Here is a 259,399-nt window from a genome sequence, read left to right as displayed (position 1 = left end):
GTCTAGTTCTTTAATCCATTTTGAGTTGATTTTTGTGTATGGTGTGAGGTGGTGGTCAAGCTTCATTCTTTTGCATGTAGCGACCCAGTTTTCCCAGCACCATTTTATTGAACAAACTTTTCTTGCTCCAATGCATATTCTTTGCTCCTTTGTCAAAGATTAGTTGACCATAAATCTGTGGGTTTATTTCTGGATTTTCTATTCGATTCCATTGGTCTGTATGTCTGTTCTTGTTCCAATACCATGCAGTTTTGATGATTATGGCTTTGTAGTATAGTTTGAAGTCTGGGAGTCTGATGCCTCCATTCCCTTCTTTTTTTTTTCAGGAGAGCTTTGGCTATTCGGGTTTTTGGTGATTCCATATGAATTTCATCAATAATTGTTCTATTTCTTTGAAGAATGACATTGAAATTTTGATTGGAATAGCATTGAATCTGTATATTGCTTTTGGTAGGATGGCCATTTTAATAATGTTTATTCTTCCAATCCATGAGCAGGGGATGTCTCTCCTGCTTTGTGTCTTTGTGTCTTCTTTGTGTCTTCTTCTATTTCTTTTAACAGTGTTTTATAGTTTTCTTTGTATAGGTCCTTTACCTCTTTTGTTAGATTTATTCCCAAATATTTGATTTTTTTTGTTTCAATAACAAAAGGGATGGTCTTTTTGATTTCTTCTTCTTCAGATTTATTGTTTGTGTATAGGAAGGCTACTGACTTTTGCGTGTTGATTTTGTATCCTGCCACTTTACTGAACTGATTGATGAGTTGAATTAGCTTTTCTGTGGAGTTTTTGGGGTTCTCTATGTATAATATCATATCATCTGCAAATAGTGATAGTTTGACTTCTTCTTTTCCTATTTGGATTCCTTGGATGTCTTTCTCTTGTCTTATTGCCCTGGCTAGGACTTCCAGTATTATATTGAAAAGCAATGGTGAGAGTGGACATCCTTGTCTTGTTCCAGATCTTAATGTAATTGCTTTCAGCTTTTCACCATTGAGAATGATACTGGCTGTTGGCTTGTCATAGATGGCCTTTATGATGTTGAGGTATGTTCCTTGTATCCCCAGAATTTCAAGGGCTTTTATCATGAATGGGTGTTGCACTTTGTCGAAAGCTTTCTCAGCATCGATTGATATTATCATATGGTTTTTATATTTCTTTTTGTTGATGTGTTGGATAACGTTGATTGATTTTCGGATGTTAAACCATCCTTGTGCCCCTGGAATGAATCCAACTTGGTCGTGGTGAATTATCTTATGGATACATTGTTGGATTCTGATAGCTAAAATTTTATTGAGGATTTTTGCATCAGTGTTCATTAGGGAGATTGGCCTGTAGTTTTCCTTTTTTGTGTTGTCCTTGTTCGGTTTTGGTATTAGTGTAATGTTGGCTTCATAAAACGTGTTTGGTATTGTCCCTTCCTTCTCAATTTTTTGGAAGAGTTTTGTGAAGGATAGGCACTAATTCGTCTCTGAATGTTTGGTAGAATTCATTTGTAAATCCATCAGGTCCTGGGCTTTTGTTTTTGGGGAGGTTTTTGATTACCATTTCAATTTCGCTAATTGTAATTGGTCTGTTTAGGTGTTCTATTTCTTCTTTATCTAGCTTTGGGTGATTGTAGAGTTGTAGGAATTTGTCCATCTCCTCTAGATTGTTAAACTTGTTTCCATATAACTGTTCATAGTAGTTACTGATTATTCTTTTGATTTCTGCTGTGTCCGTTGTGATTTCTCCTCTTTCATTGATGATCCTGTTTATTTGTGCTTTCTCCCTTTTTTCCTTTGTGAGCCTGGCTAGGGGTTTGTCTATTTATTGATTTTTTCAAAAACCAGCTTCTTGTTTCATTGATCTTTTGGATTGTTTTTTAGTTTCAATTTCATTTATTTCTGCTTTGGTTTTTATTATTTCTTTTCTTCTACTGGTTTTGGGGTTTTTTGTTGTTCTTTTTCTAGATCTTTGAGCTTCGAGATGAGGTTGTTTCTTTGCGTTCTTTCTTGTTTCTTGATGTGAGCTTCTATTGCTATATATTTTCCTCTTATTACTGCTTTTGCTGCATCCCATACATTTAGGATATTAGTGTCCTCCTTGTCGTTCAATTCAAAAAATTTTTTAATTTCTTCTTTGATCTCCTCATTAGTCCAATGGTCTTCCAGTAGTGTGGTTTTTAATCTCCATGAGGTAGGAAAGTTCCTCGCCTTCTTTTTATGGTTTATTTCTAGTTTGATGCCTTCATGGTCAGAAAAGATGGTTGATATGATTTCAATCTTGGTGTATCTGTTGATGTTTGTCTTGTGCCCCAGTATGTGATCAATCCTGGAGAATGATCCGTGTGCGCTTGAGAAAAATGTGTACTCCGTTTTTTTGGGGTTTAGTGTTCTATAGATGTCTGTTAAGCCCAATTGCTCTAGGTCCTTATTTAGAGCTTTGGTTTCTTTACTTATTTTTTGTCTTGTTGATCTATCCATTGTTGATAGTGGTGTGTTGAAGTCTCCCACTACGTATGTGTTTTCTCTGATGTCTGTTTTCAGAGAGGACAACAGTTGTCTGATATATTTTGGTGCTCCTTCGTTTGGTGAGTATATGTTAATGAGTGTTATTTCTTCTTGAAGTATTGTCCCCTTGATCATAATGTAGTGACCATTGGGGTCTCTTTTATCTTTTTGAGTTTGAAATCTGTTTATCTGATATAAGTATAGCTGTTCCTGCTTTCTTTTTTGGTCCATTTGCTTGTAGGATTGTTTTCCATCCTTTAACTTTGAGCCTATTTTTATCTTTTGTAGCTAAATGTGTTTCCTGGAGACAGCAAAAGGTTGGGTTTTGTTTCTTAATCCAGGCTGCCACTCTGTGTCTTTTTATTGAAGAGTTTAGTCCATTTACATTTAGAGTTAATATTGATATGTTAACATCTGTATTTGCCATTGTGTTTGTCTTTCCTTTGAGTTTATTTTATTTATTCTTTTAATAACTTTTTTTTTTTTTTGGCCTTCTTTCATTGTTATTCGTCCCTCTGAGGTTCTGGCTTTAGGACTCCTTGTAGTATTTTTTGGAGTGGGGGTTTAGTTGCAATGAAATTCCGGAGTTTCTGTTTGTCTGGGAAGGTCCATATTCTTTCTTCAAAGAGTAAGGAGAGCTTTGCGGGATAGAGTATTCTTGGTTGGCATCTGTTTTCTTGGAGTCTGTTGACTATGTCCCTCCACTCTCTCCTTGCCCGTAGTGTTTCTTCGGAGAAGTCTGTTTTTTTTTTTTTTTTTTTTTTTTTTTTTTTTTTTTTATAGAGGCATGCTTTATTTATTTGTTTGCTGGTTTGTTTGTTTGTTTTGTTTTATACATGCACTGGGTACAGTCAGAAGCGCAGGAGGGTGAGAGAATTCACCAGAGCCAGAGCGGGGAGCAGAGCAGGCAGAAGGACCGAAGCACACTGCTGAGGGGAGCAGCGGGCGGCAGGAGAGGTCTGCACGCCATGTGGGACCCTCCGCCGGTGGCCGGGGAGCAGCCGGGGATCGAACCGGCGCCGCAGAGGCCGCGGGCAGCTTCGCAACCCAGCGCTCAACCGCTGCGCCACCGGGGAGGCCCAGAAGTCTGATGTCAGCCTGATTGGTTTTCCTTTGAATGTTATCTGTTTCTTCCCTCTTGCCAGCTTCATTATTTTTTCCTTGTCCTGGATTCTTGGGAGCTTTACTATTATGTGTCTTGCTGTATTTTTCCTTTCGTCGTGGAAGTTTGGTGTTCTTCTTGCTTCTTGTATATCAATTTTCAGCTCCTTCTTCACATTTGGGAAATTCTCTTCAATTATCTCTTTGAATATTTTCTCTGTTCCTACATCTCTCTCCTCTCCTTCTGGTATTCCTATAACTCTTATATTTCCTTTCCTCATGGAGTCAGATAGTTCCCGAAGTCTTTCTTCGTTCTTTTTCCTTCGTACTTCTCTTTCCTTTTCTGTTTTGGTTCTTTTTATTTCTGTGTCTTCAAGATTACTTATTCGTTCTTCCATTTCATCTATTCTGCTTTCATTGCTTTTCCCGGAGTTCTTTAGTTCTTCCATTTGATTAAGGAAATTTTAAAAACAATCTCCTCCTCTGCTCTCATTTTGAAGTGAAATTCGCTGGAAGCCTAAGGAGTGGTGTTCCTCTTGGGATGGCAGGTTGCAGTGTGGACACCCTCTCTGTGAGCAGTGCCTGCTCACCTGAGCCAGCTCCGCTCAGAAGGGTGACCCAACTTTCTGGGATGAAAGATGCACAATGGGAGACACAGTGAAATGTGTGTGTTAGATAGCAGTGCTTGACACATTGTAAGTCTTTGGGAAAAGACAATATAGAAGGAAAAAATTCTCTAATAGCACCAGAGCGGCCCTGGGCCACAGCGAAGAACATCACTCCTCCAGCCCATTCCCAGGGGCGGCAGAGGTGACTCCTCCAGGCATCTCCCCACAGGCCTGTTCCCAGACACAACAGTTGCAGCCCTGCGGTCACATCTAAAGAGCCTGCACCCAACTCAGGGAGTGAAAATCTTTCCTCACAAGTCCTTACACTAAGTCCCTTGTGCCTCAACAGGTGGGAGCCATGGGCCTAGACCAGAAATGCAGAAACTTCTCCTGGCTGCTTTCTCTGTCCTGTCCTGTGCAGGTGCACTGAGGGGCAGGGATTCAGAAAGTGCCAGTCATGTGGCCTGTTGGCAGGAGTGCTGAGGTTACAGGTGCCAGCTCAGTTCAGTGCACTGGATCATTTGTGATAACAAAGCACCGTTGTGCTGAGAGCCAAGACCTCCTGCCAAGTACCAGTTGGAGGGCTATGCCCGTGCTGGCACTGCGGTGAATCAACAGTAGGCTGTGCTTGCTACTGAGGCCCGCCTGGGCCATTTTCTCAGCCCACTGTGCCTCTCTGACAGGGGAAGGGGCTGGGGAAATGAAAGTGGGACTAGGGGGAGAAGGAGAGAGAGGGAGGAGGGAGTAAGAGGAGAAAGGGGGATGGGGAGGGAGAAAGCAAGAGAAAGAGGGATGTTGAGGGAGAGAAAGACTCCCCTGGATGCCTGAATGACACTTGAAGATGGAAGAACTTAGCCCAGGGATGTTCCTGAGGATTATCCGTGCATCACCACGGAACTCTGCTGGGGGAAATAGTCACTCTCTTGCCAAAGGAAGGGGAAAACCATCGTTAGGTAACTGAGCCATATGAAACAAATACATAATCATGTTATGGAAATTACACTGGATTTGCAGTCCAGAAACGAGTATTCTCGTCTGGAATTTGCCTCCAACCAGCAGGTGACCTTAACCACATCGCTTCACCTGTCTGGGCTGCCTTGCCCTGGGCACTTATATGGCTGCTTCGTTAACTCCGGACCTCGAAGGCAAGGCAAGCCCTGGCTCCACGGGTCGGAGACAGGCAGAGGTGGGCCCGGCAAGCCTCAGAACTCATTGATGTGATTCCTAAGAGGCTTCTGAGAAGAATGAGACTGTCTAGAGGATTCTCTAGGCATGTCAAGTCCTGGCTCCTAAAAACCCTTTGTAGACAGTCCTTTCTTTCAGCATCTCAACATACAAAGCTCCTCTGTCTTCTAAACTCACTAGAACTCAACTTACCCATTTGGTTTCAACTTTCCTTATGGCGGTCCTTCTGAAAGAGGAAAATGTCCAAAGTTATGTTGAAATTGATAGTAAAGGGGAAAGCAATGACACAACTGCTGCAGTGAAAGTCCCATTAGATAAACATTCCAACCCACGTGCAATAAACAAGTTTGATTTCCCTCATCACTTGCAAGTTCTCCTTTTGTCTGATGGAGTCAGGCTGGCTTTTACACTAGCAAGGCTGCATGCCAAGAGGAGGGGGCTGCTGGAGACCAGCTCCAGCTAGATGTCTTGTCAGGGGTCCCCAAAAGGAGAGGACATCGTCTGTGAAAACTTGGGGGGCTGAGGGTGAGGCAGACACAGGCACTCTTATATTGGTGCAAGTCTCTCCTACTGAGGGTCTCAGCGGGTCTTTTTTTATACAATAAGGTGAGCGGTGAGATTACATCAGCACAAGCATTGAGTAGCACAAAGACAATCATTACATATTTTCTCATGAAACTATAAAGACTACCTTGGTCTCATCACAAAAGGGCATTTCTTTGGTTACTTTAAAAAACATCAAGACAAATAGTTTTCTAGGTACAGGTCATATTCTAACATGATCAATTATTTCAGACAGCACATTTGGTGACAATTAATCATTCTATTAAACTTTCCTAGTTTTGGAGTGGGTGTGAAAGTCCTATTCTATATTGTATCACTGAAATCAGCCTATCTCCTAGCACTCAATTAACTTGGCTAATTTATCAATTACTTCAAAGTGGCCTAAAGCAACTCATCAAATCTATGTTAGTTCTACTGAAGTCTAACTCTAAACTAGAAATTTTAAATACTGAGAGAACCGCAAATAATTCAGTCTTTTGGGCCGAAGTTTCAGTCGTTTGAACGGACATTTGTTTGTCATTGATAATGAAATCAGTCTTGCCATTGGAGGAACCGTCCGTAAACACCAAACCTGGCAAACATGACTATTCTAAATGGGTTCTGCCATCCGCCGCATCAACACAAAACATAGGAGACTTTAGTGGGAAGGAACTTTGATACAATTAGAAAACAATGCAGAAAAGGCAAAGAATATAGTTTCTAAATCAAGCACCCAAAATTACCTGTCCCCTCGTGGGTAAAATTTCACCCAAGCAGGATTGGCCCAGAGCAAGGCCCCAAAGCCTGCCCAAAGTCTGAAGCATCTTCCAGTGGGGACCCACAGAAAAGGATCAGAAACAACCAGACAAGTCTGGAAGGAAAAGAGCAAAATCAAAATCAAGACAAAAACTGCCATTGTCACCTCCCCACGGGTCTCTCACCCACATCTGTGTCACTCAGTCCACGACCAAAAGGCAAGTATAGTTTCTTCATGTGTCTCTTGGCTCCATGTGCCTCCTCCAGGTCTCCTTCTGGATCTCCATCCTGCTTCCTTTCTTCCTCAGTCTCATCTGCAGCTTCTTCTCTCCCTGCTCAGCTCCACCCTCCATTTGGGTGGGGCAGGGAACCTGGAACCTCCCCCTTTCCTGGGGACCACCCTGTTACAAAATGAGAACAGGGAATACTTGGCCAAAAAGTTCAATGCTCCTATGCCTTCCTTTAACAATGAACACAGCTACTAGAGAGGCATAGGGACAAACAACCTTCTTTGCTGTGACTGGTAAATGCAACCATTCCTATGGCCCTTTTTGCCACAAAATTCCGGTGGCGTGTGTGGGGTGGCTAAGATTATGAATTCCCATGGCTTGGTACAATCTAGCCTTAATAGTTGCTGATTGTTCAACACAGCATTAACCTTTTCTAAGGCTTGTGCCGCTTCTGGTGTTAACTGCCTAGGGGAGTTTGGATTAGAATCATCTTTTAACACATCAAACAGTGGGCTTAAATCAGCAGTTGTCAGTTGCAAATGAGCTCGAATCTAATTTATGTCTCCAAGTAGTTTCTGAAAATCATTTGACATTTGTAAAGAGTCTGTTCGCAGCTGCAGTTTTTGTGGTAACACAGTTAAAGAACAAATGACCCTTCCCAAATAATTAATTGGCAGAGATGTTTGGATTTTTTCTGGTGCTACTACAAGTCCAAAACTCTGCAATAAAACCACCAGACGCGTCAAGGCCTGATTTAACAGATCTACTTGGGCGTTACTGATTAGTATGTCGTCCATATAATGAACACAGTAAATGGAAGGATACTCATCCCTAAAGGATGATAGAACCATGTCTATGTATTTTTGGCATAAAGTTGGACTGTTTTTCATGCCTTGGGAAAGAACTGCCCATTCATATCGCTGAAATGGCCTCCTTAAATTTACAGAGGGGACACTAGATGCAAATCTTTTGCAGTCTTGGGGAGACAGAGGAATGGTAAAGAAGCAATCTTTTAAATCAATAACAATAATATGATCATTTTTTGGTACGGCCATGAGCGATGGCAATCCTGGTTGTAAACTTCCCATATCTTGCATAGTAACATTTATTGCTCTGATGTCTTGTAACAGCCTCCATTTTCCTGATTTCTTTTTTATCACAAATATAGGAGTGTTCCAAAGGCTGGTTGTAGGGCGAATATGTCCCTTTTTTAATTGTTCCTGATTTAAAGTAGTTACAGCCTGAATCTTTTCTTCTGTCAGGGACCACTGCTCAACCCAAACTGGCTCGTCACTCTTCCAGACAATTGGTTGGTTGTAACCTTTGCAATGGCCCCCTTCATAAATTTGAATTGTACCCCAAACCTTGTCCTGGCTCTCTTTGAGTCACCTCAATGGGACACCCGCCTCCCTCCAGTCTCTTTCCTAGACCTTGATCTGGATGAAAACCCATTCGTAACATCTGAGCAGTAACTTTATCATTGGGGCTAAATGAAAGCACCCCCATCTGGGAGAGAATATCCCTCCCCCATAATGTCATAGGAAGAGATGGCACGGCATAAGGTTGAAAAGTCCCAGATATTTCTCCATCATTCCAATTTAAAATTTGAGAGCTTTTAGCCACATTGTTTGCAGATCCTAAGCTGACCAGAGTAGCAGACGTGGTCTTAGTAGGCCAGGCACTAGGACAACCATGTCCCGCTACACAAGTAACATGGGCGCCTGTATCTAGCAATCCTTCAATTGCTTTTCCTTGAATCTTTATAATTTTGATTATTGGTCTAGTGTCTTTGATTTGTTGGACCCAAAAAGCCGCATCACTGGATGCAAAACCTGAATCCCCTTTCCACGTATTGGATGCAATATTTTTTTATTTATAATTTTATTTTCATATTCCCCATACAATTGCAACCCCCTGATTTTGACCCTAATCACTCCTTTCCCCGCCCCCCACCAAGTGTGTCTCTGGTTCATAGTTGTTTGTTGATTTTGATTTTTTTCTTTCTTATAGTTATTCTTTTTCTTGATCCCTTATTTAGGTTTTCTAGATTCCTGCTATGAGTGAGACCATCTGGTATTTTTCTTTTTCTTTCTGGCTTATTTCGCTGAGCATGATCCCTTCCAGCTCCATCCATGTTGCTGCAAATTGCATGTGTTTATCTTTTTTGAATGCTGAGTAATATTCCATGGTGTATATGTACCACATCTTCTTGATCTAGTCATCTATTTTTGGGCATTTGGGTTGTTTCCAAAATTTAGCTATTGTAAATTGTGCTGCTATAAACATAGGGGTGCAGGTGCTCTTTGGAATTGATGTTTCTGTGTCCTTTGGGAAAATACCTGGGAGTGGAATTGCTGGATCATATGGAAGCTCTATCTTTAGCAGGTTGAGGAATTTCCACACAGCTTTCCATGTGTACCCAATGCTGGGCAACGGCATTGCAAAGTTCTGGTTGTAGCCTGGTCCACTTGGAATTGTGTACTGGTTGCTGGTGCTCTGTCTTTCAAGACTGTAGCTCAGTGCTTGACAGGTGCTGGTGGCTGTTGTTTTGGCCCTGTTAGCTACATGACAGCTTTCCATAGTGGTTGGGCCAGTTTGCACTCCCACCAGCAGTGCAGGAGAGTTCCTTTTTCTCCACATCCTCGCCAACATTTGTTGTTGCTAGTTTTTTTAATATGTGCCATTCTCACTGGTGTGAGATGGTATCTTATTGTTGGATGCAGTTTTATTGTCAATTGATACCATGGGCAACAAAAGCAATTGAGCAACTTTTTGTACCGGGGCGAATTTGTATTGTTTTTCCTGGAGGCTCCAGTTATGACTTTTATTTCATCGGTAAAATTTGAGTTAATAACAGCAGATATTACTTTAATGACTTGCAATGAGGTAGAGCCCCGGCCAAATACCAGCCCCACTGTGTCAGGCGGGAGGGGCCCATACACTTCCGTCACTGCCGCAGTATATTATTGATCAGGAGGTAACGTCCTGTGGAGGTGGAAGGCCAGTCCAGGCCTGCTCTGGTTGAAGTCGTGTGGGCGAAATCAGAGACTACTTTCCGCTCTGGCCATTCAAGTCCCCAATTATTTGAGGAGCCTGGGCTGGGCCCCTCACCCAGTTTCCCGACTGCAAGGTATTGTTTGAAAAACCAGTCGGGGCGGTGGCAGCAATAGATTGTCCATGAGGTGGCAGTAAAGTGCCGTTTTTATGAAATTTGCATCGACAGTGCTTTACCCCATGAAATCCTTTATTGCATGGAGGACAAAGACCTTTTGGAGGCGTTACATTCAAAGGAGCCACACTATTATTGGCTGCAAATGGCTTATTAACCTGTTGAAACAAGGTTGGTGGAGGCCCAGAGACTGGTTTATTGGGGCAATTTCTGCTGAAGTGCCCCTGTTGTCCGCAAGAAAAACAGGTACCAAAAGTTTGGCACCACCATTGTTTGTTTGTTCGCCCTTTTGTCTATGAATGGAGGCCAACCACTGGCTGCTGGTCTGTCCCTCTAAGGCAGCCGCTATAGCCACTCCTTGAAGGTAGGATGGTGTGACTTCTGAACAGACTCAGACATATTCTTTAAGGACATATTCATTAAGGTCGCCTGTTCTTTAAATTGGTCTTCTTAATGTCTGACATGAGATCAAAGCATTTTCAAAAGCCAGCTGTTTTATTAGCATTTGAGCTGCCTCCTCATTATGAATAGTTTTGTAGACAGCATCCATCAGCCGAGACAAAAAATCTTGGTAAGTTTCCTCGGGTCCCTGTTTGCTATTACTAAGGCCAGAGGTTTTCATTTCACCGGCTGGTAACTGGGTCCATGCAAGAACTGCAGCCTCATGCACAATATGGAAGGCTGCTGATGGAATCCGGATTTGAGCACTATTTTCATGCCAATCATCTTGGCCCATAACCATTTCAAGCAGAATTTCATCTTTTTTCCTTTTTGCTTCCCTATTATGTTTATTTACTAGTCTCCGTGCCTCCTCCTCATAGTTTGCATTCCACAGCAAGAAAACGTCTCCATGGGCTTCCCCGGTGGTGCAGCGATTGAACACTGGATTGTGAAGCTGCCCGCAGGCTCTGCAGTGCCGGTTCGATCCCAGGCTACCGGGCGAGGGTCCCACATGGCATGCAGACCTCGCCTGCTGCACCCGCTGCTCCCCTCAGCAGTGTACTTCATCAGTCTGTCTGTTCTGCTCCCCGCTCTGGCTCTGGGGAATTCTCTCACCCTCCCGCGCTTCTGACTATACCCAGTGCTTGTATAAATAAATTAAATAAATCTTTAAAAAAAAAAAAAAACACCTGCAGGCAGACTAGATCTTGCTGTCATTTGCCAATCATGAGGAGTGAGAAATCAATCGATTGGCCACTGATTCTATCAGCTGTATAGTATAAGGGGAAGTAGTTCCATAATCAATGGTTGCCTTTTTTAATTCTTTTAAAAGCTCAAAGGGGAGGGGCTCCCAATGAGGTTCCTGGAAAGGTCCATGCAGGTGGCTGGAATGCAAAAGGCTACCAGGAAGCCCACCTGGGGGGCAGGAATGCGGATACCTGCCTGGAGGACTCAGACAATGAGCCTCCCTCCTCCCCCTAGGAGTCTCTTCTCAAAGAACCTCTACCTGCCCCACGAAACTTTTCACACCCTACAAATTTTTCCCACAATAGGAACCCAACTTCCCACCTGACCCCTCCGTACCCTATAAAACCCTGCTTCCCCCTAACAACGTGCGCAGCTTCACTGACCCCCACCTTGGGTGTGTGAGGTCCACCCGGGGCGCAATAAACTTACTCCCTTTGAGAAATTTAGCCTGGCTCTCCTTTTCTTTACCGTGCCGAACATTTCATTCCTCAAGTTGGCTATCAACATTAAGTACAGGAAAGCACCGAAAGGTAAAATTGTTATAGGACAGGGAGAGGGACAGCCCAAACCCCACAAACCTGCCTATTCTAAATGGGTTCTGCCATCCGCCACATCAACACAAAACATATGAGACTTTAATGGGAAGGATCTTTAATACAATTAGGAAACAATACAGGAAAGGCAAAGAATCTAGTTTTTAAATCAAGCACCCAAAGTTACCCATCCCTTCATGGGTAAAAGTCCATCCATGTGGGATCAGCCCAGAACAAGGCCCCAAAGCCTGCCACAAGTCTAAAGCATCTTCCAGTGGGGACCCACAGCAAAGGGTCAGAAACAACCAGACAAGTCTGGAAGGAAAAGAGCAAAATCAACATCAAGATAAAAGCTGCCATTGTCACCTCCCCACGGGTCTCACATCTGTGTCACCCAGCCCACGACCAAAAGACAAGCGCAGTTTTTTCACGTGTCTCTAAGCTCCATGCGCCTCCTCCAGGTCTCCTTCTGGCTCCATCTTGCTTCCTTCCTCAGTCTCTTCTTCAGCTTCTCCTCTCCCTGCTCAGCTCCACACTCCATTGGGTGGGGAAGGGAACCTCCCCCTTTCCTGGGGACCACCCTGTTAAAGTTTGTGGTCTCAATGTGGAGGAATTTGATTGAACATTACAGGAATAAGGCTTGAGATCTGTCTTTCCTTTGGCTAAGTCACTGACATATCTGTTAATGATCTCAGCCAAGTCCAGGCTGGGGGGCAGTTCAGAATTTAGACTGGTTTCATAATTAGGAGCCGACGCCCTCGCTAGGAGGTCTGCATTGGCGCGGGAACTATTTTCTGACCTTTGAAAAACTATTTCATCATCTGAAGAATCCTGATCACTTCCTTCAACACTATAGACTATTTTTTCTTTCACTTTTGGTTTTGCGTCTTTTGTTTCGCCTTCAGCCAGGCTTAGCCAGTCTAATTGCTCAGGCAATTGTTTTGTTAATACAGGGCTGTCAAAAAAAAAAAATACAGGGCTGTCAGCTTTGGGTTCTTTGATGCCCTGTATGGTTAAAGAGGCACCAGGCATGGACAGTCGTGATCCCCTGAGTTTTTTATTTGTTTTTTTTCCAATTCAGATCCTTGATCTAGCATGTCTTATAGAGTGAAAATGCATCTATGAGTACCTTCTCGGGTCCATGGAGAGTATAATAGGTTGTCATTTCCTCTCCTACTCTGGCCCAGGTTTTTGCATCCAGAGTTCCATCCCTTGGAAACCAAGGACAACACATCTCAACAAAAGTTAGAAGCTAGCCAATAGTGCATGAGAGGTCTTAACGCCTCTCTTAGCAAGTGTATGCTTAATGATATCAATAAAGAGTCCTCTTTCCTTAGACTCAGGATGGCCCATAACTTCTCAATAGATAAGACACCCACTCGACTTCTCTGTTCTGAATTACTGCTCCGGTACACACCTTACCCACGAGCAGAGCCTAACCGTCCCGGAAAAGGAAAGAAACTTACCTCTCAGGTCCCTGTTCGGCAGCCACCTGCTGGAGGCCAGATCCAGCAGAATGTCGTGTCAGGGATCTCAGAAAGGAGAGGATGGCTTCGGTGAAATCTAGGGGGGCTGAGGGGAAGTGGAGATGAAGCAGACACAGACACCTTTTCTCATGCAAGTTCTCCTACTGAGGGTCTCAGCCGGTCTTTATTTATACCTTAAGGGGAGCGGTGAGATTACATCAACATAAGCATTGAAGTAGAACAAAGACAATCAGTACATGTTTTCTCATGAATATCTAGAGTCTCCCTTGGTCTCATATCAAAAGGGCATTTCTTTGATTACCTGAAGAAAAACATCAGGGACAACTGGTTTCCTAGGTACAGCTCATTCTCTAACATGATCAATTATTTAAGACAGCACAACATTCAGTAACAATTAAGCACTCTATTGACCTTTCCTAGTGTCAGAGTGGGCATGAAAGTCCTATTCTATATTTTTTTTACTAAAATCAGCCTATGTCCTTAGCACTGAATTGGGCTAATTTATCAATTACTTCAAAGTGGCCTAAAGCAATTCATCAAATCTATGTTAGTTCTACTGAAGTCTAACTCTAAACTAGAAATACCTAACCTCCGCACGGCCTGTGAACTATTGACCTTTCGCATACACCAGGGAATGTACTGCTGCCGCAAACAGGTATCCCCTGTGTTAGGTTACGGTTTCCAACCACAGCTGGTCCAGGGCAGCTTGTTCTCCACAGTTCTTAGGGCCAAAACATTTCTTTCCTGTCTATACCTTTTACCATTTTTTACTGTCTTTGACAATGATTCATGCTGTAGGGGCAGGAAGATCACAGAGCAGGTTTTCTGATCCAGCAGACCAGGTAAAGGAGGAGTCAGAGTCCTCAGTGGCTTTTTCAGGTCTTTTATTTAGATTTACCAGGCATATGGCAGGCATGGGTGCTGGGGGGCCGGGAGGCTGGCAGTCCTCCCAGCCCCCAGCAAGTCCTCACTCTATCTGGGCTCTCTCTGGCATTCTCTCTGCTTCTCTTCTTCTTCTCTCAGCTTCTGTTCGTTCTCGGCTTCTGCTGGCGTCCCTGTGACACTGCCCTTATAAACACAGTCTTAGCCCAGGTGAATCCCATCTACCTATGCCCACACCCTATTCCTGGTGCCCGCCATCAAGTATTCATTCAGGACCGCAAGGATCCATCATCTGTCCTGATGGCAGGAGGGCAGAAAAGCCTGACATTTTTCCTTACCCTACAGTCCACCCCCTCAGGGTTTTCTGCCATATAGTCTTTATCAGTCTCAATATACAAGTCATAAACACATGTCTCTTGGCAATATGAACACTGCAGCCATGGCCCACGAAAGTAAATGAAATACATAACAATATCACAAAATACAACAGAACACAAGTAAGTCCAGACAGGGCACCAACCTAGTGGCAAAAGATAATTATTGGTACCAGCAGATGATTCACCACTTCTGCTGCCAAAGGCACTGCTCATACGAGGGAGGGGCAATCACTCAGACATTTGTCACATGCCAGGAGCCGTCAGGCTTCCTGACCTTCTCTGGCTGTAGTCTTGGCTACAAGCCACACATGGCATCCACCCCCAGGATGCACTCACTCCTGGATTGGGGTTTCTCTACTGTTTGGGGGTAATCACCCAACCTTCAGGGTTTCTGTCTGCTGTCACTCCAACACTCGACTTTCATAGCCACCAATGCGACACACAGACCCCTGCACTCAGGCCAACCCACTGCACAAGCACATGGGTCGGGGATCCAAACTCTATATGCAGCTTCTCTCGGGTCCCCTCTTTGGCTTGGGGTCCACCCCAAGCCACGTTCCCCACCATTCCCCCAAGAACGGGTTCCTCAGCTCCTCACCCTCACTTGAGAACGAGCAGGGCATCACCCATTGGTGATTTTATGAGACTCACTGGCCTTCCTCAGCTTACTTAGTGCTTAACAGCCGCTCAGGGCTTCCCAAACTTAACATCAGTACCAGCTTTTGCCTTCTCAGTTGGCTTTTCTCCTCTGCCTAGCTGCTGGGCATACATAGACTGCTTTTGGCCATCAAGGCCATCAAGGCAGAGAGACAGGTGAAGAGGCTGCCCTTGCTTCCTGGCCTTGGACAGGTTGAAAGAGATGTGGGGGAGAGAACTGGGGTGAAGTTACAGTGGCAGCTTTTAAAAAAAAAAAGGCCTACTGGCCACCCCCAGATTCCCATCTCTTGGGGTTTACAAACGATAACATCCTCCCCCAGGGTCCCAAAAACTTAACCTGCCAAGGTTCCTCTGCCTTCTGGTGGAATTGTCAGTCCAAGTTCACCAGTCCAAGTCCATTAGACCTCTCCCTGCATCAGCACTGGTGAGCTCCAAATCGTGATCCTCTCTTTCCCGATGACTCTTGCTGCCTCGGGGGTCATTGGCTGGTTCTCCCGGGCGTCTCCTCCATGCGAGGTCTCATCCCGCAGCTCCCGGACCTTGTCCATCTCCTGTGCCACCATGGCGCCACCAGCGTCGTCACAGGGACACATAGTCTGTTACTCCTTAGTCCCTCCAGGTCTTCGGAGGGCTCCATACCCGTCTGCATGGATCATCTTGCCAACTTATGCCAATTGGAGGGACAGGAAGACCACAGAGCAGGTTTTCTGATCTAGCAGAGTGGGTAAAGGAGGAGTCAGAGTCCTCAGTGGATTTTGCAGGTCTTTTATTTAGATTTACCAGGCACATGGCAGGCAGGGGCACTGGGGGGCCGGGAGGCTGGTAGTCCTCCCAGCCCCCAGCAAGTCCTCACTCTGAGCTCTCTCTGGCGCTCTCTCTGCTTCTCTTCTTCTCTCAGCTTCTTTTGGCATCCCCGTGGCGCTGCCCTTATAAATGCAGTCTTAGCCCAGGTGAATCCCATCTACACAGGCCCACACCCTAGTCCAGGTGCCCGCCATCAGGCATGCATTCAGGACTGCAAGGATCCATCATCTATCCTGATGGCAGGAGGGCAGAAAAGCCTGACATTTTTCCTTACCCTACAGATGCCCAGATCGCCTCCTCCACACGCTTATAACCAAATTACACCTAAGCCAAGGCAGCAGGCTACGTGCCCACGGAGAGGCCCAAGGTCAACAAGACGTGGTCTGTCCACACAACAGAACACTATTCAGCCACGTGGAGAGACAAACTATTACCATTGACAACCAAATGCATGGAATTGGAGGGACTCCTATTGTAACAGGGTGGTCCCCAAGAAAAGGGGAGGTTCCAGGTTCTCTGCCCCAGACCAGGAGGGAGGAGTTGTGCAGGGAGAAGGGGAAGCTGCAGAGGAGACTGGAGGAGGAAGGAAGCAGGATGGAAACAGGAGGAGGCCTGGAGGAGGCACGTGGAGCAGAGAGACAGGTGAAGAGGCTGCCCTTGCTTCCTGGCCTTGGACAGGTTGAAAGAGATGGGGGGGAGAGAACTGGGGTACAGTTACAGTGGCAGCTTTTAAAAAAAAAGATTTATTTATTTATACAAGAACCGAGGTACAGGTCAGAAGCGCGGGAAGGTGAGAGGATTCACCAGAGACAGAGTGGGGAACAGAAGAGGCTGACGGACTGAGATACACTGCTGAGGGGAGCAGCAGGTGAGACAGGAGAGGTCTGCTCGCCATGTGGGACCCTCGCTGGCTGGCCAGGATCGAACTGGTACTGCAGAGGCTGTGGACAGCTTCACAGTGCGGCACTCAACTGCCTACACCACTGTAGGATAAGGAAAAATGTCAGGCTTTTCTGCCCTCCCGCCATCAGGATAGATGATGGATCCTTGCAGTCCTGAATGCATGCCTAATGGCGGGCACCTGGAATAGGGTGTGGGCATAGGTAGATGGGATTCACCTGGACTAAGGCTGGGCTTTTTAAGGGCGGCATCATGAGGATGCCAGGAGAATCCAGGAAAGAAGCAGAGAAGTCAAAAGAGAAGCCGAGAAAGATGCAAGAGAAGCAGAAGCTGAGAGAAGGCCAGAGAGCCCAGAGTGAAGATTTGCTGGGGGCTGGGAGGCCTGCCAGCCTCCCCTGCCCTCAGCACCCCTGCCTGCCATATACCTGGTAATCCCAATAAAAACCTGCAAAACCACTGAGGACTCTGATTCCTCCTTTACCCGGTCTGCTGGATCATAGAAAACCTGCAGTGTGGTCTTCCTTCCTGGCCCTTACAACCACCAAGGAGGCCCCAACAATGGCAGCTTTTATCTTGATTTGGATGTTGCTCTTTTCCTCCCAGACTTGTCTGGCTTTTGCTGAACCTTTCCTATGGGTCCCCACTAGGGAGTGCCTTGGACTGAGGCAGGTTCTCAAGACCCCAATACACAGTGGGCAAAGGAGCCCCGTAGCCACATCTCAGAGGAGACCCCATCGCTGTAGACATGTGCAGACACTTGGACATCATTATTATTGGAAGAATAAAATGAAATGCAGGGGTGAGCCTAAGCGTTGTGAGATGGTCCAAGAAAGAACATTCCATGACTCCCGAAATGCAGCAGCAGATGGACCCAATTGACAAGAGCTGAGCTGAAGAAGCTACCAGGTGGGGCCACTGAGCAGACCCCATGCACCTCCCAGTGTGAAGACACGGGTGGGAAACAAGGATGCCAAGCCCAGAAGGACAGGAGGGGGCACCAACTCCGCCCGCCAGGGAGAAACCCACATGGCAGACCTGTCCAGTCTCCCTGCTGCTCCCCTCCTCAGTGTATTCAGGCAATTCGCCTGTTCTGCCGAAGACTAGCTTTAGGCAAAATGTCAGGTCAGATGTCCCTGAAAGGATGAGAGGGCCTAGGCCAAACTTTCTTAAGGGCTGAAGGGAAGGGGAGTGAGGCAGACACAAAACACCCTTATTTTGGTGTAAGCATCTCCTGCTGAGGGTCTCAGCCGGTCTTTATTTATACGTTAAGGCAAGCAATGGGATTACATCATCGTATGCATAGAAGCAAAACACAACAATCAGTACATTCCTTTCCCATAGACATTTTGTCCCATACATGTTCTTAAGAAAAGAAACGAACTTTAAAGTTAATAGATAACTAAAACTTAGACTCATTATTTCAGCCTAAACAACTGCCTAGGTCAGCTAACAGTCCTTGGTGCCGCCCTGTCACCAAGGCTACAATATCAGGAGACTCCTTTATCTACATGGCTTACAGCTAGAGACCAGTTGCTTTCCAGTAATCAGTTGTTAGAACTTTTTTCTATTACTTAGAGACTCCTAGAGTAATCCACTTCATGATTCATTACAAGGCTTCTCTATGGAACTTCCATATGAGGAATATTATTATGACCAGCTCTGGGTTGTTTATCAGACATGCCCTTGCACAGTAATTATTTCCCATTGTCAAGTGGGCCAAATTATTCAGTGTCTAATTTTTCAGCAAGTAATTTTCCATGCCATGTACTTACAATATTCTTATAATTTATTGCCCAATGTATATTCCATGAGTTTTTTTCTTTTAATTACCAAGAACAAAAAACAAAGGGATATTTAATCTTCAGACCCACAGTGTGAGGCACAAGCAATCATCAGCACCAAGGTGTGAGGCTCTTTAAACTTCAGCCCCACAGTGTGAGGCCCTTTTCTTAGCAGCTTGCCAGTATCTTACCTGGCTGGGGCAGCTAGGCCCCCTGCAGTATTTCCCCCTATGTTTTGTTTTTGGTCATCATTTGCATAATTTTTAACTCAATTTGTAATTGTCTAATAGCATGGAAAAGTAATTTGATAAACAATGGGAAGAGAAGTAGCATAAGCATGGTGACAAACAAAATGATACCAATAGTAATAAATGATGGGAACCAGGCGGCCTTAATGGTTTAGTGCTGCAAAGAAGCCAGGAAGGAATCAGCAACCTCGGCAGGAGTGGAAGAGGAGACATGAGCTAAAACAATTGCCTTGATGTCTTCCTGCAAAGCGGTATGGTCCGGGGAAACATTTGTGTAATCCCATACACCCAAAAAATGATTTTTGACATTGTTCCAAGGAATAGAAGAGGAATTATAAATATGTGGAGTAACACAGATCATTTATAATCAGAGTGACGTTTAGTGGTCAAGTGAGTTTTGATATGCTGCATTTGATTACCAATATGTAATATAGTTTCTTCAAGGATATTCAAACGAGCCTCAAAATTTTTATCAGTGCGATCTTGGACAATTAAAGCATATGTGATGTTACGAGATAATTGATTAACATGTGAGGCAGTATGAACCTGTTGTACAAGGGCAGTAGTAGAAACAGCAACAGAACTAATAATGGCAATAAGTGCTGTAATACCCAGTATAAGCGCCACTACAAACCTTTGAGAGCGATGCAGGCCCCGTTCAGTAAGTTGAAGAGCATAAGCTCCAGTGTCATCATACCATGGCTGCTTTAGATGCACAGGAAGAACAACTTAAGGAGGCTGATGTAAAATAATAAATGTCATACTAGACCATGAAATAAAAGGAGTAATACAATGGGTCAGGATGCAACCTGTACAATTGACATGAAAGGCATGGTGATGACAAGTAATTGTCAAATGTCTGGGGCCCTCAAGAAAAAGGGCGAGTGGAGGGCCTACACAGGCCTGTATGATGGAAGAGTTAATAGAATGTTCCTGTCGTTGAAAGAAGACAGCTGATGTAGCGGCCAAGGGGCAAAACAAATCAGGTTATGCATAGTCCCCTTGGAAGCGTTGAAGAAGTAGGTGGGAGCAATCCATCCAGTTGAATACCATTGGGTGATGGGTTCTAAAGGTGGAAGGAGGTGATTGACTGGTTGTAAATGGTGGAGCCCTGTAGGTAAAACTTATAATTTTGGGAGACATTGGTGGTGGAGGCAACTGCTCCAGGCTCTGAGAAGTTATAAACTGAAAGATTAGTCTGGTAAGGCTGGTAGTAAATCCCTGTGAGGGAAACATGCAATTATGCCAAAGGGGAAATCTGTGATCATTGTCAGTAGTTTTTTAGAATCATCTGGGTTTTGAAATGAACAGGCTGGGAGAGTGGAGGACACAGGAACTTGAGTTATTTGTTCATTAGCGCTGCGAGGACCAAGAAGAGGTAAAAGCAATATCCATAAATAACGCTTTGGCCTGGAGGAAGATTCTGGGGAATTTGTCAACAAATATTTACCATTAATGGGTAAACAACCATGCAATGGAGTCATCATATACCTGGAATTAGAAGTAAAACACATGGGAGGAGAATCCACTCGCCCATGAAATGAAAAATTATTAGCACTTTTGAACAAAATAAAAGAGTCCGAATCACTACCTAACAAATCAGAGTAATTAGTAAATACACGAAGCGAGTGAAATCTCCAAGGAGTAGGATGGAGAATTGGGGGATCAGGAATACGCGCGTCAGTAGAAGTCTTTGGGACATGATGTCAATTCAGTCTATCAGGAATTCAAGTGGGACTGTCTGAATTCTGCGGAAAAACACAAGCATAGTCTCTCCCATTTGCTAATAATATATCAGGGCTTTTGCATATACCAGAGAGCAGATCTTTCCATATAACATGTTGTTTTGGCTTAGACTAGAGGACTTAAATGTGAGCATGCAAGGTAATATGACATTAGAATTTTCAGCTTTCACAAATAGGTGCAAAAAGTAAATCTGAAAGTTTAGTTGTAGCTTTAGTTTCTGTTATGACTGGAATTTCATTTTGCACGACTCTTAATAAAACAATGGCACATATCAAGGTTTTTTGTTTTGTTTTGTTTTTTAAGTTGGCTAATAATTTAGGCAAATTAATAAAAACAAACAAAAAAATTAGAGCACCATATAGATATTATGTACATTTTTCACATACATGTGACTCAACAGGAAAGACAAAAGTAACTTTTATACCAGAAGTTTCTTTTGAAATAAACACATTTAAATAAAGTAAATTATTAATACTTAACATAACTGTAAAGCATGTATGCTTTGAATTATATTATAAAATTTGAACTAGTTTTTGTTTAAAAAAAAGTTTTTTGATCATGATTTTAAGATTTGTTTTTATAAAAATTTATATAGGCACCATTTATAATAAGTCCTCTGGAGGTAACAAAACAAAACACAACACAACACAAAGACAGTCAAACAAATACAGAGATCTCTTGATATACATTTAAAATTTTGGCCATGTGTAAATATTTAAGAGAGTTATTTTACCAATATCTGTGAAGATACTGAGGTTTTTAATGAGTTAAAAGGTAAAATATATGCAGAGAATAAGTGTTTAATCTTAATTATTACCAGAGATCTTGGTCTCGAGACCACAACAGTCATGGCAGTGTTTACTAACTTTTTTAGATAAGAAAATATTTTTTGTTTATATTTTTAAGAAATGATTCTTTGGTTTTAAGTTGTTAACACTTTATCTCACTGAGAACAAGCATATTTTAAAACATAAAAGAACACTTTTATTTTGAGAACAGGAGAAGAGGTAAATTTTTACAGTCTGCCTGTTTTTAGGCTTTTATTAAAATCTGAGGTTTAGAATTCAGCTCAAAAATGTCTGTATTATTATTTCATATTTTACCAGGTTAATTAATTTTAAAATGAAACTTAAATTTTACAGGCCCAATAAGTAAATTTAAAAACTTTTATTCAACCAAAAAGCATTTTGTGTAGTTGGTTAGCAAGTCCAAAGTAACTCAGTAATTTTTACCTTAGATAATGTAGACTCTAAAATCAGAAAAACACAGGGAAATAGAACATTTTTTCCTAGAATGAACCAAAATAGTTTTTTAAGGTGGGTGATGGAAGAGTCCAGTTCCCCACAGCAGGAAGGCAGTAGAGACCTGCCAGTGATCTGAACACCAGAGAAAAAGTTCAGGCAGCTGCTTGTAGAGACCAGGGGCAGCCCCCACCCATCTGCTGCAGTGGGTTTATACTATTTTAATAAAAACCTTTTAGTCATATTGTAGTCATATAGTCTCATATAGTCATATTTAACCATTTTTTATTGTTTTAACAATTGTGAATGAATTTTGAATACTATTATTTGGAAATACTTTTATTTATTTATTTATTTATTCATTTTCCTGGTCCCTTATTTAAGTTTTCTAGATTCCTGCTATGAGTGAGACCATACGGTATTTTTCTTTTTCTTTCTGGCTTATTTCACTGAGCATGATCCCTTCCAGCTCCATCCATGTTGCTGCAAATTGCATGTGTTTATCTTTTTTGAATGCTGAGTAATATTCCATTGTGTATATGTACCACATCTTCTTGATCTAGTCATCTATTTTGGGGCATTTGGGTTGTTTCCAAAGCTTAGCTATTGTAAACAGTGCTGCTATAAACATAGGGGTGTAGGTGCTCTTTGGAATTGATGTTTCTGTGTCCTTTGGGTAAATACCTAGGAGTGGAATTGCTGGATCATATGGAAGCTCTATGTTTAGTGGGTCCAGAAATCTCCACACAGCTCTCCATAGCGGTTGGACCAGTTTGCACTCCCACCAACAGTGTAGGAGAGTTCCTTTTTCTCCACATCCTCGCCAACATTTGTTGTTGCTAGTTTTTTTAATATGTGCCATTCTCACTGGTGTAAGATGGTATCTCATGGTAGTTTCGATTTGCATTTCCCTGATGACAAGTGATGTTGAACATTTCTTCATATGCCTGTTGGCCATTTGCATTTCCTCTTCAGAGAAGTTTCTTTTTAGCTCTTCTGCCCATTTTTTGACTGGATTATTTTCTTTGTTATTGTTGAGTCTCATCAGCTCTTTGCAGATTTTTGTGATCAGTCCTTTATCATTAGTGTTGTGTGCAAAAATGTTCTCCCAGTCGGTGGCATTTCTCTTTGTTTTTGTTATTGTCTCTTTTGCTGTGCAGAAGCTCTTTAATTTGATGTAGTCCCAGCTGTTTATCTTTGCCTTCACTATCACTGCTTTGGGTGATGTGTCTGTAAAGATGTCTTTGATGTGCATATCACGTAGTGTTTCGCCTATATTTCCTTCTATGTATTTTATGGTTTCAGGTCTTATGTCTAGTTCTTTAATCCATTTTGAGTTGATTTTTGTGTATGGTGTGAGGTAGTAGTCAAGCTTCATTCTTTTGCATGTAGCGACCCAGTTTTCCCAGCACCATTTATTGAACAAACTTTCTTTGCTCCAATGCATAGTCTTTGCTCCTTTGTCAAAGATTAGTTGACCATAAATCTGTTGGTTTATTTCTGGATTTTCTATTCAGTTCCATTGGTCTGTGTGTCTGTTCTTGTTCCAATACCATGCAGTTTTGATGATTATGGCTTTGTAGTAGAGTTTGAAGTCTGGAAGTATGATGCCTCCATTCCCTTCTTTTTTTTTTCAGGAGAGCTTTGGCTATTCGGGGTTTTTGGTGATTCCATATGAATTTCATCAATAATTGTTCTATTTCTTTGAAGAATGACATTGAAATTTTGATTGGAATAGCATTGAATCTGTATATTGCTTTTCGTAGGATGGTCATTTTAATAATGTTTATTCTTCCAATCCATGAGCAGGGGATGTCTTTCCATTTCTTTGTGTCTTCTATTTCTTTTAACAGTGTTTTATAGTTTTCTTTGTATAGGTCCTTTACCTCTTTTGTTAGATTTATTCCCAAGTATTTGATTTTTTTTGTTTCGATAGTAAAAGGGATGGTTTTTCTTATTTCTGCTTCTTCAGATTTATTGTTTGTGTATAGGAAGGCTACTGACTTTCGCGTGTTGATTTTGTATGCTGCCACTTTACTGAACTGATTGATGAGTTGAATTAGTTTTTCTGTGGAGTTTTTGGGGTTCTCTATGTATATTATCATATCATCTGCAAATAGTGATAGTTTGACTTCTTCTTTTCCTATTTGGATTCCTTGGATGTCTTTCTCTTGTCTTATTGCTCTGGCTAGGACTTCCAGAATTATATTGAAAAGCAGTGGTGAGAGTGGACATCCTTGTCTTGTTCCAGATCTTAATGGAAATGCTCTCCACTTTTCACCATTGAGAATGATACTGGCTGTTGGCTTGTCATAGATGGCCTTTATGATGTTGAGGTATGTTCCTTGTATCCCAAGAATTTCAAGGGCTTTTATCATGAATGGGTGTTGCACTTTGTCAAAAGCTTTCTCAGCATCTATTGATATTATCATATGGTTTTTATATTTCTTTTTGTTGATGTGTTGGATAACGTTGATTGATTTTCGGATGTTGAACCATCCTTGTGTCCCTGGAATGAATCCTACTTGGTCGTGGTAAATTATTTTATGGATACATTGTTGGATTCTGATAGCTAAAATTTTATTGAGGATTTTTGCATCAGTGTTCATTAGGGAGATTGGCCTGTAGTTTTCCCTTTTTGTGTTGTCCTTGTTCGGTTTTGGTATTAGTGTAATGTTGGCTTCATAGAACGTGTTTGGTATTTTCCCTTCCTTTTCAATTTTTTGCAAGAGTTTGTGAAGGATAGGCACTAATTCATCTCTGAATGTTTGGTAGAATTCATTTGTAAATCCATCAGGTCCTGGGCTTTTGTTTTTGGGGAGGTTTTTGATTACCATTTCAATTTCGCTGCTTGTAATTGGTCTGTTTAGGTGTTCTGTTTCTTCTTTATCTATTTTTGGGTGATTGTAGCGTTGTGGGAATTTGTCCATCTCCTCTAGATTGTTGAACTTGTTTCCATATAACTGTTCATAGTAGTTGCTGATTATTCTTTTGATTTCTGCTGTGTCCATTGTGATTTCTCCTCTTTCATTTATGATCCTGTTTATTTGTGCTTTCTCCCTTTTTTCCTTTGTGAGCCTGGCTAGGGGTTTGTCTATTTTATTGATTTTTTCAAAGAACCAGCTCTTGGTTTCATTAATCTTTTGGAATGTTTTTTTTAGTTTCAATTTCATTTATTTCTGCTTTGGTTTTTATTAGTTCTTTTCTTCTACTGGTTTTGGGGGTTTTTTTGTTGTTCTTTTTCTAGATCTTTGAGCTTTGAGATTAGGTTGTTTCTTTGAGTTCTTTCTTGTTTCTTGATGTGAGTTTCTATTGCAATATATTTTCCTCTTATTACTGCTTTTGCTGCATCCTATACATTTAGGAAATTGGTGTCCTCCTTGTCATTCAGTTCAAAGAATTTTTTAATTTCTTCTTTGATCTCCTCATTAGTCCAGTGGTCTTCCAGTAGTGTGGTTTTCAATCTCCATGAGGTAGGAGAGTTCCTTGCCTTCTTGTTATGGTTTATTTCTAGTTTGATGCCTTCATGGTCAGAAAAGATGGTTGGTATGATTTCAATCTTGGTGTATCTGTTGATGTTTGTCTTGTGTCCCAGTATGTGATTGATCCTGGAGAATGATCCATGTGCACTTGAGAAAAATGTGTACTCCGTTTTTTTTGGGTTTAGTGTTCTATAGATGTCTGTTAAGCCTAAGCGCTCTAGTTCCTTATTTAGAGTTTTAGTGTCTTTACTTATTTTTTGTCTCATTGATCTATCCATTGTTGATAGTGGTGTGTTGAAATCTCCCACTACGTATGTGTTTTCTCTGATGTCTGTTTTCAGAGATGAGAATAGTTGTCTGATATATTTTGGTGCTCCTTCGTTTGGTGAATATATGTTAATGAGTGTTATTTCTTCTTGAAGTATTGTCCCCTTGATCATAATGTATTGACCGTTGGGGTCTCTTTTTACCTTTTTGAGTTTGAAATCTGTTTTATCTGATATAAGTATAGCTGTTCCTGCTTTCTTTTTTGATCTGTTTGCTTGTAGGATTGTTTTCCATCCTTTAACTTTGAGTCTATTTTTATCTTTTGTAGCCAAATGTGTTTCCTGGAGACAGCAAAAGGTTGGGTTTTGTGTCTTAATCCAGCCTGCGACTCTGTGTCTTCTTATTGAAGAGTTTAGTCCATTTACATTTACAGTTAATATTTATATGTTAGCATCTGTATTTGCCATTGTGTTTGTCTTTCCTTTGATTTTATTTATTTATTCTTTTAATAACTTTTTTTTGGCCTTCTTTCATTGTTATTCGTCCCTCTGAGTTTCTGGCTTTAGGACTCTTTGTAGTATTTTTTGGAGTGGGGCTTTAGTCGTAATGAAATTCCAGAGTTTCTGTTTGTCTGGGAAGGTCCTTATTCTTTCTTCATAGAGGAAGGAGAGTTTTGAAGGATAGAGTATTCTTGGTTGGCATCTGTTTTCTTGGAGTCTGTTGACTATGTCCCTCCACTCTCTCCTTGCCTGTAGTGTTTCTTTGGAGAAGTCTGATGTCAGCCTGATTGGTTTTCCTTTGAATGTTATCTGTTTCTTCCCTCTTGTCAGCTTCGTTATTTTTTCCTTGTCCTGGATTCTTGGAAGCTTTATTATTATGTGTCTTGCTGTATTTTTCCTTTCGTCATGGAAGTTTGGTGTTCTTCTTGCTTCTTGTATATCAATTTTCAGCTCCTTCTTCACGTTTGGGAAGTTCTCTTCAATTATCTCCTGGAATATTTTCTCTGTTCCTACATCTCTCTCCTCTCCTTCTGGTATTCCTATAACTCTTATATTTCCTTTCCTCATGGAGTCAGATAGTTCCCGAAGTCTTTCTTCGATCTTTTTCCTTCTTACTTCTCTTTCCTTTTCTGTTTTGGTTCTTTTCATTTCTGTGTCTTCAAGAGTGCTTATTCACTCTTCCATTTCATCTATTCTGCTTTCATTGCTTTTCCCAGAGTTCTTTAGTGCCTCCATTAATTCTTTGATCTCCTGCATTTCTTTTACGTCCCTCTTTAGGGACTCAATTTCATTCTTCTGATCATTGATTATTTTTCCCTTATAATTGTTTTCCTTTATGAATTCTGTCATTTTTTTAATCATGGTAATTTTAAATTCTCTTTCTGGAATGCTCAGAAGTTCTTCCAAGTTCCTGTCATTGCAATCTGGGGGGTGGTTTTCTTTTTGTGGTGTGCTTTTTTCCTGAGGAGTTGCTAGGTTGCGTGTGGTTCTTCTACCCCCTACTGTCTGTTTTCTAATTTGCCGTATGTGTTGGGACACTGTGTTGCTGGGACTGGCCGGCATCTTGGGTGAACTTCTCCGCTCCCCTCTGGCTCCTCCCGGAGACTTCTGCTGGTTTCAGGCAGTCTTTACTGAAGAAATGTCCCTGTTCTAAAATGGTGATGCGGGACTCACTCCCTGCGTGCCCGGTCTGCCCCGGCGGTGGGTTCCTGCTCCCCCTCTGGGCTCAGACTGCAGGCCAGATGGGGCCTGGTGTGGGCAAATTTCCCAGCTCACCACTGGCTCCTCCGGGAGCCTTCTGCTGGTTTCAAGCAGTCTTTTCTAAAGAAAGGTCCCTGTTCTGTGGGGTGTTGGTGATTTTTTTTCTGGTCTCTAGGTGGCGCCAGAGATCTCTCCTAGTGTCCTTGGGGAGCTGTTTTTTTCACCCCGTGGGATGGGGAACAGAGTGGGAGTGGTGGGAAAAACCTCAACGGTTTGGGGTGCTGTGTCTACCTTGTGCCCCACCGTTGTGAGGAACCCATGCCCTGAATTTCATGCCCTGGGTCTCAGTTCCAAAGCCCTCAGGTCCAGGACACGGGCTGTAGCCCAGGTCAGTGTCCACAGGAATGGCGCCTTTTGCACCCGGCTCCCGTGTCTGGGCGCGTGGTTTCTGATTACTCAGTGAGGGACATTCACCTCAGTGAGGGCCCCCATGCATCTCCCCACAAGCCTAGGTCGCCGGCGCAGGGACATGGGCAGCCGCGATCCGCGTTTGCTTTTCAAGTGCGTCGCTTTTCCGCACAAGCTTACTGGCTGGCCTGGGGCTGTTTGTATGTCTCCAGGAGTCTTTGTTTTTCCTCTAATGGCGCCTGGAGCCATTCGCTCACCTCTGCGGCAAATCCTGCAGGGTTCTCCACAGCTCCAGTTCACTGGGTGTGGTGGCTGAAATAGTTCCTTTCCACTCACAGTCCTGCTTGATGCGTAGTTTGTTCTTGTTCGTTGTTTTAGCTTTGTTTTTTTTTTTTTTTTTCTCCTTTCTGTTGGTCGGAGCGTGCCGACTTTGTGGGTGGGGGAGGGTAGCAGGGTTCTTAGCTTTCCTCCCTTCTAGTCCTCTTTTATGGCAACTTTCTTCTTCGGGTAGTTTGCTGGAGTGGTCCATTTATCTTCTGTGTCCCAGTTCTCATTGGGACTTGCCGCTTTTCCTCCCTATAAACTTTTTTTTAATGGGAGATCTTACTCGCAGTGTTTCCTTGCCACCATGTTGATCCACTATTTATTTATTCTTAAAAGGAACAAATGGCAAAACTCTAGGGGGAAAACCTTCAGTGGGAGGAACCTAGCTTCCTCCCCAAATAATTAACAGGAAAGGCTTGAAGCATTTCTTTTTCCAATTATAAGATCATGTCACATTATCTTTTACTTGTTTTTGAGTACTTAATTTTATCTCTTAACAATTTTAGCCAAGTTCAGGCTGGAAATTTGGGCTGGAAATAAGTTTGGATTTTGGAATAGTTTTATAATTATGAGCCAACGCCCCTGCAAGGAGGTCAGCACTGGCTCTGGAATTAATTTTTGACTTTTGAAAAATAATTTCATCATCTGAAGAATTCTGATCACTTTCCCTAATATTGCAGCTATTTTTTCTTTTACTTTTGGTTTTTCATCTCTTCCTTTGCCTCCAGGCAGGCAAAAATGATCTATCTGTTCAGGCAATTGTTCTGTTAATCCAAGGCTATCAGCTGAGGACTCTTTGATGTCTTCAAGAGATACAGACAGCCATAATTTTCTAAGTTTTTTTATTTATCTTTTCTAATTCAGACCCTTAGTCTAGCATGTCTTGTAGCAGTCCCCATAGCGAAAAGGGAAAAGGCGTCTACGGGGACTTTTTTGGGCCTGTGGAGAGTGTAATAGGTTGTTATTTCCTCTCCCACGCTGGCCCAGTTGTTCTCATCCAGAGTTCTGTCTCTTGGAAACCAAGGACAACACATTTCAACAAAATTTAGGAAGTTAGCCAATTGTGCATGAGCGGGCTTAAGGCCTTTCTTAGCAAGTGTATACTTAACTATATCAATAAAGAGTCCTCTTTCCATAGAGTCAAAATGGCCCATGACTTCTCAATTGATGACCCCCACTCATCCAGTTCTTGATTATTGCTCCCCCCTTACCCTGTTTATTCTCTACAGGGGGGGTATGTGCCCTACCCTATGGAGCAGATCCTATCCATCCCCGTAAAGGATGTCCCTGTTCGGGCGCCACTTGCCGAAGACCAGCTTCCGGCAAAATGTCAGGTCATGTGTCCCTGAAAGGATGAGATGGCCTAGGCGAAACTTTTATTTTTTTTTAAGATTTATTTATTTATACAAGCACTGGATACAGTCAGAAATGCGGGAGGGTGAGAGAATTCACCAGAGCCAGAGGGGAGAGCAGAGTAGACAGACTGATGAAATACACTGCTGAGGGGAGCAGCAGGCGGCAGGAGAGGTCTGTGCGCCATGTGGGACACTTGCCCAGCAGTCAGGGATCAAACCAGCACTGCAGAGGCTGTGAGCAGCTTCACAACCCAGCTCTCAACCGCTGTGCCACCGGGGAGGCCCAAGGCAAAATTTTTTAAGGGCTGAAGGGAAGAATGTGAGGCAGACACAAAACACACTTATTTTGGTGTAAGCATCTCCTGATGAGGGTCTCAGCGGGTCTTTATTTATACGTTAAGACAAGCGATGGGATTACATCATCATAGAAGCAAAACGCAACAATCAGTACATTCCTTTCCCATAGACATTTTGTCGCCTACATGTTCTTAAGAAAAGAAACCACCTTAAAAGTTAATAGATAAGTAAAACTTAGACGCATAATTTCAGCCTAAAAAAATACCTAAGTCAGCTAACAGTCCTTGGCGCTGCCCTGTTGCCAAGATTACAATATCAGGAGACTCCTCTATCTACTGTCTATATGGCTTACTGCTAGAGACAAGTTGCTTTCCGGTAATCAGTTATTAGAACTGTTTTCGATTACTTAGAGACTCCTAGCACAATAAACTTCATGATTCATTACAAGGCTTCTCTATGGAACTTCCATATGAGTAATATTATTATGACCAGCTCTGGGTTGTTTATCAGACATGCCCTTGCACAGTAATTATTTCCCATTATCAAGTGGGCCAAATTATTCAGTGTTTAATTTTTTTAAGATTTATTTATTTATTTATACAAGCACTGGGTACAGTCAAGAGCACAGGAGGGTGAGAGAATTCACCAGAGCCAGAGCAGGGAGCAGAACAGACAGACCAACGAAGTACACTGCTGAGAGGAGTAGCGGGTGGCAGGAGAGGTCTGTCGCTCCTGTGGGACCCTCGCCCGGTGGCCGGGGATTGAACCGGCACTTCAGAGGCTGTGGGCAGGTTACAGCCCAGCACTCAACCGCTGTGCCACCAGACGAGGCCCTCAGTGTTTAATTTTTAAGCAAGTAATTTTCCATGCCATGTACTTACAATATTCTTATAATTTATTGCCCAATGTATATTCCATGAGTTTTTTTCTTTTTATGACCAAGAATAAAAAACAAAGGGATGTTTAATCTTAAGCCCCACAGTGTGAGGCCCTTTTCTTAGAGGCTTGCCAGTGACTTATCTGGCTGGGGCAGCTAGGATCCAGCAGAACTGTTCTCCTCCCACTCTCTCTGGTGAATCCTCCCTCCCCCACCCCCAACACACCCCCTTTCCCACCCCCACCTCTGGACTACACCCCAGTGCTTGGATACACAAATAAATAAATCTTTTTAAAAAATGAAAAGAAAAGACCCCCACAGGGGCACACACTAAGTCCATCGTCCTTGTGAAAACAAGGAGCAGGGACAGGAACAGTTGCAAAAGAGAAAAGTCCATCAGACGAAAGAAGACAATATCGCCCAGTTGGAGAACTGTAGAGAGTTAAAATGGGCCAGGGGGGCCTCCCTGGTGGTGCAGCAGTTGAGCACTGGGTTGCGAAGTCTCTGCAGCGCCAGTTCAATCCCCAGCTGCTCCCCGGTCACGGGGGGAGGGTCCCACATGGTGCGCAGACCTCTCCTGCTGCCCGCTGCTCCCCTCAACAGTGTACTTTGGTCCTTCTGCCTGCTCTACTCCCCGCTCTGGCTCTGGTGAATTCTCTCACCCTCCCGTGCTTCTGACTGTACCCAGTGCTTGTATAAATAAATAAATAAACAAACAAACAAATAAATAAATAAATCTTTAAAAAAAATGGGCCAGGAATTGGATTCTAACATGGGAACGGACATGGTTTATTTGGGGGGTGATGTGCTGGGTCCCTGGAATATTCTGGTTAAATGCAAAGTGGAGGATTGTGATGAGAACACACAGTGCTGCATGGAGGGTAACTATTCAGTGAGGTGGGCTCTGAGAGTGAGACGAGGGCACCTGAGCTGCTGGGAAAGTCTCCCACACATTTGCAGTCACTGGAGCATCAGTCACTTTCCCAAGGCCTCTCCCCAAACACAGACAAGACACCGCGACCCTTCGTGGAGTGAAGCCCTGAGCAGATCCAGGGCACGCACTATCGTCGTGGGGCTGGTGAGCAGGAGTCTGTGGGGTACAGGCATCTGCTCCGGCTGGGGCGCCAGGGGCCCTGTGGCCATCACCCGGGCCCTGCCTGCGGGGGCGCTAGGGCGGGCAAGAGCACAAACCTGGGAGTGCAGGGGCAGAGCAGATAAGCACATGTAGCTCTCTAGAGTGAAGTTTGCCCCTGATCTATGTCAAATTAGGTGTTGTGTGAGGGCTGTGTGAGCCCTGATCAAATAATAGGTACCACAATGATTCACCACTGCCCAGATACAGATGACAATTCTCAACTTGAAGACACGATTCCAGTTCCCACAGAGCTCTCCCTGATCAAGCAAACACTGCCTGCCACCTCCTGGACCCATGTGGTTCCCGACGCTCCTTCCTCATCCAGCATCCTCCAGCTCCTGCGGGTCTCCTCAGTGCATTAGACAGAGGGTACTGGGTGCTGCCTTGCCCAGAATTGGCCCCGCCCCACAGCTCCCATAGGTCTGCAGTCCCTGGAGGGAGGAGGGGTCTCTCTGCAATTTATCAACAGGGTGTGCCCCAACCAGGGAGGTTCCCAGGCTAAAGGTAAGACCAAGAGCCACTCAGCCCAGGAACCCCTGAGCTGGTTCCCTCTTGACTGGCCCACACATCGTGCGCCTCCCTGCCCATCGCAGACCCCAAGCCCACCTGCCAGTTGGGGAGCAGCCAGCAGCCATGTCTTACATCAAACAGGCCCCGGGGCCCCAGGATGCTCACATCATCCACTCCTCAGGCCAGAGCTTCGAGCAGTTGAGGCAGGAGTGCCTGCGGAAGGGCACGCTGTTTGAGGACCCAGACTTCCCGGCCAACAGCTCCTCTCTCTACTACAGCAAGGAGCCCGAGAGCCCTGTCGTGTGGAAACGGCCAGGGGTGAGTGCAGCCAGAAGGTGGGGGTGGCAGGCAGGGGGCTTGTAAGGAGGATCCCAGGACCCAGGGGAGGGCAGCAGGAGAGGAGGGACAGGAGGGGAGGCAGAGCACAAACCCGATCCAGGCCGGCTTCCCAGGGGAGGCCATGCAGAGTGATGGCTGGGATGATGCAGGGAGCACACAACAGCTGGCGGGGCTGGGGGTGCTCTAAGGGGGACTCCAGGGCATCTGCTGCATCCAGCCCCCAGCAGTCTCACTCCCGTGGAGGTCAGGACTCGAGGCTGACAGTGTCTTGGTAGTCAGGGAGTGGAGGTCAAGGCTATTCAGGATGAGTTGGGCCAGTCCCAGGCACCACATCCCCCCCAAGGGGAGAGGGTGGGGGCAGCCCCAGCCCCCACTCCAGGAGGGTGTTCACCTGGGTGATGGGGTGATGTATGTAAAGTGCTCAGCAGCTTCTGCTCAGAGCCCAGGGTGCTCAGTGTGGACGGGGCTCACGGAGCAAGCGTGCAGTGTCTCCATGATGGGGGTGCATAGGAAGCAAGGGGCTGCCCAACACATCCTGTTTTCCCTTCCCGCAGTACCCATGAGCCAGTGTCCATGCCCCCCACCCCTAACAATTGGAGGTGATGGTCCAAGGGCCATCAGCTGCTGCCTGGGACAAGGAGTCAGTATTTCCTGTGCTGGGTTAGTCAGGGCTCAGCCTCTGACTGGGTGGTGCTGGCTGCCTTCCCTCGGGTGGGGACCCGCCTGGGAGACCCCCCAGGGATGGGCTGGGACGGCAAGGAATGGAGTGCAGAGAGGGCCGGGAGGCAGCTGAGACCCTGCCACCCATCTGTCCAGGGACTGTGGTCACACCAGTCACACCACTGACTCCCCCACCTCAGTCTCCTCCCTGTGAAGCTGACACACTAGTGCCCATGGTAGACACGGCGCCCTGCTGCGGTTACTGGCATCACCATCATTTGCTCTGCATCCCACCTCCTGAAAGGCACTGGGTGCCCCATGTCTGCCTTCATGCTGGCTCCTTTCATGAAAATAATGAAGATGTTTTAAATACACAGCCTGTCTACTTAAAACACTCACACGATTCTGAACTTCAGGGCAGAGTTCAAGGTAGACATGAGTAATTTATACAGTGGTAAGCTCTTTATTGCTATTTCCTGATGGAGGGTGTGTGTGTGTGTGTGTGTGTGTGTACTGACCTATTTACTGGTCAACCTGAATCATGTCTAAACTGCTTCTGGTCATCTAGTATTTTCCTAAACCTGACAAGGCTATCACTGAGTGCCTCAGGCTTTCTCCTGAGAAATTCTAGTTACTTCCTTCCCTCCTGCTGGCCTCCCTGCCTCCACTCTTAGCCCATCAAGCCACCCCCCTGCCGCCTGCGGGGCTCATGCATCCCCTGCTCAGTGCCCTCTCTGGGGTCAGCACTGCGTAGCAATGAGGCATGGATTCCCCCAAAGGCCTAGTCCTACCACAGCCTCCCCTTGTCCGGCCACCACAACACACTGTGAATGTCACTCAGAATGTTGCGCATGGTGTAGGAAGCCAAGGAAGCAATGGGGTTCTCACAGGCAAGCCAGTGCCAGACTCACAGAAGACGGGCTCTGAAGGGGGCGTCACAGGAAACAACAGCAAATATGGATTCATTAAAACAGTATGAGTTGGAAAGAAGACACCAAGTGTGCTTGGGGGGATGAAAGCCTCCTAAGGAGGGTCCCTGAGCGTGAGACCAAGTTCCCCAAGCAGAGAAGAGGCTCCTACACTGACCGGCATGTAGGCAGAGGGGACGGAGGGGCCAAGTGATGTGACTGGCGCATCCCACCACGAGGCTGGGCTGTCCCTTTGCTTGTCCCTCCATGGGGAAAAATAACGAAACAGGAATGAAGTGTTCTGCTGCAAGAAAGGAGAGCCCGCCAGGAAGGGGCGGGAGGGCCAGGCCTCACTGATGATGCCCTCATTCTTCCAGGAAATAGTGAAAAACCCAGAATTCATTCTCGGATGGGCCACCAGGACTGACGTCTGCCAAGGGGAGCTTGGTGAGTGAGAGGGTTACGCACGGAGAGCTGGTGGTTGGACAGATGCTCCTGGGGGTCTGAGCTGCCGCCAAGGCTCAAGCAGCACAGGTCCCCAGCCACTCCCTGCACAGGGATTGGGGAACATGACTGCTCCCATCTTCTGCTTCCCCCTCCTCCCCAGTTGGCCTCCTGCTCTGCTGAATGGGAGCCAGAGGACTCACATCCCTGGCGCTCTGCTCCCCACCAGTTTTCAGAGAACAGACAGACCCAGAGGAGCTGCCTGGCTGCTGGCTCCATCAGAACATTAGCTCGGTCGCCTGCTGGGCCTCCCCTCAGCACTCATTGCCTCACTTCGTCTTCCCAACCACGCTCCCAATTTTACAGAGAAACCCAAGTTGAGGGAGGCAAAGTAAATTATCCAAAGTCACAGACATGATATGCAGAGTCAGGACCCCAATTCCTCTTAACCACTTTGCCACACTGCCTCTGGGGTTCATGCTTTTGGGACCACCTCAACCCCCAGAGGAATGAACCAAAGAGAGCAAACCACTGTGAGCGGGAGCAGACACTGAGTTCCCCACAGCTGAGGTCACCACTGTGGTCTGACGGATGAAGTGGGACATGCCGGGAGCTTCATGACAAGTGGCTGAGTTTCCCTCCCAGAACTCAACAGTCACACCTAGAATGGTGATAGATGATTGATACACAGACAGACAGACAGTCACATGAATCATGACAAGATAAACAGACGATGGACAGGGAGGTAGGTAGATGATAGACATAGAGACACAGACATGGTGGACACATGGAATTATACATTCTAAATATAACCTTGGCTTTTCAAAAAAAAAAAAGCGTTCAGGTTGGTCTTCATTTTCTGAGGTGTAGCCCCCCTAAGAGGTTCTCCCTGTTCTCTTCAACATCTCCCTCTCAGTTGTCAACCACCTTCTTCCTCTACCTCCCCTCACCTACCCCTGCACGCATCCCCCTGGTGATACTTTTTCACTAGGGATTATCATTCACTAGAAAATTGTTGATGGGACTCCTGTTTTTTTCAAAGTTTTAATTTGTCACTTAGGTATAAAACTATTTTGAAATTACAACCTTAGTTGATAGTTGATGACAAATATTATTTTGTGGCACTTTTTCTACATCTAAATACTGTACATAACATATGAATGAGGGGCCTCCCCTGGTGACACCGTGGTTGAGCGCTGCATTGCAAAGCTGCCCGCAGCCTCTGTAAGCACCGGTTCGATCCCCGGCCACCATCGAGGGTCCCACATGGCGGGACAGACCTCTCCTGCTGTCCACTGCTCCCCTCAGCAGTGTTTTCATCACTCTGCCTGTTCTGTTCCCTGCTCTGGCTCTGGTGAATTCTCTCACCCTCCCACGCTTCTGACTGTACCCAGTGCTTGTATAAATAAATAAACAAATCTTTAAAAAAAAATAACATATGAATGAAGGAGGGCCTCCCTGGTGGCTTAGTGGTTGAGTCTCAGTGCTATTACTGCTATGCCCTGAATTCGATCCCCAGCCAGGGAGCTAACCCACATATGGTGCAGCAGACCTCGCCTGTCTAGCACGTGCTGCCCTTAGCAGTGTATTTCAGTAAGTCCACTGTTTTGCTCCCCACTCTGTCTCTGGTGAATCCTCTCACCACTCCACAGCTGGGCTATACCCCACTTCTATAAAAAAAAAAAAAAAGTGAATAAAGGATAACAATAAAATGGACAGCTGTGAACCAGCCCCCCAAATAAGCACTTGACTATCACCAGCACCATCGTTGCCCCTCCCTATCAGTGGCCACCTGCATGCTTTCACCCGACAAACTGAACCTTGCTGGCACCCTCACCCAGCATCGTGCTTGAGGTGGCCAGACCTATCCATTGGCACAGACTCAACAGTGATCAGTAATTTTCATCTCTTCTGGGGGTTTTTCCCTTATTTTGACTTGTATAAATGGCATCTGAATCTCTCTCTTCAAAAGCTGAGCACATTTCTGGCAAAATAGTCTCTGGCAATGACCAAAAAAGGGTTGTGTGACAGTGTCCCGAGTGCAGTGGTACAAAGAACTTTCCAGAAATGTCAACTCCCAGGAAGCCACACTTGAGTTCCAATGAATTCAAGTGGTATTATCGACTACAAGCAAATAGATTTGGGGTAGAATGGGAGGTCCTGTTGGTTAAATAGATAATTCCCAGTGTGTGCTCAGACATCTTTCACAGGCAGCAGCTAGAGCTCTGATAGGTACAGATGAGGTGCCCGCCCCATGCTCAGTATGAGCACATGAACGCATGTGGGAGTCTGTACAGTGTAAGCTTCAAACACTGCTTGTGTTCACACTCACTTTTGTGTTTTCCTCTGAATGGGGGCTAACTTGAAGGTTATATCTGGGGAAACCAGCAGATCAGTCTACAAATCTTGAAAATGCAAGATCAGTGAAAGTAGATGATGCCCATGGAGCTATTATTACCTACGACAAAGCTAAGTCTAACCTGCTGAGGCATGAGCCCCGGCAAAGTGCTCCCTCCGAGATCACCCCAAGTGCCACAGGCCAAGCAGGATGAGACATCACTCACCCTGGCCCGCTGACACTAACTCTTACAGCCCTGGCCTCCTGGCCTTCCAAGGAGCTGACGTGCATAGAGCACGAGGGTGTTTATGCACGTCACGTGGGCATGACCTATACCACTGCCAAGACAAGAGCTGTCTGTGCTAAGTGGGCAGGAGAGCTGGGAAGGGAGGCAGAGCAGAGAGATTTGCTGGTAACCTTCCCATATTTTAAGATACAGAAAAAAACGTGGTCACATCTGGAATGCCCCGCATCTCCTTGGCCATGGAGTTGTCGTGTTTACCACAAATTAGCAGTAAGACCTACGATTGAGGACTTTTCACTTACAGATGACTGCTGGTTGTCAGCTGCCATTGCCTCCCTGACACTCAACGAGAAAGCGCTGGCCAGAGTGGTCCCCCAGGACCAAAACTTTGGCTCCGGTTATGCTGGGATCTTCCATTTCCAGGTAAGTGAACTTACCTCATTGGGGTGCAGTGTGATGTCAGGTGTTTCTGCAGCTGCTGGTCATCAGGGGTGCCTTTTCCTCTTGAGAGAGAACTGGTTCAGAGAGCCCTGCAGTGTCCACCCCGGCTCAAGGGGGCCGCACCCATGACGGTCTTCGAGCCCATGTCAGGGGCGGGTGGGTGCTCCACACATGGCTCCATGGACAAAGCACAGCTGAGCCCATTGCAGAACCCACGTGCCATTTTCCTCCAGATCTGAGGGAGAAAAAGCAAAGTGATAAAGTGGACAAAGGGGGGCTGGACCTCCTGTGAGACTCAACCCTGCAATCTGTCTCTGCCTGGGTGACAGCTCTGGCAATACGGTGAGTGGCTAGACGTGGTGATTGATGACCGGCTGCCCACCTCCAAGGACCGCTTGATCTACCTCCACTCAGCTGACAACAACAAGTTCTGGAGCGCCCTACTGGAGAAAGCCTATGCCAAGTGAGTGTCGCCCAGCGCGGGCAGGCCCCTGTCCCAGGGAGGCCAGTCTCCCTCCTGGGTCCTTTTCAGGGCACAGCTGTGGAGAGGGACACTGAGGCTCTGGGATGGCATGTGTGGGGCGGCAGGGCCACCCGCCTGGGGCCCAGTCAGGGCTGAGGTGGAAAAGGAGTGGCTGGGGCAGCTTGCTGTCGGGATCTAGCTGTGCCCATCCTCAGACACATGGCGACGCGCATCCCTTTCCGCCCCCACATGTGGATCCTGCCTTTGGCAGCAGCCAGAGTGCAGGGATGTATTTTGGGCGACGTCCCCACCAGCACAGCCAGGGCAGAAGCCTCAGGGCTCCTGGCCAGGGGAGACTGAGATGTCACTTTCCCCACTTTGGAATTCTCCTTTAAATTTTTTTAAATTGTACATTGACTGTTTTAACCATTTTAACTTTATTTCAGCGGCATCAAGTTCATTCACATTGTTAGGCAACCATCACCCACACAGCTTCATCCTGCCAGACTCAAACTCTGCACCATTCAATACTACACCCTCTTCACATCCCCAGCCCCCGGCCATCACCCTGCGACTTTCTGTCTCTGGATTTCACTAACCTAGGAACCCCGGCTAAGTAGAATCTACACAGTCATTTCTATTCACCCGGGTGGCCGGAGTTCCTCTGGCAATGTCATTTTCCAGCCCACCAGCTAGGCAGCAGCAGCCATGATAGCAGAGCTCCCACGGGATCCCCTGGGCTCAACCTGGATCTTCAAGCTGTGGAAATCCATCCTCAGAGACAGGAAGCAGGGAGGAAGGCCATGCTTCTACCTCCAAGTGGGTGTATAAGTGGCCAAATAAAGTGAAGGTAAACGGAGGCTCAATTCATCCTCAAATCAGCAGGATGGGATTAAACCATGAAAGTACCCAAGGTGCTCCTTTGCCCACATGCCCACCTAGTCTGTATAAACACCCTTGGTACCACTGATAGGCTTGGGGTGAGCAAAGGGGATGCTTTCCAGGCCTGGTGGGGGCAAACCAGTCCTCAACGAGTCCTACCATCAGGGACCCCACCTCTAGGGTCACTTCTCTGCTTGTATTGGTTGGGGTGGTTTCATTCTCCAGGAGCTCAGAAGAGGGAACCCCTCACCTGCCCCCCCCCCCAAGCTGTGCAAAAAGCTTGAGTCAGTTGGTAGGATTTGAAACCTTTGCCTCAGGGAGAAGACTACAGAATAGGTTCCTAAAAAGAAGGCAAATTAGCTCATAGAAAGATGTTCAACATCATTTGTCATTAAGAAACTGTAAATGGGGGCCTCCCTGGTGGCGCAAGGGATTAAGCACAGCACTATGAGGCAATCCCCAGCCTCTGCAGAATGAGTTCAATTCCCAGGCGCCCAGAGGACCCACATGGCGCAGCAGACCTCTCCTGCCTTGTCTGCTGCTCCCCTCAACAGTGTACTTCGGTCAGTCTGCCTGTTCTGTTCCCCACTCTGTCTCTGGTGAATCCTCTCACCCCCTGCATCTCTGGCCTGTACCCCAGCTCTTATATGCATAAATAATAAATCTTTAAAAAAAAAAAAGAAACTGCAAATGAAAACAATAGTGAACATTGCTACACACTGACAAAGTTTATTTTATAACTCAAGAAGAGTATATATCCATAAAGTGTGTGTCTGTATGCACATTCTGTGTGCAGGTATGTGTGTGTGTACATGTACAGACATGTTACGTGTGCAGTTGTGTGACTGGGAGTACCTGAGACCAGGAAGGAAAAGTTCCTTAACCCTCTGTCTACACGACTAATTTTTTCCTGGTCAGGTCCTATGAAGAGAGAGAGAGACTTATTTAAACATCACAGCAGTCCTAGAGGGGAGAGGACAACTGTCCCCCACTTTGCACATCATGAAACTGAATCATGAGCGGGTTCGCACAACAACACTCAGCTGTAAGAGATGGGTCTGGCACTTGAACCCAGGGTCAGAGTAACCCACACCAGGCTGCCTATCTCACAGAGATTTCTTGTGTCTTCAGAGCATCAAGTAGACCCCAAATCCTACTTCCCATCTTCCTTCCATGCCACCCAGCCAGGCAAACCTTGGGAGGTTTCTGATTCAGTTAGAAAAACCTCTGGCTGGGGCGCCACCTGGTGGCCTTCCTCATCCCTGCAGTCGTTTCCAAACTTCTGGCTTCACAGGTTGAATGGGAGCTATGAGGCGCTGATGGGGGGCAGCGCCATGGAGGCCATGGAAGACTTCACTGGGGGTGTAGCCGAGACCTTCACAACCAAAGAGGCTCCAGAGAACTTCTATGAGATTCTCGAGAAGGCCTTAAAGAGGGGCTCTCTGGTGGGCTGCACCACGGTAAGTCGCTCACCTGTCTCTCCCTTCCAAGCTCTCTGCCAGAGTCAGAGGCATGAGCAGGTGCCCTGAGCACACACAGCAGGGCTGGCACTTCCAGGACTGGGGAGTGTCAGTGTTTGTTTATTTTAATCCAAGCAGAAGATTCTATTTAATGTCTTTCAAATGACGAAGCTCAGACACCCTTGCTGTGTCAGGTAGAACAATCCCGACAAATCTCTGTCCCTTTCTCTACCCCAGCAGTGCTGTGTGTCCCCTTCTCAGCTCTGCCCTTGCTCATACAAACAGCCACACACACTCAGGAACGCAGGGCTAGGTTTGATTTCATGAAATGAAACCCTACTGTTTTCTGGAATCTTTGTTGATGTCACACATCATGAAAAATATATCAGTAGATACTTAACAGTATTTTTTCTAATCTCTTTATGCACACACACACATAATTTTGCCTCATCTAGTTGTGAAACTTATCCAAATTTTCTGTTTCCTCTTGAGTAAACCTTGGGAGTTTGTTCTTTGCTACTAAATGACCCATCTCCTGGTGTTTTCAAGCTGGTGACACGAGCTGAGTGTAACACAATGTCTCCTCGTGTATGTGACCGTGCACCCACATGAGGGGATGATCAGACAGTTCTGTTTGGGGCCAGAAAGTCAACTCTTTGTTGGGAACGAGGGGCTTCTCATCCTGGGGAGAGGCTGAGAATGCCTCATTGTCACTGCTAAGGGGCCTCCTGTGGAACATTTTGTGTGTCCCTTCCTCCTGGGGAGCAAAGAGGCCAGGCCAGGCAGAGCTGGGTCTGGCCTGGTAGGGGAGTGACTTACACGATGGACCTAACAGTGCTATTTTCATGTTTTAGGCCAGAAGTACTGCAGAGTCCAAAGCCCGGACACCTTTCGGTCTCATTAAGGATCATTGCTACACTGTGACAGGAATTGATCAGGTAGGTGACGTGCAGTCCTGCTGGTGGGTGCAGGGACAGCTGTGACCATATCATCCTTTTCCTTGGTGCGTTCAAGCTTAAACTGTGCTTTCAGACTTCAGAGAATGTGTCATCTAGAGGAGGCAGCCAGCATTCTAAACCACAAAACAGGGAAGAAAGCAACATGAGCTTCCATCATAGTTCCCAACTTGTGCAGCAGGTAGGAGAACCTGATCTTTGTTTTTCTTTTCTTCACTAATTTCACATCAATCTTGTTATAGCGTTCTCCACAGAAAAGACTCAATAGGATGGATGGGTGTCTGGCTGGTGGGCTGGATGGCTGGCTGGCTGGTTGGCTGGCTGGATGGATGGATGGATGGATGGATGGATGGATGGATGGATGGATGACTGCATGGATGGATGGTAGGTAGAGATAGATGGATAGATGGAGATTGGTACAGATACAGATACACAGTGGACCCGTGATGCAGGGGCACTAGCTGCTCATAACTGTTGACTCCTCAAAAGCTTAACTGCAATTGTCCTTTAGTGTCTGTGGGGTATTGGTTTTAGGGCAACCCTCCACCCCTATGGACACCAAAATCCACAGATGTCTAAGTCCCTTATAGTAGGTTCTCCAAATTCAAGATTCAACCCACAAAGCAACATCCAGGGTTGGTTGGATCTGAACTTGGAAATCTCTGATAAAATAAAATCCAAGAAAGTGGAGCAACTCAGATCGTTCACACTGATATCGTTTTGTCATGTGTAGTGTGATGTATGTGTGTATATACATATATACCTGTGTGTGTATATACATATATACCTATGTGTATATACACATATGCATATATACCTATATCAGGGGAAACTGCTCTGAGAGCTCAAATTTCTGGCTAGTTGATGAGTAGAAGTCTTATTTTCTCTTTCTCCAAAACTTATCTCTCTTTCTCCAAGGACGGCTGGCTGGGTTTTCTTTCCTGACTCTGGGCTATTGATGTGGACAGCAAAGATCCTCAGATGACACCTCAAATGGGAGAATATTGGCTTTGGAAGACTTAGACGTGGTTTTTATTTATTGTTGCTGTTTAAATTCCCAACATGTGTTTCTATACTTGTTGTTCAGCTGTGAGTAAGAGGCTAAGGATGAAGGAAAGTCAGGAGTAGCTCACTGAGCACTTCTGAGAATTGCTCTTCACCTCTCTCTGTGGATTCTGAGGCTCCCCAGATAAACAAGCCTCTAGGGAAATTGCAGTCTAGCAAGTCACTCATTCATTTGAAGATTCATGTCACGTTAGCCACAGTTCCTAGGGCAAGTTAAGAATGGATGAGTTTTGACATGTATTTAATGTTTATAAGTCAAGAGTCTTCCGGCTGAGAGGAACCACTCTGGAATTCACACATGAACTGATCCTTTCACATTCCCCTGCTGCCTTTGCCTTCCAGGTAAACTTCCAAGGCCAGAAAACTGAGCTGATCAGAGTCCGGGATCCTTGGGGCAAGAGTGAGTGGAATGGGCCCTGGAGCGACAGGTGGGTCCCCACCGCGTCCCTCTGACTGGCGCCCACCTTAATGCTGTTCATGGGGTCCAGTGGGCCAAGGCTGGCTGGTGTGTCCTGGGAAGGAGGAGAAGTTTGTCTAACGTGCTCCCCTGGCTTCTGGATGACCTCACCTCATTCCCCTTCATCCCCTGGGGCCCGCCTTGCAGTCAAACTTGACTCTCAGGGAAGACTCTTAGAGTGGCCTTTTATCTTCCCTGGGATGGTATTCATGTCTGTGACTCTGTTTTGCCAGAGTTCAGAATTCAAAGACCACCAGAGAGCCAACACCGATGCAAACACAAGAAGGTCGTTTATTAACAAGCTCGAGCCCGGGCTCCCACCATCACCAACGCAGCGGTTCTCGGTTGAGAGCCCTGAACCCCTTTTCTGCTGAGTTTTTGTGGGCCCCAACGGGAAATTGGAAAGATGCTGAGGGCTGATTGGGTGGCCTTCGCAGCAGTTGGGGCTGAAATTTTAGGATTGGCTCATGCAGGGTTTAAGCATTCAATTCTTATCTATCTACTGCAGGGGTTTCTGTCCAGTTTGTAGGGATCTTTGTCCAGTTACTGATGAATGGGTTGGTCTCGCTCATGACAATTTTTCAGCCCATTTCTCAGAATTGTCTGTGCTCTAGAGGAATTTGGGATTTAAGGAAATCAAACTCAGGCCTGGTGAGAGAGGGGCCGAGGGTGAGCCTGTCATGGCGCCTGTGATACCAACATTTTGGTTTTTGCTTTTCAACTATATTGCTTCCCATGCGGATAGTTCACATCCCCATGTAACGTGGGTCTTTATCTCCACATATGAGTGGCCCCAGTGAAGTGTGTGTGTGTGTGTGTCTGTACGTGTGTGTGGTGGCAATGAGTATTTTGGGTGTGAGAATCCCTGAGTGCTGCCAGCAGGTCAGTACAGGATTCTCTGGCCACTGGCCAGAATCCCAGTGGCCCAGTAGAGGCAGACAAAGTGGAATAAGAAATTTAGCCACTACGACTGCTCTGATGACCAGGATTATTTATTTGGCTCCAATTATAGGAAAGGACTTCCTTTCAGGCCTGTGTCCCCTCCATGTCCCTTGAGAGGTGGCCCCTGTGCCTGGGATGATGGGATGGAGCAGGTGTGCACAGGCAGGATGCACCCTGACCTGTCTCTACCGCCTCCCTCTCTCCTTCCTCACCCAGAGCTCTGGCCAGCTTGGGCTCTTGCTGGCCTCTCTGCCCACCTGCAGCTCCTGGGACTCTAGGGAGTCTGTACAAATCTAGAACTTGATTAAAGCCAAGTCCGTGTTTGGCCTCAGCTCAGACAAGTCACCAGGGGGCGCCAGTCATCTGTGTGTCTATGACTTTATTAACCAGACTCCAGCCTGAGGGCACAAGACTGACACTGAAGTGTCCCCATCACTGGTCCCTTCCCGCCACCCCCACCCTCTCCTGCCTTCCACCGCCTCAGAACCAAGGGACTTTGGCAGAGACTGATTCACACCAGACCCACATCAAAGCAGGCATGAACTCGGCCTTCCTCTCCTGGTGGAAAGGGAAGGAAGAGAAATCACGAAATCAAAAGGAATGAGACTGCTTTTAGCTCCTAAGATTTATAGAGTCCCTTAACTCAGGGGACAGAGTCTCTAAAAGGACAAAGGCTACTTTTTCCTTTCCCTGAGAAACATGGTGAAGAGGGAGAAGTGGGTTTTTGCTGGAACACAGCTGGAGACTGCCTGCCTACAGGCAGCCTTGGGGGGATGGGAGGGTCTGTCCCCACCCTGATCCCAGATCCTGATTCTGCCTGGTGCCAGAGGGAGGCTGGAAAGCTCAGCTTAGCCTTTGGACACATTATGTGGGTGTGAGCCATTGGAAGAAAATGGCCCAAAGGAAAAATCGAGGCTCTTAGTTCTGTTCTCCAGACCCTGCCAGGGGAAACCTGGAGAGAGGTTCTGGGTTCACTTGGCTATTCTGAGCCCTCCCCCAGGAGTCAAGACCCATGGGATGTGGGGAAATGGATCCCCCCATGAGAGTGCTGAGGTGGTGGCAGCGCCATTTGAGCTGCACTTGATCCTTCAACAACACAGGTTTAACTGTACACGTTCATTATACTCAGATCTGTTACCTCTCAGCAGGTTCTGCAGCAACTGATTCAACCAACCTTGCGTGATGGTTGGCTGAATCCTCAGATACAGAACCCTCAGGATAAGGAGGACAGACAATAAGTTACATTTGGATTTTCAACTGCACAAGAGGTTGATCACCCCAAGTTGTTCAAGGGTGAACTGCTTCTGGAGACGGGTGTGTGTGTGTGTGTGTGTGTGTGTGTGTGTGTGTGTTGGAGGGAGGAGGATGTCCCAACGAAGCAGTGGCCTTAGAGCTCTAATTCCCAATTTGGAGGGCAGTAGGTAGCTGCTCACCTGAGGACAGGCAAGGCCCCCTGGCAGAACACGATCCAGCTTCCTAGGGAGGTCGCAGCAAGAAAGTACTTGGTAGATCAATGTCAAACAAGCTTGTCAAACACGTTATGATTATGACTTTTCAAAGTGTTAGCTGACAAAGAACAGGGGTCAAGTGAGTTTCCCTGCCTGTGGTGGTCTCATGAGAAGCATGAGACCATTGGCTTCTTCTTCTTCCATTGGCTGTGCTTGGAAATGTACTTTCTGACCAATCTCAAAGCCTCTGGCACATTTCTGGGGTCCATGGTATAGTCACTGACCAGGATCTATTCCTTTCATAACCGCACACCCTGGTTCCTAGGAAAAGGTACTGCCCCGACCCAAGGCCAGTACTGCTCATGACCCACATGCTGATTTGGTTTCCTCCTAGTTCTCCTGAGTGGCGTTCTGTGAGCCTCGCTGAGAAAAAGCGCCTGTGTCACCCTGCTCTGGTCAAAGGAGAATTCTGGTACAGTTCTTACCTCTTTATTTCTGTACTAACTGCGAAAGAGGTATGACAAGCCCCCATGGCCTTTGGGTGTAAAGAACAACCATTTCTTCATATAATTTTATCGTACATTTCAGTAAATCACGTACACCTGTCTCAAAACCCTTATATCCACCCAGGTTGGCAAAGGATTTAATATATCATGTTTTGAGGACTCTTCACATCTCCAGATTTGTTTAGAGTGTCAAGGGAATCCATGTGATCCAGGAAACAGAAGACTCAACCTCCCAGCTCTCACCCAGCCTCCCTCCACTAAACCATCCATCATCCAAGTCTGCATTTGAATCTGCAGCCCAGTGAATTTGCATGCAGGCAGCAAGCTGCTCCTGGGTCACTACCTCCAGGCCCAACTTGGTGACAGGGACCCTTGAAGGCAGCCACCTTTGGAGCATCTCAAAATACAGATCAGTGGGAAGGAATTCTTAATCTGGCCTTTCCACAGAGCTGAAAATCTTTGCTAATGGAAAGTTGGTTAATGGCCCTTTATCTCTAGAAATCATTTCAAGTCTTGTTTCTTCCTGTGGGACCCGGAAGCAGTTGACTCTTCCAACTCTGCAAGACCACAAATGTCTGACTTCTGGTTCTGTTTCCTTTCATATGCTCACGCCAGTGAATTCTTGCCTGAGTCCTTCCATTTTTTATTTTTTTTTTGTTTTCATTTTATATATTTTTTACATCATTTTTCATTTTTGCACAATGTATGCATTTTCATCTTGATTATATTCCCCATACAATTCCCACCCCCCTTATTTTGACCCTAATTCTCCACTCCTCCCCTCACCCCGTAGTGTGTCTCTGGTTTATAGTTGCTTGTTGATTTTCATATTTACTTTGTTATAATTAGTCTTTTTCCTGGTCCCTAATTTAGGTTTTCTAAATTCCTGCTATGCGTGAGACCATCTGGTATTTTTCTTTTTCTGGCTTATTTCACTGAGCAGATCCCTTCCAGCTCCATCCATGTTGCTGCAATTTGCATGAGTTTATCTTTTTTGATTGCCGAGTAATATTCCGTTGTGTATATGTACCACATCTTCTTGATCCAGTCATCTATTTTTGGGCATTTGGGTTGTTTCTAAAACTTAGCTATTATAAATAGTGCTGCTATAAACATAGGGGTGCAGGTGCCCTTTTGAATTAATGTTTCTGTGTCCTTTGTGTCATTAGAAACAAAAAAAAACCTAGTCCCTCTCATTAGATGCATCCCAAACTCCCCTCCTTTAATAACAAAAGACACTTTTTATCACTTTCAACACTAAGAAAATCCAAGTTCGGGGAGCCATTTGTCAGGAACTGTGGATAAAGACCAATATATGAGAAATATACTTTGGTCACCTGAATGACAAAATATTTCTTATAAATTACAATATCACACTGTCTTTGCACTGATACTAAAACCAGCAATAGGCTCACTTTCTGTCACTCATCAAAATCAACCCTACAGCACCATTTTGGGGGAAGAAAGTTTTATTTTTATTGTGAGGTCAACCAACAAGGAAATAGGAGCCAAGGCTCAAATCTGGAAACTAGAAATGATTTTATAGAAATGGAGGTAGAAAGGAAATAAAAGTTAGGAATGTAAAGTTGTGGCCTTGAATAAGTCTGATCAAATAGTTACAAATGGATCTATATATGAAAAGTTTTCCAGATTCTAGGGATAGACCCCTTGCTTCTGGGTGTGGTCTAATCTGTTCTTTTTTCCTGTTTTCTTGGTTTTGTGTCAGTAGTCTCTTGGTTCTGACCAGCTTGGAATATGGCTTAAGATCAATTTCTTCTGCACACATTTGTGTCACAGGACTCATAGAAAAGTGTCACACAAAGTTGCCTTCCTAAGAGCAGGTTCAAGAGATTGTCAAACATGCACAACTATTCTGGGGATCACCCATGGTTTCAATACTCCCAAGTTTATATCTTCAGTTCCTTTCCTTGGAATTCCAGATCCATATATTCAAGGATCTATTCAGTATCTCCCTGTGAATATCTACTCCATGGCACATCACAGGATCACATGCCTAAACCTCAAATCCTTCTCTCCCAAACTTGCTACAACACAGTCTCCATCTTTTTCCATCCAACTATTCAAACCACATATCTTCTTGCCTTTCTTTCTTTTCCTCACATTTAATCCTCCATAAGTCCTATAGGCTCAACCTTCAAAATACGTCTTAAACCTGATCACTGCTCACCACCTCCCGTCCTACCAGCCTGGACTGACCCACCCTCATCTGTCACCTGGACAACAGCACGCACTTCATAGCTGGTGACTCCACTTCTATCTGTGCCCCTTCTCATGGGTCAAGGGTTATGGGTCATGTTAACACATCCTACTGTTTCTCCATCTAATCAGAGTCAACCCTAAAAGCCTTAGGATGACCACCCTGGTCCACCATTTTTTTTGAACATCATCCTTTACTGACTTATCTGTCTTACGAACTTGTTCTCCAACTACCTGGACTGCCAAAAAGTCATTATGTCCCAACCCCTACACTCCAGGCCTCCACCTGAACAGTCAGAAGTTCCCTTAGCTGTTTATCTAAAATATCCCCCACACTGCACGCTCCCCCTTCACCCTACTTTGTTTTCCTTTGTAGTGCTTTATATATATCAACCTATATTTTAAGCTTTTCTTCCTTTTTATCTTTCTTAACCTTTTCTTTACTTTTTTTTGGAGGGAGTCTATTTTCTTCTCCACAGGCCTGATTTCTCCCCAATCCTCCAGGACAGAAGCAAGTGCTCAATAACTGTTGGATGACTGAATGAATGAGTAGGTCATGCAGTGTCATCTGTCCAGAGCATGTCTCTCTCCACTTTGCTGCAGGATGGCATTTGCGGACTTCAAGGCTCATTTTGAGAAAGTGGAGATCTGCAACCTCACTCCTGATGCCCTAGAGGAGGATGCCCTCCGCAAGTGGGAACTGACAGTCCACCAAGGAAGCTGGGTGCGGGGCTCCACGGCTGGAGGCTGCCGCAATTTCCTGGGTTGGTAGTCACCCTGCCCTTCTCTTTGTCATCCCCAAGTGTTGAGTCCAAACCAGGACATCAGTGGATCAGGCGCAGGACCCTAGAGAAGGCCCAAAACATGGAGCTAGACAGAACCATTTCAGTGATGATTGGGAAAAGAGGGTGGCAAAGGTTTGGGAGGACTTTGAATAAGAATTGCTCAAGGAACCTCCTTTGTTTTACCACTTGGGTTATCTTCCCTGGCAAGTAATAGAAAACACACTCACACTAGTTTAGAAATGAAAAGAATTGGGCCTCCCTGGTGGCATAAGGGGTTAAGTCAGCACTATGCAGCTATCTGCAGCCTCTACAGCATGAGTTCGACCCCGGCCAGGGAGGTGACCTGCATATGGCGCAGCAGGCCTCTCCTGTCTCGCCTGCTGCTCCCCTCAGCAGTGTATTTCAGTCAATCTGCCTGTTCTGTTCCCCATTTTGTCTCTGGTGAATCCTCTCACCCACACACCTCTGGCCTGTACCCCAATTCTTGTTGCATAAATAAATAAATCTTAAAAAAAAAGAAAAGAAATAAAAAGAATTCATTGTCCTACATAACTGACAAGTCCAGAGGAGCAGAGTGGGCTTCAAGCACAGATTGATCCGTGATATGCTTGTGATAGTCTGTTCTGCCCTCTCTGCTCTGTTGATTTCTCCCTCAGGCTGTTTCACTTTACAGGGATAGGAGGGCAGCCAGCTCCCCAGCCCTCATTCACTGACCTGCTCAGCAAGAACTCCTAAGGGTCATCAGACAAAAGCCCTGAATTTCCCTCTAACTGGGGATTCCTTAAGCCTGCATGCCTGGTGAATGCTGCTGACTGGACATGTTACAGTTCCCTGTGGCAAGAGGGAATCGTGTAGAACAGTCAGCATTCACTCTTGGAGGTGGCCTGAGGTCACTTCTGCTCAAATCACACCACCATTGAGTGGGCCCTGGGAGGCAAGCACAGTGCCCCGCACTCGCCTTTGAAATGCCAAATGCGAAAAAAAAAAAAAAGATGGAACAAATTGCAGTGCACAAAATGCAGAAGAATGTCTTTGAAAAGTTGCATGGGAAACGGTTCCAAGAGGTAGAAGGAAAAGAGACCCCTTTTCATTCTCCCAGGGGTTGTAGAAAATAGGCAAGAGGGAAATCAGGACAGGGAGAAACACCTTCCAGGTTTGGGAGAATTTGATGGGAGTGGGTAGGATGTGTGTGTCCCCTTTGTTTTTTGTTTTGGGCTTTTTTTCAAGGGAAAATAACCTGCCTCTTTTGAATGGCAGATACCTTTTGGACCAATCCACAGATAAAATTCTCCCTGACTGAGAAAGATGAGGGGCAGGAGGAATGCACTTTCCTTGTGGCCCTGATGCAGAAAGATCGAAGGAAACGCAAGAGGTTTGGAGATGACTTGCTGAAAATCGGCTACAATATTTACCAGGTGGGTAGATGCCAAATTACAGTTGATAATCCATGGAGTCCTAAGTTCTTGGTCCCTTTTCAGCCTCACACCTGACACTCAATGCCAGTCCCTCAACTGTGTCCAAGTAGCCGAAACCCGCAGCCAGGAAAACCACTTCCCTTCACACTCCTGTTGCAGTGCCCAAGCGAAATCGAGCACCTGAGCAAAGACTTCTTCAGACACCACGCTTCCCAGGCCAAAAGGGAACCTTTCATCAACCTGAGGGAAGTTTCTGACCGGTTCAAACTGCCCCCTGGGGAGTACATCCTGATTCCCAGCACTTTTGAGCCCCATCAGGAAGCAGATTTCTGCCTGAGGATCTTTTCAAAGAAGAAGGCCATTACCCAGCCCCATCAGGAAGCAGATTTCTGCCTGAGGATCTTTTCAAAGAAGAAGGCCATTACCCGGTGAGTTTCAAGAATCCCTCTTTGGTGCTTTACTCCCAGAGATGTCACCAGAGGGTGGTTGGAGTCATGGCCCCCTGTCCTCTTCCATGATCTACTTGAGAAACCAGAAGGGGGCAAAAGGGAGGGTCTGAACCCATCAGCAAGCAAAGGCATATTTCCAGTTTCGTTCTCACATGAAACAGTTGCTCTTTCCAACTGACCCCAGAACCATGCTCACAAGACACTCTTGGGTGAAGCCCTTCATTTTCCAGACTCTATTACCAAGAAGCCTCTGGAGTGGGAGCAACATGAGGGGGATGCCAGAGGTGTTTCTGTGCATGATAAAGGGGTGGCTATTCCAACTCTCAAGAATCACACATTCTTTCAGCTCCATTTTAGTACCCTTTCACATACCCAATATTCTGCTATCTCTCCCTCAAAAGGTCTTAGCAAAATTATTTTGTTTCAGTTATTTCTGTGGAAGAAGTTCCTCTTTCGTCCATTTACCATTAATAACTTTGTGGCAGGGGCGGGGGGTGGGTGGTTCAAGTTTCCGGAACCTATTTCTTCTCCCAATGGAGACTCTCTAGGGACCCCAGAGAATGACAAGTTCTACTAACTCTGTTTCTGTTAATTCCCATCAAAATATCAACCTGAGACAACAAGATGGAGATGACTGTGGCTGCATGGCCTGTTCTGGATAAGGGACATAAGTATTATAGCTCATGTTTGTCCTTTGGTATTGTGAATTGCTATTATTTGCTTTGTCTAGTGGCATAGAATTGCACTGTGTTGTGTACTGATTTTCACAATTACAAAGTCTGGTTGGGTTTCCCAAGCTGATTGCAGAAGCCACGGTTCTTTCTCGTCAGCAACAGAGAAGCAATGCAATCTTTGATTTTTAAAACTCTGCTGCAAAGTCTTTCTCCAGTCTTATCTCAGTCACTGATACACACTGAGGATGAACTGACCAGTGTCCATTCACACAAAAGAACCCTATGCGAGATCCGTGCCGATCGGCTACTCCTGTGGCTGAGCCAATCTTTACCCTTCATGTTCTCTGTCTGTTAGCGGGGTGAGGTCAAAGGTAACTCCATTCTCAGTGCATGTACAATAGTGTATATTGAACCTAAGAAATGCAGCGTATAATCTGCTGTGATAGTGAATATCATACACAGTGCACCATCTGCTGTGGTATCACAAGTAGCAGGAACAGACACAAGTAGCTCAGTCACAGAAAAGCCACCTTCAGCTCAGTTTCCCTTGGCTTCATCCTCACTGGAGACTCCTAAACTATAATGAACAGCTCTGAAAGGGTTATGTTGTGGAGGCCCAGGGCATGAGGAAGTAAAGGGGACTATCCTGGTTTCATCTTAATGTTTGATTATTTTTTTCCCTTTGAATTTTCAATAATTTGTCTTTGGAAATGCTTCAGGATTTAATCTGTAAAACTGAATTCTTCCAGGGTCTCCCTGCTGGTGCAGCGGTTCAGCTCCGGGCTGCTAAGCTAACCACAGCTCTGCAGTGCCGGTTCGATCCCTGGCCTCCAGCGTGGGTCCCACATGGAACAATAGACCTCTCCTGCCGCTCCTGCTGCTCCCCTTAGCAGTGTCCTCCATCTGTCAGGTTGTTCTCTCCCTGCTCTGATTCTGGTGAATTCTCTCACCTCCCGCACGTCTGACTGTACCCACTGCTTGTATAAATAAATCTTTTAAAAAAAAATTGAATTCTTCCAGATATTTTCATATTTAACAGCTGAAGCCTGCTCCTCCTCTAATCTGACTACTTCCCAAGTGCTGCGGGTTCCCCTATATGTGTGGCAGCAAAGTAAACCTGCTGTCACGGTTCTCCTGATTCCTCCACCTGTGAGCACAGAAACACACCCTCCCAGTGGGCTCAGGGGTTCACATCGATGGGGGAAGGGCCAAGGGTGAAGAATCCAGCTTCAAAAGTGATCTTGTTTGTTCCACCTCAACTTGCTCTATAAGATTTTAAAATTTTCCCACTAATGATTAACCCTCAACGAGCTGAGTGTCTTCTTTCACAATCCAGAATTGACAAGTTCTGCTTGGAGTGATGACCACATGACCTTCCTTGAAGTTTCATGCTGAGCAAGGTCAGAGTGACGAGTGGAGAGGGAGGTCAGCCCTGGAGGCTGCACACCCTGTGAAATGCAGTCACAGAAAAGGAAGGCTTCTATGGTACAGAACCTTCCAGCACCTCTGACTTCCAGGAGTCATTTGTGTTGTGAAATGAACAAGCTGGGAGAGTGGCAGAGAGGGGAACACGTGTTAAATGTTCATCAGCGGGCTGGGGACCGAGGAGAGGCAGGAACAACACCCAAAAGTCACGTTTTGGCATGGAGGAATAAAGCCTTGCGGAATCTGTCAACAAAAAATAAATAATAGGTAGACGACCACGCAGATGAGTCTTCATATATTCAGGATTCGATGTAAAGCACATGGGGGAGGTACCTACGCATCCATGAAAGGAAAAGTTATTAGTTCTTTTAAACAAAATAAAGGAGTCTAAATCACCACCTAATATCAGAAAAATTAGTAAATACTTGCAGTGAGGGAAATCCTCAAGGGGTGGGGTGTCACAGAGGAGGGTCAGGGATGTAAGCCCAATAGGAAGTTGCAGGTGCAGAGATAAGGGCTGCGGGTGGAGGGGAGAGAACAGCTGAGGAATGAACAGGCATGACTTGGCAGGAAATAAGGGCCAACACAGCTAAGAACATGGTCTCCGGAGGAACCGCAGTATTCTGACTGATAATGAGATGAGAGCTCAGTGCATGAGCCTTTTAAGTTGGCCCCAAGACGGGGAGCCACAGAGCCTAGTAGTGGATGACAAGTGTTCATGGTCTTGCAGATGCAGATGGTGCAGGGATGAAGTCAGATCGTGGGCAGGAGAGCGAGGACATCGTTGTCCAAAAGGAGGATAACGGGAGGAGGTGAACATCTAAACCTTCTGTTTCTTGGTCTGGTCCACAGGGGCGAAGAGGCCATCGGTCGAGTTCTCCTGGACATGATGGCAAATCAGTCTGTCAGGGATCCACATAGGAGTGTTTGAGTCCTGTGGAAAAACACAAGCATACCCTCTCCCACAGGTTAGAAGCACATCAGGCCCTTTCCAGGTTCCTGTGAAGAGATCCTTCCATATGACACGTGATTTAGGAGTCAGATGGTCGGGCTCCCAATGTTTATTAATTGGTGACACATCATGAGAATCACAATTCAGATAATTAATTACAAATATGGCATGTGTCAGAATATGATGAGCTGAACTGTGTTTAAACTCAGACTGTTGCAGCTTAGTTATCTGAGACTTCGAAGTCTGGTGGGCTCTTTCCACAATAGCTTGCTCCTGTGGATTATAAGGAATTCCTGTGGAATGAGCAGTTTGAAATGAAGCACAAAACTTTTTTTTCTTTTTTTTAAAGATTTATTTATTTATTTATTTATTTATTTATTTATTTATTTATTTATTTATACAAGCAGTAGGTACAGTCAGAAGCACGGGAGGGTGAGAGAATTCACCAGAGCCAGAGCGGGGAGCAGAACAGGCAGACTGATGAAGTACACTGCTGAGGGGAGCAGCGGGTGGCAGGAGAGGTCTGCGTGCCATGTGGGAGCCTCGCCAGCAGCCGGGGATCAAGCCGGCACTGCAGAGGCTGCGGGCAGCTTCGCAACCCAGCGCTCAACTGCTGTGACACCAGGGGAGGCCCAAAGCACAAAATTTTTTGAAGGAAGAAGATGTATATACTGGAGCATTGTCAGTTTTAATAGCACGGGTCTAGCCTGCACAGGCAAAACAGAACATTAAATGCTGGGAGACATCCTTGAAAGCCTCTCCTGTTCGGGCAGTGGCCATGATAACATGGGAAAATGTGTCCACGGAGACATGAACAAAGCTGAGTCAACCAAAACTAGTAACATGTGTGACATCCATCTGCCAGAGGTCATTTGGTCTAAGACCTCATGGGTTGACCCCCACTGGAAGTGTATGGTGAGTAGTGGGGCAAACGGAGCAATTGTGAAGAACGATTTCTCGTGCTGCTTCTCGAATCAGCTGGAACTGTCTCCGCAGTGAAGTGGCATTCTGATGGTGGAGGGCATGATCATTAATCGCCTCCTGTACTGAGAAAGCAGCCTTTCGAGCCAGCAAATCGGCCAACTCATTTCCAGGGGCTAGAGGTCCTGGCAAATTTGAATGACCACGAATGTGGCCAACGTCTACCTTGGATGTCCTAGATCTTATTAAGCTTTGTAACTCTATTAGCTGGGGAGCTATAGTGGTTTTTGCATCAGCAATTACAGCAGTCTCAATATCAGGGAATAATCTGCTTATATACTGAGAATCAGTAAAAAGGTTAAAGGGCTGGTTCTGTAAAATTTAAATACTGAGAGAACAGCAAATAATTCAGTCTTTTGGGCCAAAGTTTCAGTCGTTTGAATGGACATTTGTTTGTTATTGGTAATGAAAGCAGCCTTGCCATGGGAGGAACCCTCCGCAAACACCAGTGCAGCTGGCTCCGGCAAGGGCATAGTACTAACAATGGTAGGGAAAATAAAAGCCTGTTTCTTAAAAAATGAAGTACAGGGTCGGGAGGCAAATGAAACCTTATCTCCCCAGAGAAAGACTGTAGGGCTATTTGCCAATCATCACTCAAGCTGATTAAATCATTAAGTTCTTTTTTGTAAGGCAAAATGAGAACAGGGAATTCTCCGCCCAAAATTTCAGTACTCCTATGCCTCCCTTTAACAATTCACACAGCTACATTACATATTATACAAATCCTCTTCAGTGTATTTTTCCCATGTACTAACTCTCGACCTTCTGTTTGTAATTTTTATAGATCCATTTCTTTTTTTTATAGGCTTGGTAGGTCTTCTCAATTCCAAATATTGTCAGTTTCTTTTTGTGAGTTTTCTGTTGAGAAAGCTCAGCAAGTAACCTTTAGAAATAACAAAAACGTGAAAATGACCATACCTAAAATTATGACTTAAGGCAAAAGACAAGGATGTTTGCTTAATTTTGTGACATGCACATATACATATTTCAGAATAATCAGCATCATCCAATAATACTATACTGGAACATACTAGGTTTTAAAAAATCTCATCTATTTTAGAACAATTTAATCAATTTTTTGTTTTCATCAAGAACCAGTAGAAGCATTTTAAAAATACTTGAGTCTTTACTGCAAATGAAAAAGAAATTAAAGTTTGGTTTTTCATAAGTACACTACTGATAATAAACTTAAATATTTTTAAAGCAACTTATTTTAGCACATAGCATTTTTTTTAAGATGCCTCTCTCAGACCTTCAGAACTTTAACACCTTTTTTCCTTCTTATTTTGCACCATATTTTCAAAGATAGCCATTTTGTTTAGACACTAAATCTGTCAAGACCTTTAACATGTCTGTCTTAAAGACGTTTCTTGACACACCTCACTTTATTTGCATTTAGTTACAACATTTAGGTTTCAATTTTTAGATTTTAAGACTACTATGGCAGAATTTCATCTTTATTCATGTCCGCATACCCAGAGAAGACCTTTTTCCAAAGTTTGAGTGGCCCCCTCCCAAGCAATTAGGCAACAAAGCAGCCATTGCCCCAGTAGGGGCACATGAACAATGTCAAGCAAGCAGGAGACTCTCATCTGCTCATCTGTGGCACACAAGTCAGGCGCCTGGCCAGATAAAGTCCATCAGTCACTCCCTGAAACTTTTAGTTCACACTGATGATTTGTCCCAACCTAACTTCAGCTAATTAACAGGTCAGTCTTATATTTTTCACTTCAAGACGTCAGAAGAGCTGTTATGCTATTATTCCTTTGCAATGGATAACTTATACATAAACATGTTTGTTTTATATATATATATTTTAGGCGATGACAATAAAGTTTAGTTTTCCTACTATAAGAAGCAAAAACTCCAAAAGCTCATTAAGCAGTCAACAAATCTTCATTATTGAACTTAGTAAATCCTTAGTCTTATAGGAGAAATATACCACCATTTAAATAATGATAAAAAGAACAGATTTAAAATAGAGATACCAACTGTAGCTTTAGTTTTCCTTAGGACAGGAAGTTCAAATTACAGAGTTACAAATGAAATAATTTCATAATACCTGAGGTTTCTCTTAGCTAGGACAAGGGAAGGAAAAATCAGTTAAGAGGCTCACCTGGGGAAGTCCAGGTATAGACAAAATCACATTTATCCACATTTATCTGTTAACATAGACCAGGTCAATAACCCCTTTTTACTCCAAGCTCCTTTTTTCCCCCAAATTAAACACATTTAAACATACAATAAAGCTACTAACTATTAACATTGTAAATTTAAGGCATATATACTTTAATTAAACCATTACATTTTGAATTAGTTTTTATTTACCAAAAATTTTAGATCGCCATCTCAAAATTTGGGTTCATTTCTATTAGAATTTATATAGACGCTGTTTATAATTAGTCCTCCAGAGTTAAAAAACAAAACAAAACACAAAGACGGACAAACAGATACAGAGTTCTCTTGATATACATTTAAAATTTTGGCCATGTGTATATATTTTAAGAAATAGTTATTTTATTAATATTTGTGAAGACACTGAGGTTTTTAATGAGTTAAAAGCTAAAATCTGCCCAGAGAATAAGTGTCTAATCTTAATTATTACCAAAGACATTGGGCTCGAGACCACAACAGTCAGGCAGTTTTTACTAACTCTTTTTTTTTTTTTAGATAAGAAAATATTTTTCAAGTTTATATTTTTAAGAAATGATATTTTGGCTTTAGGTTGTCAATGCTTTATCTCACTGAGAGCAAGCATATTTTAAAACAAAAAGGAACACTGTTGTTTTGAGAACAGGAGAAGAGGTAAATTTTTACAGTCAGCCTGTTTTTAGGCTTTTATCAAAATCTGAGGCTTAGAATTTAGTTCAAAAATGTCTGTATTATCATTTTATATTTTAGCAGGTTAATAGTTTTAACAAGAAACTTAACCTTTTACAGGTCCAATAAGTAAATTTAAAAGCTTTTATTCAACCAATAAGAATTTTGTATAGCTTGTTAGCAAGTCCAAAGTAACTCAGCAGTTTTTACCTTAGACAATCTAGGCTTTAAAATCAGAAAAACAAAGGGAAATAAAACTTCTTTCCTAGGCTGAACCGAAATAGTTTTCTAAGGTGGACAATAGAAGGGTCCAGTCCCCCACAGCAGGAAGGCAGTAGAGACCTGCCAGTTATCTCAACACCAGAGAAAAAGTCCAGGCAGCTGCTTGTTGAGACCAGGGGCAGCCCCCACCCATCTGCTGCAGTGGGTTTATACTATTTTCATGAAAACCTTTCAGTCATATATTCATATAGCCTCATATAGTCATATTTAACCATTTTCTATCACCTTAACAATTGTGAATGAACTTTAGAAACTATTATTTAGAAATATCTTATTTATTTATTTATTTAAAAAGAACAAATGGCAAAACTCTAGTGGGGGGAAACCTCTAGTGGGAGGAACCTAGCCTCCTCCCCAAATAATTAACAGGAAAAGCTTGAAGCATTTTTTTTTAATTTACTTATAAGATCATGTCACATTATCTCTTACTTGTTTTTGAATTTTTATTTTTATCTCCTAATAATCTCAGCCCAGTCCGGGCTGGAAATCAGTTCGGATTTTGGAATGGTTTCATAATTAGGAGCCAAAGCCCTCTCTGGGAGGTCTGCACTGGCTCGGAAACTATTTTCTGACCTTTAGAAAACAATTTCATCATCTGAAGAGTCCTGATCACTTTCTTCAACACTATAGACTATTTTTCTTTCACTTTTGGTTTTGCCTCTTTCCTTTCACCTTCAGCCAGGCTTAGCCAGTCTACTTGTTCAGGCAATTGTTTTGTTAACACAGGGCTGTCAGCCCAGGGTTCTTTGATGCCCTCTAAGGTTAAAGAGGCACCAGGCACGGACAGCCGTGACTCTCTGAGTTTCTTATTTGTTTTTTCCAATTCAGACCCTTGATCTAGCATGTCTTGTAGTAACCAACCTTCTCGGGTCGTGGAGAGTATAATAGGTTGTCATTTCCTCTCCTACTCTGGCCCAGGTTTTTGCATCCAGAGTTCCATCCCTTGGAAACCAAGGACAGCACATCTCAACAAAATTTAGGAAGCTAGCCAATTATGCATGAGAGGTCTTAATGCCTCTCTTAGCAAGTGTATGCTTAATGACATCAATAAAGAGTCCTCTTTCCTTAGACTCAGTATGGCCCATAACTTCCCAATACATAAGACACCCACTCGACTTCTCTGTTCTGAATTACTGCTCCAGTACACACTTTACCCATGAGCAGAGCCTAACCGTCCCTGAAAAGGAAAGAAACTTACCTTTCAGGTCCCTGTTCAGGTGCCACCTGCTGGAAGCCCACTGCAGCAGAATGTCGTGTCAGGGTTCTCAGAAAGGAGAGGACTGCATCAGCGAAATCTTGGGGGGCTGAGGGGAAGTGGAGATGAGGCAGACATAGACACCTTTTCTCATGCAAGTGTCTCCTACTGAGGGTCTCAGCAGGTCTTTATTTATACCTTAAGACGAGAGGTGAGATTACATCAACACAAGCATTGAAGCAGAACAAAGACAATCAATACATGTTTTCTCATGAATATATTATTTATACAAGAACCGGGATACAGGCCAGATGTGCAGGAGGGTGAGAGGATTCACCAGAGAGAGACTGGGGAACAGAAGAGGCAGGTGGACTGAAATACACTGCTGAGGGGAGCAGCAGGTAGACAGGAGAGGTCTGCTCACCATGTGGGACCCTCGCTGGCTGGCCGGGATCGAACTGGCACTGCAGAGGTTGCAGACAGCTTCACAGTGCGGCGCTCAACCGCCCGCGCCACCAGGAAGGCCCCAACAGTGGCAGCTTTCATCTGGATTTGGATGTTGCTCTTTTCCTCCCAGACTTGTCTGGCTTTTGCTGACCCTTTCCTATGGGTCCCCACCAGGGCGTGCCTTAGACTGAGGCAGGCTCTCAAGACCCCAATACACAGCGGGCAAAGGAGCCCTGTAGCCACTTCTCAGAGGAGACCCCATCGCTGTAGACATGTGCAGACACTTGGACACCATTATTATTGGAAGAATAAAATGAAACGCAGGGATGAGCCTAAGCATTGTGAGATGGTCCAAGAAAGAACATTCCATGACTCCCGAAATGCAGCAGCAGGTGGACCCAATTGACAAGAGCAGAGCTGAAGAAGCTACCAGGTGGGGCCACTGAGCAGACCCCACACACCTCCCAGTGTGAAGACAGGGGTGGGAAACAAGGATGCCAAGCCCAGAAGGACAGGAGGGGGCACCAACCCCGCCCGCCAGGGAGGAACCCACATGGCAGACCTGTCCAGTCTCCCTGCTGCTCCCCTCAGCAGTGTATTCAGGCAATTCACCTGTTCTCCTCCCACTCTTCTGGTGAATCCTCCCTCCCCACCCCACCCACACCCACACCTCTGGTCCACACCCCCAGTGCTTGGATACACAAATAAATAAATCTTTTTAAAAAATGAAAAGACCCCACACTAAACACAGGTGCCAGGGCCCCTGTGGCCTTCACCTGGGCCCTGCTGGCGGGAGGCGCTGGGGCAGGCAAGGGCGCACACCTGGGAGCGCCTGGGCGGAGCAGATAAGCATATCTGGCTCTCTGCAGTGAAGTTTGCCCCTGCTCTATGTCAAATTAGGTGGCGTGTGAGGGCTGTGTGTGCCCATACTAATGGGCACACACTAAACCCTTCGTGCTTGTGAAAACAAGGAGCAGGGACAGGAACAGTTGCCAAAGAGGAAAGTCCATCAGATGGAAGAAGACGATCTCGCCCAGTTGGAGAACCGTTGAGAGTTGAAATGGGCTGGGGATTGGATTCTAACGTGGGAAGGAACATGGTTTATTTGGGGGCGATGTGCTGGGTCCCTGGAATATTCTGGTTAAATGAATAATGGAGGGTTGTGATGAGAACACGCGGGGTGCTGCAGGGAGGGTCACTATTCGGTGGGGCGGGCTCTGAGAGTGAGACGGGGGCACCTGAGCTGCTGGGAAAGTCTCCCGCGTTTGCAGTCACCGGAGCATCAGTCACTTTCCCAAGGCCTCTCCCAAGGCTGAGTGAGCAGGAGTCTAGGGTACAGGCAGCCGCTCCTCCAGCTCAGGGGCCAGGACCCCTGAGGCCATCATCTGGGCCCTGCCCGCGGGAGGCGCTGGGGCAGGTGAGGGCACACACCTGGGAGCGCCAGGGAAGAGCAGATAAGCGTGAAGTTTGCCCTGCTCTATGTCACATTAGGTGGCATGTAAGGGCTGTGTGAGCCCTGATCGCATACTAGGTACCTCAATGACTCACCACCGCCCACTACAGAGGACAACTCTCAACTTGAAGACAGGATCCCAGTTCCCGCAGAGCTCTCCCTGACCAGCGAACACTGCCTGCCACCTCCTGGACCCATGTGGCTCCTGGCACTCCTTCCTCATCCCGCATCCTCCAGCTCCCGCGGGTCTCCTCAGGGCATTAGGCAGAGGGTGCTGGGTGCTGCCTTGCCCAGAATGGGCCCCGCCCCTCAGCTCCCATCTGCAGAGTCCCTGGAGGGGGGAGGGCTCTCTCTGCAGTTTACCATCAGGGTGTGCCCCATTGGGCCTGATAGGGAGGTGCCAGGCTAATGGTAAGACCAAGAGCCACTCAGCCCAGGAACCCCGGAGCTGGTTCCCTCTTGACTGGCCCACACATCGTGCGCCTCCCTGCCCATCGCAGACCTCAAGCCCACCTGCCAGTTGGGGAGCAGCCAGCAGCCATGCCTTACCTCTACCAGGCCCCGGGGTCCCGGGAACCACCAGCTCCCAAGGACGCTCGCATCATCCATTCCTCAGGCCAGAGCTTCGAGCAGTTGAGGCAGGAGTGCCTGCGGAAGGGCACGCTGTTTGAGGACCCAGACTTCCCGGCCAACAGCTCCTCTCTCTTCTACAGTGAGACTCCCCAGATCCCCTTCGTGTGGAAACGGCCAGGGGTGAGTGCAGCCAGAAGGTGGGGGTGGCAGGCAGGGGGCTTGCCAGGAGGATCCAAGGACCCTGGAGAGGGCAGCAGGAGAGGAGGGAGCAGGAGGGGAGGCAGAGTACAAACCTGATCCAGGCCATCTTCCCAGGGGAGGCCATGCAGAGTGATGGCTGGGAATGATGCAGGGAGCACACAACAGCTGGCTGGGCTGGGGGTGCTCTAAGGGGGCCTCCAGGGCATCTGCTGCATCCAGGCCCCAGCAGTCTCACTCCCATGGAGGTCAGGACTCGAGTCTGACAGTGTCTTGGTAGTCAGGGAGTGGAGGTCAAGGCTATTCAGGATGAGTTGGGCCAGTCCCAGGCAACAGGTCCCCCCCAAGGGAGAGGGTGGGGGGCAGCCTGAGCCCCCACTCCCGGGAGGGTGTTCACCTGGGTGATGTATGTAAGTGCCCAGCAGCTTCTGCTCAGAGCCCAGGGTGCTCAGTGTGGACGGGGCTCACGAAGCAAGCGTGCAGTGTCTCCATGATAGGGGGTGCATAGGAAGCAAGGGGCTGCCCAACACATCCTGTTCCCCTTCCCGCAGTACCCATGAGCCAGTGTCCATGCCCCCCCACCCCTAACAATTGGAGGTGATGGTCCCAAGGGCCATGCGCTGCTGCCTGGGACAAGGAGTCAGTATTTGCTGTGCTGGGTTAGTCAGGGCTCAGCCTCTGACTGGGTGGTGCTGGCTGCCTTCCCTCTGGTGGGGACCCGCCTGGGAGCGCCCCCAGGGGTGGGCTGTGACGGCAAGGAACGGAGTGCAGAGAGGGCCGGGAGGCAGCTGAGACCCTGCCACCCATCTGTCCAGGGACTGTGGTCACACCAGTCACACCACTGCATCCCCACACCTCAGTCTCCTCCCTGTGAAGCTGAGACACTAGTGCCCACGGCAGACACGGCGTCCTGCTGCGGTTACTGGCATCACCATCATTTGCTCTGCATCCCACCTTCTGAAAGGCACTGGGTGCCCCATGTCTGCCTTCATGCTGTCTCCTTTCATGAAAATAATGAAGATGTGTTAAATACACAGCCTGTCTACTTAACACACACACACGATTCTGGAACTTCAGGGCAGAGTTCAAGGTACACATGAGTTCTTTATACAGTGGTAAGCTCTTTATTGCTATTTCCTGATGGAGGGTGTGTGTATGTGTGTGTGTGTGTGTGTACTGCCCTATTTACCAGTCCACCTGAATCATGTCTAAACGGCTTCTGGTCGTCTAGTATTTTCCTAAACCTGACAAGGCTGTCACTGAGTGCCTCAGGCTTTCTCCTGAGAAATTCTAGTTACTTCCTTCCCTCCTGCTGGCCTCCCTGCCTCCACTCATCAAGCCACCCTGCTACTGCCTGTGGGGCTCATGCCATCTCCTGCTCAGTGCCCTCTCTGGGGTCAGCACTGCGTACAACAAGGCATGGATTCCCTCAAAGGCCTCGTCCTACCACAGCCTCCCCTTATCCCGCCACCACAACACACTGTGACCATCACTCAGAATACTGGGCATGGTGTAGGAAGCTGAGGAAGCAATGGGGTTCTCACAGGCAAGCCAGTGCCAGCCTCACAGAAGACGGGCTCTGAAGGTGGCGTCACAGGAAACAACAGCACCGATGGTTTCATTAAAACAGTATGAGTTGGAAAGAAGACACCAAGTATGTTGGGGTGGGGGGGATAAAAGGCTCCTAGGGAGGGTCCCTGAACATGAGACCAAGTTCCCCAAGCAGAGAAGAGGCTCCTGCACTGACGAGCATGTAGGCAGAGGGGATGGAGGGGCCAAGTGAAGTGACTGGCGCATCCCACCAGAGGCTGGGCTGTCCCTTTGCATGTCCCTCCATGGGGAAAAATAACGAAACAGGAAAGAAGTGTTCTGCTGCAAGAAAGGAGAGCCCGCCAGGAAGGGGCAGGAGGGCCAGGCCTCACTGACGATGCCCTCATTCTTCCAGGAAATAGTGAAAAACCCAGAATTCATTCTCGGAGGGGCCACCAGGACTGACATCTGCCAAGGGGATCTTGGTGAGTGAGAGGGTCGCGCACGGAGAGCTGGTGGTTGGACAGATGCTCCTGGGGGTCTGAGCTGCCGCCAAGGCTCAAGCAGCACAGGTCCCCAGCCACTCCCTGCACAGGGATTGGGGAACATGACTGCTCCCATCTTCTGCTTCCCCCTCCTCCCCAGTTGGCCTCCTGCTCTGCTGAATGGGAGCCAGAGGACTCACATCCCTGGCGATCTGCTCCCCACCGGTTTTCAGAGAACAGAGAGACCCAGAGGCGCTGCCTGGCTGCCGGCTCCTTCAGAACATTAGTCAGTCGCCTGCTAGGCCTCCCCTCAGCACTCATTGGCTCACTTCATCTTGCCAACCAATTTTGGCAAAAGCTCCCAATTTTACAGAGAAACCCAAGTCAGGGAGGCAAAGTAAATTATCCAAAGTCACAGACATGATAGATATGCAGAGTCAGGACCCCAAATTCCTCTTAACCACTTTGCCACACTGCCTCTGGGGTTCATGCTTTTGGGACCACCTCAACCCCCAGAGGAATGAACCAAAGAGAGCAAACTACTGTGAGCGGGAGCAGACACTGAGTTCCCCACAGCTGAGGTCACCACTGTGGTCTGACGGATGAAGTGGGACATGCCGGGAGCTTCATGACAAGTGGCTGAGTTACCCACCCAGAACTCAAAAGTCACACCTAAAATGGTGATAGATGATTGATACACAGACAGACAGACAGACACATGAATCATGACAGAAGATAAACAGATGATGGACAGGTAGGTAGGTAGGTAGATGATAGACATAGAGACACAGACATGGTGGATACATGGAATTATACATTCTAAATATAACCTTGGCTTTTCAAAAAAAATAAAGTGTAAAGGTTGGTCTTCATTTTCTGAGGTGTAGCCCCCCTAAGAGGTTCTCCCTGTTCTCTTCAACATCTCCCTCTCAGTTGTCAACCCCATTCTTACCCTACTCCCCTCATCCAGCCCTTCATGCATCCCCCTGGTGATTCTCTTTGGGTAGGAATTATCAATCACTAGAAAATCATTGATGGGACTCTTTTGGTTTTTTCAAAGTTTTAATTTGTCACTTTGGTATAAAACGATTTTGAAATTACCACCTTAGTTGATAATTGATGACAAATATTATTTTGTGGCACTTTTTCTACATCTGAATACTGTATATAACATATGAATGAAGGTTCTCCCTGGTGGCCTAGGGGTTGAGTCTCAGTGCTATTACTGCTATGACCTGAGTTCGATCCCCAGCCAGGGAGCTAACCCACATATGGTGCAGCAGACCTCGCCTGTCTAGCACACTGCTGCCCTTAGCAGTGTATTTCAGTAAGTCCACTGTTTTGCTCCCCACTCTGTCTCTGGTGAATCCTCTCACCACTCCACATCTGGCCTATACCCCACTTCTATGCAAAAAAATCAACATATGAATAAAGGATAACAATAAAATGGACAGCTGTGAACCAGCCCCCCAAATAAGCACTTGACTATCACCAACACCATCGTTGCCCCTCCCTATCAGTGGCCACCTGCATGCTTTCACCCGACAAACTGAACTTTGAGGGCACCCTCACCCAGCATCATGCTTGAGGTGGCCAAACCTATCCATTGGCACAGACTCAACAGTGATCAGTAATTTTCATCTCCTTTGGGCTTTTTCCCTTGTTCTGAATTGTGTAAATGCCATCTGAATGTCTCTCCTCAAAAGCTGAGCACATTTCTGGTGAAATAGTCTCCGGCAATGACCAAAAAAGGGTTGTGTAACAGTGTCCTGAGTCCAGTGGTACAAAGAACTTTCCTGAAATGTCAACTCTCGGGAAGCCACACTTGAGTTCCAATGAATTCAAGTGGTATTATCGACTACAAGCAAATACATTTGGGGTAGAATGGGGAGGTTGTTGGTTTAATAGGTAATTCCCAATGTCTGCTCAGACATCTTTCACAGGCAGCAGCTAGAGCTCTGATAGGTACAGATGAGGTGCCTGCCCCAAGCTCAGTATGAGCACATGAACGCATGTGGGAGTCTGTACAGTGTACGCTTAAAACACTGCTTGATATTCACACTCACTTTTGTGTTTTCCTCTGAATGGGGGCTAACTCGAAGGTTATATCTGGGGAAATCAGCAGATCAGTCTACAAATCTTGAAAATGCTAAATAAGTGAAAGTGGATGATACCCATGAGTTATTATTACCTACAACAAAGCTAAGTCTAGCCTGGGGAGGCATGAGCCCTGGCAGAGTGCTCCCTCCGAGATCACCCCAAGTGCCACAGGCCAAGCAGGATGAGACGTCACTCACCCTGGCCTGCTGACACTAACTCTCACAGCCCTGGCCTCCTGGCCTTCCACGGAGCTGACGTGCAGTAGAGCACTGTGACACCCACGTGGACATGAGCTATACCACTGCCAAGCCAGACCTGTCTGTGCTCAGTGGGCAGGAGAGCTGGGAAGGGAGGCAGAGCAGAGAGATTTGCTGGTAACCTTCCCTTATTTTAAGATACAGAAAAAAACGTGGTCACAGCTGGAATGCCCCACATCTCCCTTGGCCATGGAGCTGTCGTGTTTACCACAAATTAGCAGTAAGAACTGAGATGAGGACTTTTCACTTACAGGTGACTGCTGGCTGTTAGCTGCCATTGCCTCCCTGACACTCAATGAGAAAGCGCTGGCCAGAGTGGTCCCCCAGGACCAAAACTTTGGCTCCGGTTATGCTGGGATCTTCCATTTCCAGGTAAGTGAACTTACCTCATTGGGGTGCAGTGTGATGTCAGGTGTTTCTGCAGCTGCTGGTCATCAGGGGTGCCTTTTCCTCTTGAGAGAGAACTGGTCAGAGAGCCCTGGAGTGCCCACCCCGGCTCTGAGGGGACCGCGCAGGGTCTTCGAGCCCATGTCAGGGGCGGGTGGGATGCTCTGCACGTGGCTCCACGGACAAAGAACAGCTGAGCCCATCGCAGAACCCACGTGAGAGTTTCCTCCAGATCTGAGGAAAAAGCAAAGTGATAACGTGGGCAAAGGGGGGCTGGACCTCCTGTGAGACTCAACCCTGCAATCTGTCTCTGCCCTGTGTGACAGCTCTGGCAATACAACGAGTGGGTAGACGTGGTGATTGATGACCGGCTGCCCACCTTCAGGGACCGCCTGATCTTCCTCCACTCAGCCGACAACAACGAGTTCTGGAGCGCCCTGCTGGAGAAAGCCTATGCCAAGTGAGTGTCGCCCAGCGCGGGCAGGCCCCTGTCCCACGGAGGCCAATCTCCCTCCTGGGTCCTTTTCAGGGCACAGCTGTGGAGAGGGACACTGAGGCTCTGGGATGGCATGTGTGGGGCGGCAGGGCCACCTGCCTGGGGCCCAGTCAGGGCTGAGGTGGAACAGGAGTGGCTGGGGCAGCTTGCTGTCGGGATCTAGCTGTGCCCATCCTCAGACACATGGCGACGCGCATCCCTTTCCGCCCCTGCATGTGGATCCTGCCTTTGGCAGCAGCCAGAGTGCAGGGATGTGTTCTGGGCGACGGCCCCGCCAGCACAGCCAGGGTAGAAGCCTCAGGGCTCCTGGCCAGCCGAGACTGAGATGTCACTTTCCCACTTTGGAATTCTCCTTGAAAATTTTTTAAATTGTAAATTGACTGTTTTAACCATTTTTAACTGTATATTTCAGCGGCATTAAGTTCATTCACATTGTTAGGCAACCATCACCCACACAGCTTCAGCCTGCCAGACTCAAACTCTGCACCATTCACACTACATCCCCTCCCCGCCCCCCAGCCCCCGGCCACCACCCTGCTACTTTCTGTCTCTGGATGTCACTAACCTAGGAACCCCGGCTAAGTAGAATCTCGACAGTCATTTCTATTCACCCGAGTGGCCACAGTTCCTCTGGCAATGCCGCTCTCCAGCCCACCAGCTAGTCAGCAGCAGCCATGATAGCAGAGCTCCCACGGGGTCCCCTTAGGCTCAACCTGGAACTTCAAGCTGTGGAAATCCATCCTTAGAGACAGGAAGCAGGGAGGAAGGCCATGCTTCTACCTCCAAGTGGGTGTATAAGTGGCCAAATAAAGTAAAGGTAAACGGAGGCTCAATTAATCCTGAAATCAGCAGGATGGGATTAAACCATGAAAGAACCCAAAGGTGCTCCTTTGCCCACATGCCCACCTGGTCTGCATAAACACCCTCGGTGCCACTGACAGGCTTGGGGTGAGCAGAGGGGATGCTTTCCAGGCCTGGTGGGGGCAATCCAGTCCTTCAACGAGTACTACCATCAGGGACCCCTCCTCTCTAGGGTCAGCTTCTCTGCTTGGGGCTGGATTGGGTGTGGTTTCATTCTCCAGGAGCTCAGAAGAGGAAACCCATCACCTCCCTCCACCCCAAGCTGTGCAAAAGGTTTGAGTCAGTTGGTAGGATTTGAAACCTTTGCCTCAAGGAGAGGTTGCCTAAAGGCAACCTTTGTCTTTCCTTAAAGAAGGCAAATTAGTTCATAGAAAGATGTTCAACATCATTTGTCATTAAGAAACTGTAAATGGGGGCCTCCCTGGTGGCTCAAGGGATTAAGCACAGCACTATGAAGCAATCCCCAGCCTCTGCAGAATAAGTTCAATTCCCAGTTGGCCAGAGGGTCCCACTAGGGACAGCAGACCTCTCCTGCCTCGCCCACTGCTCCCCTTAGCAGTGTATTTCAGTCAGTCTGCCTGTTCTGTTCCCCGCTCTGTCTCTGATGAATCCTCTCACCCCCCACATCTCTGGCCTTTACCCCAGCTCTTGTATGCATAAATAAATCTTTTTTAAAAAAAAAAGAAACTGTAAATGAAAATAATAGTGAACATTGCTACACACCGACAAAGTTTATTTCATAACTCAAGCAGAGTATACATATATAAATTATGTGTCTATATGCACATTCTGTGTGCAGGTATGTGTATGTGTACATGTACAGACATGTTACGTGTACAGTTGTGTGATTGGTAGTACCTGAGACCAGGAAGGAAAAGTTCCTTAACCCTCTGTCTACACGACTAATTTTTTCCTGGTCAGGTCCTATGAAGAGAGAGAGAGACTTATTTAAACATCACAGCAGTCCTAGAGGGGAGAGGACAACTGTCCCCCACTTTGCACATCATGAAACTGAATCATGAGCGGGTTCGCACAACAACACTCAGCTTGTAAGAGATGGGTCTGGCACTTGAACCCAGGGTCAGAGTAACCCACACCAGGCTGCCTATCTCACAGAGATTTCTTGTGTCTTCAGAGCATCAAGTAGACCCCAAATCCTATTTCCCATCTTCCCTCCATGCCACCCAGCCAGGCAAACCTTGGGAGGTTTCTGATTCAGTTAGAAAAACCTCTGGCTGGGGCACCACCTGGTGGCCTTCCTCATCCCTGCAGTCGTTTCCAAACTTCTGGCTTTACAGGTTGAATGGGAGCTATGAGGCGCTGATGGGGGGCAGCGCCATGGAGGCCATGGAAGACTTCACTGGGGGTGTAGCCGAGACCTTCATAACCAAAGAGGCTCCAGAAAACTTCTATGAGATTCTCGAGAAGGCCTTGAAGAGGGGCTCTCTGGTGGGCTGCTCCATCGAAGTAAGTCGCTCACCTGTCTCTCCCTTCCAAGCTCTCTGCCAGAGTCAGAGGCATGAGCAGGTGCCCTGAGCACATACAGGAGGGCTGGCACTTCCAGGACTGGGGAGTGTCAGTGTTTGTTTATTTTAATCCAAGCAGAAGTTTCTATTTAATGTCTTTCAAATGACGAAGCTCAGACACCCTTGCTGTGTCAGGTAGAACAATCCCGACAAATCTCTGTCCCTTTCTCTACCCCAGCGGTGCTGTGTGTCCCCTTCTCAGCTCTGCCCTTGCTCATACAAACAACCACACACACTCAGGAATGCATGGCTAGGTTTGATTTCATGAAATGAAACCCTAATGTTTTCTGGAATCTTTGTTGATGTCACACATCATGAAAAATATATCAGTAGATACTTAACAGTATTTTTTCTAATTTCTTTATGCACACACACACACATAGTTTTGCCTCATCTAGTTGTGAAACTTATCCAAGTTTTCTGTTTCCTCTTGAGTAAACCTTGGGAATTTGTTCTTTGCTACTAAATGCCCCATCTCCTGGTGTTTTCAAGCTGGTGACCTGGAGCTGAGTGTAACAAAATGTCTCCACGTGCATATGACTGTGCACCCCCATGAGAGGATGATCAGACAGTTCTGTCTGGGGCCAGAAAGTCAACTCTTTGTTTGGAACGAGGGGCTTATCATCCTGGGGAGAGGCTGGGAATGCCTCATTGTCACTACTAAGGGGCCTCCTGTGGAACATTTTGTGTGTCCCTTCCTCCTGGGGAGCAAAGAGTCCGGGCCTGGCAGAGCCGGGTCTGGCCTGGTAGGCCATCATCTGACTTACATGATGGGCCCAACCGTGCTATTTTCATGTTTTAGGCCAGAAATACTGCAGAGTCCGAAGCCCGGACACCTTTTGGTCTCATTAAGGGTCATGCCTACACTGTGACGGGAATTGATCAGGTAAGTGACGTGCAGTCCTGCTGGAGGGTACAGGGACAGCCGTGACCTGCTCATCCTTTTCCTTAGTGCATTGAAGCTTAAACTGAGCTTTCAGACTTCAGAGAATGTGTCACCTAGAGGAGGCAGCCAGTATGCAAAACAGCAAAACAGGGAAGAAAGTAACATGAGCTTCCATCATAGTTTCCAACTTGTGCAGCAGGTAGGAGAACCTGGTCTTTGTTTTTCTTTTCTTCTCTAATTCCACATCAATCCTATTATAGTGTTCTCCAGAGAAAAGACTCAGTAGGATGGATGGATGGATGGATGGATGGATGGTAGGTAGAGATAGAGGGATAGATGGAGATTGGTACAATACAGATACACAGTGGACCCGTGATGCAGGGGCACTAGCTGCACATAACTGTTGACTCCTCAAAAGCTTAACTGCAATTGTCCTTTAGTATCTGTGGGGTATTGGTTTTAGGGCAACCCGCCACCCCTAGGATACCAAAATCCACAGATGCCTAAGTCCGTTATAATAGGTTCTCCAAATTCAAGATTCAACCAACAAAGCAACACCCAGGGTTGGTTGAATCTGAACTTGGAACTCTCTGATAGAATAAAATCCAAGAAAGTGGAGCAACTCAGTTCATTCACACTGATATTGTTTTGTCCTGTGTAGTGTGATGTATGTGTGTATATACATATATACCTATATCAAGGGAAACTGCTCCGAGAGCTCAAATTTCTGGCTAGTTGATGAGCAGGAGTCTTATTTTCTCTTTCTCCAAAGCCCTTGTGAACTGTGCAGTTCCTGCCCCAGAGCAGAGTAAGGACGGCTGGCTGGGCTTTCTTTCCTGACTCCGGGCTATTGATGTGGACAGCAGAGATCCGCAGATGACACCCCAAATGGGAGAATATTGGCTTTGGAAGACCTAGATGTGGTTTTTATTTATTGTTGCTGTTTAAATTCCCAACATGTGTTTCTGTGCTTGTCATTCAGCTGTGAGTAAGAGGCTATGGATGAAGGAAAGTCAGTAGTAGCTTACTGAGCGCTTCTCAGAATTACTCTTCACCTCTCTCTGTGGATTCTGAGGCTCCCCAGATAAACAAGCCTCTAGAGAAATTGCAGTCTAGCAAGTAACTCATTCATCTGAAGATTCACATCACGTTAGCCACTATGTTTAGCAGGACAATTCCGAGGGCAAGTTAAGAATGGATGAGTTTTGACATGTTTTTAATGTATAGAAGTGAAGAGGCTTCCGGTAAAGCCAGCCCCGGCTGAGAGGAACCACTCCGGAACTCACACATGAACTGATCCTTTCACATTCCCCTGCTGCCTTTGCCTTCCAGGTAAACTTCCGAGGCCAGAAAACTGAGCTGATCAGAGTCCGGAACCCTTGGGGCCAGGTTGAGTGGAATGGGCCCTGGAGCGACAGGTGGGTCCCCACCGCATCTCTCTGGCTGGCGCCCACCTTAATGCTGTTCATGGGGTCCAGTGGGCCAAGGCAGGCTGGTGTGTCCTGGGAAGGAGGAGAAGTTTGTCTAACGTGCTCCCCTGGCTTCTGGGTGACCTCACCTCTTTCCCCTCATCCCCTGGGGCCCGCCTTGCAGTCAAACTTGACTCTCAAGGAAGACTCTTAGAGTGGCCTTTTGTCTTCCCTGGGATTATAGTCATGTCGGTGACTGTATTGCCTCCCATGGGGATAGTTCACATCCTCATGTATGGTGGGTCTTTATCTCCACATATGAGTGGCCCCAGTGAAGTGTGTGTGTGTGTGTGTCTGTACGTGTGTGTGTGGTAGCAATGAGTATTTTGGGTGTGAGAATCCCCGAATGCTGCCAGCAGGTCAGTACAGGATTCTCTGGCCATTGGCCAGAAGCCCAGTGGCCCAGGAGAGGCAGACAAAGTGAAATAGGAAATTCAGCCACTACGACTGCTCTGATGACCAGGATTATTTATTTGGCTCCAATTATAGGAAAGGACTTCCTTTCAGGCCTGTGTCCCCTCCATGTCCCTTGAGAGGTGGCCCCTGTGTCTGGGATGATGGGATGGAGCAGGTGTGCACAGGCAGGATGCACCCTGACCTGTCTCTACCACCTCCCTCTCTCCTTCCTCACCCAGAGCTCTGGCCAGCTTGGGCTCTTGCTGGCCTCTCTGCCCACCTGCAGCTCCTGGGACTCTAGGGAGTCTGTGCAAATCTAGAACTTGATTAAAGCCAAGTCCATGTTTAGCCTCAGCTCAGACAAGTCACCAGGGGGCGCCAGTCATCTGTGTGTCTGTGGCTTTATTAACCAGACTCCAGCCTGAGGGCACAAGACTGACACTGAAGTGTCCCCCATCACTGCTCCCTTCCCGCCACCCCCAACCCCTGCTGCCTTCCACCTCCTCAGAACCAAGGGACTTTGGCAGAGACTGATTCACACCAGACCCACATCAAAGCAGGCACGAACTCGGCCTTCCTCGCCTGGCAGAAAGGGAAGGAAGAGAAATCACGAAATCAAAAGGAATGAGACTGCTTTTAGCTCCTAAGATTGATAGAGTCCCTTAACTCAGGGGACAGAGTCTCTAAAAGGACAAAGGCTACTTTTTCCTTTCCCTGAGAAACATGGTGAAGAGGGAAAAGTGGGTTTTACTGGAACACAGCTGGGGACTGCCTGCCTCCAGGCAGCCTTGGAGGGGTGGGAGGGTCTGTCCCCACCCTGATCCCAGATCCTGATTCTGCCTGGTGCTAGAGGGAGGCTGGAAAACTCAGCTTAGCCTTTGGACACATTATGTGGTGTGAGCCATTGGAAGAAAATGGCCCAAAGGAAAAAAAAAGGCTCTTAGTTCTGTTCTCCAGATCCCGCCAGGGGCAACCTGGAGAGAGGCTCTGGGTTCTCTGGGCTCTTCATCCCCAGGAGTCGGGACTCACGGGGTGTGGGGAAATGGTTCCCCCCTTGAGAGTGCTGAGGTGATGGCAGCCCCATTTGAACTGCACATGATCCTTCAACAGCACAGGTTTAACTGTACACGTTCATTATACTCAGATCTGTTACCTCTCAGCAGGTTCTGCAGCCACTGATTCAACCAACCTTGCGTGATGGTTGGCTGAATCCTCAGATGCAGAACCCTCAGGATAAGGAGGACTGACAATAAGTTCCATTTGGATTTTCTACTGCACAGGAGGTTGATCACCCCAAGTTGTTCAAGGGTGAACTGCTTCTGGAGACAGGGGTGTGTGTGTGTGTGTGTGTGTGTGTGTTGGAGGGAGGAGGATGTCCCAAAGAAGCAGTGACCTTAGAGGTGTCATTCCCAATATGGAGGGCAGTAGGTAGCTGCTCACCTGAGGACAGGCAAGGCCCCCTGGCAGAACACAATCCAGCTTTCCAGGGAGGTCGCAGAAAGAAAGTACTTGGTAGATCAGTGTCAAACAAGCTTGTCAAACAAGTTATGATTATGACTTTTCAAAGTGTCAGCTGACAAAGAACAGGGGTCAAGTGAGTTTCCCTGCCTGTAGTGGTCTCATGAGAAGCACCTTCTTCCATTGGCTGTGCTTGGAAATGTACTTTCTGACCAATCTCAAAGCCTCTGGTACATTTCTGGGGTCCATGGTATAGTCACTGACCAGGATCTATTCCTTTCATAACCGCACACCCTGGTTCCCAGGAAAGGGTGCTCTCCCGACACAAGGCCAGTACTACTCATGACTCACGTGATGATTTTTTTTACTCCTAGTTCTTCTGAATGGCGTTCTGTGGGCCTCGCTGAGCAAAAGCGACTGTGTCACGCTGCACTGGACGATGGAGAATTCTGGTACAGTTCTTTCCTCTTTATTTCTGTACTAAATGCAAAACAGGTATGACAAGGCCCCATGGCCTTTGGGTGTAAAGAACACCCCATTTCATCGTATAATTTTATCATACATTTCAGTAAATCACATACTCCTGTCTCAAAACCCTTATATCCACCCAGGTTGGCAAAGGATTTAATATGTCACATGTTAGGGACTGTCCCCATCTCTAGATTTGTTTAGAGTGTCAAGGGAATCCATGTGACCCAGGAAACAGAAGGCTCATCCTCCCAGCTCTCACCCAGCCTCCCTCCACTAAACCATCCATCATCCAAGTTTGCATTTGAATCTGCAGCCCAGTGAATTTGCATGCAGGCAGCAAGCTGGTCCTGGGGTCACTACCTCCAGGCCCAACTTGATGACAGGGAACCTTGAAGGCAGCCACCTTTGGAGCATCTCAAAATACAGATCAGTGGGAAGGAATTCTTCATCTGGCCTTTCCACAAAGCTGAAAATCTTTGCTAAAGGAAAGTTGGTTAATGACCCTTTATCTCTAGAAATCATTTCAAGTCTTGTTTCTTCCTATGCGACCCGGAAAAGGTTGACTCTTTCCAACTCTGCAAGACCACAGATGTCTGATTTCTGGTTCTGTTTCCTTTCATATGCTCACGCCAGTGAATTTTTGCCTGAGTCCTTCCCCTTTTTTTTTTTTTTCATTTTATATATTTTTTATATCATTTTTCATTTTTGCACAATGTATGCATTTTCATCTTTATTATATTACCCATACAATTCCCACCCCCCTTATTTTGTCCCAAATACATCCCCTCCTCCCCTCCCCAACCCCCTTCCCACCAAGTGTGTCTCTGGTTTATAGTTGCTTGTTGATTTTGATTTTTACTTTATTATAATTAGTCTTTTTCCTGGTCCCTTATTTAGGTTTTCTAAATTCCTGCTACGAGTGAGACCATCCGGTATTTTTCTTTTTCTGGCTTATTTCACTGAGCACGATCGCTTCCAGCTCCATCCATGTTGCTGCAAATTGCCTAAGTTTATCTTTTTTGATTGCTGAGTAATATTTCATTGTGTATATGTACCACATCTTCTTGATCCAGTCATGTATTTTGGGGTATTTGTGTTGTTTCCATAACTTAGCTATAGTAAATAGTGCGGCTATAAACATAGGGGTGCAGGTGCCCTTTTGAATTAATGTTTGTGTCCTTTGTGTCATTAGACAAAAGTAAAACCAAGACCCACTCATTAGATGCTTCCCAAACTCCCCTCCATTACATAACAAAAGATACTTTATCACTTTCAACACTAAGAAAATTTGAGTTCGGGCAGTCATTTCTCAGGAGCTGTGCATAAAGACCAAATACATGAGAAATACACTTTGGTCACCTGAATGACAAAATATTTCTTATAAATTAAAATATCACACTGTCTTTGCATGGATACTGAAACCAGCAACAGGCTCACTTTCTGTCACTCATCAAAATCAACCACTACAGCACCATTTGGTGGGGGAAGAAAGTTTTATTTTTATTGTGAGGTCAACCAACAAGGAAATAGGAGCCAAGGCTCAAATCTGGAAACTAGAAATGATTTTATAGAAATGGAGGTAGAAAGGAAATAAAAGTTAGGAATGTAAAGTTGTGGCCTTGAATAAGTCTGATCAAATAGTTACAAATGGATCTATATATAAAAAGTTTTCCAGATTCTTGGGATGGACACCTTGCTTCTGGGTGTGGTCTAATCTGTTCTTTTTTCCTGTTTTCTTGGTTTTGTGTCAGTAGTCTCTTGGTTCTGACCAGCTTGGAATATGGCTTAAGATCAATTTCTTCTGCACACATTTGTGTCACAGGACTCATAGAAAAGTGTCACACAAAGTTGCCTTCCTAAGAGCAGGTTCAAGAGATTGTCAAACATGCACAACTATTCTGGGGATCACCCATGGTTTCAATACTCCCAAGTTTATATCTGCAGTTCCTTTCCTTGGAATTCCAGATCCATATATTCAAGGATCTACTCAGTATCTCCCTGTGAATATCTACTCAATAGCACATCACAGGATCACATGCCTGAACCTCAAATCCTTCTCTCCCCAACTTGCTACAACACAGTCTTCTCATCTTTATCCATCCAACTATTCAAACCACATATCTTCTTGCCTTTCTTTCTTTTCCTCACATTTAATCCTCCAGCAAGTCCTATAGGCTCAAACTTCAAAATATATCTTAAACCTGATCACTGCTCTCCACCTCCCGTCCTACCAGCCTGGACTGACCCACCCTCATCTGTCACCTGGACAACAGCACGCACTTCATAGCTGGTGACTCCACTTCTATCTGTGCCCTTTCTCATGGGTCAAGGGTTATGGGTCATGTTAACACGTCCATGTTTCTCCATCTAATCGGAGTCAAAACTGAAAGCCTTATGATGACCACCCTGGTCCACCATTATCTTTGAACATCATCCTTTACTGACTTAGCCGTCTTAAGATCTGTTCTCCAACTACCTGGACTGCCAAAAAGTCGTTATGTCCCAACCCCTACACTCCAGGTCTCCACCTGAACAGTCAGAAGTTCCCTTAGCTGTTTATCTAAAATATCCCCCACACTGCACGCTCCCCCTTCACCCTACTTTGTTTTCCTTTGTAGTACTTATATATATATCAACCTATATTTTAAGCTTTTCTTCCTTTTTAACTTTCTTAACCTTTTCTTTACCTTTTTTGGGGGGGAGTCTATTTTCTTCTCCCCAGGCCTGATTTCTCCCCAATCCTCCAGGACAGAAGCAAGTGCTCAATAACTGTTGGATGATTGAATGAATGAGTAGGTCATGCCATGTCATCCCTCCAGAGCATGTCTCTCTCCACTTTGCTGCAGGATGGCATTTGCGGACTTCAAGGCCCATTTTGATGAAGTGGAGATCTGCAACCTCACTCCTGATGCCCTAGAGAAGGATGCCCTCCACAAGTGGGAAGTAACGGTCCACCAAGGAAGCTGGGTGCGGGGCTCCACTGCTGGAGGCTGCCGCAATTTCCTGGGTTGGTAGTCTCCCTGCCCCTCTCTTTGTCATCCCCAAGTGTTGAGTCCAAACCAGGACATCAGTGGATCAGGCCCAGGACCCTAGAGAAGGCCCAAAACAGGTGCTAGACAGAAGCATTTCAGTGATGATTGGGAAAAGAGGGTGGCAAAGGTTTGGTAGGACTTTGGACAAGAATTGCTCAAGGAACCTCCTTTGCTTTACCACTTGGGTTATCTTCCCTGACAAGTAATAGAAGAACACTCACACAAGTTTAGAAATGAAAAGAATTGGACCTCCCTGGTGGCATAAGGGGTTAAGTCTCAGCACTATGCAGCTTTCTGCAGCCTCTACAGCACGAGTTCGACCCCCGGCCAGGGAGGTTACCCACATATGGTGCAGCAGGTCTCTCCTGTCTTGCCCACTGCTCCCCTCAGCAGTGTATTTCAGTCAGTCTGCCTGTTCTGTTCCCTATTTTGTCTCTGGTGAATGCTCTCACACCCACACCTCTGGCATGTACCCCAATTCTTGTATGCATAAATAAATAAATCTTCCAAAAAAAGAAAGAAAAAAAAAGAATTTATTGTCCTACATAACTGAAAAGCCCAGAGGAGCAGAGTGGGCTTCAAGCACAGATCGATCAGTGATATGCTTATGAGAGTCTGTTCTGCTCTCTTTGCTCTGTTGACTTCTCCCTCTGGCTGTTTCACTTTACAGGGATGGGAGAGCAGCCAGCTCCCCAGCCCTCATTCACTGACCTGCTCAGCAAGAACTCCTAAGGGTCATCAAGCAAAAGCCCTGAACTTCCCTCTCACTGGGGATTCCTTAAGCCTGTATGCCGGTGAATGCTGCTGACTGGACTTGTCGCAGTTCCCTGTGGCAAGAGGGAATCCTGTGGAACAGTCAGCATTCACTCTTGGAGGTGGCCTGAGGTCACTTCTGCTCAAATCACACCACCATTGAGTGGGCCCTGGGAGGCAAGCACAGTGCCCTGGACTTGCCTTTGAAATGCAAAATGGGAAAAAAAAAAAAAAAAGATGGAACAAATTGCAGTGGACAAAATGCAGAAGAATGTCTTTGAACACTTGCATGGGAAATGGTTCCAAGAGGTAGAAGGAAAAGAGACCCCTTTTCATTCTCCAGGGGGTTGTAGAAAATAGGGCAAGAGGGAAATCAGGACAGGGAGAAACACTTTCTCAGGTTTGAGAGAATTTGATGGGAGTGGGTAGGATGTGTGTGTCCCCTTTGTTTTTTGGTTTTGGAGTTTTTTCAAGGGAAAATAACCTGCCTCTTTTGAATGGCAGATACCTTTTGGACCAATCCACAGATAAAATTGTCCCTGACTGAGAAAGATGAGGGGCAGGAGGAATGCACTTTCCTTGTGGCCCTGATGCAGAAAGATCGAAGGAAACTCAAGAGGTTTGGAGCTGATAAGCTGAGCATCGGCTACGCTATTTACCAGGTGGGTAGATGCCAAATTACAGTTGATAATCCATGGAGTCCTAAATTCTTGGTCCCTTTTCAGCCTCACACCTGACACTCAATGCCAGGCCTCAACTGTGTCCAAGTAGCCGAAACCCGCAGCCAGGAAAACCACTTCCCCTCACACTCCTGTTGCAGTGCCCAAGCGAAATCGAGCACCTGAGCAAAGACTTCTTCAGACACCACGCTTCCCAGGCCAAAAGGAAAACTTTCATCAACCTGAGGGAAGTTTCTGACCGGTTCAAACTGCCCCCTGGGGAGTACATCCTGATTCCCAGCACTTTTGAGCCCCATCAGGAAGCAGATTTCTGCCTGAGGATCTTTTCAGAGAAGAAGGCCATTACCCGGTGAGTTTCAAGAATCCCCTTTTGGTGCTTTACTCCCAGAGATGTCACCAGAGGGTGGTTGGAGTCATGGCCCTCTGTCCTCTTCATGATCTACTTGAGAAACCAGGAGAGAGCCAAAGGGAGGGTCTTAACTGATCAGCATATTTCCAGTTAGTTCTCACATGAAAAAGTTGCTCTTTCCAACTGTCTCCAGAACCATGCTCACAAGACACTCTTGTGTGAAGTCCTTCATTTTCCAGAAGCTCTTCTATTACCAAGAAGCTCCTGGGGTGGGAGCGACATGAGGGGGATGCCAGAGGTGTTTCTCTGCATGATAAAAGGGGTGGCTATTCCAACTCTCAAGAATCACATTCTTTCAGCTCCATTTTAGTACCCTTTCACATACCCAATATTCTGCCATCTGTCCCTCAAAATGTCTTAGCAAAATTATTTTGTATCAGTTATTTCTATGGAAGAAGTTTCTCTTTTGTCCATTTACCATTAATAACTCTGTGGCAGAGGCGGTGGGTGGGTGATTCAAGTTTCAAGAACCTATTTCTTCTCCCAGTGGAGACTATCTAGGGACCCCAGAGAATGACAAGCTTTACTAATGCTGTTTCTGTTGATTCCCATCAAAGTATCAACCTGAGACAAGAAGATAGAGATGACGGTGGCTGCATGGCCTGTTCTGGATAAGGGACATAAGTATTCGAGCTCCTGTTTGTCCTTTGGCATTGTGAATTGCTATTACTTGTTTTGTCTAGTGGCATAGAATTGCACTGTGTTGTGTACTGAGTTTCACAATTACAAAGTCTGGTTGGGTTTCCCAAGCTGACTGCAGAAGCCACGGTTCTTTCTCGTCAGCAACAGAGAAGCAATGCAATCTTTGATTTTTAAAACTCTGCTGCAAAGTCTTTCTCCAGTCTTCTCTCAGATACTGATACACACTGAGGTTGAATTGACCAGTATCCATTCACACAAAAGACCCCAATGCGAGATCCGTGCAGATCAGCAACTGCTGTGGCTGAGCCAATCTTTTACCTTTCATTTTCTCTGTCTATTAAGGGGGTGAGGTCAAAGGTAACTCCATTCTCAGTGCATGTACAATAGTGTATAATCCAAGGTGATATTGAACCTAAGAAATGCCGCTTATAATCTGCTGTGATAGTGAGTATCATACACATGTACCATCTGCTGTGATACCACAAGTATCAGTAATAGACACAAGTAGCTCAGTCACGGAAAAGCCACATTCAGCTCAATTTCCCTTGGCTTCATCCTCACTGGAGACTCCTAAACTATAATGAAAAGCTCTGAAAGGGTTATGTTGTGGAGGCCCAGGGCATGAGGAGGTAAAGGGGACTGTCCTGGTTTCATGTTAATGTTTGATTATTTTTTACCCCTTTGAATTTTCAATAATTTGTCTTTGGAAATGCTTCGGGATTTAATCTGTAAAACTGTATTCCTCCAGATATTTTCGTATTTAACAGCGGAGGCCTGCTCCTCCTCTAATCTGACTACTTCCCAAGTGCTGCGGGTTCCCCTATATGTGTGGGCAGCAAAGTAAACCTGCTGTCATGGTTCTCCTGATTCCTCCACCCATGAGCACAGAAACACACCCTCCCAGTGGGCTCAGGGGTTCACATCGATGGGGGAAGGGCCAAGGGTGAAGAATCCAGCTTGAAAAGTGATCTTGTTGGTTCCACCTCAACGTGCTCTATAAGCTTTTAAAATTTTCCCACTAATGATTAACCCTCAACAAGCTGAGTGTCTTTTACAAAACCCAGAATTGACAAGTCCTGCTTGGAGTGATGACCACATGGTCTTCCTCGAACTTACATGCTGAGCAAGGTCTGAGTGACGAGTGGAGAGGGAGGTCAGTGCCTAGAGGCTGCAAACCCTCTGAAATGCAGTCACAGAAGAGGAAGGCTTCTATGGTACAGAACCTTCCAGCACCTCTGAACCCTGTAGCTCTGCAGCATCTAATGGGGAGGTGAATCTATGATTATCAACATGGTTTTTGTGCCCACAGGGACATGAATGGAAATGTAGACATTGCCCTTCCTGAGGTGAGCCTTCTTGGGCTACTGTGGAGGGTGGGATTCAGCGACTGTCCTGGAAATTTCCTTCAGACCATAACGTCACTTAAAATTCCAAAGTTCAAGGAATGGTTACCTCAATGCAAGGAAATACCTTGATTCTAACCCCTTGGAGAACAAAAGTGACCTTTCTTCCAACAGAACTGCCCACTCCCTCTGTTCCCTGAGAGGTTACTGATGGTTTTTAGGTGGATGGAATCTCTTTAAAAAGTATGCAATTTCAGAAAAGCTACTGATAAAACAAAAATGGGAGAAGCAGGTAGAATTTTTGACCGTGGACTTGGGGAACACATCAGTTCTCCCTGATGTTGTCTGTTGGGAGAGAGGTCGGGGCTGCTTTTAGTCTTGTCCAAGGGTTGTAAGGTTTCCAAGAGATGTTGGTGTAACCAGAACATCTGACACCCCCATCTCGAGCAGTGACCAGTTTTCAGGAAGGACTTTCTTCTCCTTGCTGCCCTCTCTGGGATGCAGCTTATGAGCAGAACTGAAACAAAATATCCAAAACATTTATTGACCTTTTGCCATGCACCAGGCCCAGTGCTCTGTACTAGAAAGTGCTCTGTACTAGAAAGTACAGTGCTCTGTACTAGAAAGATCCTGCCTATAAAGATTTACCACCTATCATGACAAATGATGAAGCAGGTAATGATAGTCAAGGTGATGCAGTATGCCCTGGAAGAAGGGGAGTATGATGGCAGCCCTGGCTGGACCAGGCCTCTGCCAGGAGTCAGGTTTCCAAAAGTCCTCTCATCTATCAGGTGAGGAGGGCACGACCAGTCCCAGGAAGTCCTTCCAGACGTTTCTTCTAAAGAGCCCTCACAAGGAGAGGAAACTCACTCCTAATGCTACTGGCTGTGGCTAGTCCTGGGCACCAACCAGCACAGCCCTGTGAGGCTGCCATGGAGGTCCTGGCCTCTCCCCCTGCGGGTGGCATCACCTCCTGCCCAGGGCTCACCTTTCCTGCTTTTTCTTTGGGAAACTAAATGCCAATTTCTCTCTTGTGGCTCCCAAGCAAGTTCCTCTGGTTCATTTTTAGCCTCAGCAGCCAACTTCGCCTGCTCGGGAGACAGAGGAGGAGCAGCAGTTCCGGGCCATGTTTGAAAAAATCGCTGGTGAGGTAGGGCTGCCCGTGCAGGGCCGAGGGGTCTGGCCTCCCCCTCCAAGGATGAGGGGACACTTCCCAGAGACGGACCCAGAGGCAGGCAGGAGCTGGAGGGGAGAAAGCAGCCCTGTTCTCTTGAGAAGGACTGAGGACGGCCTCCTCCTCACAGCTCTCACTCCAGACTGCACTGATGGGGCCACCGCACCCAGCGGAGCCCAGCCAGGCCCAGAAACTTTATGTGGGAACCACAGAAATCCTTAGGAGGGGATTCCTTTGTCCTCTGCCCAGAAATTGGCACCTTCATCCTGCTCTCTCTGCTCTGCTGAAGGTGGTGTTGTCAGGACAGTTCCTGTGATGCCACCAATGCATGCCCGCATTTTGCCAGTTCACAGAGATGTGGCCAGGTTGGGCAGCTGCGGGTCAGGCAACCTGGAGAGTCTGTGCCCTGCTTCCTGCCCTTTCCCTGCCCATTCCCATCCTCTCAGCTGCTCAGCTTGCTTGTTGGAGACCCTGGCTGTTTGGGGGTCGGGGGAGTGGGGGTCTTCCCTGTCCTGCCCAGGCTTCCTATGCCCTTGATACTGCTCTAGGAGTGTTCCCTTGAAACCTCTCAGCTGGTAGTTTTAAATAATATTGGCCTAGGTCTAAGACTCTGTATTTCTCTCAAGCTTCTGAGCGCAGCTGGTGCTGAGATTTAGTGGGATTTACTGGACCATCTAGGTCAATGGTTCTGAAATTCATCCCCAGAGCTTTTAAAAATAATCAATGAAGCATACTCCCAGTTGTCCTGATCAAAGTGGGATAAGCCCCAGTATGGCATTCTTGAAGTTCTCCTGGTGCTTCTGGGATAAGCCCCTGGGATAACCCCCAGTATGGGCATTTTTGAAGCTCTCCTGGTGCTTCTGCTGTGACAGAGGCTTGGACACTCAGATCCCAGTGTCCTCTGACACAGGAGCCATTTAGGGAGCTTGGTCTCAGGGCTGGGGGAAGCATGCTTGGGCTGGCCTGACTTACCTCCCTCCCTGGGTGGCTGGAAGCTCCCAGAGATGTGAGCAGGCTGCGGCCAACAGTGCAGGGCACCCGGGCAAGCAACAGGGTGCTGAGGGATGGATTAGCTCTCAAGTCAAGTTAAGCTCATCATTGAAAGAAACTGTAAGAAGATACTGAATCACAAAAAGCAATTGTCTCCACTTCAACAGGACATGGAGGTGTCAGCTGAAGAACTCAAATATGTTTTAGATGCTGTGCTGCAAAAGAGTAAGTGTTCCCACCCACCACTCCTCAGGGATCCCCAGGGCTCCCATGGAATCGTGGACACATGATGGGCACCCAGCCTGGTTCTGCTCATGCTCCCCAGGCTCCCTGCTCCAGGACTGAGTTCAGGCAGACTTTAAAAACAGCTTTTGTGGCTTCTTTCCTGATTCCAAAAATGATGCAGGTTTGCAGGAGGAAATTCTTTAAAATGCAGAAAAGATAATGGCAACAATAAAAATCACTAGTCATCTCAACACCCTTAAATAACTTTTAAAATTGTGTGTCTGCGGACAAGTGTCCGTTTATCATCTATCAGTGTGTGGACGGATGGGTGGGTGGGAGGTAGGTAGATAGATAGACAGATAGATAGAGAGACATTTTTACTCTAACAGCTTTGAGGTGTAATTCACATACATACAGTATACCGAGTTAAAGCACACAAACCAACTGTTCTTAGTTATTCACAGAACTATGCAATCATCACCACAATCAATTTTGAGAGCACTTCATCACTCTAAAAAGAACCTGCACCCATTTACCATCCCTTCTTCACTTCCTCCATCCCCTGGCAACCACTAGTATACGCTCTGTCTCTATAGATTTTCCTGTTCTGGACTTTTCATGTAAAAGGAATCGTGTAATATGTGGTTCTTTTGTATCTGGCTTCTTTCTCTTAGCAGGATATTTTTAAGGTTCATCCACGTTGTAGCATGTAATATACAGGATAATATTCACTCATATGACATGTTTGTTGTGTGGACATGTATTTTCATGTCTCTTGGGAATATGGTTAAAGGAATTGCTCAAATTCAGAAGTAATTTTATACCTAATGTTTTAAGGAACTGCCTAAGCATTTTCCAAAGCATTTCTTTTACATTTCCATTAGCAGTGTGTGAATGTTCAAATTTCTCCAATAATTTTAACCCTGCTTTGTAGAATGAATTGGTATGAACATTTCCCCCAGATCATTAAATATGCTTAAAAATTTGTAAAGATTGCATAATAATCCATCATAGGAACATAACCCAACTTATTGTTGAGACCCTTCCATTGGTCCTTTCTAGAACTTCTAATTTTTGCCATTATAAATAACCTAATAATAAAAGTCTTCATTTACAATTCTTTGCTTAGAAATCATAAGGAGAGGGCCTCCCTGGTGGCATAGGCTGTCGAGTGCCGCACTGTGAAGCTGTCCACAGCCTCTGCAGTGCGGGTTTGAACCCAGCTGGCCGGTGAGGGTCCCAAATGGTAGAGCAGACCTCTCCTATCTCGCCCGCTGCTCCCCTCAGCAATGTGTTTCAACAGTCTGCCTGTTCTGCTTACTGCTCTATCTCTGGTGAATCCTCTAACCCTCCCATGCATCTGGCCTGTATCCCAGCTCTTGTATAAATAAAAATCTTTAAAAAAAAAAAGGGGGGGGAGTTTAATTAAAAAAAAAAAGACATCATAAAGAGAGGATAAATGGATGGAAGGATATTCCCATTTTTAAGGCATTATTCATATTCTATAAATTTTCCTTCCCAAGGGCCATGTCAACTTCTTCTCTCCTCAGTATCCTAAGAGACTGACAGGGTCAACACCCTAGCCAGCCACAGATCTGACCACACTGTGGGACTCTCAGCAACTGGGAACAGTCTTATCAGATTTCAAATAATTCTACTTTCATGTGTGATTTCAGAAAAGGACATTCAGTTTAAGAAGCTAAGTCTGATTTCCTGTAAAAACATCATTTCTCTAATGGACGTATCCTTCCAAATAAGTGGGCAAAAATAGATGTTAAATGTTTTTGTCTGCAGACCTCCCCAGGACATGGCACCCATAACCTGCAGGCTAGTCTTCACAAACAGTAGCCAAAGACGGAGACCCCTGGAACTAGAAATGGAACAGAACCCAGAGGCACAAACTCTCTGTGGGGGATTGTTTTTGAAGATGTTACCAGAGCCAGGGTCCAACTATGTGCAGCTCAAGGCCAAAGCTCAAGAGACGAGAGCTGGTGGAAGGAAATCAGGTTTCATCAGGAGCCAGCGACTGAAGAGGTGATGGGCTATTTTCTCAAAGCCCATCTCTGACCTCTAAAGGTGCAGGGGCTGTGAGGCACGAGGATGAGCATGTGCTACCTGTTATCTTGACTCATGGCCATTAGGTGATGGGGTTGGCATCATTCATCCAGGGTAGGGGCTATGGAATTCGCCACCTCGGTCCCATCTCCTGTTTTCCTTAAGTCAGTTCAGGGTTGGTGATGCCTACAAAAGTTCTCCATCTCAGTCTCAGCTGGGTTTGTCTTCAGGACCAGAGCAAGGACGAGGAACTTTTAGTAACCAGGCTGGTGACAACACCTCATGCTGGAGTTACTCCTGCTCCTCACCTCACCACCTGCTCCTCATTCTTGAGGGGTGATGAGCAAGGCCTTTCTTCTGGGCCTGCTTCTCACCAAGAGCAGGGGCAGTGATTTGGGGTCCAAATATGAGATAGAACTGATCGTCACAGGATTATAAGCCCAATGTTTTATACCATTGAGGGACAATTATTTGGAAGTTTTAATGTCCCCAGCCTGTGGGAGACAAAGGGAACAAAGCAATTCAGGGCACAAGGGTCCAAGATGGAAAGAAGCTGAAAAGTAGGTGAGGGGCAAAGAAATATGGACTTGGCTGAAGGTTATTGGCTCCTCCCGGGGCACTTCATAATGATGCATGAAGAAGCTTCTCAGATAATTGCAGTTTTGAATTTCCGTTGGTGCTGCCCTCCTCCCCTGGAGAACCCCTTCTCTCTCTGCATCTCAGTTCCCAGCTAGCCCTGGAGCTCAGCCCAAGGTTGTTTGCATTTGCTGCATCTGTAAGTACCAGCCTCAAAGAGAAGAGTTTAGATAAGTTTGTTTTTCTTTTGTGCTCTTTAGGGTCTGAAATCAATTTACATTTCCGCCTTCCAAAAGGACTTGAGAATCTTACCCGCCACTTTGGGGTCCCATCCCAGGAAATGAAGAGGGGTGTGCTGGTGGGGGTGCATGGGTGTTTCATCTTCAGGTGTACTCCCTGTCTGACCCCTACCTTGTGCCTTCTTTAGAGATTCCTGGTTTAATAATTGAACCATCTCCCTAGAAGGCCGAATCCATGTCACCCATGCCCGTCACACTGCCCGGCTCTGAATTCTCAGGTTGAAACATACTTGCTGCTTCTTCCTTAACTCACTCCTGACACAGACCAGCGGCAACGGGAAGCTGGAGTTTGATGAATTCAAAGTGTTCTGGGACAAACTGAAGAAGTGGATTGTACGTAACCCTGCCCTGCTTGGCCCCGAGGGGATTGTACAAACCTAGAGCAGAAGGGGCTTTTAGAGATCATGGTGTTGCAGGGAAGAGGGTTAATTTTCAGAAAAGGCACAAGAGAGCACATCATGATGAATTCCAGGAGGGCTTATGATACTTCTGGAGGCACCACGGTGCTTCCATCCCAGGTGAAAGCCGAAGGAAGCAACCTTTTTGCAGGGCCCAACACGGCCCTTCCCTCTTTGGGCCCTGGTGAGGACTCTCCCCTCCACACTGGCCGCCCCCCACTACTGCATGGGCGGGCGTCCCCTCCCTGGGGCCCTCCTCCTCCATGCCTCTGCTCTCCTCCCCCAGAACCTTTTCCGTCAATTCGACACTGACAAATCCGGCACCATGTCCTCCTACGAGCTGCGGATCGCCCTGAAAGCCGCAGGTAACAAAAGCCTGGGGCCGGGTGCAGGCTGCCTGTGTGTCAGGTGCTCCTGCAGACACCGCTTGCTTTGCTCTGGACTCCAGGAGGTGGCGGGGTTTTGACCTGAGCAGATGCCTCTTAAGGGCAGAGCCAGACGTCAGACCCAGAACTCGCTCAGTCACTTCAGGTCCCGCACTTTAAATCACTGTGCATAGTTGGCAGGATTTTTAAAAATATATCCACAGAAGATGAACTTAGTGTGACCCCCAGAGGCCTCAGAGCCTCGGACCAAGTTTTCTGCCCAAGCAGAGTTCCATGGGACCCTTCGGCGGCAAGCCACAGTGCTGCCAGGCCTCTGATCTGCTTTCAGAGGGTGAGGGTTACCGACAGACAGGGCACGCCTGGGCTGTGGTTTGCAGGCAGCAGGCCGCTCACAGACTCACACACTCACAGACTCTGCCGTCGGCGGCCCTTTCCCCGGCTTGCTCACCAGCAGGCTGAATCCTAACCGGATGGTTTATACATAGTTCGTCCACTGCTCCCGGCAGGAAGGAAGGGTTTGGGGTGCCTCTGGCTATGCCACGGCCATGGCAGGCTGAGCCTCTGGGGCTCCACTGTCCTTTGCAACCCACAGCCCCCACCAGGCTGTGTGGTGCTTCTCACAGAGCATGTTTGGGGAAATGGCCCCTGGCCTCTGCCGACACCTGTGCTCTCGTTCCCTCCCAGGTAACCAAGCACCTGGAAAATTCGTCAGCTTTCAGGACTACAGGGACAGAATTTACCAAACCAGGACTATTTGGGTCCTATGCGAGGGAGAAGACAAGAGATGAGTTTTAAGTGTGAGAAACAGTTGAGATGAGCCTGGTTTTCTTAGGGGTTGGTGACCTGTTTCCAGAGGAAGAAAACCAAGTAGGGGACACAAAATTTTCCCTTCCGAGAGGGATATGACCAAGTCTTCCCATTCTGATTTGGGGAGAGAATGGGGTCGCCCTCCCCACCTAGTCCCCAGTGAGTGCAGCTGCAGCACTCTGGGCACCCACCCTGCAGGCTCCCAAAACTACTCAGGGGTGGGTCTTCTCTGTGTGGAGCTGGACTGAGCAGACAGGGAGACCCTGGCTGCACTTCTAGGCAATACTTTGAACATTTCCTGGCCAGGGAGTATGTAGGTTAAAATAAAATAGAAGGGGGGAAAATCATTCCTAAGGAATTTGGTTAGAAATCAAAGCATTAACTATTGGCTCTAAAAGGAATTTTACTTGGGGAAACCCCTTATTCCACCAGTGAGGAAACCCAAGTAAAGCCCACCCCCCACCGGCCTGAGCAGTGCCCACCTTGCATGGAGGCCTGTGACCTGCCCGGTGTTCTCCCTCCCCCAGAAATGTGTGTGAATGAAGCCTGCACCTTGTCATTCACTCTGGGCAGCGGCATCTCCTTTGAGAAACACGGGTTCTAGAGCCCCCAACAGCTTTGGGTCCAAATGCCACTGAGAAATGTTCACTTACTATGGGTTTTGTGGCTGGAACCCCCAGATGCCCAGCAGGAGCAGCTGGAGGGGAGCTCAGGCAGGGAACTAGAGGGAGGCTGGGGGAGAACGTGAGTGGGTCTCATCGACAGCAAGACCCAATTTCATCGAACTCCGGGCACAGCCACCTCCCTCCTGGACACACTCCGCCTGCTGCATTCAAACCCAGGACAGCAGCCTCCACTGGACAGGGGTGTCCCTTTTGTTAGTTCACCCCTAGGCAGACTGGGCACCCCCGGAGGTGAACCCCTTGGGGCTCAGCCACAGTGGCCTGTGTCTTCACACGCTTCCCCACAGGCTTCCAGCTGAGCAACCACCTCCTGCAGCTGATCGTCCTCAGATGCGCAGACGAGGAGCTCCAGCTGGGCTTCGACGACTTCCTCAACTGCCTGGTGCGGCTGGAGAATGCCGGCCGTGAGTATCCGGTGGGGCTGCCGGACCCTGACCACGGGACACTCTCCACCTTTGGTCACCTTCTGGGAGCTTGTCGGTGGCAACCCGCCAACAATTACAGCAAAGACAGGCCCCAGGGCTGTGGACTGATCTATGTGACGTATACGGCTAGCTGAGGGGCCGTCATGTGTAAGTCTTCTCTGCACAGCATTTGTTACAATAATCACGCTCTCCACATCCCAGCCCCTTTGTGCAGGACGACAGGGTGGGGTGAGGTTGGGTTTCAGACTCATATCTGAGGAACTGTCCAATTTCTGGTCAAATCCTGTCATAGCACAGAGAGTCAGAAGAGTCTCTCTCCCTCTCTATTCCTCACTCCATTTTCCCACCTTTCTGTATTATAAAGCCCAGACACCTACCCTGTTATCTCAAACAGAATTTGCAGCCCCTGGAAGAGAGAGAGAGTATGTGTGACTGGTTTTTAGAGTTTGCAGCCTCTGGTCATTCATACCTACTCTGCCCCTCAAGACAGGGCTGTGACAGAGTTGAAGCTGAATGAAGAACGCCCAGGTCCACAGCTCTAGACTCCTGTACACCCCCAGAGGAGCTGCCCAACCACAAAGGGAGGGCCCCTCAGTGCTGGGGAGAGAATGCAACCTGCTGCAGGAGCTACCCCAGCAATGACCGCTCTCTCATTCTCTCCCCTCAGGGGTGTTCCAGGCTCTCAGCACAAAAAACAAGGAGTTCATTCATCTGAACATCAATGAGGTATGGCCAAGTCAGACCTTTGGCTCAGGGATGCTGCCAAGGGTGGGCAGACAATCCACGCCCCTTATGCATTTGCTGATTACACAATTGTACATGAGGGCTGACATTTAGCCATGAGGGTAATTAACCATAATAAAATTACTAATGTTTTTGAGGTACCGTTCACTTAACAGTCAATGTAATCTTTACAACAGTCCCGTGAGCTAAGGTCTAATGCTATACGGATTTTGCAGAGGTGGAAATTGAGGCATGTAGAGATTTATCACCCAGAACAGAGTGAGCAAACTCTGCCTTCTTGTCTTTCTGCCATATCAGCTCCTCGGCCTGCCTGCCTTCTAGCTCCAATTTGATTGCTGCCCCCTGCTTGCTCACATCTTCTGTGGGTTTCGTCATTCTTGCCTATATGCCCATGTACACAAACACACACACCTCTACCTGAAAAGCCCCGAGAAATATACAGTATTTTCCAGTTACAAGGACACAGCAGAGGGAGATGACAGAGGGAACGTGTGGTTCAGAGTTTCAGGGGCTTGAAAGATACGTCCGGGGGGGCTCACCTTTTCCCTGCTGCCCACAATGTGGTCTGCAAATGGCATATGGGCATCACTGGGGAGCTGCTTGGAAATGCAGAGCAACAACATAGTGATTACAGTCAACAGTGCTGTGTTGTACACCTCCAAGCTGCTCAAAGACTAGGTCTTAATTGTTCTTGCACAAAAAAGAAATGACAATTCTGTGATGCATAAGGGAACCAGGACCACAGTGGCCACCAAACTAGTATGAAAATGGGCGGAACCAACAAGTTGTCGCTTTCAGCATACACAGTGTTGCATGTCAGTTACATCTCAATAAAATAAGTGAATAAAATAAAACAAACACTGCAGAGGAGATATGAAGTCCCAGACCTGTTCCATCAGGTCTTGTTTTAGCTGGGTCCCCAGTGACTCTGAAATGTCCTGCAGTTTGAGGATGCTGGTGAGACAAGCGCCTCCCAAAGGTAGAGTAGAAACTGTGGGGTGATTCATGGTTCCCATGGTGTTTGCTTCCCACTTTTTCCTTCTCTCCCTGTCTCTCTGCGCAGCTCTGCTCTCCCTAACAGCCTGCACCCTTCCCCCATGTCTCAGGTCTTTCTCTTCCCACCTGACTTCCCTCCTACCTTCCCAAATTCAGCAGCAGCTTTGGACTTGGCTACCATTTTATTGACTTGTCCCAGTGGAAGGTTGATGACAGCGTGTAGTAGATGGGGATGGACCCTCTCCTTTTGCTGATTTTGGTCACTCCATCTGCTCTGTCCTCAGTTTCACCATTTGTAGAAAGAGATCTAGGCCTTCACCTCATACCAAAACTTTGGTTGATCATCATCGTGTGCAATTTGGCAGTTTATTATACTGGCTCATCACTACTTTTCTTACATGTGTGTCTCAGATCCCTGACTACATTATAATTTCAATGAGAAAAGAAACTGGTCATTTTTCATTTCTAGTATTTACTTCTACCTTTAGCATGTGCCACAATGCAGTGAATGTAGCTCTCTGATTGATAACTGTAAAAAATAACACCCCAGTGTTTAAAAAAAAAATGGACACACTCAAACGAATTCCTTATGAGATCAAGAGTGACCCTAGACCCACTTTTATTTCTCATTGAATTCAAAGTTTACCAAAACATGCACGAAGGGAGAGTGACAGGTGCTCCCTGTCCATGCGGCAACAGGGGGGAGAGGAGGGTTGTCTTTCAACAGCAACGTGTCCCTCAAAGACCCAGAAACAGAGAGGAAGCTTTCCATTGTTTCAGGTTCAAGGTGCCGCTTCCAACCCAACGTCCGCTGGCGTGAGGACTGCTGAATGCTTTGTCCCTGTCCCCTTCGCCTCAACAGACCAAAGTCCTCTGGCAGGTTCTTGCCCTCATCCCATAGTTATTTACCAACATAACTGGAAAAATCTTTGCATCCTCTCCTTTCATGCTATGCTTGCTCGACTCTGATTGTCCATCAGCATCACAAGGGGAGATTTTAAAACCCAGTGCCCTGGCCATGCCCCAGTCCAATAAATCCAAATACCTAGAGATAGACCCAAGCATTGCTATTTTTGTTATTCCCCTGTGAGTCCAGAGTGCAGCAAAGACATTGTCCTGAATGCAGCCTCCCTCCACCTTGAAAGCAGCCGGTCCCAGCCTGAGTTGGCCTCACCTGCAGTTTTTCTGCCAAAAGAATCCAGCAGCCTTCCAGAGGGCAGAGAGGAGAGAAAACCTATTATGCTCTTGCAGCCCCCATGCTGTATTCAGAATGCTGGTGGGAAGGAGGCAGGATGGGCTCAGGACATAGATGAGGAGGAACTCTATGCATATTCAGAGGCTTGCTTCCCTTTCTGCAACCCCTCCCTAATGGAGGATCACCTCTCTCCTCCAGCTGAGGGCACTCCTCCTTAAAGCAGAAAAGGCACCTTATTTTGCTGCCCATGGTGCCTCAGGCACTGTCTGCTTCGATGGGGAGAAAGCAGGCTTGCTCTCTCTCACCATCTGTGCTGGACTTGACTTCACCCAGCAAAACTTAAAGTGCTGAGGTGTCCAGTTGAGTTAGAAGTCCATGTTTGCGGACAAAAGGATCAGATGTAGGTGCTCCTGTGACATAAACTGGTAGAGAAGTGAAAGAAAAACCAACCAAGAATAACCAGCCCTTCTCTCTCTCTCTCCCTTGATCCCTCACTTCCCAGTTCATCAACTTGACAATGAATATTTGAAGCCTCCCTGGCAGGGGTGCAGCCACTCCAGCTGAGCCTCGACTTGGATCATGACCTTCAGAATGTCTCCTCGTATTGAGTCATGATGCCCAGGGCTCTCTCGTCTTCCCTTGCCCAATCTTCTCCTCCCCACTCCCTCATCCAACACCATCCGGACCTCAGAAGCATGACATGGACTCAGCTATGCTCTCTGATTTTATGCTACTTCATTGCAAAACAACTGCCCCAGGTGGCTGGTGACACCTGTGCCTTCCGTCCAGTTTCAAGCATCGCTAGCAATTCCTCCCTTTACATCCCCATCTCCTCTCATTATTCGTCATTCAAAGTGCAGCTCCATGCGCAGAACCCTGGCTTTGATGTCACTGCAATCACTGCTCTCATGCATCCTGTAAGGACATGGTTTTATAAATGTATGTGGCCTGAAGTGAGAAGGAAAGGCAGGTGGTCATAATTAGGCATTTTCAGCATCAAATGTATGTTTCCCTACTGAGACAAACATCAGAGAATTCTGGATGCTTTCTTAATAGGAGGAGGATCAAAACAAGGGGGGTGGGAATTGTAATGGGACTATAACCAAGATGAAGATGCATACAATGTGCAAAAATGAAAGATGATATAAAAATATATAAAATCAAATTAAAATGCTCAAACAAAAAAAAAAAAGAGTACAACAACATGAAAATCTCACCCTCCTCTTCTGAGAACTGGTAAATTAGACAGTCTCTGGCCAGTCCAGAAGCTCTTTGTGTCCAAAACTGGTGGGTAAAAAGAGCCAAGTACAATATTATTCCTCCTCAAGAAGTCCAGATTCATATCAGACTTGATCTCCTTCATCTCCACCATCATGGGGAAGAACAGGGCGGAGAAGCCTTGCTCTAGCTCCCTGGCACAGGAAAATCCCCCTGAGTTAGAATAGCGGAAGTAACATAAGATATGGCTCAGTATATAGGCCTTGGGCCTCCCTGGTGGCGCAAGGGATTAAGAGGCAACATATGAAGCTAACTGCAGAAACTGTGGCACGCATTCAATCCCCGGCCAGGGAGCTACACACATGGCGCAGCAGACCTCTCCTGTCTCACCCACTGCTCCCCTCAGCAGTGTACTTCAGTCAGTCTGCCTGTTCTGTTCCCCACTCTGTCTCTGACGGTGAATCCTCTCACAGCTACCCACCTTGCATGTCTGGCCTGTACCCCAGTTCTTGTATGCATAAAAAAAATAAATCTTTTTTTAAAAAATAAATATTAGGTCTTATTTCATATTAGCATTATGTACCTTGCTAACCCCACACCCAACCTCCTTCTCTATCAGGCTCTCGTACTCTGGGAAACACTTGTGGTGGATAAGGGTGAATGGAGGGGTGAACAGAGAATGAGGAAGAATGGCTGGGAGGAAGACCAAATTAAAAGTGGAGTATCAGGGCCTCCCCGGTGGCGCAGCATTTGAGCACTGGGTTGCGAAGCTCCCCGCGGCCTCTGCGGCGCCGGTTCGATACCCGGCTGCTCCCCGGCCACCGGAGGAGGGTCCCACATGGTGTGCAGACCTCTCCTGCCGTCTGCTGCTCCCCGCAGCAGTGTACTTCGGTCCTTCTGCCTGCTCTGCTCCCTGCTCTGGCTCTGGTGAATTCTCTCACCCTCCCGCGCTTCTGACTGTACCCAGTGCTTGTATAAACAAACAAACAAACAAATAAATAAATAAATAAATAAAATACGTGCCTCTTTAAAAAAAAATTGTTTGAAATAAAAAAAAAAGAAAAAGTGGAGCGTCATCAGAATACTATGTCCTTACTCATGGCCAAAGCAGTAAGGCATTATGGTCTTCAACAAAGCCTTCCCTCACCCAGAATGAATGCAGGGTACAAGTATTCTGTAGTAACTATATTATCTAGTTTCTGTGCTTCATATTTTACATGTTGGGGTTGTCTAACTTTGTTAAAAGACATAAGATTATATAAAGCAAAAGTTATAATAATATATTAATGTGGTTATAAACTATATAGCTATATGTTGATGACACAAAGGAGTGGGGTTGGAAATGAAAATATACATAAATTGTTATATTTTACTGGAATTATGTTATTCAATGGAATAAATGGTATAAATTAATGTGCATATTTAATCTGTAGAGCAACCACTAAGAATATAACCAAAATAAAAAAACAATAAAGCTCCCCTAAAAAAATTGTTTAGCACAATAAATCTGAAGAAGAAGAAATCAAAAAAAAATCCCTTTTGTTATTGAAACAAAAAAAATCAAATATTTGGGAATAAATCTAACAAAAGAGGTAAAGGACCTATACAAAGAAAACTATAAAACACTGTTAAAAGAAATAGAAGAAGACACAAAGAAATGGAGAGACATCCCCTGCTCGTGGATTGGAAGAATAAACATTATTAAAATGGCCATTCTTCCAAAAGCAATATACAGATTCAATGCTATTCCAATCAAAATTTCAATGTCATTCTTCAAAGAAATAGAACAATTATTGATGAAATTCATATGGAATCACAAAAAACCCCGAATAGCCAAAGCTCTCCTGAAAAAAAAAGAAGGGAATGGAGGCATTACACTCCCAGACTTCAAACTATACTACAAAGCCATAATCATCAAAACTGCATGGTATTGGAACAAGAACAGACATACAGACCAATGGAATAGAATAGAAAATCCAGAAATAAACCCACAGATTTATGGTCAACTAATCTTTGACAAATGAGCAAAGACTATGCATTGGAGCAAAGAAAGTTTGTTCAATAAATGGTGCTGGGAAAACTGGGTCGCTACATGCAAAAGAATGAAGCTTGACCACTACCTCACACCATACACAAAAATCAACTCAAAATGGATTAAAGAACTAGACATAAGACCTGAAACCATAAAATATATAGAAGGAAATATAGGCGAAACACTACGTGATTTGCACATCAAAGACATCTTTACAGACACATCACCCAAAGCAGTGATAGTGAAGGCAAAGATAAACAGCTGGGACTACATCAAATTAAAGAGCTTCTGCACAGCAAAAGAGACAATAACAAAAACAAAGAGAAACCCCACCAACTGGGAGAACATTTTTGCACACAACACTAATGATAAAGGACTGATCACAAAAATCTGCAAAGAGCTGATGAGACTCAACAACAACAAAGAAAATAATCCAGTCAAAAAATGGGCAGAAGAGCTAAAAAGAAACTTCTCTGAAGAGGAAATGCAAATGGCCAACAGGCATATGAAAAAATGTTCAACATCACTTGCCATCATGGAAATGCAAATCAAAACTACCATGAGATACCATCTTACACCAGTGAGAATGGCACATATTAAAAAAACTAGCAACAACAAATGCTGGCGAGGGTGTGGAGAAAAAGGAACTCTTCTGCACTGTTGGTGGGAGTGCAAACTGGTCCAACCACTGTGGAGAGCTGTGTGGAGATTTCTGGACCTACTAAACATAGAGCTTCCATATGATCCAGCAATTCCACTCCTAGGTATTTACCCAAAGGACACAGAAACATCAATTCCAAAGAACACCTGCACCCCTATGTTTATAGCAGCACTGTTTACAATAGCTAAGCTTTGGAAACAACCCAAATGCCCAAAAATAGATGACTGGATCAAGAAGATGTGGTACATATACACCATGGAATATTACTCAGCATTCAAAAAAGATAAACACATGCAATTTGCAGCAACATGGATGGCGCTGGAAGGGATCATGCTCAGCGAAATAAGCCAAAAAGAAAAAGAAAAATACCGGATGGTCTCACTCATAGCAGGAATCTAGAAAACTTAAATAAGGGACCAGGAAAATGAATAACTGTAAGAAAGTGAAAATCAAAATCAACAAAAAACTATGAACCAGAGACACTTTTTTGGGGGCGGGGGCGGGAGGGGAGGGATTGGGGTCAGAATGGGGGGGCTGCAATTGCATGGGGAATATAACAATAAAATTTATTATTAAAAAAAATTGCTTAGCAAAAAAGCACAAGAGGACAACAAATTTTTTGAATGAGTTATCAAAAATAAAGTGACAGGCCTAAATCTAACTATCTCCATAATTATATTAAAATAAATAGACTAAACACTATAATCTAAAGGCAATGATTTTCAGACTGTATAAAAAAAAGCAAGAGTCAATAGATACTATCAACAAGAGGGACATATTTCATGTAAAAAGATACAAATGATGAAAAGGGTATACCATGCAAACAGTCACAATAAGAGTCAAGGTGGCTATACTACTATCAGGCAAGATAGACTTTAAGATAAAAAAATGTTACTAGAGACAAGGAGGGGCATTTCATCATGATAAAAGGTAAATGCATTAGGGAGATAGAACAATTATAAATGTAATAGTACTTAATAGCAGAGTCTCAAAATTAAGGAAGAAAAAATGAATAGAATTGAAAGACAAAATAAACAATTTAACAATTACAGTTGAATACTCCACTTTCAGTAGTTGATAGAACTACCCTATAGATTGGCATTCAATATTCAGACAATCATACAATTTGATTCTCATCCTCCTAAGACATATTTTAAAACAACCCAAACCGAATCTCCAAGGGCTCATGAGCTAGCTGAGGAGCAATTTGAAGCAAATGCCATCCACTTTCTGTTGGAGCAAAATTGGATGAAGATATTGAAGCCTCAGTTGGAGGAAGTGGAGTTCTTCCCAATCTTCAGAGTCTGTGATTTCATTAAAAAATCTGAAAAGTATTCTCATAATAGTCTATGTGATTAAGGAAATTTTAAAAACAATCTTCTCTTCTGCTGACATTTTGAAGTGAAATGAGCTGGAAGCCTAAGGAGTGGTGTTCCTTGTGGGATGGCAGGTTGCAGTGTGGACACCCCCTCTGTGAGCAGTGCCTGTTCACCTGGGCCAGCTCCGCTCAGAAGGGTGACCCAGCTTTCTGGGATGAAAGCTGCACAATGGGAAACACAGTGAAATGTGTGTATTTAATAGCAGTGCTTGACACATTGTAAGTCCTTGAGAAAAGACAATCTAGAAGGAAAAAATTCTCTAATAGCACCCGAGTGGCTGTGGGCCACAGCCAAGAACATCACTCCTCCAGCCCGTTCCCTGGGGTGGCAGAGGTGACTCCTCCAGGCGTCTCCCCACAGTCCTGTTCCCAGACACATCAGTTGCGGCCCTGCGTCACATCTAAAGAGCCTGCACCCAACTCAGGGAGTGAAAATCTTTCCTCACAAGTCCTTACACTGAGTCCCTCGGGCCTCAACAGGTGGGAGCCATAGGCCTAGACCGGAAACACAGAAACTTCTCCCGGCTGCTTTCTCTGTCCTGTCCTGTGCAGGTGCGCTGAGGGGCAGGGATTCAGAAGTGCCAGTCATGTGACCTGTTGGCAGGAGTGCTGAGGTTATTGGTGCCAGCTCAGTTCAGTGCACTGGATCATTTGTGATAACAAAGCACCGTTGTGCTGAGAGCCAAGACCTCCTGCCAAGTACCAGTTGGAGGGCTGTGCCCGTGCTGGCACTGCAGTGAATCAACAGTAGGCTGTGCTTGCTACTGAGGCGGCCCTGGGGCATTTTCTCAGCCCACAGTGCCTTCCTGATAGGGGAAGGGGCTGGGGAAATGAAAGTGGGACTAGGGGGAGAAGGAGAGAGAGGGAGGGAGGAGTGAGAGGAGAAAGGGGGATGGGGAGAGAGAAAGATAGAGAAACAGGGATGTGGAGGGAGAGAAAGACTCCCCTGGATGCCTGAATGACACTTGAAGATGGAAGAACTTAGCCCAGGGATGTTCCTGAGGATTATCCATGCATCACCACGGAACTCTGCTGGGGGAAAGAGTCACTCTCTTGCCAAAGGAAGGGGAAAACCATCGTTAGGTAACTGAGCCATATGAAACAAATACACAATCATATTATGGAAATGACACTGGATTTGCAGCCCAGAAACGAGTATTCTCGTCTGGAATTTACCTCCAACCAGCAGGTGACCTTAACCCCGTCACTTCACCTGTCTGGGCTGCCTTGCCCTGGGCACTTACATGGCTGCTTCCTTAACTCTGGACCTCGAAGGCAAGGCAAGCCCTGGCTCCACGGGTCGGAGACAGGCAGAGGTGGGCCCGGCAAGCCTCAGAACTCATTGATGTGATTCTAAGAGGCTTCTGAGAAGAAGGAGACCGTCTAGAGGATTCTCTAGGCATGTCAAGTCCTGGCTCCTAAAAACCCTTTGTAGACAGTCCTTCCTTTCAGCATCTCAACATACAAAGCTCCTCTGTCTTCTAAACTCACTAGAACTCAACTTACCCATTTGGTTTCAACTTTCCTTATGGTCCTTCTGGAAGCGGAAAATGTCCAAAGTTACGTTGAAATTGATAGTAAAGGGGAAAGCAATGACACGACTGCTGCAGTGAAAGTCCCATTAGATGAACATCCAACCCACGTGCAATAAGCCAGTGTGATTTCCATCACCACTTGCAAGTTCTCCTTTTGTCTGATGGAGTCAGTCTGGCCTTTCCACTAACAAGGTTGCATGCCAAGAGGAGGGGGCACCTCAGAGTAAGCCAACTGCCCTTATCTCTACTGGCCCCCTTCCCTCTCCCACTGTGTAACTCCCTTTTTGTTTTCCCTCCGTCTGAAGGACAAAATGTAATCTGCCTATGTAACCTGTGTTAAAATAACTGAGTATAAAAGGAAACTTGTGTGTATGCTCAGAGCCCAGACATCTCTCTGTCCGGCGCCCACTTGTGTGATAAACCTGTACCCACTTGACCTTAGAGCACTGTTGGGTCCTTTCTAGCCTAGCAGAATAGTTTTCCTTAACACTGCAATTTCTTTGAAACCTCTAGGTTCTATTAAGTCAGTTGTCCTCCTAGATGGACTTCTCATCTAGTGGTCACCTAGATGGCCACTTCTTAACACGGCTGGAACAGGCTGCCTCCTGCCATCACTGGGCCGATCGACCTGTCAGGATGAGGCCAGCTCCAGGGGACCCATTAGTCCTCATGCTGCAAGGTCTCTAGAGCCCATGCCCTTTTTGAACTAGCTCCTTGGCCCCACGCTGCTACAACCTGGCCACTCTTTGATAGTCTCATTTTCATGCTGTTTCTGGTGTTCAAACTTAAACAGTGGTGTTGGTGGGGATTCAGCCCTCTTCCCATTTTGTCTCACTCTGAACTTCAATTGCCATTCCTGTGCCACTTGTTGCCAACCAAACCCATGTGTCCCTTCTGGCCCTTCTGGGTTCCTTGACAATGCACTGTGGAGGAGAAAGCATATCTGAGTTTGCCTCGATCAAGTCAGTGTGGCGGCGGGCACTATGTAACCTTCCTCCTTATTATAAAATGGGTTTCTGCCTTCGCTCTTGTTCCCAGGAAAATGTCCAAAGCCTTGGCAGAGCTCTGCTTACCTCCACGTGTGTTCTTGGCTGAATCTTTCTTGTCCTTCAGGAAGTAGCCTGCAGCCAAACCTGCTGTACTACTCCTTGGAAACATGCCCTTGGCCTTGCTGAGTTACAGCACTGTCTGTGCTAAGGTCTCGATCCTGCACACCGCAGGCGCCACCATAAACAAGGTAGTAAGGATGGGGTCAAGTCATCCCCACTTCTGTGAGACCTCAGTGTCCAGCAGTTGGGGAGATGTCCAGTTTGTGTTTGTAAGACATAAGACTGAAGGAAGGGAAATTAGAACCAAAATACATATTCCCAGGCCTCTTTGATCCCTTCCAGTGGTCAGAACAGGCTCAGCTTTTGAGCATAAATGAAGGGCCACTGGCTGAACATCCATTTGCTGGCATGCAACCCTGGCTCTGCCATTGCTTGTAAAATGCCAGGCTGTTCTGCTCTAGGAATGATATTATGCCTTCCAGATACTCATAATTTCAAGCATTCAGGGTGGCCTTCATGGAAGCAAGGAGCACTTTGATAGAAAACAGGTGGGAGTCCCTTTTTCTAAACAAAGAATCATAGCACAGGCCACGGAAAATGTCTGCTGAATCCAACAATTACAATTTTTTTAAAATCTAAGCATCATTCAGTTGGTTGAAATACCCTAAAAAAGTCAGAAAATGTGAATTTGACATTCCCACAGAAAACGTAGACCATGTTTACTTTTATCTATTATTATATGTGGTGGAAATATATAAATTCAGTCCTTTTCTTATTGGTGACTGTATTTACAGAAACAAATTTGCCTTGGTTGAAATCACAGAGCTATGTGTGACTGCGGATGGCATATCACAGGGCGCTCACAATCATGAGTAATAATCATGCAGCCCTCATCGAGCAGTTCCAAGGTCTCTTAAAAGCTGTGACATTTCTAAAAACCACCCCAACATTTTACAACCACTTTGTGTCCGTGTTATATTATTACATTTATTATAACATTCAAGGAATAAAAATATAAAGAATGAGGTTGAAAAAAGTTATCCTAAATGTCATTGTCCAGGAGAAAACAATTTTTTACTCTATTTTACTGCATTAAAATATATGTAACATCAAATTTACCATTGTAACCTTTTGTTAAAGTAGATAATTCAATGGCATTAAGTACATTCTCAGTGTTGTGAAATCATAACCCCTTTCTTCATCTCAACAGAAATTCTGAGCTCATTAAAATGTAATCCCCCTTCCCTTCTACTCCCATTCTCTCTTCTACCTTTGGTCTATATGAACTTGCCTGTTCTAGGTGCCTCAAAATAGTAAAGTCACACTACACCCTGAGATCTGTGCCACCATAGATATGGTGGAATTAAAATTAAAAGGGGGGAGTGTAACACGTGGTCCCCCGGAAAGGGGGCAGTTCCAGGTTTCCTGCCCCACAAGGAGGGTGGAGCTGAGCAGGAAGAGAAGAAGCTGCAGAGGAGACTGAGGAAGGAAGGAAGCAGGATGGAGAGCCAGAAGGAGACCTGGAGGAGGCACATGGAGCTGAGAGACACATGAAGAAACTGCGCTTGCCTTTTGGTTGTGGACTGGTTGACACAGATGTGGGTGAGAGACATGTGGGGAGGTGACGAAGATTTTTCCTTATGTTTTCTTCTAGAAGTTTTATACTTTTAGGTTCTATTTTTAAGTTTAGGTTATTGATCCATTTTGAGTTAAATTTTGTTTATTGTGTATGGGGAAAATTCAACTTCGTTCTGCTTGTGGATATTCAGTTCTTCCAACACCATTTGTGCAAAGTCCTTCCTTCTTATTGAATGGTCTGTTGAATGCTCTTAGCATTCTTGTTAAAAATCAATTGACACTTTGAGGCTTCTAGAGAGGGTGACGGGGGTGAGGTATAAAGGAGGGAGGGACCATAATGATCAATGATGGAAGAATAACGGTAATTTGGTGGAGGGTGTGGCACGGTAACATATATTTGAAGTGGTATGAACTTATCTCTCTAAGGTTACAGAATAAATAAGTATAAAAAATGTAAATAACAAAACCATAAAAATCAAACTTTCCTTATTGACAATGATTCTCTACGTCACCAACATCTAATTACGCTCTTCAAAATCTTTTTCCCTGCTAAGCCTCAACTTTTGGAGATTGCAGTTTGTCTCTACATTATTCAAGTTTAGCAAGAATTCTGTTTTCTGTTTAGTCCAAATTCCCCTTGCTCCATATCTGATTACCCTGTGATATCTGATTGGGTGCTACAACCCTCATCATCCTCCAGATAATGTCTGATCCCCCTGGCCTATCTTCAGCAACAATCTGTTAGGTCAGTTTAGGCAGATCCTTCCTTACCTTTGATGTTTCCTCTTGGCAATTTCCCATGCACTGACCTTTACCTGCCCCCTGGCTTATACATTTCCATTCTACCCTGGTGTATTCAGAGTGATCCCAGCCCCTCCCCTCTACTACAAAACCCCATTCCAGCAGTTCCTACACTTACTGCAGTGGGGCTGAATAAAACACATCTTCTATCGTCACCAAGTGTGATGAATAATTTAAATATTCTCTTTTACCCAGTCCTCTGCCATCTGTAACTCCACCTGGAAGGGCAGCTAAGATCATCTGCTGTACATCCCTCCCACTCAGCCCCTGCTCCTAAATCACATGGCTTTTATTTTCCAGACTAAAAAATTTCCTAAAACAAACCAAACCACAGGCACACATTACCACAAGTTTTTTTATTACCACAGTGCTGAAAGAAACATATGGACACCTACTGAGATGCATGTATGAATTGGAACAATACATATAACCACATGTGTCAAATCACTTAGAAGGAAACTGTGAGACATTCTGTACCTATTAAATAATGGAAAATGAAATGTGCATTTGAAAAATAAGCCTTTCACCAAGATAAATGAGATCATTTTCTTGGAAAGAAATTGGCCAGGAGTGGAAGAACTTTACTCTCTGTCACGCAAAAAAGGATGGTAAAAGACCATAGGCCAAGGCTGCTGATGTGCCCTCCCCAAGGGTGTGGGGTTGGTACTGTGATGTCCAGTGGACTTTGTTTCTCAGTCTCTTTCTCTCCCACTCACATCTTAATTATCCAACCACTGCCCATAGTCTACCGGTGATGTGGCCCAGACAAATGAAAACTAATTGGTGCCTTGTTTCCTCATCCATAAATCCAAAAATCATAACATTGTCTTTAGAAAAGGGTAGAAGATGCACCGAGAAGGGGTTACTTATTAATGTCTCCATGACCTTCTGTAGTAAAAGTGGGAGGGCAGCCAAAAGTCCAATGAAAGAGAAAAAGGAAGATGTCCTCACCAGGAGGAGGAAACAAAAGATGGCCAAGGGGAGACTCAGTTAGAGGGGAAGATGGCAGTGCTGATAGAAATGGGTAAAGTGGGATGAGGAACCTGTTCCACTTGAAATCTGAGCTAATGACAGAATATCAACGTGAAAACATTCCAATAGAATATGGCGCTGTAAGAGTGGCTTCTTCATAAGATTTCCGCACTAGTGGTTTGAATTTGGAAGATGCCAAATTAAATGAGCCATTGAAAAGCTTTGACAAGAATGTGAGTGTAAAAGGAGAATATCTAAGGCATAGAACCCCAAAGAAGCCAGAGTTAAGACACAGAGGAAGGTGAGCAGGTGCAAATCTAGTGACTTGACAGTGAGAGGCATGAGATTAGTCAGCAGGGTCTCATAGTGGACAGCAGGGACAGGGAAGGCATTTAAAGATGAGAGAGAACATCTACATAAAAGCAGAGCAAAATGAGCTCTTAGAGACTGAGGTTGAGATGGGAGAACACATTCAATTCCAGCCCCCAGCCCTGAGTACCTGCTGGGGGTTGGCCCCATATTAAGCATTGGAGCTACAACCATGAAGAGCTACAACTCCTGGGTAGTAAGAAAGGGCAGATGCCTAAACAAACAACTGTCATTCAGAGAGATGAATACATTGGTTGTGCTAGAGCCCCACCCTTTACCCCTCCGGACCCAGGCAGGTTCTATAGTGTAGAACTCCCCTTGGACTCCAGGAGCCAGCAATGGGACTTGCTTTGTGCTGCCAATGAACACAACACAGGGTTGAAAAGCCTCGTCATTTTGGGCTGGTTCTCTGCCACCACCATTAGAACATTCTGGCCTAAGATGCCAGTACAAGAGAGACATGTGGCTCGGTCACCCTGATGTCCAATGCTACCTGACCTTGGACATGTGAGCAAGTCCAAGACTGAAATGGTCCTGTTGACACCCCCAAATCCCTTATCCACAGACTTCTGAGCTAAATATTTATCATACTAAGGGGAATGCTAGTGTGGCTTTTATATAGTGTTTGTTGGAAATAGATAACTGATTCACTATTTGAATAAAAAGCAGGGAGGGCTGTTAGGGTGGCAAGAATGACCCAAAAAAGAGTTTTTAAAAAGAGGCAGGATGCAAGACTATACAAACATGAAGATGGGGAGACAAAAATATCTAGAGTGTAAGGCAGGGCAGCTGTTCCAGGGGGGAGAGCTGAGGCATGAATCTAGGAGGGGCCTCCATGTGGAGGCCCTGAAGCCCCATGGAGAGCTGGGATTTAGTCCTCTGAGGACAGAGACAAACCATCCCTGCGGGTAGAAGGACAAAGTTTAAGAAACTAAGCGAAGGAAGAGCTTGAAACAGACAACTCTGCCTCTGAAGATGCCATAACACTGCAGCTCTCATTCGCCGGGCACTGATTTGGGGCAGGCTTCATCCTCAAGAAACCCTGAAGTAGGCGCTGTCAACCTTCCTGCTCTACAGAGGAGGAAGGCAGGTCACTCACTGCCAGGGAGGATGCTAGTTTTCCTCTACCCTTCCAGGCCCCTATAGTTGGAAAATGGACAAACTGTCCTGATTTTCATTCATTCATTCATTCATTCATTCATTCATTGTGTAAAAGAACTGAGGTGTAGGCTAGAGGTACAGGGGGTGAGAGGATTCGCCAGGGACAGGGTGGGGAGCAAAACAGGTGGATCTACTGAAATACACTGCTGAGGGGAGCAGCAGGCGAGAGAAGAGACGTCTGCTGTGCCATATGTGGATCAGCTCCCTGGCTCGGGATCAAACTCAGGTCGTAGTAGTGATAGCGCTGAGACTTAACCCCTAGACTACCGGGGGGCCAAGAACAGACAAATTTTAATTACATGTGCACAGAGGCTCATATACAGAATAATGGAACTTCTCCTTCCAGGGAGATTATATCATCTCTAGAAAGGGACCAAAATTTCAGGAGGCAAAAACAGAAAAGAGAACATTGCAATTTTTCAGAAAAGGAATTTTACAACATTTATCACATATGCATCAAAAATAGACCTTGCATCACCTTCTAGACTACCACAGAGATTTATCTTCTTTTTTTAGGGAGATAATTAGGCAAAGAGCATCATTTTTGGATCTTCCACCTCCCTGATAATCTCTTCCAACTCAAAATAGTCAGCACACCACTTCGGCCCATCCTGGAGCAGCCTCTTTGGCACCAACATCACAGAGAACTTGGGCACCTTGCCTGCATCCCCTGCTCATGAGTGACTGAGAGAGTAATAATGGAGAGAGTTGAGGTCAGGCAGGAGCCTCCTTTTTCCAGAGAGGTCAGGTTCTGTGAAGAGAAGTTTACAACAGGATGGGAGACTCAAGAATGGAAGCAGAGTTTTCCTAAGAGAAGAAAAATGGGGAGAGACAAGGGCTGCTTCAGCTCTGCCCAGCAGCTAAGAAGCAGGAGCCACAGAGAGTTTCAGGGCCTGGGGCTTTTACACAGGCTTCCCTAGGAGGCCCGCTGGCCTAGGAATTTACAGTCAGGGTCACAATGGTGTATGGTATAAGACAAAGGGGGCTTTGGTGGTGAGTGTGGGTTGGTGACATACATCTGAGGAGTTGTTAACCTACTCCCCTAAATCATACATGGTGTTGCAAACCAATATCACCTCAATAAAATCAGAAGAAGGAGGAGTAGGAGAAAAAGGAGGAGAACTGGAGGTAGAACACATAGGAGGCAGGAAGGAAACCCCACAGAGGGTTGAGGATACAGAAAATTGGAAGAAGGCTAATCAGAGGGTCCCCCACAGAACTGGACAGGTATGTGTTAGGGAATAAGAGCTCCCATACAAAGAATATGTGAGCAGAGGGGACATGGGCACCACTGGGCATTTAGAAGCCCCTGCCCACCATCAGCTCTGTCCAGGTCACTAAGAAAACTGTCCTTACAAGCTGTAACCTTCAGTGACTGCCAGGGATGATTACTCCCCTGAGTCAGGTGACCCCAGACATGTGGACACAAGCCATCTTCAAGATCTTTTGCAATGAAAGAGAAGAAAAAATCCACCCCAAATTTCATGTTATCCATGTGGATGGGAAGAATCAATACCTCTTCTTTTCTTTTAAAGTTTGGCTTCTCCTCATCCCTTTCCGCGTGGGTGAGGCAGATGGCAAAGCCAGCGTTAGCGAGGTGGGAGTAATTTATGGCATAGAGCTTAAGAGCTGAGACCTCGTTGGAAAAGCCCTTCTTGCTCATTTGTCCAGGGAAAATATTGCTCTGTCTATGGGGAGAGCTAGTTCAGCTGGCTGGAGAGGCTGCCCAGCAGCTGGCAGGATATTACCAGTGAGGTTCTTGGGTGGAAAAATCAAACTTCTCACCTCTCCTGCCAAAAGGATAGTCAAACTGGCAAGCCTGCTTGAAAAGGGGCGTCTTAGGATTGGCCAGAGGAAAGCAAACTGTACGCAAAAAATGAGCTGTCCGGTAGCCCTAATCTAAAGAGAATCACACGTCCAGGAGAGGACTCTGGGCCAGTAGACTGGGACAGGGGGCTGGTTTGGCCTGGGTTTTGAGAAACAGCCTATAGTGAAGCTGCAAATGAGGATTCTTTCTCCCCAGAAGTCCAGGGAACTCACACTTCAGATCATTCACCTCTAGAGATTCAAGAATTTCTTTTTGGGGACCTCCACATCCTCAGATCTTCCCCCTGAAAAGGTTGAAGGTGTGGGGCAAGAGATCCCAAGTAAGAAAAATGTTACATCTGCCAAGGTTGGTTGTTCACCTCATCTCGTCTGTGAGGTTGGATTCCGCAGGCCCCACGCTGCCTCTCTTTATGAATTTCTGCCCTGCTCTAGAGACAGGAGGAAAAAATAAGGTTTAATCTAGAAAACTGACAAAACTCTTTCTGCATATCTAGAGAAGGTAGGTTGTCTTGAGGGGCTATGAAATACCCCAGGTGCATTTTCTTCCTCTAGCAATGGGCCCTGCGGCTCCAGCAGCAGCCACCACCCAAGGTGTACTGGAGTCATCCCAGATCATAGCCAGCAAACGGGATGATGAGATGGGAGCTGGGGCCAGATGTCTGCCCAGGAAATGCCCCCAGAGCCTGTGGATGAGGAATGAAAGGAAATAGTTTTAACAGTAGTATCTGCATCCAATTCCTCAGGAAGAACATCGTACTTTGGAGAATGCTTTTTCTTCCACAATGCAGGGAAGAAACACAAATGCCCTTCCATAGGCCCTTTCTTTACATCTTCTCCTCAGAATCACACCCTCAGATCCCCTGAGAATCCTGTTGCTCCAGGACCAGACACAAACAATGTTAGAAATCTTCAGATAGGACTCGGAGATCTTAGTGTAGCATCCAGAATGCATGTGATGGAAAGAGCACAGTCACCCTGAATAGTGGTTCTTATTTTTCTGGATCAAGGAATCATTTGAGGAGCTGAAAAACAAAGTCATGAACCCTTTCTTCTAGAAGATCACATACACACAAAAATCTGTGCATTCCTCTAGAGAGTTTGCAGGTTTTCCAAAGCCTCCTGCAGTTAGGTTAAAACCCTGTGCATCCTCTGCTTCCCTGGGGTGAAGGGCTGATTATCTGTAGAGCAGAACTGAACTCAGCTCTCCCAACTCAGCTCTTTTTTTCTTTCCCCCTCACTGCACCCATCTGCCTGGTGGAGTCGAGGGCTCCTTTCTGAGGTCCAGTGACCCTTCCTTGGAGGACTGGAAACTTCCCTGTCTCTATACTTAACCTCAGCCTCGTCCTCACTTGTCTCAAGAACTACAGCTGGGCTCTGCTGTCCCTCCTGCCTTTGTTGCATTCAAGGCGTGGGGTCCCAACCCCTTGGTTGGGCAGCTCAGGATCAGTCAGGGCTTGGATATAAGCAGGCTTGCCTCCCAGGGCTGGGCTTAGTGGCAATGGGCCTCATCTTGGCTCAGCCACAAGGGTTCCAAGGAAGTCACCAGGCAAACAGGGCTTTTTCTCAGGCCATAGCCTGGGGGAACAATCCAAACACATTTTTTTTTTTCTCCGATTAATCATTTCCACCGTACTACCTCTGTCAAATCTCTCATCTTCCCCTGGATAATCTGCAAACCATCTAGAGGCCTTCTTAGGGGACATGCCTCACTTTCTGGTGCTCCACTTCCAGCTCAAGCTGATCTCCCTCCTGAGGCTCCACTGGAGCCCCGGTTGGAAGTGATTTTGCCATTGTCTCATTACAGCACAGACCACCCCAGCCAGCCCACCACCATCCTGGGGACGGATGGTCTTGCAGAAGGAGGAAGTGAAGACAGGGACCACTTGTCAGCAGAGAGGTGGGCCGAATGTATGTTGACTTTCCTGGGAGGATGCAGGGTCTGAAGAACTGACAGTCCCTGCCCAAAGGAGCTTATTGTCTAGCGGACATGCAGGTAAAGGATGCTTATAACTGGTAGCAGGAAGGTGAGTTTGTTTGACAATATCACCGAGTTATTAAGACCACAGAGATCAGAGGTTTTTGTCCATAAAGACATTATGTTTTATTAAAACTGAATTCAAAAATAGCTCCATGAGTCACCATCAGAAGCTCAACTCAGGGAAGATGGCAGATGCTCTGAGGAAGGAAGGCTGCCTCAGGAACCGGGCACTGGGACTGCGTTACACCTTGTGCTTCTGGTTTAAGGTAAGGTAAATAACAAACTAATGGAATAGTGAGCAAGACCTATGCTATAGACTATATAGATGTACAGAATTCAAGGGAAAGAAAGGCGTCTATGAGTTTGTTTTCAGGCTGCTTCAATGATAATTTATTACTCACTAATAATAATAAAACTTATTGTGTTGGCTGTGTCAGGCCCTATTGACTGTGCTTTACATTTTCACTCGTTTCTCCTCATAGAACTATTATTCTTATCCATATTACAAATGAGGAACATGGACAACAGAAAAGTTAAGTTTGGCTTCTAAGGAGGCAATTAGAACCCAGACTCTCAGCTGTAGGTTATTGGCAATATTCATATGGCAGGAAAGATAACCAAGAGCTTGGGAGAATTTTTATGAGTAGTCTGGTTCTAGAAAGCCAGAAATTCATGAAATAGCAGTCTCATAAATGGTTCTGCAAAATGGCTAGGGCTAGAATCATATGGAACTTGGGGTTCTGGCAGTGAGAAGAAGAGGAGAGAAACAATTCCAACAAGCAGGTCTAGAAAGCCGCATCAACTCCAGAACTCTGAGTCAGCACTGACTGGATTTGACACACAGGCTGATCCAAGATGAGTGGTTCCAGAAGAAATGCTGGCCACAGCACCCTGAGCAGCCCTGTCTGCCTGACCAAGGCAGGCCCAAAGTTGGAGGATAGCCATTACCAGGGGAGCGGGCTGGCGTGTAAGGGTTGGCAAGCAGAAGGCAGCGTCCACAGGTCCCAGCTGCCAGGACCAAGCCTGGGCACCTGCCCGACCCACAGCCCAAGGCTGCCAGGGCTTCTCACCACTAGCTCTGGTGCCAACCTACTTGGAATGCACAGGGGAGGGGGAGAGAGCTGGCCAGGCTAGGGGGACCAGAGGGTGGGAACTGGATTGTTGACGGGCATTTCAGCATGGCCAGAGTGGACACTTGACATGCATTCTCTGTGATCAGCACTGGGGAGCCAGAAAACAGAATAGCAGAGCCGCCAGCCCACTGCTGGAGCGCACAGCGAGGTGGTATGCGGGAGAAGCCAGCGGAAAGTGCACATCACAGCAGCTTCCAAATGGTCGTGAAGTCACAAAATGGCATGAGGCCCTTTGGAAGGGACGAGCATTGCCTGAGAGGTGCTTTTTGAGGGAGGGGATGGGACTATGACTAACTGTGCAGAAGTATTTTTAGCCACCAGGAGTGGAAGCCACCTCCTTCTGCTCCTTTTCCTCTCTGAGTCATAGTCCCACTGCCGCAGAACTCATATCTGCCAGGCAGGCACAGAGGGTTTGCTAGGTGCCAGACATTACATTAATAGCTCTCCTCGGTCGATCCTCTCAGCTGCACTTCGAGACCCATATCACCTTTTGAGAGAAGTCACGTGACCCACCAGGTTGCACAAGTGGGAAGGGGCCTCAGTCTGTGTGACTCCAGAGCCAGATCTCAGCCCCCCTAACCCTCCTGATTCCTGGAGCTGAGACTAGAGGTGGCATCAAGAAGAGTCCCCACAGGGACTGACGGCCAGAGATATCAAGGGCATTAATCATTCTTTATTAATTTTTTTTCTTATATCGTTGCCGCCCCTGTATTCCTTCCACCACCACAGAACCCATGAACCATCACCATACTCCCTTACACCCTACTCCCTCCCTCTCCTTTGCTGTAGGCCTCAGCTCTATAGTCAGCTTGCTAGTTTTGACTCTTCTTGACCTTTGGTTTGATTTCTCTATATTCCACATATAAATGAGACCATCCAATATTTATCTTTTTTCCTTTTTATTTCAGCTAGCATCACCCTTCCAGCTCCATCCATGTTGCCCCACATGGCCTCCTGCCTTGTTGCCCGTTTGTAACCTTCTCCACCCCGTTTCAGCCTCTCCTTGCCTTCTCGGTCAATAAAGTAAAATTCCTTTGTTCTCAAACTCTAACTCTAAAACCATATGGATCCTAACCCTGGCACTTTGGAGAGTCTCTTTGTTTAAGGAGGTCTCCCTGGAGTTCTATTTTTTACTCTTTCCTTTAACCAGCATCTCAAGTTCTTCATGCCAATCTTATTTAAATGCTCAGGTTTCTGTTGGCTAACAGGATGCACCATGGTTTCTCAGTTCCCAGCAGGTGAAACAGTGGACCGAGGCAGCACTGGCATTTCCAGACACTTGAAGGAGACACTGTCTTTCCATTTACATCAGCACTTGCCACATGTCAGTAACTGCACGTGGCCACTGGCTACTATGGGACAACTCCATCCAATGGCAGGACAAGTACCTCCTGTAAAGCTATTTCTAATCTGGAACAGCTATGAGCTGAAACAAGACTGGCTCAGTGGGCCTGGAGTGCTCCTTATAGACGGAGAACATGGAAACAAAAGCAACCCAAGCTCTCAACAAGCCCAGTAGTTTCCAACCATGACTCTTCCCCCACTGGAACCTTTTCATAACAAAGATCTGATGCAAAGACTCAGTGTAGCAAAAAATCAAATTAGAGCGCTCTTACTTGAAGGAGTCAGACTAGTCACCAAGTGTCTCTGCATGTCCCTGAAGCACCCCCTTGGAGTTTTAAGAATTCAAATATCACAGATTTAAAACTACTTCTGGAGACCGGATTCCCCCACCCACACCCCACGTGACCCAGCAGAATGACCATGGAACTATCCACCCCCTTCATCACCTCAAAGACTGGACAAGCAGCGCTGACACCCACCTTTGGAAACCTGCATTATGAGGTGTCATACTGAAGTGTGATTGACTTGTTTCATTGTGCAGAGAAGAAGATTGAGGCTTTAGGAGGAAAGGTGACTTGCTCCAGATCACACGCATGTGAAATGGAGGGGTCCCAACTCATTGACCCCATCTGCCTCAGGGGCCCAGAGGCTTCCCACTAGACCACCACATCAGCCCCAGACGGGATTAGATGGAATCTAAATACAGTCAGGCCACAGCCCCCTTAGGACATTAAAATTTCTGAGGTTTGAAGAAGCACACGTTTTTAAACATGCTTTGAAGGCTGTGTAATCCAGGCTTTGAAATAATTATATTTTCTCTAGGGTCTAAAGCATTATATGATTTTAAAATGTTATTTTAAATGTCTCTTGTAGGTATATTTTGTGATAAATTTCTTTTAAGAACATGTTCAGGCCTAAAACCATGCTATGAAGGGGTATATTGATTCAACTAATATTTACTGGGTGACTATTCTACACCGTGTAGAATACACAAGAAATTTCAAAAATCTTATCTTTAACACACTCATTTTAACCTGGAGAGGAGGGTAAAGAAGTTCAGAGAGGGGAGATTACAGGAGCCTGAAAGCTAAGAAGAGAGAGGGTGCCCACAGGCGTTCTTGCTGCTGCTGTTGCTTCTGCTGCACATTTTGAAAGTGACTTTCCTCCTAAACTGGGGCCTTCATCCCTTATGAAGGCATGGGCCAGGGGTGGACAAGGCAAAAAGGCAACAAGGCAGGAGGCCAGATGGAAGGATGGAAGGGCCATCTACCTGCCCAGGCTCTGAGGCCAGAGAGCCATGAAAAAATCTCCAAAAGGCCAAAAGGCCAAAAACCAAAACCAAGTGCTATAGCCTAGCAAAGGACGGTGCCAAATAAGACAGTGCCAATAAGGACACTGTCTGTGGGTTCTCACCCACGCACACAATTGCAAGAGACCTCATCCCCCAGGAACAGCAACCGTGGGGTTTATTTTACAAACAGGGGGAAACAAAGAACTTACCTGTTCCACAAGTGGCTGCTACCTCACGCAGATAGTGTCAGTGATGGTCTCCACTGGTCACCAGGAGTGCTGGACAGCACTGGCCAGTAGTGATGGCCACAACTGGTCCCTCAGAAGCGGTGTCAGAGACACCCACTGTTTACAGCCCTTTGTGAGCCCATTTTTCCATCCTGGGGCTGACTGGAACATTTACCATCTGATTGGTCCATTCCACAATCCAAGAAGTACGCTGTTACAGAAAAGGGCTATGAGGAGCAACAGCTCTTTGTGACACCACACCCAGGGCCTTTGGTGCTCCTTTCAGGCAATGTCAGAGACAGCCCCAGAGGCCCAGTCTGTGACAGAGGTCTTGGGCTTCTCTTCCCTCCATGGAGGTCGGCTCTGGATGTTTCTTTTCCGCTTTCTTCAGAGGCCAGGAATGGATTCTCCTTTTCTTCAGGGGCTGGCAGCAGCAACGGCTCTTTCTTTCGGGGGCTGGCATCCTCTCTTTAGGGCTGGCATCGTCTCTCCTCTGCACCCTCCAACCCTGGATTATATCCTCTTTCAGGGTACCCCACCCTCAAAAATCTAAGAAGTTCAGAGAGGGGAGATTATAGAAGACTGAAAGCTAGGAAAGCCCCAAGGCTAATTGGACCATTTTTCCAACCTGTGGCTGATTGAAACATTTAACATCTGATTGGTCCATTCCACAATCCAAGAAGTACTGCTGTTACTGAAAAGGACTCCAAGGAGCTACTGCCCCAACAGACTTACCGGGCTGGGTCCTGGTAACAAAAGTCTGATTGGATCATTTTTCAATCCTGTGGCTGATTGGACCATTTAGCACCAATCAGCTGAAAGCTCACAACTGATTGGTCTATTCCATGATCCCGGAAGTACACTGTTACATAAAAGGTCTCTGAGGAGCAACTGCCACAACTGACAAAAAGTTACTAAGCTTTGCAGAGCAACTGCCACAACAGACTTGTGGTGGAGCAGCAGGTTGAAAGAACACCACTGCTCCTGCCAGCTCCCACACGGAGGCAACGATTGGAGGACATGGTGTTTGTGCCAGTAACAATTGGAGGACATGGTGTTTGTCTTACCTGAGGTGGCATTCTTTAGACCCAGTTCCCACCCTATGTTATGCACTGCCATAGTGAGCAGTCATCATGGGAATGGCAATAGCAGGGAGCCGAGGGCCACGTGGAAGACAAGGGAATGACAGCTTCATTTAGGAAAAAAACAAGGACCTCCCTGGCGGCACAGGGGTTAAAGTCTCAGCATTATCAAGCTATTGGCAGGCACTGCAGCACAAGTTCAATTCCTTGGTCAGGGAGCTAATCCACATGGCACAGCAGACCTCTCCTGTCTCACCCGCTGCCCCCCTCATCATGTGTTCCAGTAGATTCATGTGTTCTCTCTCTGGTGAATCCTCTCACCACCCCACACACCTCTGCCCTACACCTCAGCTCTTCTATGCAGAAATAAATAAAATAAATCTTTAAAATAAATAAAAGTCAAGAACGCTAGGCATCTAAAATTGCACGTTAAAGTGACCAAATTGATTTTTCACTCTACAATAAAGAAACATACGCAAGGAAAAATCATGGTGATGCTTGAGAAAATGAGTTCTTTGCAGCTTTGTTGCTCTCAGAACAGAAAGGACATGAAGGTTCCATGAATCACAGCTCAGTGAACTTAAGTTAGGAACAAAGAAGCATATTTCAGAGCAAATTGCTTTCTTTTTTAGGAAATGACTGCATTGAGTTTGGAAAATTGTATGGTCTCTACAAAATGGTAGTGCATGTGCTTAGAAATCAGAGGAATTTCAGGCTTAGCATACCAGTTTGGTTTCTGGAGGCCTCTCCCCTGCCTGACAATGCCACTTTAACTGCCAGGATTGTTCTTTTAGTTTACAAGGTCCATCCATTCCTCTGGGAGCAGCTTTTGAGGAGTTGGAAAAAATTCAGTTGTCATTATCATCTAGAATCTGCTTAAAACTTCCTTTTTTCGTGTTCCTTTTCAGGCGCTTGGGGAGCTTTCTGGGGTCAGGGTCTGCAAAGGGCAAGCCCCATGGAACTCAAAGGAAGCATCATGGGCAAATGGAAGTAAAGAAAATGACCTCCTACTGAGTTAAATAAAACAAACTCCATCCTTATCAGTCACTGAAGTTCAAAGTGAGTGGAACTGATGCAATTGGAAAATATTCAAGTATTAAACTGCAAAGTACGTGCAATTAAAATGGCCTCCCTAGAACTCAGCACCATCCCCACAATACTGGTCTCCTCACAGCTACTGGAATGATCCTGCTTCCAACACTGTCCTGAAGTAGAGATAAATTCAGGAGCTGCACAGACCAGAGTGACCCCCTTGGTGGGGGGGCAGTGCCATGAACTGGCAGGTTGCTTTGCCCCTAGACATGTGAATTTAGGAAAGATCGAAGACAGCTGGACTAGTTAGGTCATGCTCTTCCTTCTCATCCCCTCTCCCTCCCTGCCCTCCTCTTTCCTGTTCCACCTGCCGGGATCCTCAGATTCTAACTGTAGCAGAAACACACAGAATGGAAATGGTTGGAACCAAGTTAACTCTTACCAACTTCCTAGAAGAAAAGCATCCAGTCTTTCTTGACTAAATATATAATGTTAACTGTAGGATTTTTGTAGACGTCTTTGTCAAGTTAAGGAAGTGCCTTTCTATTTCTAGTCTGCACAGAATTTTTTTCATGAATGGGTGTTGTATTTTGTCAAATACTCTTTCTGCATCTATTGCGGTGATAAAATGACTTTTCTCTTTAATTTTGTTTATTTGATGTATTGCATTGACTGATCTTCAAATGCTAAACAAATTTTTATGTATCAGTCAGGGTTCTACAGTGGGAACAGAACCCCAAACAATTATGGGGGCTGACAAGCCTAAAATCTGAAGGGCAGACTCAGGCAGTACTTGATACTGCAAACTTGAGCCAGAATTTCTTCTTCTTTAGTTTTTCTTTTTAAGATCTTTTTTTTTAAAGATTTATTTATTTATTTATTTATTTATTTATTTATTTATTTATACATACATACATACATACAAGAACCGGGGTACAGGCCAGATGCGCGCAAGGGTGAGAGGACTCACCAGAGACAGAATGGGGAACAGAACTAGCAGACTGATGAAACACACTGCTGAGGGGAGCAGCAGGCAAGACAGAAGAGGCCTGCGTGCCATGTGGTTGGGACCCTCGCCGGCAGCCAGGGATAGAACAGGCGGGCGCTGCAGAGGCTGCAGGCAGCTTCGCAGCCCAGCACTCAACTTCTGCGCCGCCAGGGGAGGCCCTTTAAAATAGCTTTTTTAAGGTCCTGTCAGCTAACTCCACAAACGCTATCATTTCTCAGATGGTTTAGTGACTGATTTTTCTCCTGTTTATGAACCACATTTTCCAGTTTATCTCTGTCTAGTAATTTTTGACTGGTAGCTGAATATTGTGAATATTATGTTTAGTACTAGATTTTGTAATATTCCTATAAGGAAAACTGGACATATTCTGGCAGGTAACTATTTGTGAATTGGATTCTTTCACGTCTTGCTTTAAAACTTTTCTAGGGGGCCTCCCTGGTGGCCTAGAGGTTAAGTCTCAGCACTATTACTGTGATGGCACATCACAGTGGCCTGAGTTCGATCCCTGACCAGGGATCTAACCCACCTATGGCACAGCAGACCTCTCCTGTCTGGCCTGCTGCTCCCCTTAGCAGTGTATTTCAGTAAATCTGCCTGCTCTGCTCCCCACTCTGTCATTGGTGAATCCTCTCATCCCCCTACTCCCCACACCTCTGGCTTACACCCCAGTTCTTCTATGCAAAAATAAATAAATAAGATCTTAAAATTTTTTTTAAAAGTTCTTAAAAATATTAAGAAATGAAACTCTTTTAGGGCATATGCAGAGTACTCTTTATTCTAAGGCTGATTTAGAACTACTTCCAGTTTTTGTCTCTTCTAAGATGTCTGATGGGATCCCCCACATATTCAATAGGATCTGCATTCCAGCTAGAGGGAACTTAAATGATTCCTGGCCTTGGGTGGACTCTGCAAATTGTTTCTCTTATTACAGCTCTTAGATAACTGCTATTTTCTAGGAGGTTGTTCTGGCCCAGCCTATTAATGTTTCACAGTCCACATGTACAAATTGATCTTTAGCCAAAGAGTTCAAAGAATCCCTATGCAGACTTCTGAAAACATTCTTCTTTGGAATTCTGTTGTTTCATTTCTATTCCTATGACCTCCCCAACTCCAAATTAATGCTCCTCACCTCAGCAAGATTGCCAGGCCATTTGTATTGTCTCTTCTCTGTGCTACAGTCGTGAAATTGCCTCCAATATACTCAAAGGGAATCCTATACATAGTTTGGAGCTCTTTCTCTGCACAGTTTCCTTCTGCAATTTCCAGCTCACTTTTTTCCCCCAAATTCTTCCTCCTCAGCTCATCAAGATTTCCTGCAACACAGCCTAGAAAATACCTCAAGTCAGAAAACCAGGAAAATCATAAGGTTTACTTCTTGTTTCCCTTTTCTCAGGATCACAGTCCTGCACTGGCTGAAGGCCAAAGTCCCCAAATCATTGTTTCATAAATTTTCTCCAATTGCCTATTTGTTCCTAACAAAAGGGCAAATGTCTAGTCTTGGCTATTCTATCATGGCCATAAACAGAAGTCTTGTTTCCTCCTAACAATTTGCAAGTCAAAAATTGTTTGTGGTCATATGTTTATCCCGCCTCCTGCATTAGACTATAAACCCCATGGGGGTAGTAATTATGTCTGTATCGTATACACTGAATGCCCAGTGCCCTGTACCAGGCTCACACATAGTAAGAACAACAAAGAAAAAAATTATAATCTTGGGGCCAGAGGTTGGCATAAATCAGTAGAAGGAAGGAAATGGACCACATGGTATGAAGGGCATTGCCAGAGCCCATGTGGTTGCCAGACTCCCACATGGGTGGCACTGTCCCACTGACACATGCTTTCCACTAAGACCTGGATATTGTCACAAATAGATTGGAAGCAAATGTTTTACAATGCCTAATTGTGTTAAAGCAGTAAGTTATGTTTTCCACACTATCTGTAATGTGGGTAGAAATTTTTAGATTATTCTTTAAATTCCTCCACATATTACTGTCCATGGTTTTATCATGAGACAAATTCTTAGTTGGGAAAAACTTCAGGTTGCTGTGGTGAAGTCACTGACCGATTAATGGAATCATATTCTCTTCAGAGTGTCTTGTTCCCTCTCACACAGCCAGTGTGATTTGTCCTGAAAGGAACAGAGTATTAGGTGATACTAATCCCTTACTCTCCTCCAATCTGCTTAGTCTCCTTCTTGCTGTCACAGAAGTCTCAGTTGACCCACTAGAGTGGGTACATGTTAGCTGATGTATAGTCACAGAATCACACAAATTGTGATTAAACAGAACCAAGCCACAAAAGAAACAATCAACATTGTCCTAAGGTCACTTCAGACATAACCCACCAGCTAAGCAAGGGAATATCCTGTCTCTTGGGAGAGATCAATAACAGATCCTAGATATGTGAGAGATCAAATTCTTTGCAAGCTGGCACCTACTGGCCCATGATCACCATTGGTCCATTCAAGATCTTTGTTATATTTCCTTCTTTACCCTTCTTTAAAAAATAAAAAAAAAAAGATTTGCTTTGTATATTTATGCATACAAGACCTGGGGTGTAGGCCAGAGGTATGGGGGGTGAGGAGATTCACTAAACACAGAGTGGGTAATAGAACAGGCTCCCCACTGAAATATACTGCTGAGGGGAGCAGCAGGTGAGACAGGAGAGGTCTGCTGCGCCATGTGGGTCACTTCCCTGGCCGGGGATCGAACTTATGCTGCAGTGGCTGTGGATAGCCTCATAGTGGTGAGACCTAACCCCTTGCCCCACCAGGGAGGCCATTTGACCTCTATTTCTACCACCTCTCCTCCCATAGACAGTATTTGGTTAAACATGCCTTGTTTTAGGTACATGTATTTTTAGTTTATGCAAAAGGTAGTGTTCTGTATTCCACTTTATTTGCTTTTTCTTCACTGAGTAATGTATCTGTTCAGATTCATCTGTGTTGCTACGTGTACTTTTAAGTACTAATAATCCACGGGGTGGGTCCATTACATTCTTTCTAATCACCTTCCGATGATAGACTTACCACAAACAGCACTGCAGCCAACAGCCCTGTAACAGTCCCTCAAAAGCCAGTGCAAGAATATAAGACATGGGCCTCCCTGGTGGCGCAGTGGTTGAGCGCCGGGCTGTGAAGCTGCCTGCAGCCTCTGCAACACCGGTTCGATCCCCGGCCACCGGGTGAGGGTCCCACATGGCGCACAGACCTCTCCTGCCGCCCGCTGCTCCCCTCAGCAGTGTACTTCATCAGTCTGCCTGTTCTGCTCCCCGCTCTGGCTCTGGTGAATTCTCTCACCCTCCCACATTCTGGCTGTACCCAGTGCTTGTATAAATAAATAAATAAATATTTAAAAAAAAAAAAAAAAAAAGAATATAAGACATGTATCTGTATCCCAGAGAACTGGGAATTGCAGGGCATAGGCATATTTACTTAGGCTAAAGAGTATCCAATAACTCTGGACACAATGACTGTGCACTTTCTCTGTTCCAGGCTTTCTCAGCCTCTCTTCTCCTGTTGACATTGTAGACGATTGTTCCGTGTAAGGAGCTGTCCTGTACACGGCAGGATGTCTGGCAGTATCCCTGGCTGTGACCACTCAATGCCAACAGCATATTCAGTTGTGATGACAAAATATGTCTCCCAATACTACCAAATATCCCCAGGGGTCAGGGGGTAAAATCGCACCCAGTTGAGAACCACTGCATGATCCCATTTCTGTCAACACTTGTTAATATCCAGCTAATTTTTTCTTCTCTATCAATTATTTTAATCCTAAATTAGGATTTTTCCTCTCATGTTAATTCTCCCTTGAGGACGCCGGTGGCTTTTTGTTGCATTTTCAGGAAGTGTCCTATGCTTGCCCTTCTTTGGAATTGACATAGGTCCCAACCCCCTTTCAACTATCTGTACTGTACTTCACGGACAAAATTCTTAAATTTTCATGTATGAATTTTGTCAATGTTTTGCTTTATGGTTTGTATATTTGAACTTTAATTAAAGAAGTCCTTCTTTGCCTTTACACTGTTACTTTTATAATTTGATCTTGATCCCTTTGAAGCTCATCTTCTATGTAGTGCTGGGTAGCAATCTTGTTTTCGCTCCAGATAGTAAGGATCCTCCCTTCCCCGCCAGCTTTTTATAAAAAGTTTCCATAAATGCATGGATTTGTTCTTTAGCCCTCCATTCTATTTCACTAATCTGATCCTACCCTTGTCCCTGCTTTCAACATGTTTCCAAACCAATAGAGCAAAGTGTCCCTTATTCTTCAGAGAATCGTTATTTCTCCATTTACAATTTCTCATAAACTGTCAAATTCCTCAAGTTACAACTGTGATTTTTGTGGAAGTGGCACTAACTTTATAAAATAATTTGGAAAATTAGCATCTTTTTAACAATAACTTATCCCAACCAAGATAATCACATCATCTATTTCATTTTCACAGCTTCCTTTACAGAAGCTTACATGCGCCTGGCTGCTTTGTTTGTGATTGCCATTATGAGTTGGTATCTTTTAAGTTTCTAGTTAGCATTGGTGCTCTTGATTTTTAAGTTGATCTTATATGCAGAACTGTTCACTCATTTTCTGAGTTTGGGTGGGTTTCAGAAACACTGACTTCTTAGAGTGCCCACTTCTTGTTATCAAGGCACCTGGAAAACTGGTAAGTTCATCAGAATATGGTCTATGAGCAAGGGATCAGACCAAAAAAAGTGCTAGAAACAGCCCCAGTCACAAGGGAGAACAGTCTTCTCCCCAGAGTCATCACCTCCCTCCTTGGCTGCAAGGTGCTGAATACACCCAGGTGAGTTTTGTCTCTATGTCTCTATGTCTTCTTTTTGCAGAGAGACCCTTTAAAAGACATGTTACTATCACATTCTGTGCTACCCTAAAAATTACCAAAACTACTTGCTTAGGAGCTATTTTGCCTCTTCTTTTAATGTCTAAATGTAATAATCCAACGCTTGTTGACCCACAAACTTCATCACAATCACAATATACCAGTAAATCAGCAAGTACCATTACTTGCTCACCCAGAAATCTTCAGTCCCAGGTAGCCAGGACCCATTGCACATGTGATAACGGAAAATTACAGGTAAAAATTCTCCATCTACCATTGCTAATTTACCATTTCGATACTGTCGTGAATGGAAAAGGATTCTTCCGGAAAAATCAGCTGCAACAAGACTCAAGGAGAAGCTTTCTGAGCCAGTCACTTGATGCAGTAATTCTGTCTTTGAAAAGACTTGCCAAGGCTTCCACGTCGCCAGAGGGCTGTGTGGGACCATTGTGCCTGGACCATTGCTGCCCACTCACCTGCGGGACAAGGCACTGGGCCTGTCAGGCCAAGTCGACTTGCTGAGGAGTTTCACTGCCTTAAACTTGTGTGAATCCTTTATTCTTTTTTGTGTTCAACAGCAAGCATCTTAATAGGCTTCCTGACTCTGGTAAAGGCCTCAAAATACACATCCCACATATTTTAAATGGCTTTATTAAAGGCTATTAATATAAAATACAACCAAGTTACAAGTAATAAGAATTTATCATCTTGAAAAGGTGTATCAAAGAAAGGGAGGATGCTCTGACATCCACCGGGATGGAGTGCAGGCTCCCCCATGTTACCATGGTGAGTGACACTCCCCAAACCCAGAGGATGAAAGAACTGAGACTTGTTTTCTGACTTCCTGGGGGTGATTTTGCAAAATACAGTCACCCAAAGCAGGACATTGAATCCTTGAGCTGAATCCCAGATGCAGGGAGAAGGGGGGAATCTTTAACCAAAACATGCAAGTTTTCAGCTGAAAAGTGTGTTTTTTTAAAAATTATAAATGTAAACTCCTGGTTTTAGAAATGTTATCCTGATACATTGGGGGAGGGGGATTGGGAAGGAGAGACAGCAAGCATTAAAATTTAAATGTTCCCTGCCTTGGACACCTTTCACATCGCTTCCCAGGAGGATGGGGAAGGAACCACCCCAGAGTCTGCCTCCAGAAAGAGAATGCCCAGGTCAGGCAGGATGCAGGCCCATGAGCCCAGGTCCTCCAGGTCTTCTCCCTCTCATATTCCTTTATTTCCAAAGGCAGAGCAAAACACCATGACTCTAGGACTCTCTGCAGGATTTCCTAACTTCTGATTTCACATTTAATCTCAGGAGACGGTGCCACTATGAAAATCTAAACACTGTAATAAGAGACAACTAAACACCACTGAGTACTAGACTCTAAATGGTAGTAAGGGTGGCAGAAGTTTCAACAATCCCTCACCCCCTCAGCTCCCAGGAGAACCTGAAGGGACATTTGGGATTTATGAGAAGAGGAAAGAAATCTGAATGGTCTTTCAAAAAGACAGACAGATCACCTGGGAGGTAACCGTCCAGATGCAGCTCTTTCTTCCCTGTTATACCAACTCCACAGACTACAAGCTCACATCTGCACATCTTTTCTTTAAAGGATGCTGCTTTCCAGCATGGGTCCTCAGAAAATCCATGCCCTTGAAAGGCAGGTGGTAAGTCCAGCTTGGAGGTTCAGGGGCTACGGGTTGACACCTTGTGGGTGGGCTATTCCAGCTGGGATTTCTAGGTACCTTTTCCACCCTCCCCAACCTACCATAAACCCCTTTTCCTCTGCATGTCTCATTTCTACTTAAATGGTACGGGAAAAAACCTGTATCTATCATGATCTAGTCCGTCACCAGAGGAGGAAGGTGAAGTCCAGGATTCCAAGGAGCCTAATGAGGTTTTGGGACATTAGGCAATTGGCAGGAACTGATCCACAAGTTGGCTTAAGCCCCTGCACTAGTAGGAACTTTCCTGGGGGAAAAAAAAAGTTGCCATGTGTGTTACCAAGGAGATAAATATTCTGGATAAAATATTCTGGAAATCATTTCAGAAGGTCCTATGGGCCTATGAAACAGAAAAGCATTTCAAAAAAGACACGTTGATATTGAAAGTAGGCGCTCACTGGCAGGATTCAGGGATTAAGGCTTCAGGTGAGGAGAACACAGTGAGAGGCAATGTGAAGCCCACACACACAATGCGAGTCCTGCGGGCTCACAGAACTCAGGACGTCGCTTGGGCACAGGCTTCCCAGGGAAGGCTGGCAGACCTCCCCACTGCCCTGCCCCACCACCAGAGCGCCAGGGGCCACAGTGGGCAAAGAAGTCCAGTTCTAGAAGATGCTATTGCTGTGCCATAAGGATCTTCAGGGGGTGAGGCTGGGGCACGGTAGAAACTCAACTCTTCCACTTCTGCTGGTGGATGGGGTTGGGGGAGGGTCCATCACGATGCAGCATGACCAGTCCTTGGGATGAAGGATGTCCACACCCCTGCCAGTCTCACACTGGAGGGTTCTAAGACAGCTAATCAGAAGAGCCGGGTTTTTCAGTCACACCTGCCATCTGTCCTGCTCTGGCAGGTGCTCAGGTCAGGGGCCGCTTCACAATCTACATAAGCAGCCAAGAACTTCCAGAAGGAGACTGGTACAAACTCAAGAAAAGGGGGAGCCCTTACAATTGCTAAATCTAGATACAAAATAATGAAAAGTTAATACAAAATGGTTAAACATGCAACTCTTGTTAAACAATGAGGAAAAGTTTGAATAACTATCAGGGCAGCTTAGAGACAAACTCTGCCACATGCCAACATCTGTTTCCTGGAATAGACATGAAGTGGCACATAATTTGAGGGAATTGGCTTAAGCCAGGAAAGCCCTGGGAAGCTGGGAGCCTCGGGTGAGACTTCGTGGGGTACAGATCTTGCCTTGGTCCCAACCAGCATGCCAAAGTCATTATTGCTGAGGATATCACCAATCATCACCCAATAAAGATAACCCCATACATTTGAAAAAGGAAGGAATAAATCATAAAATCACTTTTCCAATTTTCGTGGTGGTTGAGAAAACATTTCCACTGAGGAGGGTTCAGGAAAATTAGGTGGAGCTGGCAACAGAAGTTTTATCTACAAGATTTACTGAATTCCTAGTTCAGTCTTTAAAAATTCCAAATGTAAAACTTCTATTATCAAATCACTGAAAAGAGCATGTATGTCTGGTCTTACCAAAAGGGGAAAAATCTGGACAGGGCAATATTTAGCAGTTCCCAAATGACTAAAAGTACACAGGAACCAAGGAAATGCTGCCCTCGTGATCCCCCTCCACCGCACCACTTTGGAAAACACTTTAGGGCTCATGGTCTTATTTTTTTTGTCTAACGTGTTTTACCAATTGTCCAGAAAATCAAATCCCGTCTTCAAGACGACATTACTTGAGCTGACCTGTAAAGGGCACAAAAACAGCAAATTAAGGAAGGAGGTCTTTTTTTAGTTATGCATATCATCTAAAAACAGCATCTCATTTAAAATGACCCAAATGAAACAACCTGTTTCTGTCTGAGAGACTCCCTGACCTCAATTTGCCTTGGTGCTTAGAAGCAGAAAATTAGACAAAATTCAATGCAAGCTACACTCTGCTAGGATCCCACACCCCACCTCCCATCTGCAGGTCTGCCTGTGAGCAGTTTATAGATCTATCTGTCTGGGGGGTTGATGGGGGGAGGTGAGGAAGAATATGTATTTTTTCCATTTCTGAATGACAGGCATGTTTAAATGCCTTCCAGGGGCTGTTTTAGTCATCATGGAATAAGAGAACAAATCACAAAGGCAGTCTTTGTAATGTAAAACACACTCAGACAAAACAAAAATTATTTGCAAAGTTGAGGGGATATAAGGAAAGGAGGTAAAGCTTTCTTTCAGATTATGTGGAAGGTTCTGCAGTGACTTACCTTAGCCCTTCTTCGGATCAAGGATGGCTCACTTAAATGATGTGGGTTTAATTTAAAGGGTCCCTGTGAGCACAAGCTGCTCCAGCTGCAGTATTCAAAAACATTGCGACAGGCCAGCAAGCTGCCTGCAGTTTAAGCCACGCCCTTCCTCCCATGGGACACAAGCAGGTATTCACCTGGCGGAAGCAGCCCCACCTGAGCCAGAAAACCTCAAAGTTCCGCATAACTGGCAAACAGAAAATGCTAATGTGGAGGTAATGGCAGGCAATGGGCTGAGCAACTTCTCTCAAGTCTATCCCAGACCCAGTTTTGCTGCGTTCTAAGAGTGACAGAGTCAACACGTGAAAAAACAAGGAGTTCAGGCAAATCTGCCTTTTTCTGATCTCCCACCGGTTTCCTAAATCCAGTGACAATTTCACTGTGCTTTGCACTCAGAAATCTCTTCCAAAGGATGGCATGTGCTCACTCCCACTCTCCACTCCTTCCATACCCTTTCCTGTTCTCTTTCCAGTTAAGACTCTCATATATTTGTTATAAATGCTTCCTTCGGAGGAAGACCCAACAGCAGAGGATGAGCACGAGACAGGGACAGCAGTGAGCTGAGCTGACCCGTAAGGGGCCACGGCAGGAAGACTGAGGATACAAACAAAAAGAAGTGACTAAGGTGGCCAGAGGAGTCAGTGAGGGGAGGGGGGAAGTGCTGGCTTATGTGATGGGCAAGCCTGAAGGAGGGAGGTGGCTAGAAAGCTGAGGTGGAGCTGATGAAGGATGCTCCCCTCAGAAGGCTCCCTTTCTGGAAGGAAACTGAAATGGTGATCAACTGAGAGTCAGTATGGAAACACCCGGAACGCCATTCCAGGACACACCCAGAGGTCACGACCACAGCTCGACAAGAAAAAAACAACAGAATGAAACTGGGGAAAGGATGTGAACAGACATTTCTCCAAAGAAGATGACACGCATGACCCAGAGGCACATGAATAGATGCTCAGCATTGCTTATTAGAAACAGCTCTGGGTGCAAAACCTCCCAGCAGCTGCTTTGAAAATAGCAAGGCTTCCAGGCCACAGTGGCGCTGACATGCTTGTTGAAAAGTAAGATCTCATTACTCACGGGATACCCCCATCTTAGGGCCGACATCTCAGGACAGCACTCCTGGGAGGCCAGGGGAGACCCTGCGTTTCCTCCCTTGAGGTGTTGATCCCTTTCCCATGCTTCCCTGATCCCTCTGGCTCAGCAAAGACTCTGATCTCTCTAGAAAGTTCCAAATACCAGGTAGCATTCATGTGACTGAGCCTTGTCCATCTCCAGTGTGGACAGGACACAGAATCTTGTTTGCTCACCCAGGTGCACACGTCGTCCATAATTTCCTCCCTGAAATGGTTCTCAGACATGTCTACAAGCAGGACAGGCTTAGATGTCCTTAAAAAAAAAATTCTTCCCAGGAATACAGGGGACGCAAAGAAGAGCTGAGGGTCCACTGGATCCTCACCCGGCACACCTGTGCATCATGAAAGAAGAGACTGTGCCAGAAAACAAATAGCCTGAGTGGCTTCTGATGCTGTCCTACTTCTCTGAGGCAGCACTGGCCATTTCTTTACCAGCAGGTCTGTTTTGCATGAAACAGCAAAGAGAAGACAAAATGTCCTGCTATGACTTAGAATAGGAGGAACACATAAAACCAAACAAACAAACAAACAAACAAATAAAACAGTTATTATGTTTCAGAACGGGCCTTGGTTGATGATGACCCACCTGGGGAAGGGCAGTGGGTATCTGGGATACAACCACAGACCAAGTCATAGGTTCAAGATCATTCAGGATTTTTGAGTAGTAGCAGAGCTAAGAACCCAGCTCTCCAGGTCCCAAAAACCTTCTGAGAAGGGTGCAGGCTGAAGAAGAAAGCTAGGCATCTGTGCCTGCCTGTGCTCCTCCAAAGCAAGGCCACCCACCTGTGTCGGTACAGGATCTGAGAACAGAGTGTCCTCCATGTCGTCCACGTCCTCCCGCCTGGCCTCAGGAGAGGGAAGCTTCGGCAGGGGCTCAGAAGGGGTGACTTCATTCAACACACTGGTGCAGGCCTGGACGGGTGGGGGTCTCTCCTGCTCAGCAATGACACTGGGAAGGATGCGCTGCTCCTGGCGGGGATTGCCTGGCCTTTCCACCTTGGCCTCCCTGTCCTTCAGGACAGGGTCCTGCCGATAACAGGTTGGCAAGACCTTTTCACCTTTCTCCATGGACTTGATCTGGCTGGGGGTCAAGGACTGGAACTCAGCCTCGGGCCCATCCCCCCGGGACCGCTCGGCATTGATCTTCCAGAAGGACGCTTCCTCGTCCTTCCAGGAAGGACCCAGAGCATCCAGGCTGGAGGACTTGCTGCCCTGGGAGGATCGGAGGTTTTGAGAGCCCTGAGCAGCTTTGGACAGCTGCCTCAGGTCGCTGGTGGCTGTGCCGCTGCTTGGCTCTTGGATGGATAAGGAGGAGATGCTGAACTCCATCTGACTCTAGAATGGAGACACAGGGTCGGGGAAAGAAATGGAGGCTTATAACCAACCAGTACATGTAGGCCAGCTCACCCACCTCCTTCCCAGCAGCATTAACACCAGCCGCTTCCCATATGCTGGAGCTTCCTATCTGCCCTCACTGGCTCTCAGCAGAACTGCCACAGTTTACCTAAAACAGCAAGGTTTCGATACCACGGCCAGCACAGTGTTACACCTTAGAGTGAAGGCCCCCGCACCTGCACAGCAGCTGCACAGCCCACACACCTGCACTTGGTGTCCCAGAAATGCTTCCCTTGACCTGATGCTGCTAACCGCCTCAACCCCTAACAGTCACAATTTGAGCTGCTCATGGTCACCCATACTTTCTCTTAGGACAGACCACTAGGAGGGTGTCACCCCCAGCTCTGCGGAACGAGCAAGTTGCGGTCTCAATCAACTCTAAAGTCAATGTTGAAAATTTCTCTTCCTCACCCACTTCTTTTTTTTAATTTTTTAAAGTAAGGCAATAAAACTGTAATACAGAAAGTCAGGGAATCAAAAGAAAAAAATCCTCCATAATGCCTGCCTCTTCCCAATCACTACCACTTTTTGTATTTTGGTATCATCCTACCCATATACACATTTTAAGAGGCTGCAGTTTTGTTAGGAATAGAATTTGGGGTACTGTTTATTTCACTTATTCAGAAGCATCATCCATGGTGTTTATGGTGTTCGTAATCATTTTTAATGGGTACAAAATAATTCAATGAGCGGCTGCCTCACCATCTACCCAACCATTTTCTTATTATCAAACAATCTGCTGGTTCTAATCTTTGTTGCATATGGTTCTCTCCAACTTGGAGTCAATTTTGGGAAATGAAAGCTCAAAATACGAAGCCTTTTGCTTATGGTTACAGTGCAGACACCAAGCCTGTCTCTCAGAGGCCCCACTGCTGATGCTGTATATCAGAGCCACCTTTTCAGTCCTGCTTCTGAGTTGTCACTGAGTGTAGACTTAAGACTGTTCTAACTTTAGGCACAAAATGTGGTTTCTTATTGCTTTAATGCACATTCCCTCATTTAAAATATAGCCGATTCAGGTCTTTTACTTTTTACACACAGCACCCTCCCAGGACTCACTAGCGGGCATGGGCGTGTCTGCTAGGGCAAGTAGGAAAACAACCACTGATCTTGAGAAATACAGGTCCTGAACCCAAGAGAGGCACTGTTCTCTCAGCCTGAGATTGCTCCTCAAAGCCCGGATTCTGTTGGCCAGTCTCCCTCTCAAGGCTCAGAAGATGAGATGCCATGAAGAACTCAAGTTCAAATAGCAAGCACAGGCTGCTCTGAAGCTCAAGGTAGTAAGAAATAAACCCCCAGAAAAGGACCTCACAGTCCTGGTTCTGGCAGATGCTGTGGTTCAGAGCCACAGTTGCTGAATATACTGCAGTTACTGAATATGAAAAAGGACATGAGGCACTTTTTTTATTGTAGGGGGCTTTGGTGTGGTGTTTTTATTCATTTTTAACTTCTCTCTGCAAATGAGAAACTGGAGGTTTGGTGCATTTGAGTAAACGGTTCTAGGCCACTAATCCATTAGGAGAGAAGGCAGCTGGGAGGGTCAACCTGGATTGAGTGACTCCAGTTCTGAACTGCACTGGGCATCACATTAACAAGCCAGGGGACACCAGGGACAACATTCAAGACCAGAGAATCCTGTCCTCAGCAGGGTCCTATAAGTATATCAATGATGTGATATGATTTTTAAAGCACTGTGAATCATTCTCAATACTCTGCATATTTCCAAATTCCACCATAAAATACCGGGAGATTGTGGGCGCAGAGATGATGGTTTCTTAAATAAGCAAATAGCTAAAGATAGCTCAGAAGTAAGAACTCAGACTCAGAGAACAGAGCTGACTTTGATCTAGAAATTGTAGAGTAAGGAAAGCACTTAAAACTGAGCACTTCATCAAAACCCACACTTATTTTAGGACTAGCAATTTCTCCAGTGGGGATCTCTGCTTAGAAGTCTCTGGAAGGCTAGGCAGAACATTTGTCTACGTGGGGGGCAGCAATGAGCCAAGCCCAGGCTGCTGAGGAGAGAAGGTAGTCCCAGTAGACCACTGTTAAGGCACCTAAGCAACACTTAGCTGGACCTGATGCCCTGGAACAGGACAGAGGTTGTTTCCAGGCCTCCTGGGGCAGTTGGAGCCATGTGACAGACAGCTGCTCAGGGGAGGGTGACAACTGTAGGAAGAGAGGGTACTGCTCACAGAAGTGGCTATCTGGTTGGCGGGGGGCTTTAGGGGAAGAAATCAGAACTTACAGTAGGAAAACAGTTCTGGTATATTTGCTTCTAAGTCTTTTCCTTAATCATGTTTTATTTTTTTATTTCGCAAATAAAATATGATTACAGTCTCCTTTTAAAAAATAATCCTCCCCGATCAGCAATACTGAGACTGGGTTTCTTCCTCACTCCTCACCCTGAGCAAAAGGAGTCATTTGCATTTAAAGCACACAACTGTGGGAAGGGGTAAGAGGAGGAACTTTTTTCCTATCTTTATTTCATGTTCTGCCCAGGAACCTGGGCTTGGGCAGGATCTGTGGAAGAACTGTGCCCCCAGGAGTGTGATTCTACCCTGGGGTATCATCAGTTAAGATGCCTGTGCTCACAGCACCAGGATGGGGTGAAGAGTGGCTCTCAGCTCATTCTGAAAGATGCTCAGTCCTGCAGGCCACATGGAAATACACCTCTCATGTCAGCTCCCTTTGCCATTTCAAAGCGGGCTTGAACTTTACGTAGTCAACACAGACACTGATTCACAATGATGCACACCTGAAGCTGTCCTAATGCACTACAACGTCAACAAAAATTTGATAAAACAAACTAGGTTTTCCTGGGTTTCCCCTCTGTGACTCCAGGGAGTTTACCTCCCTGCTGGCTGTGCCCGCTTCTCCAGCAGATCTAGTCATCCTGCTTCTGTGAGTTGTTCTCTCCCTAGACACAGTCCACTAGACACCCATCCAAGTTGCCCAAAGGCACCTTGCACTTGCTGGTTTCCTTCCCTTTAGAGCTGAGACCTGCTCCTCCTCACAGTAAATGGCCAAACCCACTTATCAGCTACCCGATCTCAATGTTGGATTTGTTCCCCTTAATTTTTATTTATTTTTTTATCCCCTTAACTTTTAGCAAAAAGGAATAATCATCATTTTTACCTGTGAAGATTAAGTCAGCAGAAGCACCTCAGGCTTTCAGAACAGTCCCTGGGATGTAGCAAGTGCTCAGTAAATGTGAGCTACTTTGCTCTTCTCTCAAGTTCTATGTGTTTTGCGGTCAGCAAAGCTCTACCTCCATGACCACATGTTATCGGGCCTCAGCCGGATTCCCAGTGGTTCCTTGTGGACTCCGGCCCTCTGCTGCCTTCCTCTAGTCATCAGGGATGTAGCACATAGTGCCTGTCCCCCTCGCAAGCACATACAGCATCTGTCCCCGGAACAGCAGAGTGGGGTGAATGCTACTCTGGAACCCTCTTCCTGGGTGCCCAGTATGGACTCGTGGAATCTGAGATGCGCCATTCCCCACAGGCATCATGGTCCAGCCTATTCCCTGTCCTGTGGCCTCTCTCAGAGTCTGCAGTCCTAGAACTGCTGGGAACTCTGACCTCCCCACCTTTGGAGATGCCTTTGGGAGGAGGGCCCTGGACACCTGTGTCCTCAGACCCTGGAACAGATCTGTGGTCAGGAGGACAATCCTGCCTTGTGCAACAGCCAGGCTGCAGGGGCAGTCCCTGGCTACATCCCAGGGGCTGTTCTGAAAAGCTAAGGTGCTTCTGTTGACTTAATCTTCAGACCAGCAAAGAGGACTGCACCCCCTCCACCTGGGCTCAGAGCAGGTACCGGGTCCAGGAGGGTGTAAAGTAGACAGATGTGATTTTCTTGTTTCTGGGAAAAATATCTGGTTTTGCAGGTGTGCGGAAAGAGCTTTTTGGGAAAAGAAATAATATCAGCCTTGTCCCGCCACACTGAGCAACACTTATGGGGCCCAGCTGAAGGACACTGCCTGCAAAAGGCCGCAGATGGTCAAGAGACTCCAGCGCATCCACATTGGGTACCGACAGGAAGTCAGGGCAGGGGTTCAACTCAGTAGTCTGTGAGAAGGGAGTAAGCAGAAGCTTTCTTCCCTTGAGGTAGCAATGCTGACAGCCCCACCTACAATGCCCAGGTGCTTGCTGAAGCCCAAGGTAGAGGCACCAGGAGGATTTAGTCCAGCAAAGCCAGGACTGGGCATGGGTCATCCCATGTGGGGAACTAGGTCTCAGCTGGCCACGTCCGTTCTAAAAACAGAAAGACCACAACTGAGCCCAGGATCTATTTTTATTCCCCACTCACTGGAGAGGAATGTGTAATATTTCAGCAAAGGGAGAGTGCATGCAGCCAAAACTAACTGTTTGGCTTGGCAGCCTCTGGCAGATCTAAATTGTTGAGACAAAGGCTGCAGAAACATTGTCAGAAGATATAATTGTTTACTGGAACAAATCCTAATTCACAAACCGTTTGACATCTATTCTCCCACCTCTCTCTCCAAAGAAGAGGAGGAAGATGGGAAAAATAGTGAGAACTTTTAGAATCATAAAACTGGTACAAGTGACCACCTAATGGGGTGGTCAGCACAACTCGGCCACTGGAGACTGAGGGAATAAGAGCTGCCTGGCTGGCGGACCACTTGCCCCTAATCCCCAGATGTGGACAGGGGCTTTTATTTTTATCAGGGCACACAGGGACCTAAAGAGCTGGGCAAACAAATGGATTAATGCTGCTCCAGTTCCGCTGCCCCTTGCTTGGGCTCCATGGCAACACCAGCCCATCAGAAAACCCAACAGAGACCTAAGGGGGTAAAAGGGAGTGCAAAGGGCCTCATTGTTATGAGGTTAAGAGAAAATAAAAGTCTCTCCTTCCAGGGTTTGTCATCCCAAGGGATGTTGGGTTCACATCCCCTGTTTTATGCCTGGATTTCCCTGTCTATAAATTGGGGTTGTCGTGATGATGGAAAGGAAAAATAAAACAAAGACACTCACAGTTTGGGGCACTGTTGCCGTGATCTGGAGAATCCCAAGGAACTATTGGCAACAGGTCTGAAGGGCAGGCTGGACAGTCCCTGGCAGCTGAGGGTGGGCAGTCAGACAGAGGCTGGGTAGGAAAGAACAGGGTCCCTGGGAGAGCAGAGAACAGTGCCTGGGGCACTGGGTTGAGAGAGCCACACCCTGCTCTCCCCACTTTAGAAAGGTGAATGAGAAAAGGCAAGGGTGGGCAGACCTGGTCATTGCACAGAAATGGGAGGGGGGGTCTCGGTGAGGAAGGCAAGGTAAGGGAGGGCAGATGAGAAGGGCAGATGGGCAATATGGGGTGACTGGGCAGCCCCGTCACAGTGTTCCTCGGAAAGTTCTGCTGGCAGTGAGGAGGAACAGCAGAGCAGACCCAACTCGGGGCTAAGGGAACCACTGGACGAATGCCCTTCTGTCCTGCTGTGAGCAGGAGACTCCTGCTGCCAAGGACAGACCCAAGTTCCAATCTCCTCATTCACCTGTCAGCGACGCTCTCCCTGGGTCCCTGGGAGCTGACCTGTCAGGAACAGCGACACAAGTACCCAGCACCCATAAGCAGGAGGCTTATGCTCCTGAGGGCCTGCTTCTCTTGCGGAGGAAGGGCTGGAGCTCCCCCTATTCTGGGAAAGCTGTCTGACCCTCAGAGATCTTTGATACCAAAGGAATGAAGGAAACCATCCCACACCCATCTACTTACAATCCCCAAATAAGCAGCTGGACATCAGAAGGACTGGGGTTGAGAAAAAGGAAAAAGCCAGACATTCTGGGGGAGGAGGGCGGGGGGGGGGGTGTCCCCAGAGCCCCAGCCAGGGCCTGACCTGCCTCCCCAGGCATCTCCTCTACATTCCCCAGCCCAGACCGACTGGGGAATGCAAAGAATCCTTTCCATACTCTGCCCCCCTCTCTGCAGCATTCCAAGTGCTGGTTTTTTCCTCTTGAAACTTCAGGAGCATGAGAGAGGAATCCACCACGGGGCCCCATGGGCACCCTCTCCCCCAGAACGGCTGCCAAGCTGACAGATGAGTGGAAAAGATGATGGCCACAACCATGCCCTTGCCTGGGCTGCTCCCCCTCTGAGCCTCTTTCCTGTGATGGAAGAGGTCAGAGCCGCAGAGGCACAGGGCCCACGCCAGCCTGGTCAGGAAGAAAGTAACTCAGTAAGGGAGGAACAGGCTGGAAGACAGAGAGGATTCAAAGAAGCCAGGTGCTCGGCTGTAGCCCGAGACCACCTTGCACTAGCTGGGCTGTCATGGGCTCTGCAATCAGAGCTGTGTTTCACTGAGGCAGGGTCCCAGCTCAGAGACAGCTCATGCTCTGCAGCTGGAGCTGCCAGCGGCTGGCCCAAGTAAAGAAGCCCATACAGAGATCCAGTAATTGGGCGAGAAGCCCCAAGTCCCTGAGATTCTTAGCTCAGCCCCATAGCCAAGGCCTGGGGTCAGGCTCACCCTTGTCTCAGTTGACCCGGGATATAAGCAGAGCCAGGACATGAAACCAAGGGAATCCTCTCCTTGTGAAACACCCTGACACGAGCCCCTCTGTCCCGCTGTGGGCAGGATTCCTGCCAGCCACAGACCTGAGCTCAATCTCTCGTGTCCATTCAACCTGCCTGTGGGGAGTTGGGGAGCAGACAGGGTGTGGGCATTTCCCAGCCAGTTGGTTTCAGGGAGCTGAAAAGTCAAAAGTGACAAACAGCTGGGCACATATTTGTCATTCACGAAACATCTGCTGAGCTGTCCTCTGGAAAATGCAGGCACACACACCTACCAACACGTGCGTAGATATGTGTTAAGTAAGTGGGGAAGATGGCTGAAAGGATGCCTGTGAGGACAAAGCTTTTCTCCTGCATGAGTTTTGCCAACAAACGGAACTAGCCACTCACTGTTATATGAGTGGAGAAGTGTTTACTCATCGCTGAGCATCTAGCCCAATGTTCTGACATAGAACGCATATGCGATAAATGTTCACTGAACTTCTGAAAAATCAAAGGATGATGTCATAGAGACAGAAAGCAGAATGGCAGTTGCCAGGGGCTGGGGGAGTAGGTGGTAAGTGTTAAAGGGGACAGAGTTTCCGTTCTGCATGATGAAAGAGTTCTGTGGACAGATGGCAGTGATGGTTGCACAATGGTGACTGAACTGCACACTTAAAGTGGGCAAAGAGGTCAATTTTTTGTGTATTTTACCACAATTAAATATTAAAGTAAAATAATCAATGGGTGGCGGAAAACAATCGAATAAGATGACCCAGTGCCACAGCTGCCAGGGTATGAAATTTCAGATTAAAAATGGCTACAAATTCTTCCACTCTCTGTAATAAAGTGTGCCAAAGCCAAGAGGTAGAGCACTCTGGCTTAAGGCTAGAGAGGGCCAATTGGCAGAATGTTCTAGAACGCAACATTGACCACCGAATAAAGGAATAAACTCCTTCATTGGTTCTTTGGAGTGCTCTCTATTTTGCCTCCTCAAGGTCTAACACGAAACTAATTCTCACTCCACGAGACCAAAATAAAATGTGAGGAAGACACAGAGCAAGCCAACCAGGTGGCAAAACCAACAGGTTCTCTCGTTGAAAGAGAACATGACATGGGACTGAGAATTCCGAGCCACCAAGACTGTGTTTTTTACTGAAAGGATACAAGTTAAAATGAGAGACACATATAAACTTGACTTTATTGAATCTTCTCTATTTACCAGATTCCTCGGCACCAGGCTGGTGTCTGTGGACCATTAGCACCACAAGTATGACCCCCACACACTGTATTAGCTCTCTCTGCTCTCAAGGCCTTTTCCAGTGCCCCGCTCCCCACGTGGGTCCTGGTAGTTGAGCCCTGTCCCTTGGCTAACCCGAACACTATCTCATCCTTGTCGCAGAATGTCACCTGCAGCAAGTTAATAATAGATGAAATGTCCCATCCCACACATAGCTGAGTCAGAAACAATAAGGTAAATTCTTAAGAGAGCAGATATCACAGGGCACACAATGGCCTGAGGGTGTAGGATATTTTAACAATTTTCACTTCTCTGCCTTCATTAATGTTATATCCTCAAACACAGGGTCCCCATCCCAGAAGATCTGTGCTGTTTTCTGGGCCACCCCACCCGAGGCTGTTCCTCCCCAACCTTCAGAGAACCCACTTGTCTGCTGCCACTGGCTGTCACGCATGGGATGAGTGCTTTCCTAAGTTACCCAGTGGGGGACCATAGAGGAGGAATATTGAGAGCTGCTGCCCAATGCCATTATAATGCTATGCTTTCCACCCACCTGCATCCTTCACAATGTCATGCAACAGAGGATTTCCTATTGGCTTTAGGAGCTACAGTGATTCCAGGCTTGATATCCTTGATAGCCTCCCTCCCCCACCTCCACCCCAACCAAACCTCCAACCAGTGACCAAGTCCTGAGGGAGACTGCAGTATCTAGTCATACCATTTTCGCTCACTCTGCACAGACCGAGGTGATTAATCTGCAGTGAACATAAAAAATAACACACACAGGATGCAATGTTTGCATCTTTATTTTTAGAATGTTGAGGACCCAATGTAATAGCATCCCGAAGGCAGAAGAAACCTGGGCTTGCTGAGTGAACAGGTTTGTCTGTGTCAACGTCAGGTATTCTCAGAAATCAACTCTTACCTATAAGTAAGAATCACCTCCATTTGCATCTGCTTCCACATCCTAAGGCCTGACCGCTTCACTTGGGACGATCAGAATCCTTTACTAGATGCTGTCCATGTGCAAGAAGGCCAGCTGACCTATCCAGCTGAACCTCTGTCAAGTATTTCATTTTTTCGCCTAAAGATTTATTTATTTATTTTTGCATAGAAGAACTGGGGTGTAGGCCAGAGATGCAGGGGGTGAGAGGAGGCAGAGTGGGGAGCAGAACAGGTGGATTTACTGAAATACACTAAGGGAAGAAGCGGAAAAGACAGGAGAGGTCTGCTGCGCCACATGTGGGTTCATTTTAAGACACAGGTTCCCCCAGAGGGACTTGTAGGACCTCCTGCTTACCCCCTCATGGCTTCACCCCTCTCTTGCAGGCTCCTAAATACCCATTTCTGCTGCAATGACAATTGAGGGGACAAGTGAAAAGCCAAGAAACAAGCTCTTTCAAGCATCAGTGTTTGAAAGCCTGGACTGACCTCAAGTCCAAGCCCTATTCCAGGCCCACAGTAGCTTCATTAATCCCACTATGAAAATATCCCTCCCCCACACAGCACTAAATGTTCTAGAATTCAGAGAATCCCAGTTTTTTTTTCCCTTGGGTTACAGATACCTCCTCTTGGGTTACAGATACCTCCTCTTTGCTGCTTATTAATGTACTTCTACTGTGGCAGCGAGGGAGGTGAGGGGAATGAATTAAAATCATTTAAGCCTGATGCTCTTAAGCAGGGAAATGAATTAACAATGGCTAAGCTTGATGTTTATAAGCAACTCTGGTCACAATAATAACATGAATGAATGAATGACCAGGAGAGCAGAACTAATGATCCAAGTTGGGTTGTATTTGCTAATACATGCACTCGTGTATCAAATGGCTATTTCAGCCTCATATGGTTTCCCTTTCACTCTCAGAATGCTCATGGCTTAGAGGTGACCCCTTCAGGTAATTTGGATAGGTCAGCGATCTGGTCTCTGCCAATATCGCTCTTGTCTCCACACTACCCAACTTCCTGTCTCTGTTAATCTTGTTTTCATTTCAATGGAAGCAGCTGTTGCCTCCGCTGCCAAAAAAAAAAAAAAGCTTCCTTCAAAGCTTTGCCTTCTGGAGCAACCCCATGCTGAGGGTCAGTGGGTGGAAGTAGGAGAAAGGGGCCCCTGCTTTCTCAGGTGATGAGAAGGCCCATCAAAGGACAACCGAGGGCCTCCCTGGTGGCACAAGGGGTTAAGATGCAACCTATGAAACTGTCTGCAGCCTCTCTAACATGAGTTCGATACCCAGCCGGCCAGGGAGCAGTCGCCCACATGGTGCAGCAGACCTCTCCTGTCTTGCCCGCTGCTCCCCTCAGCAGTGTATTTCGGTCAGTCTGCCTGTTCTGTTCCCCGCTCTGTCTCTGGTGAATCCCCTCACCCCCCACACTTCTGGCCTAAACCCCAGCTCTTGTATGCATAAATAAACAAATCTTTTTTAAAAAAAGGACATCCGAGAGCCCGGGTGAAAGAACCACTACTACTTTAAATCCCACCAGGGACCCACATGTGTGTTCCCTACTCATCATAATTATCTCTTCTCGTCCTCTGCTTTCCTTTGGGTGGTGGACACATCACCTGCAGCCTGGCGGAGGGGTTAATGCTTTCTGAATTTTTGAAATGCTGAAACATACACACACATATGTAACACAAAGCAGCTCTCTTTAAAGGTCAGACAAATCTAAATTTAATTCAACTTACCCTTGTTTCCCAGGAGAAAGGGGCAGAGTGCTCATCTTGCCAAGTTATGTCCTGAAATAAAAATTCAAGAATAAATCTGAAATTCAAGCCCAAACATACCCCATCTACCCAACGCCATCTACCCAACACCATGGGGGGAACCAAAACTTAGGAACCACCTCCACTCCTAGCTCTCTAGCCTGATGTTTTGATGCTCTGCAGAGAACGTGCTGGCATCTCCAGTCCAGCTTCATCCTCACCTCTCCAGCAGAGGCTGCCAGGCACACCCCTTACCGTGCAGGACTCCACGAGAGGTACTTGACCCCAGGCTCAAGGCTTAGCCCTATCAGAGATTAGCCCTGTGGCCATGTGGCCTTTTCTAAGCCTCAGCTTCCTCATCTGTAAAAGGAGAATTATATTTCCCTTGCAGGATTAAGTCACATAATAAATGAGCAGAACCATCTGCCAATCAACACCAAGGCATCTGAGGCCCTCTCTCTCCCCAAGTGCCTGACAGAGAGCAGGAAAGTACTGATCAGCAAAATCAATGAAGAAAATGCCAATGTACTTTGAGTACCAAATTATAAGAATGCTGAGATCCTTCTCTACCCTCACCAAGCAGAACATGCTTGGAGGGAGCCCTTCAGCAGTGCCATGGAGAACTAGACCTTGCTCAGTGGCTTAAACAAATGATGGGGAAATCACCTTTCCATGGCTACCCCCTCCAAACCCCAGCGGTAGCCAAAGACTCATCTGAGCCCAGCTTCTACTGGGGATGGTATTTTATGAACCAAAAATCAGAGCACACTGAGTGATACAGCTGAAAATGGGGTAAAAGCATTTTAAATTGAGACTGCTCGTCCATAAAGTACCCCAGGTGGGCTATGTCTATTTCCTGTCCCCTGAGTCTGGTTAGCTGGCCCCCCCTCCTCTACAAATGGGCCTATTTCCTTAAGAGTCAGAGCCACCCCAGCTTAGTCTCTGAGTTATAACCCCATGCTGTCAGGCTTTGAAGATGAAAAGGATTTTGCCTTACAGTTAAACCCAAGTTACTTCTCAATTTACAAACCCTGTCCCTCCAAATATGGAAATGGGCTGCTGTGAGGAATGGAGTTAAAAGGCTTTGGTGACTAGACATCCCCAGGCTGTAGGCCCAGACTTTAGCTGTAAGGGGGTTCAGCATGTGTTTCCCTGGGCGAGGAGGGAGAGTGAAACTGATCTAAATCACCTGAAACTCCTTAAAAATTCTATGATGTCAGGTTCCTCTAACTTCCTCTCATACGTAATAAAACAAGAAGGCCTCTGTTTTCAGATGAGAAAATTAAAGGGATATAAATACCACTTATTTTAGATTTGGGCCTGTAGGGAAAAGTAAAGGGAAATCAACAGGAAAATACGCTCCTACGATCCAGTGGCTGCCTGGCTTGGGGTGCGTGGGGGGGTGTCTGCTCCAGATGCTGAGCTTCAGGGCAGGTCAACCTCTCTCCACGGGCCCAAAAGGTTAACACTGACCAACACGCCACAGACTGCAACCAATATCACACAGGTTGGAATTCATTACATCCTACAGCTATTCTAATAATAATTTTGGCATTTAAATGTTAAGAGGATTTTGGTAATGTGCTTCTGAAATTAGTTGGTTACAAGAGACTCATCTATCGTTGTTATGATTTCTCTATAAAAGCCATGACTAGTCCAGGCCTCCCTGGTGATGCAAGGGGTTAAGTCTCAGCACTATCAAGCTATCGCCAGCCACTGTGGCGTGAGTTCGATCCCCAGCCAGGGGGTTAACCCACATGGCGCAGCAGACCTCTCCTGTCTAGACTACTGCTCCTCTTAGCAGTGTATTTTAGTAGATCCTCCTGTTCTGCTCCCCACTCTGTCTCTGGTGAATCCTCTTTCCCCCCACACCTCTGGCCAACACCCCTGCTCTTGTATGCATTAATTAATAAGTAAAATAAATCTTTTTTGTTTTTTTTTTTAATAGAGGCATGTTTTATTATTTATTTATTTGTTTGTTTGTTTGTTTGTTTGTTTTGTTTATACATGCACTGGGTACAGTCAGAAGCGCGAGAGGGTGAGAGAATTCACCAGAGCCAGAGCAGGGAGCAGAGCAGGCAGAAGGACCGAAGTACACTGCTGAGGGGAGCAGCGGGCTGCAGGAGAGGTCTGCGCGCCATGTGGGACCCTCCTCCAGTGGCCGGGGAGCAGCCGGGGATCGAACCGGCGCTGCAGAGGCCGACGGGCAGCTTCGCAACCCAGCGCTCAACCGCTGCGCCACCGGGGAGGCCCTAAGTAAAATAAATCTTTAAAAAAAAAGTCATGACGAGTCCAAAATTGTTCAAAAATGTAAAACTCTGGACTTAACATTCACTTCAAATGTGGTAGAAGTTTATAAATACAATAATAAATACACCTTTATACTTAGTGAATTCTATTAGAAACTACTGAGCAAATTCTTTTGCAATTTTCTTTCCAATTTCAGAGCCAGTGAATTTTATAGTGTTTCAAGTATGTGGGGCAGACAGCACCTGTGGACAGCACTGTCTGCAGGGAATGTTCCTTAGGTTCCCCACAGCCCAGCCAGGAGCAGAGGCCCAGAACATGACCATCTGAGGTCACCTCTGAGCTCCCATGCACAAAGCCAGGCCACAAGCAGGGAGCAAAGAAGAACCGGCAGCTTTCCTGTAACATTCAAAGAATTGCTTCTGGGACCCCAGCAGCCCTTTGAAGGTCTTGACTACCCTCTGAAGGCCAAGCTGGGGGCCTTTTGCCTACCCATCTTCCTACAGATGCCCTCTTTACAGCACCCCATCATGGGGAACCAGTGGGAATGCCCCCCTTTTTTCCTGAGTCCTTCTCAGTCTTGGATTCACACCAGAGCTGCCCAGACACCAGAGTCCCTATCAAGTGCCCTACCCTGTGGTCCCCAGACCCGACTCTAAATCAGAACTTCCTAGATGCTGTTTTAAACGGTAGATTCTGTGGTTCCCACCTAACATAGTTTTTAAAAACCAACAACTCACTGGGTAATTCTAAAGCAGCCACCCCACAAGTGGCCTGCCTAGTTCAATCTTTTCCAGGACACCTGACTCCTTCTCACATCAGGACTACTTGGCCACACGGCGCTGTGCACTAGGGCTCAGGAGTCCACACCACCTGCAGTAGGTGTGCAGTACTAGTAGGTGGCAGCCAGTGTCTCCAAATACATCCCCACCCCCAACACCAGTTCAGGCTGTTCTGGCACTGCCCAAGGTTTCTTTCCTTTCATATATTGAAGTGCCACTGTTTTACATCCTTGCTAGTGTTTTGAAACTATAGGATTCCCTCCCTCAGGTGCAGACCTCCACCATGGCCCACTGTACTCCCTGCCCCCTCTGCTTCTCAGGTTCCCCTCCACCCCCACTTTCTGGATGCCTCAGATCTATGGTCAGCTTTCGAGGATTGCTTTTAATGTCTATATTTGACCCTTTGTTTGATTTCTCTGTGTTCCACATTTAAGTGACACCATTCAGTATTTCTCTCTCCTTCTGGATTAATTTGCTTAGTATAATACCTTCCAGCTCCATCCATGTTGCTGCAAATGGCTTGAGTTTTGATTGCTAAGTAGTATTCCATTGTGTCTATATGCCACATCTTTTTTTTTTAAGATTTATTTATTTATTTAAGTATAGAAGAACTGGGGTGTAGGCCAGAGATGGGGGAGGTGAGAGGATTCACCAGAGACAGAGTAGGGAGCTGAACAGGCAGAGAAACTGAAATACACTGCTAAGGTGAGACAGGAAAAGTCTGCTGCTGTAGCTCCTGGGTGGGGATCAAACTCAAACCACAGCGGTGATAGCGCTGAGACTTAACCCCTCGGCCACCAGGGAGGCCCTATATCATATCTTCTTGATCCACACATCTGTTTTGGGCATTGAGATTGTTTCTGTATCTTGGGTCCCAGGTTTTCTGGGCCAACTCTACTTTGGAGCAGAGAACAGCATGGCTCTGTACGTCAGACAACTAAGCAAGGCAAATTAACAGTGTTTTAATATGCTGCAAGCCTCCAGTTTAATTACCAATAGAGGCTTTCTTTTATTTCTAGTATTCTTCTTGACTTTCAAAGTTTGCATACAAAAATACAACTGCATTTCTAATAATGCTGTTACATAATTACAGTAATTATGTGGCCACAAGAGTAAACACTCTTATCCTGTAGCTGTGGTTTGTTCCATGTCACCTCCTACCTGGAATGCTAAGGTTCTAAAAGACAGACTCCCCACCATTAAACTCCCTTGAAATATATTTGTTTTTTCTTGAGTGATCCAGCGACAGAGTCAGCATCCCAGAAAACTGTAAGGAGCTTACTGGAACCATAAATGGCCATTGTACTCCTGAGGTCCACAAATGCAGGGAGTTTCTGGTTGACAGATGGCAATATCTTGACTTTAAAGTGAGAAATTTAAACCAGGAAATAACTGAAGCTGGAGAATGCATGCTCAGAGAGCAGAGCCTCAGGAGAGAAAGAGACGCCCTGTCACTGACAGTCACCCCTCCGGGGATGTCAGGTGGCCTGGGCGTCCTGGCACAGCCAGCAAGGGGCACATTCTTCCTGGTGGGGGGTTAGAGTCAGCGTGTACCTCAAACACACAAGAGCATATTAAAAACAGGAGCGAGGTAAGTATGCGCTTTGGCACTTAGCCTACGGTGCTGAAAAGGCATATTCACACATAACCCTGCACCCCGGAGATTATGGCAGCTCTAGACCAAATTACTAAAACTTGGAGTAATCAAAATGTGCTTCAGTAGGTGAACGAATAAACGAACTTTGATAGCTCCAGACAACGGAATACTGGTCAGTACTGAAAAGAAATGAGCTGGCAAGCCATGAACAGTCAACCAGGAGTCTTAAAGCACACTACCAAGTGAAAGGAGCACATGCGAAAAGATGACATATTCCACCTCAATGACATTCTTGAAAAAGTCAAACTATGGAGACAATACAAAGATCAGTGGCTGCCAGGGTAGGCAGAAAGAAAGGGGTAAACAGGGCCTCCCTCATGGTGCAAGGGGTTAAGCACCACACTATGAAGCAATCTGCAGCCTCTGCAGCACAAGTTCGATCCCTGGCCGGCCAGGGAGCAACCCACGTGGTGCAGCAGACCTCTCCTGTCTCGTCCGCTGCTCCCCTCAACAGTGTATTTCAGTCAACCTGCTTGTCCTGTTCCCCACTCTGTCTTTGGTGGATCCTCTCACGACCCCCCCACAGCTCTGGCCTGTACCCCAGCTCTTGTTTGCATAAATAAATAAATCTTTTTTAAAAAAGGGGGTGAACAAAGGATTTGAGGGGCTGTGAAACTATTCTGTATGATACTATAATGGTGGATAAAATGTATGATACATTTGTTCAGACCCATAGAATGTAGAGCACCAAGAGTGAACCCCAATGTAAACGATGGCCTCTGAGTAGTGATGTGTCAACGTCGACTCACCAACTGTGACAAGGGTCCCATTCTCGGGACACGTTGATAGTGGAGGAGGCTGTGCTTGTGTGGGGGTGTGGGGGCAGAGAGTTTATGGGAACTCTACTGTCTGCTCAATTTTACTAGGAACCTAAAACTTCTCTAAAAATAATCTGCTTAAAAAGTGTGTGGGGGGGGGCAAGAAAGAAGAATGATAAAAATGCTTTTTTTTAACCAACTACTTACTCTGAGGGAATCTTATTTATATATTTATAGAATTGATGCTGTTCCCTTTCACATGTAATATATTTAACTCTGCTGAGGTAAGAGGATTTCCATAACTGGAAGTACAAAACTGCAGTTCCAACAACAGAAAAACAGAACTTCACTACTGGGCAGGTTCCACCATGAATACAAATTCGCAACGCCAGGCCTCCATGGATCCCAGAAACAAAAACTCTGCAAACTCTGCAATGCACGAAAACGGGAGCAGGCAGGTAGGTGGAGGCGCGCACTCCAAGGAAAGGAAAATGAGGAGGAAGCTGAAATGGACAGTTCTGGCCTTCATTGGGTTTTTTGAGAAATGACTTTTTTTTTGGCTGGTACTAAGGGAATCTCTTGCTAAGCATGTAAATGTGTCTTCTGTCAATTAAAAGGTCACACCACACCTATCCACATCCTTCCCTCTCTGCATGAGAGGGATTGCTGTCCCACAGTAATCGGAGGGCCTGCAGGGCTGCCTCAGCTCCCAGGGCTCACCTGTTCAACTCCTGTCCTCCCTGGGAGCCCAGCTATGTGTGGCATCAGGCCAGTCTGGGCAGAGAAGCAGGAGCCTGAAAGGATAAGCCTGTGGAACTGGATTTTAACTCATGGCTGTGTTCTCAACTCCTGCCCCACCCAGGCGCAGAGACAAAGACAGCTAAATTCACCTGTCACCTTCTCTAAAAAATGCATGGATCTAAAAATGCCAGACAAAAGGTGCCAATCACCATTATACGTTTCACCTTCCTTAAAAATCAAGTTCATAATACTGAGAAATGAACCCTCAAATTTCCTTTTTGCTTTATTATTGAAGGTGGAAAAAAGAAAAGGCTGAGTGAGGGAAGGGGCGGGTTACCAAAGGACTCAATCAGAAAAGAGTAAGTGAACTGTCCAGGCACCTGGTGCCCAGATGGCCAGTCCACAGCTGAACTAGCACGGAAGCTGACTCACAAGTCACTAAGTTATGACTCTGTGCTCAGCACACACCCATTTCCCAGGGCCAGACAGCTTTCGTTCTGGGATGAAGCCAGATATACAGGTTAAGTGAGCAGGGGGCAGCGCACAAATGCCAGAGCTGTCAAAGTTCCTTCTTGCTCCTGCTCCTCCTTCAGATTACAGTGCCATCTCCCCAGCTTTAGCAGACCCTGAAAGAACCCCAGAACTCAAAGGGGGGGCTAGGGATGAGGAGAAGAGAGGAGGGCAGGGGGGCATGCAGGAGGTCTCTCCACTTTACCTTTTCTTTTTTTGGTTACTCCAACTGCTTTTAATTTTCTAAGTGCAAACCAGAAACCCCTTAATTTTGGAAGAATAATTCAAATCATTCTCCTTATTCAAGGATATATGAGCACTGAGCCTATAGCCCCATTTAAGAGGGATTTTCTTTTTTATTGAGGTAACGCTGGTGTGCAACACTGCAAATTTCAAGAATACAGCTTTACATCTTGACATCTGTCTATACCACATCACAGCCACCATCAAAGGTCTAACTAAACTCCCCGACCACCCCCTCAACCCTCCCTCTACCATTCCACTTCTACTCCCTCCCCTTTTCTTCTGGGAAACACTGTTCTGTTGTCATACTCTAAGGTTCTGTTTTGTTTTTATTTGTTTTGTTTCTTTATTTTCCACACGAATGAAATCACAGTCGTTGTCTTTTCCCCCCTAACCTATTGCACTAAGCTTAACCCCCTCAAGGTCTATCCGTGTTGTCACAAATAGTAAGATTTCAGGGGCCTCCCCGGTGGCGCAGCGGTTGAGCGCTGGGTTGCGAAGCTGCCCGCAGCCTCTGCAGCGCCGGTTGGATCCCCGGCTGCTCCCCAGCCACAGGAGGAGGGTCCCACATGGCTCCTGCCGCCCGCTGCTCCCCTCAGCAGTGTACTTCGGTCCTTCTGCCTGCTCTGCTCTCTGCTCTGGCTCTGGTGAATTCTCTCACCCTCCCACGCTTCTGCCTGTACCCAGTGCTTGTATAAATAAATAAATAAATAAATAAATAAATAAATAAATAAATAAATAAATAAATAAATATTTTTAAAAAAATAGTAAGATTTCATCTTTCTTTTTAGCTGGGTAGTATTCCATTCATTATTGCTGAGGAATACATCTCACACCTTTATCTATTCATCCAGCAATGGACACTTGGGTGTTTTCGTGTCTTAGCTACTGTAAATGATGCTGTAATAAACATGGGGGTACATATATCCTTTCAAAGTAGTGTTTTCATATTCTTCACACAAATACTCATAAGTGAAATCACCATCATTTGTTATTCCTGCCTTTTCTTTCCTTAGAGAGTTTGTGGAGTGGAGAGGTCCCTGGAGACCTGAGAATTGCTTATCATATGAGTCATTGTGACACATTTTATCATTTGACAATTATTCTCCAAAACACCCCTCTTCCAAAATGTCCCTGGTATTTTATACTGTCTAATTTTTAAAATAGAGATATTAGTATCTATAAAAGGAAAAGGAAGGGAGGGAGCAGAAAGGAGGGCAGAGCAGGGGAAGTGGAGAACTCAGGTATTACAGGTCCTGCATCAAGAAATCACACAGCCAAACAAATCAAATATAACAAAGATTGGATAACTGAGGAAAGTTCTAGAAGGATAGTACAACTGCTTTATACTGATGTTCCAGCATTGTTTAAAACGTGTAACAGTAACACACCGGTGTTATTTTACAATTTTATAATCATATATTATTTTTTTAAATCCTCTAGGTTAATCAGCCTGTACTCTAAGGAAGGAAAGGAGATGCAGGCCCTTCCAGGGTGCCCAAGGGCACCAAATGGATGGCAGCAGCTTAGCACGGATTACTGAACTAGGATATTCTGACTCCCCAGCATCCTGAGGCACCCATGGAAGATTTTGTGGAAAGGCACTTCTGCCAGTGGGGAGCAGGAGCAACGGGGAAGTAGGGCTGGAGAAGCCTCAGCCCTTCAGAGGACCACAGAAGGAAGGGTCACCCTCAGGTAGTGGTCAGGTGTCTCAGAGTCAGGAAGGCCAAGACCCAGGCCCCAAAAAGGAGGTGAAAGCCAAAGAAGGAAGACAACACCCAGGCAATTCTCCAGGTTCCTGTAGGATCGGGAGGGAGGTGGGTGTCTGAGGGACACATCCACCAGCGTGGTTCAATCGAAGCTGCAGAAAAGCTGTCCAGCTCCAGCATGCATTCTATAGCACACAAAACCCTAGCTGCATCTCCTGGGACTGATGTACGGAAACAGCATCCCTGCCACCTCTACCTGCTTTGTGGTGGGTGGAAGAGGCAAGTAGGTCCCTGAGCAGGAAATGCACCGGTTGCTGTATTCCCAGGGTCATCTGCTAATGGCCCACTTGAAGCTAAGAATGTGACACAGAGCTCGGAACCCTGTAACTCTCACCAATGTGCTCAGATCCCGCTAGATCTAGGAATTCAGGAGAGAAGGCAGGAGAGAAACACATTCCTAAAAATTCCAGAGGTTTTTTGTTTTTTTTTTTTTCTTTTCCCTCAATTTGATAACAGGAAGAAGCCGCAGCAGACTGGGGTGATCTGTAAACCCTTCTAAAATGAAAACTTTTCGGGCCTCCCAGTTGGCGCAGCGGTTGAGCGCTGGGTTGCGAAGCTGCCCGCAGCCTCTGCAGTGCTGGTTCGATCCCCGGCTGCTCCCCGGCCACCAGAGGAGGGTCCCACATGGCGCGCAGACCTCTCCTGCAGCCCGCTGCTCCCCTCAGCAGTGTACTTCGGTCCTTCTGCCTGCTCTGCTCCCCGCTCTGGCTCTGGTGAATTCTCTCACCCTCCCGCGCTTCTGACTGTACCCAGTGCTTGAATAAATAAATAAAATAAAAATAAATCTTAAAAAAAATAAAATAAAATGAAAACTTTTCATCTTCCAAAGGAAGCCATTCCCGAAAGTTCACTGCTGGGGGAAGAGCACAGTAATGGAGAATCACCGTGTTAAAAGCATCCATTTGCAAACCTGTCTTAATGGTTAGACCAAATACTTGACCCAAAGGGCATGCGTCAGTCTGTCTTCTCTAAGCCAGGCCTGTGAGCTTCAGAGATCTTGAAAGCTGCTCATTCCAAGGGCAGAGAACCACACATTAAGAGACCAGGGCTTGGCTGGAGGGCATGGCCAGGACAGGGATTCAATATAACCCTCTTTTGCTGAGAGTTAAGTGTTCCCAGAGTAGCAGCTCCAGCTTCTCTGTTCAGGAGGGGCTTGAAAGGAGGATGGAGTTAAGAAAGGGCCAGTGGCCTGGCACTGATGCTGTACTAAGATCTTAGGTTCACATGAGGAGATTCTTAAAGGAGCTGGTGAAGCTCGTGGGAGGGCTAAGCACCCCTAAATCTGGAATACTGCTGGAAAATATTTGTTCAGCTGATTCCTATGGAAGAACTAACAGGTCCTGCATGGTGTCATTGGTCAAAGACAATCAACCTCCCTCTATACCCAGGCAGTCATGCAGGTAAATGCCTCCTGGTTGCACCTGTCCAGGGTGGGACCATCACACAGGCTACTTGGATGTATGAATTCTGCCCTGACCACTCACAGCCACCAAGAGATGAAGAGTCAGCATTCTAGAATCAAGTTTCTTTGTTCCTGCAATGCGTAAGAATGACTAGATTGCTCACATTTGGAGGCTGTGTTGGTAACACCTGACTGAAAATGTCACCAGGTGGAATATAAAAATGCCACTGGTGATGAGCAAGAGGATATTCAAAGAATCAGGTCATCTCTTGTCCTAGGTGGCTGCAGCTGGCCTGGCAGGCCACATCTCCTCTGCACCACAGACAGAGCCAACTAAACCCTACGGCACCTCACCCGAGCGCACTAGGGCACCAGGGCAGGGCTACATCTCACGTGGATGACTCTATAGGACAAACTCCAGGCTGAGCACCGGCAGGGATTTCTTTATTTTGTGGTAGGGATTTTCACAAGTGAAAACGAGAGTCTAGCAATGTCAACACTCTCACCATCAGGAGCAGCAACTATTTTTGATGTCCAGAAGCTTTTTATATACTTTATCTCTACTGTCATCCTGTAATGTTATTCCATTGTAGAAGGCAAGAAAACTGAAGCTCAGAGAGTTAGTGATTTACCACCTAAAATGGCCTGAAGCCAGAGTTCAAACCCCAAACTACAAAGTTCTCGTTCTTTCTGTTAGGGTCTTAGCAAAGGCAGGTGGTCTTTCATCTACCATTGAGGCCCTTCAGCAAGACCTGGGGTGCACCTGGGTCACCCACCATCAAAGTTGATTGTGTGTGGATGCTGGGGTGGTGTGGGCCCTTGGCATCAGAAACGGAGCACTGGAGGGCCCTAGGGAGCATCTCCACTACTCCACTCTGAAATTGGCAATGGAGGCCTCTGGGACCACAGCAGAAGACAGATCAAGTGGAAAAGGACAGAGCGTCCTACTCAATCTGGTTCAGAGCCCTTTTGGACAAATCCAGGGCCACTTATTTGGGTTGCTCTGTCCAGTTACCTACCAAGGGGTCACCCCACATCCTGTCCTAATCCATCAGCCCTTGATGCCCAGGAGCTGGCCCTCTTCCATGTACGGTCTCTCCTAGGAATGAGACCACCAACTCCACTTTGGTATCAACCTCTTGTAAGGTCTAAGGGAAGGTATCTTAACCCCCCTGGTGCCACTATACCATACAGCCATTGCAGGCCAACATGTACCCCAGGCAGTGTTGCACCCCATCTCTCCTAACATCCGGTGTCTATCTGTCTCTCTGCCATCTGTGCTGAGGTTGGTCTGAGGCATTCGGGGCATGCTCTCGGCAAGTTTGCCAAGCTGAGTTCTATTCTGAAACAGGGCTGGTTGGCTCTAAGACGGGCATGCAGGTACTAAAATGAACAGTTAGTTTAGTTGGCTTCTATATTACACTGGGTTTACAAATTAGCAAATTCAGTCTGGCATCCAGTTAAGGAATTATCACACAGGATGAGCTCGGTCACATCCTTCCTTCTAAGTGATATCGGGCCCTTATATGGAATAGACTTTTGATAATGAGCAGACTCATGGATATTCTTAGCTGGACACCAAGCTAAGAAAAAAAATAACACTGTCCAACATTTGTAAGTGCCTATAGGTTTATTTCCTCTCCTATTTATTTATTCATGACTCTTCAATGAGGCACCACCTGCTTTTTTCATCACCCAAACCTGAGCACAAACACAGCAAATGACTTAACAGAGATGCATATTTTCACACTAAAAATGTTTCAGTTCTAGGAATACTTTTGAAAAACTTATGTTTTTCCTGGCAAAGCCCTCCAAGTTTAAAATCCAATGGAGACTTTTCATTTAAATTTCTCTTAAGTTCTGAGAATAAGGCAATGCTGGCAGCACATTTCTGTCCTCAGCTTCTCTCACAGGAAAATGCAATGCTATATTAATAAACGCCTCGGCACATTCAAGTCTGAATACCAGGTTTAAACCTCATCCTTCACTAGAATCCTCAGAACTTCCTCAGAAAAACTCTCCAAGCCCTGATCCTCCTCCCTGCAGCCTCAGCGCCTTAAGAGAGTGCAAGGTTTATTTTTATACTTCTTACTCCTTTTGACTTGGCCTCTCCCGGCAAAGTTGAGTTTAAAAAGCCACTCAGCCACCGGGAAAGACCAAGTTTCTGAGCAGCACAGAACACTCAGGTCTTTATGACTTAGTGCCGGTCATCCCTGACTTTTTTCTTGTATTCTCAGTGTTTCTTCCTTCACCCCTACTGCTCTTCTAAAAGTCTGGGCGCAGTGTCTAGGTCTGAGACCTAAACATTCCCTTATATGTAAGAAAGATTTACTGGAGCTCATATAAGCTTCTTTTCCCTCGGTTTTTGGGTGGAAAAAACAGGGTCACCAAGCTCACCCCCAAAACAAAGCTGCACTTGGTACTTACTGGGGGAAACAGCTTAGGGCTTTGGATTTAGCCTCCTAATTTTGAAGGCACTTCTTCTTTCTTGTTACCTAGCCTTGGCAACTTTACTTAACCCCATACAGCGCATCACCAGTATTAACATAATTGGCCCAGATCCTTTCCTGCAGGCATGGAGAGGGTACTATTATCCTCGTTTTACCCTGGGAAAAGTGAGGCTAAGGGACCCTCAGAGGCCATAAAGCTAAGCGGCAGAGCTGGATTAGCACCCAGGCGTGTCTGACTTAAAATTCCTGGCTGGCCCCACTCTGGTCTGCCTCCCTTAAGAGCAGCTGCCCTCAGCAAGGGACACGCTCAGTACCTGGTGCGCTCCGGAGGGGCAGTTCCAGTTGGAGAACCCTGAAGACCTTCCATCAGCTATTCTTAACAAAATTTCCTCAGGGATCCCCATCCTACCTTGTGGGATAACTCTCCCACTCGCATCCCTGCGCCTCATCCTTTCCAGCTCCCACCCCCGAGGCGGGCTGGGGTGGCCGCACACCAGCAGGTGCCCGCCCGGCCGGGGGCGCTTCGGAGCGCAGAGAAGGGGCACAGGGTCCCGCACCTACCTCGTCCCCGAAGCGCACCAGCTTCTGGCCCGTGGGCCCGCGCAGGCCCGGGAAGCGCGCTAGGTCGTCGGGGTCCCCGGGGTCCCCGGGGTCGCGGGGAGTTGGGGTTCTCGGCCCCACCAGGCACCGGTCAATGATCTCGTCCTGCTGCGCGGGCGGCAGCCGCGCCCACTCGGGCCCGTACTTCTCGCGGATCTTCTCCTTGTCCTGCATGATCTTCCTGGCCATGGGGCTCAGCGACGAGAAGTAGGTGAAGCGCTTCCGCTCCCTGTCGTCCAGGGGCCGGTTCCCGCTCATGACCGCCGAGCGCGAGGCCGCGATCGCCGCCGCCATGGACGCCATACCCGGCCAGCCGCTCCCCCCGCCGCTCCGCGCCGCCTCGCCCGAGCCCCGCCCCCGAGCCCCACCTTCCCAGCCCCCCCACCCCGAGCGCGGCGCCTTCCGCCTCTGGGAACCCCGCCTCCCGAGCGCCGCTCCCCGCGACTGCCCTGCCCTCCACGCGCCCCAACTCCGGGAACCCCGCCTCCCGAGCCTGCCCAACCACTGGGGACCTCGCTCTCCTCGCCCCCACCCCGAGGGACCCCGCCCTTCAGGCACCCCAACGCCTTTCGCACCCCCCCACTCTCGGGGGCGCGCCCCCGCCCCCGGGCACCCCGCCTCTCGATCCGCCCAACCCGGGGAGCCCCGCCCCGGGCGCCTCTCGGCTTGCTCCCCCTGCACCCCAGAGTCCACCCGATATGCCTGGGGGTTTCCAGCTGTGCCTCCACTTTGCGGGTCACTCCTTGGCCAGCTCGGGAGGGGCTTGGCGCGCGCCCCTGTCGGCACCCGGCGGTCTGGAGGGATTGCGGGTGTGCACCGCCATAGCGCCACGTGGTCACTTGTTTGACAAAGGAAACTTTTTTTCTCCCTCTAGTGGGCCAGGGAGAGCTCTGGCGTTCGGGCTCTGGCGCCCGCCACGTTCGTCCTTTTCCCCGATGGGCCATCCTCGCGTCCCTTGACCGGATCCCGAACAATGGGCCAGGGTCCTGCAGGAGGGGCTTGTGCAGCAGGGGTGGGCCCGGCAGAGTAGAGGCTGGAGGGATGGCCCGGGGGAGACCTGTGCTTGGTGTTGCCGGGCACTTGAAGTGGTTTTTCCCAAACTGACCACCTGGCATTGCTTTTTCTAATGCCGTAAGTGAAATGACAAGATTTGTTTGGGAATCTCAGAAAGTCACCAGAGTTCTCAGCAGCTGAATTTTGGCAAAGTTGCTGAAGAGGGAGGAGAGGTTTTCATAGGTAGATGATGGGGTACAGTGCCTGGGGCTCTTGGGTCTCTCTGAGAAAGAATTCAGTACAAGGCAAGTTTATTGAGGAAAGGGAAAAAGGAAGGGGAGATGTTTGCTTAGACACAGGTGGGCAGTCTTAAAAGACAAGAACTGCATTTTGCCAAAGCAAGGGTTGCTCATGTGTGGTGTCCTTTGAAATTATTGTGGACATTATTGCCTTGAGATTAGGTTGGGTTGGGCTTGTGTGACTGATAATCCTCTCTGCCCCCACCTCTGGCTGATAATCTTTTCTGACCCCTCCTCAGATTCCTGGGAATTTCCAAAGCTGCATTTAGTTTAAGATCTAATCATCTCTACCTCCACCTCTGGTGTTTGTGCCTGTGAGAGCTTCCATCCTAAATTTTTCTAATCTGAGTTTTCATCAGTAGAGACGCAAAATCCAACAGTGGGGGCCAGGGAGGTTGGTCATTTTAAATTGTGTCCCAGCTCATCATTTTGAAGGGTAAATTTTGTAATTCAAATTTACAAAAATTTAAATTACACAGAGCGGTCACCTGTGTTGCCACCTAGCTGATTTGCACAAGTCTGTAATGTGCAAATCACACAAGTATGTGAAGTAACAAAAAGAAAACTTCTCAGTGTTCACTCTTAAGACAAAAAGCTGCATTTCAGCTGTTACTTGAGGTCTTTCTCATTAGCACTTGGAATAACTCTGAACATAATGCTACTAAAGACTTGCAAAGTTCTGTTTTAAATGTGAGCTAGCCTTATCTTCTGGACCCTAGAAATTCTAAAAATATATTTCTGGAACTTTGTGAAGAGGTGATAAGCCTTACAATAAAAGGTCTTGATGACAGTTATCAATAATATCTATGGAAGCACTGAGCGAGATCAGCAGGTAGCGGGCTGGGCTGCACAAGGTGGATGGCTTTTTATGAGGACACCAGGGTGAGGAGACTGTTCTCTGTTTCAGTTGAGCCTGTACAGGCTCAGTACAATAACTGATTCCCATTTTCTCCCCCTCTAATCCTTGTCTAATCCTTCACATAAGAAGGGCTCTGGGCTTTTAGGAACCTGATCACATGTGTTTTTCAAAGCCGTTGCAAAAATAAATGCTGCTTTCGAAAAAGCACATCCTAAGTGTTTTGGACCAAATGTAATTTGTTGCCAGAAAAATTATAAAATAAACACGATATGAAACAATTCAGGGATAGCAGCCAAAGTATGTGAAGTAACAAAAAGAAAACTTCTAGATTATAAGAACAAACTTGGGAGTTAAATAGCCATTTAACTGATTTGACTGAAATTGTGTGTGTGTGTGTGTGTGTCACTCCAGGGAAGAAATAGATTGACTCTAGTGCTAACCATCACCTTGAGCAAGAACTCAGATGTAGATAGCCTTCCTTGTCCTCATTTGTGGGTGTGACATAGCCAGTGGAGTCTGTTCACAAAATGAAGAGGCTAGTGTATGACCCCTGACCCTTTGAAAAGCTTTTAAATCTCACAGTAGTCCCTAGCACATTCCCTGAGGGCCTCCCCTGATGGCGCAGGCGGTTGAGCACAGCGCTGTGAAGCTGTCCGCAGCCTCTGCAGCGCCGGTTCAATCCAGGCCAGCATGCGAGGATCCCACATGGCGCGGCAGACCTCTCCTGTCTCACCCGATGCTCCCCTCGGCAGTGTATTTCAGTCAGCTATTCACAGCCACTGCAGCATGTGTTCGATCCCCGACCGGGGAGCTACCCACATGGTGCAGCAAACCTCTAATGTCTCACCCCCTGCTCCCCTCAGCTGCGTATTTCAGGCAATCTCCCTGTTTTGCTCCCCACTCTGTCTCTGGTGGGTCTTCTCACCTCCCGCACCTCTGGCCTGCACCTCAATTCTTGTATGCATAAATAAATAAATCAATAGTTAAATAAATAAATAATTAAATAAAAGTGACCCCAACTGAGTGCGCTCTTCTTCCTTCAGAGGTCAGCTGCTGGATGCTTCTTTCTTTGGAGGGCTGGAAAAGTTTTGCTTTTTCAGAGGGCAGGAACAGAGTATGACTCTTTCTCTGGAGGCCCTGCCTTGTATCCTCTTTCAGGGCCCACCACCCTACTTGCCTAATTGGATCATTTCAGTTAATCCAATCAACATTTTCCCATTCTAAGATCCAGGCACACAGCTCAGGCAAGGAGGGTGTGTATTTTCATTAGATTTGTTAGTTAGGAGCAATCAGAATTCCATGCAGGATCAGCTCTTCAGGAACTAAAGGAGAAATTAGTTCCTGGAATGCTTTTCTTGGAAATTAGAGACACAGTGTTAAAAACAAAATTCATCCGAATGAATTTAGAGATCTAATTGGCTTTATTAAAAGATTCTTCAATGGGGCTAACTGTGGCTGCCTTGGATGACGTCTCTCTAGGTCAGCCCCATTTAAAAAAAAAATGTATTGAGAGAGGCAAGTAGAAGGGCTGGTTTTGGGGGGAGGCTCGTACAAATAGGAAGGTTTTCATAGTCAGAAAGCAGGTGGGCCAAGGTTATTATCAAAAGAAAAAAAAGATTACTTCAGGCAAAGCTACCTTCCCTCAAAGGGAAAGAGGGTCTAATGGTGCTGATTACGTCACCAGTGTAAACAGGAAACCCAGGTCCACTGGTTTAGAATTCCACTTTTGGGACAGGCTGAACTTGCACTTAGGTGAAATATTAAGTCTCGGTGGGTCTTGGCATAATTGAGTCCATCTTGGGCCTGTTTCTTCTTTTCAAAAACAGAGCAAGGGCCTCCCTGGTGGCGCTAGGGGTTAAGCACAGCACTGTGAAGCTATCCACAGCCTCTGCAGCACGAGTTTGATCCCCGGCCAGGGAGCTACCCACATGGTGCAGCAGACCTCTCCTGTCTTGCCCGCTGCTCCCCTCAGCAGTGTATTTTAGTGGATCCACCTGTTCTGTTCCCCACTCTGTCTTTTGTGAATTCTCTCACTCCCTGTACCTCTACTCTGTACCCCAATTCTTATATGCATAAATAAATAAATATTTAAAAAACAAAATAAAAGCAAAACAAGTACTTCACCTAAGGATTAATCTGTCTTTTGGTGTCTTACACTGTGGAGTTTTCCTTTGCATGTGCCAGTTCTGTTATTTTTCTCAGAAGTGTTCTCGAGTCCCCACCAGAGTGTAAATTCCACAATACGGAGAGCCTTGTCTCTCTAGTGCTGGAAACAAGAATGCCTGATTCAGAGGAAGAACTCAATGATTATTTGTCTAGTCGAATGAAAGAATGAATATTACATACTTTGCATGATTATCTCCTCTTTACAGATAAGAGAACTAAAGCTTCAAAGGAAAAACTCATCTAAGATGATCCTGTTGGGGGGGCGGGGAAGGATGTCCTGAGGTAATTCCATGCAGGCTTTGTGGACCCTACCCCGACTCCAGACCAAAGCCATCAAGACATTGGGAAAGACAAATCCTGTCACTACCAAAGGGAAGGTTGCTGGGACCTGAGGGTGGAGTTAAGCAGCCACGTTTGGTATAAAAACCAAATATGTGGGCCTTGGGGTCTCTCTCTCACTCGCGCGCCTCCTGCTTCATGGCTCGTGGTTCGCAGCCAGCTCTCAGAGTGCCATTTGGGATTCCAGATCAGCGGATCAGGTAGGACGCATTTTAAGACTTTATCTCCTACTTTTCTCCCTGAGTTGTACATTTCCTCATTTGTCCTAACCTTGTGAATAAACCTTTTATTAACCTTTCGTGTGTGCCTGCAGTAGAGCATTGATAAGTCCTTTTAAGCGCAGGTGAGGACCCACAGTCAGGCAACCTGTTTTGTATCGGGGCTGCCCTGTAACAATTCCTCAGCACCCCTCATAGCTTGCAATGGAGTTTTGACAGTTTGCCTTTTGTTAAATCTCTAACATTATATTCATGTGTTTAAAGTTAATTACTGGATTATAATAATAAATTGGGTTTGTGAATTGATTGAAGCTTCCAAATTACTTTTTGGTGAAACAGAGCACTCATTTTTCTCAGTATAGTAATTTATTTTTTATTTGTGTGTGTGTGTGTGTGTAGAAGAACTGGGGTGTAGGCCAGAGGTGTGGGGGTGAGAGGATTCACCAGAGACAGAGTGGGGAGCAGAACAGGTGGATTTGCTGAAACACGCTGCTGAGGGGAGCAGCAGGCAAGACAGGAGAGGTCTGCTGCGCCATATGTGGGTTAGCTCCCTGGCCGGGGATTGAACTCAGGTCATAACAGTGAAAGCACTGAGGCTTAACCCCTAGGCCACCAGGGAGGCCCTCAGTATAATAATGAAATAGCCAAGATGATGACCAACATTTCCATCATACATCTGAGATCTTGACTGACAATTGTGGCCTTGGATCTCCTCTTTCTAGGTCAGCCCATTTAAAAAAATATATATATATATTCAGCATTGGGCCTCCATGGTGGCGCAGGGAGTTAGGATGCAACCTATGAAGCTTTTGCAGCTTCTGCATCCTCTGCAGCATGAGTTCAATCCCTGGCCAGGGAGCTACCCACATGGCGCAGCAGACGTCTCCTGATTCGCCCACTGCTCCCCTCAGCAGTGTATTTCAGTGGATCTGCCTGTTCTGTTACCCACTCTGTCTCTGGTGGTGAATCCTCTCACACATCCCCCACCTCTGGTCTGTACCCCAGTTCTTGTATGCATAAATAAATAAATCTTTAAAAATACCTATTTTTTTTTCAGCATTATACAAACAGCAAGACTATCCCTCATTACTGGAGGTTGCTCTGGGAGGAACTCTGGGAAACCTGGGGGTTGACAAGTCCAGAGGCAATGAATTGGGGTGTGCTTGAAGTATTGCTCTCATGCACCTGCTCACCATGGGAATGTGGCCCACAAATAAATACTGCTCACAAATCAACTCTTGACAACAAAAGTGGTTACCAGAGGGTATGGGGAAGGAGGGGGTGGCATGGGAGGAATGTGTAAGGGGGTCAATTTGATAGTGGTGAAGGGTACTAGAACTTTGGTGGTGAAAAATGAAAAAACAAGTAACTTCTATGTAATACCTGCCTAAGCCTCAGTGCCTTTGTTGTTAAGATGGGGATAACTATGGCAACCTTCTAGGGTAGGCCTGCCAAATGAGAGAGAGAGAGGATAGCACAAGGAAAAGACCCTCACTCAATCCAGGCTAGTGAAGCCAGCCTCTCTGACATTGATGGAAGCTTGGAGTAGAAAACTTTTTCTAAGGGCCTCCCCGGTGGCACAGCGGTTGAGCGCTGGGTTGCGAAGCTGCCCGCGGCCTCTGCAGCGCCGGTTCGATCCCCGGCTGCTCCCCGGCCACCGGGTGAGGGTCCCACATGGCGCGCAGACCTCTCCTGCCGCCCACTGCTCCCCTCAGCAGTGTGCTTCGGTCCTTCTGCCTGCTCTGCTCCCCGCTCTGGCTCTGGTGAATTCTCGCACCCTCCCACCCTTCTGACTGTACCAAGTGCTTATATAAATAAATAAATAAATAAATAAATAAATAAATAATTTAAAAAAAAAAAGAAAAGAAAACTTTTTTTAAGATTTATTTATTTATGCATACAAGAACTGGCCAGAGTTGGGGTGGGGGGCGCTGAGAGGATCCACCAGAGACAGAGTGGGGAACAGAACAGGCAGACTGACTGAAATGCACTGCTGAGGGGAACAGTGGGCGAGACAGGAGAGGTCTGCTGCGTCAAGTGGGTAGGTCCCTGGCTGGGGATCGAAATTGTGCTACACAGGCTGCAGACAACTTTATAGGTTGCATCTTAACCCCTTGCACCACCAGGGAGACCCCTGCTTACAGTAGAAAATTTAGGATGGATATTTTCACAAGGTCTAAAAAACCCAAGGTGGGGGCAGAAAGGGTTATCTATCAGTCATTACAGAACCAACCCAACCCAAGCCCAAATTGTTAAATTACACAAAGGAATAAATCCCATCAAAGAACAATATACAAAGACATCCCATGCTCTGACAAAGACCCTCCTAGATTGCTGCCCATTTGTGTCCATACAAGCATCTCTTTTTTGGGCCTCCCTGGTGGTACAGTGGATTGAGCGCAGAGCTGTAAAGCTGTCCGTAGCCTCTGCAGCACGGGTTCGATTCCCTCGATTCCCGGCCGGCCAGGAAGATTCCCACATGGCGCAGCAGACCTCTCCTGTCACGCCCGCTACTCCCCTCACACCCGCTGCTCCCCTCAGAGTGTATCTCGGTCATCTTCCTGTTCTGCTTCCCACTCTGTCTCTGGTGATTCCTCTTACTCTCCCGCACATCTGGCCTGTAACCCAGCTCTTGTATAAAAATAAATAACTCTTTAACAAAAAAACAAGCATCTCTTTTTCTTAATAAACTTGCCATGTGCCACTGAGTGGAGTCTCTGTCAAATTCTTTTTCAGGCCCCAAGACCCCATTCACCAAACCCCAACAACATCACATCCACTTGGGATGACATGTGCCATATATGTTGCATTTCCCTCCATGGAAGGTCACTTGATGTTCCTACGTGGCAGTTTCAGGACTTTGATGACCTCAGTTGAAGCTAAGGACAGGGCTCTTCTCCTGTCACCCACGCCAAAGTGCCGATTGCACAGCTGAGTGGCGGTGGGCGCTGAGCACAAATGCCTGTTGAGGGAATTTCTAGTCTCAAACAAATCATTTGTATGTGCACATTTCCCTCCTTTTGGAGATAGCTTGCAAGAGAGTGGAAAAGTTGCAGACCCAGTGTTCTAGTCCTACTTTCAAGAGCACAGAAACAAGTTGGTTGCTGAACCTCATGGTGAAATTCCAGGCACAGGGACAAATGGATGACAGCTTGGGAAGGGAGTCCACAGTGACAGGGTGGGACAGTGCCCTGGTAGATAAAACCAGTCTTCCTTACAGACGCTTTCAGCATGGATGCAGAAAGGCTCCCTGAGGACGGTGATTCATTGCTGCATCTGCTACTGGTTATTCCAGATGCTGCCTACAAGATGACTGTTCTCTGATCTTAACTCCCACATCCAGAAAGAATGGGTGAAGGCCGAGAGTGAGTCTGTTTTTTTTTTTAAAGCCCAGTACACTGTGTGATTGGAGGGCAGTGTCTGTGCCCAAGACAAAGAGGGCTGAGGCAGAAAGAAAAGACAAGGAGAATACTGTACGAATCTACAGTTGGTAGAAAACGTGATTTGGATACTTTAGGGGGTTGGGTTATTTTTCCAATTTTAGGGAGTGCTTTCACTGAGACAAGTCTGGTGTGTCACCAAGACTGGGGTGGGCCACTCCCTGTGCCTACGGGAAGAAAATCATCTCTGCACAAAGCCACATAGGGCTCAAAAGTCAGCCCTTTTCTCCCTGTTTTTGTTGCAAAGACAAACTTAAGTGCACTGTGATGAGTGCTAAAAGCTCATTTAAAAATAAAAATCTTCTACCTACCTGAATATTTGCATTTAGAAAGGCTTCTGGGATTTCAGTCCTCTATAAAAATATAAATAACTCTAGCGGTAATTGTTCATTCTACGCCTCCTTCTCCCTACTGTCCCATCCCATTGTCTCCAAATATAAATCCCAACCCTACAACCTAGCTCAAATGCCCCCTTCACCACAAAGTTCTAATCATCACCAACACCCAAGAAAGGTAGGCACAAAAGAAATAGTTCATCTCCTGTATAATTTGATCTCAGATAGACTTTGGTGTCCCGGGAAGAACAATACATGGGTTAAGGACTAGATGTCGGGCCTCCCTATTGGCGCAGCGGTTGAGCGCTGGGTGGCGAGGCTGCCCGAAGCCTCTGCGGCACCGGTTCGATCCCCGGCTGCTCCCCGGCCACCAGAGGAGGGTCCTGCATGGCGCGCAGACCTCTCCTGCCGCCCGCTGCTCCCCTCAGCAGTGTACTTCGGTCCTTCTGCCTGCTCTGCTCCCCGCTCTGGCTCTGGTGAATTCTCTCACCCTCCCACGCTTCTGACTGTACCCAGTGCTTGTATAAATCAATCAATCAATCTTGAATAAATAAATAAATCTTTAAAAAAAAAAAAGACTAGATGTCATGTCCTCCCCAAATTCCTGTGTTAAAGCCCTAACCCCCGGTGTGATATTTGGAAGTGGGGCCTTTGGGATGTGACTAGATCATGAGGATGGAGCAAAGGATGGATGCAAAGATATGAGTCAGCCTGTCTCTCTCATTGCTCTTCACCACAGGAAGACACAAGGAGAAAATGGGCAGGCAACCCAGAGCAGGAAGCAGGCCTCATCTAGACACAGGATCTGCTGGCACCTAGCTCTTGGGCCTGCCATCTTCCAGAACTGTGAGAAATGAGAAATGAATGTTTATTGTTTAAATCACCTGCTCTATGCTATTGTTATAGCAGCCTGAACTAAGATAATGTGGAAATGTTAATGTTTCAAATTCATATCAAATCTTTGACTTAGTAAGACAGTACAAATGTAGTTAGAAAAAGAGAGAGCAGGTGAGAGAGGTAAAAATAGTAAATGGAGAAGAGGGTATAAAAGTCTGTGACAGTGATTTATTGATTGAAAAGTAAAGGGAATTCCTCCGTCTCCTCCTCTAAACTATCCGTTCTGGACACTAAACACTCCCAGATGTGGAATGCGTTTTCCTTCCTCTGTTCTCCTCGGGGTGCCCTGACATTTGTTAAATGGACTCCTGGCTCTTGGCTTGTGAAGTCAGCACTCCCAGAACTGTAAGTGGTCATCCCAGTTGCCTTGGGGACTTTGTGGAATGTACCAGAGCCGACTGACGGGAGTCGGTTTCTCTTCTCTCTTTCATCATTAGCCAGAGCGCGGGAGCTTGGTTAAAGCTTATGCAATTAAAAAGACTGGCTTTTGGAGAGGACAGTATTCTCACTACAGTGTCCCTACTTGAATTTAATCTACATCCTGAGTCCTTTGAACCTGAAATAGCATCAAAATACCAAGATGCTATGAAGAATGAACATGAATATGGAAGAAATGAAAACAGTTTCCTATTTAGTTTCTGGGATTATATTTAATTTTTTAATTTCTGGGAAAATACTGTTTGTGTAATAAACACATAAAAATTGCCAAATGTTTTTAGTTATTCACTTTTCCAAACAAAGACTGAGATGCCACTGAACTCTGAAATTATGAAACAAATATTCTGTGAAACTCGTGAATCTGACTCCTGTCTAACTGGCAAGACAGGACATAAAGGGAGCAGCTTTCACCTCTAGTCAGAGCTCCCACCTTTTAGTAAATAAAAGTCACTGGCCAGAGTCTAAGGGCAGCCTTTAATAAATGCTTTTCAAGTGCATGATAGGTAGATAGAGGAGGGAATCTTACCAATAACTTGGAGAACCCAAATTTCATGTTGTGATCTAGTTCACAGCTTTACCCTATAGGTTTACTCAAGTAACAATTTGTATTGTTTTTTTTTAAAGATTTATTTATTTATGCATATAAGAACTGGGGTGTAGGCCAGAGGTGTGGGAGGGGTGAGAGGATTCACCAGAGACAGAGTAGGGAACAGAACAGGTTGATTGACTGAAATACACTGCTGAGGGGAGAAAGTGGGTGAGTCAGGAGAGGCCTGCTGTGCCATGTGGGTCACCTCCCTGACCGGGGATCGAACTTGTGCTACAGACAGCTTCATAGTGTTGCATCTTAACCCCTTGAGCCATCAGGCAGGCCCACGTTTGTAATACTCTTTAAAATATTGCCTGCCTTTTCCCACCATCTCCATGATATATCCATCCCGGCATGCCTGGCTTCCCAACTCCAAGTCTCTCCCTACAAATCACCCTGCACCTTTCTGCCAGCCTCCTTTTCTTCTCAAACCCTCAGGTTGGGTGTCTCCATTTTTGTTAATGCTTTTGTCCTGAACTCTCCTCCTCTCTCTCTTTTCACTCTGGCCTCACTGGCTCTCTTCCTCCCAGCACGTCACCAAAGCCTCGGGGTGGCAAATCCATCCTCATTCCTAGCTCCATGCGCATCAGTCCATTTGGTTAAAAAGCTTTAATGCCTCGTGTCAACTATCCAACTTCCACCAATTCTTCAAAGTTTGGTTTAAATGGCATCTTGCTGACCTTCACTGTACCCCCTCTCCTCTAACCTGTGGTTACTTAGCGTCCTTGGCCACCAGCACAGTAGAAAGTACACCAGAGCTATTGTCTGCTGCACAAGGACAGCCGTCAAGGGGCTCCAACAATAGGGAGTGTGTCCCTGGAGGCCATAGTGGTTGCACCAGTGACTGTGCACCTTTCCTGCAGGGAAGCTGTCCTCAGGGGGCCTCCCTGCCCACCTCCTCCCTTGTGCCTTCTCCCTGCGGTTTAGCACCTACAGGCTGTCACTCTCCACAAAGCCAATGTGAATTCCCTGTCTATAGGATGTGTGGCACTCCTTCAGGTCCCAAGAAGAACAGTTGGGCTAAAAATACAGAAGTCTAGAGAGTTCTGGTTAAGCTGTTTTAAAAATATTATAAAACAGAGACCAGAAAGGACAAAACAGCTACATTTCAGAAATATTTGTGTGCCCCAATTATTGCACAATCTCTGCACTCCCCTCTGAACCAGTCAGAAAAAGCAAAATCCAAGCTTTCCCATGCACCATATATTGGGGCGGGGGGTGGCGGTGGGTTGCAAAGGCCAGAAACTTCCTGAGGTTAATTTTATCTATTTGATAGAAACTTTGGAGAGGTCCAGTAAGATGGCAGCAGAGTGAAGACAACAGGCTCATCTCCTGCAGCTGAATTGCAGCCGAACAAAGTTAATAACTCCTGAAAGATAAAGGATGACTGCAGCATGGAGTATGAGCAACGGTCCAGCAGAAAAAGGGAGGAAAAACTGGAATTGAACTGTTTGCAGTGATGGAGGGGCAGTGCAACCCATGGGCGGGGCAGCTGCAATATGGATTGCCCCTGTAATCACCGACATAGGAACACATACCCATATAGAGGACTTTGGAGGACCTGGCACTGCCCTGAATACGGGGATGCTCAGAGTTGGCATCCAGGAGAGAAGGTGTCCAACTGGAAAGCAGGGATGTAGTGTGATGACTGGCTTGACCCTGAGGCTCAAATACTGAATAGCTGGAGTGCAAGCCAGGTCACTAGCATCATTTGTGTCTTCTCATGGGCATGGTTACTAGTTGTGTCCAAAGCTGTGATATTCAAAACACCTACCACCCCCAAGGCCAAGATAACAACTGAATACTCTGAGGATTAAACACCTGATCCTTAACAATAGGAGCAAGAACTCCAGGGTTAAGTCTTTGTACTGGAAAAGAAATGAGAATAACTGCTGGTATGGAACCCTGCCTCAGAGACATTCCATGCCTAGCATTGCGTCCAGTGCTGGAACGCAGCATAGAGGTGGAGGCTGGCACAGGCTACACAAGGCATTCAGACCGAGGAGCTGGCCTAGAGGAGGTGACCAAAGGAGGCTCAATCCATACAGAATATGCCTGAAGAGGAAGTCAAGGTAACAGATACAACAATGTTTACCGAACTTAAAAAAAAAAAAATGGATATGTTAAAATAAGAATAGAATAAAGATTGAGAAGGTATGAGATGGATACCATTAGAACTAATGGATTAAAAAAAAAAAAACTATAACTGGGGCCTTCCTGGCGGCGCAGGGGTTGAGTCTCATCATTATCAAGCTATCACTAGCCACTGTGGCATGAGTTCAATCCCCAGCCAGGGAGCTAACCCACATGGTGTAGCAGACCTCACCTGTCTTACCCACTGCTCACCTCAAAAGTGTATTTCAGGGCCTCCCCTGGTGGCGCAGGCAGTTGAGTGCCGCGCTGTGAAGCTGTCTGTAGCCTCTGCAGCGGCGGTTCGATCCCGGCGGGCAGGGGAGAGTCCCACATGGCGTGGCAGACCTCTCCTGTCTCGCCTGCTGCTCCCCTCAGCAGTGTATTTCATCAGTCTGCCTGTTCTGCTCCCCACTCTGTCTCTGATGAATCCTCTCACCCTCCCGCGCATCTGGTCTGTACCCCAGTTCTTATGTAAATAAATAAATCTTTAAAAAAAAGTGTATTTCAGTGACTTTTCCTGTTCCGCTCTCCACTGTCTCTTGTGAATACTCTCACCCCCTGCACCTCTGGCCTAGACCCAGTTCTTCTATGCGTAAGTAAATAGAAATAAATCTTAAAAAAAAAAATAAAAATACTATAACTGAATTAAAATTTAAAAATATTTGAGGGCCTCAATCACAGAGACACACAAGCAGTGGAAATGCATTCCATACTCAAGTATAGGGAGAATCAACATAATATCAATGACTATTCCACCTAAAGTCATATATCACTTTAACATAGTCCTCATCAAAATACCAACAATATTCTTCAAAGAAATTGAACAAAAAATAGTGAAGCTTATGTGGAACCATGAAAGACCTCAAAAAGAAAAAAACAATCCTAAGGAAAAAGGAGAGAAATGGAGGCATAATTGCATCTTGGCGTGCTTTTCACCTAGTATATCGGATGAAGTGGAGTTCTCTCTACACAGTGTTCTCATAACTCTGAAAGTAAAGAGTACATTATAAAAAACACTGCGTGGCCACATTCCGTGGCGGTTCTGAGGAGCTCCTGCAGTCGGAGTGCCCAGCCGCCCTGATGCAAGGAGAGACAGGTTCAAGATGGCCTGGGAGATGGGGCTTCCAGGTCACAGGCTGCAATGTGGACCAGGCCCCCGGCCCTTTTCTCTGGTTGTTGGGCGCCACCTGTTGGCTGCTTTTATATATCGGGTTTCCCTTGGAGTGCCGGTCAGGCTGGCGATAGGAGGTGATTTGACTGCACTGCTCAGAAGATGGAGTTCCATACAGCCCTGGAAACTCTTAATTTTCAACTAAACTGATTGTTTTTTTAGTTTTCCTGTGGAGTTTTTAGGGTTCTCTATGTATTATCATATCGCCTGCAAATAGTGATAGTGATTTTTCTCATACCTTGAGTCTTACTAACACGCCCAAGTGAGATATCTGTGTATTTGACTGTTTCTGGAAGAAAATCACACATAAGTCCTCTTGCAACCAGACATCGAACTTTCATAGTTAGTGCCTGTTTTCATAGTGATTCAGCATTATCGCCCAAAAGCTCCTTTGGAGGCTGCTGATCACTGGTGAACTTTCTCATACATCTCATTTCTCATTCATCTCATTTACAACTCCCAAATGAGATATCTGTGTATTTTACTTACTTTATCAAGAAAAGTAACAAGTAAGTACCTCTTTCACGAAAACACTGAGCTTTTAGAGTTAGGACATATTTTCAGTGTTTTCACCATTTTTACCCCTGAAACACTCTTTGGAGGCAGTTGGAGCACTAGTGATTTTTCTCATAGCTTGAGTCTTATTAACACACCCAAGTGAGATATCTGTGCCTTTGACTTACTTACTGGAGAAAAATCACATATAAGTAAGTCTTGCAAGCAGACATTGAACTTTCAGAGTTAGTGCCTGTTTTCATGGTGATTCAGCATTATTGCCCAAAGCTCCTTTGGAGGCTGCTGGAGCGCTGGTGAACTCTCTCATACCCAGTGACTTTTATACAACTCCCACGTGAGACAGCTGTGTATTTTACTTACTTTCTTGAGGAAAGTAACAAATAAGTACCTCTTTCACCTAAATATTGAACTTTTAGGTTTCAGGGTATGATGCTGACTTAAAAACTTCATTTCATACCAGAGTAAAGGAATTTATTCTAATAAATTATGAACACAATATACCATTAGTAAGTCTTATTTTAAGGACAAGAAGAACTAGAATGAAATATTGAACTTAGGTTTACTGTCAGCAGTTACATTGGTGATGCGGCTCTAGAACTATTTTTTATATGTTGTATGACAATGAGTAAACTCATTGGTGTTTAGGGAGCAGGGTTTTCTGTGGGAAAAGGGAAATATAAACTCCTGATATATATGATATATATATGTGTGTGTATTTTGATTATACATGCTTAATTTTTTTTTAAAGATTTATTTATTTTTATACAAGAGCTGGGGTACAGGCCAGAGGAGGAGGAGGGTGAGGATTCATCAGAGACAGAGCGGGAGCAGAACAGGCAGAGGGACCAAAATACACTGCTGAGAGGAACAGCGGGCGAGACAGGAGAGGTCTGCTGCGCCATGTGGGAATCTCCCTGGCTGGCCAGGAATCGAATCCGCATTGCACAGGCTGCCAACAGCTTCACAGCGCTGCGCTCAACCCGCTGAGCCACCAGGGAGGCCCCTCATGTTTAATTTTTTATATTTTTAATTCTTCAGGAAAATATAATAAAGATGAAAGACAAGTGAAAAAATTTCTAAGAAAAAAACAGACAGCTTTCACCGTATCAATAAGTGCTTACCTTCCTTATGATGTTAAAAATGCTAATTAAAAACTTCAGGGTTAGGAAATATTACAAATTTTTTCATTTGATTTTTACTATTAATCTCTAATTCAAGTATTATTTAGCCCAACAAGTCCTTTTCTAAACATTTATCTTACAAATACATTCACATGTGGATATAAAAACGTACATACCAGAACACTGCACACATACTAGGATAGCTACTATCAAAAAGAAAAACAGGAAACAAGTGTTGGTGAAAATGTGAAGAAATTAGAACCCTTGTGCACTGTTGGCAGGAAGGTAAAGTGGTGCAGCTACTGTAGAAGATAGTATGATAGTTCCTCAAATTAATACAAATAGGACCATCGTATGGCTCAGTAATTCCATCTCTGAGACTATGCCCAAATGCATTGAAAGCAGGGTCCATAAAAACCTCTGTACACCCATGCTCATAGTAGCATTATTTACAATGTTAAAACATGGAAGAACCCAGGTGTCCATCAATGGATGAATGGATTACCAAAATGTGATACACATACAGTGGAATATTATTCAGACTTGAAGGAAATTCTGCAATATACTACAACATGGATAGACCTTGAGAGCATTACGTTAAGTGAAATAAGTCTATCAAAAGACAAGTACTATGGGATTCCACTTTTATGAAAGACTTATGAGTGTACAAATCATAACGACAGGAAGAATGGAAGCTGCCAGGGGCTACTGAGAGGTATTACAACAGATTAAGGAGGACCAGGTGGCACGGTATAAAGTTAGTGCTGGCAAAGGAGAGAACACCTGGGATACGACTAAAGATGCCCCACCTTTGGGACCCAGAGCAGTCCAGCTGGCCTGCTAGCCTTGCCTTAGGTGGACATAAAGGATTAAAAGACCACCCGATGGCTATATCAGAAAATTATAGCTCAGTTAATGCCGAGAGGTCAGAAGCAGCTTTACATGCACATAAAATCTGGTTTCTAAGCACTATTCTCTAAAAATCCTATCACTTCCTCTCCATTTTTGCCAGGATTATCATTCATGCCTTCTCTCACCCTCACTATAGCTCTTTGTCATCTTTCCTGTGAAAGCACCATGTGTGTGATCATTACCATTACAATCAAATGATCAAGATTCAATATATGACAACTAAAAAGCTATCCCTTCACGCCAGCACATTTCTCTAATTCTGAATAAACACAGCGGTATATTTTATTATTAAACTTTTATGTTCATCAATAGGTGTTTTTTTTTCAATCCAAAGATTAAGTTCCTCCTTCTAACATATTAAAATATTACATATTTACATTAAGAAATATGCTAATAACTAGCTGGGTTGACAAAACTCAACCAAAAGTAAATAATTTAAAGTGAATATGAACAAATACATCTGAAAATGAAATCTGGATCAATTACCAAAAATAATACATAGGTGTATGTGCTGTCTGGCACCAAAACTACCAAAGCTTTGAATAAGGTATCTTTGAAAATGTTACAAATTCTCTCTAAGTCCATTCTTAATAACTGCTTTAGGTGGATGTGATCCAAGATAAGTCAGGAGAGATTCATTTTCTGTATGACGAGGTAGGAGGGTGACCAGTCATCTCCACTTTAAAAAATGCAAGTATAAAGTTGGATAAAATAGTTTGAAACAACCAGTTTCAGCACGCTAGAAAAACTGAAGACCTACAACAAACTCAGAGAGAGGTATACTTATGAAAATCACTGACCTTTAGGTAAGAACCATGTGCCTCTGTGGTATTGTTAGGCTTCCACATCTGAGGCAGGTCTACCAGTGCAGCAGTTCCATCAGGAGGAAAGCAGACTCCTGAGAACAAGGTAAGTTGCCAATGTCGCAGGGTCTCACTTAACTTGATAATTATAAATTAAAGTGGTCCATTTTGATGTTAAACAAACAAGAGTTTTGCAGCCTATGGTTGCAATCCTGTTTGGGGAAACACAACAGATGGAGTAGCTAGGTATTTAACTGAAATTCTGGGAGAGTAAGAAACCATATGGATTTGAGAGCACTCTGGATTTGAGAGCACTCTAAATATTCCAGATGTACCAGAGGCATACTGGTCAGAAGTCACCCAGACATCCATGCTTGCCAAAGTCTGCACATATACACAAAGAAGCAAAAAAGCCCATTAGAAAGCATAAACCAGGGCACACTTGAAAATGACCTAAACATTGACTGTACTTGCCAGCCCCCACACAAACATCAACAAAAGAGGCTTGACTAATGGGGTTTGAATACAACCTTTGTACAATCTTTGCTAAACACTAAGGTATACAGACACAAATTCTCTGGACTGACTAGAACGAACTATGAAAGAAGACAAATCTGTGGGGAGAAAACCAGATTCTGTAATCATGAAATTATCTGAAATTCAACAAGATTAAAAAGCAAAGAAGCAAGTAAGTATGATCCTTACAAAGAGAAAAAGCAAATAGAAACCGAATGTTCTCCACATGTTAGAGTTAGCAAAGATTTAAAAAGTTATTGTGAACATATCCAAAGACCTACTGGAAGTCTTTTTTTTGGAAGTCATATTTTAAAAAATGAAAATGACAGTGAATAAAGAATTTTAATAAAGAGGTACAAAGTGCATAAAAGAACAAATTAGAAATGTAGAGCTAAAAAACAAAATAACTGAAGTGAAAAATTGAGATGTTTTGAGACAGCAAAAGAAACAGTTAATTCAAAGAACCAACAGATATTTTTTAATCTGAAGACCAGAAGGAGAAAAAACAGAATGAGCAAAGCCTCAGAGACCAGATCAACATGAAGTGTTTCAACAAATGTGTGAGGGGAATCCCAGAAGAGAGAAACAGGTAGATAAATATCGTTGAAGAAATAATTTTCCATAATTTTTCAAATTTGGGCAATTCTTCAATCTACAGATCCAAGAAGTTCACTAACTCTCAAGTAGTACTAACAGCAGATCCACACCTAAACACAGAGACTAACTGTTGAACTATAAGAGAAAAAATGAAGAAAGCAGCAAGGTAAAAACAACTTATCACAAAAGGTGATCAAAATTATTTAAGCACTCACTTCTCACCAGAAATAATCAAATTAGAAGTCAATGTGATGACATATTCAAGTGATTAAAGAAAAAACTGTCAACCGCATATACTATATGCAACAGGACTACTCTTAAAAAGCCAGGGGAAAATAAAGACCCCCCCCCCAGATAAAGACTGCAGATATATGATTATATAAAGCAGTAACTGTCACTGTTTTTTGAACTACTGTAATACCTGGTAACAAAAGCACGAAGAAAAGAAAAAGAGAGATATTGGAGCAAAGTTCCTACATTTTACCAGAATACAATTTGTATTATTTTACCATAGAACATACCAAGTTAAGATGCATATTGGCATTCCCAGCAACCACTAAAATGTTAACTCAAAAAAGAAGGAACAGTGGACTCTCTTAAGATGTGAGAAAAACAGAAAACAAATAGCAAAGTGTCAAATGTAAACACAGTATCGGTATTACATATGAACTATACATCTCATTTAAATTGCAGAGATTGCAAGACCAGATTAAAAAGATCAAGATCCATCTGGTAAAGGACGTGTATTCAGAATACATGACTTCTTACAACATATAATAAGGAAATAACTCATACATATAAAAAAATTTTAAGTCAGATAAGTTAAGACAGGAAAGACTTTAATCAGTGTTATAAATATATACGTGTATGAGTATACACACATACACACAGAGGGAGAGGGTTAAGAGAAATTGGGGGCATAAAAATATGGGACAAATGAAAGTAATTGATGCATCTGGATCAAGGGTCTATGGCAGTGGCAGTTCCTTCTATTCTGTTAACATCTCTCCATGTTTGAAATTAAATAAAAATTTTAAAATTAAAAAAAGGTGAATAATACTGGCTGTCGAGCTCTCTTTCAATTTCTTCAATGAAGACCATATACAGCTTAAGTTATTAGAAAACTGTAGGTAAATTTAATAAATCACTTCAAGAATATAATTTCGCTGTAAAACCAATACAATGTGCTCTAAAATAACTTTTCTATTGAGTTAAATAAATTCATCTGTAAATCCTGTAACATGTTCATATTCACAATACTATTCACAATACTAAATGAAAAGTAAACTCAACTTTCTATAACTAACACAGGGTATAATTCAAGTTTACTCTAAAGGGAACTGACTTTTTGGATTACTTTTGCTTTCAATGCCAAGCATAGTTATAAAGGAGTTCTTATTTAATAGAATACTGCTGCTCTGAAATAAATTTTATTAGTCAGAGTCACAGTCATATTTTTAAAAAAAGACCATGAAAATGAAAACTGCATTTTTAAAAGGTTATAATCATTTAAATTCTGATTGTATGTTTACATTTCTCTATTCTTAGACCTTTAAAAAAAAGTCTACATATGGTCAATCTGGAACATAATTAAATGCATCTTAATGAAGTTTCCACTGATGTAAGTTGAAATTTGGTTTATCATCAGTTAAAGAGCATAATTTTCTTTATCAAAGAAAAAAGGGTACTATGGGGAAATAAAGATAATCCCCTCAATAATTTCACTTTTATAGTGAAAATACTTGCTAGGAACTAAAGGCACAACTTTTATTCACATCCAATAGAGCAACCAGCCATATAATCTTTACTTTCAACTTAATAACTGATTGACATTGCTCAAACAAGCTGTTTTCAGTCCTGATCGTTCTTTATTTTCTTTAGCACATTTGCTATGGATTGCTAATTTGCAGTGTCATCAGAGAATAAACAAAATTACATAAATGTGATGAAAAGATTGACAGTGTTCCACACCCTAGAGTGATACCAAGTCAAGAATAAGAAATAGGTGCTGCAAAAGGAGACTACTGCAATGCTAATATTCTTGCGATAAAACCAGCAATCTATCCATTAGAAGAGAGTTATCATCTCACTTCCAGTTTCTTGCCCTCAAGAACAATCTGAATTTCTTTGGCATCCAAAGTCTCATAGGTCAATAAAGCTTCTGCTAGATTCTTATGTTCTTTTGCATGGGTCTTCAAGATATGTTTTGCTCGTTCATATGAGTCCTGAAATAGAAAAGCAGGTATGTGAGAGGCAAAAAAACCTGAGATAAAAAAAACATAAATTGGAAAAGAACTCTATATACCCTAAAAAATTGGTCAGGACCAAACTATTTCGGCATATTCTAACTAACTAGATAAGTAAAGAAAATTATAATCATTACCCTTAGAAGGATTCTGATTTCTTGTTCAATAGCAGATTGAGTTTCAGGACTCAGTTTCCCTGTATCGCTGTAGGTCATAACTCCAAGCTAAAACAAATGGGAAGAGTGAAATTGAACAGAAGACCCAAAATACTAATAAATGTAACAGAGGAAGTAGTATTTTATACCCAAGAAGATATATAAAATGGGGGCAAGAAGTACAATATAAAATTGTTCTTGAGGACAAAGAAATTTTACGGTTCTTCTGAAAGTGTAAGACAAATTAAAAGTATGAATTAAAAGGAAAATGTAAAATCTTAAGTATGTGCTGTTTATCTTCTCATGAAAACTTGGCAGCTATTCCAAGTCCAGGAATCCTTAATTCAGAGTATTAGAATTCCTTACAGAGACACAGTGAAAATGCAGGAATGTGAAATATGTGGAAAGGGGACAGGGAACAAGCTCAGCAAACAGGCCTGTCATGTTCTACGAACAGAGGAAGCTATGAGTATTTGTCTTAGCATTTGATTAATTTGTGTGGTAACAACTATTTCTATCCCAAGCAGCTAAAATAGAAAGGGAATTCTACATTTTATTACTTAGACTACGTTTAGTTTAGAATAAGCTATGTCAAATCTATTTGTAATAAGATGGGGTAAAGAAGATATGATCAATTTCTAACTAGAACCCTTTCTTAGACACTTGGCACATCATTTGATACATGAAGGAGCTGAAATTAGTCATTACCTTTTCACTCATTCCAAATTTTGTAACCATCCGCTTTGCTATTTTAGTGGCATTATCAAAATCACTAGAAGCACCTAAAATTTAAAAATAAATATTGAATTCAATTTTAAAAATATCTTTAAACCAGCAAACACAATTTGAACTGAAGTCATTCTTTACAACCAACCTGTTGTAATGTGATCACTTCCAAATATAAGCTCTTCTGCCACTCTTCCTCCCATACTAACATCCATTTGTGCAAGTAACTGAGCTCTAGTTTCATTCCATCTGTCATTCTCAGGCAACAGAGATACCTAGACAATTGAAAACCAAAGAAAAGTTCAGACATAGTTTTGGGACACTTTGTATTAATAACCAGAAGTACCATTTGCAGAAAATTTAAAGACACTTAGAGACTGTGGCCAGGTGACTGATGACAAAACCAGTGATTTATAAAATGAGGGAAAATTATGAAGTAAAAGTGCATTTCACAAATAACAGGAACATAATGCTGCAATAGGCCTGTTTATTCCGAACTGCACAAAAATATTTAAAATATCTATAACTACAAAGTATGAGAATAAAACTTGCACTCATAACTGTAGACAATCTACTGAAGCAGTTACTCTGTTATATAACTTCTTTTGGAGGGGAATATAACAATTACATATTTAATATTTTTTTTTGGCATAGAACTGGGTTATAGATCAGAGGTGTGGGGGGTGAGGATTCACCAGAGACAGAGTGGGAAGCAGAACAGGCAGACTGACTGAAACACACTGCTAAGGGGAGCAGCGGGGAAGACAGGAGAGGTCTGCTATGCCACGTGGGTTATCTCCCTGGCCAGGGATCAAACTCAGGCTGTAGTGATGATAGCGCTAAGACTTTACACCTAGGCCACCAAGGAGGACTCTTAATACATCTTAATGAAGTTATAATTTGCTGTCATTCATGATTAAACTTCATAATGTAAATATGTGATATGTAAAATATTTAGGAAATACTCTTGAGTAGGAAATAAATTCCATAGGTATCTCTAATTTCAAGACAGTTCAAAAAGTTAAAAAAGAAAGTTAAAAAAGAAAGTATCAACTAACTTAGGAAGCAACCAAATTTTCTTTTTACATGTATTCATCAACATCTCCTACATAACTTTTAGGGAACATTATTTGCAATAAAATATTTTACCCCTGAGCTATATTCCCTCTGCTTGGGGGGACATTATCTGAAAGAAAAGAAAATACTGTAAGATACTTACATGTCCAAGTGTTGGCCCTCGTGGCATGATTGTAGCTTTGTTGATAGGCATTGCATCTTTAGTGTAATATGCAATAATAGCATGACCAGATTCATGATATGCAGTGATAGTTTTGTTTTTGTTATCAATCTCCACACTTCTACGTTCAGGCCCTATGGATAAAAATTTAATAAAATACCCCTTTAGGAATGAGTGAAACCCATTTGTCTTAAAGTCATTCTCAGAGTAATGCTTTAATCTTGCTCATTAGTATTCATTTACATTTAGGGGCACAGGCTCATGCCTCTTCAGATGTATGTTACCACACCACAACTACCAGCAATTCAAATTAGTGTTGTTGTATTCGCTGAATAAATATCAAGGAGTGGAAATGCTGAGTCAAAGATACATTTCTTTTTAATATTCTGAGGATCCTCCACACTGTTTTCTATATGAGCTGGTACAGTCTACATTCCCACAGTGTCCAACAGTTTCTTTTTCTCTATAAGCTCAACAGTTGTTTCTGGTTATCTTTATATAGGTCATTCTCACAGGCCAAAAACCAAAATTGTAACAATTATTATGATAATCCTTACACCTAAGGAGAAAATTTAAATATATTTCTAGAAAATAAACTTCCAATTTAACAAGCATGTCATAATAAACCTGTTTTGACTTTTTTTTTAAAGATTTTATGTATTTATGCATACAAGATCTGGGGTGTAGTGGATTCACCAGAGACAGAGCAGGGAGCAGAACAGGCAGACCTACTGAAATACACTGCTGAGGGGATCAGCGGCCAAGACAGGAGAGGTCTGCTGTGCCATCTGGGTTAGCTCCCTGGCCAGGGATCGAACTCATGCTGCAATGGCTGGCAACAGCTTGATAGCACTGAGACTTTAACCCCTGCACCACCAGGGAGGTCCTAAACCTGTTTTGAAGTCAATTCAAGACCTAAAATCAAAATTAAATACTGGGAATAATTAGACTGAACTAATCAGCGATATTAGACAAGAGAAATGCATGGGTACCACCAACCGCTGAAGAATGTAATCATATATTTTTCCTGTAAGAGGCCAAGTTTTGCAGCTATCTTCAAGTATGACATTTTCATGTCCCTTACCTTTCATTTATAAACTTCCTCTCAAAATGAAGAAACTATTCTGTAATATAGTGAACACTGTAAGATGGGGGTGGGGGGTAGGAAGAAGAAAAGAAACGAAGGAAGCCTACCCATTAGAATTTTATCTTTGGAAAACTCTAGTTCCTTCATGGTAACCATTTCTTTTCCATCAACAGCTGCCTTTAATGCTGCTTGGTTTACAAGATTCTCCAACTCTGCTCCAGAAAAGCCAACAGTACCTCGAGCTATGATTTCTGGATCAACAGCTATGTAGATAGAACACAACATTAAAATTTCAAAACTAGCTCTTCACAAAGAAGTCACATTTCAAAAGAAAAGTTATGCTTATCTATAAATTAAAATATTTATCTTAATGAAACAAAAAACTTTCCTTAATACACCGACTTTTTTTCTATTATTTTATATTTCAAATTCATCTTAAAAATATTCATAAATATTCATTTTTAAGTATTATCTATCTGAATACTCTAAAGTAAACTTTTTTTGGAATCAGGATTCAAGATGATATAATCTCCTGGATACACACTTATTAAGGAAAGAACCTTTTTTTAATGGGCAAATAAAGGAAGGGAAAAAGGATATATATCTAAAAGAACCGATCTTTTAAGATATTTATTAAGGAAGGAGCACAAAGAGAACAGAAATAGTGCCATTTTAGAGAATCAACAATGTTTGTATTATACAACTGACTTACACTGATCAAACTTTATTTTATTGAGATACCATTTCAAAATTTCTGTTCGACCCTTTACATCTGGCCTTGGAACTGTTACTTGCATGTCAAAACGGCCAGGACGTATTAAGGCACTAAAGGGAAAATACAAAAAAGAAATGTAAGTTAATTAGTGACTATGCTCAAGGTCAGTTATACAAGTTGCCACACTAAACAGAGGTGGAAAAGAAAATGGCAGTAAGAGGTTGATGAAGTTTTGAACATAAATGAAGAGATGGTTCTTTGTAAAACATGGCAAAAATAACCTTTTCAGTAACCACAGGCAGAACAGTTCATATAAACAGTATACACCCATCAGAAACAAAAACATGCAAGTCAGTCAAGAAACAAATATTCTCTAGCTATCTACAATGACTGCTATATACACACCTCAGTTGCTAAGTTAAGAATTTTAGATGAGTGTCCCCCCAATATTTTGCGATACAGGTATATAACCACTTTATTGAGATGTAATACACATACCACAGAAATTAACGAAGATTGTGGTCATGCAACCATCACCACAATCCAATTTTAGAACATTTTTGTTACCGGCCCCCCAAAGGAACCCTATACTCATTTGTAGTCAGTCTTCATTGTCCACAGCCTCTGCCAATCACTAATCCATTTTCTGTCATTATGGATTTTCTTATTCCTAATATTCATAAATTTAGAATCATAGAATGAGTTCTGTGATAGGCTTCTTTCTTTTAAATTTTCATCTACATTTAGCATGTAGCAGTACTTCACAATAATTTATTCTAATACTTACTTATCTAATGCCTCTGGAAAGTTTGTAGCTCCTATAATGATTACTCCTTCGTTGGGTTTAAAACTAAAAAGAATAGGAAAAGTTCATATTAAAAAAAAGTTTCTTTTCACTGAAAATTAACCCCACAAACATAAAAATACTCTAAAACAAAACTGTTTATCATTAATCTTAACAGCAAAGAAACAGGATTGCGTTTTCTTGTGCCCAAGATAATCAAATATCTGTAATTTTTTTATAGATGGAATAAGTTTTACACCACTGTACATCAATAAAGTTGCTAAAAATAAATCACCAAATCACCTGTGATTATATAATGTCACAATATTTATTCTACTCAGGAATTATGACCTCACACAAAAATCCTGAAAACCTGACTAAATTTTGAAAAATTATTTTACTGTTTACCCATTCAAATTATTTGCTCCTAGGTTTATTTGGTTTCAGTATGTCTTATATGACTTTAAGAAACTTTGGCCTCCCACAGCAACCCCACTTCTTGCTTTTTTACACTATGAAAACTGATACAACCTTTTAATCTATTACGATATTTAAAGAAAGTCACAAATTGTGTGGGAACCAGTACATTTTTCTTGTACTCTCGAAATAGACTAACACTCTCAATGAGAATCACTGTTCTCCTCCATAATTATACTATAATAAATGAAAAGAATTGCATAAATATCATCAATTAAAAAGAGCTGAAACATCAATTACCCCATTAGTAATGGAAAAAATACAATTAAAAAAAAAATCTTGTCTTGACTTCTTAGACTTTTCTATTGCTGCAAGTCCAATGTTTTCCTTATCTCTAGAATGTTACCAAATTTTCACCATATTATATGGACAAAGGAAGATTCAATTACCCATCCATTTCAGCAAGAAGCTGATTTATAGTCTGCCTTGAATATGGATGCATTGGAGATTCAATTCGCTTCCCACCAACCGAATCTAATTCATCGATAAATATAACACAAGGAGCATTTGCTTTTGCTTCCCCTGCAAAAGCAAAAAGATTCAGATTAAGTTTAATGAAATCAACATTTTTAGAACCACATAAATACTATTAAAAACATGTACGATTGTCAAAAGCCAATCAAAGGCATTCAAGGAGGGACAAAATAAGACAAAAAGGAGGTCTTAAAAAAAAATAAACCTGATTCAAGCCCAGTGGTTTGAATAAGATCAACTGGGTATTCCTTCTTCCTAGATGTACAAATACTACATACCATCAGGTCTGGAGACATTACATACTACAGAACTGACCAACACACAGAAAAAAACAGCTTTAGAGCTCAAACGCATCTAGCACTTCCATTCTTTTGACTATGTGGGGGAAAGGACAGGTATGTTTAGACTCACACATTAAATTATCTGAAATCAGAACCCAGCAATGACTATTTCAGGTGATTATCAATCCATCAAGTAGCAAAGAAAAGGTAAGAAACCTCTTCCTCTAAAATTAAGAAAGCATGGTATTGTAGAAAAAGATACATTAACATACTAAAAAGATTTCTTATACGGCTGGCTCCCACGCCCACAAACATCTCATCAAATTCTGATCCAGAAGCGTAATAAAAAGGAACATCAGCTTCTCCAGCCACAGCTCGGGCAAGAAGTGTCTTTCCTGTCCCTGGTGGTCCAACCAAAAGAATTCCTAAAAGATAAAGCAAACATGAATGGAGTTAAACAACAAAGAACACTGATAAGAACCTAGCAAAGGAACAATGGTTGATTGATAGTTTTGAGGCTGAAGGCAAATCAGTGACCAACCACTGCTTTGAAGCACAATAAAAATATTCGTCTCCATTAATGATTCACTTCTGAATCATCTCCATAATTAATTTTTCTGTATCATTTAAATACTGCTTACATAAAAGCCATAGACAAGACAGAATTTTGAAGGAAAGGAATATAAAATATTTAACATCAAATATGATAAAATGTAAGTTTTAAATAAATAAATAAATAAATCACAACAATAAAGTCATTTTGTTGAGTAATGGAAAAAAAATAGAAAAACCAAACTGAGAAACATTCTACACATTAACTAGTACTCTCAACACAAGTGCTAAGATCAAAAAAGACATCCGCCCCCCACCCCCATTTACACAAGAGGATGAGGATTTATTTTTTCAAATTAAAGAAAAATCTAAATGTTGTGTGAAGGGAGCGTAATATCTACAATTTATTCTCAAATAGTTAAACACGTATGTAAATACATGTAAAGAAAGCAAATGAGCAAATGGAAGAAAATGTTTTTAAAAAGTCGAGTTTAAGAGTAAAGAGTATGAAGAGAAATCTCTATACCATTTTTGCAACTGAAATTTGAAATGAAAATAAAATTTTAAATTACAAAAAAACCCCAAAATTGTTCATTCAGAATGAATGTATATTTGTGAAACACAAATTAAGAGCTAAACCTCAATAAGTTGAATCTGATAAAAATTAAATTAGTAACACACAGAATTTTTAGATGTCAGTTTTGGTAAAAAGAAGATATCTTACCTTTTGGAAGTTTTCCTCCAAGTACAGTAAATTTTTGTGGATTTTTCAAGAATTCAACAACTTCTTGTAATTCTTGTTTAGCTTCCTCCACCTAAAGTGACACACCAAATAAATTAAATAATGATTATATTACTGAGGCATCCTTTTTTGACAAGATACACTTAACAGGAAACTAATTTGGGCTTTCTATTTGTTTTAGTGAAAGTAGTATACAAAAAAGCCCTCTGACAGATACAACCAGAGAGGATTTTCTCCTGATCCTTAATGCTAATTATCTAATCTCCTTATATATCCCAACAAAATCCATTTTCACTTCTTACATTTTCAAGAAATAATACTTTACTTCCTCTGGTTAACAAGGATGATGTTCAAACTGTTAGTACAATCTGTCAGTGGCATTTGATATAAACAGAAGGAGTCATCTAGTAACTTTCAAATCCAGACATTTTTTGTACCTGGTTAAAAACTGCAAGGGCATTTGAGTGGATTTATAATGTCTTTTCTTTTTTTAAGATTTATTTATTTATGCAACAAGAGCTGGGGCACAGGCCAGAGATGGGGGTGGGGCTGAGAGGATTCACCAGAGACAGAGTGGGGAACAGAACAGGCAGACTGACTGAAATACAAAATACAAAATCCACAAAATTTGCTGCTGAGGGGAGCAGCAGGCAAGACAGGATAGGTCTGCTGTGCCATGTGGGTCACTTCCCAATAGCCAGGAATCGAACTAGTGTAGTTGCGGATAGCTTCACAGTGCTGACGCTTAACCCCTTGTGCCACCAGGATTTGTAATATCTTAATGAGAAAGAAGTGTGTGGTTAACATTAATTTGTGGTTAATTATGGGGTTGTTTTCATTTTAAAGACTCATTACTAGATTATAAGCCATTCATTTCTTAATAAATGCCAAAAAAACTGACTAAAATTAAGCCATGGTGAACTGATATTATTTTATAAATGGCTGTGACAAAAAGTTGAGAAGATTTAACCTCCAAAATACAAAATATGCAGACTTGAGATCCACAGCAAGAATAAACTCTAATCTCGCCAACAAAGATGGCAAGCAGGACATGAGGTCAATTTTTAAAACTTGGATAGGTTCAAGAAAATTGCTTATAGAAATGGTGTGCAATTTTCCTAGTTAGCATACAACCAGAAGTCACAAATATAAATACCTTTTTCCAGAAAAATACCAGAAATAGGTGCCTACAGTGAGAGTATGATGACAACATGCTGAACTGAAAAGCATCAGTCCACTGAAGGTTAACACCATGACTGCTCTACCAGGGAATAGAGACCCAGTTTCCAGCCTTTAATTTTTCAAGCAAACAAACCACTTTTTGTGAAATTTTCCAGTTTAAAAATGTTGCCCACCAATTTAAATTAAAAATGTGTTTGTATATATACTGATTTACATTTATTTTCAATTATACTGGACAAACACTACATTTGCAATCAATTTGCAACCTCTCACTAGACTACTTTAAAAGGCTCTCAGTGAGAAAAAAGACCTCAAGTATTTTGGGCAGGGTTAAAAAGAAACTCCCTGGGAAGAAATGTACTAAGATATAAAAACACAAGTTTCAGCAAAAGGACGTTCTGAAAATCCAGTTAAACTCAGGATCATCTGAGAGTCCTAGCACATCTCCTAGGACTATTTTCATGAACATACAGCTGAACAAGCAGGTTTTTTGTTAGGCTACGAATAATCTTTAAAAGTTATTCAGATTAAATTACTGAAGTTCACTCAAATGTTTATAAAGTTAATGGTTAAAAGCAAACCTGTCTACTTCTAGGCCTAGGAGTGTGTAACTGCTCCCCAAGATATGTGTACAAGAATACTCAAAGTAGCACCACTTGAACCAAAACTAAAAACAACTCAATTTTATATTTTTTTAAGCATATGCAGTATTATGACATTCACAGAATTCTATGCAATGAGGACAAATGAATTACTCTTCCACGTAACAATATGAATAGATCTCATAATCATTGTGCTGTTAAAAGAAGCCACACATACCAGCCATGTTACCATTTAAGTAAAATTTAAGAACAGGCCAAATGAATGCATGATACTAGACAGAACAATGATTATAGTTGGGGTGAGAACAGATAATAACTAGAAAGAAACACTAGGAAGGTTGTGGTAATATTCTCTCTCTTGACCTGGGTGACAAGTGTTTATTGTGTATTTATTAAGGTATACACTTACAATTTGTGCTTTGTTGTGTGAATTTTAAGCTTCAATGAAATGCATGCTTAAAAAATAGTTGATTGGATTCTTAAAATATATATGTTGATTGGATTCTTAAAATATATATATACACACACACATACTTTTTTAAAGAGTTATTTATTTATACAAGAACCAGGATACAGGCCAGATGTGCAGGAAGGTGAGAGGATTCACCAGAAACAGAGCGGGGAACAGAACAGGCAGACTAACTGAAATACACAGGTGAGGGGAGCAGTGGGCAAGACAGGAGAGGTCTGCCGCACCATGTGGGTTGTTCTGCGGCCGGCGGGGATCAAACCAGCACTGCAGAGGCTGCGGATAGCTTCCCAGTGCTGCGCTCAACTGCCTGCACCACCAGGGAGATGGCTAAAATGTATATTTTTTAGATTCAAAGTATCCATATACTAAAAGAAGACCAAACTACATTTGATTAAGGTAACAGATAACTTTAAACTACAGGAAAAAGGAAAAGGGATTAAATATCTGCAACTCAAATTATTTTCTCTCCCCAACTTCTGTGGTAAGAGAACTCAAGCTAGGAATACGACAACTATGGAAGAAAACAGGGTTAAGAGGCTCAAGGCAGGGCCTCCCCGGTGGCACAGCGGTTGAGCGCTGAGCTGCGAAGCTGCCTGCGGCCTCTGCGGCGCCGGTTCGATCCCCGGCTGCTCCCCGGCCACCGGAGGAGGGTCCCACATGGCGCGCAGACCTCTCCTGCCGCCCGCTGCTCCCCTCAGCAGTGTACTTCGGTCCTTCTGCCTGCTCTGCTCCCCGCTCTGGCTCTGGTGAATTCTCTCGCCCTCCCCTGCTTCTGACTGTACCCAGTGCATGTATAAACAAACAAACAAATAAATAAAATATGCCTCTATTAAAAAAAAAATTTAAAAAAAAAAAAGAGGCTCAAGGCAGTGAAAAACCGCCCTTATGAGTATTTTTATGGTAGTGATGTTCAACATCACTAATCAGCAGGAAAATGTAAATCAAAGAAAGAGATAATCACCTCATACGTACTAGAATAAAAAAGACCAATGTCCTACAATTCAGTTCTGAAACTAACTGGAGATAGCATCAGATCCCACAGGCTAAGGGCTGAGTGAGTTCCATAAGACCATCCTCAATCCCACCCCACAGTCATCAGAAGCCAGTCCTAAATCCTGTGTTTCCAACCAACTGGTTATAAAATGAAGGTTCCCACAACCATTTCTCGTGTTTGATTAGTTTGCTAAAGTCGCTCACTGAACTCAGGAAAAGAAATTCCTAGGTTATTGCTTACTTATAAAGGTGTAATTTAGAACCAATCAGAGATGCACAGGGCAAAGTATGAGGGAAGCCATGCGTAACTCCCATGCCCACTCTCTTCGGGCATTCTCCTTTACTCTCCCAGCTCTTCCAAATGTTCCTTGAAATCCACAAAAAGCTCCTTGAAATCCACACTATTGGGGCTTTCTTATGAATGTGAATAATTATTAACTCCATTTCTAGGCCCTCACCTCTCTCTAGAAGAAAATTCCAAACTTTTAACTTTTGGTGACCAGCCTCCATCCTGAAGCTAGCCAGGAGTACCATAAAGACAACAGAGTAAAAGAAAAGATGCTCTTATGACCCAGGAAATTCCAAAAGATTTAGAAGTTCTGTGTCAGGAACAGGGGTCCGAGGGTAAATATGAGAACAAAAGATGACCTTAGAACTCTTAACATTTAGGATATTACCAGGGTTTTAGCAGCTCTGTGCCAAGAAGCAGAGGCATAAACCAACATGTTTTCTCAATTTCCTATTTTTTAAATCAAATATTGACCATATACCATTTGATATGTCTGAAAAGTTCAAGGTAAACTTTTTAACTTACTCCTTTAACATGTTCAAAGGTGACATTTTTCATTTGGATAGGATCTACTGCAGAATCAAGTCCTGTTGTTGTCCGGAAGCGTACTAAGGGGAAGAAACGAAATGTGTATTTTAGACAGAACATAAAATTCCAACCATATTATTTTTCAAACAAGAAAGTCTAGAAAAATTAAATATCTAAGTTGACATATATTATAACACAGTGAGAAGCAGAAATTAGGTCTTCTGGATTTGTAGACTATGACCAAAAAATAAATTATTCATAGGGACCTCCCCTGTGGTGCAAGGGGTTAAGTCGCAACCGATGAAGCTATCCGCAGCCACTGCAGCACAAGTTTGATCCACGGCCAGGGAGGTACCCACATGGCGCAGCAGACCTCTCCTGTCTGCCTGTTGCTCCCCTCAGCAGTGTATTTCAGTCAGTCTGCCTGTTCTGCTCCCCACTCTGTCTCTGGTGAGTCCTCTCACCCCCACCCCCCACACCTCTGGCCTACACCTCAGTTCTTGTATTCATAAATAAATAAATCTTTAAAAAAATAAAAAATAAATTATTCATATTCAAATGACAACTTTGTAATTTCCAATTAAAACTAGGAATTATTTTCCTTTCCTCCCTGTAAAATCTATTAACTGAAAATATTAAACCAACAGTTCTCGGCAGATCTTGTCTTTTAAGACTGCCCATCTGTGTCTATGTAGGAGTCTCTCCTTTTTCTCTTTTCCTCTTTTCCTTGCTGAGGAAGGAAAAAAAACAACAGTTCTCAATCTCCAGTGAACATAAAATTGCTTGAAAATGTGTTAAGGTTCACAGACCACAGCCCAACACTTCTGACTTGTAGATTTAAGAAAGGGTCCAGAAAAGTCTTATTTTTAACAATCACCCTCTATTAACCTGATACAGCTAGTCTGGGATCTAGTCTTTGAAATACATTGCCTTAAGACAAACATAAAAAACTAGCAAAACCATTAAAAAATGAAAGGGGAAACAGATTATTTCACTTTTCATGTAGCTGCCTTCTTCTAACAACTGTTATTATTTGGCCACAGAAGATGTATCAGTAACAACACAATTAAGTGTAAGAAAAATGTAAAAGCTTGGTAAGAAAAATATTTGACATGAATTATGGGCAACTATTACAAAGCCCTCCCCTTTTAGCAAGATTCCACAGTAGACATATAAATGATTAAACTAAGCAATTTCTAATCTCAGAAGAAGCCAAAAATATCATCTTTAAGACAAACTAAAATTGAAAAACAAAAGTGATTAAGCAAAAATATAGTTAACTAGAACTTCTTAACATACCAAGAGCATAAAAGTTGAGAGTAAATTTAAAGCAGTTAATTTCAGAATAGATAAAAAATAGTTTAGTGTAGACTTAAACGACATTATGATTGTATTCTGGGATGGCAAAATAAGACATATTGACTCATTTAAAGTTATCTTTAAATAAATTTTTATCTTTGAAACAGCTATTTCACTTTATATTGCTATTATAAATTCCTATGCATTTAAAAAAATTTTATAGCTAGATATGTATCATTTTATAAAAATCTAGTAAAACTAACCACTACTAGAACATTTTTACTCTAACATAATCCTTGGAACGCTAACAAAATATTAATATTTCAACAAAACAAGTAAAACTTGAATTTCTACAGTGTTAAAAAAAAAATTTTTTTAAATACATAAAACAATGTTAAAGTAATACGACAAGGCAGATGGTACATAATCCTAATAGACTGATGTGATCCCAAAGTCACCCATTCTGAGAAGTCTTGATTTAGGAATGAAAGGACTAGATTTTGGAATGATAAACATTAATGTTTTCTTTCTCTAAGTTCTACGCAGACTGACTATGAAATAGAAACATTTAAAGATTTTTTTTAAATTAGTAAGTGAGATAAATAGAGTATTTACCAGATAAAAATGGGTTTTTTAAGAGTCCATAAATACCAAGCAGCAACAGAACAAAGAGAATCATCCGAGTTCGCCTTAGAGAATCTGGAGAAAGAAAAGACAACTCGATGAAATGCAATTATTAGGTTACTGACGGCAGTGATAGTTTATCACATGTACTTTTGTAACTTGCATTCTTTTGTATAATAGCCATGCTTTCCTTTCTGCACGGTTACCAAAAACTTCATGAAACCACTCACAGATCTGCCCTCTGGTTTCTCGGCAGCTTAAGTTACAAATATAGAAGCATATAACCCATGGCAAGTTAGATAACTCTTAGGAAAGTTACTTAACCACTTAAAAGAGTTAGAACTATGACTTCCTTTCAAAACAGTCCTCTCAAAAATGGATGGTGTCAAATCAACTTACCATTGGTCTTTTGTGTCAGTGCCTGAGCTTTTAGAAAACCCTCTGCAAAACCAGTTTTAAATGCATCTTGGTGAGCTTCAGGTATGTTTTTGGTTTTCATGAGCTTGTCCAAATTCTCAACATCTGATCCTCTGTCCCGTAAAAGAAATCCCTACATAAGAAAACAATATATCAGTATTGGTTACTTTATATCTAATGACACTCCTTAGAAATAGCGTTATTCACAAAAAATTTATTAAAATTCTAAAAATAAAAGATTTTTTTGTCAATATGAGTAATTGGATTAAGTCCCAACAATAAACCTGGAGACTAACAGTGGACCCTATTTGTATATCAATCATTAATTATAAAGAAACTCTGTAATAACACTATTTTGATAATAGCTAATAGGTCAAATGTTGACTTAGGATTCTAATGGCTTCATGTTCATACTCCTTTACCTCTGCTAGAAGGAAAACCTCAGTAATATAATAAATGTTCACTGACAAATCTCATATATTTGGCATAACTAATGATCTGAAAGTTTTAGGCTATTGCAGAGAGATATGTAAATTACTTAATTTTTTAAATTGTGTGGATAGGTGTGGTAGTAAAATATATGTTACCTAAGGAAGTCAAGAAAGGCCTTAAAGAGAATGGGATAGTTAACTAAACCACAGGGAAAAAAGGGCACAAACAATATGACAGAGGAGTCAAGAATAGCTTCAGTGTTTGAGAATGGCAAACAATCTTGTGTGACAGGACTTTAAAATAATATAAAAAGGAGAGCAAGGTACAGCCAGGAAGCACATTAAAAGATGAGACTAGAAAATGGTAGGCAGAGGTCAAATGATAAAATGCTGTGTACCATGGCAGAAGATGACAATAAAACAATGGAGTACAATTATTACAGTAAAAGACTTTAGACACACTGGTGGGAGGCAGTGTAGAGAATAGACTTGGGCCTCCCTGGTGGCATAGGGGCTAAAGACAGTGCTGTGAAGCTCTCCCCAGCCACTACAGCACGAGTTCGATCCCCCACCAGCCAGGAAGCTACCCACATGGTGTGGCTGATGTCTCCCACCTCCCTGCTGTTCCCCTCAGCTGTGTATTTCAGGCAATCTGCCTGTTCTGCTCCCCACTCTGTCTCTGGTGAGTCCTCTCACTCACCCCCACCCACACCTCTGTTCTATACCCCAGTTCTGGTATGCATAAAGAAATAAATCTTAAAAAAGGGAATAGACTCAAGGTAGCAAAACAAAAGGCAAGGATACTAAATAAGGGTTTATGAGTATAATCTAGGTAAGAAATAGTCATATTCTATCTGTGCAGTGGAACTAGTAATAAAGAAAAAGATTTAAGATACTATTTAAGAGGCTGGATCAACAAGACTTTAGTGATTAATGGATGTGGCAAATGAAAGATGAACACAGCTGATCACACCAGGTTTCTACCCTATGTAGAGGCTACTGATTAACACAGATAACATGTATGTAGGTGTAGGTTGGGTAAAAAAATCAAAGGAAGATGTCTAATAGGCAAGTGAAGAGACAGGTTTGGCACTCAGAAGAGTTATAGATATAATGACCACAGAGATTATTAATCTTTAGTAAGTGGGAAATTAAACATGGAGATTCTTATTTTAATAACTTGAAAATTGCTTATTTGAGGGGGGGAAAGGTCTAATTACCTTCACAAATGATGGTGCTATATGCTGTGTTTCTGCTAACCTTTCAGAAGTGGATTGTAGACGTCGTGTCCTTGATTTCAAGGTTTTAAAACCTCGAGACTGTATGAAAACTGAATAAAACAGTATCATATTTAGATCTCTTAAGTTTTTACAAGGAAAAAAAATGCTGAAGATTCAAAGGTCTGACATCATATCCATATACCCTAGATTATCTTATTTTTAACCCAGTTATTTCCTATTACTAGAATAATGCAGTGGTTATAATTCTTGTACACATAGTTAATTCTTAGAATCTCTCATAATTCCTAAAAGTAAAATTTTAAGCTTTAAACTGTTTAACACTAAGAAACTCCCCTCTAAATTGTTATTTATACCATGAATTTATACACCCACCAATGAATTATCCACACTTTATGCAACAATGAATAGTATAAATATAAATCCTTTAAACTTGTACAAATCTAATACACAAAATGTTATAATTTAACTCCATTCTTTTTTTTCTTTGTATATACATTGTTCAGAATCACCAAATTACTGCTGGACCAACACAGTACACAATTAGCTCTTTTTTCTCATGTTAAGGAGATCCTAATATTCATAGGTATCCATAGGAACTTTAAAGTTTCTTCCTAAGAGTTTCAATTTTGTTTTTTTAAGATTTATTTTTATTTATTTATGCATACAAGAATTGGCATATAGGCCAGAGGAGGCGGGGGTGGGTGGGTGAGACGATTCACCAGAGACAGAGTGGGGAGCAGAATAGGCAGAGCTACTGAAATAAACTGCTGAGGGAGCAGTGGGTGAGACAGAAGAGGTCTGCCTCACCATGTAGGTTAGCTCTCTGGCCAGGCATGGAACTCATGCTGCTGTGGCTGGAGATAACTTGATAATGCTGAGACTTAACCCCCTGCATTATCAGGGAGGCCCTTCTTCCTAAGAGCTCTTAGGAATTTGGAATAAAAATATATCACAGGCACCTCCCTGGTGGCACAAGGGGTTAAGACGCAACCTATGAAGCTATGCGCAGCCACTGCAGCATGAGTTCGATCCCTGGCCAGGGAGCTACCCACATGGTGCAGCAGACCTCTCCTGACTTACCCACTGCTCCCCTCAGCAGTGTACTTCAGTCAATCTGCCTGTTCTGTTCCCTACTCTGTCTCTGCTGAATCCTCTCACCCTCCACACCTCTGGCCTGTACCCCAGCTCTTGTATGCATAAATAAATAGATTTAAAAAATATATATCACATAACCTTTTATCATACAATAAACTAACATTACTTTATTCCCTAATCAATTAACATGCTTAAAAGGGATCTTTAAATTCCCATATATTCAGGGAATTTAGCTATGTTCTTTAGTTGACTTCAGTCTTATTACATGATCAGAAAAAGATCTGAGTCACAACATTAAGAAAATTTACTAATACATGCTCAATTTTTATGTTTTACATAAATATTTAAAAACAGATCATCCTTCAGTAGTATTGTCTTCTGCAGTAACCATTTCATTAGAGGATTTCTTCAGAGGCACTGAGCTGCACACCATTTTGCTCAACTTGGTGCCTGTCACACTACTTGTTTTTCTCAAATATGTGAGATTCCCGCTATTTGCATTTTAAAGAAGAGTATTACCAAGGTGGTACATGTATTTCAACATCAAAATAAGGACTTATGGTGACTGAAAATACCTTCAGTGTTTGATCTAAGACCAAAATAATTGATACACTGTCCTATTTCTCTTTAATATCAATACTCAAACAAGGAGTCTGCAGAGACAGACTCCTCCCAAAATGTATTCATGCATGCACACACACATATATACACAGGTACACATCTTATTATAAAGGTGCTTTTACCAACTGTAGCCTGAAAATTAGAAACCATATCATCCTGTGTTTGGTCTACTTCTGACAATCTTTCCACTGTTTACTCTCTCAACCACCTGAGAGCCTGTTATTGACTTGGAATTTTCCTAAGTTTTAATGGAAATAGTACACATCTCTTTCATGTCATTCTACTCCATGAAGATAAGTAATGCCTGTTTTTTCAATTTAAAACTAATCACTATCACCTAACACCTATCATTAGTGCCTGGTATTAAATAAATATGAAGATATATTTGATTTTGTTATCAATTTAATGTCATCTACATTACAATTTATAGAAAGCAGTCAAAATTTCTGATCCATTGAAAAAGAAAATTCAAACTATATTAAACCTTTCTTTTTCTTTCAAAATACAATTGTTGCTTCTTACCTGGCCAGTCCTGAAGAGCTGAAGAAATGCTTTTAATATTTCTTGAATTTTGCCTATATAAGCAAGAAGATCGTAAAGTACCAAACATGTCTAAGTAACCTGGAAAGAAATTGAAAAAAGTAAATACTCTAATTGCCAAACTAAAAATCAAAACAAAACAAAGTCTTCTGAAGTGAAATAATTTTACTAAGTATTAGAAAAACCAAAGTATATTTTGCCTTTTATTTGTCCATCTATGACTCCACTTTTATAAATATCTAAAAGCAGGTCTTCCTGGTGGCGCAGATGTTTGAGTGCAGCGCTGTGAAGCTGCCCACAGCCTCTGCAGTGCCGGTTCGCGGAGATGCCCACATGGCGTAGCAGACCTCTCCTGTCTCGCCCGCTGCTCTCCTCAGCAGTGTATTTCAGTCAGTCTGCCTGTGTTCTGTTCCCCACTCTGCCTCTGGTGAATCTTCTCACCCCCCGCATCTCTGGCCTGTACCCCAGCTCTTGAATGCATAAATAAATAAATCTTCAAAAAATATATCATCCAAAGAGAAACTCATGAAGCTGACATCCTTTTCAACACACTGCCCACTTATTATAATACCAGACTGTTACAAGTCAAAGAAGAAAACAGGTGGGTGTTTTGTAAAAGAAAGGATCATGACTGGTTCTTAACTGTATCATCAGAAATCAGTAATCCAGCAAATGTTTGTCACCTTACAAGCCAAACCTGTTCCTGGAACAGAAAAAGGAACCTTGTGGAAGACTAGTGATTTGTTGATATTAAATTTTATTAAGAAAAATCTAAATAAAATCTATAGTTCAGTTTAAAATACTGTGCTGATGTTTTATCTTGGTTTTGGTAATTGTATCATGGTTATGTAAGTAGTCAGTATTAGCAGGAGTCAGGTGAAGGATATATAGGAACTCTGTATAATCTTTGCAACTTTCTGTAACTCTAACTTATTCCAACATGAAAAGTTACCCAAAGCAGGAGAAGGAACAGCTCAGGAAAGAATTTGGCACGTACATTCTGAAAGTTAATAAATTGCACCTTTTATAATTCATTATTAACAGTACTAAAATGGTTAATTTTACTTGGAACAAAAAATATTAACTTACCATATTTATTTTCAAAGAAGGACTGTGCAGAGATGTGAGAAGTATGCCAATGGGAAGAAACTTTTTTGTCTTTACAAAATCCAGGAAGTAGACTGTCTACCAGTTGATCAATCTGTCCAATTTTCAGTTCAGATAATCCAAGGTCCCTCAAATTAAGTACAGACTGTAAAAGATTAAGTCAACCAAATAAGCATTAATATTATCAAGATTTATCAATCATACGAGGTTTGACTAAAGTTAAAAAATTCTATTTCCAATGTTATCACCAGTTCATAGAGCTTTATAACTTCCTCCAATGCCTAATACCCAGATACAACAGCTTATTTGATAAAGAAAAGGTATGCCGTGTTACCACAGGACATCTTACTCCTCTGGCCTCATTGCTGAGATCCCTCTATGAACAGAGAAGTTCTACAGTTACCCACATCTAACTTTTAAAAAGGAGGGGAACATAAACAAAGTCAAAATGTGTGAAAACTGGGGAGAAAATACACTCATCTTTAAACAGTTCTAAAGTAATTACAAATAGGATAGTGAGCTATTTTCTTATCCACACGAGCTGACAAGGAGATATTAAAGACAGAAAATATTTATATCAGCTAAAAGCTCAAGTAAAAAGAACCAAAGTAAACAGAACAAGTGTCAGTTTCTTATGATGGATGTAAAGTTAGAGCCAGAAATCACATAGCTCTGGATTGATGCTGAGGGCCATGTAACTTATCAGCTATGTCATAAGTCACTCATAGTCTTAAAATTCATTACCTCATTAGTGAAGTGACTATGAAATATGCCCTGACTATTTCACAACAAGATAGTGTGTCTCAAAGAAAAAGATCATGCCGTTGTTCATCCAAGTATCTTAACATAAAAGCATGACAGAATAGTTAAAAGTGCCTCTTAAGCTACTAAAGACAATACAATACAAAGGATATTGTAATTAAAACAGAAGTACAATACTTAAGAGCTACTATTCAAGTTACTATTTAAAATGGTAAATCAAAAATTATTTATATACTTAGACATTAAAAGGAAAATGAAGTTTCTTCACTAAGAGAATAATTTTTCCTACTTACTGCGTGTCAGATACTAGGAACATAAAGAGACACAAAGTACATGTAAACAACATGGTAACTATTATTTTTATAGAGTAATACTTGAAAAAGTGGTGTGAGAACATAGAACACACAAAGTGTCACTGAAGTCTTCTAATATACAAAATGAGAGGGAGGAGGTTGTGGGGAAGGGAGCAAACAGAGTCACCAAAAGGCCAAGAATATTTGAAACGTAGTAAAAAGTTTAGTGTTGGAAGAAGAGATTAGAAAGTGGGCCATGGTCAAATTATGCAGAGTCTTGTTTAATGTGGTTAGCTTTGTTTTGTAGGAAGAACACAGACAAATAAGACACACTGGATGAGAGTAGGTTCATGGAACAAGAGGAAAATGGTATCAGCCTGAACTAAGCCTTGCTAAGGATGGAAATAACAAATCATAGCCTACAGACATTTCAAGAAACCAAGAGTATAGTGATCGAGAGGGAAAAGGGTTTTCTGGATGGATGTACTGGTTATCAATTTGTTTTCCAGAGTCACTCTTCATAATTTTTTTTAAGATTTGTTTTATTTATTTATGCATATAAGAACTGGTATGTAGGCCAGAGTTGTGGGGAGAGGGGAGAGGAGAGGATTCACCATAGACAGAGTGGGGAGCAGAACAGGCGGATCTACTGAAATACCCTGCTAAGGAGAGCAGCAGGTGAGACAGGAGAGGTCAGCTGAGCCTTGTGGGTTAGCTCCCTGGCAGGGGATGGAACTCATGCCGCAGTGGCTGGCAATAGCTTCATAGTGCTGAGACTTTAACCTCTGTGCCACCAGGGAGGCCCTACTCTTCATAAATTTTGTTAATGAACATGGGTCTGGGCCCTTTAAATATTTGTTCTTTGCCAGCTGGCACAACATTAAACTTTCTCAGTAGGAGGTAAGGGAGAGACATTGTAGGAGGAAAGTTTTTGTTCCTGGACTCAGCAGGCTGCAGTCCGCAACACCAATGGTGAAATGGATGTTCCAATGAAAACCCTTTGATAAAAACAAAGTCACGGGGCCTCCCCGGTGGCACAGTGGTTGAGCGCTGGGTTGCAAAGCTGCCCACAGCCTCTGCAGCGCCAGTTCGATCCCCGGCCGCCGGGGGAGGATCCCACATGGTGCGCAGACCTCTCCTGCCGCCCATTGCTCCCCTCAGCAGTGTACTTCGGTCCTTCTGCCTGTTCTGCTCCCCACTCCGGCTCTGGTGAATTCTCTCACCCTCCCGTGCTTCTGACTGTACCCAGTGCTTGTATAAATAAATAAATAAATCTTTAAAAAAAAAAAAAAAAAAAAAAAACAAAGTCACACATAGCAAAGGAAGTGACAGTAGAGATGAAGTAGGATGCTTAAGGAGAATGAATATGTTTTTTGAAGCAATAATGAGCACCCATTAAAGACAATACAGGGCCTCCCCGTTGGCGCAGCGGTTGAGCACTGGGTTGCAAAGCTGCCCATGGCCTCTGCAGCGCCGGTTCGATCCCCGGCTGCTCCCCAGCCACCGGGGAGGGTCCCACATGGCGTGCAGACCTCTCCTGCCGCCCGCTGCTCCCCTCAGCAGTGTACCTCGGTCCTTCTGCCTGTTCTGCTCTCTGCTCTGGCTCTGGTGAATTCTTTCACCCTCCCTGCACTTCTGACTGTACCCAGTGCCTGTATAAATAAATAAATAAATAAATAAATAAATCTTTAAAAAAAAAAACAAAAACACAAAACTATGGCACCTGTCCTTAAAATAAATAAATAAATAAATAAATAAAGACAAACAATACAACTATTGAATGTATATCAGAGGTCAAACCACCTCTGTACTTGAGATCTTAAGAGTCTCCAGAACCACCTGCCAAGTCCCTAAAATGTATTTCACTGCTGAGCTGGCAATTTTACTTAATGAAACAGTCACAAAGATTTAGGAACATGGATCATAAAAATGGTGTAGTTTATGGAAACAAAAAATTGGAAACAATATTCAACAATGGGACATTATACAATGAGCACTCAAGTTATTAAAATATAGAAAATGTATGGCATACGAAGTTCAAAACATTATTAAATGAACAAAGCAAAATCTAAATCAGTATATATAAATAAAAGAAATAAAAAACAAGAAAATCAGTACATGCAGTATAGTATAATTATTACACACATACAAGTGAAAAAGGGAAAACATATAAATACAAAATGTTAACAGCATTATTCCTGAGGAATAGGGTTACAGATAATTTTATTTCTTCCATCTCTATAATTTTTTCCAAAATTAGTATAATTTGTTGCATGTAGCAGTTTTGATACATGTATTTGTACTAGGAAAGTACTTTTGGACTTTATTTGGGAGAAGCAGAACAGTAGAAAGACGACGATTACTTACAGAAAAGGCAATAGGACCTGCGTAAATAGTATAAAAATAAAGCATAAAGATAACAAAACCAAACTTTTCATCTAATTATAAAATTTTATCCTAAGAGTCACCCCACAAACCCAAAGCAAACTTTTTTCCAACTCCTCTATTTTCCTTGACCATAGTCACATATCGTGGGACTAAGAAATAACCTATTTATGGATTAAAGCGGCTTTTGGGAAACAACTATATAGTATATTTTCTATGTCAAAATGTATTCTGAGCTATAAGCAACTATTAATGAAGCTTACATATACAAAGGTTCCTATTTTAAGAATTCTCTAGATCCTAGAACACTGATTTGAAATTCCATGAATACTGAAATTTTAGTTTCATACCTTATACATTTCACTTTCAGATACCTATATTACACTAAAAGCTCCTGTAAAGCAGTGAATACTATTATATCTTCCCTAAGACTTGGGAGGCAATTATGGCAAGCTAGCTGTGGGTTCACCGCTGCTATAGAAGAACAGGAAAGAAATCTAAATAGCATCACAGAAGTAGTAATCTAGGATATGAATACCAAGTAGCTGCCACATGAAACGTCTTATAAATTACATGCTGAATAAAACAAAGTAACTTTCCATGTGTACAATGAAGCCAGAATGAGACATCTTTAATCACAAAGGAGATTAAATTGAAGACAGAAATCACATTACCAATGTCTAAACAGAGACAGGTATTTCCAATATATTTACAATCAAAAAGGCTTTCTCACACAAGCAGAGTAAAAATTATTACCTCGTTGCTGGGAGCCTCGTGTTCAGGAACTACATCTCGATGCTGGTTTTTAGAAACTGATGCACTTATAGAAATAGATGTGCTTTTTGGAGAATGGAAGGCATTGATGAGATGACTCAGAGGCACTGTAACCTAGATGAGTAAAAAAGTGGAAATTAAGTTGAGTGGGTTATAAAATAAAACCAAAAAATCTTTTTTTGGGTCAGGATTTGGGATTTGTCTATATCTTGAGATTTGTATATTTGTGTGTGTGTATGTATATAAACTGTATATTAAAAATTACAAATACTCAGATTTATTGCTGGTAGGAATGATACTGGTATAATTCTTTTAGGATAGTATTCTGGCTACATGAATCAAAAGTATTAAAAATACATACATTTCATTGTTCCAGCAATCTAATTTCTAGGAATTTATTCTGTAAGGAAATAATCTGTAAGTGCTTGCATATGCATAAATGGCAATATACATCAAAACATTAAAAAAATGTTTAATTAGTAAAAGCTAGAAATATCTACCATTAAGAGAGTGACTTAATAAATGATACCACCACAAAATGAAATGTTTCAGACATTAAAAAAAAGTAAACACATATTCATAATTTTATTCTTCTCAACTTCCCCACTGTATTACCCTGTTCTAAGTCACCATCATCTAAATGTGAACTTTTACAATAGACTCCTAACTACTCCCACATTTTCTCTATTAAAATCAAAGTCAGATCATATCACTCCTCTGTTCAAAACCTTCCAATGGCTTCTCTTCCTTCTCACTTACAATAAAAGCAAAGTCTTTACAACTAAGACAGGACAAGCCCTTTTTTCACCTCTAATACTTTATCCACTACTACTCTTCCCCCACCCCCACCCTGTTCATTCTCTCTGCTCCAGCCCCATATTTGCTGTTCCTGGAACACACTTGGCAGGCTCTTACCTAAAGGTCTTTGCAGTGCTATTTATTCCCTTTGGTCCAGTTATTAACATAGCTTGCTTTTGTACTCTTAAGTTAACTCAAGAGTCATCTTTTCAAACATCTTTTTCCCTAACCAACCTTCTTAACATTTCAACAACCCTCCCCTAAAAAATATTCCTTATCCCCTTTCGCTGCTCTTTCTTTTGGTACTTACACTAATACTATGTGCCTATTTTATTTATGTATATACATCACTTACTTATTAGTTTCTCTTTCAACCAATTACCTGACACCGACCAATTCCAGCACCAGCTGGTTGTCCAACAGTTCAATTTTGATATTCAATTTTGATATCAATTACCTAAAGTGAGTGCAAACTTCACAGATTAAGAGCTCAGTTCCACAAGACTGTCCCCATTTCAGATGCCAGTCACAAATCTCAGGCAACCATACCTCCGATCTACCAGTATAAATTAGGGTTTCTTACAAACCCTCCCCTGCACTAACAATTTGCTAAACTAGCCTAGAGAATCAAGGGACATACTTAGCTATTACTAGTCTATTAGAAAAGATAGAGGTGAACTGTCAGATAAAGAAGAGGTACATAGGACCAAGATCCAGAAGGATCCCAACCATAGAAGATCATGTTCCCCATATATTTGGCCTACACTACCCTTCCTACACTGTGAATCTAAGCACTAAAACTCATTATTCTAGAATTTTACCAAACTCAATCTCCAGGCCAGCACTCCCCTCCCAGAGGCTAGGGGATCTGGACTCATAAGATCTTTCTGGTGAACAGCCCAATCTTGAGGCCATCTTAGCCCTCCTTCTTAGAGATACCACCCTTAGTCCACCTTCTTAGCATATGTCCAGAGGAAAACTAAAGGAGCAACTCATGAATAATAAGATATAAAACACATCTATCAATCATGAAATTCCAAGGGTTCTATGCTAAGAAGTGGAACAGTGACCACATATTTATTTTTTATCATACCATACACCCCCACTAGAATGTAAGCTACAGGTGGCAAAGGGATTTCCCCTTCTATTTTAGTATTCTTTTTTATTTATATAATTACTTACTCAACATAAAATGGTTTCACATAATACACAATTTACATATTTTATAATTTCTTTTTCTCCATTTTATTCAATACTATATCCCAGTGTAGCAATGCACACAGTTGCTCCTAAATAAATATCTGTTGAGTACATGAAAAAATTAAACAGGTTCGGGCCTCCCCGGTGGCGCAGCGGTTGAGCCCTGGGCTGTGAAGCTGCCCGCAACCTCTGCAGCGCCGGTTCGATCCCCCGCTGCCAGTGAGGGTCCCACATGTCGCGCAGACCTCTCCTGCCACCCGCTGCTCCCTTCAGCAGTGTCCTCCATCTGTCTGCCTGTTCTGCTCCCCGCTCTGGCTCTGGTGAATTCTCTCACCCTCCCGCGCTTCTGACTGTACCCAGTGCTTGTATAAATAAATAAATAAATCTTAAAAAAAAAAAAAAACAGGTTCTTACCATATGCCAGGTTTTATAGTATATGGTTTCTTACATTATCTCATTTAAACCTCATAACAGTCATAAAAAATACTATTATACTTCCTATTTAACTGATGAAAAATGCAAAAATTTGGGTAGGTTCAGCAGCATGTTCAAAGTTACACAACTAGAAAATACTGGCACAAGGGCTCTACCTCAGATAATCTAATTCATGACTACAGTCATCTGGGTTGTCACTTTGGTAAATAACACCTTTATGCATCCAGCTAAATAAACCAGCTAATTAAATTCTTTACATCATCCCTTATTTCCAATCCCTCATAAACTTTGTTCTTCAAAATAAATCTCATTCCTTTCCATAACCACTGCCACCACCTGACTGGTGCATTCTCCCTCCTGGATTACTACAACAGCAGCCCTAACTGAAAACACTTTCACTCGGTCCTTCCATAGTCTCCATATGGTAGAGGCCAGAGTGATCTATCAAAAACGAAAACCGGTCAGGTTACTCCGTGCTTAAAAACACTCAATGTTCCCAAGACTCTTAAAACGAAATCCAAAGTCCATTATAACTCTGTATGATCTGACTCAAGGCTTCACCTCATTTCTGTCACTGTGCCCCTTTCATCACCACTCTCCAGTCACAAACGCCTTATTTTTGTTCTTCCAATCAGTTTAGTTCTTCCCATCTGAGGACCTCCGGATATCCTTCTGCTGGGGTACCTGTTCCCTTCCCTTCACTCATCACCTGGCTAAGTGAAGAGTTTACTCCTACTCACTCATCTTTTATTTGGTATCAAGATTCCACATTTGCTTTGTTCATCTGGTGCAGTACTAATGCTCGCAAAGTATCACTTCCTATGACTTCAGTTTCTATTATCCAGCCAATACTGACAAAAAGGGTATCCAAAGGCACATAATTGCCTGCTGAAGCCAAGAAACTTAAGAATCAAAAAATTATTTTTAAACCTGAATGCTTTCCCAAAACCCTTCATCTGCAAAAACTGTGAGAACCTTCCAAAAGTTACCAAAATGTCACCATCGACTTTTAAACCAAGAAGGAAAATAAACCAAGAAGGCAACTATGGTCACAAATGATTACTCTGAAAGAAGATGATTAAAAAGCCTCGTAATCACTTTTGTGCTACCCTCTCTTTTGCTTTACGAAAGGATGGGAGGAGACTGAATCAAAATTTTAACTGCAAAGCAGTCAGTACCTTGAAATAGCTACACAAAGACATAAAAAAACCATTTCAGGTCAAAATCGGGAAAGCATTCGTGGTAGATTATTCATTCTTCATTGCTGTTGTTATAGCACGTTTGGATGAAATTCCACTTAAAGGGAAAACAGGGAATTAAAGTGATGAATACTAAAGTCACTGGGGTGGGAAAGCCGGAAAGCGACCACTATTCGCTCTCTCTACATATACGAATGGCCCAGATGTTTCCCCAACGCCACCCCAAAATGCCCGGCAATGAACAATGCCTGATTCTCCAGCAAAAATTCCACGCCATCAACTCCATCAGCCAAGGTCTGCATCACGCTCCAACACCTCCCTCTCATCATCAGACCTTTACTAAACCTCAGGCCCGACTCTCAGCGTTGCCCCTGATGCACTTTCTCAACCCCGGGCCTGCTGTTGGGCTCATCACGTCCCTCTCGGTCCCTTACGAGAAACTTCTCCCACGAAACACAAATGGCAAAAAGCCGCAGGCAGGGCGGGACAAAACAGACGGGATCCCTCACTCACCTGGGGCTGCACCGTGCTGGACAGAGAAAACATCTCCGGGCCCTCGGCCACCTCACCCGCCGGCCGAAACTCCCGTGCGCTCGCGGCTCGGCAGGGAGGCGCTGAGCCCTCTTGGCCCCCTCGCTCCCCCACCTCTTTTTGCCCCAGACTCTTCTTAGAAACGGAAAATGGCCTCTCCTTCCTACAGCTGCTGCAACGACACAGACACTCTGGCCCGGAAGGCGAGGCGCTGGGCCACAGTACTTCCGGGGCAGCCGCACCCCCGCACCCGACCCCGCCGGGCCCCGCCTTCTGGGGGCCGGCGCTTCTGCCCGGCTGCTGAGGGCCACCGCCCCCCAAAGTAGCTCTAGTTCTCGGTGGATGGTGTACGTGCTGGGAGCCCACAGCTCCCTGGCTGAGGATTTCTTTTTCTTTTTCTTTCTTTTTTTTTGTAATATTTATTTATGCATACAAGAACTGGGGTACAGTCCAGAGAAGGGGGGGCGGTGAGAGGATTCACCAGAGACAGAGTGGGGAACAGAACAGGCAGATTGACTGAAATGCACTGCTGAGGGGAGCAGGGGGCAAGATAGGAGAGGTCTGCTGTGCCATATGTGGGTTAACTCCCAGGCTGGGGATCGAACTCAGGCCATCGGGGTGAGAGTGCTGAGACTTAACTTCTAGGCGACCGGGGGAACCCCCAAATATTAATTTTGATGAAGTACAATTTGTCTATTTTTTTTTACAAAATGGCTTGTATATTTGTGTTCTGTGTTATAAATCATTTTGTCAGAGTTTGTAAATACATTCTGTGTTTTTGTAAATGTTTTATTATTTTTGCTTCTGGATTAAGACTAGGTGCAATTCAAATTAACTGTTGGTATGATGTGAGTTAGTGGATTTCTTTTTTTTTTTAAGATTTATTTATTTACGCATATAAGAGCTGGGGTACAGGCCAGAGATGGGGGGGTGCAGTGAGAGGATTCACCAGAGACAAATCGGGGAGCAGAACAGGCAGACGGAGTGAAATACACTGCTGAGGGCGAGCCAGGAGAGGTCTGCCTCGCCATGTCGGTTTCTCCCTGTCTGGCCGGGGATTGAACGCGTGCTGCAGAGACTGCGTGCTGCAGAGACTGCGGATTGCTTCATAGTGCGGTGCTTAACCTCTTGCGCCACCAGGGAGGCCCGGATTTTATTTATTTTTTTTTTTTTTAAGGAAGAACAGCATCGACCCTATTAGGAGTGACTTTCTCTAGCTTCCTAACCAATTCTTCCAGTGTATTCTGTCCCAGTCGGCCTTGAGCTATGTATAAGCTCTTTGGCTACAATTTAGTGTTCTCTATCTTCCCCCACAATAAATAAAAAAACTCCTCCAGTTGGAACCAAGCTCTGCTTCAGTCTGGAGAGCTATACCGTGTTCTGCCAGCTCAGAGGGCCAGCCCCCTCTTCCTGCTCACCCGGTCTCTCCACATTCCGGGATTTCACCAGCCACCCCTCTCCTGAACACATCCTGAACACGTCTTGCGCAAATGTGAAGTCGGGAAGAGTTTAAACAAAGTAAGTGAGACGATGACAGGGAGGTCAGGCGAAACCTTCAAATTCCACGAATCAGGGCCTCCCCTGGTGGCGCAGCGGTTGAGCGCTGGGCTGCGAAGCTGCCCTCAGCCTCTGCAGCGCTGGTTCGATCCCCGGCTGCAGGGCGAGGGTCCCACATGGGGCGCAGACCTCTCCTGCCGCACCCGCTGCTCCCCTCAGCAGTGTACTTTGTCAGCCTGCCTGTTCTGCTCCCCGCTCTGGCTCTGGTGAATTCTCTCACCCTCCCGCGCTTCTGACTGTACCCAGTGCTTGTGTTATAGAGCAACCCCGATATTGAACGGGTTCCTGGCTGTGGGTCCTCACCCGCGCGCTTTAAAGGGACTTATGAATACTCCACTACAGGCACACACAAAAGGTTAATAAAAGGTTTATTTACAAGAGAAAAGGAAATAAGGAAAATGTACAACTCAGGGAGAAAATAGGGAAATAAAGTCTTTAATGCATCCTACCAGATCCGACCACCTGGAAACCCAAAGTCACTCTCAGAGCTGGCCTGAGGCTGCGAGCTGGCCGAGAGCCAAAAATGGGGGATCCCCAAAGCCCACGTGTCTGCCTTTTATATCCACCTGGCTGCTTAACCCCACCCTCAGGTCCCAGCCACCTTCCCTTTGGTGGGGATGGGATTTGGAGTTCCCAGTGTCTTTGGCTTTGGCCTGGGGTGGGGGTGGAGTCCACAAAGCCTGTATGGAATTAGCTTTGGGACATCCTTTTCCCCCTAACACTTGTATAAATAAATAACTAAATCTTAAAAAAAAAAAAAATTCCACGAATCACATTCAAGTCGCCCTTGATGCTTTCTTGTCGCCCAAGAAACGTTTGTGAGCCCCACACCCCCGGCTTCACGAAAGAGGTAAATCCACCGCGGTTACTGTTCCCGAGAAGTCTGGTCGATTCGCGAACTTCCCGGCACCCCCACCCTCACGCCCACTCGACCCAGCACCCCCACCCTCACGCCCACTCCATTCCTGGGCGCCGCGGAAGGCGAGGCCCGTGGGACACCCGCCCGCTGGGCCCGGCGGCCGGGCGCTGCGCGGTGACGTCACGACGGCGCGCGGCGGGGGCGGGGCCTCACTTTGAACCCAGTTGGCGGGAGTGGCTGCTCGGGAGGGGCCTGGGCGGCCACCGCGGGTTTCCCTGTGAGGTGGGCTGTGATGGAGCCCTCCGCGGGCAGCGAGGAGGACAGTGGGGGAGACGCGGCCTCAGCGCCAGGTTCGAATAGGATTCCGGTGCCCAGACCGCCCTCCATAGAGGAATTCAACATAGTGAAGCCCATTAGCCGTGGCGCCTTCGGGAAGGTGTACCTGGGGCAGAAAGGAGGCAAGTTGTACGCGGTGAAGGTAAGAAGGGGTGTAAATAAAGGGGGAAGGGCGGCATGGAGGCCTTCGGGCTTTCTTCTTGCCCCCTGAATTGGGCTGGCCCCAGGCTGCATGGGGTGGCCTGGCTTGCTGAAACTCCAGAACCTAGCAGGCTGACTTCTCACTTGGGGTGCCATCTGCTCAGGCAAGTACCAAATCTCCTGTGCCCCGCCCTTCTCTTCACTGCGAATGCTTTGGAAAGACTTTGGAGAGCTTCTGGGTTATCTTTTACCCGATTACGTTTGAATATTTAAATTGGAAACATTATTTCCAGATTATATTTTAATTCTGTCCGTTAGAGATTAATTTCTGATCTGTGTAGCCCAAAGATCTCATTTTACTCATTTTTTTTTCTTCTCAGACCTTCAATTATAAAATGATATTGTATCTTAAGGACTAATCTGAGATATGTCCCAAATCAGTCCTTTATTCTTGGCAGAAGGAGGTATCATTCCAAAAGCCTAGCTTTCAATATTACTGAAACTGTTCTAGCATCTCTTGATTCTCATTCACTCCCATAGTTTCAGATTACTCACATTTCAGCACTGAGTGAACATGACAAAGGGAAGAAGCCAGGCACCTGAGTGTCAGGAGGTGGTTTCAACATCTGGTTGGACATTGCTATGTGACTCTTTAGCAGGCACTAAACCTGTGCCTTGTTAACCTCCTGTGTTTCCTTTCTCCATTCCTCTCTCATGACCGCTGCTGTATCTGGGGTTCAGTGGTAAACAGAATGTTCCTCTGTAGGGCTTGTAATACAGTGGAATGGTAGGTGAAACCATGTTACAGACTAGATTTCTGACTTTCCTTTAGTTTTCTTAATGAAGGGTTGTAAAACTGGTATTTGCAATGTATTAATGAATCATATTCCTTCCTTTGGAAGGAATATGCCCTCTTTCACTTGTATCCCTGAAAATTGATGCCCTTGTTACTATTTAGTTTAGTGCATAAATTTTAATGTAGATTATAGTTTTCCTTCTTTACTAATTACCTTAAAACTGAAAAGGAGTCACTAGTACTTTCTGTAAGATAGCATTGATAGTGTCAAGTTCCAGTAAATCTAACCATTGTTAAGATTTATTTTTCTGGGCCTCCCTGGTGGCGCAGCGGTTGAGCGCTGGGTTGCGAAGCTGCCCGCAGCCTCCGCAGCTCCGGTTCGATTCCCGGCTGCTCCCCGGCCACTGGAGGAGGTCCCACATGGCGCGCAGACCTCTCTGCCGCCCGCTGCTCCCCTCAGCAGTGTACCTCGGTCCTTCTGCCTGCTCTGCTCCCCGCTCTGGCTCTGGTGAATTCTCTCACCCTCCCGCGCTTCTGACTGTACCCAGTGCTTGTATAAATAAATAAATAAATCTAAAAAAAAAAAAAAAGATTTATTTTTCTCCTGTGCAGACAAATTTCCCACATTCTCACTCTTTCTGACTATTCACATCATCAAAGAATCAGCTCTTACAAAAATTATAAGCTACTATTTCTCTGTGCCTAGGTTTCCTGTTATCTGGGAACTTATTAGAAACATCACTATCCTTTGATTTTGTTAAAAGATCAGCTCAACAGATTTTTTTCCCAGTCATCTCTAGGTCAAGAAAGAAGTAAAGATTATCTTAAATTCAATTGTCAGGGACCAATTGTTTATCTCTTTTTCGTACTCAAAAGGGATATGATACTCTTGCCACTTGATCCCAAAATAAGTAGTTCTCCATTAAAGAATGCTTCGTTTTTGTTTTTACAATATTAGCTGTGTTTCTGGCAGAGTTCCCTGTGGCAGTATGAGGTCCAAAATGCCATCTATGTGTTTTATCTCTGGTTGTTTTCATGATGGCAACTTCGATACCTGAGAATACCTTGTAATAAAAAAACAAAATGTCCGTTGTCATGTTATCTAGGTTGTCAAAAAAGCAGATATGATCAACAAAAATATGACTCATCAGATACAAGCTGAAAGAGATGCGCTGGCACTAAGCAAAAGTCCTTTTATTGTCCATTTGTACTATTCGTTGCAATCAGCAAGCAATATCTACTTGGTAAGTAAATAATTTTACATTTTCTTCTTTCAGTAATCACTGATCCCATTGATTTAAGAATACAGTCTTTGGATTCAGAGTACCTAGTTTTTAAATTCCAACTCTTGTGCTTACTAACTTTATAATCTTGGCCAAGTTACCTTACTTGTTGTGTTAGTCAAGGAATCTCCAGGGAAAAAGAGGGCTTCCTTGGTGGCATAGGGGTTAAGTCTCAGTGCTGTTATGCTATCATCCATTGTTATGGCCGGAGTCGGCCAGGGAGCTAACCCACATGGCTCAGCAGACCTCTCCTGTCTTGTCTACTGCTCCCCTCAGCAGTGTATTTCAGTAGATCCACCAGTTCTGCTCCCCACTCTGTCTCTGTTGACTCCTCTCCCCTCCCCCCATCTCTGGCCTACACCCCAGTTCTTCTTTGCATAAATAAATAAAAATAAATCTTTTTTTTTTTTTTTAAAAGACTCTCCAGGGAAAAAGATGTAATGGGGTGGGGGGCTCACGTGTGTGTAGATAGAGGGGAATTTATTTTAAGGAATTGTCCTATGTGATTGTGAGGACTGGCAAATCTGAAATCTACAGGGTATATCATACATCAGTAGGCTGTAGCCTAAAGAAGAATTGATTTTGCAGCTCAATTCTCACAGCAGTCTAGAGGCAGAATTTCCTCTTAGTGGTGGTGAAGTGATGATGCCTTAGGTTTTTTTTCTCTTAAGACCTTCAACTTGATTGTATAAGGCCCATCCACAAGGGGGCTAATCAACTTTTATTCAAAAATCTAGCAATGGATCCATTAGTCTCATCTAAAAAACAGCTTCATAGAAATGTTGTGATTGTTTGAACAAATATCTGAGTGCCATGGTCTAGCCAAGTTTATGTATAAAATTAACTCTCATACCTCTCATTTGCAAAATGGACATAACAGTACCTACCTCAAAGGTTGAGGTTAATTTTCGTGGGTTAATAGAAAGCATGTAGAACAGTGGTGGTACATAGAGCTAAAATATTTGATTAGCATGAGACATAAAAATACTTGATATAAAGTTTGGTGTACAGTAAGGAAAGCTGTTAGGAAACAGTGAATTTTGAGACTTGCTTTATAAAGAAGTAGCTTACATTCTATTAATTCTAATGAGCTGAGGGGGCACAGGAAAAGATGGAACTAGCAGATGACTTGACTACAAACTCTAAAGGTTCTTCTGAGAATAATAAATAAGAATAATCAACTTTCCATTTTCTAAGTATGTGGTTGGCAAGTGGTGACCCATGGCTATGCTCCTGCTATACTGAAGAGTGAAGTAGTTGTAATAGTTCATATGGCTCACAAGTCTAAAATATTTACTATCTGTCTCTACAGAAAAAGAGGGAAACTTTCATGCTATTGCAAAGGAAGTGGGGGCTATTTAATCCTTTAATTCTATATTGCCTTTACTATATACTGTTCATATGCAGAGTGTGGGTGCTTGCCCCATTGCCATGACTGGCTGCAGCATCAAGCCTGACATAACACTGTGGCAGCCAGGAGTTTCCCCAATGCTAGTGGAGTTTGAATAACTGGGTGGAATTCTTCAATTTAGGCGATCCTCCACCCCACCCCAATATTTATATCTTCACATCAGTGTGCAACATGGCATTTTTTATTTTCTATTCCTGGAATCAGGTAGGGGGCCATATCTTGTCTACTGACTTCATCATCAGCTTAAATCTTTGATACTGAAACTGTGCTCTACAGACAAGCAGTGTCAACATTATCTGTTAGCTTTGTAGAAACACAGAATCTCAAGTACAGTCTAAATCTGCTAAATCAAAATCTGAATTTTAGCAAGATCCCACAAACATTGAAGTGTGAGAAGCACGGTTTACATAAATGAAAGATTTCCTAGAAACAAAAAACTACTTTGAGGTAGAGATAAGGCATGACCAAACCTAACCACAATGAGAGCAAATAGTGTACTTGCAAGCTAGGTATTATACTAGGCACAAGGAATATAAGGACGAAAACATTTATTTATTGTTTTTTAAATTTTTTTTTAATTATTTTTTATACAAGAGCTGGGGTACAGGCCAGAGGCATGGGAGGGTGAAAGGATTCATCAGAGACAGAGCAGGGAGCAGAACAGGCAGATGACCAAAATATACTGCTGAGGGGAGCAGTGGGCACGACAGAAGAGGTCTGCCACGTCATGTGGGAATCTCCCTGGCTGGCCAGGAATTGAACCAGCGCTGCAGAGGCTACAGACAGCTTCACAGTGTGCACTCAACCTACTGCGCCACTGGGAAGGCCCTAAAAACATTTATTATATAAACAATTTGAGTATAACAAAGGTTGAAAGATTAATGTAATGAACTCACATTTATCTGTCACCCAGTTTCACCAGTCATCAGTCATCAACACTTTATCAAATATGATTCATCCATTTCCTATCTCCAGGCCCCCTTTCATGTAATGGTTGTAGCATCCTTTGATTCGTTGCTTGGATTCATTTTCTCAACATTTGCAAAATGATGGGGATGGGGGATGAGAAGATGTGCTATTAATAAGGTCATGATGAAGAATTTAGAAGTGAACAGGTCATGATCTCTTCAACTTTATTTTCTAATTTTTCAGCAAAAATACTTCCACTTTAATATTACCTGCCAATATTTTCATATAGTTTTTTTTAATTAGACTATTTCATCTGAACAAACACAAATGCATATAAGGTAAATATGTTAGTGAGGTTAACAATTGTGTTTTATGCGTATAGCAATTATGTTAACAAATAACAAATATTTTATATTCATATATGTGGAGAGGAAAGCAAATGTGGCAAAAAAAAAACTATATGGCAACATGAGCAAACCTGGAATTAATGTATACTGAATGATACCAAGAAAATGTGGTTCTTATAGGTCCAAGCTAAAAATGTATACTTAATATTTAAATAGTATATTTTAAGGCAATTATAATGGTTTTATTTTGCAATATTTATGTTCTTTTTTATTAGGTAATGGAATATCTTATTGGTGGAGATGTCAAGTCTCTCCTACATATATATGGTTATTTTGATGAAGACATGGCTTTGAAATACATATCTGAAGTAGCACTGGCTCTAGACTACCTTCATAGACATGGAATCATCCATAGGTAAAGACAACTTTTCTATAAAGTGTTACTAAAAATACAAGTAATCAAACTAAATACTAAATATTTGCATAACCATTTCCCCATATAACAAAGTTATCTATAGTTTAAAACTAACATGTGAGTTAGGAATTTCATCAACTCTTCTTTTGTCTGCCTGCATTTTCTGAATATGTTGCTTTTACCATGAGCATTTTATTTATTATTTTATTGTGAAGAATATTGAACCTTTTTCCACTCCTTTATCATCAAACAGAAGTGCTATATTTTATAATCCCAGTGATTTACAATGATTCGCTCAGTGCAAAGAAATCAGATTAGGTGACTCAGCTATATAAAGGCTTAATATACCCTTTTTTGTAAATGTGATTTTGATCTGACTTGAGATTTATTTTATCTAATCACTCTTATTTGTTTTAATGGAATATCTAGTGAGTAATGTGAATGATAATCTAGCATTTAGTCACTTAGCTTTCTTTTGTACTCAAATATATGAAAGATGCTTCACTTTTGAAGATCCATTTCCACAGTTTCAAAGGCTTAATGAGTGCCATTATTTATTTGTTTGTTTGTTTATTTATTTATTTTTAAAGATTTATTTTATTTATTTATGCATGCAAGAACTGGGGTGTAGGCCAGAGGAGTGGGTGGCGGGCAGGGGCATGAGAGGCTTCACCAGAGACAGAGTGGGGAGTAGAACAGGTGGACTGATTGAAATACACTGCTGTGGGGAGCAGCAGGCGAGAGAGGAGAGGTCTGCTGAGCTATGTAGATTAGCTTCCTGGCCGGGGATTGAACCTGCTGCAGTGGCTGCCTATAGCTTCATAGTGCTGCAACTTAACCCCTTGTACCACCAGGAAGGCCCTGAGTACTTTATTTTAGAGAAAATAAATAGGATTTGATTTTTCTGTAACTTTTTCTTTTTCCCCCAGTAGCTCTAAAATCAATATTAGCTCTTTTTTAGGTATCTGTTATTTGTCTTTTGTATGTACAGGGATTTGAAACCAGATAATATGCTTATTTCTAATGAAGGTCATATTAAACTAACAGATTTTGGCCTTTCCAAAGTTACTTTGAATAGAGGTAAGGAAACTAGCAGGTAAGTATCTTTCTAAAAATCAAATAAACAATAGATATTATATTTCATTAACTTATATACTATTTCTTTGTAGTTTATAATCAATAAAATTTGATGATTATTTGTTCTAAAATAGACTAGGCAGGTGTAATAATATTTTCTTTTTTCTTTTATAATATTTTAAGATGAAGAGTAGGGAAAATTATTCTTGAATCCTCAAAGGTCCCTTGAAGATTTTTGGATTTTCAGTGAAGACTCAGAATTTCTGTTCTTCTGAATTGAATTCAGTTCTACTGAAACTGTTTGTGACCAATTATCCATAAAATGATTATAATAACTATACCATGATAAGCAGTTAATAGGTAAATTTACATTACCATCACCAAGACCTTGATAAACAAGAACCAGAGAAAATACACACACAATTTACATATAGGAATTTGTTAATCTCACTAATAGTAATGAAAGAAATAACTAATTTGAAAAATAATGAATGAGTCAACTTTACACTATTCAGCTAGAAAAAAACTGAAGATCCATTGTTAATCTGCAAAAAACATAAATCATACTAAGTTTTCTAGGGAAGTGGTAAATTAGCACATTGCTTTCCAAAGGAAATCTACCAAGGTGTTTTGAGAAACAAAAGGTTTTAATTCTGTAAGACCAAATTAATAACTTGTATCTGGAATGATACAAAAATGATTCAAAAGAAATATATAAATAAAATTATTTTTAGCAGCATATTATAATAAGGAGAACTAGGAATTACTTAAGTTTATTATAGACTCATGAATAAATATGGCTTATCAACTTGGTAGCATGTCATGTTATCTATTGAATTAAATGAACAGAAACCAAAATTGGGTTTATAAATTATAAGCCATGGGGATTATAATTATTTGAAAATAAATACAGACCTATAATTCTTCATCTGCAAATGTAAATTTCAAAAATGTTTGAATACATGAAAATGTTTCAAAACGTATTTTATAGTTTTTCATATGTTTGGTTAATCTGACTGAACTGAGGTGGGCTGTTTATATTTTTTTTTAATTGATCCCAGTTCACCTGATTACTCAGCCATTTCACAGCACTAATAGTATTATTTCAGAACAGATGAGATGCCACTAGGGATGTTCCATACTATACTATAAAGGTATATATCACATTCTCTTTCTAAAATCTGGACTTTTTTCTTCAAGATTTATTTTATTTATTTATTTATTTATTTTTAAAGATTTATTTATTATTTATACAAGCACTGGGTACAGTCAGAAGCACAGGAGGGTGAGAGAATTCACCAGAGCCAGAACAGGGAGCAGAACAGGCAGACTGACGAAATACACTGCTGAGGGGAGCAGCGGGCACAGCAAGAGAGGTCTGGGCGCCATGTGGGACCCTTGCCGGTGGCCAGGGATCGAACCGGCACTGCAGAGACTGCGGGCAGCTTCGCAGCCCAGCGCTCAACCGCTGCACCACTGGGGAGGCCCTATTTTATTTTTTTATGCGTATAAGAACTAGGTTGCAGGCCAGAGGTGCGGGGACTGGGGGGAGGGGTGGTTTGAAGGATTCACCAGGGACAGAGTGGGAAGCAGAACAGATGGATCTACTGAAATACACTGCTAGGGGAGCAGCCGGTGAGAGAGGAGGGGTCTGCTGAGCCATGTGGGTCAGCTTCCTGCCTGGGGATTGAACTTGTGCTGCAGTAGCTGCCGATAGCTTGTTAGTACTGAGACTTAACCCCTTGCTCCACCAGGGAGGCACCAAATCTGGACATTTAATTGTGAGGCAAATCTAACTCCCTTGGATAAGATATTGGAAAGATAAGATATTGGATACAATATTGGAAAAAATCGTGAGAAAAAAATTTTGTTGGGTTGATATTATTGGTGAATTTAAATTGTTTTTTTTAACAGTTTAATAGTTCTTTTAAAAAGTATCTCAGGGGCCTCCCCAGGTGGCGCAGTGGTTGAGTGCTGGGTTGCGAAGCTGCCCGCAGCCTCTGCGACGCCGGTTCGATCCCCGGCTGCTCCCCGGTCACCGGAGGAGGGTCCCACATGGTGCGCAGACCTCTCCTGCCGCCCGCTGCTCCCCTCAGCAGTGTACTTCGGTCCTTCTGCCTGATCTGCTCCCTGCTCTGGCTCTGGTGAATTCTCTCACCCACCCGCGCTTCTGACTGTACCCAGTGCTTGTATAAATAAATAAATAAATAAATAAATAAATAATAAATAAATAAATCTTTAAAAAAAAAAAAGTATCTCAGGCCTCCCAGGTGGCTCAAGGGATTAAGTCTCAGCACTAGGAAGCTATCTGCAGCCACTGCAGCACAGAGTTCAATAACGCACATGGTGCAGCAGACCTTCCCTGTCTCCCCCACTGCTCCCCACAGCAGTGTATATTCAGTAGATCCACCTGTTCTGCTCCCACTTTCTCTCTGGTGAACCCTCTCGGCCACCCACCCCCACACCTTTGACCTACCCCCCAGCTCTTATATGCATAAATAAATAAAATCAATCTAAAAAAAATATAAAGTATCTCACGATTGGTTCAATAATGGCTCTCAAACATTGTACATATAGGTTAATATAATGCTATGAGAAATATCTGTGAGTATACAGATTTTTTTTCTGTATTTGGCTTTTGTGTTTTGATTGTACTAAAAAATGTAACATGAAATTTATCATCTTAACCCTTTTTCAATGTATAGTTGAGAAATGTTAACTGTTTTCACTTTGTTGTGCAAGAAATCTCTAGAACTTTTCATGGTGCAAAATTAAAACTCTGTACCCTCATTTCTCCCTCCCTCCCAGCCCCGGCAACTCCAATTCCGCTTTTGTATCTATGAGTTTATTACTTTAGATACCTCATATAAGTAGAATCATTCAGTATTTGTCTTTTTGTGACTGACTTATTTATGTATCATAATGTCCTTAAGGTTCTTGTATATTGTAGCATGTGACAGGATCTTCTTCACTTTTAGACCAAATAATCCATTCTATTTACTATAGTCAATTTTACATATATATTTGATTTGCCGAGAAGTATTTTGTTGCCACTTGGATAACATTTTTGTCTAGTGACTAAATGCTTTGTAAAAAGTTAAGACTTTGCCTCATTATACTGTGTTCTATTCTTTCCAGATTAAGACTCTGTTCTATCATATCATGACTTTCAATCAGTTACTTAGTTATATGTGTTTGCTTTATTGCATGGTGGTTTCCCTGGGTATATTTGTCTTGCAGAAGCCATTTTTGTAGTTAATGTTAATAATGTGGAAATAGGGCAAAGTTCAGATGATCATTGATTTATTCAGTGACAGTTGCAATTTCTAAACAATTTTGTATACTTTTCTTTCTTTATGTAGATATTAATATGATGGATATCCTTACAACACCATCAATGGCTAAACCAAGGCAAGATTATTCAAGAACCCCTGGACAAATACTGTCTCTCATTAGTTCTTTGGGATTTGTAAGTATTTGATTTTAAAAAAACTAATGTAAAAAATTTATTTACATAATTATTTAATTCATAATTATTTAAAATTTAAAAACTTTTTAAATAAATGTTCAAAATAAGGTAAAATAGCAAGCATTTTGAGTAACTTTAACAGTTTATGTACTTAGGTAGTATAATAGTCTTTGCTCTTAGATGGTATTTTTGTAAAGGTAAATCTTAGTATTTGCTTTTGTCTCTTTAATAGTTCACACCAATTGCAGAAAAAAATCAAGACTCTGCAAATATTCTTTCAACCCATGTATCTGAAACATCGCAGCTTTCTCAAGGACTAATTTGTCCTATGTCTGTCGATCAAAAGGTCACTACTCCTTTTTCTAGCAAATTACTGAAGTCATGTGAGTATAAAAGAGTTTATTCCTGTAAGTGTATCCTTTGAGGAATAAAATTTTTTCATATTTTAAATTTCTAATAACAATAAACTTGAAATACAAATATTTGAATAGCCTGTAGCAGTCCTATATTTCATCATGTGAAGGACATTTCTGACAGGAACACTTCAATAATGTCCCTTTATTAAAAAAGCATTTAAAATTGTAAATTGGTTCCCTTGTCCTGATTTTTGCTTTACCAATGTTGAGAGTTTTTAATTTTTATTTTTAAAGATTTAATTTTTTTTGTGTAGAAGAGCTGAGATATAGGCCAGAGATAAGGGGAGCAGCAGATAAGACAGGATGTGCCATATGTGGGTTAACTCCCTGGCCAGGGATTGAACTCAGGCCTTAACGGTGATAGTGCTGATACTTAACCCTAGGCCACCCAGGAGGCCCGAGAGTTCTTTTATTTTTAACACTCAGAACTGTTCTTGGATGCCCAAAACACCTAAAGCCATCTGTGTGGATTGGATGTTTATATTGAAATAGTTCTGACACACAATGCTTAGAACTTAGCCTAATTATCTGTAAAGATTGAGGTTCAGTAAAGAACTAAGAAAGATGTGACTTAAGCATCAGTAAATCAATATTTTCTCTGCTTTACAGGTCTTGAAACAGTTGCCTCAAACCCTGGAATGCCTGTGAAATGTCTAACTTCTAATCTACTCCAGTCTAGGAAAAGATTGGCTACATCAAGTGCCAGCAGTCAGTCCCACACCTTTATATCCAGTGTGGAATCTGAATGCCACAGCAGTCCCAGATGGGAAAAGGATGGCCAGGTTAGAGTAGCATTTATCTGAACACCTTTATTTTATCTGAACACACTAATTTAAACACCTTAAATCTGAACCAAAATTAATTATGTATGTCAAATTAATGATAAACACCTTAAATCCTTTCATGTAAGTTCTGTAAGGAAATGAATCTGTTACATGAATGGCAGTCAAGATATTATCAAAAATTATTATTTCCTGTACAATCCATCAATTTCTTTTGAAATACTTCATTTCTCAAACATAAAATTATTGCTTGATGATATGATGAGACTCCAAATTGTTAAATTTTTTTTTTTTAAAGAGTTGCTTTATTTTTATGCAAGAACCCAGGTACAGGCCAGACGTGTGGGAGGGTGAGAGGATTCACCAGAGACAGAGTGGGGAGCAGAAAAGACGGATCTACTGAAATAAACTGCTGAGGGAAGCAGCAGGCGGGTCAGGAGAGGTCTGCTGAGCCATGTGGGTTAGCTCCCTGGCCAGGTAGCTAATTCATGTTGCAGTGGCTGGCGATAGCTTGATAGTGCAGAGACTTTAACCCCTCTGCCACCAGGGAGGCCCAAATCAAGCTTTCTTAATACTTTTTCAATTTTTCATATAGGCTGCTATATAGATAATATATACTACAGAATAAACCATATTTCCTTTCCTACTATTATTTCACCCCTTTCCCACTCAATAAAGTATATTTTATACTGTATTTCAAGCTATGTACAGCTTCATATTTTTTCCCACCCATTTTTATATCTCTGGGGATTGCAATGATTGGATTCTAGCCCTGCTTCTCAAGTTGTGATCAGAGGAATAGCAATGGGTCACAAAGGACCCCTGATAAACCTTGTTCTGATTCCCAAGTGTATAATTTTCTCTATATTACTTGTAAATCAGTGAGTTGTAACTCAGGAATTTTTGTTTTGTTCATGACTAAGTTCTGCTTATTATTGCTCAGTAAGTTGGTAACGTTTTATTTTCCCATATCAAAGATAGGCACTATTAGAGTTTATTGAGCCTTCACTGTAATTGAGTACTTCTGTAAAAGTCCTGTTTACCATGTGCCAATTTGCAATGTTTTATGCAAAGTCCAGTCACACAAGAGCACCTGCAGATAGTAGAATTCAATTTTTAAAAAAAGCGTTTGTTGCCAATTCTTCATCAGTTCACAATGAATGTTGACAATGGATCTTAACTCCTATAATATTGGGTTTTTAGTTATAAGCTACCATTAATTTAGCTTCATCTTTATCAACTTGATTTTATTTTACCTGTACGATGTGGTACATGATTACATAAACAACATGTTTAGTTTGGGGTTTCCATTAACTCTGTTTCAAGGCCTGTACATTTTGGGATTTAAAACAGAATCTCCTATACCCCTATTACAGAGAGAGAGAGAGAGAGAGAGAGAGAGAGAGAGTGTGTGTGTATGTGTGGTAACCTTACCCCCAAATTTGCCTGAATATGTTGCCTACTTATTTCTTCTATTTAAATGACATGTAATACACTATCAAATAAGCTTTATAGAATAATTTATTTAGTTTTAGAGCAGAGTTTTACCCAAAACAATGTGTGTAGTTATTATGCTTGTTTGTATTGATTTTAGTTCTGTTACATTGTCCTTTTAATCCACTAGAAAATGAAAATAAGGAGCATAGTGGTTCAAGGGTTCGTTTTATCCCATCTAGGTGGGCAGAGATTTAAAAAGTTAAAGAATCTCAGCTTTATAAATCTAAAAAATGTTTCTTTTTTATTTTTTGCCTCCTCTTAGGAAAGTGATGATGCATTGGGTTCTACAGTGATGAGTTGGAATACAGTTGAAAAGCCTTTGTGTATAAAATCTACAAATTCCATTGAGACCAAAAGTTTCAATGAAACAGATCCTGAGTTAGTACTTTCTCCCATTCATAATAGTACTGCCATTCCTGCCACTGGAAGCTCTTGTGAAAACCTTTCTAAAAACTGCTTGTCTGAGGAAGTTTCTTGGGAAAAAAGGGAACTGGATCTAAGTAACATGGTCACTGACACGAGACAGTCTGATTTTCATCAGTCAAATCGGTGGGCTATGGATACCAGTGATATGTCTGAAGAGCACCTTGGGAAAAAAAGTTTTAAAAGAAATTTTGAGTTGGTTGACTCCAGCCCTTGTCAGGAAATTATACAGAATAAAAAAAATTGTGTAGACTGTAAGCGTAGTAATGAAATAAGAGATTGTGATACAAATCGAAGTACAGGCTTAACAACTGAAATCCAGGATCTTAAGTTATCAGCAAATAGAAGTCAGCAAAATGACTGTGCTAGTAAGAACATGGCCAGTTCTTTTACTGATAAACAACAAACACCAGAAAAATCACCTATCCCAATGATAGCAAAAAATCTGATGTGTGAACTGGATGAAGATTGTGACAAAAATAATAAGGACTACTTAAGTTCTAGTTTTCTTTGTTCTAATGATGATAGACCTCCTAAAACTAATTCTATGGACTCTGATCCACCTTTTCCTGGAAATTTTGTAATGGAGAGTCCGTTGGAAAGTCAGTTGTTAGAGCCAGATAAAAGCATCAAGGAGTCCTCTTTTGAAAGATCAAATATTGAAGACCTACTTACTGTATCACCCGGCAGCCAAGAAAACACCTTACCAAAAGAAGATGAGAATCTCACTGTGCAGGACAGTAACCAAAAAATGTTAGCTCCTTCTTTGGAGGTGCTGAAAACATTAACTTCCTCTAAAAGAAATGCTGTAGCTTTTCGAAGTTTTAACAGTCACATTAGCCTATCCAATAACTCAGAACCATCCAAAATGAGTGTTTCTTCCTTAGATGCAATGGATGTTTCCTTTGCTTATAATGGTTCATATCCCATGGCTATAACCCCGACTCAAAAAGGAAGATCTTGTATTCCATATCAGGTATGTTATAATTTTCTAACACTTTGTCCTTTGGATTTTAGAAGAATAAACTATTATGACCAGACACTTAACCTCTCACTTAGACTGTATGGTGATAGTAATCATATAGTTCTGCTTGTTGGGAATCTATAGGTTGTTGAAAGTTTTAATGTAGAAAAGTAAAGCTGGTAATAATATTCTGAAATACCATGCCTCCTTCATTTGTATTGCTTTATATACTTTCAGACATTTTCAATCACAGGTTTACATGTTTACAATCACATTATTTTCACTTGACCGCAGTAACTCTGTGAGTTACAAAATTGAAGTCCACTCTACCTTACTACCTTCTAATGACATATTTAGATGATTTTTTTGTTGTTATTGAAAATAGATATTGCAAGTCTTATTTTCTAAACCTTTGTAAGCCCAAAGTTTCTTTTTTTTTCTTCTTTTGGAGAGACATCTTAATATTATAAATTCTAAATTTACAATAATAAGACTTTTTTCTTATTATTGATTAGATGGTTTTCTATTCAGAACTCAGTGAGTTAGAAGTCCCTTATGTCATCCTGTTTTCTATCTGTCTATAAAGTATAATGATGCCTGCTGATCTCAGAGTCGTGTGAGACAACAAAGTAACATAAAACTTAAATGTCAGTTTGCATATAGCTATTTATATTTAATTCTTGTATATATATTTTCCTAATAATTCAGTCATTATTTAGGCACCGCCTCCCTCAGTGACTTAAGCTTATATTAATCCAAACTGTAAAGAAAACTTTCTGGTAATTTTTTTTATTGTTTCTTACATATCCAGGTCTTACTGAAATAATTGATGTTACCTAAGTTACTGAATTTCATTAGGCATAAGGACTTCTTTTAATTGTAATTAGTGATAAGTCCATTTTCCAAATTGACTAAGGGTTTCCAAATTGATCAAGTTATTTTTTGTCTCACATGACTCTGATATCAGTAGATAGGTATCATTATACCTTAGAAACAGATCGAACAGGATGACATAAGGGACTTCTAAGTCACTAAGTTCTAAATAGAAAACCAAGTCTTATGCACAGCATGACTTTTGTTTTGGCGTTATGTCTCACTGTTAGAGTAATTACACTTGACCTTAGCCAAAAGGCTGAGAAGCAACTCACTGTGAGAGTAATTAAGATATTTATTGTCTCTTAAATTAGCAGACCCCACAACAAGTCAAGTCAGGGACTCCATACCGAACTCCAAAGAGTGTGAGAAGAGGGGCAGCCCCAGTGGATGATGGGCGAATTCTAGGAACCCCAGACTATCTTGCACCTGAGCTGTTGTTGGGCAGAGCCCATGGTAAGGCATACATCTTGAGTTTTTGAACTGTTATCTATCACTGTATTTTGTCTTTTTTCTCAAATTATATTGATCTGACAATCATTTACATAACTATGTAATTTTTGAGGTAGGACTTTAAAAGATCTTTTTTCAAGGAAACATAAATTAAACCCATAACATGAATGCTTCTTCTACATCTTTTGTTTAAATTTAATATCTTTTTTTTTGGAAAGATTTATTTTATTTAGGCATACAAGAGCTGGGGTATGGGCCAGAGGTGCAGGAGGGTGAGAGGATTCATCAGAGACAGAGTGGGGAGCAGAACAACAGACTGAAATACATTGCTGAGGAGAGTAGCAGGCAAGACAGGAGCGGTCTGCTGTGCCATGTGGGTAGCTCCCTGGTCGGGGATCGAACTCATGCTGCAGAGGCTGTGGATAGCTTTACAGTGCTGTGCTTAACCCCTTGTGCCACGAGGGAGGCCCTGCTTCTACATATTGATATTAATTGCTTCTCTTTGCTTTGGGTTTCTTTGGTGATCATCCATCCCATTTTCCCTGCTTTATGGCCGAAGCCTCTTTTTATTTCTTTTCTGATGTTTTCCCTGAGCCTGAAAATGTTTTTACCCTTGGCTTCTCTGGAATACTGCCTAACTTCTCAAAGTTGACTCTTTTCTTTGCCTAATTATTGCTCTAGCAAAATGATTGTTATCCCTAATATTTAACTAAAACTTTTGTTAACGATCACCAATGATTCCTTATGGTCAAATCTACCAGTCTCTCCGTGTCTCATTCCTTTTACTTCTATTGCTAGTTCTCATTTCTTTCCTTATCTTCTAAATATAAAAGTTTCTTAAGGTTTAAAAGGTTGAAGAATCTCAGGTATTTAGGGCGTCCCCTGGTGGCTCAGTGGTTGAGCACTGGGCTGCAAAGCTGCCCACAGCCTCTGCAGCACCGGTTCGATCCCCAGCCGCTGGCGAGGGTCCCACATGGCACAACGGACCGCTCCTGCCATGCCCGTTGCTCCCCTCAGCAGTGTATTTCGTCACTCTGCCTGTTCTGTTCCCCGCTCTGGCTCTGGTGAATTCTCTCACCCTCCCACGCTTCTGACTGTACCCAGTGCTTGTATAAATAAATAAATAATTTTTTTTTAAAAAAGGCATTTAGCTTACTTTTGTATACCGCCTTTTTGCTAAGTCACAAATTTGCTAGCTCATTTCCTATAATTTATATTTACTCTAACTTAAAATATATTGTGAAGTAAACTTCAAATGTAAAGATTTTGTAGGATCTTCTCTTTTAGTGGGACATCTAGTAACCTCATTACCTAATGACATATTTTTAAAATTTTATTTTTTATAAAATAATTTGATATAGTTAAAGTAATTTATAATAATTTTTTTAAAACAGCTATTCCCCCGAATCCCAGGCCCATGAGGCAGTCATACAAGCGCCTTTATTTCTTGTTTTAATGATCTCTATTTCTAAACAACATGTTGAGAAGCACCAGCCTAAGCTTTCTCTAATCTTCCCTTAGTAGTTTTACCCCTCGGCCCAGTGGACTTAGGAATTCTGATCTGAGTTTCCCATAGCATTGTCTGTATTTTTTTGTTCTGATATCTTAACATTGTATTAAAATGATCTGTATTGTCTCTACCAAAGTAGGCTGCTGTCTCCTTGGTAAAAGCTTTTTCTCGATTCTCATATTTATATCCTATTTATATCATATTTATATTTGGCACAAAACCTGGTATCTAGTTGAATGAATGATGAGAAAATGAACTCATAATTTTAATACAATGTACCTAAATACTGTTTTTTTACATGCAGGGTGTCTTAACTCAGGTAAGTGAATTTCTCTAGAAAGTAACATGGCAAAGCATATTAAACTAAACAAAGTATAACTAGATCACTTGCATAAAACAATTTGCTTTCCTTTCAGCTCACTTATGAAGTACAAAAATGAATGTCTTCTGAGCAGAAAGACATCCAGAGAGGTTGCTCTTTTCTGTGAAAACAAGTCTAGGCCTGTGGCATATTTTCCAACTTTTAACAAGTATAGAGTAAAGATAGTCTTTTTGTTGCAACTGAGGAAACAATAAAAATATCAATACATTAATATATTTTATTTTAATAAAATATTAATATTGCAGCAGATACAAAAGGACTTGAATTTTCTAAATCATTTGATTCCATTATTTTTAGGTAATAGGTGAAACCATATCAATATAGCCCCACAAATTACAGAAGTGGGTTTTGGATTAGAAAGTCAACAGTGCACAATAAGCTTGTTCTAGTTCTCTAAATGATAACATATAATTACTAAAATTTATAATATGTGATCTTATTAGACTTTGGCTCAAGTAAATGGGTATGTATGACATATCCATGGAGAAATCACGTATGTTTTTGACATGAGCATATTTTGGCTGTACTGGGAAAAATGTTCAGCCAAAATAGCACTAACCTAATTACTAACCTAAGTAAGGTAAATTTAAATGTATGGGTTTTTTTTTTTCCCCCTGATTTTCCCTTTTCTGTCACTTGGTTATATTAGCTAATCTACTAGAATATCTCTTTCTAAGTGCTGATTAGAAGATCTACTAATAGAGGTGGTTTATATGTGTTTTATGGTGATAACAATTGTAGTGAAGCCTACCTGTATTATATGCATCTTGTGTTTCTTGGAGAAGGTGGACTTATGTGGCTTGCAGATGAAAAGGTATTTGTCTTCTAATGGCGGTGAATTATGTGGCTTGCAAATGAAAAGACATTTGTCTTCTAACGGCAGACTCCACAATGCTTTCCTACTTGTTTTAAAGTGGAATAGTGGCAATTGCTTAGCCACATTATGAATTTTGAGAAATTGATTTTAAACTGATTTTTCAGGCAAATTTAGCACTAGACAAGAATTCCTACTCTCAATTTATATTGAAGTTAATATATATTAAGAGGCTTATTAACATAAATACCTCTACTTAGAAACACTTTATTCCTAGACAACTGAACGAAAGTACCAAATCACATTACAAGATTAAAATATCTTTATATGTAAAGATGCTTCCAAACAGATGTTATTTAGAAATCAGTTTTACTTATTTTTTGACATCTCCTAGTTACCTCCTCAAGCTGTAAGTGAATTTCCTTGGTTAAGCTAATTTATTCCTTCATGTTCTTAGAAAGAATAAAGCCACATTAAAACACCAGGCTATCCTCTAAATTATGCTACTTTGTCTCATGCTTTTGGGAAAGAAATGGGATACACAGTCATCTAAAAGCTATTGTTTCTGAAGGTAAAAATGAGAAGTACTGTTTTAGAGAATAATCTTTAGCTTGAATGCAATCCTTGGTTGTGTTATAGGATTTAAAAAAATACATATCAGAAGTTACTTAAAAATGAAAGAAGATTGCTTTAGCTAAAGATTGCTTTAACTTAGTTTTAACTGGCTGTGTTAATGGCTAAACTTCTTGGAAAATGAGGAAATTAATGCCTTTCCCTCATGCAGGTGAGTTGGGGCTTTGCACCTTATGAAGCCAGAGAAAAACTTTGATGAATGCTTTGACTGTCCATATGTATCCATATGTTAATGTTTTAATTGATCAAGTATTTGTAGAAAATGCTTGCAAGTTTAGCTACTTCCTTTTGACTTCTAGGACCTGCGGTAGACTGGTGGGCACTTGGAGTTTGCTTATTTGAGTTTCTGACAGGAATTCCCCCTTTTAATGATGAAACACCACAACAAGTGTTCCAGAATATTCTGAAAAGAGGTGATTCATTTTCTCCTATTAATATTGATTCATTAGGGCCTCCCCAGTGGCGCAGCGGTTGAGCGCTGGGTTGCGAAGCTGCCCGCGGCCTCTGAGGCGCCGGTTTGATCCCCGGCTGCTCCCCGCTCCCCGGCCACCTGAGGAGGGTCCCACATGGTGCACAGACCTCTCCTGCCACCTGCTGCTCCCCTCAGCAGTGTGCTTCAGTCCTTCTGCCTGTTCTGCTCCCCGCTCTGGCTCTGGTGAATTCTCTCACCCTCCCGCGCTTCTGACTGTACCCAGTGCATGTATAAACAAAACAAGCAAGCAAACAAATAAATAAATAAATAAAAACATGCCTCTATAAAAAAAGAAAAAATGTTTAAAAAAAATAATAAGGGCCTCCCCGGTGGCGCAGCGGTTGAGCACTGGGTTGCAAAGCTGCCCACAGCCTCTGCAGCGCCAGTTCGATCCCCGGCTGCTCCCCGGCCACCGGAGGAGGGTCCCACATGGTGCGCAGACCTCTCCTGCCGCCCGCTGCTCCCCTCAGCAGTGTACTTCGTCACTCTGCCTGTTCTGTTCTCCGCTCTGGCTCTGGTGAATTCTCTCACCCTCCCGCGCTTCTCACTGTACCCAGTGCTTGTATAAATAAATAAAATAAATAAATAAAAATAAAAAAAAATAATAAAAAAAATAAAAATTAAAAAAAATATATTGATTCATTAATGTCTGTGTATTACTGTTCTGAAATGATTCACAAACTAATATTTGTAGATATTCCTTGGCCAGAAGGTGATGAAAAGTTGTCTGATAATGCTCAAAGTGCAGTCGAAGCACTTTTAACCATTGATGATACAATGAGAGCGGGAATGAAAGGTAAGGTTTTGTTTTATAAGCCCTTTTACCCTTGATTTGTTTAAAGTGATAAAGGTTGTGACAACCAAAAATATCTCCAGACAATGCTAAATGTCTTTGACAAAATCACTCCAGATGAGAACCGCTGTTCTAAAATAATTTTTAAAGTCATCCATGCTCAGTTATTTATTTTGAATAATTAGAAGACAAATTTTCAAAATGTGAATTATTTTTTATTTATTTATTGCCATTTTTAATCCCCTTTCCTACCAGTCTTTTAGTTTAGGGAGAGAACCAACTTTTGGCATTTGATTTCCCAACCCATCACCCCCAAACCAGTCACACAGTTCTTTCCTGTGTAGTCTCCTCCCAATATTTTCTTAAATTTGGTGACTTTTTTACAAAGGACTTGCTATCTTAACTGTCAGTTTATTGTTTGCCAATATTTTTATTATTGCCTTATCAAGTAAAGGGTTGAGGAGAGGGCAATTTATGTCTAGAAACTAAATATCACAGTGTGATTAAAAGCATAATTTCATTTTAGTAGGTAGAAGAAAATAAGAAAGATAGCAGGTTCTGATAACGTAGTTGAAAAGGTAAGGAAAGTTGAGATCTTGTAACTGGAGCAGTAATGATTCCAGATGTGACCATACCGCTAGCTACTTGCTATGTGTACAGAAACTAGTCAGTGGAATCCAGGAGCCATGAAGATAGCGTGTCAGAAATATCATGGGTGTATATGTTGCAACTAGCAAGAAAGGATAAGGATGGAGAAGAGGAAAGAAGGCAAGGGAGTGGAGGATGAGCTTCATGCTAAAGCTAGATCTAATGCAATAGATAATAGTACTAGGGATTGCAGAGATATAAACAGGTATTAAGTACCTAGAATGAGAAATTGGGCGTTACTCCTGGAAGATTGTGGTGTGGAAGCTGGATGGGGGGTAGGAGGTAGGCCAATCTCTTATCATGCATCAAGTCAGGGATCCTGTGAGAAGATGCAGTGAGAGAGTTAGGCTTCTATTAAAGTAAATTAATGTATTCACTCACTTGACAAATACAGACCAAACACACCTGTCATGCCAAGTGGTATACTTTTAAGATAACACAGTATGTGCTGGTATATAGTATGTTGTTAACTAGAGAGACAGATTAAACAAGTGTTTCTGAAACTGGCATAATAAAGTAGAATGAGGCATGTATAAAACATTCTCTTCTTAATTCTTATAAAACAGTACTTATTAAGATAATGGTGTATAAAACATTCTCTTCTTAATTCTTATAAAACAGTACTTATTTAGATAATGGTGTTGTCATATTTCTGTTTTGTTTCATATTTTTCCTAAGAGCTGAAATGCCACCCTCTCTTCAGTGATGTGGACTGGGAAAATCTGCAGCATCAAACTATGCCTTTCATACCCCAACCAGAGGATGAAACAGATACATCCTATTTTGAAGCCAGGAATAATGCTCAACACCTGACTGTATCTGGATTTAGCCTATAGCACATATTTTTTTCCTTAAACTTTGTGATATCGCAAGCTTATGTTATTATAGACTCCTTAAATCTAGGTTGATCTAAGGGGAGAAAAATCACTGTTTTACCTAGATCAATAAATTGCTAATGTATATTACAGTTTCCACAGATTAAAAAGCTATTGAGAATATAATCAGTAATTTATCTTTATCTCAGAATTGTACATAGCTCTTCAAAGCACATTTCTTATTTTGTTACTGCACTTTATACAAATTAATGCATCAATAAAACTATGACATTACCACATTAGAGAAAAAGTGAGCCATGAACTTGATTTCCTTTCTCATCTGTTGAACACCTTTCAGTTAGGGGTTAAAATGACGGAAAAATCATAGTTTTATTTTGATGTAATTTATTTATACATGATTACCCACAAAAGCTATAGTCTTAAGGGCAGACATTTAAGGCTACAATTTTGATCTCAAACATGCAGCTAGAAAACTCCTTTGGGAAATGAGGAATAAATAAAAGGACTAAGGTTCTGATTACTTTAGTATGGATACAGTTTTGCTGCCTTGACCCTTTAGACCCATTAGAGTGAAAGATAGACCATTCTAATTTTAGTATATGTGCTGCCGAAGCGAGCACAAAGATAGACCATTCTAATCAATGCCAAATAATTGAATCTCCATGGCTTAGTTTTACTGAGCTTGTTTCAGTAATGACTACTTACTAGATTTAAGCTCCTAAGAGTCATCTCTTCCAATAAATTGTTCAAATTACAGTTGTTAAAGCTTTGTTTAATATAAATGACAACTTTCCCTTAAATTAGGTAAAATCAGAATTATTTATCACCCTTTTAATGGTATTTTCAAGTAGTAGAAAGAATAGTGGCTTTGGAATCAAACACGTGGCTTAAATGGTGCTCTGCCACATTAAAAGGTCTTTTCAAGTAGTAGAAAGAATAGTGGCTTTGGAATCAAACACGTGGCTTAAATGGTGCTCTGCCACATTAAAAGGTCTTGGGTGGGTTAAACTGAGCTGCTAATTGTTTACCAGTATGATGAGGATTAAAGAGTTCCTTAATGGAATTGTTCAGGATACCAGTCTTCTCAGGGACTTGAAGCATTACTGAATAATTGGGGGAAATGTACAGTAATCCTAATCCCAATGCAGGAAACTGTGTCCTTAAATAGAAAAGTTAAAAACAGTTTTCTGTATTAGACCTAATGTGTAGCTAGTCACCTGGAATTTTGCATGCTGTAATGGTGTTTACTCAAAATGTGTGTGCATACACTTTAAAAAAAAAAACATTTGACTGCTTCTGTCAGAAATCTGTATGTCTGTTTCTATATACAATTTGTTAGTAGGAAAAAATGTCTCTCATCTCCACTAAATGTTAAATTCATAAAATGTTTGCATCTGTTTTCCTCTAACACCTCTGTCAGAATTAGATGAGCGCAAACATAAAAGATGTTTAATAAATGATCATTATTTGATCCTAAGTACCTGCTACTGCTTGAAATATTTGTCTTAATTTTGGTTTTGGGAAGTGTTCGCTATATAAACCATTGTCCTGCTCCTAACCATCTTGAAGGATGTGCAGGTCCAATCACTCCATTTCTCAGGAAGAACCATCAATTACAAACATGCTTAGCGTTCAGAAGATTGTAGAATCATTTACTGTTTTTCATACTGTAAGAGTCAGACAAAATCAAACCATTTACAATCTAGAAATTAGACTGTAGAATTGAGGTTATGGGAGGCGGGCAGAGCAAAGTGTACAGGGTGCTAAAAAGTGTACAGGGTGCAACATGTACATGGGTGTCTTGGTGGTGGGGCTGGTGTGGTAATATACTCTAGGGTGTGATTCTACACCTCTGAATCATATACAGTATTATGAAACAATGTTACCTCAATAAGCTCATGCACACACAAAACCCTATCACCATTTTCCACTATAGATATTATTATGGCTGATTAAGGGTGCACTGAGTGACCATGGGACACTATCATAAGAACTAAAACCAAGATTTTGACTTGATCAATATTAACATTCCCAACCAAGTGAATAAATGAGTTATTTTTCTTTCCTGTTTTATAAAATGACATTTAATAGGGTGATTGCATGGCTGGTTTGTTGCTTGGAAAGATGCATGATTATATGAATTCCTACTATTCTCACTTAATCCTTAGTATATAAACAATGCACTTCTAACAGTAAGAATAAAATCATACCATTTCTCATTAAAGTTTTATTTTTAACTTAGTTTTACAATTAACAGAAGTGAATCATTAAAAAAACCACAGCTGTCAATTGAAAATTTTAAATGAGGGTCTTGTTAAACAAAGCAGTAATATTATATCCTATAATTATATCTTTTATATTCAATAACTGTATGCAAAGTGTTTTTAAAACTATAAAATAAGACTTTAGGATATAAATCGTTATCACTAGGAATTAGTTATCCCCACCACTTATAATGAATCACAACTGCTTACATACTTAATTTGTATTTATTTTATTATTTATTAAGAGAAAAGCCACCATTTTCTGTACCAGATTGATATCTAATTTTTTAAAAATAATCCCTGATCCATAAGTCTATATTTTTACATATAATTCAGTACTTGCTTCATTTTATTCTCCTAAGTAAACAGAGGAGTTTTTAAAAAGCAAATATTAGATCCTTTTAGACAGACATATTTTAATCAAGGTGGGATTTAAAAATAAAAAATATCAAGTTACATGATGAAAAAAGCGAATTGTATTTTTTTCTTCAGACAAACAAGACCCATCCTGTATATTAGAGATGGATTACTTCCCTCTTGAAAACACTCTGAACACACGACGCTAAACTCAACATTATACACAGCATGTATGCTTACAAATTATTTGCTACAAGTCCTTCAAATCAGAGATACCTTTGTTTTGGAAGACATACAGGAAGAATAATTTTTTTTTAAACAAAGCATTCAAGGATCTAAATGACAGTCTTTTATGTCTAACTGGAAAAACAGGAGAGGGACTATTTCCATTAGTTGGATATACTTTATTCATATGGCCTGTTAGTTTGCAAATCCTTTTACTACCCCTGTGAAATAGGTATATCTCACATATTACACTATGAAGAAGAGACAGAGGCACTAAGAGGTTGAGTCCAGTCTGCGCAGTTTACCAATTGCTTAAAAGTGATCTTCATATGTTCCTTTTTGACCTTTATAAAAACAGTATAAATAAGTTTTCATTTATATTTCAAAGCACCTATGAAGCAGAGACAAGATATCCTCAGTTAAAATGATTACAAAGGAATAAATGTATATGATTGAATAAAGATCTTATTAATGATCTGCAGGCTCAGTATACACTTGTCAAACCTACTTTAATTCTATTCTTCATCATTTCCAGCAGGTTTTGTGTATGTTGTGAATCATTTGTAAAAATTAAGCCTAGTACACCAGGTTGTACTTTATAGTAATGATGCCTGAATACTAAAGTCAGAGTTGTGAAAGCCCAAGAAAGAATTAGGGGCAGCCCACAGAGTGGATATGGAAAAGATTCTTACAGTAGTTTTCTACTCCTTGGCATGGTAATTTAGTGACTAAGCTATAGTTGATTTAATCTCACTTGAAATTCACTCCTGGTTTGCATTCTTTCTTATATTTAATGTAGAAAATTAAAAATGTCCAGTTATAAATCTGATCTCATCACAACTGTATCTGGAAAAGCAGCTTATATTTCTGTATGGGAGATAATCAGGTAAAACATGTTACCAAACAATAATTAATAATTTAACATCCTTCAAGTTCAAGGGTAGGGTAAATCTAAGTATGCTACTTATAACCTAGTTGAGATTGATTATTCAAGTATCAGCAATATTAGTCCTTAAAATGTTATCATTTGTGTAGTGCAAAATATGTATGTATGTATGTACACAAATCAATCTACTAGACAACAAAAGAAACGCAGTCATCACAAACTAAGATTTTCTTGTGAATTTCACAATCCATTTCATTCCAAGGTCATCCAGGCCCAGTAGTCTTCTTGAGCAAAATACCATTTTCTTCAGTTCAATTTTCTTGAAAAAGAAAGTGAAAACCAATTTCCTATGAATATAAATGCAACTTGGATATGAAGCACATTGACACCAAATAATTCTCTGAATAACAATATTCCAAATTCAAAATCATAAAGTTACAAATGATCCTTATGAAATTATTTCATGTGACTTATATAGCTTGATGTGAAAGATCCAATGGCAGGTGTCAACATTACCAAATAGTTTGTAATAAATATTTTAAATTTATATTCCTCCTCATCCTTTTCTAGTTGGCTTTGTATAATTCATATTTTTAGAAATCATTTCATAATTTTATCAAAATGAAAAAGTTGTAAAATTAAAAATCTTCATAAAACTATAAAAGACTGACAGATATACAACCTGGACTATACATTTAATCAATGTATATTATGTATCTTAATTTCTAGGCACTGGGGAATCAAATAAATGATTCTCCATCTTCAAAAGTGCTCTCAGTTTAGCTGAGAGGGCAGGAGATATAAACCAACTGCTCAGATATGTATAATGTGATGGTTTAAATGACAGCAGTGTGAGTTAGGAATCAGAGAAGGGTGCACTTGCATACACAAAACTCAATTATCACATAATACCTGAAGTGTGAGAAAGGTCCCACAGCTGCAAAATCTCTATACCCTCCCAAGGACCCAACATGCCAAATGCCTAAAACTCTCTCATAGATTCATTTCTCTCCTCTCTAGAAATGCCCTTATGCAACCTTGTTGGCAGGAGTAATATTTCAAATAATCAGATCATTCTTCATCTTATGTAGAAATCCTCTTATGTATATCTCCTAGGCAGGAGTGATATTTTAAATACTCAGATCAGTTTTCACATAACAGAAAATTATTTGTGACAAAAAGAAAAAAGGCCCTTGGATTACAGTTGAAGTTGTCAACAAAACAAGACCAATGTGGGTGGTTCTAAAGAATCTGCCCGTATAAGATGTCTACACAATTAACCCACATAATACAGATTACTATAAAAAGGTCTTCTACAGATTTACAAAAAAGCACACAACTTTGGTTCTAAATGCCCCAATCATTTAAATCACCACCACTACCTTCGGGTAGTGACTCTTAAGCCAAAGTATAGCTTATTTTTTGTTTTTAATGAAGTGACAACCTGCTTCAACTTTAATTGTAAAATCAATCATTATCCTATGCCAAATTTTTCTACTCTCCAAGCATCAACTTTCTACAAAGGAACCGTGAAAAAGAACTTTGAGATAAATTGCAAAGTATATAAAAACCTACCATTAGTGTCACTGTTTCTTGCTGCTTAAAGCTAGCATTACTGTATATTTAAAAAAAAAGGTTTCTCTTTTCCCCCCATTATTAAGGATACTAGAATGTGAAACATAATACAGCAACAAACCCAAACATCATAGGAGAAGTATAAAATGTGTGAAAGAAGAAATTAAGACCTACATATTAACATCTGAAATCACTCATACACACACACACACACAGAGACATGAAAGGGGATAAATAATACTGAGAAAGCAACTTAATGCTTCTAAAATCCTACTAAAGGTTTTTTAATTGGGCAGGTGTATGTCAAGAACATAAATGTATCAGAAAACTTATTTAGTTAATTTATGAATATTAACCAAACAGTCTTAACCGAGGCAGAGAACAAGGATGACTAATACAATTCATTTAATATCATGTATTTCAGTTTCTCAACTATAAAGTAATATGCATGGAACACTTATAATAAGGTAGTAGCTTATCCCTTTTAGCCTATGAGAAATAGTGATGTTTAATTTTTCTTTTGTTATCAAATGTAGTAATTAGAAATGTGGGTTCTTTGTTAGAGGAACAATATACCTATAATTAACTTATAGAGAGCACTTTAAAGTTTATACCCAGTACCCTATTTCTTTTCCCCATTTATTGTTAATTAATGGGAAATGGGAATGAAAACATAACCAGAGAGGGTGTCAGTAAGATAAAAATCTGCCCATCCACAGAAAGCAGATGAGATTTTACAGCATCCAGAATACGCTCTAAGGATTTTCTTGAACTGAAGAGTTTTGGCCTCAGGTTATTCCTAATCTAGACAAACTCAGAGGACTTACAAGGATTTATAATTATCCTTGGACCTATTTCAGGTATATGCTGGCATCCCGAACTGAAATTGTAACCCTCAAATTAGAATGATTCTCTTATTTTAGAGATAGTTAAATGACAGGCTGAAATTTTTCTGAAATATCAATGCCTGTATTTCAAAGGCATACAGACCATGTAGGTATTATTTATTTACTTACCCACTGTCCTTTAATGTTAGCAAAGGGTCTAAAACAATTATCAGACTTTTAAGAGTATTGTTTCCTCATAAGCCATAAAACACAAGCCTGTAATTTTTCTCACTGTTGACTAAATGAACAAATCCATCAGATGATCACAAATGAAAAAAATTTTAAGTCCAACAAGTACCTAGAAATCCATCAGACATCATTTCCAAGGTATTGCAGTTTTAGTCTAAGGATTATCACAGAATATTCTTTATAACGATATACTAATAGCAATAGAACAGACCTATTACCTTCTGGAAGATCTGTCTATACTACATTAAAAGAGTTTATATATACATCACATTGAATGATAAAACTATAGTATTACCTTCTCCTCCTTTGATAATATAAATGCACCAACCACTGAGCAATAAAAGGCCATATGATAGCAAAAGTTAATGCACCAGGAGACATGTCAAAGGGCCACCAAGATGGTCTCTGAGAAAATAAAGTGGTCACAAATTGATTACATATTACATATATGAACTTAAGAATACACCTAACATAATTCTGTAAATATGTAAGTAATAACAAATCTAACTCCTACTATAGGGAGGAGAGACATTCTGTATTTCAGAACATAATTCAGTAAGAAGACTTTCAGGATAATTCACAGAACAAATATATATATATTTTTCATGATATTACTAATTTTCCTTTTTATTTCCTTTCAACTTATTTACATATAAATGACATATATAGTGTAAGTTTAAGGTATGCAAAGTGATGATTTGAAAAGACTATATATTTTGAAATGATTACCACAGTAAGCTAGTTAGTATTTCCATCACTTAACATAAAGGATTTTTTTGTTTTTCCGGTGAGAACATTTAAGATCTACTCTCAACAATTTTCAGGTGTATGACACGAAACTGTTACCTATAGTCACCAGGCTGTACATTCCAGTTGCTTACACCATAACTGCAAGTTTAACATCTCCCTATTTCACCCCATCCCTAGTCCCTGGCAACAACCATTCTACTACTCTCTGTTTCTGTGAATTTTTTGTCTAGAACAAATATATTTTTAACTTCAAAGTTCTAAAGGGTAGATTTTACTTGGAATACTTTAAGGACCTTATATAATGTAAACTTATTAACTTCTTTGAAACCCTGGCATTTATATTTAATAAAAATTTTTTTACCTGTGAGGACTGATCACTAGTATGTAATGTTGATGCTCTTGCCTAGAAATACAAACAAAAGTGATTAAATTTTGATAAAATGAAAAAATACAGTAATTTTCTAATTTTTTGAAGGTTGAAATATTCTTATTAAATTCCACACACTTATTAATTCCTTGATTTACATACGAACTACCAATTTACAAACACATTGGAGAATGGCCGCCTTAAATAAAATTTATATATTTTCAAAAGTAGGTTTTACTTCTTTTTAGAAATCAATAAAATACATTGATATGTGTAAATCTGGATCATTACAGATTTGTTTTACAGAATCAACAGATGGAAGGAGAAAAGACAAATTTGGAAGCTTACCTGTGAAGCTGTTAGTGTTTCCAGTTTGTGAAGTCTCTGAAGGACATTCTGCATGTCCTCCTGCAACCGCATGAGCACAAGAGCAATCTGCTCATTGAGGGTGCCTCTTGACCCTCTGTCTGAACCCCAGCGTTCCCCATCACCTCCACTTCCCATTTGCCGACTTTTAGTTCCTTCACTCAAATGTTGCATCCTATGCCCTATTTTAAGAGAGCAAAATAAGTTTACTGTAATTTTTTCTTATAAAAGTAGAAATAATCTGTTTGGGTTTTTTGTTATTTCTTTGAGATTCAAACTTGCAAAGTGAAGTGGAAGCAAATCAAGAAGTGCACAAAATAGAGGGCCTCCCTGGTGGAGCAGGGGTTAAAGTCAGTGCTCTCAAGCTATCCCCAGCCACTGCAGCATGAGTTCGATCCCTGGCCAGGGAGGTGACCCATGTGGTGAGGCAGACCTCTCCTGTCTCGCCCACTGCTCCCCTCAGCAGTGTATTTCAGTCAATCCGCCTGTTCTGATACCCACTCTGTGTCTGGTGAATTCTCTCACTTCCCTCCCCCATACCTCTGGTCTGTACCCCAGTTCTTGTATGCATAGATAAATAAATCTTAAAAAAAATGTGGGAAAGATAAAGAATTCAGATTTTCACCTAAAGTAAGAAAAAAAGCAAGAGTAAAATTACAGCAGTTAAGTGATTGTTTGGGGAGATGATGAATCATAAATTTGACTACCTTAAAAAATTACCAAAAAGATGTTGAAGTAGAATTATTTCCCCCAGATATTTGGAGAACACACTACTGCGACCTCTGGAGTCAAAGAATTAGATAGAAAGAAAAAATGTCAGATACTATGTAAGAATAACTTTTAGCATTCCCTTTATAAATTGAGAGTCCTAGTGCATCTCTTTATGTTGATCCTCCCCATTTTCCTAATTAGCTTATAAAGATAGTGAGAACAAGAAAGAAGTAATACATACCTTTCCCCCTTCTGACATTAGAGAATTCCTCATTTTCTCCACCTCGTTTCTCACGGTGTGGTGCTCCACTGTTACTTCTGCCATCTTCTCCTCCATGTTTTACTTCACCTTTCCCTTCAACTGCTATCATGTGCATATCTTCACAGTTGCCACTTCCAGAAGACACTTGAACATTTCCAGAAAAAACAGGATTTTCCAAGGGCTGTTTGGGGTTACCACCCAAGCAGTATCGAAATGGTCCATTGTTGGATGTAAAGCTGTCTAGAGGCTACAAAGTGAAAATAATATTTAGTTAAAAGCCATAATCATAAACCATATTATCACAAATTTTCATAATAGGATTACTGTTTTCATAAAATGTTTTTTCATATTATTATAGGGAATATTTTTCTAAAAACTCTTCTTAAATTCATATTCTGTTTTTTTATATGCAAGAAAGAAATGGGGTAGGAATGATTCATCTATGAGGAAAGAACTGATAAGTTTTTGGCAATGAATTTTTCTTGTGAGTCCGTTATTCATCTAAGAAACATTTAAATGTCTATTCTTATCCTAGTTACTATGCTTAACTCTGGGAATACTAGGAAGAAAGAGACAGATTCCCTATCTGCAAGAAGCTTCAAGTCTTAGTAAGGGAGGTAAAGAAGCAAAATCATTGCAGCATAGTTTGATAAATATTATAAAAAATATGTATACAGGCAGCACACACAGAGATCAACTAACACATACTTGGTTTGGGTGGAGGTTTGGTCAGGGCAGTCTTCCTCAAGGAAATTATATCAACTAAGACTTGAACAAAAGAGTATAAGTCAAAGGTGTGGCGATGAGGACAGCATGTAACTATAAAGGAGCAGTGAATGTGGGGAGTGCAATAGCCAGATAATTACTGAGATTTATCCCTATGTAGTCCTTTTTCATTAGCTTTCCCAAAACAAATCTTTTACAAAAGAAATAAATAAAAGAGATTCTGGATTCTAATCACTACTTATTTCTGTTTTTCATTCATTTCAGCTCATTCTCGGCTTGGTTTTCTCACAATTATTTTTCCATCTATGCTATTCATTTGTGTTTAACCTTACTTAAAAAGTTTTTTATTCGTGTGCTTTTAAAATTTGACATTTGACCAAATTAAGAGGTAGATTTCATTGTATTATGTACTGAAAAGAGAAAAACACAAAGAGAAAAAAAATAAAATTAAAACCATTGATTTAGAGAGGCAAAAGATAAATGATTTTCTATAAGACACACTAAAATTATGTTAGAACAGTGATGGGGAAAGGATATAACATCAGTAAACAATCCATGTTTCAAGCACAGAGACTAGCAGAGTTCACTCTCTGCTCCCTTGTCCCGTATCACTTGTTACATTATAAATTATAACATATTTAAATATTTTTAATAATACAGAAATTTTTTATTTTTTAATTCACAGAAATAATTAAAAATACAAATGTTTAAACATTTTAGAGGTATGTTTTCAAAGTGATGAACAGCATGTAAATCTTCTATTAATAGAAGTTGTTTACCGAATTCTAATATACCACTTTGAAAATCACCGATTAAAAAAAATGTTATTTTTACCTCTTCTTGTCCAAATTGCTCCATGGAATCACAGTAAACTTCACTGTCAGAATCACTTGTCAAATGCTGAATTCCTGAAACATCTTCAATATAGTCATCATTCACATCTAAATATGAACAAATATACAGATGGTTATTCTTCAAGAAAAATATACATTTATTCCATTTCAAAATTTATCAACTCTATAGTATTTTCATGCTGGGAAACAAATTTATTTTACTAAGTCACATTTTTTTTTTAACTTACTAAAACTTTAAAATCTTTTATAAGGTGTTACGGAAAGATGCTGTCAAGATCAAACCTTACAAAAACTTAAACTTGTAACAGAAAACTGACTACCAGGTAAGAGGCCTACATCTGGGATAAAACTATGCAAGTTTGGTTATTACATTAAGAAATGATACATCTTGATTTCTCAACTGAATTGCAGCAATGTTGTTAATTCACCATTACATACAATAGGCACATTCCCTACAGTTCTAAGATATAAAAAGACCATAATTCATGTTGCTGATTGGAAAAAAAATAGATGATCAGAGATTTTGGTTAAAAGAAACCTCAGGAAAAAAAATAAGCATTTCAATTTTTGTCTCTTCCCAGTATTTAAGATGTCAGGAGGAGATGTGGCAGGTCCTCTGGTATAAAATTCTAATTTCTTTAGATTCTCCAGTAGGAGCCACAATTAACTGTACTGACACCATAGGAGCCAAGAATTTGTACAACACCTCTGTGAAGGGGATCAAGGAATGAATGACAGACCAGACCACCTGCTGCTGGTGTGTGGGGTATTATAAAAGGTCATAGTCAAGAAAAGCAAACCAGAGTGCAGGAAGAAGGCACATTCAGCAGGAGGTATCTCAACAAAGAAAATCATACAAAAGACAGTATATTTTTCTATTTTGAAGATAATACTGGAGTCATAGTAAGCAATAAAGGCAAGATGAAAGATACTGACATAACAGGACCAATTACAAAAAGGAGTTTGCAGATCTATGGCCCAGGATTGCATCCAGTTCTGGCAGCTTGAATGAATCTTTAGTGTATTTGTAAACAACAACAACAAATAAAGAATATCTGCTCCAAAAACACACTAAATATTTCAAAGATTTATTTTCAAATGCCATATAAGACACATTAAAAACATCTCAATGAGGGCCTCCCTGGTGGCGCAGGCGGTTGAGTGCCACACTGTGAGGCTGGCTGCAGCCTCTGCAGCACGGGTTCAAACACGGCCTGCCTGGGAGAATCCCACATGTCGCAGCAGACCTCTCCTGTCTCACCCGCTGCTCCCCTCAGCAGTGTATTTCATTCAGTCTGCCTGTTGGGTTCCCCGCTCTGTCACTCGTGAATCTTCTCACCCTTCCATGCATCTGGCCTGTACCCCAATTCTTGCATAAATAAATAAATCTTAAAAAAAAAAACTTCAATGAAACATAAAAGCCCTGGCCCTGATTTACTATCCTTCAAAGCTATAAATAAACCCTTATAATATTAACAAACCCTAAAATATTATTGAATAAAGGCTTTTAAAGTTCTAAACTATTCCTAAGTACAAAATTATTAAAAGAATATTCCTCCCCGGTGGTGCAGCGGTTGAGCGCTGGGTGGGGAAGCTGCCCGCAGCCTCTGAAGCACTGGTTCGATTCCCGGCTGCTCCCCGGCCACCGGAGGAGAGCCCCACATGGCGGGCAGACCGCTCCTGCCTCCTGCTGCTCCCCTCAGCAGTGTACTTTGGTCCTTCTGCCTGCTCTGCTCCCCGCTCTGGCTCTGGTGAATTCTCTCACCCTCCTGCGCTTCTGACTGTACCCAGTGCTTAAATAAATAAATAAATAAATAAATAAATAAATAAATAAATAAATCTGTAAAACAAATAAATAAATAAATAAATAGAGTAAGGCTGTATTTCCCATTTAAAAAAAAAAGAATATTCCATTCATACAAAAGACTCTGGATAAATAATTATTATGGCACAATACCTTGGTGGGTAGAGACAGTTTTTCTAGTTTTCTCCAAGTTTTGGTCTACTGATTTAACTTCTTCAGCACTTCTGTCTTTCAGAGAAGTGACCTGAATGTCATTATGTACATCCTGAACAAAACTGTCTTTATCATAGCCATTAGTGACAATTTCCAAATTCTTATGGTCTGTGGATTTCGTCATTTTATCTTTTATGAAAAAAGAAAAAGGAGAGATAAAGGTTCACAGTAGAAAAGCTTCTGCATACTATGTTGTAATATCAAGTAATAACTTTATCACCTACTTTAATCCCTTTGAGGATTTCCTACATTGAATCTCTGTCAATCCCTGAATTCCTTTTTAGCATAAGCAAATTGCTCTATGAGACGCAGAAGTACAAAGAGCTCCACAGAGCCAATAAAATCATCCTTCAGGAAAGGTACTGTTCGGGCCTCCCTGGTGGCACAGGGGTTAAGGTCTCAGCACTATTAGGCTATCGCTAGCAACTGCGACAGGAGCTCGATCCCCCCCTGCCAGCAAGCTAACCCCATGGCACAGCAGACCTCTCCTGTCTCACCCACTCCTTCCCTCAGCAGTTATTTCAGTAGATCTGCCTATTCTGTCTCTGGTGGGTCCTCTCACCTCCCACACCTCTGGCCTGCACCTCACTTTTTGTATGCATAGATAGATAGAATAAATCTTTAACAAAAAGAAAAAAGAAAAGGTACTGTTCGTCATACCCTACTGTAAAGTAAAGCAAAACTAAGAAGTGTGGTTTGTGTTAGTGTCTTTCTGCCTCCCTTTTCTAAAATGGCCTTCCCAAGAATAACTGGCTTTGTTACTAACAAGGCCCATTCTATGCAGTAACCCAAGATTCCAGGGTTCCCTCTTCATCAAAACTTCTGCTTGCATCCTATTTTCTGGATTCAGTTCTATTCTTGACAAGATAATGAAAGTCTAACTTGTCTCCCTTTCTTGGTAACATATACATATTCATATTGGAAACAATTCCTTAAAGGAATCTATTTCTAATATAGCATTTCAGGTATTATATTCAGAGGAGTGGCCTATTGGGTTAGACTTCAATTAACATGTAGTTTCAAGTAATATCTATGCATAGGCTGGTTGTCCCTAGACACTGTTGTAGACCCAGTAACCATAACAAAGCTGGTTACTGGGTCAACAGCCTAGATTCCACCATATGCGCTAATTGCATATAATTCAAAATAGCCCAAACCTCCCCATATCCTTTTATCTAATAAAATTGTTATTTTATTAAAATTGTAGCCTATCATCCAAAGATTACCATTATCATTTTGTTCTGCTCCTTTCACTTCCTCTTGGGTCTCTTCTTCTTCAGACTCAGCTCCACTATCACTGCTTTCCGCTTTACCATTAACAGTTTTGGCATTTGGAGTAGAAGTTAGTACATTACCCAGATCTAAAACAGAGAATGACCACTTAATGACTAATACTTTGACATACAACAATGTATAATTGATAGATAACTGATAAAATAATTTTGAATTAAAAGTTAGAATTTTGATCATTAATAGTACTCTTTTTTTTTTACTATAAATATCCATACATGGCACAAATATATTCCTCCAAGTATCAGTTTACAACAAAAATGATAAATCTATTATAAAACTTTTCTGAACAAAACAGAGGATAAATTATTTTTAAGTTAACATCAATCAAAACAGTGAAGTTAGAAGTGAATGATCTGTATACAAAGTAACTGAAGAGATAATTGCTATGTGCTAGCATGCTGAAAACATAACATTTTTTGGCTCTAACAACAGTCTTATCAGTATTATAGTTGGGCTATGTTTAAAATTTTGTATCCTTTTATTACCTTTAGCAATTCACATGCCTTTAGGAATCCAAGTGCACAACTGACACTACTGTGTCTTCATATTTATTTTTTTTAATTATCAGATAAAATAACCAATCACCTAAAAAGGAAAATTGTCCTATCACCCAAAGTCATATTTTGAGAATACATAAGAGCTCCTCAAACACAGTATGCATAGGAATCAGTTAAAATGCAGACTCCGAATCAGTAAGTCTGGAGTGATCTAAGATTCTGCACTTTCATAAAGCTCCCATGTGATAGTAATGTAGCACATATGGTATAGGGAATGATATTTTCATCAACTCTTTAAGATACTATTGATCTTAAGTGCCTACTGGTCAAAAACAGTGATCTTCATAAATTTTTGGTCTTGATTTTTACTTACACAAATGTTTTGGATGCTTTTCTGCATCCCAAATAACGTATTAAATTTCAAAATCTCCATACATCTTAAATAACCAGGTCTATGCTCTTGTTAAGTCTAACTAATGATTAGATGCAAAGAGTAAAAATTCAACCCTATCATAAATATTATGTCCTATTACCCTCTTAGAGAATCATGGGAGCAGGATTGTTTTTGAAAGTTTCTCTTACTTTTCCCCTGACAACCAGAAAAAGCAAGTATAACAATTAATGACAACAAAACCCCACACTACATTGCAGACTAAAGGATAAAACCAAGTGATTGTAATCATAGATAGAGAAAAGAAACTTAACAAAACTCAACACTTTTTAATGATAATAATGGTGAAAAAATTAAGAATTCAAAAGAATTTCCTTAATCTGATGAACTGCATGTATGAACTTTCACAACCGGAAGAATACGCAATGTTAAAAAAACTGAAAGTTCTGTTCCTAAGATAATGGATAAGACAAAGATGTCTGCTTCTGTCACATCTAATTAATATTAAACTGCAAGTCCTAGCCCAGGAAATTAGGCAAGAAAAATAAAGCCATCCAGTCTGGAAAGAAATGATCTCTCATTGCAGATGACATGCTCTTGTATATAGAAAAGCCTAAGGAATCTACAAAGAAAAACAAAAGGAAGAAAAAGAAACTATTGGAACTAAAAAATGGCTCAATGAGGTCACAGGATATATTAGATCAACATACAAAAAAATCAATTATAGTTCTACAAACTAATAATTTGAAAATTAAATTGAAAAGTAATTCAATTTATAATAGCAGCATAAAGAATTCTTATTAGCAATACAGTTGATGAAAGAGTGTACAAATTATATGTGCAAATGACATTGTTGAAAGAAATCAAAGAAGATCTAAATGGACTAGAAGACAATGCAGTTGAGATAACTATACTCTCCCAAATGATTACAAATGATTACTCTACAAATCATTACAAATCCTACCAAATACCAGTTGACTTTTTTTGCAAAAACTGATTGGCTGATTCAAAAATTTATTTGGAAATGTGAGCGATCCAAATAATAAACAGCTCATATTTCCCGATTTCCAAACTTACTAATTACGTATATGTTGAAAAAGCCCACTACACAAATAGGTAAAGTTATACTGCAAATACACCTGGTTACTTTTAGCAAGATTCTTTGTTTGAATAACAAAAGTTAAAATTGCAAAGTGTCTTACAATTTGTCAGTATCTTAAAAGATGCAAATACCCATTAAATACCCATATCCTTGGATCCAGAAATTACACTTCTAATATATCCTATCGACATACTTCCACATATATAAAATGATAGTTGCTCATGGTTAGTCTCAATGACATTTTTTGAAAACCGAAAGAAACAAACTAACTGTCCATTTGAATGATACAGGTTAAATTATGGTACAGTTCTTTATCTCTTACAACATTTGAATCCAGAGGATTTGAAATGCAGCTTTCTAATTTTGCCAAAGTAATACATTATATATACTATAGATTATGTAAGATCTTCAACAAAAACTAATGTAGCTTTCAGTAAAAAAATTGATACTTTCAGGGGCCTCCCTGGTAGTGCAGGGGTTAAGACACAACCTATGAAGCTATCCACAGCCTCTGCAGCACAAGTTCAATCCTCGGCCTGCCAGGGAGCTACCCACATTGCGGAGCAGACCTCTCCTATCTCCTCTGCTACCCCTTCAGCAGTGTATTTCAGTAGATCCTCCTATTATGCTCCCCACTCTGTCTATGGTGAATCCTCTCATCCCCCACACTTCTGGCCTACATCCTAGTTCTTGTGTATATAAATAAATAAAAATAAATATTAAAAAAATTTAAAAATAGAAGTTTTTAAGTTATATAAATTTGTGCTGAATTTTTTAAGCATGTATGTTTTAAACAAAATTTTTACATGGATTTCATTTTGCCTACCTTCTAAGTATTTAGAAATTTTCTCCAATCGGACTGGCATGTGAAAGTAAAAAAAAAAATTAGACATATAAACTTTAATGCATGCATATGTATTAGCTGCTAAATTAAAAACTAAGAAAAAACAGTCCAACCTGAAGTTAAATCAGAACTTCTGCCACTTTTTTTGTCCTCTACAATTTCATAAAATGGACCTATGACATGCAGCAATTCTTCCACTTTCTCAGTCATAGGCATAGTTTCAAGTATCTGTAATAGAAATAAAACAATCTTGTGAAATCACAAACTGTTAATCTTATCTGCACTAGTGTCAAATAATTTAATAATTCTAATTTATTTATCAATAATATCGAGATCTGTGCCTCCCTGGTGGTGTAGGGATTAAAGACAGCACTATCAAGCTATCACCAGCCACTGCAGCATGAGTTTGATTCCTGGCAGGCCAAGGAGCTAACCCACATGAAGCAGCAGACCTCTCCTGTCTCGCCCGCTGCTCCCCTCAGCAGTGTATTTCAGTACATCTGCCTGTTCTGCTCCCACTCTCTCTGGTGAATCCTCTCACCCCACTGCACCTCTGGCTTACACCCCAGTTGTATGCATGAATAAATAAATCTTAAAACAAAAAATAATAATCTTGAGATCTGAAGTTCATTTATAGATACTACCCTAATGTGCATATTAATTACATACTTAATGTGCATACTCCCTTAGAAAAGCTTCAAGTATATTAAAGTATTCTCATCTTGAAAATTATTTTCTATAAGCTTCATATAAAAATACATACAAATAATCAAAAAAATATGCATGAAACTAAAGGCACTAATATTAAAGAAAATAGAAAACTATGATGTTAAAGGAAAATTTTGACATGTGTTTATTGATACTAAAGTAGTGTTTAAAGGGCACAAAAGGGCCTCCCTGGTGGCGCAAGGGGTTAAGACGCAATCTATGAAGCTATCCGCAGCCACTGCAGCACCAGTTTGATCCCCGGCCAGGGAGCTACCCACATGGTGCAGCAGACCTCTCTTGCCTCACCCACTGCTCCCCTCAGCAGTGTATTTTAGTCAATATGCCTGTTCTGTTTCCTACTTTGTCTCTGGTGAATCCTCTCACCTCCCCCCACACCTCTGACCTGCACCCCAGTTCTTGTATACATAAATAAATAAATCTTTTAAAAAAATAAAATAAAAAATAAAAAGGGCACAAAAGTTGGAAAAGGGAACCACTTTCAGATACCTTCATACCTGTGAAACAAATTGGAATTATCATTTATCATTCAAATTTTTTCTGTAACTTTTTTTTATTGGCGTAACATTGGTTTACAACACTGTATATGATTAGGGAAATAGATTCACACCTCTTCAGATGTATGTCACAACACTATATCCACCACCGAAGAATCCATAACCTCCACCATGAACCACTGGGCTACCTCCCCCAATCTGTTCCCCACCTCCCACCTTGCGCCTTTAGACTCTCGATTCTGCAATCATATTTCTAGGGTTTGTTTTGGTTTAGTTTTGTCTGTTCCTTTGTTTTGTTTCTTTATAGTCTACATATGAATGACATCACTGGTGTTTATAATTTATTTCATTTAGCATATCCTCCAGTTTCATCCATGTTGTTGCAAATGGCAAGGTAGGTGTAGATATTATAGAATAGGTATAAATTAGGTAGGTTGTAAATAAAATAGGTATAAAAGAATTCTTTATTCATATGTCTTTTTGACATATGATTTCTAAATATTTCTAAAGGAAATATTGTTAGTATAAAGCTGGGGCCAATAAGGAGAGCAGAGTAATTTTTCCTTCATTTTAGCCAGAATTTCAATAGTCAATATAATCAGGACACAAGTGTCCATAGCAAGATACACTGAGAATTTAAGAGGATAACTGTCAAAAAAAAAAAGTCAAGTGTCTGAAAAAGAAGCTTTAAAACAAAACAGAATGACCTCAGTCAAAAAGAAAAGATAAAAGAAATGGCACACACCCATAATAACACACACATCCACATAGTACAGGCAGAGATGAAGACCCCCAGACAAGCAGACAGAAGCAACTGTCAGCCTACTGACATTTAGCAGGCAACTAAAATTTATCCTGAGAAGATTTTATTTAAAGAATAAGTAAATTCAACTGGGTTGTAACTTATCCAAATGAAGAATGTTTTAACAGAAATATCTGCTAAGTTTCATGGACTCTAGAAAGGCAGCATCCAATAGAACAATAATGTTTCTAGGTTTATTCAGCATTTTTCTTAGTGAGAGCCATGAGTATGATGTAAATATATGGGAAAGGTACAGGTATACTATATTGTAAAGCAAAGACTAAATTTCTTGGACTTTTTTGGTTAGATGGATACATCCAACAAAGAAACCATAACTTTATTCATGACAAAAACATCACAAATTTTGCAAAACTGCAGCCATTACTGTGAAACAAAACAAAAGTTCTTGTTTTCAGGTGGCTGTATTGTTACTTCTATAGCAGCATTCACAGTATCATTGTTTTATTCTTCTGGACTCAGACTACCTCTGCTTTCCACACATATGCTTGTGACATGACCATTCTATCAGTATATACTTAACTCCCACACCTGTTTCATCAACCTTTCTCTTCACCCTCCTCTAGCACAGGTGGAATCTGTGTTTACTCGAATGTTGCAGACAGTTTTACCTTGACTTTTAAATTTCTCAGTAGCTGCTAGCTATCCTTGCTGAAATAAATCCTCCATTTTTACATCCCCCCAAACAAAGTAGCTATCTGAAGCTGGGTTCTTGATGGTGTTCTTAGGTTTCAGGACAGTGACTAGTAATCCCTGTAAAGACCTGTTCAAGGCACAGTTTGAACACAGCCCTCCATTCTTGTCACTCTGGCTCTGGTTTGCTTTACTGACTGGTTCTTCACCAATTTCAGCTGCTGTATTGGCTGGACTTGTGTGCCATCCTAATCCTCAAGCTCTGGTCTTGATTCATCACAGGTAGATTTTGTTCCAGATCCTGTTTAGCCTGAGTCTGTGGCAACTCTTGCTCAGTAGCAAGGACAGTTTCTGCAGCTTCACTGAGCATTTTGAGTAGGGAAACAAGTAACCAAACTGAGTATATCTCTTAAAGCTATCTAAACCCAGCACTCTTCTCTCTCTTCAGTAGACAAGCTTAGCATATACTCATCTAGTCTGCCAAGTGCCTTTGACATTTTGAGGAGGCATACCTAATCCTGGGTATGCTAATGGCTAGAAAAATATATTATTATCCACACTAAATTAAGAAATTTAATTAAGTTTCTAAAAAGATGGTTATCATGAGTTAAGCCTTATTTAATTTTTTTTAAGATTTATTTTTTTTATTTATGCATACAAGAACTGGGGTGCAGGGCAGAGGGGGGTGTGTGTGTGTGTGAGAGGATTCACCAAAGACAGAGTGGGGAACAGAACAGGTGGATTGACTGAAATACACTGCTGAGGGGAGCAGTGGGCAAGGCAGGAGAGGTCTGCTGTGCCATGTGTGTTGCTTCCTGGCCGGGGATTGAACTTGTGCTGTGGTGGCTACTGATAGCTTCATAATGCTGCATCTTAACCTCTTGTGCCACCAGGGAGTACCAAGTTAAGCCTTTAAAAACAAATCAACTTCACTAAAAAAATAAATAAATAAATAAATAAAAATAAAAAACAAATTAATCTTTAGTACCAGAGAAAGCCAATGTCCTGGTCTCACAGCTATGCACAAGACCCTCATCAGTGGTAATATTTGGTTCCATTCTTTATAGCCCCTATTCTAATCTTCCCTTCATTACAGTGATTGTCCCATCTGTTTAGAAATCCTGAAATAATTGGTCTAGGATTATACCGGAACAAGTGTATTTTATTTTTTTTTCATACAAGATCCTGTGCTGATTCTAATGTGCAGCCAGAGTTGAGTACATTGGTCTTTCTTAAAATTCAATTTTCATAATGCACATTATTCAAGTACTGGTTGAATTACCTGGGAATCCCCATAAGATAGCCTGTGCAGAAAACAGAATTTTATACCCCCCTCCAATTATGAGTAAAAATAATTTATTTAAAGAAATATAGATTTCTCCCCAAACACATTAATTACTCTTTGTGCTAAAAGTTAAAATACTATTAATTTTAAAGAATTTTTATTTTAGCAACTTCTCAATGATATTTCATTAGGCTGTATAAATTATGAGAAACAATTTTCCGGGCCTCCCTGGTGGCACAAAGGTTAAGATGCAGCATTATCAAGCTATCGGCAGCCACTGCAGCCACTTCACTCCCCGGCCAGGGAGCTACCCATATAGTGCAGCAGACCTCTCCTGTCTCGCCCGCTCCACCCCTCAGCAGTGTATTTCAGTCAATCTGCCTGTTCTGTTCCCCATTCTAACTCTGGTGACTCCTCTCTCACACACACCCCCTCTGGCCTATCCCCCAGCTCTTGTATGCATAAATAAATAAAATAAATCTTAAAAAAAAATTTCCTATAAAACAGTCTCCATTACAACAACTAAAATAAATGAATAAAGTTCCTTCAATCCTTGAGATTTATACTATAAGAATAATTCTTAAAGAGTAATAGTAAACTTTATAGTGAACTATAATTTAATGACCATTTCCATTAATAAACTATTGCAAGTAGAAAAAGTCCTAAATTCACAACTAATCTTTGACAAAGGAGCAAAGAATATGCAGTGGTACAAGGACAATTTATTGAACTGGTGCTGGGAAACCAGACCACTACTTCTCCCCATGCACAAAAATCAACTCAAAATGGATAAAAGAACTGGGCATAAGACATGAAACCATAAAATATATAGAAGAAAATATAGGTAAAACACTATAAGACATACAAGTCAGTAACATCTTTAAAGATTCATCACCCAAAGCAAAGAATGTCAAGGAAAAGATAAATATCTGGGATTACATCAAACTGAAAAGCTTCTATACAGCAAAAGAGACATTAGCCAAAACAAAGAGACACCCCACTGATTATGAAAAAATCTTGGCATGCTATACAACTGATGAGACTAAACACAAAGATATTCAAAGAACTTACAGGACTCAACAAGAACAAAGTAAACAATCCAGTGAAGTAGTTGGCAAAAGAACTTAAAAGACACTTCTCCAAAGAGGAAATGCAAACAGCCAACAGGCATATGAAAAAATGTTCAACATCCCTTATAATCAGGGAATTCAAATTAAAACCACAATCATTAAGAATGGCACATATCAAAAAAACTAGCAACAACAAATGTTGGTGAGGATGTGGTGAAAAAGGAACTCTCCTACATTGCTGGTGGGACTGCAAACTGGTCCAACTGTTGTAGGACAGGGAGAGGGTCAGCCCAAACCCCGCAAACCTGCCTATTCTAAATGGGTTCTGCCATCCGCCGCATCAACACAAAACATATGACACTTTAATGGGAAGGATCTTTAATAAAAACTAGGAAACAATACAGGTGAGGCAAAGAGTCTAGTTTCTAAATGAAGCACCCAAAGTTACCCATCCCCTCGTGGGTAAAACTCCATCCATATGGGGTCGGCCCAAAGCAAGGCCCCAAAGCCTGCCACAAGACTAAAGCATCTTCCAGTGGGGACCCACAGAAAAGGGTCACAAACAACCGGACAAGCCCGGAAGGAAAAGAGCAAAATCAACATCAAGATAAAAGCTGCCATGGTCACCTCCCCACGGGTCTCACCCACATCTGTGTCACCCAGTCCACGACCAAAAGACAAGCGCAGTTTCTTCACGTGTCTCTAGGCTCCATGCGCCTCCTCCAGGTCTCCTGGCTCCATCCTGCTTCCTTCCTTCCTCAGTCTCTTCTGCAGCTTCTCCTCTCCCTGCTCAGCTCCACCCTTCCTTGGGTGGGGCAGGGAAGCTGGAACCTCCCCCTTTCCTGGGGACCACCCTGTTACACAACCACTATGGAAATCTGTCTAGAGGTTCCTCAAACTACTAAAAATGGAAGTACCATATGTCCCAACAATTCTACTCCAAGGGATCTACCCAAAGGACACAAAAATATTGATTCAAAAGAACACGTGTACCCCTATGTTTATTAGAGCACTATTTACAATAGGTAAAACCTGGAAACAACCCAAATGCCCCAAAATAGATGACTGGATCAATAAGATGTGGTATATATACACAATACAATAAAAAAAAGATAAACTAATGCCATTCGCAGCAACATGGATGGAGCTAGAAGGAATTATGCTCAGTGAAATAAGTCAGAAGGAAAAAGAAAAATATCAGATGGTTTCACTTATAGAAGGAATATAGGGGAACCAAATAAGACATCAGGGAAAAAAATATTAACAATACAAAACACAACAAAACAAAAACAAACAATTATAAATCAGAGACATACTGCAGGAGAGGAGGCAGGAGAGGGATCAGAGGGAGGGAGGGAGGAGCATAGGGGACTAAGGTGATGATGCACAGGTGCATTGGTGAAGGAAACTCTATGGGGACTACACCTGAGGGGCTGGAGGGAAGCAAACATTGTTTAAAAATGAACAATGAGGGCCTCCCCAGTGGTGCAGCAGGTTGAGCACAGTGCTGTGACGCTATCTGCAGCCTCTGTAGCACAGGTTCAATTCCTGGCTGGCCGGGAAGATACCCACATGGCGCGGCAGACCTCTACTGTCTCGCCTGCCGCTCCCCTCAGCAGTGTATTTCAGTCTATCCACTTTGTCTCTGGTGAATTCTTTCACCCTCCTGTGCCTCCTGCCTGTACCCCAGCTATTGTATAAATAAAATAAATCTTAAAAAAATAAAAAATAAAAATGAACAATGATGTAAAATATATATAAATAAAAAAAGAGAAAATTGTAATGCAGCTTGCGAAATACTATAATAAATATATGTATACAATATAGTGATGGCAAAAAATAAGAAAAGAAAAAGTCCTAAATTCAGTTAATTAAATTTTGGGGACACTGTATTGTCCTACATGATTATTTAGAAGTATGCAATTTTATCTACTGATATCCATAAAGCTGAACCATTAAAAAAAAACTTAAAATACTAATCAAAATTTCAATGTATGGATATCTTAATATTTTTAGATTTCTCTCTAACTGTTTAGCAGAAACTTTATTGAATTTAATGTATGAAATGGAATTTTCAAAGTCTAAATCAAAATAGGTATATTCTTTATCTCTAAGTAGCTACAGAACTCTTTAGGTACACTGAAGGCATTTAAACACTGCTAAAAGGCACTAGTACAGTTTTGTTCTTTTTTGGAAAAAATGTTATAAACATTGTTTCACCTCCCCCTCCCACTTTAAACTGTGACTACATTATTAATGAAACTGGATGGGAAAATTGGTAAATTTTACTTAGGGTGTCAAGTCAATGCCACATTATAAAAATGTGTCCTAAAAATTATGATACTTAAGATAAAGAAAAAAAGAATAGCTGTCAAACTAAAAAGACTTTATTCCCTTTTCCCCTCTGCTTTTGAAAGGCTCTTTGTTTTTGGGTTATTGATATAGTTAGCCGAGTGAACTAAACTCTGCCCTTTATTACAGATAAACAAAGTCCACTAAATAAAAATTGTGAAAGTGTAGCAAAGGGCAAAACTTTGAGCCATGTAAAAGGAATGAAGATAAAATAAAACATACAATAAAAGAAAAAACTAGTCTGAATCTGTCAGACAAAAATTACTGGAGATTAACACAGCCAAATCTTCTGACAACAAAACTATTCCTTTACACAGATTTTCTTTGTGTTCAAAGGTAATTTATTTAAGATAATCAAACAGACCCAAATTTCACAACTTCTGATTCATCTCCAACATAAAAATGTCCTTTCTAAAAAGGAACTAATGTCATCTTTAAAATCTATTAATTTCTTTATAACCATGCTCTACCAAATAATATTTTGAACAGACTTAAAAGAGCATATTAACAAGGAATGTTCTCCAAAGCAGTTACCAGAGGAAATACAAATCCTGATCTTATTCTGATCCTGAAGAATCTTTGCATAAACAAGAAAATGCTTGTACTAAGAAGTCCAGTGATGAGAACATCTCAATTTGTGGGACAAAAATGTGTATAAGAATACTGTTATAACAAGGCAGTCTTATTAAATATTTCTACAAACTAAAAAGTTTAAAAGCAGCCCAGATACTTCCCAGACTCCTAAGGAACATTAACACTTAAAAAGATTTCTGTTTCTGGACTTCCCTGATAGCCTAGGGATTAAGTCTCTGCACTGTCACCACCAATGGCCTGAACTCAATTCCCTGTTCTGAGTTCAATGCCCAGTCAGGGAGCTAACCCACATATGGTACAGCAGACCTCTCCTAGCTTACCAGCTGCTCCCCTCAGCAGTGTATTTCAGTAGATCTGTCTGTTCTGTCCCCACTCTCTGGTGAATCCTCTCACACCCCCATGCCTCTGGCCTACACCCCAGTTCTTCTATGCAAAATAAATAAATAAAAATCTTTAAAAAAAAGAAAAAAGATTTCTGTTTCTGCACTTTCCTCATAAGTCAACTATAGAAAAAGATATGAGAGAAAAAACAACAGTAAGCTATTATATCACCAAAATGTGATATATCTTAAGGAAAAAATACCCTAAGATTAACTTTGATAAGACAAAGTCCTAATAAACTCAATAATCTAGATATTATGTTCTAACATATTACAATCTTCTTGTTCCTTAAAACTAAGCAGCTAATTTACACATGATAGAACATTAGATTAGCACTGCTCTGAATATTGTTATATTTTACTGGAATTTACATTCCCTACCTTTTTCATTTCTTCAACATATGCAATCATGGCTTCCTCTTTGGTCATATCACCCAATGAACTCCAAGCATCCCTAGAAATGAAAATGTAAAAATAACCACAAAAAGAGACCTGATTCTCCACTGTTCAGAATACAATTTATAGTTGATACTATAGTGTTATTAATTTATAATAGGTTCTACTTAAATCCACATTATGCAACGGGCTCGAATTAAAATACTATAGTAAAAAAACTGGTAAACATTTTTAGGTTTAAATACTTTTGTATTTAAAACTTCTCTTTTGGGCTTCCTTGGTGGCACAAGGGGTTAAATCTCAGCACCATGAAGCAAAGGAAGCCACTGCAGCATGAGTTAGATCCCTGCCAGGGAGCTAACCCACATGGCACAGCAGACCTCTCCTGTCTCTCCAGCTGCTCCCCTCAGCAATGTATTTCAGTCAGTCCACTGTTCTGCTCCCCACTCTGTCTCTGGTGAATCTGCTCACCCCCCTGCACGTCTGGCCTACACCCCACCATAAATAAATAAAATAAATCTTCAAAATAAAAAATATGGGGCCTCCCCGGTGGTGCAGAGGGTTGAGCACAGCACTGTGAAGCTGTCCGCAGCCTCTGCAGTGCGGGTTTGATCCCAGCCAGTCAGGGAGCTAACCCACATGGCGCAACAGACCTCTCCTGTCTCACCCATTGCTCCCCTCAGCAGTGTGTTTCAGTCAGTCTGCCTGTTCTGCTCCCGCTCTGTCTTGGTGAATTCTCTCACTCTCCCGCGCCTATGGCTGGTACCCCAGTTTTTGTATAAATAAATCAAAAAAATAAAATAAAATAAATAAAACTTCTCTTTTTATACATTTTTCCAGAAGCAGTTTAACTCTATCAATAAGGAGTTCTGGGGGGAAATCATAAGGTAAATAAATTTTCTTAAAACAGGTTTAATAGCATAGGGCCATTTATTCTTAATCTATTGTTTTATGACTACTCATAAAAATCTTAGAGGAAAGTACAGTATTAAGAAATCTTCAAAAGAGTTTAAAGCACTTTCAACTCAGGATGACGAAATTTAGCCATCAAAATGTTGGCATAATTTATAAAAGCACAATCTAAAATTGAAATTGGTTAGACATTTGCAAAGTCTTCAATAGTCTTCAAATGTTCATTATAAAAATTTCAAAGGCAGGCCTCCCTGGTGGCACAAGGGATTGAGACATGGCCTATGAGGAAATCTACAGCTTCTGCAGCACAAGTTCGATCCCCAGCCAGCCAGGGAGCGGCCCGCATGAGGTGCTCTCCTGACTCGCCTGCTGCTCCCCTCAGCAATGTGCTTCAGTTGGTCTGCCTGTTCTGTTCCCTGCTCTGTCTCTGGTGGATCCTCTGCCCACCCTGCCCCCCAAAACCCCCCCCAAACATCCCCCCCAATCCTCTGGCCTGTGTCCCAGCTCATATACATAGATGGATGAATCTTTAAAAAAAAAATAAAAAATAAAATAAGAATAAATAAAAAATTCAAAGGCATATCCCTAGATACTTTGATTCTTTTTTTTTTAAATTGCATTTTTTTTTTAAGATTTATTTATTTATTCATACAAACACTGGGTACAGTCAGAAGCGTGGGAGGGTGAGAGAATTCACCAGAGCCAGAGCGGGGAACAGAGCAGGCAGAAGGACCGAAGTACACTGCTGAGGGGAGCAGTGGGCAGCAGGAGAGGTCTGCGCGCCATGCAGGACCCTCCTCTGGTGGCCGGGGAGCAGCCCGGGGATCAAACCGGTGCCGCAGAGGCTGAGGGCAGCTTCACAACCCAGCGCTCAACCACTGCGCCACTGGGGAGGTCTGATACTTTGATTCTTTTAAGCATATTAAAAATCAAATTTCTATTCAACTACAGTGGGACAAGAGTGAAGGCTTATCTAAAAAGTTAATATGGCTGTACCATATTCCTAGTTACTTATTGTCTTACTCTCAAATAAACAATGTCACTTGATAAGCAAGAGTCATTATAAAGAGGAAGAGGAGTTTAACTTAGTTTGGGAGCTGCTCTTCACATAAAAAGAAAAAGAAAAAACTCCATAAAAGGAAAAAAGTAACTGAATTTTTTTTTTTATCTGTGATGCACTTACCCCTTTTAGTTTTATCATTTTCCTCTTTTCCCCAAGATTTCCCTATTTGTGTGAAATTGTGTTAAGAGCACATAGAGGATAAATTGTATATGGTACCAGGCCTCTCCAGTGGCGCAGCAGTTGAGCACTGGGCTGAGAAGCTTCCTGCAGCCTCTGCAGTGCCGGTTCAATCCCCAGCCGCCAGCAACGGTCCCACATGGCGTGCAGACCTCTCCTGCCGCACCTGCTGCTCCCCTCAGCAGTGTATTTCATCAGTCTGCCTGTTCTGTTCCCCACTCTGGCTCTGGTAAATTCTCTCACCCTCCCTCGCTTCTGACTGTACCTGGTGCTTGTATAAATAAATAAATAAATCTTTAAAAAAAATTGTATATGGTACCTAGAACACTTTATGCACAGAATAACACATAACTACATAAACAATAGTGATATAATTATGTCATTAAGATAAACTTTCTTTCATTGTTTTCTGTATAAAATTACCATTTATATCTTCCAATAGGATCCCAGAATCCAGGCCTTGAAAATTTACAGGGTCCTTCTGTTGCCTGCTTATAGAAACTATAGAACTTGAGCATCATCTCATTTGTTGGCTGGAATGAACCTATTGGAAACATACATTAAATATAGATGACTTGGAAAATGCAATTGATAATATAAGGGTATAAATCAGCTTAGCTACACTAATTGTGATTTTTAAATATTTCATTAACAGTTCAAATAATAATTTACTGATCTCTATCTTAAGAAACAAAAGCTATGACTGTTAGTTGCTATTTTTTAAATCATGTGATTTTATATTTCAATAACAGTATATTACGCTTCAATAAATAAAAGACAATAATTAGCAAACATGCTGTATATGAACCAAAATAAATGGCAAATGACATTGAAAAATCAATATATTTAAATATAAAATAATTGTATTATGCAACTATAAAGTATTTTAAGCCAAAGAGTGTGAGAAGTCAAAACTGACTGGCATAAAATACAAAGCTAATGTTTACTCTGCTTAACAAAATTGCAACAGTAATAAATATAACTCCTCTTGGACTAAATTTCAATCTCTTAAAAGAAAAGTAAAAAGGAACTTTAAATAAAGACAACCACTGTTGCAAAAAAATAAATAAATGAAGCCAAACACTGTGTACAGTGATAGAAAAAGAATACAAGATAAAATACGCATTTCCCTGGGCCTCTCTGATAGCACAAGGGGTTAAGCACTGCACCACGAAGCAATCCGCAGCTTCTGCAGCATGAGTTCAATACCCGGCCGGCCAGAGAGCAACACACATGGCAAAGCAGACCTCTCCAGTCGTGCCTACTGTTCCCCTCAGCAGTGTATTTCAGTCAGTCTGCCTGTTGTGTTCCCCACTCTGTCTCTGGTGAATCCTCTCACCCCCCGGCATCTCTGGCCTGTATGCATAAATAAATAAACCTTTTAAAAAAAAATACACACTTCCCACCTCTATAATTTTTAACACATCAATTTCTTCCAAGATCAGTCTTCATAGGGCCTCCCTTGTAATGCAAGGGGTTAAGTCTCAGCACTGTGAAACTATCCGCAGCCATTGCAGCAAGAGTTCAACCCTTGGCCAGAGAGCTAGCCCCCAAGGCACAGCAGACCTTTCCTGTCTTGCCCACTGCTCCCCTCAGCAGTGAATTTCAGTCAATCCGCCAGTTCTGCTCCTCACTATGTCTCTGGTGAATCCTCCCACCTTTTCCCCCACCTCTGGCCTACACCCCAGCTCTCGTATACACAAATAAATTAAATCTTAAAAAAAAATCAGTCTTCATACATGTTTCTACTATATCTTATACCTTTTTATTAAAAAAATTCAAATTATAGAAATAATAGGGGCCAGGGAAGGGGAGGAGATTGGATGAGACACTAACCTGGTATAGTAGGAAATCTGCACACACATATTGTTTATGGCCTGTCTGCTCTGAGTTAATTTTCCAGCCCAAGGACGACAGGTCTGGAGGAGAGTGGGGAGCCAGTGCTGTCTGAAGACCAGCCTCAGCACAGTGTGAAGAGATTGAGGCCAGGAGTCCAGGAGGACAATAAGGAGCTGGGGTGGAGGGCGGGGGTCTGGACATGATAATCTCTTGGCAGTAGTGAAGGCCTGCTTACTGCTGAGCTCTCTTTGTTCAACTCACTATAAAAAGGCAGCTGGAAATGAAATGTTAAGGCAGACTGCCAGTTGGTGTGATTAAAGGACACTTAAGAAAGGTTCAATTCCTGTCTCTACTTTATTGGCATTAGGTGGTGACAGGTAACCCGAACTCCGGTCTTCTGGTAACAGAAGCAATGCTGTAAGTAATTTTCTTCATAATGAAAAAGTGGAATGTGTAATTTTTATGACAGCTCCTTTGCTAAATAATTATGATAACATACACAGCAGGATAATTTATTGCTACAGCCCTTAAAATTATATTGCAGAGTATTAAAAAATGTTATGATAAAAGTTTCATGACCTATAAAATAGGAAAAAAACAGCAACTTAAAGACAAACAATTAGCACAATTTAGTCCAAACAATTTCTGAAAAATAAGCATTTATATACATAAGTAGAGCAGAAGGATATATATCAAAATGGTAAAAGATAATATATCTCTAGATAGTAAAATAACTATGCAAGTTATTTTTGCTTTCCTTTTCCCTTATTTGTATTAAAAAATTTTACATTCAGGGCCTCCCCGGTGGCGCAGCGGTTGAGCGCTGGGTTGCGAAGCTGCCTGCGGCCTCTGCCGCGCCGGTTCGATCCCCGGCAGCTCCCCGGCCACCGGAGGAGGGTCCCACATGGCGCGCAGACCTCTCCTGCCGCCCGCTGCTCCCCTCAGCAGTGTACTTCGGTCCTTCTGCCTGCTCTGCTCCCCGCTCTGGCTCTGGTGAATTTTCTCACCCTCCCGCGCTTCTGACTGTACCCAATGCATGTATAAACAAACAAACAAACAAATAAATAAATAAATAAAACATGCCTCTATAAAAAAAAAAATTACATTCAGTGTATAACACTTTTATAACAAAAATTACTATAAGCAAAAATTTTAAAATAAAAATCAAAAAGATATAAAAACTTTATAGTTTATATAATAAATATGTAGCAACCAAAAGCTAGTTGTTTATAAATGTGCAAATCATAACAAAGACAAACGAAAGCTTGTATTTCAAGTTTGGTCAAAGAGAGTAACTAACTCCTAAATCACAATAATAATTATCTGACAACATATACTCATTTAGGAGTATCTATTTGTTACAGGGCTTTAATTATATAGTCCTTTACATAGTTAAGGGGAAAAATGGAGAAACTACCGTTAAAAGTGGCTACCTATTTAAATAACAAATCTAAATTCAAAACAAAAAAAGTATCTCATTATATCTTCAGGAAGTCATTCAAAGAAGACATAAAAGTTTATTTGTTTAAGTTAATGATATATAGACTATAACAGGGTAGAGCAAAAACTGAAAACATATTATTGGATGTATTCTGTGTGCAAAGCATGGGATAAAGTATAAGCCCTGTCCACAAGTAGCTCATACATGATATATTTGATGATTTAAAGACATTATCTAAGAATATAATTTTTTTCTTTTATTTATTTTTTTATATCAATTTTTTATTTTTTTACATCATTGTTCATTTTTAAACAATATTTGCTTCCCCCCACCCCCTCAGGTGTAGTCCCCATAGAGTGTCCTTCACCAATGCACCCGTGCACATCACCTCAGTCCCCTGTGCTCCTCCCTCCCTCCCACTGATCCCTCTCCCTCCTCCTCCCCTGCAGATGTCTCTGATTTATAATTGTCCATTTTTGTTTTCTGTTTTGTACTGTTATTAATTTTTTTACACTGATGTCTTATTTGGCTCCCCTATATTAAGAATATAAATTTTTTTTTCTTAAGTGTGTGTTTGTTTTTTTTTTAAAGATTTATTTTTATTTATTTATATAAGCACTGGGTACAGTCAGAAGCGCGGGAGGGTGAGAGAATTCACCAGAGCCAGAGTGGGGAGCAGAGCAGGCAGAAGGACCGAAGTACACTGCTGAGGGGAGCAGCGGGCAGCAGGAGAGGTCTGCACACCATGTGGGACCCTCCTCCGGTGGCCGGGGAGCAGAGGCTGAGGGCAGCTTCGCAACCCAGCACTCAACCGCTGCGCCACCAGGGAGGCCCAAGAATATAAATTTTTATGAGGTAATGTCTGCCACAGACATGAACAGCAGTGGCAACAGTGGTTTCATCTAAGCAGAACACTTGTTCTGTGTTATTTTTTTTTAATATTTTATTTTTTAAAGATTTTAAAAATTTATTTATGCATACAAGCACTGGGGTGTAGGCCAGAGGGGGTGCAGAACAGGCAAAGCTACTGAAATACATTGCTGAGGGGAGCAACTAGTGAGACAGGGGAGGTCTGCTATGCCATGTGGGTTAGCTCCCTGGCTAGGGAGTGAACTCATGCTGCAGTGGTTGCCAATAGCTTGATAGTGCTGAGACTTAACCCCTGTGCCACCAGGAAGGCCCTATTTTTTGTCATTTTGTGCATTTTTTCTTTAACCTCTTCTCTTTCTCATTAGAAATCAATGTCTACCCATATAGCAGTGAAAGTATTGCCTACAGAGGCAAAACACATCTATGTGGTAGTTTTTCTGAAGATAATTCTAAAAATATGTATTTAGTACTTTTGGGTATTAAATTCTACTATTCATTTTAAAACTTTAAAAAAAGCTCTTTAATTTCAAAGGCCAAGGACATACCAAACATACAAACCACAGGATTCGTTATTACATTAGGTCTCAAATGAAGATAAAGCAACAATGAACAAAAAACTGTAAGTTCTTACTCTTTGCAAAATAGCCCAGGGCAGGCCAAATAATTTAAAAGTATTATTATAAATATTTGATAATTAATTATAAAAATACTTTTTCAGTTAATATGAATTTAGTTTTAGGAGATAACAATATAGGGCCTCCCAGGTGGCATAAGGGGTTAAATCGTGGCACTATGAAGCTATCCACAACCACTGCAGCATTGACCCACATGGCACAGATGTTTCCTGCCTTGTCCACTGCTCCCCTCAGCAGTATAATTCAGTCAGTCTGCCTGTTCTATTCCCCACTCTGGCTCTGGTGAATCCTCTCACCCCCAGCATCTCTGGCCTGTACCCCAGCTCTTGTATGCATAAATAAATAAATCTTTAAAATAAAAGGCGATAACAGTATATGAATATTGTCTGGAACAGGTGTCAAATGTATAGGTGTTTTGATTTTACATTACTTTCTTAAATGTTACGTAATTCCAAACTATATTTACATCTATATCAGATTCACAATAAGTTATATATCAACAAAGATTACTAATCTAGAGATATCAAATCTAGCTTTAAAGTTAGAGATGCGTGGTTTAGGAAAAAGAATGAAGGTACAACTTACATAAAACTCTTAGAATCATATCTTACTATAAACTCCCTTAATTGGATATTTTAAAAAATCAATACATAAGTTCTCCTATTATTTATTTACATTTTGTTCATTGACTTTTATCTTTTAATCCCCCATATGTCCTCCTCCAATTCAATGCTTAAGATTGAAAAAGGAACACTATTTTGTGTCTATTTGTTTTCAAAAACCCTTTGAATCCACTAAATGAATTTTTATTGAATAAGATTGAAAATTCATTACTTAGACAAATTGTGATTAATGAAATAGAGAACATGATAGTAATCTAGTGCAATAAGCTGATGTTGTATTCACTTAGTTTTACATGATGGGACAATATTTAAAAACTTCATTGAAAAAGTACATGTTCATGGGGCCTCCCTGGTGGCACAAGGGGTTAGGCATCAGCACTTATGAGGCAATCCTCAAATACTGCAGCAAGAATTCCATCCCTGACCAGGGAGGTCACCCACTTGGCACAGCAGACCTCTCCTGTCTCTCCCACTGCTCCCCTCAGCAATGTATTTCAGTCAATCCACCTGTTCCCCCTCTGCCTCTGGTGACTCCTCTCACCCTCTGCATCTCTGGCCTGCATCGCAGTTCTTGTATGCATAAATAGATGTATTTAAAAAAAAAAAGGTACATGCTTATTGTGAAAAACAATTCAGGCTGCAGAAGGATATGAAGTAAGAAAAATCCTCCTCTTCAAACTACTCTACAGAAAAAAACCTGAATAATGTCATTAAATACTGGTCAGAGATATAGAACCACAAATTCAAAAAGCTCTGCAAAACCCTAACAGGTAAAACAGGAAGAAGACCGTACCAAGCCACATAAGAGTTAAATCCCTAAAAACAGAAGTGAGAGAGATATCTTAAAGTTGTGAGAGATGACATATTAAATGCAGATGAACAAAAACTGAATTCCTTTTCTCCCAAGCTGCAAAGAAGGTCCAGTATGAGTATAAAGAGAACACTAGTCACAATAGAAGAGCCCCCGAAGTAGTAAATATATATTTTCCTTATTAAAATAAATTGTTTTACAAATGAATAGCTATTCAAGTAGCTCTTCAATTCATATCAGTCTTCCAAAGGCTCAAGTAGACTGTGAGTATGCTATGCGGCACCAAGCATCTCCATTTCAGACTTATTTTTAACATAACCATATCCGCAGTCATTAAGTGACAACACTTTTGTTTTCAACAATACAAACGACTTAAGACTTGGATAATACGTGTCTCCGGCTTGAAAGGGCACAGGTAACTGAGTCCCATTTGATACTTCCCCTTCGATTACATTCCTTTTCAATGCAGAAGATAAGTAGGTTAAATAAGCAAGACTAGAAGCAGAAAGAAGGTTAAAGGAGACACGATTCAGAAACTGGGGCGACAAGCCTCAGCAAGAGACTTCTTCAGAGGAGTCCCAAGTGCACGTACCATTTTTCGGCAAACTCTGGATCACCTTCACCGCCGCCTCAAACCTGGTTTCGTGCACGGATCTTGTGTCTGCCATCTCCAGTCGCCAGTGCCCGCCCAGGTCCCAAGGTCTGTCGGCCGGAATCAGGCAGCAGCAGCACCAGCTTTCCCAGGAGCCTGCATGGAACTGGAAAATGGAGCGCAGCCGCGGATCAACATGCCCAAAGGGAGGAGGCCCAGGAGCACAGATGGTCAGGTCCCCGCTGCCCTGCCCTATCCAGGCCACCCAGACGAGGTGGCCCGGCTGCTTCCTCCTCCCCGGGGCGTGACCAAGGTCGAGACGCCGGCCCGCGACTACAGAAAAAAACCTCACCGTGAGGAAGAGCATCTCTACCAGAAGGCGGAGGGGCTCCGGCCACCGGTGGTCGCCGAGCCGCTCTCCCACCCGCAGGACCCTAGCCGAGCGGCCACACCCCCCATCACCGCGGGGTCTGAGGGTCAGTCGGCGCCCGCCCCGCAGCCCCGCCCCAGAGCCACCGGAGGACCCACTAGCTGCCGCAGCCACTGCCACCGCCTGGCAGCAAACTCCACCCACCAGCCCTCCGGCCACTGCGAGGACGCGCGCTGGCCGGCGGTCCCCGGGGAGGGCCGGAGAAGCCGGGGGGTGGGGGGCAAGAGAAGGGAGATGGGTCCACGGAAGACCCCGTGCTCGCTTTTTGAACTGGCTGGACCAAAGTGTCCGCGCCAAGGTAACGGGGCAGGCAGACCTCGCAGGTCGCGCGGGGCTGGATTCTGGGGCTGGATTCTGCGCCTGGGCCCAAAGCAGCGTGCGTCGGTTCCGCTGGGCAAGGAAAAAAAAGACGAGACGATTCTGAGGTCCCAGCACCTGCCCTGGGGTTAGGGTGCGGTGGGGGTGGGGAGACGGTGAGGAGTCGTCAACGGCGGACTTTAGCTCCGGACAGGTGTGGTGCTAACCTGAAGTTTTGCCATTTAAATTCTGTAACCTAGGGCAAGTCACTCGGCCTCGCCAGCAGCAATCTTCACGCCACCCCAAAGGGAGATGGCAGGATTAGGGATGTTGGATCAAGGTGCTATGCAGGCCCGCAGGTCTTCGATGGCTTTACCGTCCAGAGCCAAGGACTTCCGCGCAACATTTAGGAGGGAGCGAGGTCGCCCACTACCTGGCCGGGCCGGAGGAGGGCGAGCACCTTCCCTTGCACCACCCCTAGCATCCAGCCCTGGCTGGGGAGCCGGGCTTAGCCCTGGGCCAGCCAGATTTAACAGCGACCGGGCTTGGGGGAGGAGCGGATGAGAAACCAGATCATCAACCTAGAGGGGAGCTCCCTGGACTTCACCTTCTGACCACGCCCTGCGTCCGCGGGCACCTGGAGGGCGACCCCAGACCCTTCGCGGGGGGACTGGTGCGGAGTGTGAGGGTGGGGTCCTGGGACCCGGAAATCCCCAAGTCTCCAGGTCGTTTTTGTCCGTTGGGGACGGGTCAGGGGGGTCACTAGTACAGATCTAGGCGAGGACTACAGGTTATTCTTCCCTCGGAGCCGCACTGCCGGCATTTACCTTGGTATTGCCGGGCAAGGCCTGTCCCGTAATGTCACCGACGCCCGCCCCTCGCCCTGCCCCGCGGACTTGTGGGAAATGTAGTCCCTCCGCGGCGGCGCTTCCGGACAACTCCCTCCCGCGGCGGCGCTTCCGGACACTCCCGCCCGCGGCGGCGCTTCCTCCCGCCCATTCCGGTCGGGTTTCTCAGCGGGGCAGAGACTTTCCTTCCGGGGCTGCGTCGGGCCCTGCTGGTTCAAAATGCCTCATCCGCTTCTAGCAGAAGGAGCCCTTAGTGATGTCTCTCCGGGGCTTCTTGGTGTGATTGGATTTGAATCCGAGAATTGGAGTCTAATTTCTTGTTCCTGATGCTTATTCATGTTAAGGTCATGTACCTGAAAGCTGAGGTGTACAGGTGACAAAGACTGCCTTTTACTGACTGCCTGGTATTTGTCATGCCTATGACACGTTCTTTAAAAACAAACAACAACACCGGAAAATAAAACAGTTGGGTGTTAACGAATTAGGAAATTGAAACTCATTACTCAAGGCCCCAGAGATTAGGAAATAGTCTTGGACTTTTTCCAGGAAACTAAGTTGTCCTGGAAAACGGGTTTCACTTCAATTACATGAATGTGTTCATTTTGGGAAACTGTTGAACTGCATAAGATTTCTTTTTCTTTGTGTATGTTCTACTTCAATTAATTAAGAGACTAGCAGTTTTTCTAATTTACTCACACCAGGATGATCTTATGTATTTCATATATACTGTTTCTCTACTCATTTTTGTTCTTTTTTAAAGCTTTTTTCTTCCTCTTTTCTTGCCCTTTTATAATATTCTTTTCATTTCCAATCTACTCAGTCATAAATACTTATAAAAGGTTTGGATGTCTATTTCTAATCTAGGAACTTCATTTTGACAACTGTTTACTTAGCTAAGTAGTTAGGAAATGTATGGTTTGTTGATCTTTAGATAATAGTGAATAAGTCTTGTTTGCAATTGATGTTATGGGAAAATAGCATAGGAGAAAGGAAAATATCTCTTTCATATACTTGGGCAGGTTTAGAGGTGATAATGACTCTGGAAAGTAAGATGATTACGATAGATTGAATCAGTTTGCAAGGTGCCCTCCAATTATGGAAACCTGTAATTCTACCTAGAATATATTTCATGGAACATTAGTTAATGCCTTTCAGTACTTTCTGTACAGTGACTAATGAAGCACTTTTAAAAATTGATACATAATTGATGTATATTGATTTCAGGTGTACAAAATAATGATTCTATATTTGTATGTATTGCAAAACCATCACCATATAAGTAAGGCATTGTTGATCATTATTTCTAGAGACATCTTAATTAAGAATAGACCCATTTTTACTCATGGCCATAGGGAGAAAAAATAATTTTTTGTTA

The 259,399-nt window shown here is 43.0% G+C and overlaps 6 protein-coding genes and 1 pseudogene across 16 annotated transcripts; 4 read left to right on the top strand and 3 right to left on the bottom strand.

Moving 5' to 3' along the window:
• Nucleotides 1-32,404: 32,404 nt before the first annotated feature.
• On the top strand, nt 32,405-50,683 carry LOC119244188 (calpain-9-like). The gene is made up of 11 exons (XM_037509849.1): nt 32,405-32,599; nt 34,566-34,635; nt 37,519-37,637; nt 37,985-38,118; nt 40,295-40,460; nt 41,315-41,398; nt 42,824-42,909; nt 45,723-45,800; nt 48,655-48,815; nt 50,094-50,251; nt 50,411-50,683. The coding sequence occupies exons 1-11, from the start codon at nt 32,405-32,407 to the stop codon at nt 50,681-50,683; spliced, it is 1,524 nt and encodes a 507-aa protein (XP_037365746.1).
• A 10,786-nt stretch (nt 50,684-61,469) lies between these two features.
• LOC119244776 (calpain-9) lies at nt 61,470-93,010 on the top strand. Its single transcript, XM_037510760.2, has 20 exons — nt 61,470-61,682; nt 63,646-63,715; nt 66,326-66,444; nt 66,786-66,919; nt 69,115-69,283; nt 70,145-70,228; nt 71,561-71,646; nt 73,926-74,003; nt 76,869-77,029; nt 78,312-78,469; nt 78,628-78,836; nt 80,848-80,884; nt 81,951-82,031; nt 83,213-83,270; nt 84,947-85,011; nt 86,465-86,533; nt 86,885-86,963; nt 88,762-88,878; nt 89,567-89,625; nt 92,337-93,010. Exons 1-20 carry the CDS (start codon nt 61,470-61,472, stop codon nt 92,361-92,363), a joined length of 2,073 nt encoding a protein of 690 aa, XP_037366657.1. The 3' UTR covers nt 92,364-93,010.
• A 27,582-nt stretch (nt 93,011-120,592) lies between these two features.
• Nucleotides 120,593-150,758, bottom strand: CUNH1orf198 (chromosome unknown C1orf198 homolog). The gene is made up of 4 exons (XM_037510759.2): nt 150,400-150,758; nt 137,262-137,312; nt 126,238-126,789; nt 120,593-123,779 (listed from the first exon to the last, which is right to left on the bottom strand). Exons 1-4 carry the CDS (start codon nt 150,739-150,741, stop codon nt 123,723-123,725), a joined length of 1,002 nt encoding a protein of 333 aa, XP_037366656.1. The 5' UTR covers nt 150,742-150,758; the 3' UTR covers nt 120,593-123,722.
• A 19,868-nt stretch (nt 150,759-170,626) lies between these two features.
• Nucleotides 170,627-198,258, bottom strand: YME1L1 (YME1 like 1 ATPase). Of its 2 annotated transcripts, XM_054695187.1 has the most exons (20): nt 198,057-198,258; nt 193,894-194,025; nt 192,321-192,404; nt 189,680-189,842; nt 188,573-188,671; nt 186,314-186,423; nt 184,645-184,795; nt 184,237-184,320; nt 182,320-182,402; nt 178,239-178,329; nt 177,235-177,387; nt 176,597-176,729; nt 175,734-175,796; nt 174,944-175,056; nt 174,339-174,494; nt 173,127-173,278; nt 172,056-172,182; nt 171,890-171,963; nt 171,164-171,250; nt 170,627-171,005 (listed from the first exon to the last, which is right to left on the bottom strand). In XM_054695187.1, exons 1-20 carry the CDS (start codon nt 198,087-198,089, stop codon nt 170,862-170,864), a joined length of 2,232 nt encoding a protein of 743 aa, XP_054551162.1. In that variant the 5' UTR covers nt 198,090-198,258; the 3' UTR covers nt 170,627-170,861. The 2 variants fall into 2 exon arrangements, with proteins under 2 accessions (XP_054551162.1, XP_037366655.1); XM_037510758.2 differs by lacking the exon at nt 192,321-192,404.
• A 2,466-nt stretch (nt 198,259-200,724) lies between these two features.
• On the top strand, nt 200,725-223,649 carry LOC119244773 (serine/threonine-protein kinase greatwall-like). Of its 6 annotated transcripts, none has more exons than XM_054695185.1 (13): nt 200,725-200,968; nt 202,870-203,007; nt 205,989-206,128; nt 207,120-207,208; nt 210,568-210,674; nt 210,907-211,057; nt 211,700-211,872; nt 213,632-214,768; nt 215,947-216,085; nt 217,897-217,911; nt 219,721-219,834; nt 220,588-220,689; nt 222,013-223,649. In XM_054695185.1, exons 1-13 carry the CDS (start codon nt 200,783-200,785, stop codon nt 222,168-222,170), a joined length of 2,649 nt encoding a protein of 882 aa, XP_054551160.1. In that variant the 5' UTR covers nt 200,725-200,782; the 3' UTR covers nt 222,171-223,649. The 6 variants fall into 6 exon arrangements, with proteins under 6 accessions (XP_054551160.1, XP_054551159.1, XP_037366651.1 ...); XM_054695184.1 differs by having other exon boundaries at nt 215,944-216,085; XM_037510754.1 differs by lacking the exon at nt 217,897-217,911.
• A 743-nt stretch (nt 223,650-224,392) lies between these two features.
• ACBD5 (acyl-CoA binding domain containing 5) lies at nt 224,393-258,084 on the bottom strand. Of its 5 annotated transcripts, none has more exons than XM_037510748.2 (14): nt 256,802-256,893; nt 256,450-256,615; nt 250,062-250,182; nt 247,472-247,544; nt 238,847-238,961; nt 238,716-238,748; nt 235,833-235,967; nt 234,547-234,735; nt 232,570-232,676; nt 230,989-231,256; nt 230,019-230,218; nt 229,665-229,706; nt 228,849-228,958; nt 224,393-226,221 (listed from the first exon to the last, which is right to left on the bottom strand). In XM_037510748.2, the coding sequence occupies exons 1-14, from the start codon at nt 256,814-256,816 to the stop codon at nt 226,209-226,211; spliced, it is 1,587 nt and encodes a 528-aa protein (XP_037366645.1). In that variant the 5' UTR covers nt 256,817-256,893; the 3' UTR covers nt 224,393-226,208. The 5 variants fall into 5 exon arrangements, with proteins under 5 accessions (XP_037366645.1, XP_037366648.1, XP_037366646.1 ...); XM_037510751.2 differs by lacking the exon at nt 256,802-256,893 and adding an exon at nt 258,004-258,084 and having other exon boundaries at nt 224,395-226,221; XM_037510749.2 differs by lacking the exon at nt 256,802-256,893 and adding an exon at nt 257,404-257,990 and having other exon boundaries at nt 224,395-226,221.
• Nucleotides 232,854-233,620, top strand: LOC119245114 (60S ribosomal protein L23-like; annotated as a pseudogene).
• Nucleotides 258,085-259,399: the final 1,315 nt, after the last annotated feature.

The sequence above is a fragment of the Talpa occidentalis genome, unplaced genomic scaffold (assembly GCF_014898055.3).
Source record: "Talpa occidentalis isolate TD23 unplaced genomic scaffold, MPIMG_talOcc4v2.1 talOcc4.14, whole genome shotgun sequence".
NCBI lineage: Eukaryota > Metazoa > Chordata > Mammalia > Eulipotyphla > Talpidae > Talpa > Talpa occidentalis.
The sequence above is the reverse complement of the archived record's forward strand: the minus strand, read 5'-3'. Positions and strand labels throughout refer to the sequence as shown.

Coding starts and splice junctions, on each gene's coding strand:
- LOC119244773 (XM_054695184.1), top strand. CDS start 200,783: ATGGAGCCCTCCGCGGGCAGCGAGGAGGACAGTGGGGGAGACGCGGCC. Junction 210,675..210,906: donor TCATTAGTTCTTTGGGATTT/GTAAGTATTTGA, acceptor TCTCTTTAATAG/TTCACACCAATTGCAGAAAA. Junction 214,769..215,943: donor GATCTTGTATTCCATATCAG/GTATGTTATAAT, acceptor CTCTTAAATTAG/CAGACCCCACAACAAGTCAA.
- YME1L1 (XM_054695187.1), bottom strand. CDS start 198,089: ATGTTTTCTCTGTCCAGCACGGTGCAGCCCCAG. Junction 189,843..192,320: donor GAACAGGCAGAAGGACCGAG/GTACACTGCTGA, acceptor AATCTTTTACAG/TCTGTACTTAATTTGAGGGA. Junction 186,424..188,572: donor AGCTCTTCAGGACTGGCCAG/GTAAGAAGCAAC, acceptor TGTTTTATTCAG/TTTTCATACAGTCTCGAGGT.
- ACBD5 (XM_037510749.2), bottom strand. Junction 250,183..256,449: donor CCAGAGTTTGCCGAAAAATG/GTACGTGCACTT, acceptor TGTTTCCAATAG/GTTCATTCCAGCCAACAAAT. Junction 229,707..230,018: donor AAACACTAACAGCTTCACAG/GTAAGCTTCCAA, acceptor TTGTATTTCTAG/GCAAGAGCATCAACATTACA.
- LOC119244188 (XM_037509849.1), top strand. CDS start 32,405: ATGTCTTACATCAAACAGGCCCCGGGGCCCCAGGATGCTCACATCATC. Junction 37,638..37,984: donor CTGGGATCTTCCATTTCCAG/GTAAGTGAACTT, acceptor CCTGGGTGACAG/CTCTGGCAATACGGTGAGTG. Junction 45,801..48,654: donor CTGGTCAAAGGAGAATTCTG/GTACAGTTCTTA, acceptor ACTTTGCTGCAG/GATGGCATTTGCGGACTTCA.
- LOC119244776 (XM_037510760.2), top strand. CDS start 61,470: ATGCCTTACCTCTACCAGGCCCCGGGGTCCCGGGAACCACCAGCTCCC. Junction 63,716..66,325: donor CATCTGCCAAGGGGATCTTG/GTGAGTGAGAGG, acceptor TTTCACTTACAG/GTGACTGCTGGCTGTTAGCT. Junction 86,964..88,761: donor GATCGCCCTGAAAGCCGCAG/GTAACAAAAGCC, acceptor GCTTCCCCACAG/GCTTCCAGCTGAGCAACCAC.
- CUNH1orf198 (XM_037510759.2), bottom strand. CDS start 150,741: ATGGCGTCCATGGCGGCGGCGATCGCGGCCTCGCGCTCGGCGGTCATG. Junction 137,313..150,399: donor TGGTGCGCTTCGGGGACGAG/GTAGGTGCGGGA, acceptor TTTTTATTTCAG/GACATAACTTGGCAAGATGA. Junction 123,780..126,237: donor CAGATCCTGTACCGACACAG/GTGGGTGGCCTT, acceptor TGCCCTTTACAG/GTCAGCTCAAGTAATGTCGT.